General features: G+C 39.1%; 4 protein-coding genes, 1 long non-coding RNA gene, 2 other non-coding genes and 1 pseudogene across 13 annotated transcripts; 4 read left to right on the plus strand and 4 right to left on the minus strand.

Moving 5' to 3' along the window:
• Positions 1–4,587: 4,587 nt before the first annotated feature.
• On the minus strand, positions 4,588–35,464 carry RAD51 (RAD51 recombinase). The gene is made up of 10 exons (XM_037835425.1): positions 35,217–35,464; positions 32,315–32,419; positions 30,667–30,804; positions 20,511–20,628; positions 19,259–19,350; positions 13,179–13,273; positions 6,674–6,787; positions 6,168–6,297; positions 5,811–5,932; positions 4,588–5,329 (listed from the first exon to the last, which is right to left on the minus strand). The coding sequence occupies exons 2-10, from the start codon at positions 32,399–32,401 to the stop codon at positions 5,206–5,208; spliced, it is 1,020 nt and encodes a 339-aa protein (XP_037691353.1). The 5' UTR covers positions 32,402–32,419; positions 35,217–35,464; the 3' UTR covers positions 4,588–5,205.
• Positions 35,465–35,789: 325 nt separating this feature from the next.
• LOC119533378 lies at positions 35,790–41,546 on the minus strand. Its single transcript, XR_005216631.1, has 3 exons — positions 41,493–41,546; positions 39,819–39,847; positions 35,790–35,913 (listed from the first exon to the last, which is right to left on the minus strand). It is a non-coding gene; the product is annotated as an uncharacterized LOC119533378 (long non-coding RNA).
• Positions 41,547–62,210: 20,664 nt separating this feature from the next.
• Positions 62,211–153,394, minus strand: KNL1 (kinetochore scaffold 1). Of its 6 annotated transcripts, none has more exons than XM_037834303.1 (26): positions 153,134–153,244; positions 149,259–149,311; positions 148,315–148,354; positions 146,304–146,363; positions 135,746–135,807; positions 106,863–106,915; positions 106,591–106,621; positions 104,846–104,883; positions 102,114–102,166; positions 96,730–100,590; positions 94,970–95,108; positions 94,487–94,554; positions 94,053–94,151; positions 87,534–87,649; positions 85,979–86,069; positions 85,293–85,409; positions 73,583–73,670; positions 70,315–70,392; positions 70,145–70,184; positions 69,117–69,218; positions 68,592–68,692; positions 66,068–66,136; positions 65,258–65,367; positions 64,940–65,058; positions 64,582–64,704; positions 62,211–63,874 (listed from the first exon to the last, which is right to left on the minus strand). In XM_037834303.1, exons 2-26 carry the CDS (start codon positions 149,291–149,293, stop codon positions 63,760–63,762), a joined length of 5,808 nt encoding a protein of 1,935 aa, XP_037690231.1. In that variant the 5' UTR covers positions 149,294–149,311; positions 153,134–153,244; the 3' UTR covers positions 62,211–63,759. The 6 variants fall into 6 exon arrangements, with proteins under 6 accessions (XP_037690231.1, XP_037690230.1, XP_037690229.1 ...); XM_037834302.1 differs by having other exon boundaries at positions 102,114–102,169; XM_037834301.1 differs by lacking the exon at positions 149,259–149,311 and having other exon boundaries at positions 153,134–153,394.
• LOC119533519 lies at positions 73,959–74,062 on the plus strand. The gene has a single exon (XR_005216649.1). It is a non-coding gene; the product is annotated as a U6 spliceosomal RNA (small nuclear RNA).
• A 190-nt stretch (positions 153,395–153,584) lies between the features above and the next one.
• Positions 153,585–153,666, plus strand: TRNAS-GCU. Its single transcript has one exon. It is a non-coding gene; the product is annotated as a tRNA-Ser (tRNA).
• Positions 153,667–155,220: 1,554 nt separating this feature from the next.
• Positions 155,221–156,861, plus strand: LOC119533379 (annotated as a pseudogene).
• A 17,459-nt stretch (positions 156,862–174,320) lies between these two features.
• On the minus strand, positions 174,321–178,202 carry RPUSD2 (RNA pseudouridine synthase domain containing 2). The gene is made up of 3 exons (XM_037835426.1): positions 177,593–178,202; positions 175,963–176,259; positions 174,321–175,262 (listed from the first exon to the last, which is right to left on the minus strand). Exons 1-3 carry the CDS (start codon positions 178,193–178,195, stop codon positions 174,528–174,530), a joined length of 1,635 nt encoding a protein of 544 aa, XP_037691354.1. The 5' UTR covers positions 178,196–178,202; the 3' UTR covers positions 174,321–174,527.
• A 19,345-nt stretch (positions 178,203–197,547) lies between these two features.
• CCDC32 (coiled-coil domain containing 32) lies at positions 197,548–205,639 on the plus strand. Of its 2 annotated transcripts, none has more exons than XM_037834306.1 (4): positions 197,548–197,663; positions 198,795–199,050; positions 201,561–201,717; positions 204,785–205,639. In XM_037834306.1, the coding sequence occupies exons 2-4, from the start codon at positions 198,807–198,809 to the stop codon at positions 204,921–204,923; spliced, it is 540 nt and encodes a 179-aa protein (XP_037690234.1). In that variant the 5' UTR covers positions 197,548–197,663; positions 198,795–198,806; the 3' UTR covers positions 204,924–205,639. The 2 variants fall into 2 exon arrangements, with proteins under 2 accessions (XP_037690234.1, XP_037690235.1); XM_037834307.1 differs by having other exon boundaries at positions 197,591–197,663; positions 198,800–199,050.
• Positions 205,640–256,872: the final 51,233 nt, after the last annotated feature.

The following is a 256,872-nucleotide window of genomic DNA, read 5'->3' on the forward strand; positions in this document are numbered from 1 at the left end:
AACAGCAAAACAGAAGAAGAAAGTTGTGCATTATCTGTAGTTACTTTAATTTATTTACATTTAAGCTTTCCCATCAAAAGACAGTGAATGGTAGGATGGATAAAAAAACATGACCCAACTATATGCTGTTTACAAGAGACTCGGCTTAAAGACACAAGTAGGTTGAAAGTGAGAGGATGGAAAAAAATATACCATGCAAATAGTAACCAAAAGAGAGCTGGGGTAGCTATGTTAGTATCAAATAAAGTAGACTTTATGTCAAAAACTGTTATGAGGGAAAAAGATGGGTCACCTAACAGCAGAGCCCCAAATATATGAAAGCAAATATTGTCATTTTTGAAGGGTGAAACAATTCTACAAAATAGGAGACTTTAATAAACCACTTTCAATGAAGGATAGAACATTTAGATAGAAGATCAGTAAGAAAGTAGAAGACTCGCCCGAGAGTCTAAGCCAACTAGACCTAACAGATGTGTAGAATACTTAATCCAACAGCAGCAGAATATACATTCTAGTGCACGTGGCTCATTCTCCAGGATACACCATATGTTAAGTCAAAAAATGTCTCAAATTTAAAAAGATTGAAATCATTCAGTGTTACCTTCTCTAACCACAATGGAATGAAGCCAGAAATCAACAGGAGAAATGGAAACCTAACAAATATGTGTAAATTAAATGACACACTCTTACCAAATGGGTCAAGGAAGAGATCACAAGGGAAATTAGGAAATGGCTTGAGGCAAATAAAAATGAAAACACAATACACCAAAACTTAGGAGATGCAGCAAAAGCAGTGCTGCGAGGGGAATTTATAGCTCTAAATGCTTATATTATAAAAGAAGAAAGATCTCAGAGACCTAACCTCACAACTGCAGGATCAAAAAAAAAAAAAAAAAAAAAAAGAGCAAACTAAATGCAAAGCGAGCAGGAGGGAACTAACAAAGATTAGAGCAGAGGTAAATGAATTAAATAATTAAAACAATCAACAAAACCAAAAGTTGGTTCTTTGAAAACATGAATAAAATTGACAAACCTTTAGCTAGACTGTCAGAGGAAAAAAAAGGACACATAACTAAAATCAGAATTACAGAGGGGACATTACTACCGACTCCACTGGAATAAAAAGGAATATAAGAAGATACCGTGACCAACTGTACACCAATAAATTAAATAACCTAGATGAAATGGACAAATTACTAGAAACATACTACCTACACTGAGTCAAGAAGAAATAGAAGATCTCACTCAACACACCAATAACAAAGAGATTGAATCAGTAATCAAAAACCTCTCAAAGGAAAGCCCAGGACCAGATTGCTTTACTGGTGAATTTTAGCAAACATTCCAAGAAGAATTAACACCAATCCTGCTCAAATTCTTCCAAAAAATTGAAGAGGAAGGAACAATTCCTAACTTTTTCCTAACTCTACACAGCTAATACCACCCTAATACCAAAGTCAGATAAAGATACCATGAAAAAAGAAAATTATACACCAGTGTCCCTTATGAATACAGATGCAAAAATGCTCAAGAAAATACTAGCAAACTGAATCTAACACTGCATTAGAAGAATTATATACCATGAAAAAGTGGAATCTATCCCAGCTATATACAAGAGTGGTTCAACATAAGAAAATAAATTAATGTAGTACACCAAATTAATGGAACAAAAGGGAGAAAAAACCCACATGAATATCTCAATTGATGCAGAACGGTATTTGACAAAATCTAGCACCCCTTCTTGTTAAAAACACTCAGAAGCCTAGGATTAGAAAAAACTTCAACACAATAAAAGATATATATGAAAAATCCACAGCTAACGTCATACTCAATGGTGAAAGACTGAAAGCTTTCCCTTGAAGACCAGAAACAAGGCACGGATGCCCACTGTCACCACTGTTATTCAATTGGATAGGAAGAAGTACAACTTTCCCTATTTGCAGATGACATAATCCAATATACAGAAAATCCTGAAAAATCCAAAGCAAAGGTACTGGTCCTGCATCCCACTACTTTGCTGAATTGGTTTACTAGCTCTAGTAACTTTGTTTTGGATTCAAGTGACAGAGTACAGATCAACACAGACAAGCTAGCAGTGTTCTTATATACTAGTAATGAACAATATGAAAAGGAATTCAAGAAAAAAATTCCATATACAATAGCAACTAAAAGAATCAAATATCTAGGAATAGATTTAACCAAAGATATGAAGAACTTACATGTGGAAAACTACAAAATACTGCTGAAATAAATTAGATCTAAATAAATGGAGGGACATTCCATGTTTATAGATAGGAAAACTAAATATTGTTAATATGTCAGTTCTACCCAAAGCTATTTACAGATTCAATGCAATCACAATCAAAATTCCAACAGCCTAAATAGAAAAGCCAATCATCAAATTTACATGGAAGGGTAAGGGGCCCCAGATAGCCAAAACTATCTGAAAAAGGAGGACAAAGTTGGAGGACTCAGACTTCCTGATTTCAAAATTATTACAAATTGACAGTAATTTTTAAAGCGTGGTACTGGCACAAACATAGACATACAGACCAATGGAACAGATATAAGAATTAAACCCTCATAACTATGGCCAATTGATTTTTTACAAGAGTGCCAAATCCACTCAACAAGGAAAGCATAGTCTCTTTAAATGGTGCTGGGAAAACTGGATATCCATATGCAAAAGAATGAAGATGGACCCCTACCTCAAACCATATACAAAAATTAATTCAAAATGCACCAAAGAACTAAGAATAAGAGCCAAAACTATAAAGCTCCTAGAAGAAAACATAAGGAACATTTTCAGGACCTTTTGTTAGGCAATGGTTTCTTAAACTTTACACCAAAAGCATGAGAAACAGAGAAAATAGATAAATGGGATCTCCTCAAAATTAAAAACTTTTGTGTAAAGGACTTTATCACAAAACTGCAGACAACCAACTCAATGGGAAAAAATATTTGGAAACCACATTATTTTATAAGGGTTTAATATCCAGACTATATAAAGAAATCTTACATCTCAACAACAAAAAACAACCCAATTAAAAAATGGATAAGACTTGAATAGACATTTCTCCAAAGAAGATACAAATGGCCAATGAGCACATGAAAAGATGCTCAACATCATTAGTCATTAGAGAAATGCATATCTCAATACCAAAATGAGATACCATTTCGCACCCACTAAAATGGCTAGTGTTTAGAAACAAACAGAAAATAAGTGTGTGAAGGATATAGAAAAATAAGAACACTCGTCCTTTGTTGGTGGGAATGTAAAATGGTGCAATGCTGCAGAAAACAGTTTGGCAGTTCCTCAAATAGTTAGGCACAGAATTACCATATGACTCGGTAATCACACTTCTAGGTATATACCCAAAAGAATTGAAAGAAGGGACTCAAACGGGTATTTGTATGCTGTTCATAGTGGTATTATTCCCAGTTGCCCAAAGACGGCAGCAACCCAAGTGTCCACCAACAGATGAACAGATAAACAAAATGGGGTATATACAATGGATGTAAAAAAGGAATGAAGTCCTGATACATGTGACAACATGGATGAACCCTGAGGACATCATGCTGAGTGAAATAAGCCAAACATAAAATGACAAGTATTTTATGATCTCATTGATATGAAATAATAAGAACAAATTCATAGTCAGAAACTTTAGAATACAGGCTACCAGGGGCCACGGGTGGGGGTAGAGAATAGGAAGTTAATGTTAATTGGTACAGAGTTTTTGTTTGGAGTGATAGAAAAGTTTCGGTAACAGATGGTAGTGATGGTATCATTATGAATATTAACTTCACTTAATTATATATTAGAATGTGGTTAAAAAAGGGAAAATTTTAGGTTGTATATATGTTACTAAAATAAAATTTAGAGATACATAGGGCTATATAACACAAACAGAACCCTAATGTAAACTATGAACTATAACAATAGTATAATAATTTGTTTCATCAATCATAACAAAGGTACCACACAAATGCCAATAATTAATAATAAGGAAAACTTTGTGTGTGGGGTATATGGGAACTCTATTTTCTGCATGATTTTTCTATAAACTTACAACTTCTCTAGTAAAACAAAACAAACAAAAAAACACAACAAAGCTGCATTAAATTGACTAGGTCTTCCTATCTCAATGGGACCAACACAGTCAGCAGTAGAAGATTTTCACTCTTTCCTTCAAGTGCTGGCAAGTGCTGGTGGAGTGGCCCTTTGAAATTGGAAGAGCTGGTTAAACCTATTCGGAGTAGAAATCTGAAAGGGTGGAGGAAGAGTATCTCAAACCCCTGAAGTAAATAATCAAGGAAAGTACCAGACCTCTATAACATGAGACTTAATGGAATAAAAGCAAAGGCAATAGGAAAGCTGGTATACCTGTTTTATAATATTCTCCATTAGACTGAAGAACAGTAAGCTCAATCATCTGGACACAGGACTCTACACAATGCATACTTCTCTTCCCAACCAGTTTTCAAATTTTAAAACTGATTACTCCTAGACAATGCTAAAATGATAATATGGAGGCCCGATTGTGAAATATTCAATTTGTACAATAATAACTCCTAAACAGCACATTGACTACAAACAGCTACTTTATTAGCAGCCTAACAATGAATTAGCTTACTTAAAGAGCCTCTGAAATTCTTAAGATCCTAGAATTACCTTGAGTTGGTCTTAGCAATAAAAGCCCAAGCAAGTAGAGGCGAAGGTCTGGCAGCCCAGCAGGGAAACTTAAATACATGCTTTACCAACAGAGAAAGAACCTGTGAGTAGACCCATTCCCTTTGCCACGTAGCTTGGGCATTTCATTTCACCATTTTCAGATGAAGTTGAGCTGGGTCTCCCCAGCTTTAGTTCTCTTAAAAAACATAACATTGCCCAGTAGACAGCTGTTAGTCCTGAGTCAACCCCAAGGCACTGTTATTAAAGGTATTCTGTAGCCCCACCCCCAAGAACTAAAGAAATCACATAGAGATTAATACTCTCCAGAAGGAATAAACATTTCAGATCAGTTTGTGACTACTGACCTGTCTCCTGTTTACACCATCAGAGAAGTTAATACAATTGATGTTTTCCCAGAAGCCTTTCCTGGCAGTCACAACAGGAAGAGGCCTGTGAAGACCCCAGGGAGCAGTCTTCTCCATTAGGCTGTAGTACTTAAGGTTTATCATGGGGAAAAAAAAAACAATGATTCAGTCTTTGGCATCTCCCACTCCATCTGCATTGATGGCAAACATAGCTTCGGCTTCAGGAAGACAGGGAGAGTCATAGATTTTGCAAATTCTGGTTTCTCCTCTTCCTTTCCTCAGGTATAGTCTGACCCGGAGATATAGATAAAAGCACCAGTTATACAATTAAAAATTCCATTCCTAGCTTTGATATGGTAGATCTACATTTTTTAGACATATATACTTAGCAGAGAGGCCTTGAGGATCTATCTTTATTCCTTAGGCAAAAAGACACTTTCAATCTAGTGGACTCCATTTCTGCCCTGTCCCCTCCCTTAGTGGATTGTGCAGTATTCAAAGCAATGTTTTTTTCTTTTTAATCAGGGAGAGGCATATCAATCATTCATATTCATTCTTCCACACATGAGAACTTTCAACTCCTTTATGAATAATCTAGAGGTAAACACCTATACTAACCAAAGCATGACAATTAGATTTAGCAAGAGTGTCTAATTACACACAATAGTAGCTTTAACAGGATTTAAATGGAAATGTTATATTGTCATATTTACTTTACTTCACAGTTAGTATGGCATTCCAACAAGAATTCATCTATCCCATCACCTTACCTGGTTGTTGAGGCATGGGCAATGATGTTTCCTCCGATAGGTTTTTTGGGATCTGCAGCAAACATGGCTGCGCCATCCACTTGGGCTACCACCTGGTTAGTGATTACCACTGCTACACCAAACTGAGGGGGAAATGATAAATTTCACTTTTGTGGCAAGAGATTTTCCAAGTCCTTTTCCAAGGATCTTACTGCTGCCGCCCCTTTCCCTAATAAGGCAATGAGGACGAAAGTCTCTTTTTCCTTCTTATCTGATAGCTCAATGATAACAGGCCCCGAGGTCCTGGACTCCCAGAAAGGCTCCTGTTACTTGTGGCTGGTGAAAACAGGCATTCTCTATCCCTATCCCGCAGCTTACCTCATCAGCAAGTCGCAAAAGCATCCGCAGAAACCTGGCCAAGTGCATCTGCCTGGCTGAGAGCTCACCTCGACCAGAATAGTCTGTTCTGTAGAGGGCGGTGGCACTGTCTACAATTAGCAGTGCATACCTACAAGGAACAAGGCTTCTCTGAAGCTACTTCTAGCCTATGTCAGGTTCTGCTCCCTTCCTCACTACCCTAAAAATCTCAAATTCATGGTTACATTTATATACAGAAATTCCATTAAAATGAACATCTGTATATAGATATATGGAGTCATTCGCCTCCACGCAACAGGTAAAATTACCAGCAAGTTCAGGTGGATTATGGCTTCATTTTTAAAGTGACTTGACCTAAACCACAAAGAAAATTTGTCAAAATGTAAACTAAAACTTTAATCTCTCCAATTCTAATTCTAGCTCCTATCAATTTGGCAAAACAGCCTATCCAAGATCCTGGGGAACAGTTTTGGGAACATATTCAGTGCCTTCTACTGAACATGTACCTGGACTCTACCATCATGGCTGATGCTTGATAAAGGAGCTGGGTCTGGTGGTCTGTGTTGAACCCTCGTGCATACGCTACATTATCCAGTACATCACTGCCAGAGAGGCCATATCTGGAAGGCAAGAGAGAACATTTTTTTAGCTGGATACAGAACCAGGCAAATGAGAAATCCATCTCTAACACTGAAATTTTCTGGATGGGATATATAAGAAGCGGTATTGACAGTGGTTTCAGGGCCAAAGAATGTAATTCCTCCCTTTTAGGAAGTCCAGGCAAACTATAAAGGGAATATGGCAGTACCAACTACTTTGGAGCAGATTTACCAGGAAGGACTTCAGGATAAATCAAATTTATTCTTTGAGTACTCCTGAACTAGAACAAGAAATTATCAAGGAAACAATGTTATTCTTTTGGATAGACCAAGTACCATATGCCAGAACTGGAACTGAAATAAAAATGAGTCACTGATATTCAGCTCCAAGATATTTTAACGTGTATAAGTGACAAGATTTCCCCTTTTAACCTACTGGAAACCTTACATCCATATATGATCCACTTTTGGTGGGTGTGTCAGATACATGAATGTATTTTTTGCCTCATCATTTGTTCCACTCTTTTGCATCCGCTTTTGTTTTTATTAATTTGTCTGCCTAAATTTTAATATGGCCATATTAAATTTGTTTTATATCACATCTTTGTAAACCACCCTAAATCCTTACTAAAGAAGCTAAATTAAGAATCATAAATAAATATAAGCAGTGCAAGGGACTAGAGGAATGTATCAGGCAGTTCAGCATCAATTATGCTGTCATAACAACCCCAAATTTTCAATGACTCACAAACAAAAAAAGTCATTTCTCACTTACACATTAAAAAAAGCAAACAAACTGAAATATCAATTAAAATTTGTTTAAATAGGTTTTTCTTTTAGTTGGCAAAACAATTGTAAAAATGGCCCTAATTAATAATTACTAATTAATTGATTAACAAATACTGAATGCATTGTTTTAGGGCTTAGGGATATAGTGGACGGTCAAAAACAAAGTCCCTGCCCTCATGGCCTACATTCTACTCTTATCTTTCCTAGTAGGAGAACATCTGAATATTCCATATTTGTTACAGAAAAAATCTTACTGACTTGGTCCAAAATGGAACTTCTAGACTACTAACACACTGTATTTAAAATGTGATTTTTGTATAAAAGTGCCAAAAAATTTTTGGAGGGAAGATCCAGTTCAGTAGACACATCTTTAGAAAACCAAGATCAGGTTGCAAGTGAGAGTAACTTTTCTTTATTGACAGAGATTTTATAAGCAGAGGAAAAGGGCCATGATGCTGTACTCATAAGTCCAACCTAACTTTATGCCCAAATGGTATACATAAATTCAAAGGCTTTGCCTCTTCAAACTGTAAAGTGGGAAAGAAGATATTGATTATAATTATGAAAATAGAAAACTCAACTTAGCCTTCTACATACTGCCCAGGCAGGTTCCCATCTGAGTCTGTGACATCTTAACATGTAAATAAAATTCTATTACAGGGTTTCAGTAAAATGTGAGATGGACCAAATTACCACCCATTTACACAAGACAAGGGAAAAAAATTATAATTTTGAGAACTTACTTGGAAAACTGTACTGGGGATTTAGAAACTTATAAATTCTTAAACTGCTTTATTAAGGTATATTTTAAATATCCCAAAACTCAATTTAAGTGTAAAATTCAATAATTCTTAGTAAATTTGCAGTGTTGTACAACCATCATCACAATCCAACTTTAGAACAGTTCTATCAGCCCAAACATATCTCTCATGTTCATTTATAGTCACTCCCCATTTCTATCCCAGTCACAGGCAACCACTAATCTACTGCCTTTTTCACCTTTGAAAATTTCAAATAAATGGAATTATACAATATGTGGTCTTTCAGTCTGGCTTCTATCACTTAGCATAATGTTTTGAGGTTCCTCTATGTTGTAACATGCATTAGTGCTTCGTTCCTTTTTATTGCTGAATAGTATTCCATTGTATGGTTAAACCGCATTTTGTTTGTCCATTTACCAGCTGATGAACATTTGGGTAATTTCCAGTTTTTTACTATTATAACGATACTATAAATATCCAGTAAAAGTCTTTATGTAGACATGTTTTTATTTCTCTTGGGTACATAAGGAGTGAAATTACTAGGTCATATGCTAAATTTATGTTTAACCCTTTGAGGAACTGCCAGTATGTTTTCCAAAGTGCTACACCACTTCACATTCTCATCAGCAGGTATGAAGCTCCAGTTTCTCCACATACTCGCCACCATTTGTTATTGTCTGCCTTTTTGATGGTAGCCATTCTAGTGGGGGTGAAGCAGTAGTATCTCATTGTGGTTTTAATTTACATTTCCCTGATTTCTACTGATACTGGGCATCTTTTCATGTCCTAATTGGTCATTTGTCTATCTTCTCTGGAGAAATGTCAAGTCAAGTCCTTTGCACATTTTCTAATTGTTTTTTTTGTTGTTGTTGTTAAGTTGTAGGATTTTTAAAAATATATTTTGAATATAGTAGATACATGATTTCCAAACCATATTAGATATATGGTTTCCAAATATTTTCTCCTACTCTGCAGATTGTTTTTTTCACTTTCTTGCTAATGTCCTATCATGTACAAGTTTTTTATTTTGATGAGGTCCAATTTATCTATTTTCTATTTTGTTGCTTGTGCTTTTCTTTTTTTTTTCAGAAAGGACATGTGCTGTATTTTTCATTCTTGACAATTCTAACCTTGTTGTTCAGCTTGTACAAATCGCCCTAACAATGGGTCATTTTCTCATTAAAAGTTTTTAAAACTTCATTAAGTAAAATTGCAGAGGCACAGTTCAACTACATGAAGAATGGCAATATTGAGAATATTGACTCATACAGCAAACTTTGATTTCCATGGAACCACATTCTAAGAATAGAAAACATGCAAAAATTTAAAATGGAGATTATTTAAAATATAGTTTGTCAAATGTTCAAGCCCAAAATATGAGCCCCTAAGGTTTTTTGTTTTGGTTTGTTTTTGTTTTTTTAATGCCTTTTTTGTGTGTGTGAACTTTAACATATAAACATGACAGTGATAACTTTCAACGTACTATTTAACAAGTAATCTGGAGAGCAAATTTTGAAGAATGTTATGGGTTACAGTTCCACAGTTTCAGTTATTTCCACCATAAAATATAACATATATACAGCAAGATGTTAACTTTTGATGTACAGCTCAACAAGCAGTTATATAGGTAATTTCAAAAATTGTTATAGGTTACAGTTCCAGTTTCAGTTCTTTCCTTATGAAATATAGAGTATATACAGAAAGGGGACAACTGTTAAAGCACAATTCAACAAACAGCTATAGAGCAAATTTCAAATATTATAGGTTACAGTTCTACCATTTCAGTTATTTCCTTCTAGCTATTCTAATACCCTAGCATCTAAAAAAATACATATATATATATTTATATAAAGTTTCAGTAGTCATAATTCTTTGTTAAATCCTACCTTGTTTGTTGCTACCCCTTCTTCTTGCTTAATCTCTTTCTTGATCTTCAGGGGTGCCTAGGCAGTGAGCACCCTAACTTGTTCATATTGAAAGAGGGTATCAACAGTATGATTAAGATGGGTGCATCTGATTGTTGTTCTTAAAGAGGCTGTTGCCTCTGGGTTTTAGGACTTGTCTGGAATAGGAACACTGTGGTAGATTTAAGTTTCTGAGAGATAAAACTAGTGAGTGAAACTTTTAAAGAATCTCAGAAAGGGACTACTTTTGGTAAGGGGATGGGATGCTCTGGCCATTTGGGATATCTAGCTGGAGCTTGCATAAAAGAAACCTCCAGGATAGCCTCTCCACTCTATTTGAGATCTCTTAGCACTGTAACATTCTTTTGTTACCTTTTTTATTCCCCCTTTTGGTCATGTAGGCATTTTCAATCCTTCGCTGCCAGGGCCAGGTTCATTCCTGGGGTTGTGTCCCATGTTGCCAGGGAGATTCATTCCCCTGGAAGTCATGTCCCACATGGTTCAGCAAAAGAAGTTCTCTGGAGGTGCCTCTTAGGCATAATGATAGGAAGGCTTAGCCTCCCTTTTACAGCCCTAAGTTTCATAAGAGGAAGCTTCAAGTCGAGGGCTCCTAATTTCACATAATACATATTCTGTCCCAAGATAAATGGTCAATTTTTCATATTATCTTCATTTAGTTTTACAATCATAATCACTCTCAACTTTAAACAATTATCATAACACAAAACATTCCAGAGCTCTTATCCATGACTAATTATCCATCCCTGCTTGTGTTTTTGATGTAAAGTCTAAGAATCCATGCCTAACAGAAAGTCCTGAAGATACTTCCCTATGTTTTCTTCTAGGAATTTGATAGTTTTAGTTCTTGTATTTCAGTCTTTGATCCATTTTGAGTTAATTTTTGTATATGGTGTGAGATAAGGGTCCACTTTCATCCTTTTGCCTGTGGATATCCAGTTTTCCCAGCACCATTTGTTGAAGAGATTATTCTTTCCCCATTAAATGGATTTGGTTCCCTTGTTAAAAACTGACTGGTCATAGATGTGAGGGTCTGTTTCTGAATTCTCAATTTGATTCTTTTGTTTTAAATGCCTGTTCTTGTGCCAGTACCACAGCGTTTTAATTAATGGAGTTTTGTAATAAATTTTGAAATCAAGAAGTGTGAGTCCTCCAACTTTGTCCTTTTTCAAGATGGTTTTGGGTATTCGGGGTCCCTTATCCTTCCACATGAATTTGATGATTGCCTTTTCTATTTTTGCAAAGTAGGCTGTTGGAATTTTTTTTAATGTAGTTCTACTGAGATTATATTCACACATCATACAAACCATCCAAAGTATACAATCACTGGCTCAAAGTATCATCACCTACCTGTACATACAACCCCATGATCAATTTTAGAACATTTTCATTACTCCAGAAAAGAAATAAAAATAGAAAAGAAAACCCCCATCTTCCCATACCCCCTATTATGGACCCATAGTATTGGTTTAATACAGTTGTTACTGCTGATGAAAGAGTATTAAAATATTACTGTTAATTCTAGTCAGAGTTTGCAATAGATACATTTTCCCCATACACTCCTCTATTATTAACTCCTTGTAATAGTGTCATACATTTGTTCTAGCTCATGAAGGGACTTTTTTATATTTTTAAAGTTAATCACAGACATTGTCCACCACAAGATTCACTGTGTTATACATTCCCATGTTTTAACCTCCAACTTTCCTTCTGGTGACACACATGACTCTAAACTTCCTTTCTACCACATTCGCACAGCATTCAGCACTATTAATTATTCTGACAATCCTGTGCTACCTTCACCTCTGTTCATTTCCAAAAGCTTAAGTTCAACCTAGTTAGACATTCTGCATATATTGGTAAACTGTATTCTATATTTTATGTCTATGAGTTTACATGCAATAATTAGTTCATATCAGTGACATCATGCAGTATTTGTCGTTTTATGTCTGATTTACTTCACTTAACATAATGTCCTCAAGGTTCATCCATATTATCACATGCATCAGGACTTCATTCCTTCTTACTGCTGAATAATCCATCATATGTGTATACCACATTTTGCTTTCCATTCATCTGTCGATAGACACATGGATTGTTTCCATCTTTTGGCAACTGTGAATAATGCCGCCATGAACATTGGTATGCAAATGTCTGTTAGGCTGTTGGAATTCTATTTGGAATTGCACAGAATCTATAAATCATTTTGCATAGAATTGATATCTTAACAATATTAATCTTCCAATCCATGAACATGGGATGTCTTGCCACTATTTAGATCTCCTTTAATTTCTTTCAGCATTGTTTTGTAATTTTCCATGTACAAGTCCTTTACATCCTTTGTTAAATTTATTCCAAAATATTTGATTCTTATGGTTGCTACGTTCTATTTGTTATTGAGAGTGAGATATTAAAATCTTTATTATTTTTGTTGAATTGTCTATTTCTTCCTTCGATTCTGTCAGTTGTTTCATTTATTTTGGGGATCTACTGTTGAGTGTGTATATGTTTATAACTGTTTCGTCTTCCTGATGAATTACCTTTTTATTATAAAATATCTGTCTTTAGTAATTTTTTTTTTGTCTTATAGTCTATTTTTTTGGTATTAATGTGGACATTTCAGCTCTCTTATGATTACATTTGCATGGGATATCTTTTTTCCATCCTTTTACTTTAGATCTATTTGCATCTTTGAATTTAAAGTGTTTCTCTGGAAGACAGCATATAGCTGGATTTTGTTTTTTTATCCAGTTCGACAGCAACTCATAAATTCTTGACTAAAGAAGAATACTTTTCTCCTTTATGGAAGGTCATTCTTTTGAACCAGACACACAATTTTGGGAAGAACAGATGTGGAACAAAATGTGAAGAAACTCTTCAGCCAAACTAACCAGTGAGAGATGCAGCCACACTTCCCTTCCATCTAGTCCAATACCATACCTCTCAGCCACTGCCAGCAGCCGTTCTGGCCTAAAGGTACCTTCAGTGTCAATGTACATGGCCTTTCCTTCACCTCCACCCCGGTCAATTGGAAGCTAGAGAGAATAAAAAGAAGACTGGAAATGAACATTTTACTTCTGACAGAGCTGACCAAGTTCCCCTTGGCAGGTCTATATTTCCCCCACTTCTCAATAAGGCAAAGGGAAAAACACCCTAAAATGACAGACAGAAGTATGGAGGAAGCATTCTCTTTTGCTGGAAATAAAGCTAATAGAAGAAGATAAGTTCATGGGGTCTTCCCAGAGTTGGAATGGTTAGAAATATTGTCCAAAGTAGGTGATTAAAATACCAATACAAAACTGATCAATTCTCTCAAGAGTACAAATATTTGGAAGAACATTTACCTTAGCTTTAATCAATATAGAAACCTGATCCAGTACCCAATTAACTTTAGCATGTCCAGATGAAAACTTATACTTTATTTTAACTGAGCAGAACTCATTCCTGAGGGTCACTTGGCTTGGCAGTGTGCCTGTGGCACTCCTATCAAGTTTAAAGTATAAGCAAAACAAGAAAAAAAGATGTTAGCTCCAGTAGTACATACTAATGTTAAAAAATAGAAAAAGGAAAAATAAATAGTATAAAAACAGAAAAAGGAAAAATAAGTAGTATAAAAAGAGAAAGGAAAGAAAAAAACAGAGAAAGAAAAGAAAAAGAAGGAATATGGGGTGCCATAAAAACTGTTTCATGAGCCACCCAAGGAAATCTCTGCTTCAGGCTACCCATCCCATGCCAGAAACTTTTGAATTCTTCTACAAAATTTATGTGAATGACGCTAATGAGCAGTTCTACCCTAGAAATTACTTTCAAATCAAAAGTCACCTTTAAATTCTGAGGAAAATTCTTTATAGCATTTTACATCAGATTTTCTTTCTTTTGCTATCTCTAGAAATTTATTTTTCAAAATCACAAAAAGTATTATATGCTTGTATTAGAAATTCAAACAATTCTACAGAAATACATAGAGTAAAGATTGAAAGCTTCTCTTCACCACTCCCTACCTCTCAGAAGTGAACCTATATAATTTTCTATGGATTTTCATACAAACACTTATTATGTACGTGGTTTTGCCATGTATTATCTGACCTTGAGAATATTAATTTCTCAGTTTCCTTTTCTCAGAAATGTAGATAAACCTACCTTATGGGATTGCAAAGATAGCACAATGCCTGATACATAGAAAACACACTGAAGACTCACCATTTCCTCCACTTTGGGGGCACTGATTTTAGCGTATACTCAGCACTCTTCGGAAAGAGAAAAATGATCATTTGGCAGGCTGGCGGATAAAATCTTTTAAATTGTGGCAATCCACAGAAAGAGCACAGGACATGTATATAACAAAAAGGGATCTTGGTTGAAGAAAAGTTTGCAACAATTGACCAAGGGGACAGAAAGCAGAAACTGCCTCCTTTTTCTGGGGAGGAGGAAATCCTTACCCCCCTGGGGGCAAAGCTCCCAGGAAATAAGATGATTGAGGCACCTATTTCTCTCACCCTCTGGTTTCTTCAGTGCTACCAAGAAAAGGAATTCTCTTATTGCTTGACATAAGGGAGGCCACAAAAGGCTGGGCACAGGCAAGAAAACTGACAGCAGGGGAGTAGACAGGGTTCCAGGTCATGGTTGCCCCAGCAGAAGCCTGGGGCAGACTCAGAAGTACAGACAACATGCTCTCCTCTACCGTCCATTTTGCCTTCACCACCTTGCCCTCTTGAAATCTGGAGTATTAGGCTGGAATGTTCTAAGTAGGCTGTTTTTAATAGCTGTTTTGTACTATAATTTTTCTTCCTCCTATTTTATAGTGAGGCTAGTTGTTTCTAATTTTTATCATTTTAATACTGGTGCAGTATAAATTTTTTAGACATCGATCCTTGAACACATGAAACTTTCTTTAAGACAAATTTTCTGACAAACGACATGTACACTTAAGATTGGATTTGTGTTAAATTGTCTTCTCAGGATTTTTAAATAACTCTTGTATTATGAACATAAGCTATTCATTTTTATAACCTAACTGTATTTCTCAACTTTATATAGCTTCTTTTTTAGAGATCCAAGACATAGTGGAGTTTCATTTCATTGAGCTGAGAAAGTCTGAACAATGAGACCATATAATATTTAGATTTTGGTAATCTAACATTTTCTCTACAGCTCTAGTTCCAGGTCTTAGGCTGGTGAAGTATAATCATTTCTATTATTAATGAATTAGCATTCTTTTTCTCTGAAAAAAATATCAAAGAACTATAGTTGTTCAGCCACCTGTGAATGTTTAGTTATTTTTATAGGGAGTATATGTTTACTTGAGAATTTTGCTTCAGTTTATTGTTGATGGGCATTATGTGACAACTTAGTAAACATTCGCAAGCTAGGATTCTGTTTGTTCAACTTTAGAGTGTCAGTGTGATAAGATGAGTTGCCAAGGCAGCTATGGATATTGTGTACTATACTCTAAATATTTATTCTACATGAAACCTTGTCAAAACAAAATGGAGAAAACATTTCTATTTATAAAGGTCACATATCCTGTCAAATGACCCATGTCAAGGTGGCATTTGAAACAGCTCTATCTCCCTTTAGCTGTCAATTTTCTAGTGGAGCTCAGGCAATAGCTACAGCTTCCACAGCTTACTACCACTAATCTTCTAAATGCCTCCCCTTTTACTATTATACTAAAAGTTCTCCTATGCTGCCTCCCCAACTCTTTCCTCCTCAGAATTATTTAGCAGGAGAGTCCACAATGGCTCATGTCTACTTGATATTGGAAGCGTAATTTGGTTTTCTCACAAGACATATGATGACATTTTTTCTGCAAAAAAGAAAGGATCAGTAGAGTAATCGAAGAAAGAAATGTGTAAAATGACAAGTGAAAAAGTACAATCATGAGAATAATAGGAGATTATCAAGGTGGGGCCTCATGATGCTAAGTAAACTTTTATTCATGAGGAACCAAAATATTTCGGTATCTCAAGAAATGGCATTGACTGCCTTAGCACCAAAGTGGTGACTGATGAAGGCCATATCTGTAACACAAAAAAGGAGACAGATTTTCTTGAGTGACTTGAGAAAATCAGTCTCTTTACATTAGTCTCTGCAGATATGCTTTACTAAACGTGGACCCTATACAGGACATAGGATTCTAGAAAAATCTCTATTTTTTACGCTATCTATCATCTCTAACTCTAACATGGCAACACACTGAGCTAATAAACACTTCTTGACAAAAGGCTATTTAAATTCAGAATAAATTATTCTGCTGATATTTTATTGAGAGGATAAAGACTCACACTAGGATGGAAAGATACAAGGAAGCCTCCGCTATCAAATTTCATTTCAGTTGCTCTTGAACCCCATCAGTAAGTTGTATCCATGGCAGGAGTGAGTATAATCTATCTAGATTAAAATGTCATTTTCTCAAAATACCTAGAAATGTTATAAAGCCTCAGAAAGAGTATTAATTTTAGAGTTGGCACTTGGGATGGAACAGATTCCAAAGAACTTCTTTTTTTGTGGGCTGGTCACTCATAGCACCATTCCTTAAAGCTAGGGAATGCCAGGGCTCACTCAAAAGAGGAAATGGATTCCCCAAAACACTGCTCAAAGTTGCAGAATAGAGAAAAGTTTAACTTTCTCTTCTATATCTTACTCCCTGTCTCTCTCAGATCTTTCATTTCCAGAGATTCTATAGTTATATCTCTGTATATGACTCTTAGTCCCATATCTCTAAATACTGCTTGAAATTTTCTTGTGGTTTCCTCCTTGTCACCTCAAACCCACCATCCCTAAACTTGAACTCTCATCTTTCCATAAAAATTGTCTTCTCTTCTAAAATCCTTTTAAAAGTTCACCAAATTAATACACTGTGGGGCTGATGGATATATTTTATTGTCAGTCACTAAGCCCTGTCCTTTACAATATCTTTTGCATATATCCCTTTCTAGTGTCACTATTCTGGTTTAGTCCTGACCAGTTAATGTCTGTAATAATCAAACATCAAATATATTCTTAGCTTTTTCTTTTCCTACCAATCTATTCAACAGGTTGCTACCAGAATATTTCTGAAAGTTTTGCTCATGTTACACTCTTGTTGAAAAACATTAAAAGATACCCCACTCTTTAGAGAATCAAATAGAAATTTTCTTTACTATCTAGACCTTATAAAATAGGGTTTTGATATATTTTGTTAGGGTTTATCTCCTACAACTTTCCTAAAGAAACCCTCTGAGCCATGTAAATGGGTTTAATTGTTATCTTCTCCTCTTATATTATGCCTCTCCACCCTCTGCACTTCTAACTATATCATTCCCTACAGCTAAATGATTTTAATCTTTTTACCTCCCCAAATCTAACATTCTTCAGGAGTTTGGTCCAATCTCTTTCCCCATTACTCTATTCCATGATTACTCTAGAATGAAATAATCTTTCTCTTACTCAAACAGTTATGCTACCTCCTCTATATCATTCATTTACAATAGAGGTAGGTCTTAGGACATCTATACTATCATCTCCATCCATTCAATTATTTACTGTTATTACTGAGTGCCAAGCACTGACTTAGGCACTAGGAATACAGCAAGGAACAAGCCAGCTATAGGTTCAGTCCTTATGAAGTTTTTAAGAGCATGGGCTCTGAAGTCTAGTTCGAGTCCAGGATTGACTACTTAACTGCGATATGATCTTGGGCAATTACTTAGCCCACTGTGTCTCAATTTCCAAGCCTGCCTACAAAGTGGAACATAGAATGAGTCCATGGGGTAATTTTTTTCTAATGAAGAAGATATTAGGCATATTTGAATGCTGATGGGGATATTCAGAGGTAGAGATGATAACAGGAGGTAGAATGGGAAATTGAAGTAGTAGAGTCCTTGAAAGACGGCAGGAGAAGGTGACTAGATCACAAGTGGTAGGATTGGCCTTTGACAGAAAAATAACATTTTCTCCATTGTAACCTCAAATAGGATGGGTGTAAATGTAGGTGAATTTATAGATCTGATGTGAAGAGCAGGTTAGGTCATTGTTTGAGAGTGAGGGTTGAAGAAGAGCATGGAAGGTTTGAAGAGAGAGAACAAAGTATGAGACAGTTGTCTTATTAAGAGGGCAAACACACCTAAATAGAGAAACTCAGTAGATTCACCATACAGTATTGAATGCTAATCTAAAGTCTGCCATCTTGAATTTAAAGTGCAGCCCGTCACGATTATGGTATGATTTTTCTCCAGTACAATCAGCTATTTGGGTACAGCAACTGAGAAGACAGATGGAGTTCATCTAAGATTGGCATCTTTTCAGGTAAGGCATATAAACAGATTATTTGGAGGGGAATGATTTCAATGATTAACCATAAAAATCTAGGATAGACAGGAGGGTAGGTGAAGCCAGTAGAGGCCTGGTGGATGGTAAGAAACTATGTGAAGTCAATAGTCTGAAAGTTTCTATGATGTGAAAGAATTCTGCAGTAGAAATCTATCTTCTAACTACCTATAGGACTCTTGATGACAGAGAGAGGGGCTTTTGTGTCCATTCCCACAGACGTCTGTAAAATAACTATCAAATGATTATGACAAGTGTTGCAAAATGTTAAAATTGGTAGATATGGGTAACGGGGTAGGGGCAGGGTAGGGGAATATTGGATTTCTCTGCATGGGGTTTGTATTAATTTTGTAACTGTCCTATAAATTTGAAAGTATTTCAAAACTAAAAGTTTAAAAAAATGGATAAGAATACCAGGCAATGTATATCAGTTCCCCACTTAGTAAGACCTTCTTATGCTTATGAAAAATTTAAATGTCAACCAATCATTGTAACTTCCCACTTGAAGTCTCCTAATTGCCTTTATAAGCCGCTGTAACCCACTCATCCCCATTTTGAGACTCTCATTCTGGTTTGAAATCTCCCTGCTTGAGCAGTTTCTCTTTCAATAAACCTGCAGCTTTGATAATAAAAAACAAACAAACAAACAAAAGTATCAAATGGCAAGAATCAACTGATTCTTGCTGATTTGATTAGCTAGAGCCCCAACTTACCTGGCATGTAACAGCCAGGGTGTGACAGATCTGGGTCTTCCCAGTTCGGAATTCTCCAAACATCTCTGTGATGGATCCAGTCTCAATTCCACCTTAAGAGCAATAAGCAACACCTCTTAACATGACACAAATGTTTAGAAACTAATCATAGAAATGTCTTTGAAGCTCATTAGAAATACGTGTACACAATTTGGAAATCCAGATTTCAATAACCATTAGTATTTAAAAACTTTCATTTTGAAATAATACAGATTTATAGGAAATTACAGAGAAATGCATAGGGGAGGTCCTATGTACTCTTCACCCAGCCTCCCCCAATATTAACATCTTACATAATTATCAATGCAGAAAATTGACATTGGTACAATTTATAGATTTCACCAGTTATGTTTGCACTCATTTGGTGTGTATGCATATAGTTCCATGCAATTTCATCATGTATAACTTTATGCAACTACCATCACAAGACACAAGTCAATAAGCAGTCATGTAAAAAATAAATTATAAATAACACGTATCATTTTACTAAATGTTTCTTGTGTACCCTGCATTGTGCTATGCGTTTATGTGTACTATTTCATTTAATTCTGATGATCCACAAGGTCATTTTATCCTCATTTTGAAGATAAGAAAACCGAAGCATAGAGATATTAAGTAATTTATACTTTTCCCAATGTAATACAGTTGATAAATGCTGGGGTAAGGGATGGGTACCGCCAATACTCAAATTTCAGTCTGATTCCTAAACCCATGCTATACTGCACTGTAAGAAAAAGGAAAACCTGAATGATTAAACAGTTGGGGAACAGCAAGAGCCAAACCAAACTTGGCAATAATTTAGGGCAGCAATGTTTTCAAAAAGTTCAAAAACTTTACAGCTTTCCTAAAAATAATAAAGATTAGTGTGTACTACTATAATGAGTAGTACTCAGACATGGAGTGTTTTAACCAGTCACCAAAGATTTAACTTTTTGGTAGAGTAGGTTATAATTATAGTTATTTCCTTAGGTGAAGGGAGCTGACTCTTCAAATGCAGTATTAAAAAGAGAGTAAATTATTTAACTTACAGTTAACTTTACTATCTTATAAATCAGCTCCCATCTTTCATCAGTTTTACTTCTTCATTGTGGATGCTTTCCTTTTATCATAATCATATCTAACACATAAAGCCTACCCAAATACTTTAGTTTTGTTCTGTGACTTGGACATTTGCTAACTACAGTTTAGAACCTCGGATAAGGAATTACTACACCTTGAAGTAATTTGTCAAGCTCTTTTGAGCCAGTAGTAATCTGTATGATCTCCGACCGCCTTTGGTGGAATTCAGTTGCAGTGGTAAAACCCATCGGAACCAATTTCGCTGCCTCAGTCTGGGAAAAATAAGAAATGTTAAATTAACAAAATAATATGATTAATAAAACAAAAACTAAGCATAGAGTGGGAAAGACAACATCTAAATTTCCAGAATGATTTCTCTTTAAAAAGTCAAAATACTAGTGGTTCTGGTTCAGGGACTATTTTATCTCTCTGGAAACTGAAGGATAAACTAATTTCCAGATTCCATGAAGACTGATTTTTTTTAAAATTCATTTTATTGAGATATATTCACATACCATGCAGTCATACAAAACAAAGCATACATTCAATTGTTCACAGTACCATTACATAGTTGTGCATTCATCACCAAAATCAATCCCTAACACCCTCATTACCACACACACAAAAATAACAAAAATAAAAATTAAAGTGAAAAAGAGCAATTGAAGTAAAAAAGAACACTGGGTGCCTTTGTTTGTTTGTTTGTTTTCCTTCCCCCATTTTTCTACCCATCCATCTACAAACTAGACAAAGGGGAGCATGGTCCACATGCCCCCCCCCAATCACACTGTCACCCCTCACAGGCCATACCTCCATACAATCACCTTCAAAATTCATGGGTTCTGGGTTGTAGTTTGATAGTTTTAGGTATTTACTGCTAGCTACTCCAATTCACTAGAACCTAAAAGGGTTGTCTATATTGTGCATAAGAGTGCCCACCAGAGTGACCTCTTGGCTCCTTTTGGAACCTCTCTGCCACTGTAGCTTATTTCATTTCCTTTCACATCCCCCTTTTGGTCAAGAAGATGTTCTCCATCCCATGATGCCAGGTCTAGATGCCTCCCCGGGAGTCATATTCCACGTTGCCAGGGAGATTCACTCCCCTGGGTGTCTGATCCCACATGGGGGGAGGGCAGTGATTTCACCTGCCAAGTTGGCTTAGCTAGAGAGTGAGGGCCACATCTGAGCAACAAAGAGGCATTCGGGAGGAGGCTCTTAAGCACAATTATAGGGAGGCCTAGCCTCTCCTTTGCAGCAACAGTCTTCCCAAGGGCAAGTCCTGTGGCAGAGGGCTCAACCCATCAAACCACCAGAAGACTAATTTTTTAACTGCCAATTCAAATAACACATACATATATTTAACAAACCAGAAACTATTATAGACCCATGCATATTCAGTTCACCAATTTAGGACAAAGGTGCCAACACAGAGCTAAGTTGACAACATATTTAAGTCTTCCTTTCTTATTCCATCAACTAAACTCTATCTCTTAACTTTCTACTTTATAAAATAAGGACATTTGCCCTTCCATCTTTTCTTCCCCATGTCAACCTCCTCATCTGTCAGCTCTAAGTTTTCCTTTACATTGTCAAAGTTGAGAACATTCACATTCTATTTTGTAACATTTAGAGGATTGTAGAAAGATGGCAGCATAGGAAGCTCAAGGAGGAATCAGTCTTTCCACCAAAACAGCTACAGAACTGGCAAGAACTGTCTGAATCAATTAATTTGGAACTCTGGAGTCTAGTGAAACACCTGAAGCACCCAGGAAGAGCTGGATGAAGAGGTTGATAAATTGTGGTAAATACCGGTGAATTTCACCTTCCATGTAGTGGTTACCAACCCCCAAGGACATGGTAGGTAGCTATGGGAACTGCAGTCTTACTTCCTGGTGTACCTTGCTGGTGGCAGAGTAGGCAAAAAGGACCTAGTCCTCCAGGGATGACTCTGGACCCGACATCGTGGGATTGAGAACATCTTGACCAAAAAAGGGATGTGAAATGAAACAGCTTCAGTGGCTGAGAGATTCCAAATGGAGTCGAGAGGTCACTCTAGTGGGCATTCTTATGCACTATATAGATAATCCTTTTTAGGTTTTAATGCATTGGAATGGCTAGAAGTAAATACCTGAAACTATCAAACTGCAACACAATAGCCTTGACTCTTGAAGACAACTGTATAGCAATGTAGCTTACAAGATGTGACAGTATGATTGTGAAAGTCTTATGGATCACGTTCCCTTTATCCAGTGTGTGGATGGATGAGTAGAAAAATGGGGACAAAAAACTAGGTGAAAAATAGGGTGGTGGGGGGATGATTTGGGTGCTCTTTTTTACTTTTACTATTTACTCTTATTTTCACTTTTTCTGGTACAAGGAAAATGTTCAGGAAATGTACTGGGGTGATAAATGAACAACTATATAATGGTACTGTGAACAACTGATTGTATACTTTGGATGACTATATGGTATGTGAACATATCTCAATAAAATTGAAGTTAAAAAAAAAAAAAAAAAGCAAAGGCATAAAAGTAAAAATTATATACCTTTGCCCACATATAAATTGAAAACCCTGACACCAAAGACACTATAAATAAAACTAAATGTCAAACCACAATGAGAAAATATTATTTGCAGCATGTATTGTAGAGCAAGGATTAATATCCTTAATGCATAAAGGGTTACTAATTGACAGGAAAAAGGCAAATATTGTTAATAAAAATGGGCAAAGTACATTTAAAAAAAAAACCAACCAAACAAACAAAAAAACCTAGTCCTCCAAAATCCAGGGCTGTGTGGTCTGATTGCTGCTCTTTAACATGGGGGAGGAAGGAAAGTCAGAAATGAGGGCAGTTTCAACCTCCCTGGCAGAACAGCAGAGAAGTCTAAAACAGACATTATCTCTTTTTCTTCCTTTCTTCTTCTTTTTTTTCTTTCTTTTCCCATTTGAGAACAAACAAAGTATGGAAAGGTCAAAAATTGATAAAGAAGGAGAAGGAGAAGAAGACTCCAGCAAAACCAAAGAGGTAGAATTAGGCTTTCCGAGTTACAACAACATAATACTCAAAATGTCCAGTTCTCAACAAAAAATTACAAAATGCAAAAAGAAACAGAAAAGTATGGATCATCCTCAGGAAAAAAAGAATTTGCCAGAACACACCCCCAAGGAAGTTCAGACATTGGAACTAATAATCAAAGACATTAAATCATCTGTCTTAAATATGTTCAATGAGCTAAAGGAAACCATGAACAAAGAACTAAAAAATTAGGAAAACATCTGAACAAAATAAAGAGATAAGAATTATAAAAAAAAGAACCAAAAAGAAATTATGGAAGTGAAAAGTACAATAATTGAAATGAAGAACTTATTAAAGGAATTCAATAGCAGATTTAAGCAGGCAGAAGAAAGGATCAGCAAATTTGGTAAGACAATTTAAATTATTCAGTATGAGGAGCAGAAAGAAAAAAGAATAAAGAAAAATGAACAGAGCCTGAGAGACCTGGGGGGGGGGCACCACTGAGGGTACCAGTGTACGCATCATAGGAATCCCAGAAGGACAAGAGAGAAAAAATGGCAGAAAGAGTATTTGAAGAAATAATGGCCACACATTTCCCAAGTCAGATGGAAGACATAAATATGTACATTCAAGAAGCTCAACAAACAAACTCAAAACAGAATAAATTCAAAGAGATCCACACCAAGGTGTATCATAGTGAAATTGTAAAAGTTCAAAAACAAAGACAGAATTTTGAAAGCAGCAAGAGAGAAGCAACTAGTGACATAAAAGGGATCCTCAGTAAGATTAATAGCAGATTTCTCATCAAAAACCATGGAGAACAGAAGGCAGTGGAATGACATATTTATAGTACTTAATGAAAAAAACTGTTAACCAAGAATTCTATAAGGAAAAAATCATTTTTCAAGAATGAAGGAGAAATTAAGACATTTACAGAGAAATGAAAGCTAGAGTTCATTACCAGAAGCCCTGCCATACAAGAAATGCGAAAGGGAGTCCTTAGGGCTGAAATAAAAGGACACTAGACAGAAACTCAAACCATAAGAACAATGGTAAAGGTAATTACATAGGTAAATATAATTATATAATTAATAATATATTTTTGTATTTCTGCTTTATAACTGCTTTCCCCACATATGACTTAAAAGGAAAATGTTTAAAACAAAAATTAAAATCTATGTTAATGGGCATACAATGTATAAAGTTGTAATGTGAGCCAATACCATATAAAGGGGATGGGATGGTGGTGTACAGAAGTAGACTGTTTGTATACTACTGAAACTAGGCTGCATACAAACTAGGTTATTAGTTTAAGACATTAATTGTAATTACAATTACAAGGTAACCACAAAGAAAATAATTAAAAATAGGGAAAAGTAAAGAAGAAGAAAATTAAAAAGTCAGGAAAGGAGTAATGGAGAAACATACAATACATATAGAAAATAAATGGCTAAACGGCGGAAGTAAATTCCTACCTATCATTTACTACCTTAGATGTAGTCATATTAAAAGACAGAGAATGTTGGGTTGAAAAAACATAATTAATGTATACACTGTCTATAAGAAACTCACTAAACATACAAAGAATCAAAGAGGTTTAAAATAAAAGCATGATAATAGAATTTTATGCAAATAGTAACCAATAGAGAACCAGAGTGGCCATAATATCATCAGACAAAATAGACTTTAAGTCAAAAAGGCTTACAAGAGACAAAGGATATTATATATTGATAAAAGGTTCAATTCAGTAAGAAGATATTACAATTATAAATATATATATACCTAACAACAGAACCCCAAACATATGAGGCAAAACTGACAGAATTGAAGGAAAAAACATAGTTTTAGAATAATAGTTGGAGACTTCAATACACCACCCTCAATAACTGAAAGAACATCTAGACAGAAGACCAATAAGGGAATAGAGAACCTGAACAACTATATAAACAAATTACATCTAATGGACATATGTAGAACATTCCACTCAACAACAGCAGAATACCCTTTCTTCTCAAGTATACATGAATTCTTCTTCAGGACAGACCATATGTAAGGCTATAAACCAAATCTTAATAAATTTAAACAGATTGAAATCATACAGTGTATCTTCTTTGACCACAATGGAATGAAGCTAAAAATCAATAACTGAGGGAGAATTGAAAAACTCACAAATATGTGGAAATTAAACACAGTTTTAAACAACCAATGGGTCAAAGAAGAAATCACAAGGGAAATTAGAAAATACTTAGAGACAAATGAAAATGAAAACACAACATACCCAAACAGCAAAGGCAGTGCTCCAAGGGAAATGTATAGCTTTAAATGCCTACATTAAAAAAGATCATAATCAATAACATAATTTGCCACCTAATGGAACTAAAAAAAGAACAAACTAAACCCAAAGTTAGCAGAAGAAATAGTAAAGATTAGAATGGCGATAAATGAAACAGAATAAAAAGAGAATCAAAACTAACGTTGGTTTTCTGAACAGATTGAAAAACTTAATATTGTTAAGGTGTCAATACCACCAAATGTAATCTATAAATTCAATTCAATCCCTATAAACATTCTAGCTTTTTTTTTTTTTTCCCTTTCAGAAATGGAAAAGTTGATTCTCAAATGCATATGGAATTGCACGGGGTTCTGAAAGCCAAAATATTCTTGAAAAAGAAGAGCAAAATTGGAAGACTCACTTTCTGGTTTCAAAACTTGTAACACAAGCAACAAAAGAAAAAATAAATGGGACTTCATCAAAATAAAAAACTTCTGCTCATCAAAGGGCTTTATCAAGGAAGTAAAAAGACAATTTTCAGAACGGGAGAAAATATTTGGAAATCACATATCTGATAAGGGTTTAATATCCAGAATATATACAGAAATCCTACAATGCAACAACAAAAAGACAACCCAATTAAAAACTTGGCAGAAGACTTGAGTAGACATTTCTCCAAAGAAGATACACAAATAGCCAATAAACACATGAAACGATGCTCAACATCATTAGCCATTAGGGAAATGCAAATCAAAACCTCCATGAAATACCATTTCACACCCACTAGAATGGCTATTATTTAAAAAAAAAACAAAAACAAAATTACAAGTATTGGAGAAGATGTAGAGAAAAAGGAACACTCATTCATTGTTGGTGGTAATGTAAAATGGTTCAGTGCTGTAGAAGACAGTTTGGTGGTTCCTCAATAGTTAAGTATAATTACCATATGACTTGGCAATCCTACTTCTAGGTATATACCCCAAAGAATTGAAAGCAGGAACTTCAACAGATATTTGGACACTGATGTTCATAGTGGCATTATTCACAATTGCCAAATGTCCATCAACACATGTAATATATACACGCAATGGAATATTACAGTTATCCCTTCCACATCATGGGGGTTAGGGGTGCAGCACCCGTCATCTGGAAAATCCATGTAAAATTTTTTGGCACTTCCTTCATACCAGAGAAGAAGCCTGAATTTTTTCTTCTTCTTTTATGGGGTGTTTACAGTACCTTATTGTAAAATTTGGGTTAAGTATTTGGTCAAAGCCTATACGTAGGTTGATGTTAGGTAAAAATACTATATGAAAAAGAAATTTTAAAAATATGAAATAAATATGAAAATTTTAAAAAATGAAACAAATTTTAGGAGATAATACTGAACATACTGCATATTAACAACAAACATGAAAAAAAAAATAATAACCTTTGAAATTCCCTACTGGTACTCACCAGTAGGCAAGGTATTTTCTAACCTCTGGCATAAAAGACTGATGGAACCTGTCAAAGAAAAGTGCTTTGGTTTTCCAAGCCTTCTTATTGAACATCCAGAAGATAAGCAATTGGTACTTGTCCTTTCCTTACAAAGTTTGAGATTAAAAGCTTTATATATCAGGGGCTCACTTCTCTTCTTCGCTGATGATGTCCTCAGAGGCATTTTTTTCCAATATAGGGCTGTTTCGTTACCACTGAATATTTGTTCCAGTTTGTAGCCTCTCTCTTTAATCAGTTTCTTCAGGGTTTCAGGAAACTCCCTAGTTGCCTCTTGATTGGCAGATGCTGCCTCTCCTGCTACATTTACATTGTGGAGGCTAAACCTTTTTTTAAAATTTTCAAGCCAGCTTTTGCTGGCCTGAAAAGCCATAGGAGTAGAGCCTTCACCTTCATTTTCCTTTAGGGAATCATATAAGAACTTAAGACTTTTCTTGTATGTTGAGAGAGTCTAACAGAACGCCTTTTTTATAACAATCCTGCACCCAAAAGAACATCGTACTTTCTACAAGAGAGAGCTGTGGATCTTATGGTTTATGCAAAATGCATTGCAGTTGCTGGAGGAGCTGCAGCAAGGGCTTCATGGATTTCCTTCTCTTCTTCTTGATCTGCCTTATGGTCAACTCATTAACACCACAATGTCAGCCAACTGCCATTACATCTTCTGCCGTCACGTGTCATCTGTGGCTTCCACAAAACTCCCCCAAAATTCACATTTAATTTCTTATGCCAACCCAAAATATACTGAAACTGTGATGGGGAAAGCCACGATGTAGCAGTTATGGATAACTGTACTCAGCCATAAAAAGGAATGAAGTTCTGATACATGTAACAACATGGATGAACCTTGAAGACATCATGTTGCGTAAAATAACCCAGTTCAATTTTTATACCTTTATCATAATCCTGCTTATCCTCTGCTGCAAAGGAGCGGAGTACTAAGTAGAAGTCTTAAATCTGTAGGAGTTTTCATAAGCCAAGACCTACCAAAACCTTAGATGCAAGGCATTGGATGGCAAGTAAAAGAAAAATACTAGAACAAATATTCATGCTAAATCAGTCAGTGTGATCATAGTGGGCCAAGAAAGCACAGTTCAAAAAAAGCCAATTACATAATGGTGGCACAACATTGTGAATGCAATTAAGATCTCTGAATTGTATATTTGAAAGTGGTTGAAATAGGAAATGTTATGTTATATAAATGTTGCCACAATTAAAAAAAAAAGCTAATTACAACTACATTAAATTTTGAAAATGTGAAAAAGCCACAGAAGAATGTGGCATTTACTGAATGAATTGTTGCATGTACAATGTCTTTCTCTCTCAACCATTCTGATTTATATTCTGGAAATGGATTATCTTTTAAGATAGTTTCCTTTCTCCATTGTGACAATGGATACTTGCTGAAAGTCTAAATTCCAAAGAATAGGGGAATACCCAGTGACTGAACAAATCATCTTTAACATTCAAAGCAAATATATAATCATAATCTTTACCTACCACAGACTCACAATAAAAAAATGACCAAATCAAAGAGGGCAGTAAAATAAAAGGACACATACGACTGCATCATTTTGCACATCTCAATGATTAAAGATTTGTGTTTATGTCTTCATAGAAGCAGAGCACTGATTTGATTTGCAAAAGTAAGGCCTGACGAAGCATAAACGAAGACTCTTTGAGTATTTGTTTAATCACAGAACTGATGCCCAAAAAGAAATAAAAAATAGACTTTAGGGACCCCTACTGGTTCAGTCAATAACCCATCCTTTAATGAAGTATTAGGGATTCAGAATTATTTCCAGTTGAGTCATCATTTCAACAAACATTTATTTGAGTTATCCAATAAATAACTTGTACTTCCATAGATGGCAACACTTTTACTTTTATGGCTTAAATTAAGAATTGAGCCCTGACTGAATTACTAGTAATTAATGAGTGGTACTAAATAAATGTCTAGTGTAATAGCCCTGACATTGCTTAAAAATTTAAAGCTCTTAGTGTAAGAATACCCAATAAAACAGAATTAATTGGGCTTATATAGTACACAAAAATCACAGATTTACTGTACACGTGCCTAAATTACATGGCAGAATTAAATGCAGTGAGGCTATCCACTAAGAAAAGAAGCATTCTTTTCTGAAGATTCTTTGGCTTTTGAAGATTCTTTTTCAGACAAGATTTTTCTGAAACTATAACAGCAGTCAATTGAACTCTGTGCCTAAGTTTCCTCATCCATAAAAGAGATAATATCAGTCCTACCTAGCTTTCTCAATGTCGTTATGAAGGTCAAATAAGAATATATGTGAAAAGGATGGAATTTCAAAGATAAAGTGCTATATAAGGGATTATTAAGTCACTACCTCATAATCAACTTAAGTCAGTAAAATCACTTTTATGTCACTTAGTAAGGGGAAAAAAACTAAAAAGCACATGCTCTGAAATCACATTCCCTTGTAATTATTAAAGAACATTACCTATAATAAGTTAACTGATAAGATTATAAACACTGAGTGCTTAATTAATACTCAAGTAATAAAATCTTCTTTGCTATGTGAAATATGTTTTTACTACGGAAGATGTAGAATTTTAAAAAATTGAGGCAAAAAATAAAAATTGATCACATTCCTACAATCAGAAATAACAGTGTTAATATCTTGGTAAATTTATCCCTAGTTTATGCACTATACATACACGCTTAATACACATACACATGCATGTATGTATTTTTTTTAATTGGAGAAGTTGTAGGTTAACAGAAAAATCATGCAGAAAATACAGAGTTCCATATATTTCCCCCTATTATTAACATCATACATTAGTGTGGTACATTTGTTACAATCAATTTAAGATTATTGTTATAATTGTCCATTAACTATAGTCCATTTAAGATTATTGTTATAATTGTCCATTAACTATAGTCCATTTAAGATTACTGTTATAATTGTCCATTAACTATAGTCCATGATTTACATTAGGGTTCACTGTTTCTGTTGTAAAGTACTATGGTTTGCTTTTTTTTTAAATTTTTATTCCAGTAACATATATACAACCTAAAATTTCCCCTTTGAACCATAAGCCCCATACACACACACACACACACACACACATTTTCTTAAGCTGCTTTCTTATATCAGGAGGATTTTCCTATGTAAATAAATATTATTCTAAACTGTTTCTAATGGTTGCATAATAATGACCATATTTCTCAGGTAAGAGATCATAATACATAGAAAGAGAAGGTATTTACACCACTCACTACTCGTGGGAGTGTGAACTGATAGTCAATTTGACAGTATTTATGTCATATTTCACGATATTGCAATTTTCTAGAAAAATGTGAATTTATGCAAAAAGGTACATACAAAGATAAGAAACTGGCCATTAGAGTCGTCTCTGCAAAGGGGAACAGGATGACAGGAGAACAAGGGATGGAGGGATGGAGGGAAGAAGACTAAATTTCACTGGATACCCTTTTGTATTGTTCCTCTAATGCCTTCCTAAATCATATGAGCTGTACTTACCAGAATTTTATAAGCTTTGGCTTCGCTAATTCCCTTAATATTTATTAGCTCCTTCTTTGGTGCATAGGCAACAGCCTCAACAGTATGGAATCCAGCTTCTTCCAGTTTCTTCACATCATTGGCATTTATGCCACACTGCTGCAAGGGAAGAAAACTATAATTTAAGCTTCAGTTCTCTCATCTGTCAAATGGGAATACTTGTCCCACCTATTTCAGAGTTGTTTTGAAGAATTGTAATATTATTTGCAAGTTTTGAAACGTGTGCCTCACATATGAGGTACTGAATAACAAATTATCAACCTTTTCATTTTTAATCTAGTACAAAGTCATGCACATTAAAATGAACTCTTATTATGTAGTAGGATTAAGCCAGTAATTTGCAAGCAATGGGAATAAACCACTAATTCCCAACCTTTTATGACTATGATTCTACACAATCCTTGACAGCCTGGTCCCTAAAAGGGTACTCTAAACCAGTGCTTCCCAACCTTTTCGCATCAAGCACACATAGAAAATGATATTTTTATATTATGCTAGGGTAATGAGATAAGGCTGTTCCAGAGCAGAGGGGATCACTATCTTAGCACATAAATTATCCTTTGCAGCACAATCACTGAGATGTTCTGCTGTAAAGACTGGAGACAATTACTTTTGGTCAGGGACCCTTATCCTACTTTTCAAAACAAACCACCTGAGGACACCATTCTCCCCCTATACCCAAGCACCTTTGGATTTATTAGCCACCAAAATTGTGACTTCTGGGGAGAGAGCAAGTTAGTGAGGGGATAAATACCTATTTGAGGGCAAGGAAGGGCTTGGCAAAGGGAGAGAATAATCTCTCTATACTTTGTTTGCTATTCCAGCAAGGACTATTTCAGCAATAATGAATACATATGCATGGGTATAAGGATGCTCATGGTACCGAAAGTTATGACTCTGAACTAAAAATGAGGCTCCTGCCTCTCTGATGTTTTACCACAAAGCCATTTACATAACTTCTGGGGTCTTGAAGCTCAGCTGGGGATGAGAGAAATATGCATAATAAGACAAGAAGAACCAAAACTTTCTCTCCTTTCCCCGCCAACTTCTTTAACCCAAGTCAGCTGCACTTACACTGGACCACTGTACAATGGACTCCAGCTCTGGTGCTTAGTGCTCTTGGGCACAGTCCTGGATTGGAACTTGGCTTTTATTTCTTTATATCCCCAAGTCCTTCTCTCTGCCTATGATAGCTGTCTTACTAGTAATTTCAGCACAGATCTGGGTAAATGTAGAGAAGTTGCTCCTTTCTCCCTACATAGCTGACACAGGCCACTAGAATTCCCTGGACAGCACTTTTATAGTTAGTGCAAACAGTACAGAGACTCTACCAGGGAATTCTAGGGTGTCTTAGTTTCTGACAGTTCAACTCTGAGAAAGAAAAATAATGTAGGAGGAGAATTATAGACAAAAGAGCCCTGGTCAAACATGTTGAGCTCCTATTATTAAGCCTTTCTACAGAACCCTTGACAACCCTCATGAAAACTCTCATTTGAGTCTTGACTTGGAATGGAAACCAGTGGTTTAAGTAAAAGGCAGTGAATTCTCCTATCAGGTAGAAGAATCTTGTTCAGCATTATAATAACAAAATTAACAACTAAGTACATACCTCTAACCGTGAAATAGGTTGTGGGCCAAAGCTTTCTTCTTCCACTGAAGTATCTGCATTTGCTTCAAGCTGCATCTGCATAGCCATTACTCAGGGTGTTCAATACTGAAAAATACAGGTGGCCATCAAGAACACTAGAGCAACAATGCGGCCTAAGTATGGAGTTGCAATTTAGTTTTGCAATAAATCTCTGAAGAATTACTTGTTAAGCTTTTAGTCTAATCACTGACCTACCCATGGCAGGAAAAAGAACAACCTTTTACCAGCATTCCCTCCTTTTAGAAAGTTAATTGTATAAGAAAGACTTTAGGAAGAACCAGGACCACTTGGTTTCTTAAAGATGCACAGCTTAACTACATTAACTATTCCTCTCTGTAACCTTACCTTATATTCCTTGAGGGTAGGAGCAAAGTCTTATTTATTTTTATATGTTTCATGATACATTATGTTAGGTGTTTGGTAAATGTTTGGTAGATGAATGTAGACATTCCAGGACTCTACTGAAAAAATAATAAGACTGATGAAAGGTTAAAAAGCTTTAGTTCCATTTTTCCCTTCTAACAAGAGGGATTCTGGGGGCAGGTGGGGTGGAGGAAGGGAGACAGGAGTGAACTGAAGGTACAAAATGGCTGCCCATAAGCCTCCATTCCTGATAGTGAAACTTAAGTAAAGATCATAGCTTGTAGACACACTTGTTGCTGCCAACAGGAGAGTATGAAATTCAAGGATCACCATTTTAGTCAATTCCAGAGCTTTAGACACCTCAATGAATGAACAAATGAATAAATAACATGCAAGCCACCTGCTCAGTGTAAGCCCTTCCATTTAGTTTAAGACATATACTTAGCCATGTTATTATTATAGAATTTAAAATGCTCAGCTTGGAAAGAAGAATTGAGTACAAAAAATCTTTTCTAAGTATCATCAAGTTGTAAAAATGAACAAGTCTTGATGTCCACAAGAATACTTAAATAACATCAAAAGAATATGGACAAATATTAGGACAAATTTAACCTAAAAGATAAGAGACACAAAGTCTCCACTCTTGGAGACTTGATTAGAAAATAAGATGATCATTTGTCTGGATTGGTTTAGGCACAGATCTCTTAGGTGGCACATTTTGCATACTGTGAGCACAGGATAATTCAATTTATCCAAATCACCTGGATGCAATTTAAATTTAAATAACATTCTTTGTAAATTATGAAAAAGATGGCACTGCAGAGCAATGATGAAAGGATGGTCTTTTCAGTAAACAGTGATGGGTTGACTGAATAGTATTATAGAATAAAATGAACTTGACTATGATATCTCACACCATAGAAAAATATTAATCTCCAATTTAGATGGTAGATCTAAGCATAAGAGGTAAAACAAAGCTTTTAATATAGGAGAATATCTTCATGACCTTGGTATAGGGAAGATTTCTTAAACTATAGAAAATGCAACAAACCATAAAATAAAGGCAAAGATAAAAATTGGACTACATTATATTCAGAACTTCTATTCATCAAAAGATAACATTAAGAAAATAGTTTGGGAGAAAATTTTGCCACATATATAACCAACAGCTGATAACCAGATTATATAAAGAACTCCTTTAAATCAGTTAAGAAAAAGACAACCCAAAGAAAAATGAGTAGAGATTTAAACAAGCACTTCACAATAGAAGATATCCAGATGGCCAATAAACAAATGAACAAATGCTCAACCTTATTAGTAATCAGGGAAATTAAAATTAAAACCACAATGAAGATAATACTATATACCCATTAGAATTGCTAAAATTAAACTCACTAACAATATTCAAGTGTTGGGAAGCATGTGGAACAACTAAACACTCATACAGAGCTGTGAATGTATATCATTTCAACCACTTTGGAATAGCATTAAATGTGAAAGATGAAAATAGACAAATCCTATGAGGCAGGAATTTCACTACTCTTGTGTATAAACCACCTGAAAAGCATGCATGTGTGCACCAAAATATATATATAGGAATGTTCACAGCAGCCTTTCTCATAAAAACCAAAAACTGGAACCAAGACATAAGTAGAATGGATAAAGAATACTACTTAGTAATGAGAATGAAGTACTGCTATATGCAAGGGTATTTATGAATCTACAAACATAATGTTGCATGAAGTCAGTCACAAAATGATTTATATATATAAAGTATTATTTCATTAATACACTATTCAAAAATAGGCAAAATTAGTCAGTGGTGTTTTAGGTCCGTGTAGTGGTTGCCTCTGAAGGAAAGTGGGGCAAGTACTGGACGAAGTTTTGCAAGGGAGGATTCTGGTGTGCTGACGGCATTCTATTTCTTGACCTGAGTGGTGATTACACAGGTATATTTATTTTGTAAGAATTCATGGAACTGTAAATACTTGTGATGTGTGCATTTTTCTCTATGTATATTACACTATATTTCGTTAAGTTTAGGGGGAAAAAAAGTCACTTCCCATCATTCCCTCGGCACCACGTGATCGATCTTCCACATTAGATTATGAAAATATTTTCTGGCAAACGGAGGTTGGTACTTTGTAAGCAAAACGTGGCGTGACGTCAAGAGAAATGGCCAGAAATAAGAAATCCTGGCGCCAGCACTAAAAAGCTGTGACCTTAACTAAGTCACCACACCTCTCTGGGTCTCGACTTCCTCGCCCATAGAATGGGTGATGGAAATGAAGGTCTCCACGGTTCCTCCCAGATCCCGTTTTCTCCACAACGAGCTCTGAGAGGCGGTTGGGCCTGGAACCCGCCCTGCTCCACCATCTCGGTTTCTCACCTAGCACGGAGGAGCCGGGTAAGCCGGCTGCGGGAGCACGGGCCCGTGTCCCAGTCCGACTAACGCGAGGACGAGCCGTGGAAAGGGGCCGGGTCTGCGCCTTTCACTCACCTCGGCCTGCAGCGCTGCTCACTCGGCCGCAGTCCACTCAGACTTCTGTCCGCTGGCCCGGTGTGCGCCCACCCCCGACGGACCCCGGACCTGTCGCTAGCGCCACACTTCCCTACTCCCGAGCCCAGGCCTTCTGCACACAGCCCAGCTCCCCTACTCAGCTCCTAACTACGCGCCCCGGGGGGCCTCAGCTTTCCTCTGGTCTGGGTCTAGGCCGCAGCGCGCACTCGGCTCCGCCGCTTTCGGAAATCCCGCCAAACCCTCCTCGGCAGGGTCACGCCCGCGTCAACGTAACGTCTCCCCGCCCTTCTCGAATCCGCCCAGAGCCACTTTGGCCACTGCTTGCGAGCCCGAGGAATGGTCCCAAAGAATCTGCATGTTATTTGGGTTGCACTCTTTATTTATCCCTAAGGATAATTTAAAGTTTGCGAACTGCCGCCCTCTTCTCTCTCCCAGATGGAGGACTACAACTCCCAAGAGGTACTAGGGTCGGTCGGACTACATCTCCCAGCAGGTGCCGCAGCTGCCGGTCATCAGGCACTATGGTAGATAACCTGGCTCCTTGGAGCATCTGTTGAAAGTTTGTCTCTGCGGTGTGTGAACGTGGACTTTCGGCACTTCGCGTCAGGCTGAGTCAGTCAATTTGCCAGAGCGAGTTGTTTTCCGAGTCCCTGGAAGTGGTGGAATTGGAGAAGCCCTAGGAGGTGGATGAAACTATGAAATTGAGCTAGGATCTAGCGCTTCGGGAGGGGAGAAAGAAATAGAACTACAGGCTACCTCGGAGATACTGCTAGTTCCATTCCATAAACCATAATCACAATAAAGCGAATATTACAATAAAGTGAATCACACAAAATTTTTGATTTCCCAGTGCATATATAAGTTGTTTACGCTGGTTATAGGGTATTAAATGTGCAATAGCATTATGTATGAAAAAACAACGTACATACCTTAATTAAAAATACTTTGTTGCTCAAACATTGGGACTGGCAGTTCGATGTGCTGAGCCCTCAAGCATGGGACTTGCCCTTATGAAGCTCATTACCACAAAGGAAAGTCTAAAGTTGTATGTAATGGTGCCTTAGAGTCTCCCCCTGAGTACCTCTTTGTTGCTCAGATGTGGCCCTCTCTCTAACTGAGCCATCTCAACAGGTGAACTCGCTGCCCTCCCCCCTACGTGGGACCCAACTCCCAGGGTTGTAAATCTCCCTGGCAACGCAGAGTATGACTCCCGGGGATGAATGTGGACCCGGCATCGTGGGACTGAGAATATCTTCTTGACCAAAAGGGGGATGCAAAATGAGACGAAACAGTTTCAGTGGCTGAGAGATTCCAAATGGAGTCGAGAGGTCACTCTGGTGGACATTCTTATGCACTATATAGATAACACCTTTTAGGCTTTAATGTATTGGAATAGCTAGAAGTAAATACCTGAAACTACCAAACTCCAACCCAGCAGTCTGGACTCCTGAAGACAATTATATAATAATGTAGATTACAAGGGGTGACAGTGTGATTGTGAAGACCTTGTGGATCACACCCCCTTTATCTAGTGTATGGATGAGTGGAGGAATGGGGATAAAAACTAAAGGACAAATGGGGTGGGATGGGGGGATGATTTGGGTGTTTTTTTTCACTTTTATTTTTTATTCTTGTTCTGGTTCTTTCTGATGTAAGGAAAATGTTCAGAGATAGACTGTGGTGATGAACGCATAACTATGTTATCATACTGTGGACAGTGGATTGTATATCATGGATGATTGTATGGTGTGTGAATGTATTTCAATAAAACTGAATTTAATTAAAAAAAATACTTTTTTTGCTGAAAAATGCTAACCATCATCTGTGCCTTCAGCCAGTTGTAATCTTTTTGCTGGTGTGGGGTTCTTGCTTGGATGTTGATGGCTGTTGTCTGATTGGGGTGGTGGTTGCTCAAGTAGGGCGGCTGTGACAATTTCTTAAAATAAGACAATAAAATTTGCTGCATTGATTGACTCAGACAACAATAAAGTTTGCTGCATGGACTGAGTCTTCCTTTTATGAAAGATTTCTCTGTAGCATGCAGTGCTGTTGCTAGCATTTTACCTTCAGTAGAACTTCTTCCAAAATTGGAATCAATCCTTTCAAACCCTGCTGGCTACCTTATTAACTAAGTTTATGTGATGTTCTTGTCATTTCAACAGTGTTTACAGCATCTTCACCAGGAGTAGATTCCATCTCAAGAAACCACTTTCTTTGCTCATCCATAAGACGTAACTCCTCATCTGTTCAAGTTTTACCATGAGACTGCAGCAACTCAGTCCCATATTCAGTCTCCGCTTCTAATTCTAGTTCTCTTTCAACTTCCACCACATCTGCAGTTACTTCCTCCGCTGAAGTCTTGAACCCCTCAAAGTCATCTATGAGGGTTGAAATCAGCTTTTTCCAAACTCCTGTTAATGTTGATATTTTGACCTCCTCCCATGAATCATGAATTTTCTTAATGGTATCTAGAATGGTGAACCCTTTCCAGAAGGTTTCCAATTGCCTTTATCCAGATCCAGAGGAATTCCTATCTATGGCAGCTATAGCCTTACAAACTGTATTTCTTAAATAATAAGACTTGGAAGTCGAAATTACTCCTTGATCCATGGGCTGCAGAATGGATGTTGTGTTAGCAGGCATGAAAACAACACTCATCTCATTCTACATCTCCATCAGGGCTCCTGAATGACCAAGTGCATTGACAATGAGCAGTCAGATTTTTATAGGAATCTTTTTTTCTGAGCCATAGGTCTCAACAGTGGGCTTAAAATATTCAGTAAACCACATTGTAAACAGATGTGCTGCCATCCAGGCTTTGTTGTTTCATTTAGAGAGCATAGGCAGAGTAAATTTAGCATAATTCTTAAGGCCCAGGATTCTCAGAATGGTAAATGAGCACTGGCTTCAACTTAAAGTCACCAGCTGCATTAGCCCTAACAAGAGAGTCAACCCATCCTTTCAAGCTGTGAAGCCAGGCATTGATTTCTCTCTAGCTATGAAAGTCCTAGATGGCATCTTCTTCAAGTAGAAGGCTGTTTCATCCACATTGAAAATCCATTGTTTTGTGTAGCCCCCTTCATCAATAATGTTAGCTAAATCTTCAAGAACTTTTCTTTTGCATTCACAACTTGGCTAACTGTTTGGCGCAAGAGGCCTAGCTTTTGGCCTGTTTTGGCTTTCAACATGCCTCTTCATTAAGCTTAATCATTTCTAGCTTTTGATTTAAAGTGAGAGACATGCAACTTTTCCTCTCACTTGAAGACTTAGAGACCACTGTAGGGTTATTAATTGGCCTAATTTCAATATTGCTTTGTCTGAGGGAATAAGGAGGCCCAAGGAGAGGGAGAGAGATGGGGAATGGCCAGTCAGTGGGGCAGTCAGAACACACACAACTTTTATTGATTAAATTTGTTTCTTACATGGGCATGGTTCATGGTGCCCCAAAACAATTAAAATAGTAACATCAAAAATCAAAGATCACTATAACAGATAGAATGATAATGAAAAACTTTGAACTATTAAGAGAATTACCAAAATGTGAACTGAGACACAAAGTGAGCACATGCTGTTGGAAAAATAGCACCAATAGACTTGCTTGATGCAGGGTCACCACAAAACTTCAATTTGTTAAAAATAAAATATCTGCAAAGCTCAATAAAGTAAAGTGCAAAAAAAAATGAGATTTGCCTATAGTCAGTCTGTGGTGCTTTGCTCAAGATTTTCAGTACCCTAAAGGAAGGAGGCAATGATTTTGGTAAGGTAAACCTTATCATGATTTACCAGAAAGTTTGACCTGTGACTTCAGTCTTAAAAAGGGAAGATTTCTTGGGTGAAGAAGAGACATTATAAGCAGATAGAACAGATTGGGCATGGAAATGTGGGAGAATAAATTTCTGTGGTTTTAAGCAATCCCAATTGTGTCACAACAACTCTAGGAAATGTAACACAACAATCCATGAGGATATTTATAAATGTGTGATTGAAAAGTTCAGGGTATATCTTAAACTACAATCTGAGTGATCTGTCTGAAATCTCAGGGAGGCAAACTCTAATAAAACCGAAGTTTAATCAGCAGAAAACTAGTATTTTGTTAGAAGAACAATAATCTTAATAGCACAGTCAGTTTGGAGCACAGAAAGGGAAAACCATAAAGGGAAACCTTCAGTTCCGTGTAATAGTGATCCATTCCAGTAGAGCAAGGATAATGCAATAACAGGAAATCTATTACAATTGACCATATTGATAGAGCAAGAAGAAAAACCATGTGATCAATTTCCTCATTCTGGAAAAGCCTTCATAAAATTCAACATAAATTCCTGATTTAGAAAACAAACAAAAAATAAGTAAAAAAGAAATAGATGTTTCCCTAACATACCAAGGAAAAAACAGATATCCCAAACAAGCTGCCATCATCTGTTTACTGGTGAAACATTAGAAAGACTTTCATTAAAATCTGGAAAAGACAAAAAAATCTATTGCCATGATTATTTGCTATTGTTCTAGAAGTGCCACTAAAAGTAATAATAATGAAATAAAAGATCTTAATGTTGGAAAGGATTGGTAGAGATGATTACATACCTGATAATTTGAGGGACTCAGCTGAAAATCTGTTATAGACAATAAAAGAACACATTAGTATAGCTACTCACAAAATTTACAAAGATCAATTGCTTTATTGCATTCTAACAATAATCAGTGTAATAGAGAAAGAGATCCCACTCACAGTAGCAACAAAAACCATAAAGTGTGTAGGAGTAAACATTTTAAACGTTCAGGACCTGTAGGGAGAAATCTAAAACTCTAAGGGACATAAAAGAGAATTTGAATTGATGAAGAGACATACTATGTTCCCAGAGAAGAAGGCTCAATATTATAAAGTTGAAGATTTTCCCTAATGAGTGCAATCTCAATTAAAATAACAATGAGATTTTTAGCAATCCCTGATAATTGCCTACCTAACAGTCACTGACTTCTTTAATGGCTAAGAGAACTTGGTATGTGGAAGGTTGCTTACTAGTAAGATTTTGGATGACTTTTGCCTTCATCTGTATACTTTTCTGTATTATTTGAATTTTGGCATGAATTTGTTTTGACTTTATGATGAGAATTTAAAAATAGCAACAAAAGGGGTGGAGTGGGGAAAGGGAGTTAATGCTTAATTTGTATAGCGTTTCTATTTGCAGTGACAGAAATTTTTGGTAATGGATGATATTGGCAATAGCACAATACTATGAATGTAATTAATACTACTGAATTGTATACTTGGAAATGGTTTAATGGGAAATTTTTGGTTGTATATATGTTACCACAAAAACTTAAAAAAATAAAATAGGAATAAACTCAAGAAAAGTGCACAAACTTTATAAAGGAAACTTGAAGATGTTAAAGAAGGACACAAAATGGAAAAGAAAAAAAAAGCAAAATGAAACTCAACATCCTAAAAATGTCAGTTCTCTCTTAGTTGATCTTTAAATTTAATATAATATGATCTAAGTAAAAATTCTAGTAAGATTTTTGGGACTGAACAAGCTACTTCTCAACTCCACATGGCAAATAAAAAAGCAAGAAGAACCAGGGAAATCTTGAAACAAAAGGGCCTAAACAGACCAGATATTAAAACATATTATAAAACTGCAATAATTAAAACAGTGTAGTACTTGTACAAAAGATATGTCAATGGAACAGAATAGTTTTCCCAAGTATTAGTTTCCTATAGCTGCTGTAAAAATTTATCACAAATCCAGTGGCTTGAAACAACAAAAATGTATTATCTTACAGTTTTGGAAGTCAGAATTCCAAAATGGGTTTCACTGGGCTAAAGTCAAGGCATCAGCAGGATTGTGTTCCTTCTGGAGGCTCTATGGAAGAATCTGTTTCCTTGCCTTTTCCAGTTTCTAGAGGCTGCCTGCATTCTGTGGCTCATGGTCCCTTCCTCTGTCTTCAAAGCCAATATCACTCTGACCTTTGCTTCCATCATCACATCTCCTGTTCTAATTCTGAGCCTCTGTCTCCCTCTTATGAGGACCCTATGATTACATGGGCCCACTGGATAGTCCATGATAATCTCTCCATCTCAAAATGCTTACCTTAATCACATCTGCAAAGTCGTTTTTGCTATGTAAAAGTAATATTCACAAGTTTTGGGGTTTAGAACATAGAAATCTTTTGGATGGGGGGGTGTATTAGGGTTCTCTAGGGAAACAGAATCAATGAGAGATATCTATAAATATAAGATTTATAAAAGTGTCTCACACAACTGTGGGTATGCACGAGTCCAAATTCCATAGGGCAGGCAGCAAACTGGCAACTCCAATGACGATGTTCAATGAACTCCTCTGGCAGCAAACTGGCACCTTCGACGAATGTGTTGGATGAACTCCTCAGGAAACAAACTGGAAATTTCAACAAACTCCTCAGGAAATGCTTTGCTGGTCAGCCGAAGAAGTGAAGGTCCTCTGTCTGTCTTACTTAAAAGTCTTCAACTGATTGGATTAAATCCAGCTGACTGCATTTTCTCATTGTGGAAGACCCGCCCTTTGTTGACGTCATCAGTCACAGCTGCAGCCAATGGACTGATGATTTAATAAACCAGCCTGTTGGTTTATTAACCAGCCACAAACGTTCCACAGCAATGATTAGGGCAGTGCTTGCTTGACCAGACAGCTGGGTACCATCACCTGGCCAAGTTGACACATGAACCTAACCATCACAGGGGGCATTCTGCATACCCAGAAATAGACACAAATACATAGAGAACTCTAGTATATGAGACTAAATCTCATATTTACATTAGGGTAAATTTCCAAATGGATCGTGGCACATGCACCCAGTGGACTACTATGTCATCAAAAGGAAAAAAACAAAGCGGATGTGTTGGAAGCTCTTTTTGTTTTGATCTGAACTTATCAAAATAAGTGGTTAGGTTAAAAAAAAAGGTAATGCATGAACAGTATGTAATGATGTGCTATTATTTGTGTGGAAAAAAGGGAGACGGAAGAAATATATATGTGTATACACATTCTCACATCTATTTGCATACGTTTGCTTTTTTATGTACAGGATATTTTTGGAAGAATAGATGAGAAACTGGTAATGTTGGTTGCCTCCAAGAAAAGAAACCGGGTGGCTGTGGGTAGAGGTGGAAGAAAACTTTTTACTTTCCTTTTGGTCTTTCCTGAGTTTTGTACCTTGTGAATGTATTACCCATTTTAAAACTTTAAAAAGTAATACAGAGGTTAAGTCCAATTTTTTTCAAAGGACACACTATAAAACTTTTCATTTTGGAAGGATGGGAGAACACCAAGAATTTAGCATAGTCCTGAGAAGAGAGGAATTAAATCTGGCATCGGGAAGATTTGCTGGAAGGCATACTCCCTTGTGGGGCAACAGTGATTCATCCGGTTTCCCTAAGGCCTGAATGAAATCTCTCTTAGGACGATGTTGCCTCTTCACTCTAGTTGCTTGGCTACTAAGCACACTTCTTTTTCCCCCTATGTACTTCTCTTCCTTTGTGTCTCTCTCTTTCTCTTTCTCTCTCTCTCTCTTTCATCAAGGAAAGCCATTTCATGTCAGTATCCTTTATACCTAGATTTGGATTTTGTATAATCTATAGATCAGTTTGGGGAGAACTGACTTAAAAAAAAATGTTTCATTTTGAAACAAAGACTCAAAAGATAGTAGATTCCTCTGCATGTTCATCTAGCTCCCCCCAGTGGTAGCATCTTAGATAACTCTAGTACAATATAAAAACCAGGAAACTATCAATGCAACACTGTTAACTAGAATACAGACCTTACTCAGTTTCACCACTTTTTACGTGCACTCATTTTTGTGTGTATGTGTAGGTGTGTTTCTATGCAATTTTATCCTATGTATAGATTAGTGTAACCACCACCATAATCAAGATACAGAACTCCTACATAACAAGAGTGATGATTCCCTGGTGCTACAGCTTTATAGTCTCATCCACCCCTCTGTCCCGTTTCCCTGGCAAACACTAGTCTGTTCTCCATCTCTATAATTTTGTCATATTTAGAATGTTATATAAATGGAATTATAAGGCATGTAATCTTTCGATATTGGCTTTTTTCCACTCAATGTCCTCGATACCCATCTGTATGTATCAATAATTTGTCCCTTGTGATTGCTGAGTAATTTTCTATTGTATGATACACCACCCAATGAAGGACAATTGAGCTGTTTCCACTGTTTGTCTCTTACAAATAAAGCAGCTATGAACATTTTTGTACAGGTTTTTGTATGAATATTTATTTTTATTTCCCTAAAAATGCCTAAGACAGCACTTGCTGGATTGTATGACAAATGTATGTTTACTTTTATTTAAAAAAAAAACAAAAACCCACCAAACTATTTTCCAGAGTGACTGCACCATTTTACATTCCAACCAGCAATGTATGTGTGCATCCTCATCAGCGTTTGGTATTAGCATTATTTTTCATTTTAGTCATACTTACAGGTGTATAGTGATAGTATTTTTTAATTTGCATTTCCTAGTCGACTAATGAGGTCAAACATCTTTTCATGTGTTTATTTGACATCTGTATGTCTTCTCTGACATCTGTATGTTATTTGATATACAGATGTCAAATAACATGTCTGCTGTTAGACATGTCTGCGCATATCTTTTGATAATTTTCTAATTGGATTTTGTTTTTTAACTGTTGAGTTATAAGAGCACTTTGTATATTATAGATACAAGTCCTTTGTCAGATACGTGGTTTGCAAATATTTTTCTTCCAGTTTGTAGCTTGTCTTTTCATCCTCTTAGCAGCTCTTTGGCAGAATAAATCTTAAAAATTTGAAGAAGTCCAGTTTATCAATTTTTTTCTTTTATGGATCTTGCTTTTGCTGTCGTTTCTAATTCTTCCCTTAGCCCTAACTCTCAAAGATTTTCTCCTATGTTTTCTTCTAAAAGTTTTATACTGTCATGATCCACTTTGAATTATTTTATGTATAAGGTGTAAGGTTTAGGTTGAGATTCATTTTTTGGCCTATGCCTGTCCAATTGCCCCAGCATCATTTGTTAAAGTCAAGAAGCGTGATACCTACCACTTCATTCTTCTTTGTCAAGATGTTTTTGGCTATTCAAGGCCCCTTACCCTTCCAAATAAAATTGATAATTAGCTCTTTTCCATTTCTCCAAGGTGGGCTGTTGGAATTTTGATTGGTCTCACACTGAATCTGTAGATCAGTTTGGGTAGAATTGACATCTTAATGACATGTAACCTTCCAATCCATGAATACCGAATGTCTTTCCATTTATTTAGGTCTTCTTGCTTCATCTATTTTGAAACTTTGTTATTAGGTGTATACATATTTAGCAGTTATATCCTCTTGATAAACTTACCCCTTTTCATCAAATGTTCTTTATTCTTGGTGCCTTAGTTTGCCAGGGCTACTAAGTGTTGGCTTAAAAAATTGGAATTTATTGCTCATAATTTTGGAGGCTAGAAATCCAAAATCAAAGTCTCTCAGAGTCATAGCATTCTGGTGCTAGCTTGCCACAGTACTTGGGGTTCTTTGGCTTGCATCTCTGCCTCCATCACATGGCTTTTCCTTCTGGTTTCCAGTTCCCCTGCTCAGTTGCTGTGTCTCCGTCTAGATTTCTTCTACTTATAAGGGACTTCAGTCATATGTATTAAGACCCACCCTCATTCAATTTGGTCTCATCTAAACAGGATCTTCCAAGATCTTACTCATAAATGAGTCCATATCTTAACTAATAACACCTTCAAATATCCTATTTATAAAGGAGTTCACACCCACAGGAATGTGGATTAAGACTTGCACATGTATTTTGTGGGGGACATGATTCAATCACGAATATGTGATAATATTCTTTACTCTGAAATATACTTTGATAATAATATGGACAAATCCAGTTTTCTTTTGATACGTATTATCATGGTGTATCTGTTTTTTCTTTTCAAAATGTTAACCTATGTCTCTATATTTAAAGTGGATTTCTTGTAGACAGCATATAACTGCTTCTTGCTTTTTTATCTAATCTGACACTTCCTGCCTTTTGATTAGAGTGTTTGTACTATTTAGACTTAATATGATTATTGATATTGTTTTCTGCAATAAAAATTTTGCAATTTTTTTCTATTTGTACTAAGATGTGTGTGTGTACGTGTATCATGGTCTACCTTCAAATAATACTTTTCCACCCACCAATAGTGTATGATCATTACAAGAGCATACTTCCATTACCCCATTCCATCCTTTGTGTCCCCTGTATTATAGTTATTTTATATGTTATAAACTCCATAATACAGTACAGTATAATTTTGCCTTAAGCAGATTATCTTTTAAAGACATTAAATATGAAAATACAGAAAATGAAAATATTACTTAAAAATATAAAAAAGATTATTTTTATAAACTCTTAACCCAAATGTTTACGATTTCGGTTGTTCTTCAATCCTCTGTGTAGACCCAGAATCTATCTCTCATCATTTTTCTACTTGAAACTTAATATTTTTTCTACTGAAGGTCTGCCAGTGACCAATTCTCTTAATATATATTTGAAAAAAATACTAGTTTTGCCTTCACATAAAATATATTTTAATTAAAGAAGTTGTAGGTTTCAGGAAAAATCATGCAGAAAATACAGAGTTCTCATATGCCCCCGCCCCCCCAATTATTAACACCTTACTTTGGTATCCTTGTTACAACTGATGAAAGAATATTATTATAACTGTACTAACTTTAGTCCATGGTTTACTTTAGTGTTCCTTGTTTGTGTAGTAAGTACTATGTTGATGGGTTTTTTAAAATTTTTATTGTAGTAAAATTAACAACCTAAAATTTCCCTTTACTCACATTCAAATACATTATTCTGTGCTGTTAATTACATTCATAATGTTGTGCGACCATCACCACCATCCACTACCAAAACTTTTCTATCTTCCTGTGCTGGTTGGGATGTATTATGTCTCCCAAAATGCCATTATCTTTGATGCAGTCTTGTGTGGGCAGGAAATGTATTGGTGTTGATTGGGCTGGAGACTTTTGATTGGATGTTTCTGTGGAGATGAGATCACTCAGTTGTGGGCGAGATCTTTCATTGGACAATTTCCATGGAAGTGTGGCCCTGCCCATTCAGCATGGGCCTTGATTAGTTTACTGGAGCACTATATAAGCTCAGACAGAAGGAGCGAGCTTGCTACAGCCAAGAGGGACACTTTGAAGAATGCACAGGAGCTGAGAGAGGAACTGCAGTTTACAGAGACATTTTGGAGATGGCCTTTGAAAGCAGACTTTTGCTCTGGAGAAGCTAAGAGACGACAAACGCCCCAAGAACAACTGAGAGTGACATTTTGGAGAGAAGCTGAAGCCTAGAGAGGATCACCCTGGGAGAAAGCCATTTTGAAACCAGAATTCCAGAGCAGACCCCAGCCACGTGCCTTTCCAGCTAACAGAAATTTTCCAGACACCATTGGCCATCCTCCAGTGAAGGTACACAATTGTTGATGTGTTACCTTGGACACTTTATGGACTTAAGGCTGTAACTGTGTAACCATATAAACGCCCTTTTATAAAAGCCAATCCATTTCTGGTGTTTGGCATTCTGACAGCATTAGCAAATTAGAACACTCCCCAAACAGAAATTCTGTAACCATTAACTCCCCATTCCCTAACCCCACCCTAGCCTCTGGTAACGTATATTCTAGTGTCTGATCTATGAATGTGTTTATTCTAATTATTTCATATTAGTGAGATCATACAATATTTGTTCTCTTCTGTCTGGCTTATTTCACTCAACATGGTGTCTTCAAGGTTCATGCATGTTGTTGCATATATTAGAACTATATTACTTTTCACGGCTGAATATTCCATTGTATGTATAGATCACATTTTACTTATCCATTTATCTGTTGATGGACATTTGGGTTGTGTGCCAGTTTGAATGTATTATGTCCCCCAAAATGCCATTATCTTTGATGCAGTCTTGTGGGGGCAGACGTATTAGTGTTGATTAGATTGTAATTCTTCGTTTCCATGGGGATGCGACCCACCTAACTGTAGGTGATAACTCTGATTGGATAACTTCCATGGAGGTGTGGCCCTGACCATTCAGCGTGGGCCTTTCTTAGTTTACTAGAGCACTATATAAGCTCAGATAGAAGGAGCAAGATTGCTACAGCCAGGAGGGACAGTTTGAAGAATGCAGTGGAGATGAGAGAGGAGCAGCAGCTTACAGAGGCATTTTGGAGATGGCCTTTGAAAGCAGACTTTGCTCCAGAGAAGCTAAGACACTACAAATGCCCCTAGAGCAGCTAAGATTGACATTTTGGAGAACTAAGAGTGATGTATTTGAGGAGCTGCAGCCTAGAGAAGAATGTCCTGGGAGAAAGCCATTTTGAAACCAGAACTCTGGAGCAGATACCAGCCACATGCCTTCCCAGCTAACAGGTTTTTCGGACGCCAATGGCCACCCTTCAGTGAAGGTACCCTATTATGTTTGCCTTACCTAGGCCTTAAGACTGTAACTGTGTAACCAAATAAACCCCTTTATAAAAGCCAATCCATTTCTGGTATTTCGCATTCTGGCAGCTTTAGCAAACTGGAACAGGTTGCTTCCAACTTTTGGGAATTGTGAATAATGCCCCTATGAACATTGGTATGCGAAAATCTGTTCGAGTTCCTGCTTTCAGTTCTTTTGGGTATATATCTAAAAGTAGGATTGCTGGGTCATATGATGGTTCTATAGTTAACTTTCTGAGGAACTGCCAAATTGTCTTCCATAGCATTGCACCATTTTACATTCCCACCAATGGATGAGTATTCCTATTTCTCCACGTTGTCTCCAACACTTGTTCTTTTCTTTTTTTTTAAATAGTAATCACTCTAGTGGATGTGAAATGGTATCTCGTGATTTCAATTTGCATTTCCATGATGGCTAATGACGCGGAGCATCTTTTCATCTGCTTTTTGGAAACTTGTATATCTTCTTTGGAGAAATGTCTATTCAAGTCTTTTGCCCACATTTTAATTGGGTTGTTTGTCTTTAAATTGTTTAGTTGGATTTCTTCATATATTCTGCATATTAAGCCCTTATCAGATATATGGTTAGCCATTATTTTCTCCCACTTTAAGTTTTCTCACTTTGTTCACAGTACTTTTGCCATACAAAAATTTCCAACCTATTTGTGTCTTTGAATTTAAGGAAAGTCTCTTGTAAACATCATATAGTTGAGTCATGCTTTTTTTTTTTTTATCCATTCTGCCAATCTCTGCCTTTTGAATGGAGAGTTTAATCCATTTACATTTAAGGTAACTACTGATAATGCAGGACTTTCTTCTGCCATTTTGCTATTCTGTCTTTGTAAGTCTTATACCTTTTACGACCCTTAATTCATCCTTTAATGTTTACTTCCATATTTATTTGATTTTTTTGAATTGTACTATTTTAAATTCCTTCTCATCTTTTTCTGTATATAGTTTTCACATATTTTCTTTTATTTTATTTCCAGAGCCTTAATTGAGCATCCTAAATCTAGAAAATCACGTTTGATTTGATACCAACATAGTTTCAATGGCACATACAAACATTGTTCCATATACCCGTCCCTCTTCCTTTTTATTATACTTGTTAGAAATTATATTTTTATACATTGTATGTCCAAAACCATAGACAATTTTTGTGTATTTGCATTTTACAACCTATTAGAAGCGAAAAGTGGAGTCACCAAAAAATACAATAATACCGGCATTTATATACACCTATGTTGTTACCCTTACCAGAGATCTTTATTTCTTCATGAAGCTTCGATCCATTATCTACTATGGTCCCGTTTTATTTTATCTGGGAATGTCTTAATCTCTTCCTTATTTTGAAAGTCTTATTGGATATAAAATTCTTGTTTGGCAATTGTTTTCTTTCAGAACTTTAAATATTTTGTTCCATTGCCTTCTTGCCTCTGTGGTTTTTAATGAGAAATCATTACTTAATCTTACTAGGACTCCCCTGTACATAACACATTGCTTTTCTCTTGCATCTTTGAGAACCTTCTCCTTGTCTTTGGCATTCAACAGTTTGATTACTACATTGTCTGGGCATGGTTCTCTTTGAGTTTATCCTGTTTAGTGTTCATCGGTATTCCTGAATGTGCATATTCATGGTTCTTGTTAAATATGGGACATTTTCTGTCTTTTTTTTTCTTTGAATATTCCTTCTACCCCTTTCTCTCTTCTCCTTCTGAGACCCCTATAATGCACATATTGGTATGCTTGATGGTATTCTACAGGTCTCTAATCTCTGTTTGCTTTTTAAAATTCTTCTTTCTTTCTGGTTCCCAACCTGAATCATTTCAATTGTCTTGTTTTTGAGACCATTAATTCTTCCTTCTTCCAGCTCCAATCTGCTGTTGAAACCCTCTAAGGAATTTTTCATTTTAGTTACTGTGGCCTTTGACTCCAGTAATTGTTTGGTTCCTTTTAAAATTTCTTTATTGAGATTTTCATATTGTTCATTGTTTTCCTGATATCCTTTAGTTCTTTCTTCATGTTTTCCTTACCTTGAGCATATTAAGGATCATTATTAAAAAGTTTTTGGTATGTCAAAGTCTGGTCCTCTTCATTGATGGTTTCTGGATCTTGATCTTTTATCTTTGCAAGGGCCATCATTTTCTGTTTGCCTTGTAATCTTTTGTTGCACAATGTACATTCAATATTTTAAAGTGTTAACTGTGGGGTTTACTCCCTGAGTTGAGTGTTTCTTTGACTTTGTTTCCAGCTATATGACAGAGATTTCCTTGAGTGCCAGGAGCTAACAAAGACAAATGAATCAATGCAAAAAGCACCTTTCAGTTTTTGCAAATTGGCTCTGCTTTGGTTGGTGGTCTCCAACAGACCTTAGCTCTATCAAGATCAGTCAGAAGTGAATGTGAAGGGCAGGGTTCTTTCTGTCTTATGTGAGCCTGTGTAGACACTGCTTCTTGTGCTGGGCTCATGCTTACTTGTGGCCTCAGGAATTCCTCTGTTACAGGAACTTGAATGCCCCCTCAACTCCCTATGAAATAGGTGCTCTATAGCATGACTTAATGCAGGTGATCCTTTGCTCCAGACTGTTTTGACTTATTTTTTAGTGCTTTAGCTGTCTGCAAGCTGCTTCTTTGCTTGCAGGTCAAGTTTCCTGGTGGTCTTTCAGGCTTCCACCCAGTATATTAGCACTAACATACAGGCAACCCAGTATGCACATAGGGGTGTTTTAGTTTGCTAGGCTACTAAAGCAGATACCATGAAAGGGGTTTGCTTTAAACAACGGGAATTCGTTTGAGGCCATGAGAACATCCAAATCAAAGCATCATCAAAGCAATGCTTTCTTCCTGAAGACTGACTGCCGGTGATCATTTTCCCCTCTGCCACATGGCAAGGCACTTGGTGGCATCTGCTGGTCTCTCCCTTCTCTTCCAGGTTTCATTGATTTCAGCTTCTTGCCTTGTGGCTTTCTCTCTTTCTCTGTATTCATTCTGTTTACAAAAGACTCCAGTAAGGATCAAGACTCATCCTGAATGAGGTGGGTCGCAACTTAACTGAAGAAGCCTCATCACAAGATCTTATTTAACACCACAGGAGTGGATTAAATTTAAGAACATGTTTTCCTGGGGTACATAGTTTCAAACCACCACAGGGGTTACTCTGCTGCCTCTGGAAGATGGCCAAAGACCCACAATGGGAGTGCAGACTGGCTTTGCACTGCTCTGGGGAGGGGTTAGCAAGGGCGCCACGAACTTCAGCTACCATTTTTGAAGCTGCATTGTATTGACTTGGCACTTGCCCAGTTACTGCAACCCTTTAACTATTTTCTAAAATTTTGAGGAAAATGTGTATGCCAGTCTTTGCCAGTTGTTCAAAGATTCTGTTGGGGAATGGCACCTTGAGCATCTTACGTTGCCATCTTGGTTGACTGAAGTCCCTGATGTGTTCCCTTTGTTTTCAAAGATATTTCTTTTGGGTATAGAATTCTAGGTTGACTTTTTCGGTATTTCAAAGATACTGCTCCACTGTCACATGGACTGTATGGTTTCTGATGAAAAGCCTGCTACTGTCTTATCTTTAGTTCTCTGTACAGAATGTATCTCTTTTTTTTCTATGACTAATTTTCTCTTTTCACCCGTTTTCTGCAGTTTATGATGTGTCTTGGTGAGATTTTCTTCATGTTTCTTTTGCTTGAGGTTTGTTGGATATTTCATCAAATTTGAAAAAATGCTGTTTTTTCAAATATCTTGTCTTTGTCTCTCTTTTCCCTAGGGGTCTTCTATTACATGTTAGATCACTTGAGATTGCCTCATAATTCAATGATGCCCTGTTCAGATTTTTGGTCTTTCTTCTGTGTTTCACTTTTTGGGTAATTTCTATTGCTGTGTCTCATATTCACTGCTTTTTTTCTTCTGTGTCTAATCTGTTAACCCCATCCAGTGTATTTTTTTTTTGCATATTTTTGTAACAGCTTTATTGAGATGTAATTCATATTATGTGCATGAGTTTCAAATATACTTTTTTTTTTTTAGGGTTTTTTTAAATGCAATTTTATTGAGATATATTCACACAACATACAATCCTTCAAAGTGTATCAGTTGTTCATAGTATCATCATACAGTTGTGTATTCATCACCACAATCTTTGAACATTTTCATTACTCCAAAAAATAAAAATTAAAATAAAAAATAACATACAAAACATTCCATTCCCTTCATCTCCCCACTGTTGATTTACTTTTGTTAACACTCATACATTTTTTTTAACTTTATCAAAAAATTAAAAAACAAACAATAAAAGAAACATTTCAAACAAAACCAAAACAAAGGAATAAGAAAAAACAAATAACCTAAAATAACTACATTGCTTCCAACATGTTCCTACCATACCCCAAGAAAATTAACAAACCATAAATGAACAAAGGCATAAGAAAAATAAATATCTAAAATAACTACATTGCTTCCAACATGTTCCTATCCGTTCAGGATTTTTTTTTTTAATCATCATTTTATTGAGATATATTCACATACCACGCAGTCATACAAAACAAATCGTACTTTCGATTGTTTACAGTACCATTACATAGTTGTACATTCATCACCTAAATCAATCCCTGACACCTTCATTAGCACACACACAAAAATAACAAGAATAATAATTAGAGTGAAAAAGAGCAATTGAAGTAAAAAAGAACACTGGGTACCTTTGTCTGTTTGTTTCCTTCCCCTATTTTTCTACTCATCCATCCATAAACTAGACAAAGTGGAGTGTGGTCCTTATGGCTTTCCCAATCCCATTGTCACCCCTCATAAGCTACATTTTTATACAACTGTCTTCGAGATTCATGGATTCTGGGTTGTAGTTTGATAGTTTCAGGTATCCACCACCAGCTACCCCAATTCTTTAGAACCTAAAAAGGGTTGTCTAAAGTGTGCGTAAGAGTGCCCACCAGAGTGACCTCTCGGCTCGTTTTGGAATCTCTCTGCCACTGAAGCTTATTTCATTTCCTTTCACATCCCCCTTTTGGTCAAGAAGATGTTCTCCGTCCCACGATGCCGGGTCTACACTCCTCCCCGGGAGTCATATTCTACGTTGCCACGGAGATTCACTCCCCTGGGTGTCTGATCCCACGTAGGGGGGAGGGCAGTGATTTCACCTTTCAAGTTGGCTTAGCCAGAGAGAGAGGGCCACATCTGAGCAACAAAGAGGCATTCAGGAGGAGACTCTTAGGCACAAATATAGGGAGGCCTAGCCTCTCCTTTGCAGCAACCGTCTTCCCAAGGGTAAAACTTATGGTAGAGGGCTCAACCCATCAAACCACCAGTCCCCTATGTCTGTGGTCATGTTAGCAACCATGGAGGTGGGGTAGGCAAATACCCCTGCACTCTCCACAGGCTCCTCAAGGGGGCACTACATCTTTTTTTTTTTTCCTTGTTTTTCTTTCTTTTTTTTTTTTTTTAACTTTCCCTTCTTTTTTAAATCAACTGTATGAAAAAAAAAGTTAAAAAGAAAACAAACATACAATAAAAGAACATTTCAAAGAGACCATAACAAGGGAGTAAGAAAAAGACAACTAACCTAAGATAACTGCTTAACTTCCAACATGTTCCTACTTTACCCCAAGAAAGTTACATAATATAGCAACATTTCTGTGAACTTGTTCCTACTATATCCATCAGAATTTAACAGACCATAGTCATTTCTGGGCATCCCCAGAACGTTAAATAGCTTATCTGTTCTTCTTGGATTATTGTTCCCCCTTCCTTAATTGCTCTCTACTGCTAGTTCCCCTACTTTCTACATTATAAACCATTTGTTTTACATTTTTCAAAGTTCACATTAGTGGTAGCATATAATATTTCTTTGTGCCTGGCTTATTTCGCTCAGCATTATGTCTTCAAGGTTCATCCATGTTGTCATATGTTTCACGAGATCGTTCCTTCTTACTGCCGCGTAGTATTCCATCGTGTGTATATGCCACATTTTCTTTATCCACTCATCTGTTGAAGGACATTTGGGTTGTTTCCATCTCTTGGCAATTGTGAATAATGCTGCTATGAACATTGGCGTGCAGATATCTGTTCGTGTCACTGCTTTCCGATCTTCCGGGTATATACCGAGAAGTGCAATCACTGGATCGAATGGTAGCTCTATATCTAGTTTTCTAAGGAACTGCCAGACTGACTTCCAGAGTGGCTGAACCATTATACAGTCCCACCAACAATGAATAAGAGTTCCAATTTCTCCACATCCCCTCCAGCATTTGTAGTTTCCTGTTTGTTTAATGGCAGCCATTCTAACCGGTGTTAGATGGTATCTCATTGTGGTTTTAATTTGCATCTCTCTAATAGCTAGTGAAGCTGAACATTTTTTCATGTGTTTCTTGGCCATTTGTATTTCCTCTTCAGAGAACTGTCTTTTCATATCTTTTGCCCATTTTATAATTGGGCTGTCTGTACTATTGTCATTGAGTTGTAGGATTTCTTTGTATATGCAAGATATCAGTCTTTTGTCAGATACATGGTTTCCAAAAATTTTTTCCCATTGAGTTGGCTGCCTCTTTGCCTTTTTGAGAAATTCCTTTGAGGTGCAGAAACTTCTAAGCTTGAGGAGTTGCCATTTATCTATTTTCTCTTTTGTTGCTTGTGCTTTGGGTGTAAAGTCTAGGAAGTGGCCGCCTAATACAAGGTCTTGAAGATGTTTTCCTACATTATCTTCTAGGAGTTTTATGGTACTTTCTTTTATATTGAGATCTTTGGTCCATTTTGAGTTAATTTTTGTGTAGGGGGTGAGGTAGGGGTCCTCTTTCATTCTTTTGGATATGGATATCCAACTCTCCCAGCCCCATTTGTTGAAAAGACCATTATGGCTCAGTTCGGTGACTTTGGGGGCCTTATCAAAGATCAGTCGGCCATAGATCTGAGGGTCTATCTCTGAATTCTCAATTCGATTCCATTGATCTATATGTCTATCTTTGTGCCAGTACCATGCTGTTTTGGCAACTGTGGCTTTATAATAAGCTTCAAAGTCAGGGAGTGTAAGTCCTCCCACTTCGTTTTTCTTTTTTAGAGTGTCTTTAGCAATTCGAGGCATCTTCCCTTTCCAAATAAATTTGATAACTAGCTTTTCCAAGTCTGCAAAGTAGGTTGTTGGAATTTTGATTGGGATTGCATTGAATCTGTAGATGAGTTTGGGTAGAATTGACATCTTAATGACATTTAGCCTTCCTATCCATGAACATGGAATATTTTTCCATCTTTTAAGGTCCCCTTCTATTTCTTTTAGTAGAGTTATGTAGTTTTCTTTGTATAGGTCTTTTACATCTTTGGTTAAGTTTATTCCTAGGTACTTGATTTTTTTAGTTGCTATTGAAAATGGTATCTTTTTCTTGAGTGTCTCTTCAGTTTGTTCATTTCTAGCATATAGAAACATTACTGACTTATGTGCATTAATCTTGTATCCCGCTACTTTGCTAAATTTGTTTATTAGCTCTAGTAGCTGTATCGTCGATTTCTCAGGGTTTTCTAGATATAAGATCATATCATCTGCAAACAATGACAGTTTTACTTCTTCCTTTCCAATTTGGATGCCTTTTATTTCTTTCTCTTGCCGGATTGCCCTGGCTAGCACTTCCAGCACAATGTTGAATAACAGTGGTGACAGCGGGCATCCTTGTCTTGTTCCTGATCTTAGAGGGAAGGCTTTCAGTCTCTCATCATTGAGTACTAAGCTGGCTGTGGGTTTTTCATATATGCTCTTTATCATGTTGAGGAAGTTTCCTTCAATTCCTACCTTTTGAAGTGTTTTTATCAAAAAGGGATGTTGGATTTTGTCAAATGCTTTTTCAGCATCTATTGAGATGATCAATTGATTTTTCCCTTTCGAGTTTTTAATGTGTTGTAATACATTGATTGTTTTTCTTATGTTGAACCATCCTTGCATGCCTGGAATGAACCCCACTTGGTCATGGTGTATGATTTTTTTAATGTGTCTTTGGATTCGATTTGCAAGTATTTTGTTGAGGATTTTTGCATCTATATTCATTACGGAGATTGGCCGGTAGTTTTCCTTTTTTGTAGCGTCTTTGCCTGGTTTTGTTATTAGATTGATGTTAGCTTCATAAAATGAGTTAGGTAGTGTTCCCTTTTCTTCAATGTTTTGAAAGAGTTTGAGTAAGATTGGTGTCAGTTCTTTCTGGAAAGTTTGGTAGAATTCCCCTGTGAAGCCATCTGGCCCTGGGCATTTATTTGTGGGAAGATTTTTGATGACTGATTGGATCTCTTTGCTTGTGATGGGTTGGTTGAGGTCTTCTATTTCTTCTCTGGTCAGTCTAGGTTGTTCATATGTTTCCAGGAAATTGTCCATTTCCTCTACATTATCCAGTTTATTGCCATACAGTTGTTCATAGTATCCTCTTATAATTTTTTAAATTTCTTCAGGATCTGCAGTTATGTCACCTTTTTCATTCATTATTTTGTTTATATGGGTCTTCTCTCTTTTTGATTTTGTCAGTCTAGCTAGGGGCTTGTCAATCTTGTTGATCTTCTCAAAGAACCAACTTTTGGTGATATTTATCCTCTCTTGTTTTTTTGTTCTCTATGTCATTTATTTCTGCTTTAATCCTTGTTATTTCTTTTCTTCTACTTGGTTTAGGATTGGTTTGCTGTTCATTTTCTAGCTTCTTCAGTTGATCCATTAGTTCTTTGATTTTGGCTCTTTCTTCCTTTTTAATATATGCGTTTAGTGCTATAAATTTCCCCCTTAGCACTGCTTTTGCTGCATCCCATAGGTTTTGGTATGTTGTGTTCTCATTTTCATTCGTCTCTATATATTTAGCAATTTTTCTTGTTATTTCTTCTTTAACCCACTGATTGTTTAGGAGTGTGTTGTTTAACCTCCAGGTATTTGTGAATTTTCTAAGTCTCTGATGGTTATTGACTTCTAATTGTATTCCATTGTGGTCAGAGAATGTGCTTTGAATAATTTCAATCTTTTTAAATTTATTGAGGCTTGTTTTATGTCCCAGCATATGATCTATTCTGGAGAAAGTTCCGTGAGCACTAGAAAAGTATGTGTATCCTGGTGATTTGGGATGTAATGTCCTGTATATGTCTGTTAAATCTAATTCATTTATCAGATTGTTTAGGTTTTCAATTTCCTTATTGGTCTTCTGTCTGGTTGATCTATCTATAGGAGAGAGTGATGTGTTGAAGTCTCCCACAATTATTGTGGAAACATCGATTGCTTCCTTTAGTTTTGCCAGTGTTTCTCTCATGTATTTTGTGGCACCTTGATTGGGTGCATAGACATTTACGATTGTTATTTCTTCTTGCTGAATTGCCCCTTTTATTAGTATGTAGTGTCCTTCTTTGTCTCTCAAAACATCCCTGCATTTGAAGTCTATTTTATCTGAGATTAATATTGCTACACCTGCTTTCTTTTGGCTGTAGCTTGCATGAAATATTTTTTTCCATCCTTTCACTTTCAGTTTCTTTGTGTCCCTGTGTCTAAGATGAGTCTCTTGTATGCAACATATTGATGGTTCATTTTTTTTGATCCATTCTGCGAATCTATATCTTTTAATTGGGGAGTTTAATCCATTTACATTCAACGTTATAACCGTGTAGGCATTTCTTGAATCGGCCATCTTATCCTTTGGTTCATGTTTGCCATATTTTTCCCTCTCTCTATTAATATCCTTTATTGTACCAGTACCGAATCTCTTTAGTACTGAACCTTTCTCCAAGTCTCTCTGTCCTGTCTTTGTTTCTCTGTCTGTAGGGCTCCCTTTAGTATCTCCAGTAGGGCAGGTCTCTTGTTAGCAAATTCTCTCAGCATTTGTTTGTCTGTGAAAAATTTAAGCTCTCCCTCAAATTTGAAGGAGAGCTTTGCTGGATAAAGTATTCTAGGCTGGAAATTTTTCTCACTCAGAATTTTAAATATATCGTGCCACTGCCTTCTTGCCTCCATGGTGGCTGCTGAGTAGTCACTACTTAGTCTTATGCTGTTTCCTTTGTATATGGTGAATTGCTTTTCTCTTGCTGCTTTCAGAACTTGCTCCTTCTCTTCTGTGTTTGACAGTGTGATCAGTATATGTCTCGGAGTGGGTTTATTTGGATTTATTCTATTTGGAGTTTGCTGAGCATTTATGATTTGTGTATTTATGTTGTTTAGAAGATTTGGGAAGTTTTCCCCAACAATTTCTTTGAATACTCTTCCTAGACCTTTACCCTTTTCTTCCCCTTCTGGGACACCAATGAGTCTTATATTTGGACGTTTCATATTATCTATCATATCCCTGAGGTCCATTTCGAGTTTTTCAATTTTTTCCCCATTCTTTCTTTTATGCTTTCATTTTCCATTCTGTCATCTTCCAGGTCACTGATTCGTTGTTCAACTTCCTCTAGTCTTGTACTATGAGTGTCCAGAGTCTTTTTAATTTGGTCAACAGTTTCTTTAATTTCCATAAGATCATCCATTTTTTTATTTAGTCTTGCAATGTCTTCTTTATGCTCTTCTAGGGTCTTCTTGATTTCCTTTATATCCCGTACTATGGTCTCATTGTTCATCTTTAGTTCTTTGAGTAGCTGCTCTAGGTGCTGTGTCTCTTCTGGTCTTTGATTTGGGTGCTTGGGCTTGGGTTATCCATATCGTCTGGTTTTTTCATATGCTTTATAATTTTCTGTTGTTTTTGGCCTCGTGGCATTTGCTGAACTTGATAGGGTTCTTTTAGGGTTTGTAGACCTATTGAAGTCCTTATCTCTAATTTATCAGTTCTGCAGCTTCGTGGAGTACACTTTCTCTAACTAACCAGCAGGTGGCGTCCACGAGCCACCTGTTCTCCACAAGCCAGTTCTCCCCTGCTTAGCCTTTTTGGTGAGTGGGGGAGTGAGTCTTGTGGGGCCCAATTGGTGTCCCAAGCTTGCGTGTGTAGTTGGTGTTGCCTGCCCTGTATATGGGGTGTGTTTCTGGGCAGTCGGGGAGGGGGGGTGGCCCTAACAATCAAATCTCCCTGGTGATCCTAGAGTTTTAAAGCTGCTGCAATAGTCTAATCCTTCAGTTCAGTCCTGCCACAGTTTGTCTCTGCCACTGACCCACAAGTCCTTGGTATTGGCGTATGGCTCCTGAGACTTGCAAGTGGGCCCTTCTTCCAGGCTGTGCACCCCGGGTCCTCTGTTGAGGGATGACTGTGCTATGTCACAGGTGAGTGCCGTCCCCCCAGGGCAGTTCTGGGCTGCTGGGCTGTGTAGGGAGGCTCCCAGTCTGCTGAAATGATGGCTGAGTGGGGCTTTGTTAATTCACACTGCTCTACCTTCCCAACTCTGGGACAATCAGCTGAGGTTGCAGGGAAGGCTAATGTCCACGCCTAGTTTTGTGGTGTGTGCCTGTTATTTGAAGCAGTTCTGTCACACTGGGTTGTCTGGGGCAGCTCTGGGCTATGGGGCTGGCGATGGGCAGGAGTGTTTCCTGTCCACCAGGATGGTGGCTGTGAGCGGACACCCCCCTTTTCTTGGGAAGTTGTGGTGTTTAGTGAATTTTCTCAGCCACTGGATTATTGCCTTTTGTCTCAGAGCTCTCTTAGTTCTGCTCTTGACTTGACGTGCCCAAATTGAAAGTCTTTGAAGCTTTCTGTATTGGGCTTCTTAGAGTAATTGTTTTAGAAAAAGAAAAAAGGATTTAAAAAAAAAAAAAAAAAAAAAGTCCCTCCTCAGAGATCTAATGGGTTATTGAAATGCTAAGAGACAAAGCAACCAGGGCCATTAAGGAAAGGTCCACAGGGCAGAGAGATCAGCTTTTCTTCGGGATTTGCATATGCGCCTCAAGGCCTGAGCTCCGCCCTTCCCCTTTCTGTGTTCACCAGAACTCCAAAAATCCTCTGCTTTTATTTTGGAGTTTTTCGTGTTGTTTTTTTTTTTCTATGCCTGTCTCCTCTCTGCTGGGCTGGCTGCTCTCAGATTCTCTGGTGTCTGGTCTCAGTCTATCTATGGTTGGAGTTTGGATCAGTAGAATGAGTTTCCGATAAGGGCTGCCACTGCAGTTCTCCCTTCTCCTTCCCGGAGCTGACAGCCCCTCCTCCCACGGGACTGAGCCTGGCAGGGAGGGGCGCGGGTCCCCTGGCCGCAAAAACTTACAGATTTCGCTGATCTCAGCAGTTCGACATTTTCATGAGTGTTGTATGAAGTATGCCCAAAGACAGATTGCTCTGTGGTGTCCAGTCCACGCAGTTCCTGGCTTTCTACCTACTTTCCTGGAGGAGTAACTAAAACATACAGCTCACCAGTCTGCCATCTTGCCCCGCCTCCCCCAGTGTATTTTTGTATTGAGTTTCAATTCACATATTATTTTCAACACCTCAAAATATAATCACATACCCATTAAGCATTTACTCCCTGTTGGCTCCTATCCTAAGCCCCTGGCAACTACTGATCTGCTTTCTCTCTCCGTGGAGTCTCATGTAAGTGGAACCATGTATGTGGCCTTTTGTGTCTAGCTTATTTGACTCAGCATATTTTCAAGGCCCATTCATGTTGCAGCATTTTAATTTTTATGGTTGAAAAATATTACACTGTATGTATATATCACAATCTTTTTATCCATTCATCTCTCGAAGGACATTTGGTTTTCAGCTTTTGGCTATTGTGAATAGTGTTGCTGTGAACACTTGTGTAAAAGTATTTGAGTACCTGTTTTCAATTCTTTTGGGTATATATCTAAGAGTGGAATTGCTGGGTCATTTGGCAATTCTGTTTAACTTTTTGAGGAACTGCCAAACTGTTTTTCACAGCAGCCGCACCATTTACATTCCTACCAGCAATGTACAACAGGTCCAAATTTTTCCACATCCTTGCCAACACTTTTTTTTTAAAGTTTATTATGGTCATCCCAGTGGGCATTAAATGGTCTCTCATTGTGGTTTTGACTTGCATTTTTGCTTTGGAAAACAGTATGACAGTTATATAGTTATCGTATGATCTAGCAATTCCACTCCTAGGTATATACCCAGAAGAAATGAAAACCTATGTCCACACAAAAACTGGTACACAAATATTTATAGCAGCATTATTCATTAATAGCCAAAAGATGGAAACTCAAATGTTCATCAACTAATGAATGGATAAACCAAAATGTGGTATATCTATACAATAGATTATTTGGTCATAAGGAGGAATGAAGTCCTTGATACATGCTACAACATGGATGAATCTTGAAAACATTATGTTAAAGAAACTAGTCACAAAAAAGATCACATATTATTTGATTCTACTTACATGAAATGTCCAGAATTGGCTAATTTACAGAGACAGAAAGATTAGTGGTTACTTTTGGGTTGGGGAATAGGTGGGATAGTGCGGTGATACCTAAAGGGTATGAGGTTTCTTTTTTGACATGATGAAAATGTTCTAAAATTGATTTTGGTGATGTTTGTACATGTCTGTGTTATACCAAAACCATCTAATTGTATACTTTATATGGGTGAATGTGCCAGTTTGAATGTATTGTGTCCCCCAAACGCCATTATCTTTGATGTAGTCTTGAGGGGCAGACGTTTTGGTGCTGATTAGATTTGCTTGGAATGTGCCCCACCCAGCTGTGGGTGATGACTCTGATGAGATATTCCCATGGAGGCATGGCCCCACCCATTCAGGGTGGACCTTGATCAGTGGAGCCATATAAATGAGCTGACTCAAAGAGAAGGAACTCAGTGCAGCTGTGAGTGACGTTTTGAAGAGGAGCAAGCTTGCTAGAGAGGAACGTCCTGGGAGAAAGCCATTTTGAAACCAGAACTTTGGAGCACATGCCAGCCATGTGCCTTCCCAGCTAACAGAGGTTTTCTGGATGCCATTGACCATCCTCCAGTGAAGGTACCCGATTACTGATGTGTTACCTTGGACACTTTATGGCCTTAAGACTGTAACTGTGCAGCGAAATAAACCCCCTTTTTATGAAAGCCAATCTATCTCTGGTGTTTTGCATTCTGCAGCATTAGCAAACTAGAACAGTGAATTATATGATATGTGAACTATATATCAATAAATCTGTTAAATGAGAAATAGAAAGTAAAAAAATAAAATAAAATTGATGTTTCCCTAACCGTAGCATTTCTGATTCATAGCTTTGGGGTGAGACCCCAGCTTTTCCATTTCTAACCCAAGTGAAGTTGATGCTGCTAGTCTGGAAAACATACTTTGAGAACCACTGCCTTAGCTCACAGAAATGATAACTTTCTGAGAGATTTCAAAATGGTTTTCTTTTACTGTCCTTCAGAAACATAGAGATAACTCTAATTTGTACACTCAGGTCCTGCCATAATTTATCTTATCTGTTTTCAAATAGGTGTTCCCAGAGGGAACTTTCTTTGGTATATATTCAAAGGTCTATTAGATACATGGTAAAAACACTCTTCACCTCATAGAGACACTGCTTACTAAAGATTTTATGTAACAGACATATTTTAATAGTGGGAAAAAAAAAACAAACAAAACTGTTCTCCAATCATTGAAGGAAAGATTTCCAGATACTTTTAGTAAAATAGCCAATGCTTTGAACAAATACAAATGCAAATAACTAGGTAAATATTACAATTATGTCTCCAAACACAAGAAAAGAGAGACCAACATTACAAGCCAAATCACTATCAGAGCTGGTCATTCCAGATTACCAAAACACATGAGACAAAACACCTACTTTATAGGCTTACAGAAAGAGATAAAACAACTCCAATAAGAAAGCTAATTTAAGCCTCACTGTAAACAAACCATATGGATGACTAAAACTTTTTCAAGTAGTTCATGGAAATAGGGAACATCTTGATTTTTATGGCAAATGAATTTTCTGTTGACCTTTGAAGCTTAAAAGACCATGTGATCTTTCAATATACATCTCAGAAGTAAAAGCCAAACCAGAGGGAAGATAACTTTCACTAATCCACAGGACTTTAACCTGATCCTAAAGCACAAAACAAATTTTTAAGATGAATTAGTTTAAAACTGCAAGTATATTTTAGTTTAGAATTAAATACAGTAAAAGAAGTAAAAAATTATCATGATTAGGATTGACTAATTGTTTGGTAAAAGTTTTTTCATATTTTAATACCTCACAGATAATATCGGTAATTTGATGTATAATGGATGTGCTTACTTTTGTGTATGAAGAGGATGTAGTTTTAGGAACTGATACTTAAATTCTGATACTTACATACCAGAATTTGACAAAACTGGAATTTTACATATGGCATGTTATTATTTAATAAAAGGAGACTGAGAATCTTGCTGTAAAGCATCCTTCAGAAAGCTGGCAACTGCCTAGGCAGAAGAGTATCTCACTACACATCTATGTATTTCTATATACATTTCATTACTACATCAAAAACACCAAAAATAACTTCAATATATTTACATATATATAATGGGCCAAAATGAATTAACTTTCCCTAGAAGAAAGATACTTAGTAACTAAGAAAACACTAATAATCAGTGTATAATAAAAGATGGCAAGGCCCTCAAGACAAGATGGCAACTATTCCAACATCTGAATGCTGTAGCTTTTTCTTAATAGCCTTTCTGGAATGGATAAAAAGGAGGATGAATTGTTCGTAGACAGACATGTTTCAACTCCAGAAATAATTGCCAAGCAAAAACCAGGCTACCTAAAATCAGAGCTTTATATATGGGGAAATGGCTAATGTTTTTGTCAGTGGTAACATCCTCTCTTTTATTTAAATGTTGGTCCTTAGGGCTTATACAAAAGCAGAGAACACAACCTTAGTTAGGAGAAATGTTCCCTAAGTGACCGGCCACCAAACCTTTGGTAGAAACAAGAGCAAGTTGACAAGAGGCTATTTGAGGCCTTTGTTCATTTCTGACTGTAGAAATTTAAAAACTAACCATCACCAAAAGGAATTTTACTAGGCTTCTTTCTTCAGACCTAAAGACAAAGGTTAAATGGCAATGGAGACCCTGACATAGTATCATTAAGTGCATCTTGCTTGGTGTTACGGCTATCATCCATGGGTCTAGTGGTGGAAACGGCAGTCCTGGAGCAGATCTTGAAAAATTTGCTTGACTATATTCTTCAGATAGTTGTTCTCCAGTGGTACATTACATAGAATGTCAGCAATTTCATCTTGGCTGTAAGAACAAAAGGTTAGTTAATTTTTCTGGAAACTTAAACTTGTCTACAATTCAATGGAATTCTTAGGGTATAGTCTTCACTTTCTTAGGAAGCACAAATGAGTGTTTCTGGAAATATCACACTTGTCAGTTTGAAATGAGAGCCAAAACAAAGCTTAAGAAACAGTTCTGTCTGTAACCATAAAGTATCTTGACCTAGTTGTCTTCTGTGGTTCTAAAAATCTAAACTGTTGGTATTTACCTGATGGATCTGAGGTGGGCACATTCTAAGCTCTGCCGTCTCCCCATTTGTTGGCAGTGCCCCTAAAAAGTCACAAAACGTATCATAGCCTAGTAGAATGAGAGATTTTTAGGCCTGGTTCCATGGACTAATTGAGAAAGGTATTATGACTGCACAGTTTTTAAAGTGATTATTCTGTTTTTAGGGCCATAAAAGATGATTTGGACTAAGCTTATGCAGGATTTTTTCCTTTCTGTTTTAGATAGGAATAATCAAAATGTAGACAAAGCATAGGAGATAGCAGTGGAGGCCACTGACTTTAAAAGAACAAATTCTTCCAAATGAAGTCAGAAAGAAGTGACACACAAGCATTTAGCTCTCACTACAGTTCATCCATTTGTTGACCACTTTGAGGGATCCTCCAAATGAAATAACAAACGTGAAAAAGTAGTTAGGAGCCCTATGCTGCTGGCCCTTTACTCACCCAATGTTCCCAAGACGATTTTGAAAGGCAAAAGGTAATGGGACAGAGGGATAATGGGCTGACAGAGATAAAGTTATCTCAAACTTTGCAAATGCTGCAGAGCTGGAGAATAAAAGCTTCAATCTGTAACAGACAAGATACGTAATTAAAAACACAAAACAAAAATAAATGGAAACACAAATACATTCCCCTTTCACATGCATGTAAAACCTAGGCAGGCATTATTTCTTGTCACTATCAAAAGAACACAGGGTAAAGTATCTGGAACAAGTATTATTAAAACTGTTCTTACACCATCAGGCATGAAACAATTAATAAAACAAATAATTATTTAATAAGTTTTCAACTAGTTACTTACTCAGTATTATTCACATCTATGTTCATAAGATTATAATTTGGTCCCCATCTCTTTAAGAATTCAATTTCCTCTCCAAGGAGTCTGCAATGGGTCACTACCACTGAGATTTCTTGAAGCATCTGGGAAAAATAGGAAAAAAAACCCAGCTGAAATCATAAAAATATATCATTGTATAGAACTCTTTTTTATAAAGAACCAAAGAAAGTTAAACAATTGAATGTATTTATCTTTTCAGGATCCATTACATATAAAATTTCAGTTCTGCTTTCTGGGACAAAGAACATAAATTTTCCTTTAAATTCTTTAATCAGACTTTACCTTAGGTACCTGACGTTGTGCTGTACATTTTTTCTTCCAGTACTCCTGTTCCTCAACATACTGGAAAATAAGCTTATGAACCAAAAGAGAGGAAGGAGGAGCTTTATCCTCTGGGGAAGAAAAAAAAAAAAAAAATCAAAGAATATTTTCTATGTGTTAAATAAAATCATTTTTTATTTAAGTTAGAAATACCATACTATATAAGCTAGAAATATTCTCAAACTACTAAGTACATAAATATCCTCTTCATTTTTATTTTTAAATACACAAATCAACATATATGGAGAACATAAGACCTTCTTTAAAAACTCAAGCCTTTATCACACAAAAAATAGAACTTGGCTAAGAGCATGGGTTTAAATGTAACAAAAACCTGAGTTTAAATCCTGGTCTCCCTTACTACCTGAGTGATCCTAAGCATAACACTTACTTTTTTTTTTTTTTTTTTTTTTTTTTTTTTGCTGTAATTTCCTAATTTGTAAAATGGGGAATAATATGTCATAGTGTTTATTTAAATAATATACATACCTAGTACAGAATAAGTACTCATAATGATAATTTTTAAATTATGGAAATAGCTGTTATAATCATTATTCAGGACCTAGTAATAATTAAAAAAAATTCTTTTAAAATCTATTCTTTTTAAAGCCTACATATTTAGATCATTACCCACGCAGTTTTATGTCTAATATACGTTTCTAAGGAATTATTATTATTTTTTATGTTTTACCTAATATAGAAAAGAGTTCTTAAGGAGCAATCTACACTTTAAATTACAAATATTTAGATTCTTAAATGTTTTGAACTTACCATCTAATAGAGACTGAAAATTCAAGTCAACAATCTTCCTATGAGCTTTGTCCAAGAAAGGCAGACCAACTAGGAAGAACCAGAATAGGATAGTATTTCTTTTACTATCTGCTTTTAAGTCACATAAAACTCAGAATTTTAGAATCCTATTCATTCTGGGTAGTAGGGATTTTTCATAGGTAGTTGAAGGTTTATCCTTGAATCTTTTGAGAATATTATTCTGTATATGTGGTAAAGGCTCCCCTGAGACTGTCTGAACTATGACTGGCAGGCCTTTTAAGGAAATTTAAAGTGTACTACACAGCTATATTTGTGGAGGCCTCCTCCTCCTAATGTGACCCTAACTTGTGTGAAAAGATAGTTTTATTTTCAGGAACTATATAGGGAAATGTAGATTGCTATGACCTCCCACCCCTACTACTCTTGTACAAATACAGTAAAGATGATTTATGCTTTTAGCAATAATAGAGTTTTGACTTTTAGGTGGCCAAGACTTGCTCATGCAGACTATAGAGTTATTTCCCATCTCTAAAATTATGCTTCTTTCCTTTGTTGAATATTTTCTATGTGTTAGGCACTGTAGATATCATAGTAAGAAAAACCAATGTGACTGACTTATATGTCTTCAAGCAGCTTATAGCTTAGAGGCATACATAGATAATTACACAAACAAATGCACAGAAAACTACAAAGTGTGAAAGTGCTATTAAGGAAAACTGCTAGAAGCAATGAGAACATATCAGGAGGGCAACTAGCAGAGGGGTAAGTAACAGGTAAAGTCAAGGAAGATTTTACTGAGAAAGCAATAACTGGGTTGAGCTCTAAAGAATTATTAGTAGGAATTTATTTAGAAAAGAGAGGAAAAGAGCGTCTAGGCATAAGAAACATCAGTATGAAGTTCCTGAGGTAGGATGGAATATGACTGAGCATGAAAGAGAATGGGCATTTAAGGAAGTGAAAAAAATCCATTGTGGCCAAGAACAAGTTAGAAGGAAGTATAAGATGAGGCAGGAAAAGGATGGAGACTTCAATTTATGCAGGGCTTTACAGGCTTTATTAAATATTTTGATCATTAGCTTAAGAGTAGTAAGTCCTCAGTCAGGTTTTCAATGATCCCTCTAGCTACAGGATGGAGAATGAAACGGAGAGAGAAAGGAGAAAATCCAGGAAGACAAAGAATGCTATTGTAGTCAAACAGGTCAGAGATGATTCTTGATGGCAGAAGAGACAAGTGGATGAACCTTAAGAAATTAAAAATCAGTTAGGCCTTACTGATGATTTGGTTATGTATAGTGAGGGAGAAAGAGATGTGTATTGGGTGATTTGTAGGTTGTAATTTTGGACCTGGATGGAGGCTGATGCAATTCATTGAGAAAAACAGCATTTAAGGTTTGAGGCTGGGAGTTTGGGAGGATCATACATTCCAATTTGGCCATGGTTGGCCATGGCTGGCTGTGTTCAAGCTGACCTATGTAAGAAAAAAGATCTACAGATATTGACAGGAGATCCCAAAAAATGGCTGGGATTCTGTCCAATCACATACAATGATATCTACCTATTCTGATAAGCCCACATAAATGCATAGAGCTTCCAACTAACTTTTTAGGAACTCATTCTTAAATATGAAAATACAGTCATTAAAGTAAATCATCTATCACAAAAGACAGTGATAGAAAAAGGAAATCAGAGAAAATAAGACACGAACAGCATGTTTATCTGTTAGCTAAAATTTCTATCATCTAACATAATTTCTGTCATCTAACGTTATTCAACAATGGGCAAATCTCATCAGCTGCATTTTTACTCTTTCTCTATGAGCCAGTTTAAATGTATTATGTCCCCCAAAATGCCATTATCTTTGATGCAGTCTTGTGTGGGCAGAAGTATTACTGTTGATTAGATTGTAATTCTTTGAGTGTTTCCATGGAGCTGGGACCCACCCAACTGTAGGTGATAACTCTGATTAGATAATTTCCATGGATGTGTGGCCCCACCCATTCAGCATGGGCCTTGATTAGTTTCCTGGAGCACTATATAAGCTCAGACAGAAGGAGCAGCTAGCTGCAGCTGAGAGACACATTGTGAGGACAGCTGTTAGAAGCTGACAACTAACATTTTGGAGAGACACATTTTGAAACCAGAACTCTGGAGCAGAAGCCTGCCACATGCCTTCCCAGCTAACAGAGGTTTTCCGGATGCCACTGGCCATCCTTCAATGAAGGTACCCTGTTGTTGATGGACACTTTATGGCCTTAAGACTGTAACTTTGTAACCAAATAAACACCCTTTATAAAAACCAATCCATTTCTGGTATTTTGCATAATGGCAGCATTAGCAAACTGGAACACTCTAATAAAACAAAATTCTGTTATCACTAAAGTGATTACCTCTTTTAAGATTTTCAGCAGTGCTTTCATTATGTCAATAGTTATTATTGTATTATAATAAAGATTTGAATCTTTAGTGAGTTCAGCCATACATTTTACAGTTTTCTACACAGGATTATCCTACTTCTGCTACTCACCTATTGGTTCTCCAAAGGTTATGGTGAGTTCTATTGTGTCATAAAGAAAGGTGAATACAGCTTGATCATCACTCCATTCAATGACATCCCACTCAGACAAGCTGAAGAGAGATAAACAAGACAGAAGCATTTCTTTAGATAAAAGAAAAGAGATAACGTCTGACCCTACCCAGAGAGTACCATCAACAGCTGGTGGTGTCTTTCACTGGTTTGGGAGACAATATTTTAATTCATGTATTGTGAATGTACAATCTTATGCTTTTGAAAGAAATAAAATTGATTCAGTCTAGCATTTATATCTGGGAAAACCCAAACCTAAGCAATGGAAAGTGTTAAATGTTTTAAAATTGTATTCCATAGCTTTTACTCCAAATATTTTCAACTCAGTTTTGAGTAGATTAACTCTTTCAAGGGTACACTGTACTATAGGTTAAAAAGTGACATACAAAACCCTATCAACAGCTCCAGTAGGTTCAGACAAACCAAAGGATAAAACACAATCTAAAGATATTTGCTTTTCTTTACCTCAGCTGATCCAGGAGCTCTTCAGTTCTATTTGTTTGTTTTTGCACAAAATCTATTTGAGCAAGGATCTGTTCTTTCTGTACCTCCAGTTCTAAGAGATTCCTGCAAATAAAACCAGATATTCACAGAAAGGTAAGTCCTTTGTTAGAGAACTCAAACTCTATCAATGTACAAAGTCTATGGTAAGAAATCACATGCTAGACTCCTCTCAAGTGAGGTAATAATGCAGGTGAATGGTATCCTGCATTATTTGTTTTTAGTGTGTTTTTTTGTTTGTTTGTTTCTTTTTTTGATAACCATTAATCTAGAATTGCAGGCCTACACAGGAAAGGCCTAAATCAGTGTCTCTCAATTAGGATAAATGAAAATATCCTTGGGGATTCATTTATTCTCTAGGATAATTTTTAAATTTTACACTTTTATCTCGACAAAAATACTAATATGAGCATATTGGAGATCATATGATACCCACCTCAATAATGAGACATACCATACTTTCAATGCCAGCATTTGGTTTTGTGTTTAGTTTGTTACAGCTGAATAAAATCTATGCTTTGTATTCACTTTGCTAATATCAATTTAATTTCAGCCAAATATTATTACCTGTCAAATTAAAGTTGTCAATTGGAGTATTATTGGTTTTGTCATTATTTGTATTTATTTTTTTAATCTTATAGTTGAATAAGATCCATAAGCATAAGAAACATATTCCTCATTTTATACTTATTTAAATACAATATAAAAACAGTTTAATGCTAGGTTTATTTTTTTTTAAAGGATTCTGATAATATATGAAGTTTGAGAGATACTGTCTTGGACTAATGCCCTGTAAACAATATATATATTTAGAATATATTGTTAACTTAGATGGCCTCCAGGGTCCAGTTCATAGTGGAACAGAAGCCCTGAGTCAGCCTTAGTCAAGACTCACATCCCTTATCCGATCAGTCTTTGGAGGTAGGATATCATTTGCCTGTTGGAGTTTAGCATTATCTTTTCTATAGTTTTTACTCAGATTGAAGTCTGACCTTTGAAGTTTTTCTTCTTCAGTTTTTAACTGTTCCAATTCTTAGAAAACAAAAGAAAATCACAAAATTATCAGAATGGACACATTAGAAAGTTGCCACAAAAATCATGTTTTATTGAAAATTCTATCTGACTTAATCTCAAATTTTATCTCTTTAATTAATTCAGTTACCTTTCTCTGCAGCCCTCATTTCAGAATACCATTCTTCCATAGGATTGTCTTTCTCTTCATCCTCCAAATTTTTAGTTTCTAAGTAGACAACATGCATTAGAATAACTCAAAAATAATTTATTAAATAACCAGCGATCAAAAGAATATAGTCTCAAAGTAAACCGTCAGTAATCTTTCACAAACACTCGCCTTTCCTTGCCAATAAAGTACTGAGGTATAAATTATAATTTCTTACAGAGACTTGTTTTTAGTGGCAGAACGTTAACTTTGAGCCATAGAGCAGTGCTCTTCCCTAGCATTTGTCTACTTTGAGATGGACACGGTTAATGTATCATTTATATGTCAAATAGTTATTGTTAGACAACTCCCATGGGCTACATAGGAGCAGATACACAATTAACAAGACAGTGTGTACACATTTTAAAATTTTAGTTTTAATTGTTTTCAAAACATAGGAGTCATCCTTAAAACCACCCACTCTCCCCATATCGAAACTAGCAAGTTTAGATTTTACCTCAAAAAATATCTTTTGAATCCACTTCTTTTTTTCTTCACCACCATCACCCTCTGATATAAGCAACTGTCCTTTCTTAACCATCTCAGTCCAATAACTACCTGACTTCTCATGTTTATTTTTTATTTACTCAAATCCAATCTCTGCATGGCAGCCAGTGCTTAACACCTTTCAAATGGTTGTTTACTGTTCTAAGAAAAATCAAAACTCTTTAAGAGGCCTCTCATGTCTGGCCCCTAGTGACATCTCCAGTTTCATCTCAGACCATATTCCCTTTTGTTCTCTCTATTCCAGCCACATTGGTCTTATTTCAAACTTTTGTACTTGGTATATTCTCTCCCACAGAAGAGCTTCTGCAAGTGTTTCTTCATATTGAATATTTTGCTCTCCTGTCCCTTTTCACTTTAACTCCTACTCATTCTTCAGGTCTTACCTTAAATGCCACTGCCTCAGAGGGAAGCCTCCAGACTGGGTCAAATTTCTATTATGGGACCTCATAGCACCATGTAACCTCTCTTCCACAGCACTTGCCAGAAAATTATTTGTTTAATACCTATATTCTCTTTTAGACTGGAAGCTCCAAGAGAGCACAATTAGTGTTTACTTTTGATGATCATTGTACTCTCAGCATTGTACACAGCATAGTAGGTATTCAGTAAATTTACTCAGCAAATAATGAAGGAAAAGAAATAAATTGGGGATCATACAGCAGTAGCCAGAAAGGAAAGTGTGGTTGCTGGTACTTTGGAACCACTTCTATTCATGGAAGAGATGAATATATTCAGTGGAGGCAGAGAGGGTGACTATACAAAAGAAAAGGGAAAATCAGTGGTATAAGATTTCTGAGAAACCAGAAGCGATGGAATTCAAAGTTTAGGTGGAAAGATTTGACACCGGCCCATATCAGTAACTATTCTATTATTATTCAAGATTGCAGAATTTGCCACTTTTGACGAATTGAACCCTACCTTCTTATGACCAATTGCAAGTTTTTGCCCAAATCTCATTTGATTTTCCTTACCCTAGGGGGTAAGAAAAGGCAGGAGGGAAACAAACGGATATAGCTATGTGAAAGTTTGGTTTGTTTGGTAGTAGGAAATTCCAGACTGATGGCGTCTATTTTTTTCTGTTAAGTAAAAGTAAGGTAATGAACAAAGGGGCAAATGGTCTAGGAATTCATATATTTGTTGTCATTTCAATGCAGAAAACATGTATGAAGCAGCTATTTTATACAAAGCATGGTGCCAAGGGCTTTGAAGGATATGAAGAAATTTAAGATATTTGCCCCCACAGAGTTTACAATTTAGTTAGGAGGATAAAACTGTACAAAAATAACTACAATACAAGTAGATGTGATAGGTTCTATACGAGGTACCAACAAATTAACCATGATGGCTCAAGGGAGGTAGAGACTACTTCTGATTGGTGGAAAACAGCAGGAAAATACATTAGCAAAGATAAAGTGGCAGGACTGCAAAAGAATGACAAGATTTGGTTCGAATACAGGAAGTGTAAGGTAGTGGAAAATCATGCAAGAAAGAAAGATCTGCGTATGAGTGCAGAGAAGGGATCAGGAGGTTGGACTTTATTTTGTAAAAAATGGAGAGACTAAAAATTTTTTTTCAACGGAGCAACATAATTAAAGCTATCTTTCATAATAATTAATCTGGCAGCAATATGCAGGCTGGATGGGAAGGAGATAGGATGAAGGTAAGCATGCATAAAGATAAGACAGAAGATTTGAAATAGCACATTTCAGAATTAATAGAACTTAATAGGAATGGAAAAGAATACAAGGTTTGCTGAAGAAGCAGATATGACAAGACTTGTTCCGAGACAAAGACAATGAAAGTTTTGAGACTTTTACAATGGTGATGCCATTAACAGAGACAAGAAACATAAGGGAGAACAAACTTTTGGATTTTATTTTGGAGATGGGTGAACATAATAAGTTCCATTTTTATTCACATTGAGTTTCAGGTGCAGAAAAATATTTATACAGCGATGTTCAGAAGGCAGCTAGAAACTGTCTGGAAACTCGAGAGGAAACTCAAGAGGAAGAAGCTAAAGATGCCCTCACTCAAAATTATTATAAGTTGCTTAAAATCAAGATCTGTGTCTTGTATATCTTTATGTTTTTTTCCAATGCTAAGCACACTATCTAGCATGCAATAGTTGCTAATGCACTTAACTGAATTTGGGAATCATCACATAAACATGTCAAGGCATATGAAAGCATTAGGGAAGAGAATATAGTTAGAGAAAGACGCCAACAGAGGAGATAGAAGGAATAGCCAGAAGAAAATAATAGGGTCAGGGTAGTGCAGTATCATAGAGATTAAGGGAGATAAAAATTTCAGGAGGAAAATAATTAGCAATGTCAAATGCTGAAAAGAGGTCAAGATTAAGGACTAAGAGGTACCAAATTTGATGATTATGTAAAATTTTGAGATCTCTGAGAAAGCAGTTTTAGGAGAGCAATACTAACAAGTCAAGATTGTGAGAGGACAAACTGAAAGGACAGTCAATTTTTAGATGGAGATAAGTTCATCTATTAAAAACACAAGATTATAGACTAGGTAAAGAAGAGCTTTCTAAAGAGAATTATGGGTCACTAAAGGAGATTTGACTTGCTCCATTTTAATGTCTGAAGCTGCTAATACAAGGCTTAAGCATAGAGAAACCAGCAGTCTCTACTGTAGGGAAACATCTCAATAAAATTAAATTTTGTTTTGAAAAATTTGAGATACTTACCTAATTCTATCTCCATGACACAGTTATTGATCTTCTTAAGTATGCTGTCCATGTCATCCATTCTTATCTGAAGTTTCTCCCTCTCATTCTAAATACAAAATATTATAGACTGTCAAGTGAAACCTCCAAAAAATATCATAAATGGCTCAAACTGCTGATATAACAGCTACATCTAAATCATGAAGAGGCAAACTTTAAAATGAAGGTCAAAGCTTCAAGTCTGGACTCAAAAAATTTAAAAAGCATACATAATAGATTAAACTCATTTTTTGGTACTTTACTTCAGCATTTCCATGTGTTCCATGGAATATTGATTCAATAGGCTATTACTATGCATTACTTGAAAAAAAAAAGAGCTCTAAAAGAAGTCTATAGTGCTTGCTTCAGTGAACATATACTAAAATTGGAACAATAGAGAGAAGATTAGCATGGCCCCTGCGCAAGGAAGACACGTAAATTCGTTAAGTGACCCACATTTTTTTATGCTTAAGAGGCTCCTCCAGGCAACATCTTTGTTGTTCAGATGTGCCCTTTCTCTCTCTAAGCCCAACTTGGCAAATAAATTCATTAACCCCCCTCCCCGCCTGTGCCAGTTTGAATGTATTATGTCCCCCAGAAAAAGCCATATTGTTTGATGCAATCTTGTGGGGCAGATGTTTTAGTGCTGATTAGATTAGAATCCTTTGAGCACTTCCATGGAGATGTGACCCACCCAACTGTGGGTGACGCCTCTGAGGAGATGTTCCCATGGAGGAGTGGCCCCACCCATTCAGGGTGGGCCTTGATCAGTGGAGCCATATAAATGAGGTGACTCAAAGAGAAGGAACTCAGTGCAGTGCAGCTGTGAGTGACATTTTGAAGAGGAGCTACAGCCAAGAGGGACACTTTGAAGAATGCACAGGAACTGAGAGAGGAGCTGCAGAGGATGGGACAGTTTGAAGACAGCCATTGAAAGCAGACTTTTGCTCCGGAGAAGCTGTGAGAGGAAAAATGCCCCAAGAGCAACTAAGAGTGACATTTCTGAGGAACTGCAGCCTAGAGAGGAACATCCTGGGAGAAAGCCATTTTGAAACCAGAACTTTGGAGCAGACAATAGCCACGTGCCTTCCCAGCTAATAGAGGTTTTCCGGACACCATTGGCCATCCTCCCGTGAAGGTACCCGATTGCTGATGTGTTACCTTGGACACTTTATGGCCTTAAGACTGTAACTGTGTAACCAAATGAAACCCCTTTTATAAAAGCCAATCCATCTCTGGTGTTTTGCATTCCAGCAGCATTAGCAAACTAGAACACCCCCCAACAAGGGACATGACTCCCAGGGGAATGAATCTTCCTGGCAATGTGGGACATGATTCCCAGGAATGAGCCTGGCCCTGGCACTGAGAGATTGAAAATGTCCTTGACCAAAGAGGGAAAAAAGAAAGGTAACAAGCTGAGGTCACAGTGGATCAGAGATCCCAAATAGAGTTGAGAGGCTATACTGGAGGCTTCTCTTACGCACACTCAGGCTAGACATCCCAAGTGGCCACAGTATGCCATGCCCTTACCAAAAGTAGTACCCAAATATCTATTTAGGTCCCTACCTGATATTCTATAAAAGATGCACTCACTAAGTTTTATCTTTCAGAAACTTAAATCTACTAGAGTGTTCCTATACCAGACAAGTCCTAAAACCCAGAGGCAACAGCCTTTTTAAGATCAACTATCAGATGCGGCCCCCTTCCCCACACTATCAGCACCCCCTTTTAATATGAACAAGTTAGGGTGCTCACTGCCTAGACACCCCTGAAGATGGAGAAAGAGATTGAGAGGAAGGAGTAACAACAAACAAGATAAAATTGAACAAAGGTCTATGAATACTGAAACTTTTTTTTAAAATCTTCATTTTATTGAGATATATTCACATACCATGCAGTCATACAAAACAAATTGTACATTCGATCGTTCACAGTAGCATTACATAGTTGTACATTCATCACCTAAATCAATCCCTGACACCTTCATTAGCACACACACAAAAATAACAATAATAATAATTAAAGTGAAAAAGAGCAATTAAAGTATAAAAGAACACTGGGTACCTTTGTCTGTCTGTTTGTTTCCTTCCCTCCCCTATTTTTCTACTCATCCATCCATAAACTAGACAAAAGGGAGTGTGGTCCTTATGGCTTTCCTAATCCCATTGTCACCCCTCATAAGCTACATTTTCATACAACTGTCTCCGAGATTCCTGGGTTCTGGGTTGTAGTTTGATAGTTTCAGGTATCTACCACCAGCCACCCCAATTCTTTAGAACCTAAAAAGTGTTGTCTAAATTGTGCGTAAGAGTGCCCACCAGAGTGACCTCTCGGCTCCTCTTGGAATCTCTCTGCCACTGAAGCTTATTTCATTTCCTTTCACATCCCCGTTTTGGTCAAGAAGATGTTCTCCATCCCACGATGCCAGGTCTACATTCCTCCCTGGGAGTCATATTGCACGTTGCCAGGGAGATTCACTCCCCTGGGTGTCTGATCCCGCGTAGGAGGGGAGGGCAGTGATTTCACCTTTCAAGTTGGCTTAGGTAGAGAGAGAGGGCCACATCTGAGCAACAAAGAGGCATTTGGGAGGAGGCTCTTAGGCACAATTATAGGGAGGCCTAGCCTCTCCTTTGCAGCAACAGTCTTCCCAAGGGTAAATCCTGTGGTAGAGGGCTCAACCCATCAAACCACCAGTCCCCTATGTCTGTGGTCATGTCAGCAACCATCGAGGTGGGGTAGGCCAATACCCCTGCATTCTCCACAGGCTCCTCAAGGGGGCTCTACATATTTTTTTCCTTGTTTTTATTTTAACTTTTTTTTTTTTTAAATCAACTGTATGAAAAATAAAAAAAATTAAAAATTAAAAAATTAAAAAAAATTTTTTAAAAAATACAATAAAAGAACATTTCAAAGAAACCATAACAAGGGAGTAAGAAAAAGACAATTAGCCTCAGATAACTACTTTACTTCCAACATGTTCCTACTCTACCCCAAGAAAGTTACCTAATACAGCAACATTTCTGTGAACTTGTTCCTACTATACCCATCAGAAATTAACAGACCATAGTCATTCCTGGGCATTCCCAGAACGTTAAATTTACCCATGATAGCTTATCTGTTCTTCTTGGATTATTGTTCCCCCTTCCTTAATTGTTCTCTATTGATAGTTCCCCTACATTCTACATTATAAACCATTTGTTTTACATTTTTCAAAGTTCACATTAGTGGTAGCATATAATATCTCTCTTTTTGTGCCTGGCTTATTTCGCTCAGCATTATGTCTTCAAGGTTCATCCATGTTGTCATATGTTTCACCAGATCGTTCCTTCTTACTGCTGTGTAGTATTCCATCGTGTGTATATACCACATTTTATTTATCCACTCATCTGTTGAAGGACATTTGGGTTGTTTCCATCTCTTGGCAATTGTGAATAATGCTGCAATGAACATTGGCGTGCAGACATCTGTTCGTGTCACTGCTTTCCGATCTTCTGGGTATGTACTGAGAAGTGTAATCGCTGGATCGAACGGTAACTCTATATCTAGTTTTCTAAGGAACTGCCAGACTGACTTCCAGAGTGGCTGAACCATTACACAGTCCCACCAACAATGAATAAGAGTTCCAATTTCTCCACATCCCCTCCAGCATTTGTAGTTTTCTGTTTGTTTAAAGGCAGCCAGTCTAATCAGTGTGAGATGGTATCTCATTGTGGTCTTAATTTGCATCTCTCTAATAGCTAGTGAAGCTAAACATTTTTTCATGTGTTTCCTGGCCATTTGTATTTCCTCTTCAGAGAACTGTCTTTTCATATCTTTTGCCCATTTTATAATTGGGCTGTCTGTACTATTGTCATTGAGTTGTAGGGTTTCTTTATATATGCAAGATATTAGTCTTTCGTCAGATACATGGTTTCCAAAATATTTTTCCCATTGAGTTGGCTGCCTCTTTACCTTTTTGAGAAATTCCTTTGAGGTACAGAAACTTCTAAGCTTGAGGAGTTCCCATTTATCCATTTTTTCTTCTGTTGCTTGTGCTTTGGGTGTAAAGTCTAGGAAGTGGCCGCCTAATACAAGGTCTTGAAGATGTTTTCCTACATTATCTTCTAGGAATTTTATGGTACTTTCTTTTATATTGAGATCTTTGGTCCATTTTGAGTTAATTTTTGTGTAGGGTGTAAGGTAGGGGTCCTCTTTCATTCTTTTGGATATGGATATCCAACTCTCCCAGCCCCATTTGTTGAAAAGACCATTATGACTCAGTTCAGTGACTTTGGGGGCCTTATCAAAGATCAGTCGGCCATAGATCTGGGGGTCTATCTCCAAATTCTCAATCCAATTCCATTGATCTATATGTCTATCTTTGTGCCAGTACCATGCTGTTTTGGTAACTGTGGCTTTATAATAAGCTTCAAAGTCAGGGAGTGTAAGTCCTTCCACTTCGTTTTTCTTTTTTAGAGTGTCTTTAGCAATTCGAGGCATCTTCCCTTTCCAAATAAATTTGATAGCTAGCTTTTCCAAGTCTGCAAAGTAGGTTGTTGGAATTTTGATAGGGATTGCATTGAATCTGTAGATGAGTTTGGGTAGAATTGACATCTTAATGACGTTTAGCCTTCCTATCCATGAACATGGACTATTTTTCCATCTTTTAAGGTCCCCTTCTATTTCTTTTAGTAGTTATGTAGTTTTCTTTGTATAGGTCTTTTACATCTTTGGTGAAGTTTATTCCAAGGTACTTGAATTTTTTAGTTGCTATTGAAAATGGTATCTTTTTCTTGAGTGTCTCTTCAGTTTGTTCATTTCTAGCATATAGAAACATTACTGATTAATGTGCATTAATCTTGTATTCCGCTACTCTGCTAAATTTATTAGCTCTAGTAGCTGTATCGTCGATTTCTCAGGGTTTTCCAGAATATAAGATCATATCATCTGCAAACAATGACAGTTTTACTTCTTCCTTTCCAATTTGGATGCCTTCTATTTCTTTGTCTTGCCAGATTGCCCTGGCTAGCACCTCCAGCACAATGTTGAATAACAGTGGTGACAGCAGGCATCCTTGTCTTGTTCCTGATCTTAGAGGGAAGGCTTTCAGTCTCTCACCATTGAGTACTATGCTGGCTGTGGGTTTTTCATATATGCTGTTTATCATATTGAGGAAGTTTCCTTCAATTCCTACCTTTTGAAGTGTTTTTATCAAAAACGGATGTTGAATTTTGTCGAATGCTTTTTCACCATCTATTGAGATGATCATTTGATTTTTCGCTTTTGAATTGTTAATGTGTTGTAATACATTGATTGATTTTCTTATGTTGAACCATCCTTGCATGCCTGGAATGAACCCCACTTGGCCACGGTGTATGATTTTTTAAATATGTTTTTGGATTTGATTTGCAAGTATTTTGTTGAGGATTTTTGCATCTATATTCATTAGGGAGATTGGCCGGTAGTTTTCCTTTTTTGTAGCATCTTTGCCTGGTTTTGGTATTAGATTGATGTTAGCTTCATAAAATGAGTTAGGTAGTGTTCCCTTTTCTTCAATGTTTTGAAAGAGTTTGAGTAAGATTGGTGTCAGTTCTTTCTGGAAAGTTTGGTAGAATTCCCCTGTGAAGCCATCTGGCCCTGGGCATTTATTTGTGGGAAGTTTTTTGATGACTGATTGGATCTCTTTGCTTGTGACGGGTTGGTTGAGGTCTTCTATTTCTTCTGTGGTCAGTCTAGGTTGTTCATATGTTTCCAGGAAATTGTCCATTTCCTCTACATTAACCAGTTTGTTGCCATACAGTTGTTCATAGTACCCTCTTATAATTTTTTTAATTTCTTCGGGATCTGCAGTTATGTCACCTTTTTCATTCTTTATTTTGTTTATATGGGTCTTCTCTCTTTTTTGATTTTGTCAGTCTAGCTAGGGGCTTGTCAATCTTGTTGATCTCAAAGAACCAACTTTTGGTGATATTTATCCTCTCTACTGTTTTTTTGTTCTCTATGTCATTTATTTCTGCTTTAATCCTTGTTATTTCTTTTCTTCTGCTTGGTTTAGGATTGGTTTGCTGTTCATTTTCTAGCTTCTTTAGTTGAACCATTAGTTCTTTGATTTTGGCTCTTTCTTCCTTTTTAATATATGAGTTTAGTGCTATAAATTTCCCCTCAGTACTGCTTTTGCTGCATGCCATAGGTTTTGGTATGTTGTGTTCTCATTTTCATTCGTCTCTATATATTTAGCAATTTCTCTTGCTATTTCTTCTTTAACCCACTGATTGTTAAGGAGTGTGTTGTTTAACCTCCAGGTATTTGTGAATTTTCTAAGTCTCTGATGGTTATTGACTTCTAATTGTAGTCCACTGTGGTCAGAGAATGTGCTTTGAATAATTTCAAACTTTTTACATTTATTGAGCCTTGTTTTATGTCCCAGCATATGATCTATTCTGGAGAAAGTTCCATGAGCACTAGAGAAGTATGTGTATCCTGGTGATTTGGGATGTAATGTTGTATAAATGTGTGTTAAATCTAATTCATTTATCAGATTGTTTAGGTTTTCAATTTCCTTACTGGTCTTCTGTCTGGTTGATCTATCTATAGGAAAGAGTGATGTGTTGAAGTCTCCCACAATTATTGTGGAAACATCAATTGCTTCCTTTAGTTTTGCCATTGTTTCTCTCATGTATTTTGTGGCACCTTGATTGGATGCATAGACATTTATGATTGTTATTTCTTCTTGTTGAATTGCCCCTTTTTTAGTATGTAGTGGCCTTCTTTGTTTCTCAAAACATCCCTGCATTTAAAGTCTATTTTATCTGAGATTAATATTGCTACATCTGCTTTCTTTTGGCTGTAGCTTGCATGAAATATTTTTTTCCATCCTTTCACTTTCAATTTCTTTGTGTCCCTGTGTCTAAGATGAGTCTCTTGTATGCAACATATCAATGGTTCATTTTTTTAAATCCATTCTGCGAATCTATATCTTTTAATTGGGGAGTTTAATCCATTTACATTCAATGTTATAACCGTGAAGGCATTTCTTGAATCAGCCATCTTATCCTTTGGTTTATGTTTGTCATATATATTTTTCCCCTCTCTCAATTAATATCCTTTATTGTACCCGTACCGAATCTCTTTAGTACTGAACCTTTCTCCAAGTCTCTCTGTCCTTTCTTTGTTTCTCTGTCTGTAGGGCTCCCTTTAGTATCTCCAGTAGGGCAGGTCTCTTGTTAGCAAATTCTCTCAGCATTTGTTTGTCTGTGAAAAATTTAAGCTCTCCCTCAAATTTGAAGGAGAGCTTTGCTGGATAAAGTACTCTTGGTTGGAAATTTTTCTCACTCAGAATTTTAAATATATCATGCCACTGCCTTCTCGCCTCCATGGTGGCTGCTGAGTAGTCACTACTTAGTCTTATGCTGTTTCCTTTGTATGTGGTGAATTGCTTTTCTCTTGCTGCTTTCAGAACTTGCTCCTTCTCTTCCGTGTTTGACAGTGTGATCAGAATATGTCTCGGAGTGGGTTTATTTGGATTTATTCTATTTGGAGTTCGCTGGGCATTTATGATTTGCATATTTATGGTGTTTAGAAGTTTTGGGAAGTTTTCCCCAACAATTTCTTTGAATACTCTTCCTAGACCTTTACCTTTTTCTTCCCCTTCTGGAAAACCAATGAGTCTTATAGTCGGACGTTTTATATTATCTATCATATCCCTGAGGTCCACTTCGCTTTTTTCAATTTTTTTCCCCATTCTTTCTTTTGTGCTTTCATTTTCCATTCTGTCATCTTCCAGGTCACTGATTCGTTGTTCAACTTCCTCTAGTCTTGTACTATGAGTATCCAGAATCTTTTTAATTTGGTCAACAGTTTCTTTAATTTCCATAAGATCACCTATTTTTTTATTTAGTCTTGCAATGTCTTTTTTATGCTCTTCTAGGGTCTTCTTGATATCCTTTGCATTCTGTACTATGGTCTCATTGTTCATCTTTAGTTCTTTGATTAGTTGATCTAGGTACTGTGTCTCTTCTGATCTTTTGATTTGGGTGCTTGGGCTTGGGTTATCCATATCTTCTGTTTTTTTCATATGCTTTAGAATTTTCTGTTGTTTTTGGCCTCTTGGCATTTGCTTAACTTGATAGGGTTCTTTTAGGATTTGCATACCAATTGAAGTCCTTATCTCTAATTTATCAGATCTACAGCTTCATGGAGTACACTTTCTGTAACTAACCAGCAGGTGGCATCCACGAGCCACCTGTTCTCCACAAGCCAGTTCTCTCCTGCTTTGCCTGTGTGGTGAGTGGGGGAGTGAGTCTTGTGGGGTCCAATTGGTGTACCAAGCTTGAATGTGTAGTTGGTGTTGCCCGCCCTGTATATGGGGCGTGTGTCTGGGAGGTCAGGGAGGGGGGGTGGCTCTAACAATCAAATCTCCCTGGTGTTCCTGGAGTTTTAAAGCTGCTGCAATATTCTAATCTTTCAGTTCAGTCCTGCCACAGTTTGTCCCTGCCACTGACCCACAAGTCCCTGGTATTGGCGTATGGCTCCTGAGACTTGCGAGTGGGTCCCTCTTCCAGGCCGTGCACCCCCTGGTCCTCTGTTGAGGGATGACTGTGCTATGTCACAGGTGAGTACCATCCCTCCAGGGTGGTTCTGGGCTGCTGGGCTGTGTAGAGAGGCTCCCAGTCTGCTGAAATAATGGCTGAATGGGGCTTTGTTAATTCACACTGCTCTACCTTCCCAACTCTGGGACAACCAGCTGAGGGTGCAGGGAAGGCTAATGTCCACGCCCAGTTTTGTGGTGTGTGCGTGTTATCTGAAGCACTTGCATCACACTGGGTTGTCTGGGGCAGCTCTGGGCTATGGGGCTGGCGATGGGTAGGAGTGTTTCCTGTCCACCAGGATGATGGCTGTGAGCGGACACCCCCCTTTTCTTGGGAAGTTGTGGTATTTAGTGAATTTTCTCTGCCACTGGATTATTGCCTTTTGTCTCAGAGCTCTCTTAGTTCTGCTCTTGTCTTGACCTGCCCCAATTGCAAGTCTTTGAGGCTTTCTGTATGGGGCTTCTTAGAGTAATTGTTTTAGAAACAGGAAAAAAAAAAAGATAAAAAAAAAAGCCATCCTCACAGATCTAATGGGTTATTGAAATGCTAAGAGACAAAGCAATTAGGGCCATTAAGGAAAGACCCAGGGGGCAGAGAGATCAGTTTTTCTTTGGGATTTGCATATGAGCCTCAGGGCCTGAGCTCTGCCCTTCCCCTTTCTATGTTCACCAGAACTCCAAAAATCCTCCGCTTTTATTTTGGAGTTTTTCTCGCTGTTTTTTGCTATGCCTGTCTCCTCTCTGCTGGGCTGGCTGCTCTCAGATTCTCTGGTGTCTGGTCTCAGTCTATCTATGGTTGGAGTTTAGATCAGTAGAATAAGTTTCCGATAAGAGCTGCCACTGCAGTTCTCCCTTCTCCTTCCCAGAGCTGATGGCCCCTCCTCCCATGGGACTGAGCCTGGCAGGGAGGGGCGCAGGTCCCCTGGCCACAAAAACTTACAGATTTCGCTGATCTCAGCAGTTTGACATGTTCATGAGTGTTGTATGAAGTATCCCCAAAGTCAAATTGCTCTGTGGTGTCTAGTCCACGCAGTTCCTGGCTTTCTACCTACTTTCCTGGAGGAGTAACTAAAACATACAGCTCACCAATCCGCCATCTTGCCCCGCCTCCGCTGAAACTTCTTATAATTATATATATGTATTTTTAGATGCTGAGGTGTTGGAATGGCTGGAAGGAGGTAAATGACATGGTGGAATTGTACCCTATAGCATCCCTTGGGATTTGCTCTACAGCTGCTCGTTGATTTGTACCTTGAAGATCTTTACCTTTCTTTACATACCTTGTATAGCATATTAAGGAAAGAATTGAAATTGTGGAAATGTAACCCACAACAATTTTTGAAATTACTATATGACTGCTTATTAAGCTGTACATCGAGAGATGACATCTTTCTGTATGTATGTTATATTTTACAATAATGGAAATGGCTGAAGTTGTGGAACTGTGACCCACGACATTCTTTGAGATTTGCTAACTACTTGTGAAATTGTACACTGTAAGTTATCACTGTTATGTACACATGTTAAAATTCACAACAAAAAACAATGGAAAAGAAAAAGTCTATGGTCAAACAAATATAGGAAACAAAGGTCGAACAGAATTATAGCTTTTTCCTTCACAGACTTTAGTTTTATTTTACTTTTAAAGATAGTTTGACTTAATATTTTTATATCCTAGCTACTATATTTCTCCAAAAGGGAGATACTAAATGTAGCATTTCCTGGACTTATTTGGCAATGGAAATTTTTTATGCAGAGCATTTTTTTATTAGAACAGTTGTAGATTTATAGAAATATCATGCAGAAAGTACAGAGTTCCCATATACTCCCCTTTCACACATATAGTTTTACTTATTAACATTTTGCATTAGTGTGGTACTTATTAGTGTGGTAGTTTTGTTACAACTGACGAAAAAATATTATTATAATTATACTATTAACTATAGTTCATGGTTTACATTAGGGTTCTCACATACATGTATTGTACAGTTCTACAGTTTCTGCTTTTTTTTTTTTTTTTTTTAGTTTTTTATTCTGGTAACATATATATAATCTATCTCTTTGGGGTGACAGAAAATTTTGGGTAATAAGTGGTATAATGGCTAAGTTCATGTGTCAACCTGGCTAGGTTATGGTTTTCAGTTGTTTGGTCAACAAGGACTGCCTAATTGTTACTGTGAGGGTATTTCATAGATTTAAATCATTTAGTCAGCTGATTGCATCTATGACTGATTACATGTCCAATCAACAAAGGAGACTGCTTTCAGCGATGAGAGAAATCTCATCCGATCAGTTGAAGGCTTCAAAGGGAGAACTGATGATTTTAGCAATCAGAAATAATTCCTATCTCTACTTCAGTCAGCCAGCTTCTCCTGGGGAATTCATTAAAACCTTCACTGGAGTTCCCAACTTGAGACCTGCCCTACAGAATTTGGACTTGCCAATCCCCATGGTCACATGAGCCAATTCCTATAATAAATTTCACAATACCCACATACATACTATACATATAGCTGACTGGCTGAAGAAGAGATAGGAATTATTTCTAACTGCTGACTGGATGAGATTTCTCTCATCGCTGAAAGCAGTCTCCTTGGTTGACCAAACAACTGAAAACTGTATGTATAGCATGCATGTGTGTGAGTTGTGCATATATCTCCTGTTAGTTCAGTTTCCCCAAAGAACCCTAACAATGATGGTGTGATGGTGGCATAACATTGTCAATGTAATTAACACCAATTAATTGTATATTTGAAAGTAAATAATATGTAGATCATTTTAAATATACTGATTTAAACACTCATTTTTGAACTATGAGAAAGATGATACTAGAGGTAATAAAGAAAGATAATACTCCCTTAACAATGGGAGACCAGGAATCCTATAGTGCTTCATTTCAATATGTATAATGGAATAGGCCCATATCAGGAACTATATTCTAGTATTACTCAAGATGTTAGGATTTGTCACTTTTGATAAACTGAACCCCACTTCTTATGACCAATTGCAAGTTTTTGCCCAAATCTCATTCATATGCCCCCTAAGGAGTATTCTTCATAGTCTACAATTGCTATAAAGTAATTTTAATAGTACTTTCTTTCTATGCTGTTAACTCTTTCAAATTACCTGAGCTGACTGCACAAGCTTGCTGTACAGAGCCACTTTTCCTTTGTGAGTGAAGACTTTAGTCATCTTGGTAAAACGTGATTTTATTTTGTTCAGGTAAATTCCAAAGGCCTTCAGCTGTAAGGAGAGTCAAAGTGTACATTGCACCAAAACAAATGAGTCAGAAAAGGTCTGGAAAGGCTGATCCAGCTGCCGCATGCTAGGCTTTGTCCATCTTAGACTCTGATTATTAAGGCAGGATACTTCTTATTTGCAAATTTAATTACATATGATGTTTAAGAACAGAACCAAAGATGTCAGTTTTGATTCCTGCCGTTAATTCACTTATTCATATTATGAATTAGAAAACAATAGGCTCTTAATTGATATAAAAGGACATATAAAATAGTTTATTATTTAATCAATTAAAGGAAATTTTTTCCCTCATCTAAATCTAAATAAAAGACATATAGGAAAGAGGAAACTCTAAATAAACTTTAAGCATATTTCATATATTAAATGGACCATCTGTTTTGAAAAGATTATATATTAATAATTACTTATGTTTAATTAAATAAAACCTTGTTAACATACCTAAGAAGTTAAAGAACTCATCACTAGTTATCATGTAACAGTTACTTATTTCACAATAAACACTGTTCAAAATATTTGTATTAATTCCCATTCAGAAAATGAGATAAAAGTACCTCCTCATCAGAGCAGTGTCTCATTTTTCCCCAGAGGTTCCTATTTACATCAATCAGCAGTTTATCTTGGTTCACGGCAGAAAGCTTTAATCTAAAATATGGGAAAGTTAAATAGTACAAGTTACAGAAGCCAGTTTGAATGAACCATCTCAGATCCACAAGCATACTTAATTTAAATTCACTCAAAAATAGTAGCCAGCATGGTTATTTCAACATTTGTAGAAAAGTTCAAGAATGTAATGAATCAAAAAAATCTTCCCTCACAAATAAAATTCTCATCTTAGTGTATCACCTTGTTCCAACATGAAAACATGTTGTTTATAAAGAATCCTCAAGGCCTGTCAATGCACAATTGCTGTGAATTTGTAGCTATCATTTTAAGCAATAGCTCCCAATTCAGTTCAAAGTCATACCTCACCTTTACAGAATAGCAATTATAATAGTAGCAAAGCTATCACAATTTTAAGTTTTAGCCTCTTGTTAATAAGTTGAGGAAATAAATTTTTATCAAAGTTAGAAGATATTATATGCAGGAATATAGGCACAAAATCAATCAACAGAGCACATCTAAAACAGACTGCTCATTATGTACAAGATCCCTTTTCATTCAAAGTAAAACTATTTCACACAGTTTAAACATTCTCAGACAAAACCCTGAGATACCCACCTCTTTTAAAAAACATTAGGGAGGAACCCTGTCTGTTTTTTCAGTGTTGAAACTTTAGACTTAGTATTGTGCCTGACACATAGTAAGCACCCAGTAAATATTTGTTGAATGAACAAATTTGAATCAGGCAAATCTGAGTACTATAATTTAACAGCACCTTAAGTTTTCTAGTTTTGAAAGTATACAATTCTTAACTATTTTATTTCTCTTTGGTTTGCTAGATTGATTCAAATATTATTGAATAATCCTCGATAAGTATGACCCAAACACCATTTTGGTTATAAATCTGGATTTACTGGAGGGAATCTAGATATACATAATTTGTAAAACAGTCTGCAGCACTGACATATCCCAAGGTACTGAAATATATTCTGAGAGAAACCATGTTCTTTATATAAATCAGTGTAAATTTATGATGTAAATCAATGGCAAATGTGATAAAATTATAAACCCAAAGGCAGCCTTGACTTCAGCCATTACATATAAATCACTACATCACATCTTTTGAAGATGCTCTCTTTCAAAAACCTCATATTAAAATCTAATAATTACTATTTATTGAGGACCTACTTTTTGCTAATTAACAACAAGAAAATATTTTACATACACTATTTCTGTAGTTCATTTCTTATCTGCTGAGTAGGTATTATCCACATTTATGGATGAGAGAATGAAGATTAAATGACCTATCCAAGGTTACACAGCTAGCGCTGTAGCCAGCATTGAGCTTCAATTCAACTACAAATATGAAACTCTTTCCTCCTATCATACTGCAGATTCATGTCATCAACTTTTTCCTATACCAATATTATTCTATTCAAAACATTACCACACAGACTATTCACCCATCCAACAACAAAATACGGAAAAAACTTAAAGCTTTCATACTCTTCAATTTTGTGGCGAAGAGCTTCACAATCTTCTTTATAAATCTGTATCTTGGGTCGGTAAACATACTGACTTAACATCAGGTCTTCTGGAGTAGGTGGTGTGTTTATAGCAAACTGAAAAAAAAAATTGGTATTTTGTGGAAAACAAACAAACAAACCAAGTTCAAGAACCAATTCAAGTTTCTTGGGCCTATTTTTAAAAGTTCTATAAAGCTTGAATTTGAATTTAAGTCTCTGACTTCAAGGTCTATTTCCCATAGGTGTTCAGGGGAACTACGGAGTTCCACTCACATGAGATTGAAAATGGTTTGAAAATAGCTGTGCATTATTTTAAGAAAATAATACCTGAAAAGTCAAACTTACCAGGAATGCAAGTTTTCCAGATTATCCTTTTCCATTCCCATTGTCTAGCACTGATACTTCTATCCCGGGCTGAACACAAACTTTGTTGGGCATACCCTCCATTTGTAAAATAAGGCAGTGAAAATTCAGCTATTTTAAAATATTTTATAGTTCTAATCCTATGACTTTTTGATATCTTGATGGAGTATTAGAAAAATAGTCAGTGCCTTACTTCACATTACTTATAAAAACAAAGCAACTTTGTTTTGGTTTTGTTTGAAATGTCATTTTTTTAAAATTGTTTGTTTTTCAATTTTTTGATAAAGTTTAAAAAAAAAAGCAAAACAAACCCCCACAACTGTCCAGTATTCACTGGCAGTATGGCAATGAATAAATTATTTTACAACTCTGAGCTTTAGTCTCTTGTTCTATAAAATAGGGCCAATAGGGCTAATCTAAATACAGCTTCTTTAGATTATGGTACAAGTTTTTTAAAAAGGTACCTAGCCCATGACCTGCTAAAGTAATCCAATAAATGTTAGCTTCCTCTCATTCTCCCCTTTTAGTCTATTAAAAGGAAGTAATGAACGAGGTTTTACTCTCCTTTTCCTTTTCCTAACACATCCTCTAGCAGATGTGGTAAGAAGGTGTAGGAAAGTTGATTTTCTTTCTTAAAAAATATTTTTAAGGCTAGAATTATAAATAAAAATCAAGGCTATATGCTCTAGCTCAAAAAGAAAGGCCTCAAAAGATTGTGTTTTCTAAACACCATTTTCTCACTAAAAGGAATCAGGGCTCCCTGGAAAATGGTTGACCACCCTTCCTATGGGAACCAAACAGTTAATAAAGGAATATTTAGTTTTATAGAAGTATTTACATAATAAATGAAGAAGAAATGAGGAGAAGGCAAAAGGGTTCCAGTGAGAAGGAACAGATATGGTGATAAGAATAATGAGGTTGGGAGCCCAAAAGAGCTGTGCCCCTCTTCCTTCCATCTTAATTTACTTTTCATATTTAGGTATAAACCCTCCTGGAATTTTTTTTTTTTAATGGGTTTATTGGTATATAATTCACATATCATATAATTCACCCATTTAAGTATATAAATTTTTTCTTTAGCATACTCAGAGTTGTGCAACCATTACCACAATCTAATTTGAGAATACTTTTGTCCCTCCAAAAGAAATCCTGAACCCATTAGCTGTCACTCCACTTCTGCTCCACCTCGACCCCAGCCCTAAATAACCACGTACAGACTATGCTGCTATGAAGATTTTGCATCCAAGTTTTTGTGCAGACCTATGTATTTATTTCTTTTGGATATATACCCAGGAGTAGATTGCTGGGTCATATAATTCTATGCTTAAATATTTGAGGACCTGCCAAAATGTTTTTCATAGCAGCAGCACCATTTTACATTCCTACCAATGATATATGATGGTTCTAGTTTTTCCACATCTTTGCCAACACTTGTTATTTTCCATCTTTTTTACTATAGCCATCCAGTGAGTGTGAAGTGACATCTCATTATGGTTTTGATTTGCATTTCCCTAATAACTAATAACATTGAGCATCTTGTCATGTGGTTATTGGCTGTTTGCATATCTCCTTTGGAGAAATATTTATTCAAGTCCTTTGCCACTTTAAAACTAGATTTTCTTTTCATTATCAAATTTTAAGAGTTCTTTACATATTCTGGATATAAGTCCCTTATCAGATATATGATTTAAAATGTTTTCTCCCATTCTATAGGTTGCCTTTTCCCCTTCTTGATGGTATCATTTGTAGCAAAAAAGTTTTTAATATTGATGAAGACCCACTTACCTATTTTTAATTTTGTCACTGATACTTTTGGTATTTTATGGAATTCAATTTGTGTATGGTCTGAGGTAAGAGTCAAGGTGTGCCGGTTTGTGTGTATTGTGTCCCCCAAATGCCATTATCTTTGTGGTCTTGTGTGGGGCAGGTGTTTTGGTGATGGTTGGATTTGCTTGGAATGTGCCCTGCCCAGCTGTGGGCAATGATTCTGATAAGATGTTCCCATGGAGGCGTGGCCCCACCCATCCAGGGTGGGCCTTTATCGGTGGAGCTATATAAATGAGCTGACTCGGGGGGAGGAAAGAGAGTGCAGCTGGGAGTGATGTTTTGAAGAGGAGCAAGCTTGCTAGAAAGAAACGTCCTGGGAGAAAGCCGTTTTGAGGCCGGAGCTTTGGAGCAGACGCCAGCTGCCTTCCTAGCTAACAGAGGTTTTCCGGACACCACTGGCTGTCCTCCGGTGAAGGTACCCGATTGCTGAGGTGTAACTTTGGATGCTTTGTGGCCTTAAGACTGTAACTGTGTAGTGAAATAAACCCCCGTTTTATAAAAGCCTGTCCATCTCTGGTGTTTTGCATTCTGCAGCATTAGCAAACTACCATTTATAGTCACTCAAAAAATTAAATGCTTAGGATTTTGGAGTAAAGCTTTACCATCCTCTGCAGATAACTACTCTCCATTTGAGAAACAACTGTTGGCCTGCTACTGGGCCTTAGTAGAGACAGAACGCTTAACCATGGGCCACCAAGTTACCATGAGACCTGAGTTACCTATCATGAGCTGGGTGTTATCTGACCCACCAAGCCATAAAGTTGGGCGTGCACAACAGCACTCCATCATAAAATGGAAATGGTATATACGAGATAGAGCTCGAGCAGGTCCTGAAGGTACAAGTAAGTTACATGAGGAAGTGGCCCAAATGCCCATGGCCCCCACTCCTTCCACCTTACCTTCTCTTGCCCAGCCCACAGCTATGGCATCTTGGGGAGTTCCTTACAGTCAGTTGACTGAGGAAGAGAAGACTTGGGCCTGGTTTACAGATGGTTCTGCACGATATGCAGGTACCACCCGAAAGTGGACAGCTGCAGCACTGCAGCCCCTTTCTGGGATATCCCTGAAGGACAGTGGTGAGGGGAAATCCTCCCAGTGGGCAGAACTTCGAGCAGTGCACCTGGTTGTTCACTTTGCTTGGAAGGAGAACTGGCCAGAGGTGCGTCTGTATACTGATTCCTGGGCTGTTGCTAATGGTTTGGCTGGATGGTCAGGGACTTGGAAGGAACATGATTGGAAGATTGGTGACAAAGAAGTCTAGGGAAGGGGTATGTGGATAGACCTTTCTGAGTGGGCAAACAACATGAAGACATTTGTGTCCCATGTGAATGCTCACCAGAGGGTGACTTCAGCAGAAGAAGGTTTTAATAACCAAGTGGATAAAATGACCCGTTTGGTGGATACCAATCAGCCTCTTTCCCCAGCAACTCCTGTCATTGCCCAATGGGCTCATGAACAAAGTGGTCATGGTGGTAGGGATGGAGGTTATGCATGGGCTCAGCAACATGGACTTCCACTCACCAAGGCTGACCTGGCCACAGCCACTGCTGAGTGTCCAATTTGCCAGCAGCAGAGACCCACACTCAGTCCCCGATATGGCACCATTCCTCGGGGTGATCAGCCTGCTAGCTGGTGGCAGGTTGATTACATTGGACCACTTCCATCATGGAAAGGGCAGTGATTTGTTCTTACTGGAATAGACACATACTCCGGATATGGGTTTGCCTTCCCTGCACGACATGCTTCTGCCAAAACTACAATACGTGGACTTACAGAATGCCTCATCCACCGTCATGGTATTCCACAGCATTGCTTCGGACCAAGGAACCCACTTCACAGCAAATGAAGTGAAGGGATGGGCACATGCTCATGGAATTCTGTGGTCTTACCATGTTCCCCATCATCCAGAAGCAGCTGGGTTGATAGAACGGTGGAATGGCCTATTGAAGACTCGATTACGGCGCCAACTAGGTGGCAATACCTTGCAGGGCTGGGGCAGTGTTCTCCAGGAGGCTGTGTATGCTCTGAATCAGCGTCCACTCTATGGTGCTGTTTCTCCCATAGCCAGGATTCATGGGTCCAGGAATCAAGGGGTGGAAACAGGAGTAGCACCACTCACTATCACTCCTAGTGATCCACTAGGGAAATTTTTGCTTCCTGTCCCTGCAAATTTAAGCTCTGCTGGTCTACAAGTCTTGGTTCCAAAAGGAGGAGTGCTTCCACCAGGAAACACAACAATAATCCCATTGAACTGGAAGTTAAGGCTGCCACCTGGCCACTTTGGGCTTCTTATGCCTCTGAATCAACAGGCAAGTAAGGGGATTACTGTACTGGCTGGGGTGATTGATCCTGACTATCAAGGGGAAATAGCACTGCTATTTCTTGGCATACAGGAGATCCCCTGGGGCGTCTCTTAGTACTACCATGCCCCGTGATTCAAGTCAATGGAAAACTGCAACAACCCAATCCAGGCAGGACTACCAATGGCCAAGAAACTTCAGGAATGAAGGTTTGGGTCACCCCACCAGGCAAAGAACCACAGCCAGCTGAAGTGCTTGCTGAGGGTAAAGGGAACATGGAATGGGTAGTGGAAGAAGGTTGTGATAAATATGAACTACGGCCACGTGACCAGTTACAGAAACGAGGACTATGATGATATGGTTTTAGGTGATGTGTACAACTGCCAAGTTGACAAGGGGTGGACTGTGATGGTTGGGTTCATGTGTCAACTTGGCTAGGTGGCCTAGCTGTCTGGTCAAGCGGGCACTGGCCTGACGATTGCTGTGAGGCTATTTGAGGCTGGTTAATAAACCAACAGGCTGGTTTGTCGGATCATCAGTCAATTGACTGCAGCTGACTGATGACTCATCAAGGGGCGTGCTTCCACAGTGAGAGAATGCAATTGGCTGGATTTGGTCCGGGTGATCAGTTGGAGGCTTATAAGCTGGACGGTTAGAGAACCTTCACTTCTTCTTCAGCTGCTCAGTGAAGCTTTTCCTGGGGAGCTCGTCAAAGTTGCCAGTTCGTTTCCTGAGGAGTTCGTCAAAGCTGTCAGTTCGTTTCCCGAGGAGTTCGTCGGACGTCTTCCTTGGAGTTGACAGCTTGTTGACGGCTCTGCAGAATTTGGACTCGTGCGCTCCTGCAGTTGCGTGAGTCACTTTTACAATTTGATAATAAGAGACATCTCTCATTGATTCTGTTTCCAAGGAGAACCCTAACTAATACACAAGGTTCACTTTTTTTCTATGAATATCCAACTGACGCAATAGTCTTCTATAGAGAAGATGGTTCTTTCTCCATTGTTCTGCAGTGGCACCTTATAATCAAATATCCATATCCATTCTTTAAAAGTTAGATAGAACTCTTTAGTCTGGTAACAATTTAAATGGTAAATTTTTAAGCAAACTTTTCAATGGTAATTAGTTTAAGTTTTCTAAACATTAGCTTAATTTTGATAATTTGTATTTTGCTAAAAAATCAGCAAGGTCTTAAGATTTATTGTCAGAGTTAATGGACTTTTAAAAATTATTTTTATTTCTTTCTTTTAATTTGTGGACATGTCTTCTTTCTCAATCTTAATCTATATTTTAGCTTTCTCTTTTTTTCTTAATTAGGCTCACAGAGTTTTCTTATTTTAGCATCTTTTTGAAGTACCAGCTTTTGTTACCCTTTTACTAATTTTTGTTTTCTATTTCATTAGCTTTATCTTTTACTTTTATTCATTCTGCCTGCTACTTTTTTTTTGTAGATGTTGTTTTATTGTTCACTTTCCAATTTCTTAAAGTGAATATTAATCTCCTTTTTTTTTTTTTTCAATTTCTTAAGGCTTTCTTTGGGGCCAAGGGCATAACTGATTTTTCAAATGTTCAATGGATTTAAGAGAAAAAAATATTCTTATACAAGGGATATAAATTTTCTATTAATCTTTTAAATTGAGTTTTTTTCCTGTATTATTCAAATATTCTATGATCGTACATATTTCTGATTTTGAAAATGTATATTAAAACTTCTGCTACACTTGTTTTTTTTATCATGAGGGGGAAAGGGCCTATGTTACTTTTGTAATTAGGAAAAAATATTGAAAACAAATAGATGGCAAAGAATAAGAAGAAATAAACTTCACCTTATCAAAATCCATGATTTTATGCTAACCACAGATGTAACTGCTATAGGAAAACTTTCTACAGGAAAATATGGTTCCTTGATTCTTTTTTTGCTCTTGCATAAATGCTTTCTTTGATAGAACTTAGTAAAAAAAGTATAATACTTTTTAACTGAGATAACTATTTTGCGAAGAAATTTTACTTACTTTGGCTGGAAGGTTGCTCTGTCTGGGTTTCTGTATCAAGATGTGGACCTGAAGAAGTATAAAAAACTCCCTTATTGTTATTCTCCCATCCTTGAGTTTCTGAGGAAAGAAAAAAGTTTGCATGACCAGTCAAGAGAGCTCACTTTTTCACTACCTCATTTGTTTCTAAATAGCTTAAAGTTGTTGGCAATACATAAGCAGATTTTATCTAACAGCATTTCTTAAGATTTTCAATAACAGTAGAGTTGGAAGAAAGACGTAAGTTTTATAATGATTTCTACTCCACATAGTTAATTGCCATGTTGGGTCCTTAACAAGAAAAGAAAATAAGTCTTCTGTAGTTTTTAAACATTTCATAGTTTTTTAAGGAATTGAAAAAAAAAAGCACTCATGGTAATTAGTTACATTAGAAATTAGAAATACTTTTAACATACCTCCATCAAGCTCTCTTCACAAATTGTGTCTCTGAGAAACTGTGATTCCATTTGACTATTGCGGTGTGCTAGAAATAAAGCAAAATCAGGCGATGATCAAGTCAAAACTAAATTGTAAACTTAATTTTAGTTATCTTTCAGATTTATGTGCAGTTCATGCTCCTGAAGCCATCCATTGGTATCTTTCCGAGAAGAAAGTAATTTGGCAGGGCAAGGTTTATTACAGTTTTAAGGCTCTAGTCAAGTCTTAATTCTTCTCTAATTATAGATTTCTGAAGGAAATGGCTCTATTCTTAGTGGTAAATCACTTCTCAATTCATTAAAATAACTAAGAATTTTAAAAATAAACTGAAAATTATTTTACTTATCAACTATAACCCTTAAAAGCTTAGACAACATCCAAATATCTCCTGAACTGAAATACATTTATTTTAGTCAAGTAAGCAGATTATTGCTATTATTTAGCCTTCATGAAGATCTTACTGCTGAAGTCCAGAGAAGTCCCATCAGCCTTGATGGAATCCAGAGAGCTGCTGCAACTAGATGGGCTCCTGCTCAGACTTTTCATCAATACACTGTTAGCATTTTTATCTATATCTCCTTCAGTCTGATGATCAAAAACCTGAAATTATTAATATAGGAAAATGATTAGGATAAAGTTATGACACTGTATACTTATGATGACTAAATGTTTGTTGAACACTAACAGAAATAATACTTCTAACATAAAATTTACCTAAAATTCATATGAAATATCTTAGTAAAGAATTAGAATAAATTATAGGCAACTTAGGCCTTTAATTATATTTATAACAAAAGTAATTTTATTTAAAAATATACAGATGTAACTTTATTCATTATACTGAGTAAGCAAATTGTTTTGCAGATGTATCCAAGTTATAGGCAATATTTCTGACACTTTCTTCCACTATGTACTATCAAATCTTGACCTGTCCAGTTATTCAACTACCAGCTACCAAAGTCAGGACCACAATAATGTACAAAACCAGAGTTCCATTTATGTAGAATACTGACTGCATATGGTGGACCTGGCTATAGAATCCAGAGAATAAACCTGTTTCCAAGCTTTAGTCTTTCCTTCCCCAGCTGACCAAGACACTTTGGCTGAACTTAAGTAAGTCATATGGTCTTGCTTTTACCATTTTAACCATTTGACTTCACAGCTTTAAATCCCATCTTCATCTACATACTTACATATGTTTTTGAGGACTACATATTCTTGGTCTAAATGCAAGAATGTAAGCTCCATGAGAGAAGACTTTTGACTATGTATTCTCATTGATGCATTCCCACTACCTCCTAAAACAGTGCCTGGGACATAGCAGATACTCAATAAATATTTATTGAACAATTTACTGAAATATTAATTTTCATAGACTGTATTGTTAGATTTAAATTTTATATTATTACTATATCTAAAGTTTCATAGATTAACCAATTATTTTCTAATGACTTCATCTTATAAAACCACTGTGAATGTCTCCTCATGACTTCATCTAATAGAACGACTGAAATTATCTTCTAAGCTTATTTAGATTTCTCAACAGTTTAAAGTTTGTTTTCTATTTGTTTTTCATGAACCTCTGATACTTTGTAGTCTTTATTTCTCCCCTTATAAAACTTTAGATTGAGGGACAGATGTTGTTTCCATACAAGTTACCCATGTCAGTGTTTCTTAACTTTAAAAAAAAAATCTATGACCTCTGTTGATAAATTCAAAATCTCACTCACTTCACTTTGAGATACTGGGCTTTTCCTAGGCATTCTCCTACCCACCACAGAAATGTACTCTCAGCTTCTACCTATGCTCATTAGCTAAGAAAATTCAGTCAGGCTTTTCTTTCCAGTTTGCTTAACAGAAAGGCTTTCATTCCCCCCACCCCACCCCAAATATTTATAACACTGAAGATGACTTTTCAAATTACATTTATCCTTTGCATTTATCAAATGCAAAGCCATTTAAGAGTCACTGACAAATTACCAGAGGTGACATATATTTAGAGTTAATTATATAATTTCAACATTGGTCAATTTTTGCACTTCTTTCCATTTCAGTTTTCTGTGACTATTTGTCACTTCAAACTGTTTTTGAGTGTAGCTAGTCAATTCATTCCTGAAGGTTCTACGTGGGACTCTCTCTCCAGTCCTATAATTGGAAATATTAATTCCTAATTACCCAAGACTAAAATTAAGAACATTCCTTGGTTCAAAACAGAGCTCACCTGCTGATCTCGTACACTATTAAGTCTCATCTCATTTTTCCTGATTTTTTTCTCATCCTGAATAGCATCATCTTCTTGTACCCAAGTTCTTTTTTGGCTACTGCAGGTTTCCTCCACTTTACTTTCAGACGGTGAAATCTCTCTGTGGTATGTTTCAATCAGAGCCTTTGCATTAATTTCTAGGCTAACAGAGTCTGAGGAATTACTCTCACCAGGATATATAGGAAGATTTTCCTCATTTATATACTGAGATGGACTTAGGTCCAGTTTAGTGGCAACAAATCCAACACCTGAATACTTGCTGGAGACTGGCTGAGTTTCTAAGTAATTTATGTCGGTTGTGTCTGATGAAATCTGCTCTTGGTCATCTATACCAGTGACACTGCAATTTCTCTTGTTTGGTAATCTGGGCAAAAAGATTCCCAAAGAACATCTCCTCACTTTATTTTTATCTTTTATGACTGTCATTAATGGAATGGAATTGGTTTCATTATGAGAATTTCTTTCTTCATCTCTAATGTCTTTAACATTGTTGGACTCTATGCTAATATTCTGTATTTCCGTGGCTTGCACTATACTCATATCATTGTGTGTCTTATTTGCTTCGAGTAGGTGTTCTGGTACATGAACAGTTTGAAAACCTGAAAAATCTTTTGTTTTTCCATTCAAATTAGATGCAATAACAGGATCTGATGGTTCTCTAGGATTAGCATGAGTTTGATTGGCTTGCTTAGTCAAGTTATTCTGGATATCTCTAACTGTACCACACTGAGATATTTGCATAGTTTCCTTCAGTTCTTTTTTAGAGGCTACAATAATCTGTTTCTCATTGTTGAGCATTTTGGACTCATTTTCAAATGTGGGTTCAGAAGAATTTCCTATAAAAATATTTAAATTCTTATTTCCAGCTTTAGACAATACTGTTTGATCTTTATTGACAATACTTTGTCCTTTTTGAGGTAATGGAGGTAGCTGAGTTAAGAGATGAGGCTGGGAAGCAACAGAATCATTAAGAAAAGTCTTTAAACTGTGTTCTCCATTATTAACAAAGGCCTCCATTTGACCATCTGGAAGCTTAAAAGATACTCTCTTTAAATTAAATTTATTCATCTCCCTCAGGTCTTGACTACATACTAAAGTTTGATTAGCTAATAGATTTTGAGGGTCTATAACCAGATCCTCTTGATCTTTGAGAAGCGTTACGACACAGTCTAACTGCCTTTTGGTATTGGTTTGACTGTTTCCTGACTTCTCTAACAAGGGACAAGGAGCAGAGATTGGCTGTCCCTCAGATTTCAAATAATAGTCACTGGCTAAATCATTTATATAAGCAAGATCATTTTGCATTGGGCAATTACTGGCTTTTTGCCTATCCTTATCACATAAGGACACGATATTCCCCTCCAAATTATCAGAATAGGAAGTTACATTTGGTTTATAGAAATATTTATCACTGGATCCATAAATAACAGTTTCATGATTGCTTGTAAAATCCTCATTTCTTCTGCCTGTACTATTTAAGTGACAGCTTTCAATTTTGGCCTTTTCCAACATATAGGACTGATCTACAACTTTCTCCATGACCTCTTCATCCATAGCAGTGCTGTGGAATTTGGTGATTTCTGTCTCACCTTGATCCCTAGACAATATATTAGTAGGAACAAAGGGTATCATATGATGCTGTTGCTCCGTGTGAAGAATAATTTTGTTTTCTATGGCCACTGCTTGTTTTTTGGTAATTTCTTTAGCAAAGCTACCATCCATAGGAAAAGAATTATCCAAGTTTTTTCCTTTTGCTATTCCAAATTCAGGGTACTCTTCAACTATTTTCTCCATGGCTTGACAATCAATGAAAACAGTATGGGACTTGGTAACTTCTAGATCATTGTGATTATCTACAAACATCACAGTTTTATCCACTGGCTTAGTAGTTATTTCATCTGGTAAGACAGCTTTACATTCTAAAGCAATTGTGTGACTTCTAGTGATCTCCATGTCATCTTGCCCACAGGTATACAAAACTGTTTTAGAAGTTTCTGACAAAGGCATCAACTGGGGGTCCTCTCTATCTTCCAGGACACTTCTGTTATTTCTTTCCACAGTACAACGCTGGGTGATATCCATACCATTTTTATCATTCTTCCAATTGGTTGACTGGGATACTTCCATGTTATCATGAGCTATAAATACTACAGCTTTCTCTCTAGGACCCCTATTAGACCATTTCCTCTGCAGTGTTAGCTGGCAGTCTTTTGCTGCTGGATGGTCACTCTCACCATCTTCTGGAAAGAAAACACTCTCTGATTCAGTAGTAGATGTCATTTTTGGTTTTTCTAGGATGTTTTTAGATACTAGGTTTGATTGTGTGGATGGTTCAACGTGACTTTTGGTGATTTCTTCCCATTCATCTGAAGGGCTTTTGTGAGAGTGAGATTTACTGGTATTCTTAGGTGCAAGGCTACAAGACGCAAGAGGAGCTTGACAGCCTAAGTTACTCATGTGACTTTTAGTCAAATCCATATCTTCATCTGTGAAGAGTTCAGTCTTTTTGTCACCCAATGAAACAGAAAAAGAATTTGCTAGGCTCTGCTGTAATCTTTCCTTAGATACATGAATAATTGAGCTACCATTTACATTCATTTTCCCATCCTTTGATAGAGTTATGTGATTTTGGAGCATCATTTCTTTCTCAGCTATTGGTGCAGCTGCTATCTTAATATCTGTCTGATCTTGTTTAAAAATTTGATGATCTATTGCTACTGTGTGACTGTTGGTAATGTCCATGCTATCCTCTCCTAAATAAACAGTTTTCTCTATGAGAGGAGAGATGGCATCTGGGCTGGGATATATTTTAGAAGAATTATTGTCATATTTTAGCAAATTTTTTTCCTCTCTCATACTTGAGACACAATTGGTTAGTTCCATGGCATCATTACAATCAGAATAGAAAACTGTCTTACAACCTTGAGTGGATGGACTGGAACAAATAGATTCTGGGATCATGGGCAATGTTTTAGCATCTTGGTTTGAAATCTGTGTGACTGTGTGTGTTTCTGTTCCGATAATGTGACTTCTGGTAATATGTATTTTGTCTTTGGGATTTAAAACAGGGTCTTGAAATGCAGCATTTGGTTTATTCTTAAAGATTTTCTTCTTTCCCAAAGCTTTAGTCCCATAACCTGTTGTAATATCCATCATGACACTGTGAGTTGGATTTTCTATTCCAGATAAATTATCTGCTGAGGGTAAAATTTGACTAGTGTGATTAACTGTCAAGTCCATAAAGTCATTGTCACAAATTGTAGTATCACTACCTTTAAATTCTCTTAAGCTGGACTCACAGGATGTGGGAACCAAAGTCTGTATATTGGCTGTCTGACACTGGGTGAAATTCATCTCATCATCTTGTTCTCTAAAGATTCTAGTGATATTATTGTTGTTCTCACCTACATTAAGAGATATATGCATCTGACGTACAGAAGAAGCACTATTTGATTCTTTGGAATGAACCATTATCTCAGAATTTTCTTTATCTGGCCCTTCAAAAGAAGCATTGGATTTTTCCATTTTCAATCTTTTTATGAAGTCATTAAAATTTATTTTTTTTTCTGGGGAAGGGTTTTGATCCATGGAAAAATTTAATTCTTTTTTCATTCTTGAATCTTCAGTGTGGAGATTTAAGTTATCCAGAAATGATTTGCTATCTATCTTGGTGGACTTTTCATTTCTGGTACAATGTAAAAGTTCTTTGGTAATCAACACAGTGTGACTTGCTGTCAGGTCCATCTGATTTTCATCTGAAAAGATGACTGTCTGGTCATTTCCATGTTTCTTTTGGTGGCTGTGCTCTATAATTGAAAACTATAATGGAAGCAAAAAAAATAAGAGATCAGATCAATGCAAACTTTTTTTAAAAGGTATTTTCAGAAATGTACTATATAGAGAGTTCTATATAAGCAATCTTCAATGATGGTTTCATGACACATTGGTTTGTTGGAATCAGTGGTGTGATTTGTAGCAAGTAATTTGTTATTAATAAATTTTCTAAAGTCTGTGAACAATTTACTTTTTAGTGTTTTGATGAATTAAAAATTCAATGTTATTTACGTATATGCTCCCTAAAATGACTAAAGAAGCATCAACACAAAATACATCCATACTGAAAATTCTAATTATTTTATAGACTAGAAGGTTATTCTTAACCTAAATAAAAAAGATTTGGAAAGGGATAAGTGCATGATGGCTACTTCCTATTATACTCTAGTTTTGGGAGCTGGGTTCTCTTTAAGTCTTAACACAATGGTTTTATTTGTAAGGACATAGTCTAAATCCTTGCTTATCAAAGTGTGGTCCATGGACTAGTACTCTAGCACCACCTAGGAGACTATTAGAAATATAGGCTCAGGTCTCCTGGGTAAGAATCTATATTTTTTAAAAAAACCCTTAGGTGATTCATATGCTCTTCCAAGTTTGAGAAATGCTGATGTGCTAGTTTAGATATATGATGTCCCACCAAAAACCATATTCTTTAATGCAATCTTGTGGGGGCAGATGTATCAGTGTTAATTAGGTTGGATTGAGGATTTCCATGGAGATGTGACTCAATCACCCATGAGTGGAATTTTTGACAGGATTATTTTCATGGAGCTATGAGCCCCACCCATTCAGGGTGGGTCTTCATTTAATCATTGGAGTCCTATAAAAGAGCTCACAAACACAAGAACTTCAGAGCAGATGAGAGAGACATCTTGGAGACGGCCGCTGAAAGCAGACTTTTGTTGACACGTTGGACATGCTAGCCCGGTGTTTGCTCTGGAGAAGCTAAGAGAGGACAAAATACCCCAACAGCAACATTTTGAAGAAAGCACAGGAGCTGAGAGAGGAGCTGGAACACAACCTGGGATCAGCAGATGCCAGCCACGTGCCTTCCCAGCTAACAGAGGTTTTCCAGATGCCACTGGCCTTCGTTTAGTGAAGGTATACTCATGTTGATGCCTTAATTTGGACATTTTCACGGCCTCCAGACTGTAAATTTGTAACCAAATAAACTCCCTTTATAAAAGCTAATCCATTTCTGGTATTTTGTATAACGGCAGCATTAGCAAACTGTAACAGCTGATATAAACTAATATATCTCACCATTTTCTAAACTGGTAATAAACAATTAAACTATCCTTAATTTAAATCGTAAAGTAGGAAATTTTTCCAGTCTATGCTGGTCCCTTTTGGTATGTCACCCTAAATCATGCTATTACCATCATATTTGTGGGGTTTTTTATAATGCAATTTTATTGAGATATATTCATACAACGTGTTGTTTTTTTAAACTATGTTTTGATTCTGAAGAGAGGTTAAAATATGAAGTCACTTGCATGAACTCTTACCTCTCTCTGTTGCATCTGGTTCTGAATGGGAGCACAAAGCAATGTGTTCATTCCTACTGAGAAAAAAGATAAAAATTGTAGTCAATGACTTAATTATAAATCACCAAGGGCCCCTGATTTTCCTTTTCTTAGATACCTCACCAATTATACGTATATACTGAGGTTTTAACCGGTTATTAAGCCCTTCATAAAGATGATGCCTTGTAGTTCGTTAAGATTTTTAACGGTCCTATTTTAGTGCCAGAGTGATCAGTGATTATTGTATTCTCTGTGTGACTGAAATCTTTTTAGAGTATGGTAGTGTCTTTAAAGGCTGTGACTGATGGAAAGTTTAGATTAATTTTTTTTCCATTTCATTTTTATTGCATAGATAGCAGAGGTTACATGGTAAAGAATATCAAATGATGAGACTGAAAGGTTAGGTCGAGATTTTGAAGGGTGTATTATTAAATGTTAAGGAATCTAGACATTCCCATTATGGTATATGCATTTTATAAAAATAACTCCAGAGGAGGAGAAGAAAGTATATTCTAGATGAACCAATAAGGAAGTTACTGCAACAGTTTAGTTACAACATGATGTGAGTTTATGGTAGGGCAAGAAACAATGAGAATGGCAATAACATCTTAGACTCGAGACGTTTTAGAATTCAAATATAAAGGGTTAGGTAACAAACTGAACTTTGGAAATAAGGAAGAGATTGAAGATGCTATACTAAAACTGGAAATACATTTTAAAATACTTAAGCTTAAAGGCAAATCTTCAGAAGATTTTAACAAGTTTATGGCAACCTTAAGCACATGTAACGACATTTTACTAAATGCCTTATTTATATATCAGCTTTCCGTTCATTTATTCAACAAATATTGATTCAGAACTTATTATGTGTCAAAAACTCAACTAACTACTAGGGTACAAAAAACAAGACAAAATTTCTGGCCTCAAAGAGAACCAGAAGCAAACATCTAAAATACAATGTAATAAAATTCCTCAATAGACTCAGAAATAAAAGGGATGTTGTGGGAACCCAGAACAGTGGCTAACTCCTTGGTTTTGTTAGAAAAGGCTCCATTTAAGCCAGTGCTATTTAAATATGGTGCAAGTCTGTGAACTGCTTGTTATCAATTCATGACGAGATAAAAAGCTTGCAGCAACTGTAAATCATGTACTTTTTCCTTAATCAAGAAAGCTTTGCTAAGAAATCAATCTCAGGTGAACTAAGCAGTTACTTAGTGCCACAGTTGTTTTACATTCTGGTATGGACTGTAAGTTTGTGGACTGGCTACTTTAAGAGCAATGAAAATGAGCCTTGAAAACTGAGAAGACTGCTAGGCAAATTAGAGTAGGAAGAGCACCTTAGGTAGAGGAACTAGCTTTTATAAATGTATAGCAGAAAAAAAAATGTGCATATGAAGAACTGCAAATAGTTCATCATGGGCTGGAGAACGAGCTACCTATAAAAGGCAGGAAATAAGGCCAGAAAAGAAGATAGGCCACTTATAAAGGGATTTCTAAGTCAGTGCTAAGAAATGTGGGCTTTATCCTGTAAGCCAAAAAGGGCTATTGACTAATTTTAAGCTGAGAAGTAATATGATTCAAATTTAGAAACAGGTAAAATGGATTGGAAGAGTAAGAGACTACACAAAATAGTCCAACAAAGAATACGAGGACTTGAATTAAAATAGTGGCAGACCTCCCCACTATGTGGGACCTGACTCCCAGGGGTGTAAATCTCCTGGGCAATGCAGTATATGACTCCTTGGGATGAATGTGGACCCAGTATCGTGGGACTGAGAACATCTTCTTGACCAAAAGGGGGATGTGAAATGAAACAAAATACAGTTTCAGTGGCTAAGAGATTTCAAATGGAGTTGAGAGGTCACTCTGGTGGACATTCTTACGCACTATACAGATAACACTTTTTAGGTTTTGATGTGTTGGAATGGCTAGAAGTAAATACCTGAAACTATCAAACTCCAACCCAGTAGGCTGGACTCTTGGGACTCTTGGGAAGCTATAACAATGCAGCTTATGGGAGGTGGTGGTGTGATTGTGTAGGCCTTGTGGATTGCACTCCCTTTGTCTAGTGTGTGGATGGATGGGTGGAAGAATGGGGACAAAAACCAAATGAAAAATAGGGTGGGATGGGAGGATAACTAAGGTGTTCTTTTTTATTTTTATTTTTTATTCTTACTCTGATTCTTTCTGATGTAAGGAGGATGTTAGGGAATGGATTGGGGTGATAACTGCATAACTATGTGGTGGTGCTGTAAACAGTTGATTGTGCACTGTGGATGGTTGTGTGGTATGAGAATATATTTCAATAAAACTGAATTTAATTTAAAAAAAAAGTGGCAGAAGGATTGGAAAATAGGTATCACGTTTGCAAAATATTTAGGATATTTTAGATTTTCTCAAGATATTTAGGGTAACTAAAAATTAGGAGCAAATATATATGGGGAATAAAGAAAGAGTTCACAATGACTCCTTGATTCCTGATTTGGGGGAATGACTGAGAGTGGGAATCCAAGATAAGGAAAAAAAGGGGGGAAACATCAAGTTTGAGAGAAACAATGATGAATTTGAAATTCTAAATTAAAGACTTTATGCAAAGAACAAAGCTCTCTTCACATTATTTTTTTCATGGTTCTTTTACATACTACTTTACTTATAAAGGAATCTGGATGAAGAGAAAGGTGGATAGCAAGAAAAGTATTCTGGTTCATACTCACCAGTAATCTCACAGTAATTATCTTCTGAATTCTTATCCCTAAAAATTAAAAAGTATTTTCATAAACTATACCCTAAACAATTATCCAGAATCAGAATAGTTGAAACAGTAGGGAAGGTGAAGGATGTTTAGAGTGACTAGCAGAAAAATACAGACACCTTTTTAAAAACACTCATATACAAATGTTTATAAAAGTAAATAAAAAATCCTTTTCGGACTGGTTTTAGTGGTTAATTTCGATTACTATTAAAACATGCTAAATATCTGTTGCTTGCTTACTTTAAAAAAAAAAAAAGGATGATCTGTAAAGCAATTCATTTCTAGAAATTTAGCCTTAAAAAAATAAGTTAAAGAAAAGGAAACAACCCAAATGTCCATCAATAGGGACCTGACTAAATACATGTTGGCAAGTATATATATAATAGATTATAAAAGACTATGGTAGATCTGTATGTAATGATATGGAAGGATATTGATAAGTAACCCCATTTTTTTAAAGATAAATACAAATATGCATTTGGCTACACATAGAAAATTTCTGCAACAACACCCACAATTATCAACAGTGGCTATTTGTGGGGAATGGGTCAGCTAGGGAAGAGGGAATAGATATTTACTTTTCACTGTAGGCTCTTCTGTGCCCCTTGAAACCATGAATCCTATTACTTCCATTTCTTTACTTCTCAACAATTAATAGGAAATACATTCACATGGTTCAAAATTAATAAAGCACAAAATGCTCCCTACCAACATGTATCCTCTAGCCACCCAGTTCCCTTCTCTGTAGATAATCAATCTTACCAGTTTTTTGTGATCCCTCCAGAGGTATTTCATGCATCCATAAGTCATACATATACACATGCATACACATATATACATGTATAAGTCAATACATATACACATGTGTAAACATACACACATGCTTTTCTTCTTCCTCCCTTTATTCACATGTGGTAATTCACTATGCACTTTGTTTTGCATTATGCTTTTCATCCTAAGTAATATGGCTTAGAGGTTTTTCTATATCAGTTTACCAGATAAAATAGTTATCCTTTTTTCCATTTGCATAGGGGTCAATTATGTAGAAATTTTGTAATTTAGTTAACCAGTCCCTTCCTGATGGACCTTCAGGATCTTTCATGTCTTTTCTATTATAATGAATGCTGCAATCAATAACCTTACATATTCATCATTTCAAACATTTATAAGTATACTGGTGACATAAAGTCCAAGACATGAAACTGCTGAGTCAAAGGGCATGTGCATTTAAATCTTGAACAATATTGCCAAATTGCCTTCCAGAGGTTATCCCAATTTTCACATCCATTAGCCTTTTACCTTATCCTTAACTGATTAGATGAAAAATTGCATCTCAATGTAGTTTTAATTTGCATTTCTCTTATGAGCAAAGATAAGCATCTTTTAATTTCATCAGAAGCTACTGGTATTTACTTCTCTATGTATTAATATTATAAGAAGAAAGACTAATTTAATGAAAAAAATCTGAACTCTTGGTGTTTATTGATTCAGGATGCATATACAAGAATGAATGTTTCATCACTCTTAAAACTATGAGTGGTACAATGCACCTACTTATCAGATACAGCAGTATACTGAACTCTGCAAAAATCTGTTTTCTGAATTAATCCTAACGGACAAAGAAATTAAAAAAAAACAAAGAATTTAATTTAAAAAAAATTGAATAGGAATAAACAATATAATTTGAACCACATTTTCCTTACTTACAGCAAAAGGAAAACATTTTCTCCTTCTGTTTCTAAAAAAAAAAATAAAAATAAATTTGTTCAATCATTTTGATAAAGCATTAGAAAAGTTACATAAGCTATTAACTATTAAAGAAAAGAAATTACTCTCTCTCTCCTTTACACCCTCATAACTCAAGTTTTACATTTTAAGCAATAAGATAAATAATAAGTTAAATCAATTATCTGGTTAGATAGCCACAGTGAAGTTTTAAAAGAAAATAGATTTAGCAGGGAATGCAGTGACATATTTACCTTCAATTTCTGACTTTCTCACTATTTTCATATGAGATTCTGTCTGGAATACCCTAGAAAACAAAATAAAGATTATGGAAAATCTGTAATTTCTAATGAAAACCATTTGATGTTAATTTGCAGTCTGTTTTGAGTTGGGTAAAAATAATACTTTGATTTCAGTTTCCGCTTTGTTATATAGTGTACTATTTTCAAATGTCAATAAGTTTACTACATTAAATATGTAAAGGTTTTCTGATAAGCTCTGATCTAATTATACTTTTACCCTTCTCAATAATTTAAAATATTCATTACAGTCAACAAACATTTATTAAATGCCCACTGTACACCTGGTACTATATACCGGTGTTACATCTGAGACAAACACATGAACCTTGACTTCAAGGAGCTTCCACTGTATAGAGAGAGCTGGGATAACAATGTAATATTATAAATATTATCTCATTGTTTTTATTAGAAAAGTTGTAGATATATAGAAAAATTATTAATAAAATACAGTTCCCAAACACTACCCTATTATTAACATACTGCATTAGTGTGGTACATTTGCTGCAAATGTTACAAGAACATATATTTCATTGCTGTTAATTATGTTCACAATATTATGCTACCATCACCACCATCCATTAGCAAAACTTTTCCATCATCCCAAATAGAAATGCTGTACAATTTAAGCATTAATTCTCCATTCCCTACCCTCACCCCAATCCCTGGTAACCTGTATTCAAGTCTCTGACTCTACAGGATATTAGGAAAACAGTAAATGAACAATATGAGAATATTAGTAAAGAGACAAAAATTCTAAAAAGGAAACAAACACATATTTAAGGCTCTGAAAGAGAAAAACTGCAGCCAAGAATTATTTATCCAGCAAAGCTGTCATTCAAAACCAAGGGAGAGGGAGAGTGCAAGATGGCAGATTAGGAGAGACAGAGCAGAATTCTCCATGAAAAACATTATATAAAGGACAGTAAGTGCTCCAGAACAGCAGCTCCAGAATTCCACTGGCTGGGCAGGGACTTCTACACCCATAATGACTGTGTACTTAGAGAAACTGAGAGGCTGTGTCCAGAGACTGGTGAGTGTTCGGCCTGGAAAGCCGATGGGGAATCGGCAGCTGGAGCCGCACTCGAGCGTAGTGGGGAGTACCCTCCCAAGACCCGGGCACCCTCCTCAGAACCTGGTGTGGGTGATAAACCTTCTCAGACCTGCAGCCAAGAGCCACCATGCCAGGAACTGGCCTTTGGAGCAGGTAGACAACCACGGAAAAGGGTAGTTTCCACGCCCTGAGCAGCCATCTTTTCAGCTGGCTGGGAGACACTGCTTCACTGCGCTGCGGCCAAGAGCTTCCTTGAGGGAATTCAGGATTCAGCAGGCTTGTGATGGCACCCACTATTCCTCCATGGAAGCCCATGGTGTGCAAAGCTTAGAGGCAGGGATACTGCACAGAAGTACCAGGAGTCCTTCCCCAAGCTCAGGGACTCATGTGCCCATGGCAGAGAGGGACTTGAGGACTCTGAGCTGGAGGGTAAGAAACGCAGGTCTGCAGCCCCAGGGTAGTTCACCTGCAGCCCCAGAATGGCTGGGACCAAACTACACAGGGCACCCTCCCCCCACAGGGCTGGTGGTCCCCACTGTACATGGAAAATCAGTGCACTGATTGGACCTCCACATAGTTTGGGCCCCCACTCAGCATAGACGAAGTTAGGGAGAACTGGCTTGATGGTAAGTCATGGCTCGGGAGCACCATCTGCTGGTAGGTCAGGGAAAGTGCACTCCACCAAGCTGTAGCTCTGTCAAATTATAGATAAATGTTCAAATAAGCCTGCATTTCCTAAAAGAACCCTACAAAGATAAGCAAATGCCAAGGGGCCAAAAACAATAGAAAATCATAAAGCATATGAAGAAACCATAAGATATGAATAACCCAAACACCCAAATTAAAAAACCAGAGGAGACAGAGAACTTGGAACAATTAATCAAAGAAGTGTTCACAAACATCAATATCATGGCTCAGGATATAAAGGACATGAACAAAACCCTAGAAGACTATAAAGAAGAATTTGCAAGAGTAATTAAATAAAATAGCGGATCTTACGGAAATAAAAGACACTGTTGATAAAAATAAAAAGATTCTTGAGACATTTACCACCAGATTTGAAGAAGCAGAGGAAAGAATTAGTGAATTAGAAAATAATGTGAAGGAAAGTGAAAGCACAAAAGAACAAATGATGAAAAAAAACAGAAAAATTTGAAATGGAGTTCAGGAAAATGATGGACAACACGAAGCACAGAAATATAAGAATCACTGGTGTTCCAGAAGGGGAAAGGAAGGTAAAGGACTAGGAAGAGTATTCAAAGAAATTGTTGGGGAAAACTTCTCAACCTTGCTAAGCAACATAGATACGCAAATCAAAGATGCCCAATGAACTCCAAATAGAATAAATCCAAATAAACGCACTCTGAAAAATATTCAGATCAGATTGTCAAATGCTGAAGAGACCCAGAAAATTCTGAAAGCAGCAAGAGAGAAACAATTCAACACAGAGAAGGGGAAAAACATAAACTAAGTAGTGACTACTCAGCAGTCACCATGGAGGGGAGAATGGTATGACATATTTAAAATTCTGAAAGAGAAAAATTGCCAGCCAAGAAAACTTTATCCAGCAAAGCTCCCCTTCAAAATTGAGAGAGAGCTTAAAGTTTTAACCGACAAAAAAAATGCTGAGAGAATTTGCTAGCAAGAGACCTGTCCTACAAGAAATACTAAAGAGAGCTTGTGTCAGTTTGCATATATTATGTCCCCCCCCAAAAAAGCACTATTATTAGAGCAATCTTGTAGGGACAGAGGTATTAGTGTTGATTAATTGGAACCTTTGGATTAGGTTGTTTCCATGGAGATGTGACTCACCCAATTGTAGGTGATAACTGATAATTTCCATGGAGGTGTGGCCCCACCCATTCAGCATAGGCCTTGATTAGTTCACAGGAGCCCTATAAAAGCTCAGACAGAAGGAGCTCACAGCTAGCTGCAGCTGAGAGACACTCTGAAGATGGCCATTGGAAGGTGACATTTTAGAGAAAGTCATTTTGAACCAGACCTCTGGAGCAGATGCCAGTCACATACCTTCCCAGCTAACAGAGGTTTTCTGGATGCCACTGGCCATCCTCTGGTGATTGTACCTTATTGTTAATGCCTTACCTTGGACATTTTTGTGGCCTTAAGACTGTAACTGTGTAACCACAAAAACCCCCTTTATAAAAGCCAATCCATTTCTGGTGTTTTGCATAATGGCAGCATTAGCAAACAACAGAGCTCTACCGACTGAGAAAAAAAAGAAAGGAGAGAAAAGTCTGGAGAAGAGCACAGAACTGAACAGTTTTAGGAAGGGTACCTTAAAGGAAATAAAAAGAGCAAGGGGAAAAAATACATCTGACAAATAAAAACTGAAGAATAAGATGGCTGATTCAAGAACTGCCTTCACAGTAATAACACTGAACACGAATGGATTAAAATTCCCAATTAAAAGATATAGATTGTAAAGATAGATGATAAAGACTGGGACTGTATAACTTGGCAAAAACTGGAGTGGCCAATGACTGTTACTAAATGTACAAATATAAAAATGTTTTTACATGTGGGAGAACAAATGAATGTCAACCATGCAGAGTGCTGAAAAAGGGATGGTATTTGGGAAAAAACATAATCAAAGCAAACTGAAGGCTATGGTCAACAGTAACTTTGTAATATGCTTCCATTAAATGTAACAAAGGCAATATACCAAAGCTAAGTGTGTATGAGAGGGGCATATAAGGATATAAGGGAGGGATATGAGACTCTTGGTAGTGGTGCTGTTTTCTGTACTTACTAATATATTGTATTGCATGACGTGATTTTTCTTTTTATCATCCTTTTTATTATTTGCTAAAAAAAAGCAAAAAAACTTTTTTTTTTTTTCAGTATGTTCAAGTGCTGATTGTGGTGATAAATGTACAACTTTATGATGACACCATGAACGCCTGACTGTACACTGTGGATAAATGTATGGTATGTGAATATAACTCTTTAAAATTGTAGGAAAAAATATAAATAGGGGTAAAAGTGTTGGAGAAAACATGGAGAGAGGGATATACCTATCTATTGTTGATGAGCAGGCAGAAGTGTCTATAGCCTTTCTGGAGGTCAGTTTGGTGGTTCCACAAAAAGCTAAGTATGTGGGGGCCATAAGGTCCTGCAACCTCATTATGGGGTATGTAGCTGGAAGATCTGAGAGCAGAGACATGAATGGACATTTGCAAGCTGGTGTTCATGGAGGCAGAAGTATTCATGATTTGTAATGAGTGGAGGTGGCCTAAGGGTACACAGACTGAGGAACAGAATGGTGAACTGTGGTGCATGCATACAATGGAATATTGAGCAACTATGAGAAGGATTGAAGCCATGAAACACACAATGAGGTGAATGGATCGTGTACCCAGCATTCTGAGTGAAGTATGTCAGAAATAAAGGAAAAAACTATAATGCCTTACCAATATGGACTAACTACAATGTGTAAACTCAGAATTGAATCTTAAAGCACAGCCTAACAGGGGAACAATTACTGTAATAGTCACTAGATTGTAAGCTCTTACAGCAGTCAAATCTATTCCTGAATTGTAATGGCTATCTCCAAACTTTGAGATGCTGATACCTTAGTGTATAATCTGATTGATCTCTGGCACATGGGGTATCTCTGTGACACGTGAAACTCAAAGCTAGAGCTCAGCAGATACGAATGTCAATATTAGCGCATCCAGCAACTGTTTAAAAAAAAAAAAAAAAAAAAAAAGCTGAAAAAGAGCCCAGACTTCAATTAGTGATATGAGTGAAGCAGATCTGGTCAAGACTAGGGCAAACTGGGCCAAAGGGTAAAGGTCGAAACTGACTGTGTTTTAAAACTTCAAATTCCATGTGAGACCAAAGGAAGAGATGTCTGGTGCAGGATCTATATTTTCTAAATAGTATAACTCAACAGTCAGTTTGTTCAAACACCACAATTACATGGAATTTTGAATAGGGAGTGGGATATGGTATTTTTGTATAGGTTAGAGTAAAACAGCGACAAATCCCAAAGTAATTTGGGCAGAGAATAAAAATATATATGCAGGGCCCCCCTGAGGAACCAGGGGAAAATGCGGAAGAATTGGACTTCCTCACCTGGACTGATGCTGGTGTCACAGACATTGAGGACTGGAGGCTTGATGTGCTGAGCCCTCTATCATAGGACTTGCCCTTATGAAGCTCATTACTGCAAGGGAGAGGCTAGACTTGCATATAATTGTGCCTAAGACTCCCCCTTGCCCCCAGTACCTCTTTGTTGCTCAGATGTGGCCCTCTCTCTATAACTAAGCCACCTTGGCAGATGAACTCACTGCCCTCCCCTCTACATGGGACCTGACTCCCAGGGGTGTAAATCTCCCTGGCAACACAGGATATGACTCCCAGGGATGAATCTGGACCCAGCATCATGGGATTGAGAATATCTTCTTGACCAAAAGGGGGCTGCGAAATGAAACAAAATAAAGTTTCAGTGGCTGAGAGATTTCAAATTGAGTAGAGAGATCACTCTGGTGGACATTCTTATGTACTATATAGATAACATCTCTTAGGTTTTAATGTATTAGAATAGCTACAAGTAAATACCTGAAACTATCAAACTCCCACCCAGTAGTCTAGACTCTTGAAGATGATTGTATAACAATGTAGCTTACAAGGGGTGACAGTGTGATTGTTAAAACCTTGTGGATCGCACTCCCTTTATACAGTGTATGGATGGATGAGTAGAAAAATGGGGACAAAAACTGAATGAAAAATAGAGTGGGATGGGGGGACTTGTGTGTTCTTTTTCATTTTTATTTTTTATTCTTATTCTGATTCTTGCTGATGTAAAGAAAATGTTCAAAGATAGATTGGGGTGATGAATGCATGACTATATGATGGCACTGTGAACAGTTGATTGTACACCATGGATGACTGTATGATATATGAATATATTTCAACAAAACTGAATTTAATTAAAAAAAAAAGATATAGATTGGCAGAATGGATTAAAAAAATATGAACCATCAATATGCTGCTTAAGACACTCATCTTAGACCCAGAAACGCAAATAAATTGAAAGGATGGAAAAAAAATATTCCATGCAAGCTACAGCCAAAAGAAAGCAAGGGTAGCAATATTAATTTCAGATAAAATAGACTTTAAATGCAAAAATGTCATGAGGCAAAGAAGGACATTATATACTAATAAAAGGGACAATTCACCAAGAAGAAATAACAATCATAAATGGTTATGCAACCAATCAAGGGCTCCAAAGTACGAGACAATCATTGGCAAAACTGAAGAAAGCAATAGATGTTTCCACAAAAATTGTGGAAGACTTCAATACATCACTGTCTTCTATAGATAGATCAACCAGACAGAGGACCAAGAAGGAAACTGAGAACCTAAACAATGTGATAAATGAATTAGACTTAATAGACATATATAGATCCTTACATCCCAAATCACCATGATATGCATTCCTCTCTAGTGCTCATGGAAATTTTCTCCAGGATAGGTCACATGCTGGGGCATAAAACAAGTCTCAATAAATTCAAAAATATTGATATTATTCAAAGCACATTCTCTGATAGAAGTAGAATACAACTAGAAGTCAATAACCATCAAAGATCTAAAACATTCACAAATATCTGGAGTATAAACAACAGACTTGTAAACAATCGGCGGGTCAAGGAAGAAATTGCAAGAGAAATTGCTAAATATCTAGAGACAAATGAAAAGGAGAACACAACATATAAAAACTTATGGGATGCAGCGAAGGCAGTACTGACAGGGAAATTTATACCTCTAAACTCATACATTAAAAAGACAGAAAAAGAACTAATGGAACAACTGAAGAAGCTAGAAAGTGGATAGCAAACTAATCCTAAAGAAGTAGAAGAAAAGAAATAACAAGGATTAAAGCAGAAATAAATGATACGGTGAACAAAACAACAATAGAGAGAATAAATAAAACCAAAAGTTGGTTCTTTGAGAAGATCAACAGATTGACAAGCCCTTATCTAGACAGACAAAGTTAAAAAGAGAGAAGACCCAAATACACAAAATAATAAATGATAGAAGGGACATTACTGTGGATCCCAAAGAAATTTAAAAAATCTTAAGAGGATACTATGAACAACTGTATACCAACAAACTAGATAATTTTAGAGGAAATGGATAACTTCCTGGAAACACATGAACAACCTAGACTGACCAGAGAAGAAACAGACCTCAACAAACCAATCACAAGCAAAAAGATACAATCAGTCATCAAAAAGCTTCCCACAAACAAATGCCCAGGGCCAGATGTCTTCACAGAGGAATTCTCCCAAACTTTCCAAAAAGAACTGACACCATTCCTACTCAAACTCTTTCAAAACACTGAAGAAAATGGAACACTACCTAACTCATTTTATGAAGCCAACCTCACTCTAATACCAAAACCAGATAAAGATGCTACAAGAAAGCAAAATCACAGGCCAATCTCCTTAATAAATATAGATGCAAAAATTCTCAACAAAATATTTGCAAATCAAATCCTAAGACACATTAAAAAATCATACACCATGACCAAGTGGGGTTCATCCCAGGCATGCAAGGATGGTTCAACATAAGAAAATCAATCAATGTATTACAACACATTAACAAATCAAAAGGAAAACATCAAATGATCATCTCAATAGATGCTAAAAAAGCATTCGACAAAATTCAGCATCCTTTTTTGATAAAAACACTTCAAAAGGCAGGAATTGAAGGAAACTTCCTCAATATGATAAAGGCATATATGAAAAACCCATAGCCAGCATAGTACTCAATGGCAAGAGACTGAAAGCCTTCTCTCTAAGATCAGGAACGAGACAAGGATGCTCACTGTCACCACTATTACTCAACATTGTGCGAGAAGTTCTAGCCAGAGCAATCTGGTAAGACAAAGAAATACAAGGCATCCAAATTGGAAAGGAAGAAGTAAAACTGTCATTATTTGCAGATGATAGGATCTTATATTTGGAAAACCCTAAGAAATCAATGACACATCTACTTGAGCTAATAAACAAATTTAGCAAACTGGAGGGATACAAGATTAATGCACAAAAGTCAGTAATGTTCCTATCCACTAGAAATGACCTAACTGAAGTCACTTAAAAATATGCATATTACATTCTCAATCGTAATTAAAAAAATCAAGTACCCAGGAATAAACTTAAGCAAGGATGTAAAAGACCTCAACACAGAATATTACATAACTTTACTAAAAGAAATAGAAGGGGACCTAAAGAGGTGGAAAAATAGTCCATGTTCATGGATAAGAAGGCTAAATGTCATTAAGATGTCAATCTTACTCAAAACTGATCTACAGATTCAATGCAATTCCAATTGAAATTCCAGCAACCTACTGTGCAGAACTGGAAAAGCTAGTTATCAAATTTATTTGGAAGGGAAAGATGCCTTGAATTGCTAAAAACATTCTAAAAAAGAAAAACAAAGTGGAAGGACTTACACTTTCTGACTTTGAAGCTTACTATAAAGCCACAGTAGTCAAAACAGCATGGTATTGGTACAAAGACAGAGTCATTGATCAATGGAATCAAACTGAGAATTCAGAAATAGACAGCCAGATCTATGGTCGACTGATTTTTGATAAGGCCTCCAAACCCAATGAATTGGGACAGAACTGTCTCTGATAAGAGACTGACATCTTGCATATATAAAGAAGTCCTACAACTCAATGACAATAGTACAAACAGCCCAATTATAAAATGGGGAAAAGATATGAAAAGACATTTCTCTGAAGAAGAAATACAAATGGCTAAAAAACACATGAAAAAAATGTTCATCTTCACAAGCTATTATGGATATACAAATCAAGGCCACAATGAGATATCACCTCATACCAATCTGAATGGCTGCCATTAAACAAACAGGAAACTACAAATGCTGGAGAGGACGTGGGGAAATTGGAAATTTTATTCATTGCTGGTGGGACTGTATAATGGTATAGCTACTATGGAGGACAGTATGGTGGTTACTCAGAAAACTAGATAACGAGTTTCCCTATGATCCAGCAATTTCACTTCTCTGTATATACTGAGATCTGACAGCAGTGACATGAAACGATATTTGCACACCAATGTTCACAGCAGTATTATTCACAATTACCAAGAGATGGAAACAATCCAAATGTCCTCCAACAGATGAGTGGATAAACAAAATGTGATATATACAAACGACTGAATACTATGCGGCACTTTGAAGGAACGATGTCGTGAAACATATGACAACATGGATAAACCCTGAAGACATAATGACGAGTGAAATAAGCCAGACACAAAAAGAGATATTGTATGTTACCACTAATGTGAACTCTGTGAAAAATGTAAAATAAATGTTTTATATTGTAGAATGTAGGGGACCTAGAGATAGACAGCAACTAGTAAAAGGGGAATGATAATCTAACAAGAACAGATAAGATATGGAGAGTAATTCTAATGATATGGGAATGCTCAGGAATGACTATGATTTGTTAATGTTTGGGGGGTATGATAGCAACATGTTGGAAGCAATGTAGTTATTTTAGGTTGTTTTTCTTATTCCTTTGTGTTGTTTTGTTTGAATGTTTTTTAAATTTTTTGATAAAGTATTAAGGTAACCAACTTCAGGGGGAAAAAAAAAAGAGGGTGAGTTTAAAAGCTTTGGAAACAAATGATGAGAGAATTTGTTAACAAGAGACCTACCCTGCAAGAAATACTAAAGGAAGTTCTACAACCTCACAGCAATTAGAATGGCTGCCACTAAACAAACAGGAAACTACAAATGCTGGAGAGTATGTGGAGAAATTGGAACTCTTATTCATTGTTGGTGGGACTGTATAATGGTTCAGCCACTCTGGAAGTCAGTCTGGCAGTTCCTTAGAAAACTAGATATAGAGTTAGCCTTCGATCCAGCAATTGCACTTCTCGGTATATACCCAGAAGATCGGAAAGCAGTGACACGAACAGATATCTGCACGCCAATGTTCACAGAAGCATTATTCACAATTGCCAAGAGATGGAAACAACCCAAATGTCCTTCAACAGATGAGTGGATAAATAAAATGTGGTATATACATCTGATGGAATACTATGCAGCATTAAGAAGGAACGATGTCATGAAACATGACAACATGGATGAACCTTGAAGACATAATGCTGAGAGAAATAAGCCAGGCACAAAAAGAGAAATATTATATGCTACCACTAATGTGAACATTGAAAAATATAAAATAAATGGCTTATAATGTAGAATGTAGGAGAATTAGCAATAGAGAGCAATTAATGAAGGGGGAATGACAACCGAATAAGAACAGATAAGCTATCGTGGGTAAATTTAATGTTCTGGGAACGCCCAGGAATGACTACAGTTTGTTAATTTCTGGTGGGTATGGTAGGAAGAAGTTCACAGAAATGTTGCTATATTAGGTTATTTCTTGGAGTAGAGTAGGAACATGTTAGAAGTAGGTTAGTTGTCTTTTTCTTACCCCCTTGTTATGGTTTGTTTGAAATGCTTTTTTATTGTATTTTTTTAAATTTTTTTATATAGTTAATAGTTAATTAAAAAAAAAAAAAGAAAAAAAACATGCAGAGCCCCCCTGAGGAGCTGGTGGAGAATACAGGGGTGTTGGGCTTCCCCACCTCGATGGTTGCTGATGTGCTCTACCACAGAACTTGCCCTTGGCAAGACTGTTGCTGCAAAGGAGAGGCTAGAGATGCCTATAATTATGCCTAAGAGTCTCCTCCTGAATGACTCTTTGTTGCTCAGATGTGGCCCTCTCTCTCCAGCTAAGCCAACTTGGCAGGTAAAATCACTGCCCTCCTGCCTACGTTGGATCTGACACCCAGGGGAGTAAATCTCCCTGGCAACGTGGAATATGACTCCTGGGGAGGAATCTAGACCCGGCATCGTGGGATGGAGAACATCTTCTTGACCAAAAGGGGGATGTAAAAGGAAATGAAATAAGCTTCAGTGGCAGAGAGATTCCAAAAGGAGCCAAGAGGTCACTCTGGTGGGCACACTTATGCAAATATAGACAATCCTTTTTAGTTTCTAATAAATTGGAATAGCTAGCACTAAATACCTGAAACTATCAAACTACAACCCAGAACCCTTGAATCTTGAAGATGATTGTATAATAATGTAGCTTATGAGGGGTGACAATGTGATTGGGAAAGCCAAATGGACCACACTCCCCTTTGTCCAGTGTATGGATGGATGAGTAGAAAAATGGCAAAAAAAAAAAAAAAGGCACCTAGTGTTCTTTCTTACTTTAACTGTTCTTTTTCACTTTGATTTTTATTACTATTATTTTTGTGTTGTGGTAATGAAAACGTTCAAAAATTAATTTTGATTAAGAACACAACTATATAATGGTACTGTGAACAACTGAATGTATGCTTTGCATGGCTGCATGGTATGTGAATATATCTCAATAAAATTGAATTTAAAAAAAATAAATAAATGGAGATCTGTTGGCTAAAAAAAAAAGGACAGGAGAGAAAGGTCCAGAGAAGGGCACAGAATTGAAGAGGATAATAAGGGTAATTTAAAGCATAAAAAGAGCAAGAGGGAAAAAATATATCTGACAAACAAAAACCAAAAGATGGTTGGTTCAAGAACTGCCTTTACAGTAATAACTTTGAATATGGATGGATTAAACTCCCCATTCAAAGATACAGACTGGCAGAATGGATTAAAAAAAAGTATGATCCATTGATATGCTGTTTATAAGAGACTCATCTTAGACCCAAGGATGCAAATAGATTGAAAGTGAAAGGATGGAAAAAATATTCCACACAAACTGTAACCAAAAGAAAGCCGGGGCAGCTATACTAGTAGCAGACAAAATAGACTTTAAATGCAAAGATGTCCTAAGAGATAAGAAAAAACACTATATATGACTAAAAGGGACAATTCACCAAGAAAAATAATTATAAATGTTTATGCACCCAACCAAGAAGCTCCAAAGTACATGAGGCAAACACTTGCAAAACTGAAGGGAGCAATAGATAGTTCTACAGTAACAGTGGGAGACTTCAATACACCACTCTCTTCTTCAATACACTATACAGAGGCCCAATAAGGAAATTTAGAACCTAAACAATGTGAATGAATTAGACCTAACACACATTATATAGACTGTTGCATCCCCAAACACAAGGATATACATTCTACTCTAGTGCAAATGCAGTGTTCTCCAGGATAGATCATATGCTAGGGCACAAAACAAGTCTCAATAAATTTAAAAAGACTGAAATTATTCAAAGCACTTTCTCTGACCATAATGGAATGCAGCTGGAAATCAATAACTACCAAAGAACTTTCACAAATATATGGAGGTTAAACAACATACTGTTAATCAGTCGGTCAAGGAAGAAATTGCAAGAGAAATCAGTAAATACTTGTAGGCGAATGAAAACGAGGATACAACATATCAAAACCTATAGGATGCAGTGAAGGCAGTGCTGAGGGGGAAATTTATAGCTCTAAATGCATACATTAAAAAAGAAGAAAGAGCTAAAACCAAAGACCTAACTGAACAACTGAAGAATCTAGAGAATGAACAGCAAACTAACCCTAAAACAAGTAGAAGAAAAGAAATAAAGATTAAATCAAATTTATTTGGAAGGGAAATGGGCCTCAACTGGCCAAAAACATCCTAAAAAAGAATGAAGTGGAAGGACTTACACTTCCTGATTTTAAAGCCTACTACACAGCCACAGTGGTCAAAACAGCAGGTACCAGCACAAAGACAGACATATTGATCAATGGAATCAAATGAGAGTCTGGAAATAGGCCCCCAGATCTGTGGTCAACTAATTTTTTTTAAAATTCAATTTTATTGAGATATATTCACATACCATGCAATCATCCATGGTATACAATTGTTCACAGTACCATTATATAGTTGTGCATTCATCACCACAATTTTTTAACATTTTCATTACCAAACACACAAATAAGAATTAGTGTTAAAGTAAAACGGAACACCCAAATCATCACACACCTCCTATCCCTCCCTATTATTAATTTACTTTTTGTCCTCATTTTTCTATTCATCTGTCCATACACTGTATAAAGGGAATGGGAGCCACAAAGTTTTCACAATCACACAGACACAGAGTGTAAGCTATATAGTTATACAATCATCTTCAATAATGAAGGCTACTTGGTGCAATTCAACAGTTTCAGGTATTTCCCTCCAGCTATCCCAATACACTAAAAACTACATAATGCATAAGAATAACCTCCAGAATGACCTCTCGACTCTGAGAGCTCTAAGCCACTGAAACTTTATTTTGTTTCATTTTCTTCCCCATTTTTGTCCAAGAAGGCTTTCTCAAACCCATGATGCCAGGGCCTAGCTCATCCCCGCAAGTCATATCCCACACCCTTAGTAGTCATGCCCCACATAGGGTGAAGTGCAGTGATTTTACCTGCCAAGTTGCCTTAGAGGGAGGCCATATCTGAGCAACAAAAGAGGTTCTCTGGGAGTGACTCTTAAGCACCATTTTAAGTAGGCTCTCCTTTGCAGCAACAAATTTCATAAGGGCAAGCCCCAAGATCGAGGGCTCAGCCTTCCAAATTGGTAGTCCCCAATAGTTGTGATAATATCACTAATTCCCCAGGTGGGGAAATTTAATATCTCCACATTTTCCCATTGTCCCTCAAGGGGGCTCAAATTATTCTGGAATGTATTGGGGTTTCACACTAACCTGTACAAACCAACCCGATTTCACTCCCTATCAACATTCCATGTATTTTTGTTGTTTGAATAAACTGACCATACAAGTTAAATCATATAATGTGTTACAAACAATATAGATTTTGCAACTGTGCTAGTTTGTATATATTATGTCTCCCAGAAAAAGCATATTCTTAAATGCAATATCGTGGTGGCAGACATATTAGTGTTGATTAGGTTGGAACCTATTGGTTCAAAGTTTCCATAGAGATGTGACTCAATCAACTGTGGGTGAGACCTCTCATTGGATTATTTCTTTAGAAGTGTTGCCCTATCCATTCAGGGTGGGTCTTTACTGGATCACTGGAGTACTTTTAAAAAAGCCACACAAGCCCAGACACAGAGCAACTGAGAGTGACATCTTGAGAAAGAGCTTCAGTTTATGGAGACATTTTGAAGAGGGCCACTGAAAGTAGACTTTCACTGACACTTCGCTCCGGAGAAACTAAGAGAGGACAAATGCCCCAAGAGCAACATTTTGAAGAATGCATAGGAGCTGAAAGAGGAGCTAGAACTTAACCCGGGATCAGCAGGTGCCAGCCACGTGCCTTCCAAGTTAACAGAGATTTTCTGGATGCCATCGGCCATCCTTCAGTGAAAGTACCGAATTGTTGATGCCTTACCTTTGACACTTTATGGCCTTCATATTGTAACTTTGTAATCAAATAAACCCGCTTTATAAAAGCCAATCCATTTCCGGTATTTTGCATAATAATGTTTTTCTCTTCATTTCTGGTTTATTTTACCCAACATACTGTCCTCAATGTCAATTTACCTGACAACTTCACACATTCTTGTAGCAGCACAATACTCCATTGTATGTATATACCATAGTTCGCCATTCCTTTCATCAGTTGATGTACCCTAAGGCCACCTCCATCCACTGCAAATTGTGAATACTGACACCATAAACTCTACTGTGCAACTGTCCATTTGTATCCCTCTTTTCCATTCTTACAAGTAAATACACAATAACTGAGTTGCAGGACCATATGGCAACCCCATGCTCAGCTTCCTGTGGAACCATCACACTGTCCATCAGGTGGGCTTTATCATTCTACTTTCCCACCAACAGTGGTTAGGTACATCCCTTTCTCCACATTTTCTCCAGCACTTGTATCCCTTTGTTTATTTTTTAGATGGTTTTATTCACACACCATACATTGCATCCTAAGTAAACAATCAACGGTTCCCTGTATAATCACATAGTTATGCATTTACCCCCACTGTCTATATAAGGATATTTCCATTTCTTTCACAAACAGAGGAAGAGGCAAAAAAAAAGTAGAAAGACAAAAGAAAACAAAATGACAGCTAAAAACCAACAAAAGATAAAATTAATATAAAATACAATAAAGAAGTCAGATACCACCACCAATGCAAGAATCACATACCCCTCCTTTATATCCCCCTCTCATAGGCATTTAGCCTTGGTTTATCACCTTTGTTACATTAAAGGAAACACAATACAATGTTTCTGTTAACCATAGATTCTAGTTTGCATTGGTTGTATCTTTTCCCCAATACCACCCCATTTTTAACACCTTGCAAAGTTGACATTCATTTGTTCTCCCTCATGTAAAAACATATTTGTACATTTTATCACAATCATTGACTGCTATAGGTTTCAAGAAGTTATACAGTCCAGTCTTTATCTTCCATTTTTTCTTCTGGTGTCCCACATGCCCCTAACCTTCCTCTTTCAACTGTACTCACAGTCATCTTTGTTCAGTGTACTTACAATATTGTGCTATTATCACCCTATCTGTCTGTAGTGCTTCCTTTAGCATTTCCTGTAGAGCAGGTATCTTGTTCACAAACTGTCATTGTCTGTTTGTCAGAGAATATTTTAAACTCTCCCCCATATTTGAAGGACAGTTTTGCCAGGTTTAAAATTCTTGGTTGGCAGTTTTTCTCTTTCAGTATCCTAAATATGTCATACTACTGCCTTCTCACCTCCCTGGTTTGTACTGAGAAACCTGCACAGTCTAATTGAGCTTCCTTTGTATGTGATAGATTGCTTTTCTCCTGCTGCTTTCAGGATTCTCACTTTGTCTTTGAGTTTGATAATCTGATTATTAAGTATCTTAGCATAGGTCTATTCATATCTATTCTGTTTGGGGTATGCTGTGCTTCTTGGATCTGCAATTTTGTCTTCCATAAGAGATGGGAAATTTTCATTGATTATTTCCTCCATTATTGCTTCTGCCCCTTTTCCCTTCTCTTCTCCTGGGACACTCATGACATATACATTCTTGCACTTCACATTGTCATTCAATTCCCTCAGACACTGCTCATATTTTTCTATTCTTTTACCTATTTGTTCTTTTATGTGTAGGATTTCAGATATCAGATTATCTTTTCTTCTGCCTCTTCAAATCTGCTATTGTATGTCTCCACTGTGTTTTTCATCTTTTGTATTGTGTCTTTCATTCCCATAAGTTCTGTCAATTGTTTTTTCAATCTTTTGAGTTCTTTCTTATGTTTGCCCAATGTCTTCTTTACATACTTTATCTCTTTTGTCATATCTTCCCTCAACTCGTTGATTTGATTTTTTGATTGATTTAGGATATTTGTATGATTAATAATTAATTGTTTCAATTCTTGTATCCTAGTTGAAGTGTAAGTTTGTTCCTTTAAGTGGGCCATATCTTCATTTTTCCTAATGTCATTTGTTAATTTTTCCTGTCTAGGCATCTGGTTTCCTTGATTATCTGAGTCAGATTTTCCCAGGTCTCAAGAGGAGGGAGTAATCAGTTTCACGTTTCCCTGAGCATGAAATGCAGCAGGCTGTCTGACTTTTCTGTGAGGCCTCTAGACTCGGTGCTTTTCCTAGTCTGTCCAGCATGTGGTGCTTATCAGCCTGCAGCTCCTCACTGGTGTAAAGAGGTGTCGTCCCTTTAATTCTCAGGGAACCTTGTCCTGGCCAGACCAAGGGTGTCAGAAGCCAAGCTTAAGTTCTTGTTGGTTGTTTTTTCTTGCTCCAGGCCCTGGGGTCTGAATTCCCTAGGAAAGGCTTCCAGTTGAGCTGGGTCACCGCCCCCCCCACCCCTTTTCTTAGGGAAGATACACCTTTTAGGGAGTTATCTTCTACACTTGAATTCCTCCTTTGTCTCTCTGACTCTGTTAACTCTACCCTTGCGTGGGTTAGTGCTGAGAACTGAAAATGCCTGAGGCTTTCTCTAACAAGCTGCTTAGATTGAGAGAAAAAAAGGGAGAAAGAAAGAAAGCCCCTTTTCAGAGCCAGTCCCCAGCCCCCAAGTTTCACTGGTTGACCAGAGTTAGTACCGGTCCTCTGTGCTCCTTTTCTTGGGACACAGCCATTCTCCAGTATTCTAAGCTCAGCCATCTCCAAAAGCCCCTGTATTTTTTTCTGTCAGCCCCACCTCCTCTCTGCTGGGAGCAACCTCAGAGTATTTTCCTGCTTGTTACGGGTTTATCTGTGCTTGTAGCTTGTATTCAGCAGTCTGAATGTGTTAATTAAAACCACAATTGGAATTTGGTTGAGCTACATTCTGTTGCTCCCAGCAGGGACTGCTTCTTTCTCCCAGTGAAGTTTTGCAGCTCAGCCTGCCGTGCTGGTGGGGAAGGGGCACCAGGCACAGTTTGCAGAGCTTTACTTACAGTTTTTATGCTGTGATCTCAGTCGTTCCACCCATTCCAAGCTAGTGTGTAATGTGTGAACAGTCAAGGATGTCCCCCAACAGTTGTTCCAGACTATTTACTAGTTATTCTTGGCTATTTTCTAGTTGCTAGAGGACTAACTAAATTCTACACCTCTCTATACCGCCCTCTTGCCCCACCCCCTCGGTCAACTGATTTAAGACAAATCCAGGACAGACTAGTCTCTTCAACAAATGGGGCTGGGAGAACTGGATATCCACAACCAAAAGAAGAAAAGAGGACTCCCTACCTTACATGCTATACAAAAATTAACTCAAAGTGGATCAAAGACCTCAGTATAAGAGCCAGTACCATAAAACTCCTAAAAGATAATATAGGGAAACATCTTCAGGACCTAGAAATAGGAAGTAGCTTCTTAGACCAGACACCCAGAGCATCAGCAACAACAACAACAAAATAGATAAATGGGAACTCCTCAAAATGAAATGCTTCTGTGCCTCAAAGGACTTACTGAAAAGGTGAAGAGACAGCCAACTCAATGGAAGAAAATATTTGGAAACCATATATCTGATAAGGGATTGATATATATATAAAGAAATCCTACAACTCAAAGATAAAAGTACAAACAACCTAATTATAAAATGGACAAAAGATAAGATTAGGCAATTTTCTGAAGAGAAAATACAAACGGCTAAACAGCACATGAGAAAATGTTCATCTCCATTAGTTATTAAGGAAATGCAAATAAATACCGCAATGAAATATCATCTCAAACCTATAAGAATGGCTGCCCTTAAACAAACAGGAAACTACAAATGCTGGAGAGGATGTGGAGAAATTGGAACACTTATCCACTGCTGCTGGGAATGTATAACGGTACAGCCATTGTGGAAGACAGCTTGGCAATTCCTCAGAAAACTAAGTATTGAGTTGCCCTATTACCTGGCAATTCCACTACTTGGCATATGCCCAGAAGATATGAAAGCAGTGATATGAACAGACATTTGCACACTTATTTTCATAGCAGCATTATTCATGATTGCCAAAAGATGGAAACAATCCAAATGTCCTTCAACAGACAAGTGGATAAACAAAATGTGGTATGTACATATGATGGACTATTATGTAGCAGTAAGAAGCAATGAAGTCATGAAGCATGTGACAACATGGATGAATCCTGAGGACATAATGCTGAGGGAAATAAGTTAGACATAAAAGTAGAGATATTACATGATTTCACTAATTTGAACCCCCCAGATAATGTAAAATCAGAGTCTTAAAATGTAGAATATAGGAGACCTAGAGATAGATAGAAGCTAGAGAAGGGGTAGCAATTACCTAAAATGTATAGACGTCTTAACAAGGTTGGACTTAAAGGTATGGGAATGGACAGGGGTGCTGACAGTTCATTAACGGGATTATAACCTTTCTCTTATAATGCAAGGCAGATTAAAGAGAATAAAACTATATGAGATTATAGAAGACCCAAATAACATTAATTCATAAGGTGGATCTAACTGATATACATCAACTCTATACCCTAAAATTACAAAATACACCTTCTTTTCAAGTGCTGATAGAACATTTACACAAATTAATCACAAAGATCACAAAGAAAATTTTAATAAAAATCAAAATTGAATAAACATTCTCTGGGGAGGCGGGGCAAGATGGCAGACTGGTGAGCTGTATGTTTTAGTTACTCCTCCAGGAAAGTAGGTAGAAAGCCAGGAACTGCGTGGACTGGACACCACAGAGAAATCTGACTTTGGGCATACTTCATACAACACTCATGAAAACGTGGAACTGCTGAGATCAGCGAAATCTGTAAGTTTTTGCGGCCAGGGGACCCGCGCCCCTCCCTGCCAGGCTCAGTCCCGGGGGAGGAGGGGCTGTCAGCTCCAGGAAGGAGAAGGGAGAACTGCAGTGGCTGCCCTTATCGGAAACTCATTCTACTGATTCAAACTCCAACCACAGATAGACTGAGACCAGACACCAGAGAATCTGAGAGCAGCCAGCCCAGCAGAGAGGAGACAGGCATAGAAAAAAAACAAAACGAAAAACTCCAAAATAAAAGCGGAGGATTTTTGGAGTTCTGGTGAACACAGAAAGGGGAAGGGCCCTGAGGCGCATATGCAAATCCCGAAGAAAAGCTGATCTCTCTACCCTGTGGACCTTTCCTTAATGGCCCTGGTTGCTTTGTCTCTTAGCATTTCAATAACCCATTAGATCTCTGAGGAGGGCCCGTTTTTTTTAATCCTTTTTTCTTTTTCTAAAACAATTACTCTAAGAAGCCCAATACAGAAAGCTTCAAACACTTGCTATTTGGGCAGGTCAAGTCAAGAGCAGAACTAGGAGAGCTCTGAGACAAAACGCAATAATCCAGTGGATGAGAAAATTCACTAAACACCACAACTTCCCAAGAAAAGGGGGGTGTCCGCTCACAGCCATCATCCTAGTGGACAGGAAACACTCCTGCCCATCGCCAGCCCCATAGCCCAGAACTGCCCCAGACAACCCAGTGTGATGGAAGTGCTTCAAATAACAGGCACACACCACAAAACTGGGCGTGGACATTAGCCTTCCCTGCAACCTCAGCTGATTGTCCCAGAGTTGGGAAGGTAGAGCAGTGTGAATTAACAAAGCCCCATTCAGCCATCATTTGAGCAGACTGGGAGCCTCCCTACACAGCCCAGCAGCCCAGAACTGCCCTGGGGGGACGGCACTCACCTGTGACATAGCACAGTCATCCCTCAACAGAGGACCCGGGGTGCACGGCCTGGAAGAGGGGCCCACTTGCAAGTCTCAGGAGCCATACGCCAATACCAAGGACTTGTGGGTCAGTGGCAGAGACAAACTGTGGCAGGACTGAACTGAAGGATTAGACTATTGCAGCAGCTTTAAAACTCTAGGATCACCAGGGAGATTTGATTGTTAGAGCCAACCCCCCCTCCCTGACTGCCCAGAAACACGCCCCATATACAGGGCAGGCAACACCAACTACACACGCAAGCTTGGTACACCAATTGGACCCCACAAGACTCACTCCCCCACTCACCAAAAAGGCTAAGCAGGGGAGAACTGGCTTGTGGAGAACAGGTGGCTCGTGGACGCCACCTGCTGGTTAGTTAGAGAAAGTGTACTCCACGAAGCTGTAGATCTGATAAATTAGAGATAAGGACTTCAATAGGTCTACAAATCCTAAAAGAACCCTATCAAGTTCAGCAAATGCCACGAGGCCAAAAACAACAGAAAATTATAAAGCATATGAAAAAACCAGACGATATGGATAACCCAAGCCCAAGCACCCAAATCAAAAGACCAGAAGAGACACAGCACCTAGAGCAGCTACTCAAAGAACTAAAGATGAACAATGAGACCATAGTACGGGAGATAAAGGAAATCAAGAAGACCCTAGAAGAGCATAAAGAAGACATTGCAAGACTAAATAAAAAAATGGATGATCTTATGGAAATTAAAGAAACTGTTGACCAAATTAAAAAGGTTCTGGACACTCATAGTACAAGACTAGAGGAAGTTGAACAACGAATCAGTGACCTCGAAGATGACAGAATGGAAAATGAAAGCATAAAAGAAAGAATGGGGAAAAAAATTGAAAAAATCGAAATGGACCTCAGGGATATGATAGATAATATGAAACGTCCAAATATAAGACTCATTGGTGTCCCAGAAGGGGAAGAAAAGGGTAAAGGTCTAGGAAGAGTATTCAAAGAAATTGTTGGGGAAAACTTCCCAAATCTTCTAAACAACATAAATACACAAATCATAAATGCTCAGCGAACTCCAAATAGAATAAATCCAAATAAACCCACTCCGAGACATATACTGATCACACTATCAAACACAGAAGAGAAGGAGCAAGTTCTGAAAGCAGCAAGAGAAAAGCAATTCACCACATACAAAGGAAACAGCATAAGACTAAGTAGTGACTACTCAGCAGCCACCACGGAGGCAAGAAGGCAGTGGCACGATATATTTAAAATTCTGAGTGAGAAAAATTTCCAGCCAAGAATACTTTATCCAGCAAAGCTCTCCTTCAAATTTGAGGGAGAGCTTAAATTTTTCACAGACAAACAAATGCTGAGAGAATTTGCTAACAAGAGACCTGCCCTACTGGAGATACTCAAGGGAGCCCTACAGACAGAGAAACAAAGAAAGGACAGAGAGACTTGGAGAAAGGTTCAGTACTAAAGAGATTCGGTATGGGTACAATAAAGGATATTAATAGAGAGAGGGGAAAAATATGACAAACATAAACCAAAGGATAAGATGGCTGATTCAAGAAATGCCTTCACGGTTATAACGTTGAATGTAAATGGATTAAACTCCCCAATTAAAAGATATAGATTCGCAGAATGGATCAAAAAAAATGAACCATCAATATGTTGCATACAAGAGACTCATCTTAGACACAGGGACACAAAGAAACTGAAAGTGAAAGGATGGAAAAAAATATTTCATGCAAGCTACAGCCAAAAGAAAGCAGGTGTAGCAATATTAATCTCAGATAAAATAGACTTCAAATGCAGGGATGTTTTGAGAGACAAAGAAGGCCATGACATACTAATAAAAGGGGCAATTCAGCAAGAAGAAATAACAATCGTAAATGTCTATGCACCCAATCAAGGTGCCACAAAATACATGAGAGAAACACTGGCAAAACTAAAGGAAGCAATCGATGTTTCCACAATAATTGTGGGAGACTTCAACACATCACTCTCTCCTATAGATAGATCAACCAGACAGAAGAGCAATAAGGAAATTGAAAACCTAAACAATCTGATAAATGAATTAGATTTAACAGACATATACAGGACATTACATCCCAAATCACCAGGATACACATACTTTTCTAGTGCTCACGGAACTTTCTCCAGAATAGATCATATGCTGGGACATAAAACAAGCCTCAATAAATTTAAAAAGATTGAAATTATTCAAAGCACATTCTCTGACCACAATGGAATACAATTAGAAGTCAATAACCATCAGAGACTTAGAAAATTCACAAATACCTGGAGGTTAAACAACACACTCCTAAACAATCAGTGGGTTAAAGAAGAAATAACAAGAAAAATTGCTAAATATATAGAGACGAATGAAAATGAGAACACAACATACCAAAATCTATGGGATGCAGCAAAAGCAGTTCTAAGGGGGAAATTTATAGCACTAAACGCATATATTAAAAAGGAAGAAAGAGCCAAAATCAAAGAACTAATGGATCAACTGAAGAAGCTAGAAAATGAACAGCAAACCAATCCTAAACCAAGTAGAAGAAAAGAAATAACAAGGATTAAAGCAGAAATAAATGACATAGAAAACAAAAAAACAAGAGAGGATAAATATCACCAAAAGTTGGTTCTTTGAGAAGATCAACAAGATTGACAAGCCCCTAGCTAGACTGACAAAATCAAAAAGAGAGAAGACCCATATAAACAAAATAATGAATGAAAAAGGTGACATAACTGCAGATCCTGAAGAAATTAAAAAAATTATAAGAGGATACTATGAACAACTGTATGGCAATAAACTGGATAATGTAGAGGAAATGGACAATTTCCTGGAAACATATGAACAACCTAGACTGACCAGAGAAGAAATAGAAGACCTCAACCAACCCAACACAAGCAAAGAGATCCAATCAGTCATCAAAAATCTTCCCACAAATAAATGCCCAGGGCCAGATGGCTTCACAGGGGAATTCTACCAAACTTTCCAGAAAGAACTGACACCAATCTTACTCAAACTCTTTCAAAACATTGAAGAAAAGGGAACACTACCTAACTCATTTTATGAAGCTAACATCAATCTAATACCAAAACCAGGCAAAGATGTTACAAAAAAGGAAAAGTACCGGCCAATCTCCGTAATGAATATAGATGCAAAAATCCTCAACAAAATACTTGCAAATCGAATCCAAAAACACATTAAAAAAATCATACACCATGACCAAGTGGGGTTTATTCCAGGCATGCAAGGATGGTTCAACATAAGAAAATCAATCAATGTATTACAACACATTAACAAGTCAAAAGGGAAAAATCAATTGATCATCTCAATAGATGCTGAAAAAGCATTTGACAAAATCCAACATCCCTTTTTGATAAAAACACTTCAAAAGGCAGGAATTGAAGGAAACTTCCTCAACATGATAAAGAGCATATATGAAAAACCCACAGCCAGCATAGTACTCAATGGAGAGAGACTGAAAGCCTTCCCTCTAAGATCAGGAACAAGACAAGGATGCCCGCTATCACCACTGTTATTCAACATTGTGCTGGAAATGCTAGCCAGGGCAATCCAGCAAGACAAAGAAATAAAAGGCATCCAAATTGGAAAAGAAGAAGTAAAACTGTCATTGTTTGCAGATGATATGATCTTATATCTAGAAAACCCTGAGAAATCGAAGATACAGCTACTAGAGCTAATCAACAAATTTAGCAAAGTAGCGGGATACAAGGTTAATGCACATAAGTCAGTAATGTTTCTATATGCTAGAAATGAACAAACTGAAGAGACACTCAAGAAAAAGATACCATTTTCAATAACAACTAAAAAAATCAAGTACCTAGGAATAAACTTAACCAAGGATGTAAAAGACCTATACAAAGAAAACTACATAACTCTACTAAAAGAAATAGAAGGGGATCTTAAAAGATGGAAATATATTCCATGTTCATGGATAGGAAGACTAAATGTCATTAAGATGTCAATTCTACCCAAACTCATCTACAGATTCAATGCAATCCCAATCAAAATTCCAACTACCTACTTTGCAGACTTGGAAAAGCTAGTTATCAAATTTATTTGGAAAGGGAAGATGCCTCGAATTGCTAAAGACACTCTAAAAAAGAAAAACGAAGTGGGAGGACTTACACTCCCTGACTTTGAAGCTTATTATAAAGCCACAGTTACCAAAACAGCATGGTACTGGCACAAAGATAGACATATAGATCAATGGAATTGGATTGAGAATTCGGAGATAGACCCCCAGATCTATGGCCGACTGATCTTTGATAAGGCCCCCAAAGTCACTGAACTGAGTCATAATGGTCTTTTCAACAAATGGGGCTGGGAGAGTTGGATATTCATATCCAAAAGAATGAAAGAGGACCCCTACCTTACACCCTACACAAAAATTAACTCAAAATGGACCAAAGATCTCAATATAAAAGAAAGTACCATAAAACTCCTAGAAGATAATGTAGGAAAACATCTTCAAGACCTTGTATTAGGCGGCCACTTCCTAGACTTTACACCCAAAGCACAAGCAACAAAAAAAAAAATAGATAAATGGGAACTCCTCAAGCTTAGATGTTTCTGCACCTCAAAGGAATTTCTCAAAAAGGTTAAGAGGCAGCCAACTCAATGGGAAAAAATTTTTGGAAACCATGTATCTGACAAAAGACTGATATCTTGCATATATAAAGAAATCCTACAACTCAATGACAATAGTACAGTCGGCCCAATTATAAAATGGGCAAAAGATATGAAAAGACAGTTCTCTGAAGAGGAAATACAAATGGCCAAGAAACACATGAAAAAATGTTCAGCTTCACTAGGTATTAGAGAAATGCAAATTAAGACCACAATGAGATACCATCTAACACCGGTTAGAATGGCTGCCATTAAACAAACGGGAAACTACAAATGCTGGAGGGGATGTGGAGAAATTGGAACTCTTATTCACTGTTGGTGGGACTGTATAATGGTTCAGCCAGTCTGGAAGTCAGTCTGGCAGTTCCTTAGAAAACTAGATATAGAGTTACCATTCGATCCAGCGATTGCACTTCTCGGTATATACCCGGAAGATCGGAAAGCAGTGACACGAACAGATATCTGCACGCCAATGTTCATAGCAGCATTATTCACAATTGCCAAAAGAAGGAAACAACCCAAATGTCCTTCAACAGATGAGTGGATAAATAAAATGTGGTATATACACACGATGGAATACTACGCGGCAGTAAGAAGGAACGATCTGGTGAAACATATGACAACGTGGATGAACCTTGAAGACATAATGCTGAGCGAAATAAGCCAGGCACAAAAAGAGAAATATTATATGCTACCACTAATGTGAACTTTGAAAAATATAAAACAAATGGCTTATAATGTAGAATGTAGGAGAACTAGCAATAGAGAGCAATTAAGGAACGGGGAACAATAATCCAAGAAGAACAGATAAGCTATTTAACGTTCTGGGGATGCCCAGGAATGACTATGGTGTGTTAATTTCTGATGGATATAGTAGGAGCAAGTTCACAGAAATGTTGCTATATTAGGTAACTTTCTTGGGGTAAAGTAGGAACATGTTGGAAGTTAAGCAGTTAGGTTAGTTGTCTTTTTCTTACTCCCTTGTTATGGTCTCTTTGAAATGTTCTTTTATTGTATGTTTGTTTTCTTTTTAACTTTTTTTTTCATACAGTTGATTTAAAAAAGAAGGGAAAGTTAAAAAAAACAAACAAACAAAAAAAAAAACAAGGAAAAAAAAAAGATGCAGTGCCCCCTTGAGGAGCCTGTGGAGAATGCAGGGGTATTCGCCTACCCCACCTCCATGGTTGCTAACATGACCACAGACATAGGGGACTGGTGGTTTGATGGGTTGAGCCCTCTACCACAGGTTTTACCCTTGGGAAGACGGTTGCTGCAAAGGAGAGGCTAGGCCTCCCTATGGTTGTGCCTAAGAGCCTCTTCCCGAATGCCTCTTTGTTGCTCAGATGTGGCCCTGTCTCTCTAGCTAAGCCAACTTGAAAGGTGAAATCACTGCCCTCCCCCCTACGTGGGATCAGACACCCAGGGGAGTGAATCTCCCTGGCAACGTGGAATATGACTCCCGGGGAGGAATGTAGACCTGGCATCGTGGGACGGAGAACATCTTCTTGACCAAAAGGGGGATGTGAAAGGAAATGAAATAAGCTTCAGTGGCAGAGAGAATCCAAAAGGAGCCGAGAGGTCACTCTGGTGGGCACTCTTACGCACACTTTAGACAACCCTTTTTAGGTTCTAAAGAATTGGGGTAGCTGGTGGTGGATACCTGAAACTATCAAACTACAACCCAGAACCCATGAATCTCGAAGACAGTTGTATAAAAATGTAGCTTATGAGGGGTGACAAGGGGATTGGGAAAGCCATAAGGACCACACTCCACTTTGTCTAGTTTATGGATGGATGAGTAGAAAAATAGGGGAAGGAAACAAACAGACAAAGGTACCCAGTGTTCTTTTTTACTTCAATTGCTCTTTTTCACTCTAATTATTATTCTTGTTATTCTTGTGTGTGTGCTAATGAAGGTGTCAGGGATTGATTTGGGTGATGAATGTACAACTATGTAATGGTACTGTGAACAATCGAAAGTACGATTTGTTTTGTATGACTGCGTGGTATATGAATATATCTCAATAAAATGAAGATTAAAAAAAAAAAAAAAAGACATAATGCTGAGCAAAATAAGCCAGGCACAAAAAGAGAGATATTGTATGTTACCACTAATGTGAATTCTGTGAAAAATGTACAATGTTTTATACTGTAGAATGTAGGGGACCTAGAGATACCAATTAGTGGAGGGGGAATGATAATCTAATAAGAACAGATAAACTATGGAGGGTAATCTGAATGTTATAGGAATGCTCAGGAATGATTATGGTTTGTAAACTTCCTTGGATATAGTAAGATCATGTTGGAAGCAATAGAGTTATTTTAGGTTTTTTTTTCTCTTATTCCTTTGTTTTCTTAGGGGTTGTTAATTTTCTTGGGGTATGGTAGGAACATGTTGGAAGCAATGTAGTTATTTTAGATTATTTGTTTTTCTTACTCCTCTGTTTGGACATGGTTTATTAATTTTCTTGGGGTATGGTAGGAACATATTGGAAGCAAAGTAATTATTTTAGGTTATTTGTTTTCCTTAATCCATTGCTTTGTTTGAAATGTTGTGGGGTTTTTTTGGTTGTTGTTTGCCTGTTTGTTTTTAATTTTTTGATAAACAAAGTTAAAAAATTGAAAAAATATCAGTAGAAAAATGGGAGTAAAAACTAAATGACAGATAGGGTGGGATGGGGGGATGGTTTGGGTATTCTCTTTTCACTTTTATTTTTTATTCTTATTCTGATTTTTTCTGATGTAAGGAAAATGTTCAGAAATAGATTGTGGTGATGAACGCATAACTATATGATCATACTGTGAACAGTTGATTGTATACCATGGATGACTGTATGGTTTGTGAATATATTTCAATAAAACTGAATTAAAAAATAAATAAATAAATAAACATTCTCTGATTATAATTAAAAACTAACAATAACAAAATGCCCTTACTACCTAGACAGTTTTAAATTTTCTATTAAACAACTCTCGAATCTAAGATGAAATAAACACACTGCTGAACATCAAGAAAATAAACATTAAAATACTATATATAAGAATTATATTAAATTAATAAATTAATTTAGAGAGAATTGACACCTTTATGATGTTGGATCTTTTTATCCAGGAACATGGTATGTCTTCATTTGTTCAATTCTTTCTTAATGTTCTTCAGTATTGTTTTATTTAACCCCAGCATCACGTTTTTTTTAAAATTACAGAGTTGTAGCTTTACAGTACAATCATGCATAAAAATACAGGATTCTCATATACCACCCCACCAACAACACCTTTCATTGGTGTTGAACATTTCTTACAATTCATAATAGCACATTTTTATAATCGTACTATTAATTAAAGTCCATGGTTTACCTTTGGGTTCACTGTTGTATAGTGTAGTTCCATGGATTTAAAAAACATTTTTTTGTTACCATATATACAATCTAACATTTCCCCTTTTAATTATATTCAGATATATATTTCAATGCTGCTAACTGTGTTCTCTTCAATAGTGTTTTATTGTTCATATATGTCTCACATGTGTTTAATTAAGTTTACAGCAACAAACATAACATAATGGAAAAAAGTCATTCATATTACATGTTATTACTTATATATAAGAAACTATTTATTTCCATATACTAAGTTTGTACCTTGCTATCTATAGTCTGTAGTAGCATTTCAGTTGATATTCTTGGATTCTCCTAATATACAATCATTTAATCTATAAGAGGTAATAGATTAACTGCCTTCTTTCCAATTTTTATCATCCTGATTTCTTTCTGTAGTTTACTTGTATCAGTTATTACCTCCAGTACAATGTTAAATAACAATGGTGATAGACTTTTTTGTCTTGTTCCTGACTTCAGAGGGAATGCTTTCACTGTATAATGTTGAATTAGAATTCTCTAATGCTTACCTAATTGAAATGTGGATTATCCAAGACAGTATCAATATATTTGGTTTGACACACATAAAAGCATTACCTGTAAAATCTTATTTCTTTCAACTTACTTTATAGTATCTGCAAAGCTGACTCGACGGGAGCTTTTCTTATTTCTCAAAGCATTAGATTCCTAAGGGCGGAAAACATATGACAGGTTCTTAATAAAACCAATGTGAATTAGGTCTCCTGAGTACTATGGACAGAGATTAAGTCTTATTCTGAATTAATCTGACATATTATTCTCCAAAATATCTTAACCTAGAAGCAATTAAACATGAATATAATTTCCAGTGTAAATGATAATTAGCATATTGGCACAAACACCACATATTTAAGAAAGGTGATTACTCTCCTTTGCCTTTTTTTACTCCTTTTAAATGAATCATTACGTGGCTCTCAAGAGAAAAGGTTAAGGAGGAAAGCAAATGATATGTTGCCTGTTATGGTTATCTTACTATGATATACTATATTTATTTTCCCACCCTACTTTCTTACTTAACAGGAGAAAACATTTCTATTCACACAGATACCAAACACAAAAACACAATTGATAGACTAATAAATTCAAAGAGAATTTTACTGGATTAATTCTGAGTACCTGAGCATAAGTCTTATTGTAATAAAGTATCAGGAATGGTCATCCCTTCTGTATTCAGCAGTGTATGTGTGTAAGGCCCTAGCAGACACTATAAGTAGCCTTGAGTCTAACATGACAATGATAACACTGACATGGTAAATACTGGAACTAACAGAAACTAATATATTTCTTACTAAACAAGGAAAAAGATAAACTAAAATTTGAGTGGCATATTGGAAAGAGCATTGATCTAGATATTAGGAGACTGGAGTTCCAATTTGAGATCTGCCACTAACTAGCTGTGTGAGCTTAGACAAAACATGTGGGAGAGAACCTAAGAAGGCGGCAAGGTAAGACAGGGCAAAAAAACACCTCTGTGAAAAATACTACATAAAAGCCAGAAAGTGACGCAGAACACCAGTTCCAGCTATGCACCAGCTGGATAAGGTCTGTTAAATCCACAGGGACTGTGCATTTGGTGAAACCGGGAGTCTGCATTCTGAAACGAGTGAGTGAGCTGGCTGAAAGTCCCGCGGCCACACTGCGGTATAGAGAAACCGTGGGTTGGCATTTGGAGATGGACTAGTTCTCTTTTAAAAAAAACAAAACAAAACCAGGAGTGGCTGTGGTTACGAAGGTGAGAACCGCGCAGTGAAGCATGGCAGGAGCGGGCTGGGCCAATGTTTCAGTGTCAGGTGTGCAGGATAGCCTGCTGCTGATTGTCCTGGGGCCAGTGGGGCAGAGGGGAGCCAAAAGGACAAGGAAACCGCGGCTCTTGCAGACATCTCCCCAGTGGGATGGAGATGCCCCTGCCCAGGCCAGAGCTATAGCCCAGAGCCGGGCCAAGGGTCCCAGTGTGACAGGGAGTGATTGCCACAGCACTGCGCACACGCCACAATATCGGCCGTGGACAGTGACCTTTAGTGCACCCACAGCTAACTGTCCCGGAGCTGGGAAGGCGGAGCTGTGTGAAAAGGGAGAAATTAACACGCCCCATTCAACCATCTTTAAAGCAGGCTGGGAATGCCCCTGCACGGCTAGGCAGCCCAGGGCTTCCCTGGAGGGCTGGCGCACACTTGTGACGTGGCACAGCCTTCCCTTGGCAGGGGTCCTGGAAGAGCACGGCTGAGAAGGGGGGCCTGCTCGGAAATCCCAGGGACCCTACGCCAATACCAAGGACTTGTGGGTCAGCGGCAGAGACAATCTGTGGCAAGACTTAAATGAAAGCTTAGACTCTTGCAACAGCCTTAAATCTCCGGGAACACCTGGGAGGTTTGATATTAAAGCTGCCCTGCCTCCCTAACCACCCAGACACATGCCCCACATTCAGGGCGGGCAGCACCAACAACACACCCAAACTTAGTGCACCAATTGAACCCCACAAGAAACAGATTCCCACACACCACAAAGACAAAGTTGGGGAGAACTGACCTGAGGGGAATAGGTGACTCGCAGACACCATCTGCTGGCTAGTTAGAGAAAATGTATGCCACCAAGCTGTAGATCTGACAAATCAGAGATTGGTATTTTTTATATCCTGAAAGAACCCTAACAAGTAAAGCAAATGCCAAGAGGCCAAAACAACAGAAAAAATTAAAGCATATGATAAAACCAGATGATATGGAGAATCCAAACCCAAACACCCTAATCAAAAGATCAGAAGAGACACAGTACTTGGCACAATTAATCAAAGAACTACAGACAAACAATGAGAGCATGGCACATGATATAAAGGACATGAAGAAGAGAGGAGCTAAGATGGCAGCAAAGAGAGGAGTGGAAGATTGTTAGTCCCCCCCGGAAACAATTCATAAATGACCAAAAAACTAGTGAATAACCTGGAATAACTGCGGGGAGACAAATGTGACTGACCACTCATCATCCACCAACCTGAATTGGGAGGAATGCCCAAGATCGCAGCATAAAATCTGTAAGTAAAAACTGTGGACCTGCACTGAGAGCCGAGAGCTGAGAGCCCCTCCCTCATGGAGGCCACACGGTGCTTGAGAACAGCACTCTCCAAACAAGCAAGTGGACCTCAGCCCAGCCCCAACTGGGGTTTTAATATTAACCGCTCAATGCAAACAACAAATCCCCAACAAGCAGACAGAGGCTTTTGGTGACAACTGACCTTGGGAGAGTAGGGGACATATCTGTCTCAGGACAGGGAGCCCAGAGGATTGGGTGCTATCTCTGGCCAACAGGTGAGTCTGGGAGCTTTTCTGTCCCTTTCTCTGTGGAGAAAACCTCAGCCGTTTTCAGCCCGCAGCTCTTTGCAGTAAAGAAAGCCTCAGCTACTTTAAAATTAAAACACTTTGATCAGAAGAGTCACAAAGAAAAAAAGAACTTATTGATATGAAGATGACCTCTCTGGAGGGGGCATAGCTTCCCAGGAGGAAAGGGAGGGGCCCAGCCGTACTGCCTGCCTTTTCGGAACCAGACCCCAAAGCCTGGGGGAGGAGAGCCACAGGTCACACCCTCTTACACCAACTGGTGACAGGCTGACAGGTGCACCTGCCGGGCAGAAAAGCACAGGTGTATCAATCCTCTAAGAAAAACCATCAGGGAAACCGGATACTGAATATTTCCTCCTTCTGTGACCTGAGCGTGTTCTCATCTGGGAAAACCTGATTGGGGTGACCTAGGAGGTCAGATGCCTAGACAACAGAAAACTACAACCTACACTAACAAAAACAAAGTTATGGCCCAGTCAAAGGCACAAATGTACACTTCAACTGAAATACAGGAATTTAAACAACTAATGGTAAATCAATTAAAAAAGCTTAGAGAATATTTTGCAAAAGAGATAGAGGCTGTAAAGAAAACACTGGGCATACATAAGGCAGAAATCGAAAGTTCAAAAAAACAACTAGTAGAATCTATGGAAATGAAAGGCACAACACAAGAGATGAAAGACACAATGGAAACATACAACAGCAGATCTCAAGAGGCAGAAGAAAACACTCAGGAACTGAAAAACAAAACACCTGAAAGCCTACATGCAAAGGAGCAGATGGAGAAAAGAATGAAAAAATATGAGCAACGTCTCCGGGAACTTAAGGATGAAACAAAGGACAAGAATGTACGCATCACTGGTGTCCCAGAAGGAGAAGAGAAGGGAAAAGGGGCAGAAGCAATAATACAGGAAATAATCAATGAAAATTTCCCATCTCTTATGAAAGGCATAAAATTACAGATCCAAGCGCAGCATACTCCAAACAGAATAGATCTGAATAGGCCTACGCCGAAACACTTAATAATCAGATTATCAAATGTCAAAGACAAAGACAGAATCCTGAAAGCAGCAAGAGAAAAGCAATCCATCACATACAAAGGAAGCTTAATAAGACTATGTGCAGAGCTCTCAGCAGAAACCATGGAGGCAAGAAGGAAGATACTGAAAGAGAAAAACCACCAACCAAGAATCCTATATCTAGCAAAGCTGTCCTTCAAATATGAAGGAGAGCTCAAAACATTTTCCAAGAGACAATGAGAGACTTTGTGACCAAGACCCCTGCCCTACAGGAAATACCAAAGGGAGCATTACAGAGTGATAGGAGAAGACAGAAGTGCGTGGTTTGGAACACAATTTTCGGAGATGGTAGCACAGCAATGTAAGTACACTGGACAAAGATAACTATGAATATGGTTGAGAGAAGAAAGTTGGGAGCATGTGAGAAACCAGGAGAAAGGAGAAAAGATAAAGAATGGGACTGTGTAACTTGGTGAAATCTAGAGTGTTCAACAATTGTGATAAAATGTACAAATAAGTTCTTTTACGAGGGAGAACAAGCAAATGCCAAACTTGCGAGGTGTCAAAAATGGGGAGGCATTGGGGGAGGGATGCAATCAATGTAAACTAGAGACTGTAACTAACAGAATCATTGTATTATGCTTCCTTTAGTGAAACAAAGGCGATATACCAAGGTAAATGCAGATAAGAGGGGGGGATAGGGGAGGCATGTTAGACACTTGACATTGGTGTTGTCTGACTCTTTACTTTGATTAAAGGTTATTTTTCCTTTTTCTGCTTCCTAGCTGTCATTTTTCTTTTGCCTCTGTACCTTCTTTGACTCTCCCTCCTGCCATGTGGAAGAAATGTAGATGCCCTTATATAGACAGTGGTGAAGGTGGTGAACACATAAATATGTGACCATACAGAGAACCATTGATTGTTTACTTAGGATGGAATGTATGGTGTGTGAACAAAACCATCTCAAAAAAAAAAAGCAAAAATGGATTGATGAGAAAAACTCGAGGGCAATATACTGAGTAAAATCAGCCAGACACACAAAGACAAATATTGCAGGGTCTCACTGATAGGAGCAAATTATAATATGTAAACTCATACACATGAAATATAAGGTACCAAGATATAGGACAAGGCTTAAGAATGGGGAGTGGTTGCTGAGTATCAGCAGAATGTTCAACTAGGATGAACTTAAATGTTTGGAAATGAACAGAGGTGTCGGTAGCAAGATGTGAGAATAACTAACAGGGCCGAATGGTGCGTGAATGAGGTGGAAAGGGGAAGCTCAGAGTCATATACGTCACCAGAAGGAAAGCTGGAGGTCAAGAGATGGGAATGTATAAAACTGAATCCTATGGTGGGCAATGTCCGTGATTAACTGTACAAATATTAAAAATCTCTTCCATGAACCAGAACAAATGTATGACAATACAATTAGAAGTTAATAATAGAGGGGTATATAGGGAAGAAATATGTACCTATTGCAAACTATATACTACAATTCGGAGTATTTCAATATTCTTTCATAAACAGTAACAAATGTACTATACCAACACTACAAGTCAACAATTGAGGGGGGTTGGTTAGGGATATGGGAGGATTCGAGTCTCCTTTTTTTTTCTTTTTTTCTTTTTTCTTTCATCTTTCACTTTGTTTCTTGTCTGGAGTAATGAAAAGGTTCTAAAACTTGAACAAAAATTAAGTGTGGTGATGGATGCCCAGCTCTATCAGGGTACCAGGGGCAACTGATTGTGTACTTTGGATCTTTGGATAATTGTATGGTATCTGAACAATCCCAATAAAAATTAAAAAGGGAAAAAAAAAAAAGGATGATTGGAAGAGGGGCAAGATGGCAGAGTGTGCAGTGTATGTTTTAGTTACTCCTCCAGGGCAGTAGGTAGAAAGCCAGGAACTCCGTGGACCGGACACTGCAGAGCAATGTGACTTTGGGCATACTTCATACAACACTCATGAACACGTGGAACTGTTCAGTTCAGCGAAATCTGTAAGTTTTCGCGGCCAGGGGACCCACGCCCCTCCCTGCCAGGCTCAGTCCCGTGGGAGGAGGGGCCGTCAGTGCTGGGAACAAGGAGGGAGAACTGCAGTTGCGGCTCTTATTGGAGACTCATTCTACTGATCTAAACTCTAATCATAGACTGACCAGACACCGGAGAATCTGGGAGCAGCCAGCCCGCTGGAGAGGAGATAGGGATAGCAAAAACAGCAAGAAAAACCCAAAACTAAAAGTGGAGGCTTTCTGGAGTTCTGGTAAACATAGAAAGGGGAAGGGCAGAGCTCAGGCAGAGTCAGGCTCATATGCAAAACCAGAAGACCGGTTTCTCTGCCTCCTGGACCATTCCTTAATGGCCCTAATTGCCTTGTCTCTTAGCATTTCAAAAACCCATTAGATCTGCAAGGTGGGCCTTTTCCTGTTTTTTTGTTTTTAATCTTTTTCTATTTTTATAAAACAATTACTCTAAGAAGCCCAATACAGAAAGCCTCAAAGACTTGCAATTTAGGCAAGACAAGACAAGAACAGAACTAAGAGAGCTCTGAGACACAAGGCAGTAAGTCCAGTGGCTGAGAAAATTCACTAAACACCACCACTTCCCAAGAAAAGGGGGGCGTCCTCTCACAGCATCATCCCGGTAGACAGGGAACACTTCTGCCCATCACCAGCCCCAGAGCCCAGAGCTGCCCCAGACAACCCATTGTGATGGGAAGTGCTTTCAATAACAAAGGCACAAACCACAAAATTGGGCGTGGACATTAGCCTTCCCTGCACCCTCAGCTGGTTGTCCTAGAGTTGGGAAGGCGGAGCAGTGTGAATTAACACGCCTCATTCAGCCATCCTTTCAGCAGCCTGGGAGACTCCCTACACAGCCCAGCAGCCCAGAACCGCTCTGGGGGAAGGGCGCTCACCTGTGACATAGCACAGTCATCCCTCAACAGAGGACCAGAAGCAGAGACAAACTGTGGCAGGACTGAACTGAGGATTAGACTATTGCAGCAGCTTTGAATCTCCAGGAACACCAGGGAGATTTGATTGTTAGAGCTGCTCCCGCCTCCCTGACTGCCCAGACACATGCCCCATATACAGGGCGGGCAACGCCAACTATACATGCAAACTTGGTACACCAATTGGACCCCACAAGACTCACCTTCACTCACCACAAAGACAAAGTGGGGGAGAACTTGCTTGAGGGGAATAGGTGGCTTGCGGATGCCACCTGCTGGTTAGTTAGAGAAAGTGTACTCCATGAAGCTGCAGATCTGACAAATGAGAGATAAGGATTTTAATCGGTCTACAAATCCTAAAAGAACCCTACCAAGTTAAGCAAATACCCAGAGGCCAAAAACAACAGAAAATTTTAAAGCATAAGAAAAAACCAGACGATATGGATAACCCAAGCCCAAGCACCCAAATCAAAAGCTCAGAGGAGGCACAGTACTTGGAGCAACCAATCAAAGAACTAAAGATAAACAACGAGACCAAGGCACAGGATATAAACGACATGAAGAAGAGCATGGCACAGGATATAAAGGACATCAGGAAGACCCTAGAAGGGCATAAAGAAGACATTGCAAGACTAAATAAAAAAATAGACGACCTTATGGAAATTAAAGACACTGTTGAACAAATTAACAAGATTCTGGACACTCACATTACAAGACTAGAGGAAGATGAACAATGAATCAGTGCCCTGCAAGATGACAGAACGGAAAATGAAAGAACAAAAGAAAGAATGGGGAAAAAAATTGAAAAAATTGAAATGGACCTCAGGGATATGATAGAGAATATAAAACATCAAAATATAAGACTCATTGGTGTTCCAGAAGGGGAAGAGAAGGGTAAAGGTCTAGGAAGAGTATTCAAAGAAATTGTAGGGGAAAACTTCTGAAATCCTCTAAACACCAGAAATACACAAATCATAAATGCCCAGCAAACTCCAAATAGAATAAATCCAAATAAACCCACCCCAAGACATATTCTAATCAGACTGTCAAATACTGAAGAGAAGGAGCAAGTTCTGAAAGCAGCAAGAGAAAAGCAATTCACCACATACAAAGGCAACAACATAAGACTAAGTAGTGACTACTCAGCAGTCACCATGGAGGCAAGAAAGCAGTGGCGTGACATATTTAAAATTCTGAGGGAGAAAAATTTCCAACCAAGAATACTTTATCCACCAAAACTCTCCTTCAAATTTGAGGGAGAGCTTAAATTTTTCACAGACAAACAAATGCTGAGAGATCTTGCTAATAAAAGACCTGCCCTACTTCAGATACTAAAGGGAGCCCTACTGACAGAGAAACAAAGAAAGGAGAGAGAGATATAAAGAAATTTAACAGACATATATAGAACATTACATCCCAAATCACCAGGACACACATTCTTCTCTAGTGATCACGGATCCTTCTCCAGAATAGACCGTAGGCTGGGACATAAAACAAGCCTAAATAAATTAAAAAAAAAATGAATTTATTCAAAGCACATTCTCTGATCACAATGGAATGCAAATAGAAGTCAAAAACCATCAGAGACTTAGAAAATTCACAAACAATGGGAGGGTAAAAATGAGGGGGAGATGAAAACATTCCCAGATAATCAAAAGCTGAGGGACTTCATCACCAGTAGATCAGTCCTATAAGATATGCTAAAGGGAATTGAGCAGGCTGAAAGGAAGAGACACTAAACAATGACTGAAACCACATGAAGAAATAAAGATTTCCAGTAAAGATCACATGGTAAAAATAAATACCAATATTATTGTATTTTCGATTTGTAACTCCACTATTTACTTCCTACAGGATCTAAAATACATAAACTGTAATGACAAATCAGTGGTTTTGGACTCAATGTAAAATATGTAATTTTTGACAAGAACTACATAAAGGTGGGGGAATGGAGGAGTATAGGAACATAGTTTACGTATCCTATTGAAGTTAAGTTGGTATCAAAGAAAAACAAGATTGTTACAGATTTAAGAGGTTAAATTTAAGCTCCACGGTAAACACAAAGAAAGTATCAGAGAATATGACCATAGAGATGAAAAGTAGAGTATGGGTTACGGGAAGTGAGGGAAGGGGCAATGAGGAGTTAAGAAATGAGTGTAGGGTTTCTGTCTGGAGTGAAGGGAAATTTCTAATAATGGATGGTGGGAAGGTGATAGCATTACAACATTCTAAATGTGATTAATCCCACTAACGGAATGCTAGGGAGGGGCTGGAATGGGAAGATTTAGGCTGTGTATGTTTCCACAATTGAAAAAAAAAAAAAGAAAAAGTCTAAATAGATAATGACAATTAAATGCCAAGGATGATCCTGGATGGGATCTGAGGATGGAGGAGAGGAGGCTCAAAAGGACACAGCTGGGACATAAGAAAAAAAAAAAGGAAATATAGAATGTAACCTTTGTATCAATGTTGAATTTCTTGAACTTCTTAGCTGCGCTTAATGGGATTGCATAAAAGAATGTTCTTGTTCATGGAAAATGTATATGTGAATTATAGTGTTTGTTCAAGGATGTGTGCAGCTTGCTCTCATATGTTCAGAAGACAGAGCAATAGATGATGGATGATAGGGAGGGAGGGAGGGAAAGAAAGAAATGGTGTGACAGGATGTTAGGTGGATCGGAGTATTCGGGGAGGGGGGTCGGGGTATGCTAGAATTCTGTGTATGGGGTTTGTATTGTTTTTGCAACTGTTCCTGTCAAGTTTGAATTTATTTCAAAATAAAATTAAAAAACAAAACAAAATAAAACGTGGCTCTCACATTTCTCATCTAAAAAATGAAGGAAATAGATTCAAGATTACTGGTGAGATCCTGTCGAAGCTGTCATTTACTCGGAGTAAATTCAATTTACTCAATTGAATTCAATATTCATTCAATTAAAAAAAAAACAAAACATACACACAAATACACATATCAGATCTTGGGCCAGGTGATGATAAAAGCAACAGTGGTAAAAGAAACAGATACACTTAATTCCCTGCTCCAGTGAGGATGAGGTTAATGGTACGGAAGATGTTAAAAACTAATACAAAATACAAAATTCTAAGTGTGGTAAGTGCAATGAAGGAAAACTATATACATTTCACCAATCATCAAAATGTACTGAAAGCCAACCATGTACTAGGAACTATAAATACAAAAACACATGATAAAGTTACTGACTGCAAGGAGTTCTCAATTTAGCATGGATGGAAGTAAACAATTACAACAGAAAATGTTAAGGGATGATTTTCTGAAATAAGTGATACCAAAGTTAAGTCTTGAAGAACAAATAAGAATTAACCAAGTAAAGAAGGAGTACAGATTTATAATAAAATAAGTATGATAAAACATTAATTGTAAAATCTAGGTGATGTATATATGAGTGTTCTCTGTAAAATTCTTTCTGGTTTTCTATAGGCTTGAAAAATTTTTAAACAAAATGTTGGGGTGGGGAGGAGCAAAAGAATGAGGGACTAGCCTTCTAGATAGAGGGAACAGCATGTATGTTTGCTAGCTTGACAGCTCATATCTTGTTTGGGGAATAGTAAGCAATTCCACATGACACATGCATGAGAGTGGCAAGAAAGAAGGTTCGAGAAGTAAACAGGTGGTAAAAAATCATGAATACCAGCCATGCTAAAGTGTTTGGATTTTAACCTGAAGGCCACAGGATGCTTACTTGTACACATTCAATTGGAAATTATTTATAATGTTCTGTCTTCATATAGCTAATAAAGTTCTTGACTATTAAAAATATCACTGAAAACAGTCATCTATAAAACATTTGCACTACAGACTTACCTGAACCATTTCATTTCCACCTCTGAGGTCCTGAAGAGGACTCCTTGGGGGTTTCAAAATCTAGAGGTAATAGTTAGAATTATTCAAAAAAATCTGATAAAAATCTATTGGCAATCAATTTGTTTCAAGTTATAGCTTGACTAGAAAGGCACAGATGCTAAAATTCCTATGAAAACCTGTAAAATTCCTCAAATTCATACCACTCAGGGCTATACCTTATGGCAGGTTTAAATATTTGGTATGTATTCCCTTCTCCTTGCCTACCTCCCCAATTATTTTGGAGATCCACTCTGCCACTTTCATCCCATGTAGTCTGGGTGAAGCTCCCACCCCAACTCCATGCTAAAGCACTTATCTCGACCAATCTGCACATGATATCTCATGTCTGGTTCATATGAATAGGAAGTGAGATATGGTAGGTTTGTATAGGTTAGCATGAAATAGAGACACATCCCAAAGTAATTTGGGTGGAGAATAAAAATATATGCAGGGGACCCCTGAGGAGCTGGGGGAAAATAAGGAAGGGTTGGACTTCCTCACCTGGATTATTGCTGATGTTCTCACAAACATTGAGGACTGGCAGTTTCATGTGCCTCTATCATGGGACTTGCCCTTATGAGGCTCGTTACTGCAAAGGAGAGGCTAAACCTGCATATATATAATTGTGCCTAAGAGTCTCCCCCTGAGTGCCTCTTTGTTGCTCAGATGTGGCCTTCTCTCTCTAAGTAAGCCACCTCCTCAGGGGAACTCACTGCCCTCCCCCGCTACATGGGACCTGACTCCCAGGGGTGTAAATCTCCCTGGCAACACAAGATATGACTCCCAGGGATGAATCTGGACCCAGCATCTTGGGATCGAGAACATCTTCTTGACCAAAAGGGGGATGCAAAATGAAACGAAATAAAGTTTCAGTGGCTGAGACATTTCAAATGCAGTCAAGTGGACATTCTTACGCACTATATAGATAACACTTTTCAGGTTTTAATGTATTGGAATAGCTAGAAGTAAATACCTGAAACTATCAAACTCCAACCCAGTAGCCTTGACTCTTGAAGATGATTGTATAACAATGTAGATTACAAGGGGTGACAGTATGATTATGAAAACCTTGCAGATCACACTCCCTTTATCCAGTGTCATGGATGGATGAGTAGAAAAATGGAGACAAAAAACTAAATGAAAAATAGGGTAGGATGGGGGGGATGATTTGGGTGTTCTTTTTTACTTTTATTTTTTATTCTGATTCTGATTCTTTCTTGTGTAAGGAAAATGTTCAAAAACAGATTGGGGTAATGAAGGCATAACTACATGATGGTATTGTGAACAGCTGATTGTACACCATGGATGATTGTATGATATGTGAATATATTTCAATAAAACGGAATTTAATTTTAAAAAAAAAGTGGTTCAGGAATTGACCCATATCAGGATAATCAGGGCCAACATATTTAATGCTGAGTATTTTGTTTTTCTATCTTGAGGAAACACTATTCTTCATGTAGGGAATCCTAGATGCACTGCAATAATCCTGGAATCACAGGGAAAGCCTGTCTCATAAAGGAGATTACCCAGAGGAAGCAAGATCAGAGCAGGAAAAGAAAAAGAAAATCCTAGTGCTGGTGAAATTACTGGAACCTCTAGTCAATATATTGTGCCTAAAAGTATCCCTACCTTTGGATTTTTCAGTTACATAAGCTAAAAAACTTCTTGCTTAAATCAGTTTGGGTTGGATTATTTTGCATCTTGCAACAGCTCTGTATTAAGGTTAAATATATCTTTAAAACAGCTTTATTGAGGTATAATTTACATATCATAAAATTCACCATTTTAAGTGTTTAATCCAATGGTTTTTAGGAAATTTACAGAATTGTGTAACCAAGTTAAATATTTGAGTTTTTATCCGTAGGGCAATAGAAAGTCAGTTGGGATGGACTAGGAATGCCACAATCAAAATTACTAGAGTATATAGACATCATTCAATAAAAGCAAACAATTGTTCATTGTTTCTTACCGAGGAATGGCGTCTTCGAACAGGTCTCTCTATATTGTCACTGAAAGGCGAAAGGAACAAACTTTCATGTACACATCAGTAAAAGACTGGATTTCCAAAAGTCACCATTACAACACCCTTCACATGTTCTTATACTGTAATATAATATTATACTATTATACTTTCAATTTACTCTGAGAAGCAAAATTTCTATTACAAGACTTTAAGTTCAGAATTTATATTACAAGACTATGAATTCAGGAAGTCATAGTTTTAAAATACATACTGTATACTACGAGACTACCTTTTGAACAACAATGCACTACAACATAGCTTATCACATTTCAGAGGTATGATTATAAGATAAATGGGCTTTAAATCTAGCTCTGGACCAAGTACTGAAAATTCAAATGCTTATAGAGGCCAAGCAGATAATTTGGCAGATATTTTTTTAAAAGGGGAGTATTGAGACTGTAATGATCTGGAGATGCTAAAGGTTGCAGCCATTACTTCACTTCAGTTAGTTGTTGCCTAGCAAGAATATGAGTCCAGTGTGCCACACTTGATTTTTAAAGAAGAGCTGAAAACCTAATTGTTTAGTATCTTGAGATTTTTAAATTTTGGCAACTAATTCAAAAATTTTTAAATATTGTGTAGGCAAAAAACATTATTTCTGTAGACTGCAAAGAGATCAGCAGTTTGTGATGCCAATCTTAGACAAATCATTTCATTTCCCTGGGCCTCAATTTCCTCATCTTTAAATTGAAAGATGAGAGGTAGCCTCTAAAGTCCCCTTTAATCTTATGTTTCTACAAAGATATAGCAAGAAACCAAAGTTTGGTTTCTTTTCCCTGGAACATAATGAAAAAAGATTTCAGGGATTACTGATAGGTCTTACTAGTTTGAAAATTATCCTTCTTTGATAAAGAGCATAACATTTTTTTAGCTTCATTGAATGAACGTACCTTTCTTCATTAGGCTCTGAACACACCCTATCCATTTTTGAAGAAAACGTTTTCTGTAACAAATATACAATATTAAAAAAAAGGTGACAAAGGAGGAAAAGAAAATATAATCTATAAAGAGATTAAGAGCCCAGTTGTGACTTCAGGGTTACTTTTTGAGAGAAGACCAAACAAAAGAAGGAAAAAAACACACTATGGGCTATAGAACATGAGAAATTTTAAGATATTTAAAGCACTCGGTTATAATTAATACCTTTGGAAAATTCTCATGTTGAGATAAAATCAGGCACTGATGCTCTGATTGGGATGGTATGGACTTTGCTGGTTCATACCAAAAAATTTGGCCTGGTTTATAAAAGCTGATGAATTACACAATAATTCAGTCCCAAAATGGAGGTCAATTAGTTATCAAAACACAATGGATTTGCATTATATATATATATATATATATATATATATATATATATATATATAATGAAAACTCAACTACAAGACTCAGTAAAAAAATTTTAAGACATAAAAATAACATTCTAAATAGTGAGCTGATTATGCTTGAAATTACATTCAATGAGTTTTTGGCCTAGGAAGAGTAAGAAATAAGCAGCATAACCTTAGTTCCTACCTACATCTCAAAATATAAACATCTTACCCCAAAATTTGATGTCTAAAGATACACTTTTCTTGTAACCTGGTCCTAAATGTTTCATCTGATGCTCAACAGAATAAACAGGGAACTTGTTCCAACCCTGGAAGAAAACTAGCTGGATTTACAGAGAGGTGGTATATCAGATTTCAGCATACCTTCCCTACAATGCTTTGCAAGTAAAAGTTTAACTAAACTTGATTTTCATTTTATGCATTGAGTTTAGAACCTTACCCCTGGCTAAGATGTCAGAAAACAGAATAGCTAGAGATTTTGACTCACCTATATCATCAACATTTCCACCACACATTAAATTAATAACATATAAAAATGGTAGAACCAATATTCTTACCTTTAGCAGTAAAATAAATGGGTACCTAAGAGATATTTTATTTTATTGGCTTTCATCATACATAGCAAAAGCCAAATTAGTAGACAATACTTCATAATGAACCTAAACTGAAATATAATATACTGAAATATAATATATAATACTTCATAATGAACATGAATGACATAAAACTGCTTATTTTTTAGTATCACTGTATCTAATTAGCTGCCAATGTAGATGATGCCCATCTTCTGGGATTTAATCTGTGACCTCCTTTTGTCCATCACTTCCTCTAGATGTTTTATTCTTCAGGTTTCATTTACCTCCTGTTCACAGGTAACACCCATATGTACTTAAAATAATCTTTAATTTTTTTTATTTTGGCTTTTATATTTTTGAAGTTCTATATGTATATAATATAGTCAATTCTACAAGATTGGTTATAAAAAACAGCAGCTTCCCCACACTGCAAATTTGTCTTTCCTACAATTATTTTTGTATTTGCCTCATTAACCTAGATAAGTTATTTGTATTGCTACTTTTAAATTTTTCTAGTCTCAGGCATTAAACTGTCTTTCCGCTATGGGAGATGAAAATTAAGCTCTATCTGCAACTACCTCCATCACACAAAATCAGAAAAACAGTGTAAGAAAGGAAAGATTATGAGCCATGCTCACTCACTACCATAAAATAAAAATTCTAAATAAAATATTAGCAAAGAGAATCCAGCAATTTGTTAAAAAGAAAAAAAAAAAGAAACATGGTCAAGTAGGTTTTATTACAGAAATATGAAATTGGTTTTAACGTTAGAAAATCAACTTTATAATACAACCTTGTAATTTACCATACTGACAGAAAAAATCATATGATCATCTCAACTGATGAAGAAAGGCATGACGAACTTTAACGTCGATTTGTGTTAAAAACAAAACAAAACAAAACAAAAACAGCAAACTAGGAATAGAAGATAAATTTCTTAATCTAACAAACAGTATCTATAACAAACAACAAATAACAACTTAATAGTTAAACTTTCAACTTTCCCTCTGAGATCAGAAATAAAACAAAGATGACAGCTAGTTCCACTTCTGTTCAATCCATCACTGAGTCTTAGTAGTTCTATTTCCAATATAAATCCCAAATTCATTCACTTCTATTTTCAGTGCCACCACCATAGTTCAAGACAACATTATCTCTCATGTGCAACACTCCAATAGTCTCCTCACTTGGCTCCTGCTTTCATTCTCATTCCTCTTCAGTCCTTTCTCCACACAACAGACAGTTATCTTTCTAACATATAAATTATATTTAAGACATTCCTCTACTTAAAACCTTTCAGTGATTTCCCATGATACTGAGAATAAACTCTTCACCTACAAAGCCCTACAAGATCTGGTCCCTGCTTGCCACATAGTGTCCTTTGATATAGGCACTAGACCAGTGCTGTCTAATAAGGTACCTATTTAAATTTAAATTAACTAAAATGAAATAAAATTTAAAATTCAGTTCCTCAGAAACAATAGACACGTTTCAAGTGCTCAATAGCCACATGTGGCTAATGGTCACTGTCTTGGGCAGTGCAGACAAAAACAAAAAACAAAAAAAAAACACTTCCATTATCAGAGAAAGTTCTATTGGACAGCACTATCTTACTATCAATACCTAGTGTCAGTATTTTCCATAGTCTTATTTAGCATCAAACGTATCATTAATACTACTACTTCAAACATTTTTACTTGAGTTACATCTGTCATCTTTTAAACATTTCCAGCCATTCACACAGCAAGGATTACACTGTTTTGAACCCAACCTACAATTACCAAAACCTTACAATACATTAACCCCCATTTCTGTAAATCATACCTTCAAGTTCCACCTCAAATGCCACCTTCCCCATGAAGCCTTTTTCAAGTCTTTAGTTGCCAAAAGCATCAAATAAACTCTCCCTTCTCTCTGCTCCCATGCTTTGGGATGTCCTATACTCCTTTACCTTTAGTCTTGTATTACAGCTAGTTGGGTATATTAATTACTTCGCTTTCTGGATTGTAAACTCCTCTAAGGTAGGGACGTACGTATTACTCTCTGAATCAGCCACTCTCAGCCCTTGCACAAAACAAGGAACCCAATAAATATCTGAGAAATTGGACTGATCCAGTGAAAATTTCCATTTTAATATCTACGGTAAGTTTCTGCTTTGGTCATTATCCATATCCCTTATCAAAGTTAAAGCCTAATAAAGCCTAATGTTGAAAATTCCCATCGGTAATACTCCCCCCCCCCAAACTCTAGTATTGAGATAAAGCCAGCAAGAAAAGGGGAGGGCTTTAATTCTGAATACAGACAGAGGGAGATTTTTTTAAAAAACTAATTTGTGGCTTACTAACATTGGCTTTATTTGTTAATGCTACGACAGCTGCAGAAAATGGAAATCTGCTAAACACTTGGATCAGACAGAACACTGTAAATAAACCATGACGAACCAAGAGTTATAAAATCACTTATGGCTATTCTTTCATTTATAGCTAAGAAAAGATTGAGTCAGAAATACGAACAATCCCCCGGGAAGAGAGGCTGGGTGCAAGAAAGAGCCCGGGAGCAGGCGGGCCGGGGCGCGGCGAGGGCGATGGGCAGGCAATCCCAAGCGGCCGGAAGAGCCCAGGTGTGTGTGGAGAAGTGCTAGGAAAAAGGGAAGCGGCACAGTGTGCAGCCGAGGGGACCAACGAAAGAGACAGCAAAGGGTGCGAGGGAGCCTACTGTGGGCCCAGCATTTCGGAAGCCGCCTGGCTACGGGAGCGTCCCCCACCTCTAGCGGGGTCTTCAGAGAGCTCAAAGAAGACCCAAAGCCTACCCAGGAGCCCAAGACCAAAGGGTCTTTCCTCTTACCCGCCGCGGCCCACCTACTTGAAAATTGTCTTCAGACTCGTTCGCGATCCGCGCGCTCCTAGCGAAGGCAGCTCACAGCCGCCTCTCCTCGTCACCTGACAACGCCCGGATAGCCTCAGTAAAGTATTCAAATCTAACCGCCTACTAACACGCATGCGCAAAGCCGCTCTATGCGTCGGCTCCGCCTCTTGGGTTCCGGAAAAACCCTATTCCTCAGAGTTTTAAACTTCTTTTCCAGTTTGTATGCTGATTTTCTTTCCCTAGAGTTTATCTCATTTTCTACTCAGTTTTCCTTTGCCTCTCCCCATTGCAGACTCCCACTTCATGGGAGCGGCCATCTTCTGTTGATTGCCTGTTATAGAAATGGTCCAGGTTCTTTGCTTCCGTACAAAATGGTGACCTGCATAATATTACGTCACATCCCCCTAGTATTACCCTGTATAGCTACCAGGAAAGAATCATTTCGAGGGACGAGGTGGCCGAGTGGTTAAGGCGATGGACTGCTAATCCATTGTGCTCTGCACGCGTGGGTTCGAATCCCATCCTCGTCGCAAGTGGTCGTCGTTTTTCTTTTGCCCTCACATTTGACCGGATAAATGTACCTGCAGAGTAGAAGCTGTTGAACTTTCCAGCCATGATTTAGTAGTCAATTTATTCTAGCACCATTAATCTCGGTTTTGAGAAATTTGAGAGCCAGCTTTTGAAACATTCTCATTTCACAGATAAAGAAAAGGGAGGAAAAGAGACGTTGTCTAGGAATCGGAAACTGCTGGGTTTAATTTCTTTTTGTATGTAGTAAACAATGCATGGAATTCCACCATTATCACCATTCCTGTAGGTCCCAATGCTGAAGAAACCTAGCTACTGACTGAGGGGCTCTTACCCCGGTTTTTATTGTTGTTGATGTTTCTTTTTTTATTCCGGAGTTTTTAATACCTGTCCTGATTACGAAATACCAGGTTTCTCTTCGAAAGCTACTGCCGGGAACAGAGCGTTCAGGTTTGTCTTCCAGCCCGTATCAAGCTTTAGGTGCTCATGAGATGTGTGCATTGGGAAGGATTTAAAAGATATTGACATTTCCATCACCCCAAACAGAAACTCAGTACTAATTAAGCATTTTTTGGTAACGATGGCGGTGATGGTGGCACATTTTGAAAGTAATTAACACTACTGCATTGTATATGTGGAAGTGGTTAAAATGAGAAATTTTAGGTTATATGTTACCAAAATAAAAAATACTTTTAAAGCATAGAACTGTACAATCCAGTGAACTCTAATGTAAATTATGGACTATAATTAATAGTATAATTGTAATATTGTTTTATCAATTCTAACAAAACTACCACACTAATGCAAAGTTTTAATAATAGGGAAAACTTTGTGGGGAAGGTGGGAGGTATATTAGAAATCTGTTCTTTCTGCATGATTTTTCTATAAACCTACAACTTATCCAATTAAAAAAAAAAGTTGTTGACAATGTGTGGAATCTTAGTAGTATCTTGTGACAGTTTGGATATATTATGTCCCCCAAAAAGCCTATGGATCACACTCACTTTATCCAGTGTATGAATGGATGAGCAGAAAAATGGGGACAAAAAAACTAAATGAAAAATAAGGTGGGGGGGGTATTTTGGGTGTTCTTCTTTACTTTTATTTTTTATTCTTATTTTCACTTTTTCTGGTATAAGAAAAATGTTTGAAAAATAGATTGGGTTGATGAATGCACAACTATATCATGGTATGGTGAACAGTTGATTGTATACTTTGAATGATTGTATGGTAAGTGAATATATCTCAATAAAATTGAATAAAAAAATGTCTCTGTAAGTTGCAGCAGCAGGCTCCTTCTGTCTGAGTTCTTATATAGGGTTCTAGTAAAGTAATCAAGGCCCATGCTGAATGGATGTGGCTACGCCTCCATGGAAATTATCTAATCAGAGTTATCACCTCAGTTGGGTGGGTCGCACCTCCATGGAAACAACCTAATCCAAAGATTCCAACTTAATCAACACTAATATGTCTGCCCCCACAAGGTTGCATCAAAGAACATGGCTTTTTCTGGGGGACATAATATATCCAAACTGGCACAGGGTCCTTAGCAGAAGATGCCAGATGATGATGCTTCTGGAGACCATGGGAACGCTGCCAGTCTTGGTGCCATCAACCCTGCCTGCAGTATCTCCTCTCTTCCACAGTCCATGGGGCCCTCAGAGGAGCCCTTCACCACCTATCTGATGAGAAGATCCCCATTCTTGAGAAGGAGTATTCTTGTTTTAGCTTTCATAAACTCAGAGCTTTCACGGGACCAGGCTTTCACCTACTTGGATCCAGGAAACATCAAATCTGATTTGCAGTCTGGAGCAGTGGTTGGATTTAAGTTGCTCAGGGCCCTTCTATTGGCCACTATTTGGGGCTCCTGCTCTAGCACCTTGCAGCTTGACTGGGAGTGTTTACTGGGCTGCATCTTGCTGAAGTGTGTCACCAACAGTATCACAAGGCCCCACGAATTATACTATGGCTGGTGGTGGAATTAGCCATCATTGGATTAGATATGCAAGAAGTAATTGGCTAAGCCATTGTCATCGATCTCCTGTCTATGGGAAGTTTCCTCTATGGGGTGGAGTTCTCATCACCACTGCAGACACTTTTCTATTTCTCTTTTTGGACAAATATGGCTTGCGGAAACTAGGCATTTTTTGGATTTCTCCTCACCATTATGGCCTTCACATTTGGATATGAGTATGTTAGAGTGAAACCTGACCAGAGCCATGTGCTCAAGGACATATTTGTGCCATCCTGTTCAGACTGTCACACCCCACAGATCGAGCAGGCTGTGGGCATCATGGGAGCTGTCATCATGCCACACAACATGTATTTGCATTCTGCCTTAGTCAAGTACAGACAAGTTAACTGGGCCAATAAGCAGGAAGTTTGAGAAGCCAGTTAAGTACTTTTTCACTGAATCCTGCACTGCTGTCTTTGTTTCCTTCATCATCAACATCTTTGTTGTCTCAGTCTTGGCCGAAGCACTTTTTACAAAGACCAACGATCAAGTAGTTGCAATCTATAAAAACCAGCAGCTGTCCCCATACCCATCTCTTTCCTGACAATAACTCAACACTGTTGACATCTACAAAGGGGGAGTTGTGCTGGGATATCACTTTGGGCCTGCAGCACTCTGCATCTGGGCAGTGGGGATCTGGCTGCAGGACAGAGCCCCTCCATGACAGGAACTTATTCTGGCCGTTTGTCATGGAGGATTCCTGAATCTAAAATGGTCATGCTTTGCCCAAGTGATTCTGACTCAATGAATTGCCATCATCCTCACTCTACTTGTTGCTGTCTTCCAAGACATAAAAGCATCTGATGGGGATGAATGACTTCCTAAATATGCTGCAGAGCTTGCAGCTTCCCTTTGCTCTCATACCCATCCTCACATTTACCAGCTTGTGGCCGGTAATGAGTGACTTTGCCAATGGAATAGGCTGGAGGATTGCAGGCGGAATCTTGGTCCTCATCATCTGTTCTGTCAACATGTACTTTATAGTGGTTTATGTCCAGGATCTAGGGCATGTGGTGTTGTATGAGGTGGCAGCTGTGGTCAGCATGGCTTATCTGGGCTTTGTTTTCTACTGGGGCTGACAGTGTTGATTGCACTGGGCATGTCTTTCCTGGACTGTGGGCACACGGTAAGTATCTCTAAAGTCCTGCTGACTGAAGAAGCCACCCATGGCTATACTAAGTAGACACTGGATCATTCTGTCTGTCCTCCAGAGGTAGCCATCAAGACAGTGTGTTTTTATGGTTTACTGTGTGAACATAGCTAAAAGTAGGTGCTGTTGCACAGAATGCATTTTAGGACTCAACTGTTTGTTGGGCAAGACTTTGTTTTTCATACATAGTTGAAAATGGAATATTTTTTTCTTCCTGATCTCCCAGCCTGGGAACTGATTAGGCAGGACCTTTAAAAAGCTGATATTTGCTACTATCATCCCAACACTAAATTCTTAAGTAGCTGTCCAAGGCCCAGCTTGTTTTAATCTTTTTTTTAAATTTAATTTTATTGAGTTTGTACCTGTACCATACAATTATCCAAAGATCCAAAGTGCACAATCACTTGCCCACAGTACCATTATACAGCTGTGTATCCACAATTTTTAGAACATTTTCATTACTCCAGAAAATAAATAAAGACAAAAAAAGAAAACTCAAATCCACCCATACTCCTAACCACCCCTCCTCCAATATTCACTCATAGTATTGGTATAGTACATTTGTTAGTTGATGAAAGGATATTAAAATACTATTAACTGTGTACATAGTTTGCAATAGGTATATTTTTTCCCTATGTACCCCTCTATTATTAACTTCAAGTTATAGTGTCATACATTTGTTCTAGTTCATGAAAGAAATTTCTAATATTTGTACAGGTAATCACGGACATTGTCCACCACAAGATTCACTGTTTTACACATTCCCATCTGTATTAGTTAGGGTTCTCTGGGGAAACAGAATCAACAAGAGATATCTATAAATATAAGATTTTATAAAAGTGTCTCATGCAACTGTGTGTATGCACAAGTCCAGATTCTGTAGGGCCAGCAGCAAACTGGCAACTCCAATGAAGATGTTTGATGAACTCCTCAGGCAACAAAATGGCAACTTCGATGAACGTGTTCAATGAACTCCTCAAGAATGGACTGGCAACTCTGATGAACTCCTCAGGAAATGCTTCACTTTTTAGCCAAAGAAGAAGTGAAGTGAACCAGCCACAGATGTCCTTGCAGTAATGGTTAGGCCAGTGCTTGCTTGACCAGACACCTGGGTACTATCACCTGGCCAAGTTGACATATGGACCTAACCATCACACCATCTTTTAACCTCCAACTTGTTTTAATCTTTTGAGAGATAATCTTCTGTGCATGCTTCTCACCTAGACTATATGATAAAAAAAACAACAACAATAACAGAATCATGAATGACAATTCCCCTAACTGTTCCTCCTCATATCCACCCCTTTCCCCCACCACTATTCCCCAAACTCTGAAGGTAACAGGGGCTGACATCTTAAGCTGTCATCTGACTGCACTGGGTAAGGGCCACATTTACAAAAAAATCTTTGTAAAGACGGTACAGTAACTTACCTTTGCCCTGAGTCTTGATGGGTCCAGTCAGTCTCTGAGTCACAAACATTTAGGAACCCAGATAAAAGCTGCTGGTATTATTTTTTAATGTTATATTTAAGACTTAAAATGATGGAAAATTTCTTTCAGTTCAACGGCATTTCATAATACTATGTGGGTAGTATTTCACAAGTGTTAAAACATTCCAATACATTATTCCATTTGATCCTCACAGAGAAAGTGTATTTCAACTAGTATTCTGGGTACAATAAACAATGTTTAGAACTTAAGTCTCAATGTGCATGCACAAAATGTGCATGACATTTTTGTCAGTGTGTTTGTGTGGAATATTTAAAGATATACAATTGTACTTTATGTAAATTGGAACTTGTTCTTAAATGTGACGTGAAATAATTGTGCTGCTACAGCCATACTGGGGGTTCACGGCAGTAGGGAAGAGCTGCGGTTTGGCTCCTGTGAGGTTCTGCTAATGGTGTAGGGGGTGGGTACAACTGTGTTTTTAATGATCATTTAACAATAAGTAAACTTGGTTTTTAATTAAATTTTTTTTTCTTTTTCAAAAAAAAAAAAAAAAGCCAATCTATTTCTGGCATTTTTGCATGACAGCAGCTCTAGGAAACTGGAATATATTGGAAGCCAGAGAATGAAGACCTGAAACGTGGTTATCCCAGAGGAGAGGAAGATGTGATACTTGTGATTAAATTCAAGATTTAATCAGAGAGGGAAGAACAGTAAGCAGAAACAGAATGGAGAGATTCCCCTCTTGAAAGGTCATCAGACAGATTCATTTAACTTACATTTAACAACCTTTATTTCTCCAGTCACCACATCGCTTTTACCTCACCATAACTCTGTGATTATGATAGATAATTTTAGTATTCCATTTTACAGATGAGGAAACTGAAAGATTAATTTGCTCAAGGTTATTCAGCTCCTAAATTACAGAAAGGACAGTGGAATCCAAGTCTGCAGGACTCTGATGGCTCTTCAGTATCCTATACCGTGCTAGTGATAAACACACAACTTACCAATCCCCTTGCGGTTGTGAGGCTGTCTGCACCGCACGGGCTCCTCCCTGGAACTCTGCCCTTGGCATATACAGAAGCAAGGTTGCAGCACTGCTGGTGGAAGGTGTGACCCCTGCTCTCCAGCTCCATTAGCTCCTCTTTCTTAGATCCAAGTCCCTGGGAGTGTTGAGACCTCCCCGGGATGAAGGTTTTGGATGCCCGGAACACCAGTCTTCGGTCTTGCTCGCTAATCCATCCTCCACCCTGCTCTTAGGAAAGGTTTCTATCTGGGTTCTGCCCCCTTCCATTGATAGAATTCAGAGGGTTATTTGGTCGGGGGAAAATATTGCTTATTTATTTTCGCTAATCTCGAATTGAAAGTTAGCATTTCCTTCAATAAAAGTTGAAGTGATGTAAGTCATGTAAAATATGTGGTGCCTACATGGGGCATGACTCCCAGGGATGAGCCTGGCCTTGGCATCGTGGGACTGACAATGCCTTCTTGACCAAAAGGGGAGAAGAAATGGAACAAAATAAGGTTTCAGTGGCTAAGAGATTTCAAATAGAGTCGAGGGGTCATTCTGGAGGTTACTCTTATGCAAGCTTCAGCCAGATATTGCAAATCGCCACAGTATGCCAAGCCCCAACCAAGAGTATTCCTGGAAACCCAGGGCTCTATCTATAACTCTATAAAAGTTTTACTTACTATGTTTATTTTTCAGAAACAAAACCTCCAGATTGTCCCTATGCCCGATAAGCCCTGAAATTTAGAAGTACTATTCTCTCCCAGAACATGAACCAGTTGCATTTCACTACCCCATAATCTTGACACCCATTTTCAACATGAAGAAGTTAGAATGGTCATTGCCCAAATATTTCTAAAGATTGAGACAATGATCAAATGAGAGGGAGGAGTTATGACAGAGAAGTTAGGATTCAATAAATGATTATGACTACTGAATCATTATATAGACATTTATTCTTAGTTTCTAGTGTATTAGAACAGTCAGAAGGAAATAACTGAAATTGTAATGCATACTATACATTGAAATTTGCTCTATAACTACTTGTCAAACTGTACTTTGAAATTATCACCTTTCTGCATATGTTATATTCCACAATTAAAAATGTTAAAAAATAATAGGGGAAACTGTGCAAGGGGAAGAGGGGGTATATGGGAACTCTGTACTTTCTGCATAGTTCTTATGTAAACCTAAAACTGCTCTAAAAACTAAGGTCTATTAAAAATTTTTTTAAATAAAATAAATGTGTGGTGCCTGTAGATTATAAATACTGGATAACTAAAGGTTTGTCGCCAATAGAAATCACAGATTTTTTTATATCACATCACCATTATTGCTTTAAGCTCAACACCACCTCAAAATTATGGGAGTTATTAGATCTACCATTAGATCTTGTAATGTTACGCATTTGTGAAGAAGTATATATATTTTTATATCACAGATAAAAAAATATTTGATAACTGTATTCCAACATAATTGGTTGCTTTTGTATTCCAGCATACTTAACTTTATGCATTTAAAAACAGTATTCTGAGAAGGGGTCCACAGACTTTGCCAGACTGCCAAAAAGGTCCATGTCACAAAAAAGGTTAGCAGCCCCTGAGGGACAGTTCTAAAGCACTCTGGAGATACTGACTCACCTTTCCCTGGATTAGTCCCTGCTTTCTCTCCCCAGTACCTTTGCAAATGCTGTCCCTGCTCCTTTCCCTGGAACATGTCCCTTCCCTGCCCCTGTCCCCTCCCATTTCCCATGCAGCATCTGCCTGGCTGGCTCCTGCTCCTCCTTCAGATCTCAGTTTGGATGTCTTCCTCATCAAAAGCCTCACCTAAACTTCTGAGCCTGTAGCTCCGTCTTACATTTCCCTCAACTAGCCCCTGCAATCTCTCTTGCTTGGCCTTTGCACACTTCCTAGATGCTCCTGTAGCCCCCTGGATTTCCCTCAGAACTTGCCAGGCAGTATTTACATTGCCCATTAGTGCAGCAACTCTCTAGAGATTGGCGGTGGTAGCCATTGTGGCTGCCAGGGCTGATGCATCATTTTCCTGAATTTTGCCTACTTATTGCAGTTATGAATTCCTTTGGAAAACTGATAAGCCCTGTCAATGTGCCTGGACTCCACCAAACAAAACAACAACAACAACAACAACAACAACAACAACAAAAAAAACAAGGTGGGTGGGAAAATCTTCCACTGTAGAAGTACTGAAAATGCAAAGCACGGAAAGAGTTTAGAGGGAAAAAGAGAAAAAGTGTTTTGGAAGCTTACTTTCCTCAGTTCTTTACCAGTTTTCATGCTTAGTGGTTTTCTTGCGGTTTCTTTGCAATGAGCTTTTTATGACAGGCCCAGTTTTTTGCATTTCTATTGATCTACTGATTATAAGAACTATGCTTACTTTCCTTTTTTCTAAGGGAATCAAAAGAATCAACAATGTGCCAGTTAATTTGAAAGCCCAGGGGAAAAAAAAAGTACTTGGAAGTAGTAATAAAAAAAGAAATTTTTAAGAAGCTAAGGCAGTAAAAATGTTAAGAGGTGCCATCTACTGGAGCATTGCAACTGCAGGACTTGAACAGTGTAAGTATTTCTACAGAAATGATTACTACTTTTTTTTCACTTTCAGTTTTGAAATAATTCCAAATTTACAGGATAGTTACAAAAATAATACTAAACTCACACAGAGAACCCCCACACAACCTCCACCCAGATATCCAAATCCACCAACTTTCAACATTTTGCCATGTCGTACTATCTATCCATCTACCTATCCATCTGTCTGACCGCCCGTCCGTCCGTCTGTCCATCCATCTGTCTGTCTGTCCGTCCATCCATCCATCCATCTATCTATCTATCTATCTATTTTCTGAACATTTGAGTGTAGGTTTTAGACATTGTGCTCCTTAAACACTTAATACTTCTATATACATATCCTTAGAACACAAGTATTCACTTATACAACCACCTTAAGTACAGTTATCAAGTTCAAGCAATTTAACATTGATATAAAGATTACAGTCTATATTTCAGTTTTTTCTTATGTCCCAATAATGTCCTTTTGAGCCTTTCTCCTCTATTATTAGTTCCAGTCCAGGATCATGTATTGCATTTAGTGCCATTGTCATTCTCTTTTTTTAAATTTTTATTTTAGTAACATATATTCATCATAAAACTTCCCCCTTTACCACATTCAGATATATAATTCAGTGCTATTAATTACATTCACAGTGTTGTGCTACCATCACCATCATTCATTACCAAAGTGTTTCCATCACCCCAAACAGAATTTCTGTACCAATCTGTATTAACTTTCTATTCCTTATCCCCACTCCAGCCCCTGGTAATGTGTATTCTAGTTTCTGACTCTATGAATTTTCTTATTCTAATTATTTCATATCAGTGAGATCATACAATATTTGTCCTTTTGTGTCTGACTTATTTCTGGCAACATGATGTCTTCAAGGTTCATCCACATTGCTGCAATGTATCCAAACTTTGTTCCTTTTCACAATTGCATAATATTCCATTATATGTATACACCATGTTTTGCTTATTCATTCATCTGTTAATGGACACAACCATCTAATGATGGTTTCTTCCATCTTTTAGCAATTGTGAACCATGCTACTAAGAACATCAGTGGGCAAATATCATTTCAAGTCCCTGCTTTTGATTCTGAGTAAATACCTAGAAGTGGGATAGCTGGGTCATATGGTAATTCTATATTTAATTTTCTGTGAAACCACCAAACTGTTTCCACAGTGGTTATACCATTTTACATTCCCACCAACAATGAATAAGTGTTCCTATTTCTCCACATCCTCTCCAACCCTTGTTCTTTCCTTCTTTTTTTTTTTTAATACTAGCCATTCTAATAGGTATGAAATGGTATCTCATTGTGGTTTTGATCTGTATTTCCCTAATGGCTAATGATGTTGAGCATCTGTTCATGTGTGTTTTGGCCATCTATGTATCTTCTTTTGAGGAATGTCAACTCAAGTCTTTCATCCAGTTTATAATTGAGTTGTTTGTCTTTTGTTGTGAGTTGTAGGATTTCTTTATATATTCTGGATATTAAACCCTTATCAGATATGTGGCTCCCAAATATTTTCTCCCATTCTGTAGCCTGGTTGTCTCTGAACTTTCATGATGAAATACTTTGATGCACAAAAGTTTTTAATTTTGATGAGGTCTCATTTATCTATTTTTTTCTTTTGTTGCTTGTGGTTTGGGTATAAAGTCTAAGAAACCATTGACTAACACAAGGTCCTAAAGATGCCTCTCTACATTTTCTTCTAAGAGTTTTATAGTCTTCATTCTCATATTTAGGTCTTTGATCTGTTTGTGAGTTAATTGTTGTATGTGGTGTGAGATGGGGATCCCTTTTTATTATTTTGCATATGGATATTCAGTTTCACCAGCACCCTATGTTCAAGAGACTATTCTTTTCCAATTGAGTGGACTTGGCAGCCTTGTCAAAAATCAACTGGCAATAGATATGAGGGTCTATTTCTGAATCCTCAATTTGATTCCATTGGTCTATATGTCTGTCTTTGTGCCAGTACCATGCTGTTTTGACAACTGTAGCTTTGTAATAAGTTTAAAAATCAGGAAGTATGAGTCCTCCTACTTCATTCTTGTTTTTAAAGATGTTTTTGGCTCTTTGGGGCCCTAACACTTCCAAATAAATTTAATAATTGGCTTTTCTATTTCTGCAAAGAAGACTGTTGGAATTTTGATTGGGATTGCATCAAATCTGTAAATTGCTTTGGGTAGAATTGACTTCTTAACAATATTTAGTCTTCCAATTGATGAGCATGGAATGTCCTTCCATTTATTTAGATCTTTTAAAATTTATTTTAGCAATGTTTTGTAGTTTTCCATGTATAAGTCCTTTACATCCTTGGTTAAATTTATTCCTAGATTTCTGATTCTTTTAGTTGCTTTGTAAATGAAATTTTTTTCAGTAGTATAGAAACACTACTGATTTTTGGATGTTGATCTTGTACTCTTGCTGAATTTGTTTATCAGCTCTAGTAGCTTTGATGTAGATTTTTCAGGATGCTTGCTACTTTGGAATATCCCCATTACCCCCCAAAATTCAAGAACAAGCCACAGCCAAAGGAAGCCATTCTCCATCAACACCTGGTTTCTTCATCAGGGGTATTATCCTGTACTATTGCAAGACCCTTCAACCACAGGAGGACCACAAGAAAAAATCACTGCACAACCAAATGCATTACCAAGATATTCCAGATCTTTTACTACTTCAGTGCCAGTAATGTGTCTTCATTCTCCCAGGTCCAGCTTCAGGAAGACCCATTCTATCGCAAGAGTGAGATGCTCTAGAAGAACTGGACAGTGTTCAATTGGTGATTGTTTGCAGCCCAGACAGGCCCTTATGTGTTAGCAGCCCTTATGTGAAGGAAGAATTGAAATCCTGCGATTCTGGTGTGCGTACATTTTGTTTCTTAACTCTTGCAAGAGAAATCCAGATCCCAGGATCCAAGACTTGCAAAGATTGATTTTTGGGAGGCAGGCAATGATGGAAATGAGTTTAGCCTGTTCCTTAACATTTGGAAGTGTAGCCGCACTGTAGAACTACCTCTGGGAAAACAGCCATGACAAGGCCTGGAGAGCTTGAAGGGTGCATCCATGCATTCTTTTCTGAGTCAGCAACCCTAACAGAAACATTTTTCTTTGCTCGAATCATGCCTTCAGCTACGTGCTTTCACGTGCAAACATCCACCTTGCTATAACAGCTTCTGGAAATGTCTACATGTGAAAACTTAAATAACTTCTTCATGTTGATCAGTAGAGTGAAAACTGAAATCCGGTTCTGTAGTAAACTTGCTTAGAAAAGCCAAAATGAATACTTAATCACAAAGAGACTAGGGGAAATGGAAATAACACTTGATGGTGTATCCCATGCTATATATCTTCTGCTAAGACAGTGATGGATAGTTAGCCAACAACAACCCGTTACACCTTTCCTTCTCATCACATTGAGGAGGAGCAATGCCCGAGAAGGTCTTATTTTACATATGAAATCTCCAGAATGAAGTAAGACTGGGTCAAACACATCTCTAATGGGCTGAAGTTAATGCATGATGGCAAGAACTGAGGCTATGACAAACGATGCCATGGAGTTAGAAGCAGTAATTCCTGTTTTGGCTGTGATACTATGGTCTAGTAACTTTTTCATATTTCCCTTTGAGCTAAATAAAAATCATTGACAGAGCACATTTCCCCTCCTCTGGCTTTCCCAAAGATTCTAACTTTCTTGAATATACTTATCTGAATATTTTGATTTATTTTTATTAATTCTAGATCAAACTCCTTCAGTAATGCCCAATAGGTTACTGATGGATAAATGAAGGCTGCGTTTATTCTGAACTTTGATGGTGTTCCAGTTTGCCAATGCTGCTGTTACGCAAAATACCAGAAATGGGTTGGTTTTTATAAAGGGGGTTTATTTGGTTACAAAGTTAGAGATCTACAGTCATAAAAGTGTCCAAACCAAGGCATAAACATGAGTATACCTTCACTGAAGAAAGGCCCTTGACATCTGGAAAACCTCTGTTAGCTCGGAAGGCACGGGTCTGGCATCTGCTCGCTCTTAGGTTGCGTTTCAAAAAAGGTGTTCTTGTGACAGTGTGACTGTGAAAACCTTGTGGATCGCACTCCCTTTATCCAGTGTATGGATGGATGAGTAGAAAAATGGGGACAAAACCTAAATGAAAAATATGGTGGGATGGGGGTGGTGATTTGGGAGTTCTTTTTTTATTTTTATTTTTTGTTCTTATTCTGATTCTTTCTGGTGTAAGGTGTTCAAAAATAGATTGAGGTGATGAATGCACAACTATAAGATGATACCGTGAACAGTTGATTGTACACCATGGATGATTGTATGGTATGTGAGTATATCTCAATAAAACTGAATTTAAAAAAAAAAAAAAAGATGTTCTCCAAAGTGTCTCTGCATCAGCTTCTTGTGGCAAACTCTGGGCTAGTATCTCCAAAGCGTCAGCAAAAGTCTGCTTTCAATGGCCATCTCCAAAATGTCTCCTTTAGCTGCAGCAACACTGAGTTCCTTCTGTCTGAGTTCTTACAGGGCTCCGGTAAACTAACCAAGGATGGGTGGGGCCACACCTCTATAGAAATAATCTAATCAAAGGTATTACCCACAGTTTGGTGGATCACAGCTTCATGAAAACAACCTAATCCAAAATTCCAACCTAATCAACACTAATACATCTGCCCCCACAAGACTGCATTAAGGAATATGGCATTTTGGGGGATATAATACATCTGCCCCCACAAGATTGCCTTAAGGAATATGGCATTTTGGGGGACATAATACATCCAAACCAGCACAGACGGCATACCTAGTGATTAAATCAGACCATTAAAAAAGACCAAGTCATCTCAATTATCAAGTTTCTAATTTTTAAATTCTTGGGTGACACAGAAATTCGATACCTGAAAAAAATCTTGTTAGCTTTTAAAAAATGAAATAGCTCTTTGACAATGGTTTCTGAGTGCTCACACAAGGATCACATCCAATCCTGTCTCCTTTCAATGAGTAACAGTAAACATTTTGGTATAATTTAGAAAGTAACAGAGGCAGACTTTATTTCAGTCTGATGCATGATACAAGACTTTAAAATTCTTAATCCTTACAATTTTGCCTCAAGTCTTACTCTGGAAGATTTAGCATTTAAGATAAGATATAAGACTTTTCTTTTTTAATTTTTAACCTACCTTAAGTTCAACATTTGGGGTGTTGGAAAATTTACAAGGGAAAAGAACCCGAATAACTGCATTATTTATGTTTCTTTGAATTACTGAAGTATTTTCAAGAACTTTATGTCTAGATACCATGGTAATGAAGTGTTAGCAAATTTAAGGCACAAAGCTGGCTTTGTATTTGAGGACATGCTAGACCTAGAAAACCAAAGCCATGAGCTGCATTTAGATCCCTCAGTTCTTCCATGATAAACAAGCAGTATTTGAATCTACTAATGCATATTAAAGTGGTTAGTCACATTTGCAAATTATTATATATCGCATATCAGTATAGTCTCCAAAATACCAGGTATAAGTTCTCTTTTCCATCCCTGGTGAAATAGACCTCTGGCCTAGGCCCTTGGGAGTAGTATGCCACAATTATGTGGACAGCAAACAAACCTTAGGAGTTGTGGAGTGGGAGACTGAAGAAGAGAGTCACTATTTCAGAGAAAACCCAAGGGGAACAAAAATGAGGAAATGGGGGGTGTGTATGGGAACACTGTACTTTCTGCATGATTTTTCTGTAAACCTATAACTGCTCTAAAAATAGTTTTTAATGAGGAAAGAGACCTTTTAACATTTTTTATTTAAAATATTTTTGAAAGATGTATATACAATGATACAATATATACATATATATTAGGTATGTGCAGTTTAAAGAACAATAATAAAACAATACCTTGTGCACACCACTCAGCGTAAGAAACAGAAGACTACCAGCACCTTTGAAGCTTTCTAAGTGCCTCTCCTGCTAGCATCCTCCAGAAGTAACCTCCAGAGGTAGCCACTTTCCTGAATTTCATGTTTATCACCCTCTTACTGTTTGCTACCAAATGTGTATGTATATTTCCCTAAAAAAAAATGTGTTTTTGTCTGTTTTTGAATTCTATAAAAATAGGATCATACTGTATATATTCATCTATGGCTATTCCATATTGTTTTAAGTTTTATCCATATAATTCTAATTCATTCATTTTCACTGCTGTTTAGCATACATTGTTTGAATATGCAATTAGGTATCCATTCTCTTATCGATGGATATTTTGGTTGTCTCCAGTTTTTTGCTATTATAAGTATGCTGCTGTGAACCTTCTTATACATGTCTCCTGGTGTACATGTGCAAGTATTTTTCCAGAGTATTCAGCTAGAAGTGGAATCACTGGTTATATGCCTGTTCAACTTCACTGAGCAATTCCTAACTGTTTTGATGCGGTGAAGGCTGATGTAAATGTTGCAGTTTTGGATACATTGATGAGCTTCAAATGAAAGGAAAAGAAGAGAGTACAGAGGGTTTGGAGAGGGAGAAAACAATAATTGTAATCATAGAAAACATTGTTTACCATGTGCAAGGCAGTATTTTAAGCAGAATGAGTGCCTTGGTGGTCACACCCTTGATTGCAGTAACTCACTCATTCCAAACCTGGTTACATTTATCAAGCTGGTCTGCTTCCATCTTTAGTTTTCAATAATCCTGTGTTCTAGAAAACCCTCAGTCCTGAGGATCAGTGACCCAAACCCGAATAAGGCTCTGAAAAGAGCCCATTTTCTCTAAGGCCTTTGGACACAAGATTGACCCAAGCAAACCTAGGTCATCCATTGAGATATGCAGACATTACAGGAAACCCATGGTTCCAGCCCACAAGGAACCAAAGCCAACCTTGGAAATGAAGCCGCCTGAACAGCAGTTTCAGTCACTGCATTTAGCTGCCTCTGCTTCTCATACTGCTGGAAGGAATATAAATTGGTATAACCGTTTTGGAGGACAGTTTGATGTTACCTATCAATCAGTATTTATTTATTTATTTATTTATTTATTTTTTGTCGGGAAGTTTATTTCTTTATTTTTGTTTTTACTTAGCTTCTCTGTGGCTTTATTTTCTATCTTTTTTTCTTTTCTTTTCTTCCCTCTGCCCCTTTTCTCTATCAATCAGTATTTAAAGGTATTGACTCCATACACTTAAAAATTGTTCTATAGAAACATTGATACAAGTGTGGAAGGAAATAAGGATGTTCACTACAGTTTGTTTGTAATAATGAAAAGCTGTAAACATCTAAAATTCCACCAATTGGGGATGGGTTAAATTATAGTACAGTTACACAGTGTAGCACAATGCAGATATTTATATATATATATATATATATTAGAGAAAAATCAAGTTGCAGAACAATTTGTATGGCATGATCCATTTTAATTTTAAAAATGTGTATATATACATGTATATTTATACACACACACACATTTTGCATCTATGAATAGAAAAAAGTTGGGAAGGAGACCACTTAATTATTAATAGTGACTACTTCTAGCCTAGGAGTAAGGAGAAGGAAGCTATAATAAGAATTAAATTTTTAAAAGGAAGGATACCATTCTCTATGGGGAGGAAAAGCACATTCAAGCACAACCAACTGTTAACTACAGAAAAGATCAACTGAGTTCAGCCTGAACTCCTGAAGTGCAGGGAGCAGGTACCTTTTTCACAGGTTATGTGTAAATATTCTAGCATCTAGCACAGCATTTGACTGGCACATACACACACACACACACACACATACACACAGCTCCATTTTAAAAGTGTCTACAGACTAGTGGAGTCATTGTAATTAGGACCTCAACTTGTTTTGAGTAGACCCTTTAAAGTAAAGCCATCCAACAGAATTTCTGTGATGATGGAAATGTTCTATATCTGGGCTATCCAATATGGTAGCCACTAGACCAAGTGGCTATTGAACACTTGAAATGTGGCTACTGCAAATGAGGAAATGCATTTTTAATTTTATTTCATTTTAATTAATTTAAGTTTAAATAGCCACATGGGACTAGTGTTGGACAATGCAACTCTGAAGAATCTGATGAAATATATACTCTTTTCTCAGAAAAATACACATACACAAAACTTTGTGTGCAATTTCAAGAGATCCAAGGACCTTCTCATGTCCATCCATGTGTGCCTAGATCAAGAACCCCAGGGCTAGAGAAGGAAAGAAAACAGAACTGAAGAGCTGAGATAGAAAATGAGCAAAGGCTAATGCTCTCATTCAGAATCCTAGAAGGCACCACACAGAATGTGTATTAACTGATCTCTGGTCTTCTCTGCATTGTGCTGTGCACTCCATACTGTGTTGTGCGAGAACCACATCTATCTTGTTCACCATTAAATAAACAAACCTTAGTGTAAATCTAGCACATAGTTGGCACTCAAATGCATACTGAACGAATGTTACCGGCATCTAATTCTTCCCAGTCCTAAGAATCCAGAGCTTCTGAATTAAGGAGGGTCTCAGTGAAAAGGGGAGCTCCCTGGTTCATGAGGTAGAGAAAGGATTTTCACAAAGTTGAGCAGATACTCAGAACCATGAGAATCCTGTCACCCAGGCTATTCCTATGCCTCACATTTCAAGAGTCCCTTGTGATACATAAGCCATGCAAAGGTTTCAACAGTCAGTGACAGTGAGCCATATGCTGGGACCAGAGTGCCAAATATCCCCAAAGCAGCATCTCTCCTTGGGTGTCTCTTCCTATACCTTCTCTAGCTCTAAAATATTCCTGCTTTTTGTCTTATTGCTCCTCTACCTGAAATCCTTCTCTTATGTCTCTACAGGGCAAACTCTTAACTCATTGTTAAATGCCTCTTCCTCTGAGAAGTCTGTGATGACACTTCCAGACAGAATTATGCCTTCTCTCCACTGGTTCCTTTTGCATTTCGCACGTTTCATCATGTGTGCTCTACCAAGGCAGGGGCCAGTCATTCATCTGTGTATCCCAGCATTAAATGTTTGGTGTAAATAGATGCTTAACAATTATCATGAACCACTAAAAAAATACACACAATTGCTATTTCCCCACAAACATTACTACTGCTCAATATGTGGTCAAAGGCTATGGATTAGCTATTAGCGAGCCTATCTCATTCACCCTGAAAACAAAATCCATGGTTCTATATATAGGTATTCCAAAGAAATAGGAAATACATGACAAGTATAACAGAAGGGACAGAAAGTAGAAGTTTCTGCCTGAACGGAAGAGAATTCAAAGGGCTGTCCAAGAAGAAAGACAGGGCAATAAACAAGCAGGAAGAACTTTGTTAACACGAAAAAGGGAATATATGAAACAGCTATCATCATCATACACAATGATAAAGGACTGAAAGTTTTTCCACTAAGATCAGGAACAAGACAAGGTACCTATTTTGCTACTTCTATTCAATTATACTGAAGTTCTAGAAAAATTAGGCAAGAAAAAGAAATAAAAGGCATCCTAGTTGGAAAGAAGTAAAATTATCTCTATTTGCACATGACATGATCGTATATATATTTTTTAAAAATCCTGAAGAATCCACCAAAAAAACTATGAAAGCTAATAAATTCAGCAGTTACAGTATATACAAAGTCAATACATAAATATCAGTTCTATTTCTACACACTATCAATGAGCAATTCAAAAATGAAATCAAGAAAACAATTCTACTTACAATAACATCAAAGAATAAAATATTGAGGAGCAAATTTAACCAAGGAGATGAATGACTTGTACATTGAAAACTACAAATCATTGCTGATTTCAGAGAGCTGATGATTCTTTTATTGTGGCCATCTTGGCACACCTTAATAGCCCACGCAGTGGGAGGTTTGAAACTTGGGTTTTTTCATTTGTTACTACAAGTTCTTTTACTCATTTATCCTTGTGACTCTAATGATGACTTGACAAATGCAGAGTGAATGGATGAATGAATAATTGGTTTAATACATAATATTTCACCTCTTGAGTCCTTTTCTTTTTTGCAGAGTAATTGTAAATGTATTTTTACATTTTTAATTGCACTGGTACATTGAATTGTCAGTGCCTAAACCACTGAACCAACAGCATTTTCTGGCTATTGGATGCCTGATAAGAATGTCTTGATTTTCCCTTGGGAGTCAACTAAATAGAAGGTTGCTCCCCCAGCAGTAGAGCAGGGGGTCGGGGGAAGAGTACATATAATCAATCATTGAAGTCATTACCATTTAAAAAATAAATTTATAAAAATACTAAGATTAAAAGTGAAAAAAAAAACTGCTGAAAGAAATTAAAGATCTAAATAAACGGAAAGATAGCCTATGTTCAACGACTGGAGGACTTACTATTGTTAAGATGGAAATGCTACCTAAAATGATTTACAGATTCAATGCAATTCCCATCAAAATCTCAACAGGTGAGATTCCCAAAGGAGCCAAGAGGTCACTCAGGTGGGCACTCTTACGCACAATATAGACAACGCTTTTTAGGTTCTAACGAATTGGAATAGCTAGCAGTAAATACCTGAAACTATTGAACTACAACCCAGAACCCATGAATCTTGAAGACGATTGTATAAAAATGTAGCTTATGAGGGGTGACAATGTGATTGGGAAAGCCATATGGACCACACTCTCCTTTGTCCAGTGTATGGATGAATGAGTAGAAAAATGGGGGCTAAAAAAAAGGCATCCAGTGTTCTTTTTTTACTTTAATTGTTCTTTTTCACTTTAATTTTTCTTATTATTTTTGTGTGTGTGGTAATGAAAATGTTCCAAAATTAATGTTGGTGATGAATGTATAACTATATAATGGTACTGTGAACAATTGAATGTACTGCTTTGTATGACTGCATGGTATGTGAATGTATCTCAATAAAAATGAATTAAAAAAAAAAAAACAAAACTCAACAGGCTTTTTTGCGGAAATGGAGAAGCTGATCCTAAAATTCACATGGGATTGCACAGGACCCCAAATAGCCAAAATAATCTTGAAAAAGAGGAAGAAAATTGGAGGACTCACACTTCCCTATTTCAAACCTTACTACAAAGCTGCAGTATTCAAAACAAGGTGGTACTGGCATGAGGATAGACACAGATCAATGGAATAAAATTGACAGTACAGAAATAAACCTGTATATCTACCGTCAATTGATTTTGACAAGAGTGCAAAGACCATTTAATATGTTTAGAAACATTTCTTCAATAAATGGTGATGAAACAACTGGATATCTACATGCAAAAGAATGAAGATGGACCCCTACTCCACAGCATAGACAAAAATTAACTCCAAATATATCAAAGACCTAAATGCAAGAGCTAAAACATAGAACTCTTAGAAGAAAAGAAAGGGATACATCTTCATGAACTTGAATTGGCAATGGATGCTTAAATTCAAAAACCAAAAGCACAAGAAGCAAAAGAAAACACAGATAAATCAGACTTCATCTATTGAAAAACTTTTGTATATCAAAGAACACTATCAATAAAGTGAAAAGAAAACCTATAGAATGGAAGAAAATATTTCGAAACATATCTAATAAGGGTCGAGTATCCAGAATACATAAAACACTTATAAGTCAATAATAAAAAGACAAACAACAAACAACCCAAAAATGGTCAAAGGACTAGAACAGACATTTCTCCAAAGATATGCAAATGGCCAACAAGTACACGACATTATTAGTCATAACAGAAATGCAAATCAAAACCACAATGAAAGATTACTTTATGCCCACTAGGATGACAATAGTACAAAAAAAAAAAAATAGGAAATAACAAGTGCTCGCAAGGATGTGGAGAAACTAGAACCCTGGTAGATTGCTTATGGTAATGTAAAAATAGTGTAGCCACTATAAAACAAGTTTGGCAGTTCCTCAAAAAGTTAAACATAGAATTATCATGTGATCTGGCAATTCCACTCTTAGGCATATATATTCAAAGAAGAAGTAACAGAGATTCAACAAAATCTTGTACACAAATGTTCATAGCAGCACTATTCAAAAAGTAGAAACAACCCAAATGCTGAATCCTGATGAATGGATATATAAAATGGAGTATATATGTACAATGGAATATAATTCAGCCATAAAAAGAATGAAGTACTGATTCATGCAAGGATGAACCTTAAAAACATCATGGTAAAGTGAAAGCCAGACACAAAAGATCACATATTATATGATTCCATTTATATGAACTGTCCAGAATAGGTAAACCCATAAAGAAAGCAGATTAATGATTACAAGGGACTTGGGGAGAGGGGGAAAGGAGAGTGACTGTTAATAGGTACATCGGGATTTCCTCTTGCGTAATAAAAATATTATGTAACTAGATAGAAGTAATGGTAGCAGAACACTGTGAATCTACTAAATGCCACTGAACTGTGTACTTTAAAACAGTTCATTACATGTTATATGAATTTTACCTCAATAAAAAAGAAACAAACCAACAAGCACTAAAAAAACAAACACATGAGGTGTTAGAAAGGAGGGATGTATTTACAAACCAAAAAGTCCCAAACACCAAGGAAAGGAAGCAACGAGGTAGCGAGTATGAGCAAGTCCCTTTCGAGCCCATCTTCCTTCCTGTAGAGACCCTGAGTAACAGCCAATGGATTCAGCCCCTGCCCCTTCAGCCCATTCCTGCCCCAACCCAAAAATCAATTCCTCCAATGGCCACAGCCCTCAGTCTTCTTGCCAGTCATCCTGTGCCCAGGCAGGCATAGGTGAAAAGTACTCAAAGCCTGGCCCTTTATAGCGTCGGGCATGCAGGAACATCACAAGGTCCTGGGGTAAGGGGTCCTGTCGTACCAGCCGGCACTCAGCACAGAGGGGATCTGTCTCTTGATTTACAACATCTGCTTCAGCTGCCGCCCCTGATGCCACTGCCACCTTGTCCATATCTTGAGGGGCTTTCTCAACTGCTCCATCCATCTTCTTGGCAGCTGCAGCCAACTCTTCCAGACTGTCCTTGTCCGGCTCTGAGGAGGGGGCTGTTGAGTTTGTGAGTCCTGGGGACAGGTCGCTCTCACAGAGCTCCAGCACATCCAGACTCTGTTTGGCCTGATGCTCTGCCACCAGGTCCCGAAGCAGTTCTTCATCTGTCTTGGGAATGTAGCCACCCCGGCCACGGGAGGGGCCCCAGGCAACTGAGTTGTAGATGGGGTCATTGATGATGGGGTGGCCCAGGAACTGGAGGTGGACTCGGATCTGGTGGGTGCGGCCTGTGAGTGGCAAACACTGCACCACACTGGAGCGGCCACTGTAACTCAGCCTTTGGAACACTGTCTCACAGGGTTTGCCCTGGGGATCCACACGGCACACTCCCACCTTGTAAGACACCACTAGGATGGGTTCCTTGCAGGTCACTTCCTCGGCGGGGAACTCCCCCTCAACTCGGCACACATACTCCTTCTCCAGCTGCACAGGAGAGAAGAGGGAGAAAGTCAGCACAAAGCCTAAACTCCTGGAGCCCAGATCCTCTGTGGAGTAATTAGGAATGCACCAGTATCAAAGGATTCAAACCCCAGCTCCACATTGGCCAGCTGTGTGATCCCGGGACATCATTTTATCTCTTTAAGTTCCATTAAATCATCTAGAAAATGTGAAATTAGAAAAGCATTTATCTCACAGGGCTGTTGTAAGGATTCAATAACTTAGGCTCTAATGTGCTTGGCAACAAGCCTGGTATACAGCAAGACCTCAATAAATGCATTATACTCCAGATTCAGAATTACAAATCTCAAGACCACAATCAAGACTATTAACTTCTTCTACACAGGCTTCTTCCAATTTCACCCAGAATTTTTCCACTATGGAGGCTCTCCCCACAATCTTAAAATCTTGCTTGGCCTATCAGTACTTTAAAACTTTTGCTTTTTAGAAAGTATCAAGATGGCAGTGTATGGTGATAATAAACCTGCCTTTGGCACTTTAGGTGTTCACCTTCTTGGAGGCAAGAGGTGATAATAACCTGCCTTTGGCACTTTAGGTGTTCACCTTACTGGAGGCAAGATAAACATGAAGACTCCCCTGAAATCTAGAACTTAGCGACACTCTTTTGATATAGACCACTCTACAGTTCTGGAAGTGGCTTGCAGCAGACAAGAGCAGAGCTCACCTGCCGGTCTCGAACCTGCTCATGTATTCTCTCAGAGACAGCAGCTGTCTTGGCAAACATGAGCACCCCGGAGGTAAGGCGGTCAAGACGATGCAGTGGGTGTAGCTCCTTAAGTTGGTGCTCCTTGCCCAGGATGAAGATAACTGTATTGTGTCGGAAACGGCCACAGGGGTGGACAGGAATGGAAGAAGGCTTGTCCACAACCACTACCTCTTCGTTCTCGGCTAGAAGGCGGACAGGCTCTGCTGTGACTGGTGGCTCATGCCTGTGCACAGTATTCCGCAAAAAGTCATTGTCCTGCCAAAGACACAGGCAACCAGTCAGTGCAGGGGCCAGAAGTGTGTAATTGGTCAACTTCACACCCAGGTTCCCCTGTTCCTGGCCCAAATGTTAAAGTATACACCAATTATGCAGCTAAATGATGTCACAGAGGTACACTTTTATTGACAGTACATCCTTAAGCAGAAAAAGCAATGTGCATAGTGTGTTCTTATTTTGTAAAAACACAGGCATATACACAGGCAGAAAGCAGGCATTGAAAAGGTTCTGGAAAGATATATACAGAAATGTTAATGTTGATATCTCTTATGATCGAACTGTGGATGTTTTTTGGTTTTGCTTATTTGTATTTTCTCTTCAATAAAAATTATATTTAAAAAGTAATTTTTTTAATGGGGGGAGAAACTTCCATAAACTATCATTTTACATGACCTTGAACAAAGAACTGAGCTGTAAATCCAGAGATCTGAACTCTAGACCTAGAATTGCCACAGGCTCACAGCACACTCTTGTGCAAGTCACTTAACTTTTTTGGGCCTCAGTTTCCTTATCTGTAAAATATGAGATTTAGACCAGACCTGTGCTTTTCAAAAAAGGAGAGGGGATTTAAACCACCCATTCCCCCTAATCTCCTTGTCTCCCCTCACAACTATGGTGAGCCAGTGTTACTGACAGGAGTATATAGTATTTCTTAGCTGTGACAGAATTTAAAAAGGGAGTGGGGCAAAGTAGTGGGTTAAACAATTCTAGTCTCTATCCCTGACATCTCACAATTCTGTGACATGCCAGGCTCTAGAAAAAATAGTTTAAGTAGCAGTCATCAGAACTCAGCCTTTGGAGATGACACTGTTGTCTTATCTCTGTGAGCCTCAATTTTCTCACAGGTAAAATGAGGTGGCAATACCTACCCCAGAAGGTTGTCAGAATTAAGTTAAAAGTAATAAAATGCTTAACTACTTGTCTAGACATAAATGATAATCGCTATTATTACCAGTTGTACAGAGGCCTACAATGTAAGGCAGAAAGTGATCAGTGCCACAAGACAGAACATAAAAAGACCTATGAGAATTCCAAGGGGGAAAAGATGACTTCTGTCCCTTGGAAACACGGAAGCCGTCTTGATGGAGGGGGTATGCTGGCTAGGCTCTGAAACACAGAGGCTGTTTACTTGCGGAGATTGGGGGGGGGGGGGCTAAAAGAGAGTTCTAAGAAAAGCCAAGAGAGCTTCAGAATTCCCACGATTTTACTCTAGTAGATACCTGTAATTCTGCGGGGGGTGGGGTGGGGGTGGGACGGAGGAACGACTTCTTTTCCCTCCCCAGCTCCTGGCTGGCCCAGATCAGGACTTTACCTTAAGCACGATACTGAGGTCCTGTACCGGCTCCTCGTTAAGGTGTAGGCGGCCAGCCCGGATGGCAGCCTCGTAGTAGGCCAGAGGCTGGGCTCGAAACTCGGTGCTAAAGACGTGCAGCAAGCTGTGGCCCACCCAGCGGCCTTTGCAATAGGTACGGAAGTCGAAGTAATAGGGACGCACCTTGCGCAGACCGCCCTCAAAGTAGTAGCTGGTCTCTGCAAAGTGCTCGTCGCTGAAACTCACGCCGGTCCGCCGCTTCTTCGGCGGCGGCACCACGCGCTCCCCGGTCGCGCCTCGCCGCTTCTTGCGTTTGCCTGGGCCTGGGCCCGGGATTGCAGCCGAGGCCTGCTCCGCGCTCCCCTGGGCCAGCTCTACTTCAGGGCCCACCGGCTCCGTGAGCCGTTCACCCCTCACATCGCCACCTGCTTCGCCGTTCTGCTGAGACGGAGCCCTGAGCGCGTCCGCTGCCTCGGCCCTAGTCGAGAGTGCTTCCGCCATCGGGCCCCTACAACCACTCCAAATCCTGGCAAAGATGAGGTGCCAAAGCGCGAAGTACCACCGCCCATTTACCAACACAGAGCGGCGGCCGCCCAGCCACATAAGCGCGCGGCCGCGGCTCCTAGGTCGCGGTCTAAGGACGTCACTCAGCGCCAGCCAATCACCGAGGCTCTGTGCCTAGGCGCGGATTGTCACTGAGCGAGCGAGCAAGCGCTTGAGTGCCCTGAATTAATGAGTGCGGGTGTAGTGAGAGTTCAGTGTGGTGAGTGAGATGACTTGTGAAGTGAGTGGCGAGTGGAGCGGCTGTAAGAGGGACTCAGCCTCTTAAGTTGTTCCAACAACTTTACGCAAACGTCCTCTTCTCAGGGGATTAGTATGTAAAACTGCATTTATATCAAGATCAGACTTTAAGAAGTATCTTTGGGACTGCTCTGTGTAAAAGCCGTGGCAGGAGTTGGTTGTGTAGATCCCATGCAGATATGCTCGGAGTCCTTCGAGTCTGGAAAAACTCTTGAAAGGAGCTTTATTTTTAAATAAATAAGCGCCAGAATGAGGGTTGCACAACTCTGAATATAATGAAAACCACAAAATTGTACATCTTAAAAGGATGAGTATATGGGGTCTGATCTCAGTAAAGCTGAGAATATATATATATACCAGAAGCAATGCTTTCATACCTGTCTTTCCTCCCAACAGCATGAGGATTAGAGACTTCTCATTTACTTTCCCATATAATCTTATCCTGAGATTAAAACTGCAAGTGGATCAAAAGATGTACCTGCCAGGGTTCTTACGTGCAAAATACTGAGACCAATTCTGGTTTGCTTCATCAAAGAGGAAATTATCTAAAGGATATTAGTGTCTCATAGAATTCACAACAGGGCTGTTGAACAATTCAGATAAAGGACCAAATTAAGGAAAGCCAAGACCTCTAAGAATCAGAATCAGCCAGATGACATTAAGGAAGAAGCTTGGTTGGGATGCTATAGCTACAAGACATTCTGTTGTGCCAAAGGACTCTACCCTGAGCCCTGTCACCCCTTGGAAATCCCTAAATCTTCCTGCATCTTTGGCCACTGTCAAGGTTCAGAGTCCTGGATGGAAGCCTTCTGTCAGCCAAACCTGGATCACAAGCTTGAGCCCTCACTCCCAAGTTTCCTGGAAATAGAAGAATCGAGCCCCCTTTATTTTTCAAAGGGGGATTCCTCCAAATAGGTAGGCATTTGAATGCTGGGGTGCCACAGAAGGGACAAATGTTCAGACCAATCCAATAGACCTGTGAATCAGCCTTCACTGGGCCTTTGTGATATAAAATGTTAGAGTTAATTTAGAGCACTGTTATCATTTGTGTTGCCACTTTGGATTTGAGAAAGGTAGGTCTTTTCTAGATAAATTCCTTCTGCAAGTCATGAGTCTCACCAAACATACTGGGAGACTGTAGCTGCCACTTTTACTCCAGAGCAGTCTTAGGTATTCACAGGTACAGAACTTCATATGCTGAAAAGTCTGATTCCCAACCCCGTCCTCAGAATAAGAGGCAGCTTTTTCCATCGATTTTGGAGTACATCAAACCAAACTGCTTCAAAGGAGAGATGTCATCTCTCTAAGTCAGTCACCTAATCAAGAAATTCACAATGATGGTGGTATATTGGCTGTTCCAGTTTCTCCACATCCTTGCCAATAATTGTTATTTTCCATTTTTTAAATAATAGCCATCTTAGTGGGTATGCAGTGGTACATCATTGTGGTTTTGATTTGCATTACCCTAATGACTAATAATGTTGAGGATTTTTCATATGCTTATTGCCCATTTGCATATGTTTTGTGCAAATCATTTGCCTATTTTTTACTAGGTTATTTTTTTGTCATTGAGTCATAAGACTTCTTTATATATTCTGGATATTAGACCCTTAACAGATATATGATTTGCAAATATTTTCTCCCATTCTTTAGGAAGTACAAAGGTCCTCCCTAGGTGGGAGGGTGCTGGCATGTACATTAGAGGGACATTGAAGAGCCCAATGTGGCTGGAATGTACTGAATGATGGGAGAACAGTAGGAGATGACAACAGAAATACCAGGGAGGTCAGATTCTGGAGCACCTTTAGTTTATAAGGACATTGGCTTTTTTTTTCTTTTTTTTAATTATTTTTTTAATCATCATTTTATTGAGATATATTCACATACCATGTAGTCATACAAAACAAATTGTACTTTCGATTGTTTACAGTACCATTACATAGTTGTACATTCATCACCTAAATCAATCCCTGACACCTTCATTAGCACACACACAAAAATAACAAGAATAATAATTAGAGTGAAAAAGAGCAATTGAAGTAAAAAAGAACACTGGGTACCTTTGTCTGTTTGTTTCCTTCCCCTACTTTTCTACACATCCATCCATAAACTAAACAAAGTGGAGTTTGGTCCTTATGGCTTTCCCAATCCCATTGACACCCCTCATAAGCTACATTTTTATACAACTGTCTTCGAGATTCATGGGTTCTGGGTTGTAGTTTGATAGTTTCAGGTATCCACCACCAGCTACCCCAATTCTTTAGAGCCTAAAAAGGGTTGTCTAAAGTGTGCGTAAGAGTGCCCACCAGAGTGATCTCTCGGCTCGTTTTGGAATCTCTCTGCCACTGAAGCTTATTTCATTTCCTTTCACATCCCCCTTTTGGTCAAGAAGATGTTCTCCGTCCCACGATGCCGGGTCTACATTCCTCCCCGGGAGTCATATTCCACGTTGCCAGGGAGATTCACTCCCCTGGGTGTCTGATCCCACGTAGGGGGGAGGACAGTGATTTCACCTTTCAAGTTGGCTTAGCCAGAGAGAGAGGGCCACATCTGAGCAACAAAGAGGCATTCAGGAGGAGACTCTTAGGCACAAATATAGGGAGGCCTAGCCTCTCCTTTGCAGCAACCGCCTTCCCAAGGGTAAAACTTATGGTAGAGGGCTCAACCCATCAAACCACCAGTCCCCTATGTCTGTGGTCATGTTAGCAACCATGGAGGTGGGGTAGGCGAATACCCCTGCATTCTCCACAGGCTCCTCAAGGGGGCACTACATCTGTTTTTTTTCCTTGTTTTTCTTTTTTTTTTTTTAACTTTCCCTTCTTTTTTTTTTTTTTTTATTTTTTATTTTTTTTATCATCATTTTATTGAGATATATTCACATACCACGCAGTCATACAAAACAAATTGTACTTTCGATTGTTTACAGTACCATTACATAGTTGTACATTCATCACCTAAATCAATCCCTGACACCTTCATTAGCACACACACAAAAATAACAAGAATAATAATTAGAGTGAAAAAGAGCAATTGAAGTAAAAAAGAACACTAGGTACCTTTGTCTGTTTGTTTGCTTCCTCTACTTTTCTTTTTTTTTTTTTTTTTTATCATCATTTTATTGAGATATATTCACATACCACGCAGTCATACAAAACAAATTGTACTTTCGATTGTTTACAGTACCATTACATAGTTGTACATTCATCACCTAAATCAATCCCTGACACCTTCATTAGCACACACACAAAAATAACAAGAATAATAATTAGAGTGAAAAAGAGCAATTGAAGTAAAAAAGAACACTAGGTACCTTTGTCTGTTTGTTTGCTTCCCCTACTTTTCTATTATCATCATTTTATTGAGATATATTCACATACCACGCAGTCATACAAAACAAATTGTACTTTCGATTGTTTACAGTACCATTACATAGTTGTACATTCATCACCTAAATCAATCCCTGACACCTTCATTAGCACACACACAAAAATAACAAGAATAATAATTAGAGTGAAAAAGAGCAATTGAAGTAAAAAAGAACACTAGGTACCTTTGTCTGTTTGTTTGCTTCCCCTACTTTTCTACACATCCATCCATAAACTAGACAAAGTGGAGTTTGGTCCTTATGGCATTCCCAATCCCACTGTCACCCCTCATAAGCTACATTTTTATACAACTGTCTTCGAGATTCATGGGTTCTGGGTTGTAGTTTAATAGTTTCAGGTATCCACCACCAGCTACCCCAATTCTTTAGAACCTAAAAAAGGTTGTCTAAAGTGTGCGTAAGAGTGCCCACCAGAGTGATCTCTCGGCTCGTTTTGGAATCTCTCTGCCACTGAAGCTTATTTCATTTCCTTTCACATCCCCCTTTTGGTCAAGAAGATGTTCTCCATCCCACGATGCCGGGTCTACATTCCTCCCCGGGAGTCATATTCCACGTTGCCAGGGAGATTCACTTCCCTGGGTGTCTGATCCCACGTAGGGGGGAGGGCAGTGATTTCACCTTTCAAGTTGGCTTAGCCAGAGAGAGAGGGCCACATCTGAGCAACAAAGAGGCATTCAGGAGGAGACTCTTAGGCACAAATACAGGGAGGCCTAGCCTCTCCTTTGCAGCAACCGTCTTCCCAAGGGTAAAACTTATGGTAGAGGGCTCAACCCATCAAACCACCAGTCCCCTCTGTCTGTGGTCATGTTAGCAACCATGGAGGTGGGGTAGGCGAATACCCCTGCATTCTCCACAGGCTCCTCAAGGGGGCACTGCATCTTTTTTTTTTTTTCCTTGTTTGTCTTTTTTCTTTTTTTTTTTTTTAACTTTCCCTTCTTTTTTCAAATCAACTGTATGAAAAAAAAAGTTAAAAAGAAAACAAACATACAATAAAAGAACATTTCAAAGAGACCATAACAAGCGGGTAAGAAAAAGACAACTAACCTAAGATAACTGCTTAACTTCCAACATGTTCCTACTTTACCCCAAGAAAGTTACATAATATAGCAACATTTCTGTGAACTTGTTCCTACTATATCCATCAGAAATTAACAGACCATAGTCATTTCTGGGCATCCCCAGAACGTTAAATAGCTTATCTGTTCTTCTTGGATTATTGTTCCCCCTTCCTTAATTACTCTCTACTGCTAGTTCCCCTACATTCTACATTATAAACCATTTGTTTTACATTTTTCAAAGTTCACATTAGTGGTAGCATATAATATTTCTCTTTTTGTGCCTGGCTTATTTCGCTCAGCATTATGTCTTCAAGGTTCATCCATGTTGTCATATGTTTCACCAGATCGTTCCTTCTTACTGCCGCGTAGTATTCCATCGTGTGTATATACCACATTTTATTTATCCACTCATCTGTTGAAGGACATTTGGGTTGTTTCCATCTCTTGGCAATTGTGAATAATGCTGCTATGAACATTGGCGTGCAGATATCTGTTCGTGTCACTGCTTTCCGATCTTCCGGGTATATACCGAGAAGTGCAATCGCTGGATCGAATGGTAGCTCTATATCTAGTTTTCTAAGGAACTGCCAGACTGACTTCCAGAGTGGCTGAACCATTATACAGTCCCACCAACAATGAATAAGACTTCCAATTTCTCCACATCCCCTCCAGCATTTGTAGTTTCCTATTTGTTTAATCATAGCCATTCTAACCGGTGTTAGAAGGTATCTCATTGTGGTCTTAATTTGCATCTCTCTAATAGCTAGTGAAGCTGAACATTTTTTCATGTGTTTCTTGGCCATTTGTATTTCCTCTTCAGAGAACTGTCTTTTCATATCTTTTGCCCATTTTATAATTGGGCTGTCTGTACTATTGTCATTGAGTTGTAGGATTTCTTTGTATATGCAAGATATCAGTCTTTTGTCAGATACATGGTTTCCAAAAATTTTTTCCCATTGAGTTGGCTGCCTCTTTACCTTTTTGAGAAATTCCTTTGAGGTGCAGAAACTTCTAAGCTTGAGGAGTTCCCATTTATCTATTTTCTCTTTTGTTGCTTGTGCTTTGGGTGTAAAGTCTAGGAAGTGGCCGCCTAATACAAGGTCTTGAAGATGTTTTCCTACATTATCTTCTAGGAGTTTTATGGTACTTTCTTTTATATTGAGATCTTTGGTCCATTTTGAGTTAATTTTTGTGTAGGGGGTGAGGTAGGGGTCCTCTTTCATTCTTTTGGATATGGATATCCAACTCTCCCAGCCCCATTTGTTGAAAAGACCATTATGGCTCAGTTCAGTGACTTTGGGGGCCTTATCAAAGATCAGTCGGCCATAGATCTGAGGGTCTATCTCTGAATTCTCAATTCGATTCCATTGATCTATATGTCTATCTTTGTGCCAGTACCATGCTGTTTTGGCAACTGTGGCTTTATAATAAGCTTCAAAGTCAGGGAGTGTAAGTCCTCCCACTTCGTTTTTCTTTTTTAGAGTGTCTTTAGCAATTCGAGGCATCTTCCCTTTCCAAATAAATTTGATAACTAGCTTTTCCAAGTCTGCAAAGTAGGTTGTTGGAATTTTGATTGGGATTGCATTGAATCTGTAGATGAGTTTGGGTAGAATTGACATCTTAATGACATTTAGCCTTCCTATCCATGAACATGGAATATTTTTCCATCTTTTAAGGTCCCCTTCTATTTCTTTTAGTAGAGTTATGTAGTTTTCTTTGTATAGGTCTTTTACATCTTTGGTTAAGTTTATTCCTAGGTACTTGATTTTTTTAGTTGCTATTGAAAATGGTATCTTTTTCTTGAGTGTCTCTTCAGTTTGTTCATTTCTAGCATATAGAAACATAACTGACTTATGTGCATTAACCTTGTATCCTGCTACTTTGCTAAATTTGTTTATTAGCTCTAGTAGCTGTATCGTCGATTTCTCAGGGTTTTCTAGATATAAGATCATATCATCTGCAAACAATGACAGTTTTACTTCTTCTTTTCCAATTTGGATGCCTTTTATTTCTTTGTCTTGCCGGATTGCCCTGGCTAGCACTTCCAGCACAATGTTGAATAACAGTGGTGACAGCGGGCATCCTTGTCTTGTTCCTGATCTTAGAGGGAAGGCTTTCAGTCTCTCACCATTGAGTACTATGCTGGCTGTGGGTTTTTCATATATGCTCTTTATCATGTTGAGGAAGTTTCCTTCAATTCCTACCTTTTGAAGTGTTTTTATCAAAAAGGGATGTTGGATTTTGTCAAATGCTTTTTCAGAATCTATTGAGATGATCAATTGATTTTTCCCTTTTGACTTGTTAATGTGTTGTAATACATTGATTGTTTTTCTCATGTTGAACCATCCTTGCATGCCTGGAATGAACCCCACTTGGTCATGGTGTATGATTTTTTAATGTGTCTTTGGATTCGATTTGCAAGTATTTTGTTGAGGATTTTTGCATCTATATTCATTAGGGAGATTGGCCGGTAGTTTTCCTTTTTTGTAGCATCTTTGCCTGGTTTTGGTATTAGATTGATGTTAGCTTCATAAAATGAGTTAGGTAGTGTTCCATTTTTTTCAATGTTTTGAAAGAGTTTGAGTAAGATTGGTGTCAGTTCTTTCTGGAAAGTTTGGTAGAATTCCCCTGTGAAGCCATCTGGCCCTGGGCATTTATTTGTGGGAAGTTTTTTGATGACTGATTGGATCTCTTTGCTTGTGACGGGTTGGTTGAGGTCTTCTATGTCTTCTCTGGTCAGTCTAGGTTGTTCATATGTTTCCAGGAAATTGTCCATTTCTTCTACATTATCCAGTTTGTTGCCATACAGTTGTTCATAATATCCTCTTATAATTTTTTTAATTTCTTCAGGATCTGCAGTTATGTCACCTTTTTCATTCATTATTTTGTTTATATGGGTCTTCTCTCTTTTTGATTTTGTCAGTCTAGCTAGGGGCTTGTCAATCTTGTTGATCTTCTCAACGAACCAACTTTTGGTGATATTTATCCTCTCTATTGTTTTTTTGTTCTCTATGTCATTTATTTCTGCTTTAATCCTTGTTATTTCTTTTCTTCTACTTGGTTTAGGATTGGTTTGCTGTTCATTTTCTAGCTTCTTCAGTTGATCCATTAGTTCTTTGATTTTGGCTCTTTCTTCCTTTTTAATATATGCATTTAGTGCTATAAATTTCCCCCTTAGGACTGCTTTTGCTGCATCCCATATGTTTTGGTATGTTGTGTTCTCATTTTCATTCGTCTCTATATATTTAGCAATTTCTCTTGCTATTTCTTCTTTAACCCACTGATTGTTTAGGAGTGTGTTGTTTAACCTCCAGGTATTTGTGAATTTTCTAAGTCTCTGATGGTTATTGACTTCTAATTGTATTCCATTGTGGTCAGAGAATGTGCTTTGAATAATTTCAATCTTTTTAAATTTATTGAGGCTTGTTTTATGTCCCAGCATATGATCTATTCTGGAGAAAGTTTCATGAGCACTAGAAAAGTATGTGTATCCTGGTGATTTGGGATGTAATGTCCTGTATATGTCTGTTAAATCTAATTCATTTATCAGATTGTTTAGGTTTTCAATTTCCTTATTGGTCTTCTGTCTGGTTGATCTATCTATAGGAGAGAGTGATGTGTTGAAGTCTCCCACAATTATTGTGGAAACATCAATTGCTTCCTTTAGTTTTGCCAGTGTTTCTCTCATGTATTTTGTGGCACCTTGATTGGGTGCATAGACATTTACGATTGTTATTTCTTCTTGCTGAATTGCCCCTTTTATTAGTATGTAGTGGCCTTCTTTGTCTCTCAAAACATCCCTGCATTTGAAGTCTATTTTATCTGAGATTAATATTGCTACACCTGCTTTCTTTTGGCTGTGGCTTGCATGAAATATTTTTTTCAATCCTTTCACTTTCAGTTTCTTTGTGTCCCTGTGTCTAAGATGAGTCTCTTGTATGCAACATATTGATGGTTCATTTTTTTTGATCCATTCTGCGAATCTATATCTTTTAATTGGGGAGTTTAATCCATTTACATTCAACGTTAAAAACCGTGAAGGCATTTCTTGAATCGGCCATCTTATCCTTTGGTTTATGTTTGCCATATTTTTCCCTCTCTCTATTAATATCCTTTATTGTACCCATACCGAATCTCTTTAGTACTGAACCTTTCTCCAAGTCTCTCTGTCCTGTCTTTGTTTCTCTGTCTGTAGGGCTCCCTTTAGTATCTCCAGTAGGGCAGGTCTCTTGTTAGCAAATTCTCTCAGCATTTGTTTGTCTGTGAAAAATTTAAGCTCTCCCTCAAATTTGAAGGAGAGCTTTGCTGGATAAAGTATTCTTGGCTGGAAATTTTTCTCACTCAGAATTTTAAATATATCGTGCCACTGCCTTCTTGCCTCCATGGTGGCTGCTGAGTAGTCACTACTAAGTCTTATGCTGTTTCGTTTGTATGTGGTGAATTGCTTTTCTCTTGCTGCTTTCAGAACTTGCTCCTTCTCTTCTGTGTTTGACAGTGTGATCAGTATATGTCTCGGAGTGGGTTTATTTGGATTTATTCTATTTGGAGTTCGCTGAGCATTTATGATTTGTGTATTTATGTTGTTTTGAAGATTTGGGAAGTTTTCCCCAACAATTTCTTTGAATACTCTTCCTAGACCTTTACCCTTTTCTTCCCCTTCTGGGACACCAATGAGTCTTATATTTGGACGTTTCATATTATCTATCATATCCCTGAGGTCCATTTCGATTTTTTTCAATTTTTTTCCCCATTCTTTCTTTTATGCTTTCATTTTCCATTCTGTCATCTTCGAGGTCACTGATTCGTTGTTCAACTTCCTCTAGTCTTGTACTATGAGTGTCCAGAATGTTTTTAATTTGGTCAACAGTTTCTTTAATTTCCATAAGATCATCCATTTTTTTATTTAGTCTTGCAATGTCTTCTTTATGCTCTTCTAGAGTCTTCTTGATTTCCTTCATATCCCGTACTATGGTCTCATTGTTCATCTTTAGTTCTTTGAGTAGCTGCTCTAGGTGCTGTGTCTCTTCTGATCTTTTGATTTGGGTGCTTGGGCTTGGGTTATCCATATCGTCTGGTTTTTTCATATGCTTTATAATTTTCTGTTGTTTTTGGCCTCGTGGCATTTGCTGAACTTGATAGGGTTCTTTTAGGGTTTGTAGACCTATTGAAGTCCTTATCTCTAATTTATCAGATCTACAGCTTCGTGGAGTACACTTTCTCTAACTAACCAGCAGGTGGCGTCCACGAGCCACCTGTTGTCCACAAGCCAGCTCTCCCCTGCTTAGCCTTTTTTTTGGTGAGTGGGGGAGTGAGTGTTGTGGGGCCCAATTGGTGTACCAAGCTTGCGTGTGTAGTTGGTGTTGCCTGCCCTGTATGTGGGGCGTGTTTCTGGGCAGTCGGGGAGGGGGGGTGGCCCTAACAATCAAATCTCCCTGATGGTCCTAGAGTTTTAAAGCTGGTGCAATAGTCTAATCCTTCAGTTCAGTCCTGCCACAGTTTGTCTCTGCCACTGACCCACAAGTCTTTGGTATTGGCGTATGGCTCCTGAGACTTGCAAGTGGGCCCCTCTTCCAGGCTGTGCACCCCGGGTCCTCTGTTGAGGGATGACTGTGCTATGTCACAGGTAAGTGCCGTCCCCCCAGGGCAGTTCTGGGCTGCTGGGCTGTGTAGGGAGGCTCCCAGTCTGCTCAAATGATGGCTGAATGGGGCTTTGTTAATTCACACTGCTCCACCTTCCCAGCTCTGGGACAATCAGCTGAGGTTGCAGGGAAGGCTAATGTCCACGCCCAGTTTTGTGGTGTGTGCCTGTTATTTGAAGCACTTCCGTCACACTGGGTTGTCTGGGGCAGCTCTGGGCTATGGGGCTGGCGATGGGCAGGAGTGTTTCCTGTCCACCAGGATGGTGGCTGTGAGCAGACACCCCCCTTTTCTTGGGAAGTTGTGGTGTTTAGTGAATTTTCTCAGCCACTGGATTATTGCCTTTTGTCTCAGAGCTCTCTTAGTTCTGCTCTTGACTTGACGTGCCCAAATTGCAATTCTTTGAAGCTTTCTGTATTGGGCTTCTTAGAGTAATTGTTTTAGAAAAAGAAGAAAGGATTAAAAAAAAAAAAAAAAAAAAGGCCCTCCTCAGAGATCTAATGGGTTATTGAAATGCTAATAGACAAAGCAACCAGGGCCATTAAGGAAAGGTCCACAGGGCAGAGAGATCAGCTTTTCTTCGGGATTTGCATATGAGCCTGAGGGCCTGAGCTCTGCCCTTCCCCTTTCTGTGTTCACCAGAACTCCAAAAATCCTCTGCTTTTATTTTGGAGTTTTTCGTGTTATTTTTTTTTTTTCTATGCCTGTCTCCTCTCTGCTGGGCTGGCAGCTCTCAGATTCTCTGGTGTCTGGTCTCAGTCTATCTATGGTTGGAGTTTGAATCAGTAGAATGAGTTTCGGAGAAGGGCTACCACTGCAGTTCTCCCTTCTCCTTCCTGGAGCTAGCAGCCCCTCCTCCCACGGGACTGAGCCTGGCAGGGAGGGGCGCGGGTCCCCTGGCCGCAAAAACTTACAGATTTCGCTGATCTCAGCAGTTCGACATTTTCATGAGTGTTGTATGAAGTATGCCCAAAGACAGATTGCTCTGTGGTGTCCAGTCCACGCAGTTCCTGGCTTTTTACCTACTTTCCTGGAGGAGTAACTAAAACTTACAGCTCACCAGTCTGCCATCTTGCCCCGCCTCCGGACATTGGCTTTTACTCTGAATGAGTTGGGAAGCCTTTGGAGAACTTTAAGCGGAGGAGTGACATGATATGACTTCTGTATTAGCAGGATCACCCTAGCTGCTGTGTTGAGAATAGAAGCTGAGGGGCAAAGTTGAAAAACAGAGAGATCAGTTTGATCACCATAGACCAGGTGAGAGATGAGAGTGACTTGGATCAGGATAGAGATGGTAAAAAAGCATGGATTCTGGATGTATTTTAATTGTGAAGCCAACAGGATTTGCTGACAGATTAGATGTGGAGGGTGAAAGAAAGAAAGGAGTCGAGGACGACCAGTGTTTTTGGCCTGAGCAACTGGAAGGATGGGGTGTCTGTAAATGAGATAGGGATGGCTGTGGGTGGGACAGATTTGGGAAGCAAAATCAAGGGATGGGTTTTGAACATACTAAGTCCAAAATGCCAATTAGATAATCAAGTAGAGATATTATAGACAGTTGACTAAATGAGTCTGGGATTCAGGGGAGAGATCTAACTAAGCTAACAATATAAATTTGGCAACTTCTGCATGGAGATGGTATTTAAAGCTGTGAGACTAGATGGAACAAAGAGAGACCCTGCCTCTTGGTGCTCATAGTCCAATGGGAAGATAGGCTGAGATATAGACAATAAAAATTAATTGTGAGAAGAGCACTGTTAGGGAAAGTATCTGCAGCATGGGAGCTCGCTCAAGACTCTGACTTTGAGTGGGGAGAAGGACACGTGCTTGGTTAGAGTGAAAGGGGTGAAGAGAAAGGACTTCACAGACCTTAGAGGTTTTATGCAGATTCTTTTTTTCTTTCAGTTTTCTTGAGATATATTCACACACCATACAGTCCATCCAAAGTGTACACGCAATGGTTCACAGTATCATCACATAGTTGTGCATTTCTAATATATTCTTACTAATGACAATATAATATTCTAAGGTGAGAATTACCATACTTTCTTCAACGTTCTCCTACTGGTGGACCTTCATTTTGTTTCCAGCTCTCCAGAGCTTCAATTCTTGACTCTAAAGCCCTTTATTGCTATAAATTAGACCCCCAAGAGTGGGATTACTGAGTTGAAGAATATATATGTATTATTTTTTTATATGCTGCCATATTGCCTCTCAATTAACCCGTAATTGAGCACTCATTTCCCCATATCCCCAAAAGCAAAAGATGTTATTGCCATTTTTAGATTTTGCTGGTTTCATGGTTGTAAAGAATCACCTCACTGTTATTTTTATGCAATTTTACTGAGATATATTCACATAACATACAGTCATTCAAAGTGTACAATCAGTTGTTCACAGTATCATCATATAGTTGTACATTCATCACCATAATCAATCTTTGAACATTTTCATTACTCCAAAAAATAAAATTAAAATTAAAACAAGAAAGAACATCCAAAACATCCCATTCCCCTCCTCCCCCCAACATTGTTCATTTACTTTTTTTAATACAGTTTTATTGAGATATATTCACACACCCTACAGTCATCTACAGTGTACAATCAAGTATTCACAGCACCATCATACATTTGTGTGTTCATCAACAGAATCAATTTTTGTACCTTTTCCTTACTCCAAAATAAAAATAAAAGCAAAAAAGAACACCTAAATCTTTCCATCCCGTCCATCCCACCCTATTCTTCATCTAATTTTTGTCCCCATTTTTCCACTCATCTGTCCATACACTGGATAAAGGAAGTGTGAGCCACAGGGTTTTCACAATCACACAGTCACACTGTGCAAGCTACATAATTATACAACCGTCTTCAAGAATCAAGGTCACTGGGTTGCAGTTTGACAGCTTCAGGTATTTCCCTCCAGCCATTCCAACACACTAAAGACTAAAAGGTGGTATCTATAAAGCACATAAGAATACCCTCCCAGATTGACCTCTTGACTCCATTTGAAATCTCTCAGTCACTGGAACCTTATTTTGTTTCACCTCTCTTCCCCCTTTTGATCAAGCAGATCCTCTCAGTCCCACAGTGCTGGGTCCAGGCTCATCCCCAGAAGTCGTTTCCTGCATTGCCAGGTAGATTTACACCCACGTAGTGAGTTCACCTGCCGAGTGGGCTTGGGGGGCGGGGCACATCTGAGCAACATAGAGGCTCTCTCTGGGGAGACTCCTAGGCACAATTGTAAGTAAGCGTAGCCTCTCCCTTGCAGCAACTAGCCTCACAAGGGAAAACCCCCAGATCGAGGGCTTGGCCCAACTAAATTGGCAGTCCTCAATGTGTGCGGGAAAAGCAGCAATAACCCAGGTGGGGAAGTCCAACATTTCCACATTTCTCCCCAGTTCTTCAGGGGGCCCCACAAATACACTTTTACTCTCTGCCCATATCACTCCGGATGTATTGGGATTTCACCCCAGCCTGTACAAACTCACCAAATCCCACTTCCCTTTCACAGCTCCATGCACCTCTGGTGTTCAAATAAATGGATTGTACAGGTTAAATTATCTAGTGTGCTATAGAAAATATAGATCCTGCACCAAATAAACATCTCCTCCCTTGGTCTCGCACAAAAGTTGTAGTTTTAAAACCCAGTCAGTATTGTCTTTTACCCTTGGGCCTTTGCCTCAGTTCTAACCATATCCACTTTGTTCATATCTTGAATTGAAGTCTGAACTCTTTTTTTCAGCTCTTTCAACAGTTGCCATATGGGGTAATACAGACATTCATAGCTGCCAAGCTCTAGCTCCAAGTCTCAGGTGTCACACAGATACCCAGAGTTCCATAGACCTACCAGATTATACCAGATTAAACTCAGCATCTCAGGATTTAGAGATAACCATTACAACTCAGGAATAGATGTGACTGCTGTAAGAGCTTCCAATCTAGGTACTGTTACAATAAGTGTTCCCCTGATGGTCCATATTAGTGAGGCATTATAATGTTTGTCCTCTTGTTTCTGGCGTGCTTCACTCAAAATACTGTACTCAAAACCCATTCACCTAGTTGAGTGTCTCACAGCTTCATTCCTTCTTGTAGCTGCTCAGTATTCTATTATATGTATACACCACAGTTCACCATTCTGTTCATCAGTTAATGTACCCTTAGATGACCTCTGCCCATTGCAAATAGTGAATACTGCCACCATATATATCGGTGAGTAAATGTCCATTTGCTCTCTGATCTTCCAAGTATTTACCCCATAGTGAGGTTGCAGGACCTTGTGACACCCACATACCAAGCTTCTTGTGGAACTACCACACTGTCCTCCAGATATGCTACACCATTCTACTTCCCCACCAACAGTGAATACATACATCTCTCTCTCCAACACTTGTGTCCCTCTGTTTATTTTTTTTCCCTTATGCAGATTCTTAAAGAAGAAAATTGAGATTAGTGGAAGGGAAGAGGAGAACATTCCTGGTAAACATGCATGTGCTAGTAGAGCCCATGGCATTGCCCAGCCAGTCAGTGAACATATATGGCTGGGGCAAGGGAAACAGTGGAACTTTTCATGATTTGACTATCCTCCTATCCCCTAAAGTAGGAGTTCTGAGCCATTTTTGGACTTTAGATCATCTTCTAGAACCTGATGAAGCTATGAAACCTCTCCTCAGAAAAATGGACACATTCACACAAGATTTTGCATTTGATTTCAAAGGTTTCATAAACCCTCCTAAAGCCTCATCCAGCCTTCCATGGACCCTGAGTCAAGGATCCCTGATCTAAACTGACAAACATGGCTCTTGTACACTTTGATTGGGAACTTGTTCCCTGCATACCTCCTGTTAGCCCCTACTATTTAAGGGAGACAATCCTGACTTGTCCTTGATTCTCCTATGTACCTCTAGTATTCATCTTCAAAACTCAGTTCATTCTTCTGGCTGTGCTCCAGAGGAAGACATTTGCAGGAAATCCATTTATTCATTCAGCCAGTGTGTTATTATTTATAAAATTGGGGAAATGAAAGTATCTGCTTCATAGGGTTGGGGTGTAAGGATTAAATGAGTTACTTCAAGTAAAACACTTAGAATAGTGCCTGGAAAAACTATGAAGACAGAAAACAGATCAGTGTTTGCAGTGGATAGGGCTTGCAGGGAGATACTACAAAGGCGACAAGGGAATTTTTGGGGATGATGAAACTGTTCTATATCTTGATGTGATGGTGGTTACATGACTATATACATTTATCAAAATGCATAAAACTACACTATGAAGGGTGAATTTACTGCATGTAAATTATATCTTAATTTCAAAAATTAGTGCTTGGCCCAAAGTCAATGCTTTTTTAAAAAGTGTTAGCAATTATTATTAATGTTGTCATTGTTGTTATGTAACAGGCACTATGTTGGGTGCTGAAAGGACATAAGCAAATTCAGACATCACTCTGACCTCAGGGAGCCTAGAGTAGAGACATTAATCAGATAATTACAGCTATGACAAACACCACAAGGAGAAGTAAATGGTGCTCTGAGAGCTGCAATCTGAAGGAGGAGGAGTTGTTAAGTAAGTGACGGGGTGGGGTGGAGGCAAGGGTCAGTATTCCAAGCAGACAGAACACCATGTACAAAGGCCATGGCAGAAGGGAACATACTGTTCTGGAGAAATTTGAAACAATGTTAGCATGAGAACTGAAAATACCTGGTCACACAAAAACTTGTACACAGATCTTCATAAGGAAGTTGCTCATAATAGCCAAAAAGTGGAAACAACCCAAATGTCCAACAACTGATGAATCGATAACCAAATGTGGTATATTCATACAACGGAATATTATTCAGCCACAAAAAGGAATGAAGTACTGATATATGTTATGGCATGGATGAACCTTGAAAACATTATTATAATTGAGAGAAGCCGGACACAAAAGGCTACATATTGCATGAAATATCCGGATTAGGCAAACTCACAGAGTAGATTAGTGGTTGCTAGGGGATAGGAAGGAGAGAATAGGAAGTGACAATTAATGGTACAGGGCTTCTTTTCAGAGTGATAAAAATGTTCTGAAATTAGATAGTGGTAATAGTTGTAAATATACTAAAAACCACTGAATTGCATACTTTAAAGGGGTAGATTTTACAGCATGCAAATTATATCTCAATTTAAAAATCTCAAAAAGCCTGTATTTTATGGTATGTGAGTTATAGCTCAATAAAGTTGTCATTAATTTGAAAAAAAAAGAATGCTGGAGTGGCTGAACCATAGATAGACAAGGAAAGAAGTGTCAGAGAGGGCAAGAGAGACAGATAGACCCAAACCTTGTGGAATCTTATAAAGCGTTGCTACTTAAAATGTGGTCTGCAGATCAGCAGCAAGGATGCCACCTGGGAACTTGTTGAAAATGCAAAATCTTGCCGCCACCGCCTTAATCAAAATCTGCATTTTAGCAAGATCCCTAGTTGATATGTCTGCATTTGGGAGAAACACTGTTATAGACCATGTAGACATTTGTCATACTCTGTGGACACCCAGCACCTTCTGAACACTCTTCCTTTGTGTGAGCAATTCCTCACTTCGTTAAGTACTGCCTCTGAAAGGCAGAAGCCAGAAACTGGCCTCCCCTGCCTCCCTTGTAGCTTGGGCAGAGGCATGTGACCTGGGCTCCATCAGTCAGGCAGAGGCCTTGGCTCAGAGGTGAACAGCAGAGGAGGCAGGCCAGTGTGGAATCCATGTCTGACAAGGTAGCATTGGAAGCATCTGATTTGGGGGACTAGCAGTGACGGGGGTGGGGGTGGGGGTCTGGTTTTGTGTTCAGTGCCCTGTCAGCGATGTCAGCTGCAGTGTCTATATTCAGTGGAAGTGGTGTGTTCCCTGAGCAGTCCCTCACTGAGGTTTAGACAGTTCCTGGCTGACTGGCCACCTTGAGATTCTCTGAACTACTTAATATCCTTTAATCCTGTGCTGTACAGTATGGTAGCCATCAGCCCCATTTGACTGTTTAAATTAAATTAATTACAATAAAAAAATCCCTTCCTTAGTTGCAAAAGCTGCTTTTCAAATGCTCTATAGCCACATGAAGCTAGTGGCTACCATACCAGACAGCTCAGATATAGAATATTTCCATCATCACAGAAATTTCTATTAGACAGAGCTGCTTTATTCAATTCCTTTTATTGCTTAAACTGGCTAGAGTGAGTTCTGCTGTTTGAATTAAGAACTCTAACTGGTTTATTATGATAAGGATGTAAGTCTTCTAAGGGCAATGGGAAGTCTTCCAAGAGTTGTTGGCGTGTGTATTTGTGTGTGTGACATGATCTGATATTCGTTCCAAAAGGACCACCCTGATTGCAACATGGAGAAGGAGGTGAAGGGGTATTACAGCATCTAACTCCGGTTCAGCATGTTCTCTGATCATGAGTCCTGTCCAAACATACACCAAACAGCTTTTGAACAGACATTGCTTGACTCTGGAGATACGGAGGCCTGAAACACAAGGTCCCTGGTCCCAGTGAAGGCCTAGGATGGTTGAGGAGACATATTTAAAACAAATAAACAACACGTTCTCAAAATTGAAAAACAAAACAAAACGTTATTGCTTATCACACTGAGGTTAAAGGAGCAAGCCCAAGATAGATAGCTCCCACATTGCCTCCCAATCTGAGCAGTCGTTGGCCAGGGGGAAGATCGCCATGACTTAGGATCTTTGCAATTCTAGGATCTAGGCTGATTTGTTCAGCGCACATGCTAACCAAAGTCAGAGGACGTGGGTGAGTTGGGAAGGGTGTCAGTTTGTTAATTTACCACAGTAAGTTTAAATTATAAAAAGTAATTTTCCAGTGACCGGGCTTTTTGTGTCCACAGTCAAAGACACTTTTATCTGGTATTAAGATACTGGAGAGGCCACATTTGAAATCCAGAGCTTGTTTGGAGAGCATGAAATCAGAGAAAGGGCATAAATGAGGCTTGAAGTACACATAACTTAGTGCCTCTTTCTATGGACCAGATGCTGCCAGATTCATTGACTCTCTCTTGAACAGTAAGCCCTGCCAAATTTTTGCCTATTATTTGCTCCTTTGTTTTCTGACCTCCTTGATTTCTACTCCCTCCTATTTGCATATTCTTTCTAAAAATGGTTATAAAACTGAGCAACAGAGCAGCTTAACAGAGCAGCTTGTAGTTCCCTTTCACATCAGTTGTTACCACCATAGACACATTGACTGGATTTGGTTATGTAGAAACTATACCCTTCGCCAGGTTTCTTCTACTGTTGGTTGGCACATGTCCTTCATCACGTCTTTTTGGCGGAGGATAGCCTCCCCGAAGTTGGACTGGGGGCCTGGGGAGGAGTTGCATCTCCTGCACACCCGCTGATACTCCCTGAGGGATATCAAGGGTCATCTACTTTTAAAATGCGTTTCTGAAACACACCTCCCATTACCACACTCTGCATTACCACGCTTCCATCAGACCCTCTATAACTCTTTGCTATTATTTGTACACTTGTCTGCCTCCATGGCACATCCTCTCCCCTATTAAGCTGTAAGCTCTCTGGGACCCAAGTCTTTACTGTCTTGAATTCCAGCTTAACACAATGCCTAGAACAGAGAAGGAGCTTGGTGTCTGTTGACTCATTGAATGAAGGAAAGTTTCATAACTCGGTGAGTGGGACATGGGTCACCTGTGACAGTACGGTAAGAAGTCGCCTCCTTCCCCAGCCGAGCACCTGAAGTGCTCTAAATAGTCAAAGGGTGAACTTTTAGGGGACAAATAAGGGCACAGAGAATTGCCGAAGAGGTAAACTGAAAGCTCAGGAGACCAAGGAAAGTAAAAAGTCTTGGTAACTGGGCTTCCCTATCAGAGCGTGTTAGTGGGGAGTGCAAGAAGGCGAACCGAGCGCCACTAGAACGCACAGCTCCACGCGGTACCAACCCCACTGCTGGGAGAGATGGGGCGCTGGCCACATGACTCCGTCGTTTCCTGGCAACAATAGCCCCGCCCATCAATGGCCCAGCTTTCCGCGCCTCACTTCCTCACTCAGCGCTCCTCTAGACCAATCGACGCAGAAAGCATCGCCGGGTCGGATGGTGATTGGAGGACTTCCGCGATCTGTCATGCGGAGACTGTGCCGTCCTGCACTTCCCTTCTGCCCGCGACTGAACTGATCCGCGCGTTTACGGGCTGCTGGATCCGCAGCTGGGGTAGGTGAAGAGGGACTGGGGTCCCAGCGTGTTGTATCCCCCGCTCCAGCCCGAACCCGGAATACCACAGAGGGCCTCCAGGCCTGACTCTTTCCGCGCAGCCAGCCCTTGAGGCCCGAGCGACTGAGGCCCCGGGTCAGGACGCTTGGGTTCCCTGCGCGGTTCTGGCGGTCCAGGGGTCGTGAGGTCCCCTGTGCAAGCAGAGTTATGGTTTGGGTGGATTCAGATGACTTTAGGGATGGTGGTGGGCTCGTTGAGGACCCCTGGCATCAGTTTACCATGGGCCACCGTGACTTATCTTTCCCTTTTACTTCCGGGCCCTTGCGACTGGCTGGACCCTCTCTCCTGCAGGGGTCTTAATCTGAAAGGCCCCTCCCGAAAGAAGTTATCAATCATCCTATAAGCCCAGATAGCAATGAAGTCTCCCGAACTGTGTGCGGAGCAGCTTTCAGTATATTTCTCAAGCAGGCGGAGTGGATTGGGTAAAAACATGGGTTTTGGAGCGGCACAGATCTGATTTCCAGTCAAAGATTTACTATATATTAGTAATGTGCCCTGGGGCAAGTTACCCTTCTGAGCCTGTAAAATGGTGAAAATACTTACCTTTCAGTGTTTCTATTAAAATGAGCACAGGAGGCATGTGGTCCATCTTCTCCATGCAGTGAACACATGGGCCCTTGCATTGTCAGTGCTCTGACACACACTTTTCATCAAGCAGCACTTTTACTATTCTCATGTAGATAGAAGTACAAGACCTTTAGTCTGTGCCCTGTGGAAGACAGACAGAATTTAATTGGCTGAGGAGAAGGCAATTGCATTTTGGAGATCTTTGGAGAAAAGTGCAGTCTGGTTGTCCACACTGCAAATGTCCTAGAAATTCCATTTTTATTTATGAAAATTCCTTTTTCATTATGGAAACAACTTGAGTGCAGAGCAGGAAGAGGAACCCAATTCCCCTATCTTCATCTTCTTATCTGTAATGTATGAATCTGATAGGTGTTAAGTTTTGACAAAAGAAACTTCTTAAAAGCCTTTTACTTTCCTTTAATGGGTAAGCAAATATCTTATTTCTGTACACTTATACTGTATCCTTAAAGCCATTTCTTACTCACTTGAGCCTCTGTTTTTCAGCTCAGGTTCCAAATGAAAATGTTTGAGAGCACTGAATTGAGAGCCACAAGATCTGGCCAGGACCTCTGGGCTGAAATCTGTTCCTGTCTGCCAAATCCTGATCAAGAGGATGGTGCCAACAACGCCTTCTCAGACTCCTTTGTGGATTCTTATCCTGCAGGCGAAGGCCAAAGTGAGGCAGCAAACTTTGCTGTGAAGCCAGCTCTAAAGCCTTGGGCTCCCTTGCAGGATTCAGAATTGTATTTAGCATCTCTAGGTAATTTAAGTGGCTTCTTTTTTTTTTTAATCAGAAGCTGGTGGTTTTAAGGAAACATATTGAAGTTCTGTAATATCAAAACTGCTTTTCTATTCTTAGTTTTTTTTTGTTTTGTTTTGTTTTTCTTCTCCTCACCTTATTTATCTCTCAGATGTAATTTTAAGGGGTCTTTTAGATTAGGTTGTTGGGAAGGAGCTACCCTTTCCTTGCACATCACTTAAAACAGTCTTTGTCACCTCCTGCTTCTGATTATTTCATTTAAATTCTTCTTTATTTCTTAGTGTTTTGTAGCATCTCTTGCCCACTATTGGAAACCTATATAGTCAAATAACTCAAAAGTGTCAAACATTATGCCATTCTGGAAGACCATAACCTCAGAGCTACGTGTGGATTTCCAAAGCTACAGTTTGAAAAACTGTCATGTTAAATAGAGTGACTGTTGGAATGGGGGTATGCTAATATAAAACTCACTCTGCCTCTTGTTAGCTATTTTATTAAATATTTCTTGAACATACCTTCAGTGCCCTGTTCTGTGGCCTTAAGTGTAAGCTAGAGAGGCTCCAAACACAGCAGAGATTGTCCCATGCTAGGGGGAAAGAGAAATGTCAGTCTAGGACAACGATTGCCTCTCTTTGGAATTGTGGTATCCTTTTATTGTTGAACATCCGTCCAAGTGACCCAGAGGGTGTCACAAAACCAAGCCTGGGAATAATTTTTTGAGGAAGGAAAGGCAATTCAAGAAGAAGGTGCTTTTGAGGAAGGACAGAAAGAAGACACAGAGGAGAACTTGTGGGATTGCTAAGCAATATCTTGGAAAAATAAAAGGAATTATGTTAATGATGTACTGGAGGAAAAAAGAAGAAAAACACAGGTGGAATAATGGATGATGAGAAAGACTAGGGTGTAATGTGAAATTTGTCAGACTGGATATAAAAGTAATGCTTGCAGCCATGGCTGAAGAGACTGAAAATTGTTTTGTTGTAGCCAGATGATAAGGAGAAAATGCAAGCGTCCAAGAGAGCTGGTTGGTGCTATGTGCCCAGGGGTTATAAGAAACTTTCATGGAGACCGTGATGATTTTGATTGGTGAAGACTAGTTCTGAAAATTGAACTCCACTGCTCCTTTCTAAAATCAGTTAAGAAGATGATTAAAATTTCCTTCTCTGAGGAAAGTAAGAGCCATTTCTGTTTCCTATGGCAGGTACTGGAGGTTTGAAGTATTTAATGGCACCAGTTTCTGTCTGTCCTACCTAGATCAGACCTAATTGTGGCTCAGCACACTCAGAGAGAAGACCTTTTCCAGCCCAAACAGAGCACCTTCCACGTTGAACCAAGGCTAGACAACATGAAGATTGTTTTTATTGCCAAATAAATCTATATCAAAGAGAATCTACTAGTAAGGGCAACAGTTAAGGGCTTAGCCAGTTAAATGTGAGATTTAACATCTCTTCACGTCTTCAAGGAGAAACTAAAACCCCTCAAATATTTAACATTTATCAACTGCAAGATTTTTTTGTTTGTTTTTTGTTTTTTGTCCTTTTACAGCTCTTGATGGAGACTTACAGTAACAACAGGTGTTTATTGTTTTGATCACTGGTGCCAGCTCATGTGGCTTCTTCAGAAACGGAAACAGGCTTGCAAATCATAGTTTCTGTTGGTTCTGGGCTTCAATCCAGTTCCCCTTCCCCCAAAAGCCATCACTGACCCATGTATTATAGTTGAAGGCAAGACTAAATTAAGGCAGAAGGTAAATGGTGATATACTTTCTTGTATTTTTCAGAAAAAGAAAGTCTGTCCAATAATTGTACTTAAAATACAAAAAAGAGGAATTAAACATCTATCACCAGGAAGCCATATGGACCACTCTCAAAGGGATGACATTTGTTTTCATTACTCTCAAAAATCCAGACCACAAGTTGAACAACTTTAAAAATGTTGAGAGGTTGTTTTCTTTAATCCAGAATTTAATCACACACAGAGATCTTAAAGGTCTCTTATTATTGAGTTCTCATCAAGTCAATCTTAGTGTCTAATGAACCATTGGATCTCTCATCATTTTCTCTGATTCTTTCTCGTGGGGTTTAGAAACCTCTTCTTGTCACTGTAACAAAAAGAAAAACCATTTACTCCTCAAAGAGACTATTTTCAAGGGGTTGAAAAAAGGTGATGGTATACACATGTTAAGTCAGGGAAAACAAGCATTCCTTAGAGAGATACCTGCTGAGCTGTGATTTCAAAGAAAGCATGCCATCAATTTATTTATGAGAACCTATGGCTCTTCCCTTTTCTGGGGTTAAATATTTATTTGATACAATGCAAGGACATTTGAAGGAAAAGGAAAAATGTTCGTTCCTTTTTATCTGTCCTCAAGAAATGAGCCCTTTTGCAGGGGGTGTGGATGTACTCATTAGTGAAAGAATTTTTAAGTTGGCATTTTGCATTTTAGATTTAGTTAGTTTCGTTTCATACTCGTTTTCCTTGTTAAGCTCTACTTCTTTTTTTGTCTTTAGAGAAGAAACTGAGAAAAATCAAAGGTTTAAATCAGGAAGTGACCTCCAAGGACATGCTTCAAACCCTGGCCCAAGCCAAGAAGGAATGCTGGGATCGTTTCCTCCAGGAGAAGTTAGCATCAGACTTCTTTGTGGATGGACTTGATTCTGATGAGAGGTAATTGATTCCCAGTCCAGTTCCATGTGACTATCTGTTTCACTGAGGACATTTCTCTTTCTCTAAAGAATTCAGGGATAGTGACATCTGAGTCCTGATACTGGCTGATACATACCACTTCAACTCTTCTCTAAAACTTAGAAATCTTTCTTTGTGAAGTTGCTGTATTTGCTTTCAGCCCAGCTGTAGATTTTTGATACTGGGTATTTTTGCTAAAAGACGACTACTCTACATCTTGGTCACAATTAAATAGAGTTGAGGAAGAACCATCTTCGCTTGAGAAAGTGATAATCATAAGTAGTTAGAACTGTGCCTTCTTTACCTCTGACTCTTCATTGCCTTACAGTTTCTATCATATTGTAACCACTCAATAAATTTGTGTGGAGTAAATGAATGAATTTGTTAAGCATCTACTCTATGATGGCACTGTGCCATGGTGGAGAGGGGCCTGTAAGAAAGTTTTAGACCCCCTTATTTTTGCCCTAACGAGACAAGGCAGCACGAGAGAGGATCCAGATGGGTGGAAATGACAGAAGTCCTTTGGGTGTTGAGAGGTCCTGGAGCTGTGATCTTCATGCCGGGGAAGGAGGCAGCACTTGAGCAGAACCCGCATGTGGGTGGGATGCAGAAAGGTGGAGAGAACATTCTGCCACAATGAGCAGAATGGGGCTGGACACTCAGGAAGGTGGCCCTGCCACTTACTGGTTGTATGTTATTGGGCAGGTAACCTGTGTGCCTCAGTTACCTCCTCTGCGAAGCAAGGGTAATAACTCCTGCCTCATAAGGTTGTGAGGGTTGAATGAGTTATAATATATTAAGAGCCTGGAAAAGTGCCTGGCATGCGATAAGCACTATATAAGTTTTAGCTATTGTTAATATTATTCTTTCAGAATATTACAGTTCAGTCAGAAATTTTTCAAAATAAAAAGTTGGCAGAGAGTAAAGACCAGAATTTTAACAAAAGCTCTTGAGGGAATATGAGCTAGCCTGTTTGCAGCATATCATTAACATTGATTTTGACAGTCCCTTAGGGTCCGATGTAGATGCTGCTGCTGAAATCATTGACAGTATGTGAATAAAACTTCATAGTTAAATTTTTTCCTTATTGAATATAATCTCAAAATTTTATTGTCTTCATAATAAAGCAAAAGTTGAAGCTGAGAACTGCATCACTTGGCCCTTTCTCTTCTTTTCTCCTCCCAGTTCAAAGTGTTTACATGTCTCAGTAGCCATCATTCTCTTATATCTCAGTTGGACTCAACACATTCAAGTCTCAGCACGGTCTGTAGTTTTAGCCGCCTTCTGGGAAATTGGCATAGCCCGCCCACCACAGCCACTCTGCTTCCGGTCATAACGCACCTTTCCCTGGACAAACAGAGAATCCTCACCCTCCTTGGTACTTGCCACACTTCTTATAGAAAGTCTGTGGGTTTTAGGAACGCTCACCATGTTTGCGGGACCATCAGCACGAAAAGCCATGGTTACATTTTTTTAACTTTTCAAAGTACTTTCACATTACATGGTCTGAGGTCAGACCAACTACCTTCTGAGGGTACAGAAAATAATATAAATTTGGCTCTTTCTGTCTTTAAAGATAAGTTTGGGGTTGAGCCTCAAACTGCCCCAGAGACATAGGAGGCTTGAAGTTGCACAGATTCCTGACCCACTAATAATTTGGTATTTACTTATAATCTCTCTCCCTCTGAATATTTCCTTCCTCTCCAGTTTTGAGAAGAAAAGACAAAACTTTCTCCTGCCAAGTTTTCAAGTAGGAATTCTCTTTCTCTGGAATCAGATCAGCACCAAGATTCAGGTTAACCTTTCCATGTGGTTTTCCTTTCTCTATGGAAATAATTTTAACAATTCCGTGAGAAGTGTGGTAGAGGAAGATTAAATGCCCTCGTCACACCTGATTCCCCTGAGCTCTGGGCATTAGAGTCCGTCAGCTGCTCTTGCTGCCCTCTGACTTTGGATTGGTTTCCCCTAGCCTACATCTGGGGGATTGTTTCTTTCTGTCATTGTTCAAAACAAGAACAAGGCAACAGTCTATATGCATTTGTTTTCAAACTTCAAAGTTTATTGTTTTAGACAAAGGGCATTTTGCAGTGGAATTTTGTGGGTCTTCATGTCTATAAAGGCCAGGGAGGTGAGCCCCCCTCCCTTGTGGTATGTTTTTGGCAAGGGAGTAATGGGCTGAGAAATCTCATTGTCCGAAACATAATTCCCCAATAATACTGATGGGTACCTAAAAGTCCACTGGTTATGGCTTCATTTCTTGGCTTTAGACTTTGTGCTATTAAAGAGCGTAGAATAACGTTTTCATTATTTCTAGTCATTTATATTTTACTGTGAATATCTAATAGCTTTGAAGTGGAGGATCCTGGGTACTTAAAGAAGGTGGGAGGAGGACCACTGAGCCTGACAATCCCACTTCCCCCTCCCCACGGATCCAGACAAAAAGGGAGCAGTCTGGCATAATAGCCATTCCTTTGTGGGGGGCATTTGCTGCTCAGATGTTTCTATCTTGGCATCTTGCTATTGGATGAAGTAAAGAAACAAAAATCCCACGCCAGAAAAAAAAAAAAGCAAAAAGGAATCCCACTTAGTGCAAATAAATGCTAGAAGAATAATTGAGCCTCAGACTGCCTGAGGTATAAGAGATTTAAAGATGCTCAGGTTTCTGCCTCAGAAATAATTTGGTATTTATTTGAGTGTTTCTTTCCCTTGGCAATTTCTCATCCCTCCAGTTTTGAGGAAAAAAAGACAGGACTGAGGCATGAGCCCTTTCAGCTATTCTCATCAAGCCTTCAGAGGCTCTGCATTTGAAGGGGGCCTGGTGCTGCTTATAGCCAAAGTGCCCACTAGGGGGTAAATTATGCCGCAGAGATGCCAGGATGCACAGCTGTCAGAGGAGTAGTGTTGTCCTCCCCACGTTAGCAGTGAAAAACAATTGTGGGAAGCAATTGGTGGTGGGCGGGTAGGCAGTATTTGAGTAACTGAGATAATCATTAAGCAATTAATCAGCAAGGTCTGATGCTGGCACCCTTTTTCTCCTGCTCTTTCATAGCACGTTGGAACATTTCAAGAGGTGGCTGCAGCCAGATAAAGTAGCCATCAGCACGGAGGAGGTCCAGTATCTGATTCCTCCAGAGTCACAGGCTGGGAAGCCGGCGGCCGAGGAGGAGCCAGCAGCCGTGGAACAGTAAATTACACACACACAGGCCAAGCAGCTGCCTCGGGTCCAGAGGGAAAGGTGGAGAGCTCCGCAGCAGCCACCAGAAAAGATCTAAGGAGGGAAAAGCCCAAACCTCCACTCCAGAAAAACAAACAGCTGCAGGCCCCTGAGGACTGCTTGGGGCTGGCATGTGTGACTGTTTTGGATGAAGGGACTGACCCAGTGCATGCTGGATCAAAATACTGCTTTCCTCTGTCTCACAGCGTGACTGAGCTCTGTTGCTGCAGATTAGAAGGCTGCTAGAAATCCAGTGAGGGACCAAGTATGAAAGTACTTGGAGAAACTGATGCCCTTCTTGTGTGTGATGTAGAAGTGAGCCATACTCTTCTTGCCTCCTCTGGGTGTTCCCTGCCTATGTCTCAAGCATTTCCATAGTAAATTGTCAGGAGTGAATGGGGCCAAGAAGAGTGAAGCCTGCCTCCTCGCATCCAAGCCCTGTCTGGGGCTTTTATAACAAATCTATAGTAAATATAGAGGGAAAGAGGCTGGGCTTTTCCTTTTGTCTGATTTATTCCTTGAGGGGAAAACGGTGAAAGAAGTGTGAAAATGTAGGTGTTAGTGTGTGTGTATATGTGTATTTTTTGTTTTATGCATGATTCCCTCTCCCACCCCCAACTTCCCTCCTGCACTTAAAAAGGGCCAGGTTCAAAATTAGACTGATAAATTTGATGTTAGTGTTTGACGCCACTCTTGACTAGTTTCAAGTTTGTCCCTTGTGGCTGCTTTCCTGACAGAGCCAGAGCTTCCATCTTAGTTTATCATGTTCTTGTTCAGTATGTTTTGTCCATATAAAGTTTTTCTCATTGGAATAGCTATGTGTGGCACTATTAACTGGTTCCTCCCAGGGAGATGCTCCCAGGCAAATGGGGGGGTTGTAAAGACAAACACATGCCCAACTGCAGGGGAGCTGGTAACCTTGGCAACCTTCTGTTTATAACCACATGCCCTCTGACGACCCAAAACCTCAGTCCCTCCGTAGGCCCTTGGACCATGGCTCCATGGAGGTTCTTTCTGGGTAATGGGTCCAAATCCCTGATGATGAACAGAGTGGCTATAAAAATCATCAGAGAAAATTTGCTCATTTCTAATCAAGTATTTACCTTTCCCAAAAGGGTGGGAGCCAACCAACTGATTTGGTATACCCGCTTAATGATAAGAATATTTTTATAGTAATTTCCAGATATACTTTCCTCTTTTTTTACATTGGCTGTCGATGTTAGCTTTGTTGCTACTGCTTGTATTAGTAGGATACCTGTGACATGGTGAGTGGCCCCCGTGGCCCCCAGGCACTTTGAGGAAGCCAGAACACTACCATCATCTGGCCCAGAACTGAGCTTGCAAGCTGCCGTCTCTTCCTGGGGTTCCGGTGTCAGACCTCATTCCTCCTCTAGAGCCATCTGTTGGCTTTCAATGGATGCATAGGTTTCTTTTTAAAAAAATTTTTGAAAAAAAAAAAAAAAAAGATTTTTCTTTTCCCTACATGATAAACTAAAAATTATTCTCTCTCAGTAACAATTTGAGAAAAAAAGCACTGAAGTCCTAAAACACTGGTCATAGGTTGTTAAGAGACTGTTTCTGAACCAGAAATTGTGTTTCTGTAATTTAGGCAAGATTCTAACCTTGCCTTTTCCCTTCTTCAGAAGCAGAAAATTTAGTATGAGAAGAGGGGAAAGGGTATTTAGAAAACCAAAAAGGAGATGTATAACTGAAAGCCTTTTGGCCCCAGGTAAAAGCCTGGGTGAGGTGTGAAAGGAAGGCCCCAGATCTCTCTTAACTGTAGAGACATGTCTCCATAGAACGGAGCCCAATGTATTGTAACTGTGGTTTCTTAATTGGTTTAGAGGTGGCAGCTTAAGTGACAGCTCTAAAAAAGGTGAAACTCCTTTTATCAAAACAAATTTGATATTAGCTCTCAAAGCTAACTTATTAATATAGATTTACTTAGGCTATTGAAGTGGCACTAAACTTGAAACCAAGAGTCTTGGGTGCTATCTTTATCAGTCTCATGGCTTACTGTGTGATCATAAATAAGTCAAATGCCCTCTCTGTGTTCCAGTTCCCTTTCAGTAATTGGACTAACCATAGGAAACATATAAATTGGCCCTAAATGCTGATCTGTTTCCTTTGACTCTGGAAACTCCAAGGAACTCCAGTTAGGACTTTCTCAAATCGGTAATATTTATGAGTTGAGAAAGTCTTCTTATCACCCCTAACCTTTTTCTTAACTCAAGTCCTTAGTGAAATAGAAAGTTAAAGCAAATGGAGCAAAATTTTGTGCTGAACCTTAGAGCCTGGGAAGGGTAATTACTGACAGGGGTAAGGCAGTAGTGGCTTGATAGACCCAGAGAAGCCTGGGTTGGAGCAGGGAGAGACGCTAAGTGACCACCACTGTTCTGTGCTGGCTCATGTACTCATCACCCCAGGGCTTGGCAAGATCCGTGCTGGAATGGCACAGGCTTGTGTCCAATACCTGTTCCAGAAATACGCTCTGGATGTAGGCACAGCAAATAAACAAATGCTGCTGACGTCCGTCCCTCACAGTCAGTCCTGCCCACGAGGACTGTTGCTGGAAGACTGAAGCTGACCTGGAGCTGCTCCCTGGCCCTGCCTTGGAGTAAGTCCCCCAAGGCTGAGAACAGCCCCAGCCACATGAAACAGCCAATATTTTCCTGAAAATTCCAAATTATCCTTACAAGCCTTGGCCCAACACTGGTTGTAAGATTTAAGATAGGTTACTGCCAGAGCAATCTTGGGTTTGTGGGAGGGCTGTTTACTTGAACCCAGAAGTGGATTATTTAAGGCACAGATTCATTCATCTATTTGGTGAGGCAATGCCATGCTCTGGGCACTGTGCCCAGAGGTGAATAAAACAAAACCACATCTTCCCACAGGGCACAATGGATGGGGAGATCTGGTCTACCCGATTAGTGTTGTAAGTGTAAATGTAGTTGACTTGGAGGGCAAATGGGCAAGACCCCTCGGCTAATTGGGGTAGGGAGTAGGAGACAGGCAGAAAAATGAGCAGGAGTTAGAGGGAATAGAGGGATAAGGTTATGGAGGTGGAGAAGAGTCCTGCCAAAGGAAAATGGCAAAGGCCTAAAGGCAAAAAGAAAGCTTGGCCTGTGGGAGGCAGTATGGTGCAGCGACAGAGGGCTCAAGGTCTCCCACAGCCACAGCGGAGAGACAGTGGGCCTCTTGTTTCTTGATTTCCTGCTTTCCAGCCCAAGACCTTACTAAGCCCTCAGTGTATGGCTAAGGGATGTCCATCTTCCATTCTACTTACCTTCCCTTTCCCAAGTGGTACGTGTCACAAATTGCTCTGAAGTAAGTGTATTCTTTTCCGAAACAGACACTCTTTTCTCCGTTTGTGCTGACCTAATCCACCTTTTAGAAATTTTTCCTTTAGCAGATGAGATAAGTAGAGAGAAAGGAGACAGAAGTGGACGGAGGAAAGAGGGAGAGGGTATTGTGTGTGTGTGTGTGTGTGTGTGTGTGTGTGTGTGTGTGAAGGCACATGTACAGGAGCAGAGATGGGTTGCTGAAAGATTACAAGCATTTTAAAGAATAGGTGATCCCTAGGACCAGTTTCGGTTTTTTAATCTTACATCACTTTTGGGTGAAATTATCAACTCAGCAGAATGCCAAAGGGCAGTGTGATCTTTAGCATGTTGCCTGATCAAGTCATGAGATCTGGGAAATACAATAGAAGGTGTAGGTGAATAAAAGTACAACTGAGTAGATTCATAGCCGTTTGAACCACCATCCCTAAAGAATACTCATTAACTGGCATGCTGCTGTTTTTTTTTCTTCCTGGGTTTTTGTTTTGTTTTTACTTTGTCCAGCTTAACATTTTTATCAATGATTTGGATGAATGCATAGAAGGCATCCTTATCAAATAGGTAACTGATTGAATAACAGAACCAGAATTTAAAAATGTGTCTATAGATGGGAACGGTACAAAGTCTGAAACCTAATTGGAATAAATATGAAGCCCCACATTGAGGAATAATTTCTTCAGACCCTCTTTCTGTCACTCTTGACTCTTCTCTGTGTATCTGTGTATCATCCCAGTTTAGAAACCCCAGAGGAAAGATAGAAGTCTCCCTTACAACTCCATGTAATAAATCCCAAGGAAGGACTCTGTCCTTGATTGGGTCCATGCTCATCCTTGAACCAATTTCTATGATCAGGGTAAGAGGATGCTTTAATTGGTTGGGCCTAGATCATGGGCCTAAACCTAGGGCCAGAGGAAAAGGGTTCTGTGGTTGGCAATCCTACCAGAACCAAGAGAACAGGCAGTGGGGGAAGGTTACTGTTACCTGGAGAAAGGGAAAAGTGATGTCGAGAAGCCAAAATAGCAGACGATCTATGCCCTAACATTCAGTTGAGTCAGCAGTGGGGTGTAGCTGCCAAAAAAGTTACAGTTTTAGTAATCAAAAGTGGAAATGTAGCTGGAATATAGTTGTTCAAAAATACATTCTGCACTGGTCATGCCACCCCGAGGCGTCATCTTGGCGTTACATTGTAAGAGGGGCATTGACCAATCATCGTGCTCCCTGGAGGAGGGGTCCAGCATGAGGAGGCTTGGAAGATTGAGTCATGTGAAGAAAGGTCAAGGCAATAAGATTTTTTTTGTTTTGGGTCTGGGAAAAAAAGATTTAAATAAGACAGGGAGGCTTTAAAATATTTGGACGAGTCTTGGATAGAATGATGAGATATTGAAGTACAAAGGACAAACTAGGAACAGTGACAGGAAGTTTCAGGGATACCAATTACCATTCAGTATAAGAAAAATGTTCTAATAGATATTCAGAAATGGGCAGGGCTGCCTTTTAAAAGGTAAGGAGTTACTGTCACTGGAGATGTTTAATCATGTGTCAGAGAAGATCAGGTGACCCCTACAGCCCTTTCTGAGTATGAAAGTCTGTGGCTGCCAACTGGAGACCTGTGGGGGATTACTGTTAGTATGGCAGCCCTGGCCTCCCCAGTGTCTGGGTGGGAGAGCTGGTGAGCTCTCCTTTCCCCTCCCTATATGACAAATAACTCCTTTCCATGAACACCCATTAGCCACTACCAAGCAGTCAGAGTCAGAGCCCTCCAACAACTCCAGTCCTAGCGTCGCCCTGTGGGACAGGCTCTTGGGCTGGGAAGACCACAAAAAGGTGGGTCCTGCATGAGTTCTGGGGCTAATTCATGTTCTCTGAACACATACCATGAGTCAAGGGAGTCAACAGGAGTGAAGGAACAAGGACAATGAGACAGAGAAGTGTGCACTGAGTGGGTCCATGGTGGGAAATTAAGGCTCAGTCCCCTCTGGGATTACTCTGAGGGACTGTAAAGATCACAGCTCAGAATTTCCCTACTGAATGATGGAGAAATCTGGGGTTTTAATCCACTGATGCCCATCCTTCATTGGTTGGGATTTTCCCCATGGGGGTGTTAATACTCTGCCACTTACAGTATGTCCTGCAAGGGCTGAGAAAAGTCTCCAGGCAGAGAAGGAGAGAGGTGGAACATTGTTAGCGTGCAGTCAGGGCATCAACACCCACCACTGTCCCTTTCCCATCTATTCCATGATCCACCTTCCAGGGCCAGAGCAGGACCTTTGATTGTCACATTCTGGTCTCTGACCCAATGTGTGGACTGATTTTGCCAGGTTGACTAATTCAGCCTAGCTTTGTCTGAATGTCCCCCCATACCCTCTTGGACTCAGGTCTCCCCTCTGGGGCTCAGCCCCCTTACTGGGCTCTCTGTGCTGAGGGCACCAGGGCAATGGGCTCTCCAGGCTGGCACCTTTTCTACTCAACACCCACACCTGAGCTTGGGTCATGGTTACTTTAGGGGCACTGGCCCCATTACCCCCTCTATACACCTGGCAGGGTCAGGACAGTTCAAAGGCTGGATTGGCTCCAGAATTTCCTGTGCTGATGGGCTAATTATGGCCCTAGTTTAGAAGAAAATGCTAAGAAGAAAGACTGAGAATTCCAAGACCCTGAGAGCCCTCATTTACGGCCTTCGAGACACTTTGAAGATGGAAAATCGTGGCACTCATGTTGGAGGCAGGGCTCCTACCCAGGCTTGAGAACCAACCCAAATTGCCCACCACTCCTACTTCTTCCCTGGTCTGCCTTCGTCAGAGCTCTAAACCCACCTCTCTCTTTCTCCCTCCCTTCCCGGCAACCCCCCTATCCCCACACTCCTGTGTGGTAGTCACTGTGTGTCCAGCCTACTGCTTCTCTCCTATTTCACAGTAATTACCTCCAGGGGGCTTCATCCTCTCTGACGTTCACACTCATTGATTACTCCCTAAATTGTGCCTGATTTTTTACCACTCCTGCTCAGTGTTCTGAGGCCCAGTTCACTTTCTGGAAGAGGCTGAGCAGAGACAAAGTATGACGCATTTGGGATGAAGTGGAATCCAGGCCCCCCCTAGGTCAAGGAGGGGTGGGAGTGGGGGTGGAGTTCAATTTTACCATTGTTAGCTTAGGGCAAATGCCTCTCCTAAGGTGGCAAATGCTGTCCCACCAAGGAGGAGCCTGGCCAGCAAATCCACACTGACCCCACCTGAGACCTCGGAGAGGATGAGACAAAGAGAAGCCCTCTGGATCTAAGCCCTGCTCAGAAACAAGGGAATTTACCGGGATCGGCAGCCAGGGCATGTGAGAGCTGGGCACCTCTCACGCCCCTCTGCTGTCCACCTCTGCTCTCTTCCTCTTCTCTTCCTCCTTCCTGGCCCTATCCACTATTTATTCTTTCACTCTGGGCTTCTCTCCCTGTATCATCCTGGGGTCTCTCTGCCTCTCCTTGTCTCCTTTCCCTATTCCCGTCTCCAGCTCTGTTTTGCTTTATTCATCCCTCAGTTCTGTGTCTCCAAGGCTCTGGCACCATCTTACCTGCATCTTCATATTCTCCATGCCCTAAGGATGCATATTTCTCTTTGTCCCTGACAGTATGTGTGCATCTCTGTCTTGATCTGCTTTTCTTTCTCTGTCTGTTTGTTTATTCATATTCCCAGAGGCCCTATAGCTCCAGAACCCCCGGCAGGGTGGCTTTGCCGAGCCTGGAGCCTGGACAGCCGCCCCACGTGCTGAGTGGAGGTGGCTGAGGACATTGCCAGCCCAGCTGTCGTCATGGTAACAGCCAGGGCGGGCCAGGCCAGGGATGTGCAGAACCACGTGGGCTTGACCTTTCCGTGGGTGTCAGGTTTGAGCGGGAGCTGGGGAAAAGCAGCAGCAACTGTTTCCTTCTGTCCCAGCCTTCGGGGCTTTTGGGCTGAGCTGAAAGAAGAGGTGGAGAAACTGAGAACGGGGAGAGTTGTCAGTAGAGTGAAAGGGAGAGAAAGAGGTTTAGCGATAGTGACCCAGAGAGACCCCAGAAAGAGGAGCAGGAGCTCAGGCACGCACACATGCACATGTGAGCACACATGCTCCTGGGATCGTCACCAACAGACTCGCATTGTGAACGGACCTGCAGAGGGCACTGGACATCGTCCCTGGAGGCTCCGCTCGTACTTCACCGGCAGGCAGCCTCTGGGTGGGTGGTTAGTAAGGTCAGTTCCCCACACTCGGAGCCCCCTCCAGACTCCTTCGGATCAAATGTCACTTTTTCCATATTGCAAAAGCCTTTATTGCTCTAAGGAAAATATGCTATAACAAAAAGCCAAATGATTCTTTTAAAAATAGAAGTATTAGAAATGCACAAGTCCAAAGAAAGATACCTAAAATAAAAGGCATTCCAACCCTCCCTCCACTTCCCCCAGCACTGAAGTTTCCTCCATAGTTGGTTCCCATGCCTGCCAGGTCGGGGGGAGAGATGGGTCTGGGTCCCAGTGTCCACTTCTCTGGCGAGGGCACAAGAAGGGAAGTCCAACCAGCTGTTGCCCATGGTTTGAAGGGGGCTGGGACTCAGCCCCTTCCCGTCCTCACACACCAGTGAAGGTGACTAATTTCTCTCCAAGCCCCACTCCCCTCCTCTTTCTTGTAAGGGGCAGAATACAAACACCAGGAAGAGGTGCTCATGGGTGACCCCTTGAGGCAGAGGCGAGAGGTGCAGGGCAGCCTCAGGTCAGCTCGGTGGAGAGCACAGCTCACCTCCAGACACGCAGATCACGGGCATGCAAAAGATCTCCGGCGTTCTGGGACATACTGCTATGGAAAACAAGACCACAGACTCAGAATGGAAAATAAGTTCTTGTCATTTACTGAAAATCTACGTTTAGGAAAGAAATGAAGTTGGACACTCACCATCTGAGAGAGAGGTGGATGACTTAACCCACCAGCATTACAGCTTTCTTTTACACAGGAGCATAACCCCAAATCCTTTCAGGGAGCTGCCTCTGGTCGGCAGGGAATGGGGTCTCAGGCCACTCAGCAGAGGAAGGGGAAGTCTTGTGATATTCAGCAGAAGAGGGTATGGCAGACCCTGTGGTCGTATGTTAGCACACTTCAAAAAGGCTATTTGAAATGAGTGCTGAAAACTTATATTTGAAAGTGGTCATCGTATTACTGAAAATCCACCATTCTTGAGACTTGACTTTTCTTTCTCTAACCCACAGGTTATGGGTTGTATTGTGGTCCTGTCTGTTTGGGAGTTGATTATCGTCACCTCCTAGTTCTGTCTCTGGGGGAAACTTCAGGTACCTGTGCCCTCCAATGACAGAGGACAGGGCAGAGGACAGTGCTGTGACCCCCATCTTCCTCCCACTAGGCCAAAGCTTCACCCTGGGCCTCAGACACTGGCTCACACAGTTCCCACCTTTCTTCTCCACTATTTGTAGTTGTTTCCCTGCATGGGACTTGGAAATGGACTCGAGCCCAGTGCTAAGTCCCCTGCTTTTTATGTTCTGCCTAATCCCCTTCCCTCCAGCTCTGCCCTTTCTCTGTCAGCCCCTTCTCCCTGATCCCCCACTCCAGCTCAGCACTTGGGGCTAGGACAGCACCCCTGGGATTCTGATAAAATCCCTGCGCATCCTGCCAGCACTGAAGTGGTGGAAGCTGGGGCAGGTGGGGCAGCCTGGCAGTTACTCTCTCCAGGCCTGTGACTCCTGATGATTTCCCTCGAATCCATCTTTCTTTCTTCACTCATGCTCCGGACTGAGCCCCCCACATTTCCTGGATGCTCAGTGGGCTGGGAAAGCCACCCGCCTTTGCTCAGGCTATTCCCTTTGCCAAAAACATCTTTTCTGGTGAATCCCTCTTCTACTTCAAGGCTCAACTCAAATGCCACTGTCCAAGTAAGGTTTTCTTCAGCCTACCCTAGGATTACCCTGTGACCCTGTTTTGGTTTGCGAAAGCTGCCAGAATGCAATATACCAGAAATGGGTTGGCTTTTATAATGGAGATTAATGAACTTACAATTTACAGCTCTTAGGCCACAAAAATCTCCAACTCAAAGCATTAATAGAACAACACCTAGACTCTGAAGACAGCCTGCTGGTATCCGGGACACCCCTGTCACACTGGAAGGCACATGGCCAGTATCTTCTGGTCCTTCTCTCCTGGGTTTCATTGCTTTCAGCTTCTGGCTCCAGTGGCTTCCTTTCTGAGTTTCTGTGGGTCCTCTCTTAGCTTCTTTGGGGCTTTTCCTCTATGCGCTTCTCTTAATTTCATCTCTTAGCTTCTCTGGGGCTTGTTTGAACTCTTTGGGCTGTTTCTATTTGTCCTTTATCCTCTTATAAAAGACTCCAGTTAAGGGATTAAAACCCACCTTGAATGGCTGGGTCACATCTCAACTGAAATAACCTAGTCAAAAGGTCCCACCTACAATAGTTCTGCCACAGGAATGGATTAAAAGAACATGGCCCTTTCTGGGATACATAACACCCTCAAACCAGCACAGACCCCCTAGAGCTTCTTACTTACAGTTATCAGAGTACACATCCCACAACACAGTCATGTCTGTTTTTACATCTGCCTTCATCCTGGAGGCTGTGCTTTCTGGAAGCAGCTAGGTCGTATTGACCCCTGAATCTACAGATCTGGGTTCAGTGTTGCTCACTGAATATTTGCTATTGTTGTTGACACTCACCCAGAGAGGACCCTTGATCTGGAGGGGTGAGCAGGAGAAGGTCCCAAGCCTCCCCAGAGACAAAGGGCATACCTGCATTGTAATGAGTAGGTGACAGGGGTCCCGCCACCCATCTTCCGTGCCAGACCACAACCCCATCCTGCTGTAGTGCCGTGCAGCTTGCAAAGCAGGGGCTCCTCTCCTCTAAGAAAACCAGGGCTCGGTCCTCAGCACCCACAGGATGGAGCAGCAACACTTGGGTGGCATCTGAGTGGTGTTTTGCCAGCACTGGGCAGCTGTTGCCTGTAGCTGGCCCCCCATCCCATAGCTTTACCCACCGCCTTGCTGCACCACTGAGGACCCTGGAGAGCTGGCTCAAAGAGGGGAGAGAAGGCTGGGGGACATCCTTCCTGTCTTCCCTCCTGCTCCCTCCTCGCCGCTGTCTGCAGCTGTGCTGCGCGATGTGGAACTGAACACAATCTTAATTACCGCTCAGCCCTGCTCATTAGTGCCTCTGGAAGCTGGGTGGTCGCTAGTCCCAGTCTTCAGGGATTCTGTCTATGTGAATCAGGAACCCTTTTTGGGCCACCAGAGGCAGCTGCCCCCTCTCTGAGGGTGGGAAAGGGTGGGAAAGGCTGGAAATGGACTGGGGGAAGGGCTGGAGCTGGAGGGAGGGAAAGGAAGTCCAGCCCCTAGTGGGCTCTTGTGTGCACAGTGTCGTGAGGACAGCATATGGCAGAACACGTGAAACTCCACTGCCATCAGAGAAAGATTAAATAAACCAAACAAGCTCAAATCCGGACACACTGATGACTTACTTGCCTTTGGAGGGACTGAAGCAAGGAGCCAGCACATTGTTCAGCCACTTTTTTTTTTTTTTTTGTGGCGAAATGGAGTAAAGAACTGTGAAGTGCCTGAAGAGTGAACAAAAGGGAGGTGGGTGGAGGAGGAGAGGAGGGGCGAACCCTAGAAATTATAAACCTGTAGGCCCAGTTTCAATATCTGGAAAATCTGCTTCACAAATAATAACTTGTAAACACCCTAGAAGATTAGACGAGACAATGCAAATGCAAGTACTTTTGAACTGTAAAGAGCTTTAGAAATAATATAAGGCGTTATTATGTAATATTTCTGCTCATTGCAGACAATGAGGCAGATGCTACAGGGAGGCTGGAGATTTATGATAATGGCTCATCACCCACAAGCTACTCAAACAATTTGGGCTGTTTCATTTAATTAGTCATTGCCTGTGATGCCGACTACTGCAGAAGCCTTCCAAGTGGCCTTTCCACCTCCGCATTTTCTCCCATTCAATTCATTGTATATGCCACTGCTGGATTACTCTTTGATGCAATGTGTAATCGAACATATACCCGTAACAATTCCTCTTGCCAGCTGCAGAGAGCCTGGAGTCCTTGACTTAGTGGTCAAGATCCTCTGCCATCTCGTCTTTTTTAATAACTTCCCAACCTCATTCCCTCCTTCCATCCCAGCAGACGTGGGCTCAGCAAGATCCAAGTCACTGCCCAAAACCACACAGCTACCACTGGGCAGATTTGGAAATCAAGCCCTCAAACCACAGACACCTGACTGCAAAACCAACACTCTTTCTCTCATCACTTTTTCACTTTGATGGTTATAGCTGCAATGAAGATCTTCCCACATAGACTTTTCTCTTCTTTGGAATATTTTCCTCAGGACAAATTCCAAGCAGTGGGATTACCAGGTCAAAGGACATTGATATTTTTGTGGCTTTGTGAATTCACATAATGCTTTGCAAAAGGGCTGGGTTGATTTATGTTTTAGCCAATGATATAAATATATATGGTTGCTCTCCACTAGGACTAACTTTTGAATAATTTGCCAATTCGAGAAGATATTTCCTTGTTTTCATTTGCATTTCTTTGACTATTGAAGTCAAGTATTTTCTATGCATCTGTTTACTATTTGTGTTTTGTATTGTGTGAATTACCTGTTTGTATCTGTGGCTCATATAATTATTAAGGTCATCACATTTCAGAAGCTGCACTGTTAAGAAAAGACAATCTTGAAGAACTGATATGGTGGACTCCGTGAAATCAGAGCAGAGGTCCCTGTCTGACAAAGTCATGTAAATAAGGTGGTATCTCCAGTAAAGCTTAAAACACATTGAGATCAACTGACCTAAAATACTAGTATGGAAATCTAAAGAGAATGCTTAGGGGAAACGCACAGACCATACTTTTCCTGACCCTTCCAGTGTATCAAAACACTAGCATTCATGATTTAATGATGAAGTCGTTTTTGTTACTATATACTTGTACTGAAACAGCAATGCTCCTTTTTTATGTTATGTTTAAAATTATTTTATTTTTTGACTGAGTAATGCATACACATGGTCAAAGGACAAAAGATATAAAAAAGGGGGTCAATCTTTTGTGCTCTTTCTTTCCAATCTGGTCCTAGTGGAATGGCTCCTACAAAGAAGGGTGGTGAAAAGAAGGGCGCTGTGCCATCACTGAGGCTGTGACTAGAGAGTAAGCCGTCAACATTCACAAGGACATCCATGGAGTGGGCTTCAGGAAGCACGTCCCTCAGCCACTCAAAGAGATCCAGAAATTTGCTGGGAGTGAGACGGGAACTGCAGATGTGTCATTCAACAACAATGACACAACAAAGCTGTCTCAGCCAAAGGAAGAAAGAATGTCCCAGACCGTGTCTATGGATGGCTGTCCAGAAAACGCAACGAGGATGAAGATGCTCCAACAAAGCTCTGTACATTGGTTACCTATGCACATGTCACTGCTTTCAAAACCAAAAAGACAGTCAGTGTGGATGAAAACTCACAGCTGATTATCAAATAAAATAATAAAATGATAAACTAAAGATATAAAAGCCTATACAGTGAAAAGAACATCTCCCATATATCCCTGTGTTCCTTTCATCCCATTTACTTCCCTGGCAACAGCCACTATTACCAATCCCCTGTGTGTCCTTCCAAGGATATTCTATGCATATATGAGTCTCTGTATGTATATTTTTAATAGAAACGAGAGCATACAATACATGTTGATCTGTACTTTGCAGTTTGGAAGGATATTCTGTATTCCTACATAGAAAGCTTGAATAATTTTTTTTAACTGTAGTGCCGTATGGGTGTTCTACTCTAAGAAAACTCGGTAAACAAAAATCCAGATGTGCAAAGCAAATTTTTTTCAGGAGACAACTTCACAAACTCAGCCTTTATTTCTATAGAAATCTGCTAAATATTAAGCCATCTTCACATATTGCAGTTATGATTCATTTCACTGAAATTATATCTATGTATTTATGACAGAAACTTTCCATGGAAAGCAAAGACCATTTAAGTTGGAAACGGTTTATTAAGCAAACCAATCAGTCAAAATGACATGTCCTGACTTGGTAAGAATTTGTGGTCATATGTTTGAAAAAGTAATTCTTGTATTTCTTAAAAAGTCTCATGTTATTATTCGATCTGTTCCCTTGACATTTTTTGTTAACAAACATGAAAGGGTGAGATGAAAATGAAAGGACTTTCAATGTTAGTTAACCTGTGATGTGTTGTCCGGGGTCATCTCTACTCCTCAGTGGTGCCCCACCTACCAAGGTCCTGGGCTGCAACATGGCACAAGATGAATGTTTCCAAAAGGACTAGACATCTACCTGATTCCCATCAAAAGGTAGGGACATATCCTTCAAATATCCCCGATCTCCCTCAGTCACTGACCCTAGGGCTGGCGTCTACGGGTTTATTGAAAACTCTCTTATGCTTTCAGCCTCCGTCATTTTAGGGGCATGAATCTCATGCATTTAATACCTGCTGTGTAAAGAAGCAGCTTTCTTCCTTTGCCCTGAAATTACCTTGGGGCAACAAATGCCACTATTTATGGAATAGGTCATTGTTCATCCTATCTGTGCTTGGTATGATCTTTTACACTTTAGCCTTATCTCTGCTTGGAGTTTATCTTCCGAAATTTGGCATCTTAGCCCTTTTAACTCCTGCTTCCTAACTGCATTGTTAGAATATATCATAGAAGTCATCTGTTCATTTATTCCTTCATGTGTTATTCACAGGTCTGCCTCATCTCTTCCAAGTCTTTGCTCAAATGTTACCTTCTCAATGTGGGCAACCCTGGCCACTCTCTAAAATTGAACCACTCCCTCCCCACCACCACCCAGCACCCAATTCTCCTTACCTTGCTCTATTTTCCCTAATTACTTGGCACCTTCTAACATAATGTACACATTTATTTTTATTATGTATATTCTTCATTGTACCTCTCCCCCCACTAGAATGTGAGCCCTGTTTTATCTGTTTCATTCACTGATGTGCCCCAAGAATCTAGAACATGTTGAGACCCCCATAAAGATAAAGAGATAAAGTTGCTGAGAGTCCTACCCTCAAAAAGTCCATAGTTTAGCCTTAGAGTTCAGATGCAGCCATACATAACCACGATACAAGATATAAACAGAAGAAGAAAGAGATTGCTTTCAGCTGGAGGCAGTCGTGGAAAGCTGAGAGAAGGAATATACTGAGGCCTGAGTTAGGCTGAAGAGGCCGAGACCTGAACTGAGTCCTGAACCCTGAATCGGCCCTAGTTGAATGAGGCCGCGAAGAGCTCCCTTAGTTATTGTTTCCTCACCTTTAAAATGAGGGTAAGCATCCTATAGTAAAATCATGCCTGTATATAGCCTGTGGTGGACAGCACCTGGTACAGATTTCAAACTGAACTGATATCAATTCTATTCTTCCTCTTAAATGTCTATCAACAGAAGAACACAAATTGTGACATATAATGGACTATTATATGATAATTACATTAAATCATTAAAATGATAATAATTACAGATAGGAGCCCAGCTGCTCTCAGATGGCAGATTGAGATGCTTCTGGGCTCATGTCCCTCCTTGAACAACCAGCAAGAACTCGCAAAAACGTCTTTCTCAAAGCTCTGGAAAATAGTTAAAAGACTGCAGCACCACAGGAAGAAGAAGGCCACTTAAAAACAGTAGGATACACTGGTGCTTATGGAAGCAGTGTTCATGATTTGCAATGATTAGAGGTGGCCTGAGGGTACATCAACAGGTGGGTGGACTGGGGGGTATACATGCAATGGAATATTGAACGGCTGCAAGGAGGAATGAAGTCATGAGGCATGCAACCAGGTGAATGAACCTTGAGGACACTATGTTGAATGGAATAAGCCAGAAATGAAAGGACAGATATTGTAAGTCCTCACTAATATAAACTTACTATAATGAGGAGATGCTGAGAATTGAATTCAAGAGCATAAAGTACCAGGGGATAGAATGTGGGCAGAGATTGGGTAATTGATGATGCAGGAGTGCAGAGTGTTCAATGAGGCTTGTAAAGCTTCATTGGTTGTATGTTCTTAACAGCAGTCACATCTATTACTGAGTTTTGACTGTTATTTAAGAGATGTTTATTTGGTACAAAATTTATATTCTCTGTAGCACACTTTCTAATATAACCCATATGGTCAGTTTATTTAAATAACATGGTTGCATAGAACCTAGAATGGGAAATGAGATTTTGTTATTCTGTACAGGTTAATATGATATCCAATGCACCCCAGAGTAATTTGGTCAGAAAATAAAAAAGTATTTGCAAAGTCCCCTTGAGGTACTAGGGGAAAATGTGGAAATATTAAACTTCCTCACCTGGGGAATTCCTGATATTCCTGCAACCATTAGGGAATCACAATTTAATAAGTCAAGCCCTTGATCTTGGGGCTTGCTTTTATGAAACTTATTCTTGCAAAGGAGAAGTTAAGACTACTTATAGTTATGCCTAAGAGTCACCTCCAGAGAACCTCTTTCGTTGCTCAGATGTGGCCTCTTTCTCTCAGCAAATTCTGCAACCCCCCCATCACAATGTGGGACATGATTCCCAGGGGTGTAAGTCTCCTTGGCAATGAGGGACAGGACTCCCAGGGATGAGCCTGACCCTGGTATTGTGGAATTGAGAATGCTGTCTTGACCAAAAGTGGGAAAAGAAATGAAACAAAATAAAGATTGAGTTGCTGAGAGATCTCAAATAGAAGTCAGTCTGGAGGTTATTCTTATGCATTATATAGACATTCCTTTTTAGTTTCTAGTGTATTAGAATAGCTAGAAGGGAATACCTGAATCTGTTGAATGGTAATCCAGTAGACTTGATTTTGATGATAACTGTATAACTATATAGCTTTTATCATTTGACTGTGTGATAGTGAAAACCTGGTGACTGACACTCCCTTTAGCCAGCGTATGGGCATATGAGTAATAAAATAATGACAAAAAAATGTATATATAAATAATAGGGGGAATAATGGGTATGGGATGGTTTGGGTGTTTTTTATTTCTTTAATTTTTTAATTTTGTATATATTTTTTCTTTATTTGGAGTAAGGAAAATGCTTGAAAATTGATTATGGCGATGAATGCACAACTATATGATGATACTGTGTACCATTGATTGTATGCTTTGGATGGATTGTATGGTGTGTGAGTATATCTCAATAAAATTGCATGAAAAACATTTTAAAAAGTAACATACAGTTTAAAATTTTCAAACAAATTCAGAAAGCATAAGGAATAAAGAAAAAGCCACTCACTGCCTCACCATCCAGTGATAAAGGCTATTGGCATTTTGTTATCCATACTCTGAGATGTTTTTCTATGCATACATGTAATAAAATAATGGGCTTTCATATGAAAAAATAAAAAGTGGTAGGATCTCGTGGGATCTTGTCTGTCCCCTCCCCCAACCCCACACCAGCTCAGAGCAGAGCCAGCCCACAGTCCCAGTGCAGATCCCTGATCCCTCTGGGATCCCACCCTGAAACCCTCGTGGACATACTGGGAGTATATATGACTGGCCCAATCTGTCTAGTAGTGGCCTGAGAGATGTGCTGTCCCAGAACTTGCCCTGTGTGTAGAAGGCAGCTCACGTAACCCTCCTACAGAACGCTGTAGGAGAGCGGTCAAGTCTTGTTGCCTGGGGCAAGGGATTGCTGGTTGTAGGACACACAGTGCAGTACCTGGGACCATGAGGAAACTGCAACCTAGGGAAGAGGGGATTGTGTAAGTGGGGGAGTGCCTAGGGACACATGCACATGCCCAAGACAAGAGGCTTGTGCAGAAAGGATCAGGGAGGCCTCCATGCTATTCTCTAAACTCATTGGATGGATAAGCCCTGAAGGAGAGCACTCATACAGGTCAATCTGCAAAGACTGGGAAAGGTGTTTTCTTTTTTTTCTTCTTTTGTTTTTGTTGTTGTTGTTGTTGTTTGGTTGTTTGTTTTGGTTTTGGTTAGCTCCTGGCATTCAGGGAAAGCTCTGTCATAACCCTAGCTGGATACACACTTAAGGAACAGATGCCTTAGAGTCTAAATTCCAATGACAACTGTTCTAGTTTGCTAATGCTGCTGGAATGCAAAACACCAGAGATGGACTGGCTTTTATAAAAGAGTTTCATTTGGTTACATCCTCATGTTGGGCTGTAGCTTCTGGGATTCCACCCCCTGGAAGCCTGTAATTTTCCAAGCCATCAGCTTCTGGTTTCTTTGAACCCAAGAGTTCAGTTCTCAGTTATCTCTCTCTGCTTGCATTTTACTATAAGCTACAAGGAGAAGCCAGGGTACATTCTCCACATGTGGTCTGGAGATCTCCTCAGCTAAGTATTCCAGGTTGTCACTTTCAAATTCTTCCTTCCATCTGACACCAGGACTCAATTTTGCCAAATTCACTTTAAAACAAGGATCGCCTTTCTTCCAGTTCACAACAACACATTTATCATTTCTGTTCAAGGCCTAGTCAGAAGTATCTTTAGAGTCCATATTTCCACAGTCTCTTCAAAGCAGTTTAGGCCTTTTCTATCAAGCTCTTCACAATTCTTCCAGAATATTCCCCTTATCCATTTAAAAAGCCGTTCCAACATGTTTGGTATTTGCAAATTCAGCAGCAAAAGCACCCTACTCTTGGTACCAAAATCTGTTCTAGTTTGCTAATGCTGCCAGGATGCAAAACACCAGAAATGGATCAGCTTTTATAAAGGGGATTTATTTGGTTGCACAGTTACAGTCTTAAGGCCATAAAGTATCCAAGGTAATGCATCAACAATCGGGTACCTTCACTGGAGGATGGTGGATGGCGTCCGGGAAACCTCCATTAGCTGGGAAGGCACGTGGCTGGCGTCTGCTCCAAAGTTCTGGTTTCAAAATGACTTTCTCCCAGGACGTTCCTCTCTAGGCTGCAGTTCCTCAAAAATGTCACTCTTAGTTGCACTTGGGATATTTGTCCTCTCTTAGCTTCTCCAGAGCAATAGTCTGCTTTCAACAGCCGTCTTCAAACTGTCTCTCATCTGCAGCTCCTGTGCTTTCTTCCAAGTGTCCCTCTTGGCCGTAGCTGCTCTTCAAAATGTCCCTCACAGCTGCACTGAGTTCCCTCTGCCCGTCAGCTCATTTATATGGCTCCACTGATCAAGGCCCACCCTGAATGGGTAGGGCCATGCCTCCATGGAAATATCTCATCACAGTTATCACCTACAGTTGGGTGGGGTGCATTTCTATGCAAATCTAATCAGCACCAAAACATCTGCCCCACAAGACTGCATCAAAGAATATGGCTTTTTCTGGGGGACATAATACATTCAAACCGGCACAACAACCTACTATTAAAATATTAAAAAGTCTAGGTTTTGACAAAAGATTACAAAACATGTAAAGAAACAGGATTCATTACTTGAAGAAGCAGGTGAAATCCATCAAAGAATTGGGTGACCAGGTAACCAACATGTGCAAGATGGGGACCCAGGAATCTGGCTTGGCAGAGTATCTCTTTGACCAGCACACCCTGGGAAACAGTGATGGGGAGAGTTGGCCCTCAGGCCGGCTTCCCCATAGCCATGGAGATGACTTCCGTGGTCACCAGACAGTGCATGTAAGTTGGAATTACTTTCACCAACTTCCACCAAGTTCTTCCATTTGGACCATTCCTTCATATAATGTAATTTGGTAGCCCCCAAAATGATAATTACAGAATGGGTGGCAATATGGAAAACAGTTTACAGTTAATGTAAATGGAAAAAAAGCAGACTGCAAAATTGTCCTTGATTACAACGGGGTAAAAATAATTAAAAAACTACTCAAAAATTAAATCCATTCTTGGGCTAGTCTGGTGGGAATAAAGATTAATTTACCTATAAATATTCCTATGATTTTTGTAATTCTACTTGTTTTGTTACGCTTTATTTTGATATTATTTCAACAGAAAATTTGCAGGGTGCAAGGAATTCCCAAATACCTTTTGCACAGATTCACCAATTATTTGCATGTTGCTGCATTTGCACCCAAGCTCGCTGGCTCACTTTCCTCTAACTCTTGCTCTGCATATATATGAATTTCATAAAAATAAAAACATTCTCTTACATAACCATGAGATATATTTTCTATTACTTTTACAAATAAAAAGGCTGAGAAAAATGTATCTTTTTTTCCTGTGATCCTGGGCACAGTCTCACTAAGTTCAGGAAGCAAGGCTCTTTTCTGTACCTTTCAGGTCTCACACATCTGAAAACACCAGCAACCCCCCGGGTCAGTCCTGTTGTAGGCAGCCCCCCTCCAAAACCACCTGGATGAGGGAAATGGCCATATTCTGCCTCGAGGTTGTGGGGGAGGAGGGTCTGAGATGAAGCTACCCAGGGGACAGGCTCCTCCCGGTTCAGGACTGAAATCCTGCAGGTACAGGTCGGCAGAGGTTTCTATGACTCCGAAAGCTCGTCCACACGAGCTGAGCCTCCTAGGGAAACTGAATTTCAAGGGAAGGGCAGTTAGCTGCCGACTGGCTTTCCACCCGGATTCTTCCAACTGCCGTGTTTGAGGGCCCAGAGGGAGGTGCTGGAGCCAGAGGTTGTTAAACAAGAGCCTTAGAGCCACTGCTATACAAGGAGGATTGCTTAAGGAGCTTTTTTTTTTCTTTCTTTCTTCTGCAGGGACAAGGTTTATGCTGGGTTGCTGGGTGCCTCGGGCAGCTTACAGTGCAGGCAGCTGGAAGGATGGAAGAGGTTTCCCATCAGTTTGTGGGCCTGCACGCACATCATCAACCCATAAACACCAAGGCCAGGGTAACAGCCTCCTACTCTTGGTAACAGCCTCCTACTCTGGGTCAGTCCTGACTTACAAGGGTGAACAGAGTTCCCTTTGCAGTATTTGGGGCTTCTTGACAACCTGAAGCCTCAGCCCATGTCCTGTCGGGATAAGCACTGAGCATAGGCAGAACAGACCCAACATGCTGGAGTCCAGAGGAAGGAAATTAGCATTCCCACCCCCCTACCCTCACCACCTAGAGTCCCAGCCCTGATCCCACCTGAACCCAGGGGCTGTTAATGAGCCTTGCCCTCAGGGACTCTCCCTGTCACCCCCAGGCTCCTCTTCCACCCCAATTCTGTTGCTTGTTATCTTTGTAATTTGGAAGAGTCAGCCTCTCTAGACTTGTTTCCTCATCTGTGAGATGATGACATTGGCCTTGGAGGGATGGTTCCAGTGAGGGCTAAAAAATTAGAGCCCTTCAGGAGGGGAGGCCTGTAGAGACCATAACAAGCAGGACCCTGGCACGGGACAGCCAGAGGCAACTCTCAGGCTGATAGGTCAGGATTGTGGGGAGGCTGGAAAAGCAGGAAGCCTCGGGGACCTCTGACCTTACAAGCCAAGACTTACTGTAAAGCCCATCACAACTGTACTTGCACCCACCACCTCAATGAATTCAGAAGCATTTCCATCACCCCAAAAAGTTCCCTCCTGCTTCTGTAGTCAATTTTGTTATCCCTGCTGCCGCCAGGCAACTGTTGATCTGCTGTCACTACAGCTTAGTTTTGTCTGTTCTAGAGTTTCATATAATTGAATCATACGGTGTGTACTCTTGTGTGTCTGGCTTCTTTCACTCAGCTTAATATTTCTAAGATTCATCTATGTTGGGTGTATCAGTAATTTGTTCTTTTTAATTACTGACTTGTCTCCAATTGAATATGGATAATGCCACATTTGTTTATCCAGTCTCCTGTCAATGGCTATTTGGGTTGTTTCCAGTTTTGGGTTCTTGTGAATAAAACTGCTATGAACCTTCATGTACAAGTCTTTTGTGGATATATGTTTTCATTTCTCTTGGATAATTACCTCAGAGTAGAATTAATGTGCCATATGGTTAAGTGCATGTTAACTGTATAAGAAACTGCCGATTTGTTTTCCAAAGTGGTTGTACCATTTTACACTCCCAGGAGCAGTGAATGAGAATTCCAATTTCTCCGTATCCTCACCAATATTTAGTATTGTCATTCTTTTTAACTGGAGCCATTCTGGTAGCTGGGAATCTCTGTGTGGTTTTAATTTGCATTTCCCTGGTGGCTAATGGTGTTGAGCATCTTTTCATGTGTTTCTTGGCCATTTGTATTCGTTCTTTAGTGAGGTGTCCGTTTAATCTTTTTTCCAATTACTTATTTTTATAATGTAGAGTTTTTTGTTTGTTTGTTTGTTTTAGTCAACAAGTGTTTACTGAGGTGGTTGAGTTACTTATGGTTGTTTCCTTTTATATAGGTAAGGAAAGTTAAGTTCAAAGGAGGCTTACCCAACCTTTATTAGAGTAGAAAACCAGCAATTTGTGGCAGCAACCTCAAATTACTCTGTACAGCCACCTGTACTGTAATTCTCAGGCTGTGCTGAGTGACATCTCCTCTTTACTAGGCTATATTCAGCATACCCAGATGTTCAAGCAAACCAAAATCATCTGATATTTTAGCTTCCTGCCCAGTAAAAATAAAATGTAAAAACCAGATGTGCAAATGCCCACTTTTTATAAATTATTAACCATTTTCTTAATTGGAAAAAGATTTTATAAATATGGCTATGTTACTGTTTTGTAGCCAAATCATTTTAAGCCCACGGAACAGAATGAAAATGATACCACTTATGCAATACACTTCACATTGGTTGTTGGATTATTTGCTGAAATTATATCAATATAGTGCATTGATCCTGCTTGAAAGGCAGGTGTGGAAAGGATTTCCAATATGATGCACAATGCATGGACTGAGAAGCAGAAGAAAATATGCATAGAATTGGGTACGAAATAAATGTGTTTTCTTCAACATTCTGTCCACATTCTCATTCTTAAATAAAAGAATAGGTTCTAAACTTTTTTTTTTTTTAAAGGTAAACAACAAGCTGCAAGCAAAACAAGCAAAACACATTCTTAAAAACATCTGGCCAAAATCTGGCAACCACGACCACATCTAAAAACAACTGTAGATGTGGTGGGGGAGGGCTCCTGTTTTCCTCCAAGGAAAGGGTCATTTCCTGATTTGCACCCCGCCCCCCTCCGATCCCCATACAGCCTGTACCCCCAGTGTAGCTGCAGAATGGAGAGGAGCAGCCCTGCCTTCGGGGTGGGAGGGGGAGAGGAGGAATCTCGGCCACGGCAAGCAGCACTGCCACCTTGTGGCTTGACACGGAACCACCTCTGATAAGGCCCCAGGGACCCTCGGGGGCCGCTTTCATAAGCGTCAGAAGAAAACAATCGGTAATTCAGTTACATTCGTTCAAACACAATTTTTGTTCTTCTTAATATAAAAGTAAATCGTTTTCACTTTATAAGATTTAGAAAGCAGAACGACACAAAAAGAAAATAACAAAAATTACCTGTAAACCCAATCCCAATACAAGGTTAGGCAGTTGGGTATACATTCATCTTTTTACTGTTTTTTTCCTTCTTTTTTTTTTTAAACAAAAATGGGATTATGCAGTACATACTGTTTTTTTTTTTCATAAACTAAATATAGTGTGTCAATCTTTCCACTTGTTAAACATTGTTCTGTCTCACATTCCATGGTTCTTTTCCTGGTTAAAATCCCAAGTAAAAATCTAGCATGAAGTTTGTAACATGCTTTATATATATTACTAAGATGCTTTCCAGAAAGGTGAATTAGGAGCCTTTCTAAACATTAAAAAAAAAAAAAAAATGAGGACCTTCTCCCCAAAGGCTAATGGGGAGAAACTGGTAGAGAAAATTTATGACCAAAAAATGCTATAAATTCAGCAATATTTTAAGTGACTTTTATTTGTATTAATCATAATTATAAACTTCACCTCAAAATGTTTTATTTTCAAAAATTTCAAGCACACAGAAAAGTTGAAAGAATAATACTATGAACACGCCTATACCCTACACCAAGCTTCAAAAAAATTTTGACATGTTACCAGTTTGCTTTCTCTCTCTATATATGTGTGTGTGTGTGTGTATGTATGTATCTATACATTTTCTGCAGACTACAAAACCTAAGAAAGTTAGGTTATTATCATAAAGTTATTATCCTACCTAAGAAAGTTAATAATAATTTCATAATATCATCTAATATCCAGTCTGTTCCGGTTTGCTAAAGCTGCCAAAATGCAATCTATCAGAAAGGATTGGCTTTTACAATGGGGGTTTATTGGTTCACAAATGTACAGTTGTAAGGCCATGGTAATGTCCCAATTAAGGCACCAAGAGGATGATACCTTCACTGAAGAAAGGTCAATGGCATCCAGGACACCTCTGTCAGCTGGGGAGGCACATGGCTGGTGTCTGCTGGTCCTTTGCTCCCAGCTTACATTAATTTCAGCTTCTGATTCCAGTGGCTTTCTCTTTAAGTGTCTGTGGGTTTTCACTTAGCTTCTGCAGAACAAACTCTGGGCTTCATCTCTTAGCTTAGCATCTCCAAATGTCTTTCTGCTGCATCTCCAAGCATCTGGGTATGTGTTGGCTCTGAGCTCCTCTCTTTCCCTGAGCTCTCTTAAGGACTCCAGTAAACTAATTAAGACCCACTTTGAATGGGTGGGATCACATCTCCATGGCAATAATCTGATCAAAAGGTCTCACCCAATAGGTCTGTCCCCACAAAAGTGGATTAAAAGAACAAAGTCTTTTATGGGGTACATAACAGATTCAAACCACCACTATATGAAAATTTCCCCAATTGCCCACAATTGTTTTTTAAAACAGGATCCAAATAGGGCTCATAAATTGCCCTTGATCGTGATATTACTTTTGTTTCTCTCAATCTAGGAAAGTCATTCCTTTCTTTTCCCATGACCTTGTATTTTTGAAGTCTTCAGGCCTGCTTCCTTACAGAATGGTCCACACTCTGAATTTTGGTGATTGTTTGCTCATGGTGTTGTTTATCTTGTTCCTCTATCCCCTGCATTTTCTGAAAATGGGTAGTTAGGCCCTAAAAAGAATTGTACCTCTTTTGATTGTATTATAAGTCCTGATTATATTCTGTCCTTTCTAGTAAGGTGATTATATATCTTTTTCCTTTGTCATGAGACTTGCAATACTCCTTTTTTTTTTTAGAGAAGTTTACAGAAAAATCATGCAGAAAATACACTTCCCAAATATTCCCCTCCCATTATTAACACCTTGCATTAATGTGGTATATTTGTTACAATTGATGAAAGAATATTATAATTGTTCTGTTAACTATAGTCCATGGTTTACATCAGGATTCCTTGTTTGTGAAATACCCTCCTATATTGCTTTTTTTAAAAAAATTTTATTCTAGCAACATAGGTACAATGTAAAATTTCCCTCTTTTAACTACATTCAAATATATAATTCAGTGGTTCACAATGTTCAGCTGACATTAGAACCATCCATTAACCAAACTTTCCAGCACCCTAATAGAAACTCTGTACAAATTAAGCATTCACTCCCCATTCCCTACACCTACCCCAGCCCCTGGGAACCTGTGTTCTAGTTTTTGACCATGTGAATTTGTTTATTCTAATTATTTCATATCAGTGAAATCATGCAATATTAGTCCTTTTGTGTCTGGCTCATTTCACTCAATGTAATGTCTTCAAGGTGCATCCATGTTTTGGCATGTATCAGAACTTCATTCTTTTTACAGCCGAGTAATATTCCACTGCGTGTATACACCCCATTTTGTTTATGTATTCATTGCTTGATGTACACATGGGTTGCTTCCATATTTTGGCAATTGTGAATAATGCAGTGTTCCTTTTTGTAGGAAGACTATACTTCCCTGTCCTGTTAATGATAATGGAAGATATAGCTTAATGACTTTCTTTGACCAATGAGATGTAAGTGTCATATGCATCTTCCTTGCAGAAACCTTAAGAACTGTGGCAGGCTTCCACCACTACTTTTTCCCCTCTGCCATGAGAAAGACAGAGCATAGACAGGGTCTACATTTTCAGCCTGGATCCCAGAATGAAGAAGATAACACATCAGAACCACAGGTGGCCTGGCCAATATAAAATGCTCATGAGAAATAAGCCTATGTTCTCATAAGCCACTGATATTTTGTGGTCATTTGTTACTATACTATAACTTCGGGAAAGCTAATTAATACGTGAACATATATGTGAGATATTATTTATTTCATCCATGGGCAATCTTTGCTACATCCAAGGATTTGAGGGCAGCACCCCTGGTAACAGTCTAAGTAACCTGGGTTCCACAAGCACTGGCTAACATGTCTCTGTATTAGCTTCTGCCCTAAAGCAGCTGAAGACCCAGGCAAACTAGGGACCCAAGCTTATCAAGGTTAACTAATAAAGGGCACAGGTGAGAAGGCAGGGTCTGGAACAGGGCCTGGCACATATACTACTCAATTATTTGTTAGATAAATGAATGCTTTTTAATAAACTTTTTATTTTGGAATACTTTCAAACTTACAGGACAGTTACAAAAATAATACAACCCCATATAGAGAACTTTAACATAGCTCTACCCCCAGATACCCAGATCTACCAATTTTAACATTTTGCCACATTTGTTTTATCATTCTGTCATCTATCTATCTATCTATCTATCTATCTATCTATCTATCTATCTGTCTGTCTATCATCAACTATCTGTCTGCCTACCTATTTATCAATCCATTTTGTGAACACTTGAGTTTAGGCTGTACACATCATGCTCCTTGAACACAATACTGCCATTTATATTTCCTAAGAACAAGGATTATTCATTTATGTAACCACCTTAGATGCAGTTATCAAGTTCAAGGAATTTATCCCTGATATAAAGCTTACAGTCTATATTCCAATTTTTTTCATATGTTCCACTAGTGTCCCTTTGAGCCCTTTCTCCTCCCTTGTTAGATCTTGTCCAGGATCATGTATTGCAACTAATTGTCACTGTCCCTTTAGTTGCTCTTTCTTTTATTTATTTTTTTATTGTGGGAACATATATACAACATAAACTTTCCCTTCTCAAAACCACTCCTAAACTGGCAGTTTGATGTGCTGAACCCTCTATCATGGGACTTGCTCTTATGAAGCTCATTACTGCAAAGGAGATTCTAAACTTGCATATAATTGTGCCTGAGAGCCTCTCCCTGAGTGCCTCTTTGTTGCTCAGATGTGGCCCTCTCTCTCTAACTAAGCCACTTTGGCAGGTGATCTCCCTGCCCTCCCCCCTATGTGGGACCTGACTCCCAGGGGTGTAAGTCTCCCTGGCAACGCAGGATATGACTCCTGGGGATGAATCTGGACCTGGCATCGTGGGATTGAGAACATCTTCTTGACCAAAAGGGGGATGCAAAATGAAACGAAATAAAGTTTCAGTGGCTGAGAGATTTAAAATGAAGTCGAGAGGTCACTCTGGTGGACATTCTTATGCACTATATAGATAACACCTTTTAGGTTTTAATATATTGGAATAGCTAGAAGTAAGTACCTGAAACTATCAAACTCCAACCCAGTAGCCTTGACTCTTGAAGACGATTGTATAACAATATAGCTTACAAGGGGTGACAGTGTGATTGTGAAAACCTTGAGCATCATACTCCCTTTATCCAGTGTATAGCTGGATGAGTAGAAAAATGGGGGCAAAAGCTGAATGAAAATAGGGTGGGATGGGGGGGATGATTTGGGTGTTCTTTTTTACTTTAATTTTTTATTCTTATTCTGATTCTTTCTGATGTAAGGAAAATGTTCAAAAATATATTTGGGTGACGAATGCATAACTATATGATGGTACTGTGAACCGCTGATTGTACACCATGGATGATTGTATGGTATGTGAATATATTTCAATAAAACTGAATTTAATTAAAAATAGAGAAGAAACAGATAAACAGTGAACAGACATTAAAACATCATGTAATAACATGGACTCCTAGGATGAAATTTACAGAGAGATTTGCAAGACCTTTATGGTTAAATTAAAATACTTTATGGAGAGACATTTAAGAAGGGATAAACTACATTTATGCATTGGAAGACTCAGCATTACAAATATGTAAGTTCCCTACAAATACATTTATAGATTGAATAAAATTCCAATTAAAATCCCCCCCCCCAAATGAAACATTCCTAAGCATATCATTCAGCAGGATTAATCACATTCACGGTGTTGCAGTACCCTCACCACCTTCCATTACTAAAACTTTTTCATCTCCCCAAACAGAAAGCCTATACACATTATACAGTAACTTCCCCTTTCCCCTGTTCCTGTCCCTGGCAACCTGCACTCTAATTTCTGTCTCTATGAGCTAGCATGTTCTCTAATATGTTCTTTGTAGTTACCATGAGGTCAACATACTAAATCTACAGCAATCTTGCTTGCTTTGATACCAACTTAATTTCAGTAGCATACATAAACTATGTTCCTATATCCCTCCATCGCCCCGCTTTATGTAGTTCTTGTCTTACATGTTTATATATTATCAGTCCAAAAACCACTGATTTATCATTACATTTTATGCATTTGCCTTTTAGATCCTGTAGGAAATAAAAAGTGGAGTTACCAACCAAAAATACAATAGTACTGACATTTATATTTACCCATGTTGTTACCCTTACCAGAGATTTTATTTCTTAATGTAGCCTCAATCTATTGTCTATGGTAATTGCCTTTCAACCTGCAGAACTCCCTTTAGCATCTTCTGTAGGGCAGTGTAGTGGTGACAAACTCCCTCAGCTTTTGTTTACCTGGGAATGTCTTAATCTCTACCTCATTCATGAAAGACAGTTTGGCTGGATACAGAATTCTTAGTTGGCAGTTTTTTACCTTCAGCACTTTAACTGTATCATCCCACTGTCTTCTTGCCTCCATGGTTTCCAATGAGAAATTGGCATTTAATCCTATGAGGCTCTCCTGTTTGTGACACATTGCTTCTTTCTTGTGGTTTCAGAATTCTCTCTCTATCTTTGGCATTTGACAGTTTGATTAAAATATGCCATGGCATGGGTCTATTTGGGTTTTTCCTATTTGGAGTTTGTTGAGCATCTTTGATGTGTATATGGATAAATTTAGGAAGTTTTCAGTCATTATTTATTTGAATATTCTCCCTGCCTCTTTCTCTCTTTCTTCTCCCACAGTGCATATATTGTTACACATGATGGTATCCCACAGTATCCTCAGATTCTGTTCACTTTTCTTCATTCTTTCTTCTTTCCGCTCCTCAGACTGAATGATTTCAATGGTCTTGTCTTCAAGTTCACTAATTCTTTCTTCTGCCAACTCCAATCTGCTGTTGAACCCCTCTAGGGAATTTTTAGTTTTTGTTACTATGTTCTCTAGCTCTTTTCATAATTTCTGTCTCTATTGATATTCTCTTTGTGCTCATCTATTGTTTTCCTGATTTCCCTTCATTTTTGGCCATGATATCCTTTAGCTCTTTGAGCATATTTAGGACCATCTTAAAAAAAAAAATTCTTTGTCTGCCATGTCCCAGGTGTGGTCCTCCTGTTTGTGGTTCCTGTCACCAAGAGGAAAGGCTGTTAGTTGTCCCCAAAGAAGGGTCAGAAAAATGAAGACAACTGATCCTTGCCTAAAATCCATATAGCCACCTCAGAGCTAACACCAAAACAATGCTTCCCTCACTGATGGGTACCCCTTCTCTATCCCATAATCTGCATTCCCAAGAAAACTTCCGTGTTTCCCTCTGCCCCAAGGTTGGAAACTCCAAGTGACCACTCCTGTGGGCTCAGTCATCTGATGGTTCCCCAAAAGGTTTTCTTCTCAGCCCCTTCTCTCCACCAAAAGCTTTTGTTGAATGCTAGGAGCTAACAACAACAACAACAAAAAAGAACACACCTTTCCAAGTCTTTGCAGATTGACCTGTGCAAGTGCTTTCCTTCAGCCAAAGTGTAGGAAACTTCCTGATCCTTTATCTTGGGCATGAGCTTGTGGCCCTAGGAATTCCCCTGTTTACATGGATATGAATGTCCCCTTTTCCCTAGGAAATAGTTTCCTCATAGTCCAGGGCAGTATATGTCCCCCAGCCAGCAATCCCTTGCTGCAGGCAGCCTGACTTGACATTTCTTCTAGAGGAGAGTTCTGTGAGCTGCCTTCCACATGCAGGGCAAATCCTGGGACAAGGAACCTGTAATGAGCTCCTGGTTCAGTCCCTCAGAGAGATTGGGCCAGACGTCCATGCTCCCAGTATGTCCATGAGGGTTACTCTGCTCCCTCTGGAATTGGAACAGGGACCCACAAAGGGAGCTGGTGAGGGGTTGGGAGAGGGGCAAGATCCTACTGCTTTTATGTTGCCTTTTTCTTGGTTTGTTTCTCACCCTGTTACTTCAATCCTTTAACTGTTTTCTGGAGCTTAGAGAAAGATGTTTTTGTTATTCAGCGTTTCTGTGTGAGGACAGAGCCCTGAAGCTTCTCCCTCCACCATTTTGATGAAGCAGGCAGCAATAATTGAATGATTTGTTTGCATCCTAGTGTAGGGGTTTCCAAGAGCCCCTGATAATCTTGAAGATGTTTTCACCAGACAAGAGTAAAACTGAGGAAAATGAAGACTATGCAGTGAGTTTTTTAAAAAGCCAATTTTATTTCACTTAAAAGTGAAATTCATCTGACAAATTACTTACTAGTCACCAAGGGAAAAATAGTAATTTAACAATGGTGAAACCTGGGTGGACACCACTTGAACCAAGCGACCAAAGTTATCTCGCAAAACAGGACAAACAAATGTCATGTGCCTCCTGATGTGGCATTTTTGCCAAAAATGTATAACAGAGTATAATCATGAAGAAACATCAGAGAAACCCAGACTGAGAGACATTCTACATAATAACTGACTTGTACTTTTCAAAATATGTCAAGATCAGGAAAGACAAAGAAAGGCTGAGGAATTGTTCTATATTAAAGGAGACTAAAGAGACAGGACACCTAAATGCAATATGATCCTGGCTGGACCTTGGACCAAAGGAAACAGTAGCTATTAAAAAAAAAGAAGTGCCAGTAGGAGGTGAAAAGGGGTGCATTTTTGGGACAACTGGCAAAATTCAAATAGGGTACATAGAGTAATAACATTTTGCTGAGGCAGAGGTTATAGTAGCCTTTATGTAGCCAGATAACAATATTATATCATTGATATTAAATTTCCAGGTAAAGAGGCATGATGTCTACGATTTACTCTCAAATGGTTCAGAAAAAAATTTACGTACATAGAGACTATTCTCTATCTCACTCTGTGTGTATGTACATATAGAGAGAATGATAAACAAAATATGGCAAAATATTAATAACTGGTGAATCTGGGTGAAAAGTATATAGGAGTCCTTTGTCCGATCCTTGTAATTTTTCTGTAAGTTTGAAATTATTTTTTTAAAAAAAGTAAAAAACAAACAGCAGAAGTCTGTGGTTAATCCTGAAATATCCTTTCCATATTTTTTTTAAATTAAAAAGTTTGTTTATAAATGAAATGATGGAGATAGTAGCTGGTAGTTATTTTGAATGAACTTCCTTGGCAAAGTAAAACGTTGGTCACCCACTGTTGGTCCCTCCCCCAGAATTTTTTTCTGGTGCAAGAAATCCTAAAATATGGGAAACGCTATGCTAGTGTGTATCCCTGAAAGGACGGACTCTTGCCTTCATCAAGTGGTAGGGTACAGAATGTCCTCAGCTCTTGTCCCTCAGGGGGCAAGAGGGGCCTGCATGCAAACACTTTCTTGGGCAGTCATCCATAGCGCACATCCCGAGTGCCCCCGGAAAGGAGAACCCAGCCTCCCTTGGCATGTGACTGTTCAGCCTAAAGTGTGGTGGGTGCTCCAGAGCTGACCAGAGAGACACAGCTGACATCACCATCTTATTCTGGAGAGAGCTAATGACAGAGTGAGGAAACGATGACAAGTGATAAAGACAGGATCTAATTAAGCTCTGAGCTGTGTGGAACTTGGACCTTGATGGAAAGGGTAGCATTTGGCCAAGCCAGGGGAGACAGTGAAGCTCTGCCCTTCTGGGGGTCCCTGCTACACTCAGGATTAGCTCAGAAGGTGGCTATGTTGCCACCATCATTTCAGGAAACAGTCAGCCAAGACTCTGAGGATTAAACCAGCCCTTGTTTTCATCACCAAATCCTGGTGGGAACGTTTAACTGACAGAACAGCAGCCCTGGCTGTGCCCAAGGGAAGGATGAGGCAAGTTCCTCTTCTCCTCCTCCATGAAGACCTTTATGGCCTCTGTCTCAGTAGAACCCAGGACCCTCGACGATAGGTGAGTTTAAAAAGGGGGGTTCTGACCCTTTGGGCAGAAGAAGCAGGAGCCTGAATCTGTTCTGTGGACCCTGGCAGGCTTGCTGGATAGGAAAAGAGGATGCTGCCAGGCCCTGGGCTCCACTGTTGGATCAGTAGCACAAGTGAGAGTGTAGGCTGGAGTGAGGCCTGGGGTAGAGCAGGAGCCAGACTCATTAGGGAAACCCTGGCCTGTGTTGCACAATTAGGGGAGGCAGGGGCACAGACCCCCTCCTCTTGAAGACTCACCTCTCCTGGGCCTGTCTTGAAGCAAGAGCTGGAACCTCACCATCAGGACACCAAAGGCCACACAAACTGCATCAAGCTGGGTCAGGAGTGGGCTCTGTGTTGGGTGAGGACAACCATCCCAGATTCAAGAGGGATGGGGATTTTGAGGCCTGAGTGAGGGACCATGATGACAGCTGGGGGAATGCCACACTTAGAGGATGAAGATTAGTGAAGAGGAGTAGATGAGGAACCAGAGACAGCCACCAATGTTTAAAGATCGGGAAAAAGGGATGGGAATGGGGATGTGAGTTGGGTTAGAGCTGAAGGAGACAAGCTGAGCCTGAACTGTGATAAGGGTCAAATGACAGAGGCAGAGATGGGAAGGGCCTGGGGAGACTGGGTCATTGGCGAAAACTGGGTGATGGTGAAGAGGAGGAGGAGGAAGAGGAGGGAGGACAAAGCTGAAGGTCTTCCAATAAAGGGAGAGGTCCAAAGGAGAAGACCTCTTATTTCATTCACAACACGTTTGGGCCTCCCCAGGCCCTGCAAATGGACATTCAGCAGGTGGAGTGTCAGCTTTAGGAGAATTCATGCCTATGGCTAAAATAGAGTTTTGGAGAGCAGAAAGGTGGTCCCTGAGGCCGGAGTGTTGCAGGTCAGGGGTAGGGGTTAGAGACGCTCCGTTGTGGGTTTGGAGGGCTGCCTGACTGGGCCTTCCCTGCCAGAGAGCTTGGCCCTTGTCCGCCGCTGCATCACTAGCTGGACGCACTGAGGTGATGACCTGTTTTGCACATGACTGTCCCAACCCCTGCAATATCGGGAGAGTTGTCTTCAACCTTCGGTCTAAAACATTCCGTTCCGACCAAGCAGAGCGCAGGCTCCAGGGGCCGCGGCAAGCCGCACAGCCGGTGGGCGCGGCGCGGACTCGGGCAGCTGCCCAGCGGGCGGCCTCCGCCCCTCTCAGCCGCGGCGTCCCCACGGCCGCCCATTCTCCGCCCTGTAGGCGGTGGCGGAACCGGCTGCGTGAGATCCGCGCTGGAGCGGCCGGCACGCTCCCGCAGGCTCGGCGCCAGGGGGCGGTGCTGCGAGCGGAAAGAGCACCAGACCTTGACTCTAATGGGGCCCCTGGGGAGAGGCCGCTGGGCCAGAGGATGTGCCCCGGGGCCTTCCTCGGCTCGCACATTTAGGAGGCGCGGGGCTGGTTGGCATGAGACTAGAGGCTCCAGCAGAGGGCTGCAGTGAGGAAAGCCTCCGGGGACCCACATCGGAGCTCGGGCCAGCGCTGGGGTCGAGAGGAGAGCACAGGGTCCATCACCCGCCTGGGTTACAGGCCACTGTGGCCAGAGCCCGGGAGACGGGCCCGTGCCCTGCGCGGCGTGGGTGAGATTTCAGGCCAGGCCAGGGCGGGGCAAGATAGCCGAGGGGCTGCTCACTGCTCATTCCCCAGGGCCGGCAGCCCACCCCGAAGCTAAGTGGAGAGTGGAAGGGAGCAATCTGTGTCCAAAGAAGGAGTGTTTTGCGGGCCTATAAGTGAGGCAGAAGTGGAGCCCCGTTCTCCCCACCTTCCCACCGCGAGAGTGCGCACCCGAAGGCGCAAAGTCGCCTTTGTTATAGAAACACTCCTGCTGGGGCACTGACCTGAGCGCGGGGCGTGGAGCGAGGCAGGTTCTTTTGCTAGAACGTGTAGACCCATGTAACATGAAGTAAAATGTCTGTCATTTATTAAACACATAACCTGAACCCAAGACGGTGCAAGGCACGGGCCACCCTTGAAGTAGGACTCAGCAATTCCTCCCATCTCCTCTCCCGAAATCCACTTACCCAAGAACTTTAGTAAATCATAGTAGATGTCATGGAAAGCTTGTTAAAGAGGAGACAAAGGAAAGTGGGGGTTTTCTCAGCAGAGGGTGCAGCATTTCATTCCATTAGACATCTCTTCACTTATTCTCCTTTTTGGTTGCTCCTCCTTGACCCTTTCTCTGAGCGGCCTCTGAATCTTTCCCAGCCCCAAGCTCAGTCCTCCAGGATCTTCCTCTGGGCCTCTCCATCTCTTCCCTCTCATCAAGCAGAAACGAGCAGCTGGCTCCTGCCTTTCCAAAACTGCTCCTGGGAACACACACTGTAAACCACACCAGGCAGCCTTCTCAGCAAACAAAGACCCTCTCATCACCAGCATTTGCTTTCTGCACAGGACAGCAATAGTTTTTATTTCTGAAATACATACCTTCTGTCATCCAGCTTTCCCCAAAATCCACATAAGATAGGTATTATCTTTTTACAGTGAGGAAACTGAGACTTAATGAGGTTGAGTAACTTGCACAACATAATAAGTGGCTGAACCAATAAGCACACTCCAACAGTCAAGCTCCACATTTCATATCCTGTCCCCTGACCCAAGCAGCCTCACAGAGGGGCAGTTGAAATAGCCCATGTCCAGGGTGATATCTTCTGGCGCATCCAAGAGTATGCAACATGGAACTGATATATACGTGGTGTCCACATCATGAGAACATGGAATGTCACTTGCATCATTCTGGACTACAGTATTTGGACTTCAAGCACCTTTTCTCAGATATGTCAGAAAGTTAAATGGGATGACATAACTATACACATTTGTATTATTTTGTATTAATCAAATACAAAAGGTAGCTGAGGTACATGTCCCCATTCGATCCTCACAACCCCCCATGAAATTGGGACAGTGGTGACGTGATTCCTCCTCCCCCATTGTGATTCCCTTTATGGGGAATTCTAGCATATAGTATTTTAAAATGTAAGCCTTTTCCACAATGTCATAGATTTTGAATGAATTATAAAGACTATATATACTTGCTTTATAAATACCACACATGTATACCATAAATGCTATTCAAATACTTATATAGTAATGTCTATGTGCCCTAAACAGCCTACATGTCTGAACTCATTTAATAACTACATCAACCCTATGAGGTACTATTTTTTTCAAACATTTTTAAACATTGAGGTTTAATCTATAGACCATAAAACACACAAAATTTAAAGTGTAGTTCTGAATTTTGACAGATGTATATCCCATGCAACCATACCTCAATCAAGATATAGAACATTTCTATCATCCTGGAAAGTTCCCTCTGCCCCTTCTCAGTCAATACCACTTTTCTGATTTCTTTTTTTTTATTAATTTTTGATTTTTTAAAATTCAATTTTATTGAGATATATTCACTTCCCATACAATCATCCATAGTGTACAATCAATTGTTCACAGTACCATTATATAGTTGTGCATTCATCACCACAATCAATTTTTGAACATTTTCATTATCACACACAAAAAAGAAAGTTAAAGTAAAAAAGAACACCCAAAACATCCCATCTCTTCTGATTTCTAATGTCATAGATTAGTGTTGCCTATTCTAAAATTTCACATATATATATAGAATCACACAGCATTTACTCTTTGGGGTCTTCTTTCATTTAGTGCAATACTTTTGAGTTTCATTCATGCTGTAGCATTTATCAGCAGCTTGTTCCTTTTGTTGCTGAGTACTATTCCAATGTGTGAATATACCACAATATGTTTATCAGTTTACTTGGTGGACTTTGGGGTAGTTTCCAGTCTTTGACTATTATAAATAAAACTGCTGTGAACATTTGTAGGTCAGTGTTTGAGTAGAATTGCTGGGGCATACATGAAGTGTTTTTTTAACTTCTAAGAAACTACAAAACAGTGTTCTAAAGGGGTTAAGTTTCCTACTAAGACAGCACAAAAAAGGAAAGTGAGGCCCAGCCAGGTTAATTGCCCCAAAATAACTTGCCCATGCACATGACACATGTAGTTGAGTCTCTCTAGTTGGGAATAAATTAGAAAAAGAGGAAGCTGGGGCTGGGAAAAGACAAGACGGTAAGATGGGAGGAAAGAGGGGGAGCCAGCCTCGAACTGCGCTCTCCCTGGGTCCCGGGGGCGGGATCCCACGCCAGCCACCCCCTGCACGCCCCGCAGGCCTCCCGGCGCTCCACTGCTCGCCCAGACTCCCCACGGAAACACGGCTGCCCTTTACACCCCGGATCTCCTAGGAGACAGGAGCTAGAACGCTATTCCCAGGGCAATTCTCTGCGGATCCTGCGGGGGAGGAGGGAAGGGGTGGGGAGCGGCCACCTCCGTCACCCGATGCCGGAGTGGAGGCCCGGAGCCCCCTCTGGCCTTGGCGGAGTGTTTCAGACTTGGCCGCCGCTGCCGCCGCCAGCCCCAGCGGTCTGCACAGCACGCTCTGGACTGTTACCTCTTTTTCTCTTTTCTCCACTAAGTGATTTTTCAGGAAGCAGCTCATACGGAGAAGTGAGATCATATTTGTCAAATCAAACAACTCACCTGAATTACCCTTTGTTCAAAAGACACCAACTTGCAGATTCTAACAATAGAGATGTCCACGTTGAAACAGGAGTGGAGAAAAACAGATTTTTTTCTTTTTTCTTTTCTTTTCTTTTTCTTTTTCTTTTTCTTTTCTTTTTTTTTTTTTTGTATAGCAAGGAAATAGATTTTTAAATGTTGGCATTTTATACAGCCATTTGAACCAGAAAATACCAACCAACACATAATGGGTAATTGACTGAACAGAAAGCAAACTCACTTTCATCAATGAGATGGAAAGTACCTTTTATTAACCTGAAGATACACTCTCACGAGGCCCAATTTACCTGGCAACAATGTGCCTTTCTACACTTGCACTATTTTGATTTACTTGAAAGGATGAGTAGAAACACATAATCACTCGAGAGAAAAGAGCTGAAAGTCTGAGAGGCCTAATCAATCAAAAAGTTGTCCTCGGAGCTGAGTTGGGCCACGTTAAACACTGCAGAGGCTCCAAAAGAGGTGAGGGCTGGAAATTTCACTGGGGAGACAGGACTTTGGCACAAGCAGCAATTAGTGAGCCATACAAGATGGTCTGTACTATACAATTGTATCACTAGTCATGAAAATTTACATTTTCCCAAGACCATAATTATCTTACTAAAGCTGAATTAAAAGTTCACCAAAGTCTTTTTTTTTTTAATTTGATTTTTTGAAAAGACAATAATACATTAACAAGGTTCAAACATTAGGAGAGATTTGAAATATTTTCACAAAAGCCTCCCTTCTACCATATCGCTCAACCACTGGCTCCCATTTCCCTCCTCCACTGTCGTTAGTCTGATCCTTGAGTTTCTTTATTCATCAGTGAGCACATGAGAATAATCTATAATCTGCCCTCCTTTGCACTCAAAATTTAACACACTCTTCATACTGTTCTGTATCTTACTTTTTCCTCTTAATATATCTTGGAGAACTTTCCCTGGCAGCTCATAGAGAGCTTCCTCATTAAAAAAATAAATTATCATAACATGATAGTAATCCACAAAATGAATGAACCATAAAATAATTAACCAGTCTTCTTATTTATGGACATTTAGGTTGTTTCCAATATTTTTGCAATGACTAACCTGGTGTACATGTCACTTTCGAAATTAAAGAGTGATAAGGAGACCAGACTACAGCCTCCCTCTAACTGAGTGATCTTGTCCTCCCTGCATCCACCCCCCTAACAGAGTGAATGGAGGTAGATGTTGGTCATCCTTCCACTATCTCCTTCATAACTCCTTCCATCTTGGGGAACAATTTTATGACCACAGCCTTTGGTGCAACCGTGTAATGTTCCTGTAAGACATAAATGATTACATGCTTTTTTCTTTTTCTTCTTATTTAATGCAACACATTTTAAGGGTTATTTAATGTGTTTGGGGGCAGTGATGAAGGGTAGCCTTGGATGAAGTCTGGAAATACACCTAGATATTTTTTTATTTATCTGTATAGAAATAATTTCTATTTGTAAGTTGTAGCAGAGATGGAAAACTGTCTACCAGACTTCATGCTCCCCTTCCATAGCAGGGTGAATTGCTAGGAAATTTACATATTTTGAATGCTAGGAAGGGATGGTCCATTCAGGAACTGTATTTTCAGCCTCCACGTGTCTGGGGTGGGAGGGCATGTGATTAATTCTCACTGATGGAATGTGAACAGAGGTTATATGTACCACTTTCAGGCCAGATTCAAGAAATGTGGATGTTTCCTCCAAGTTCTCTCTTTGCAGATTGGCTGTGGAGGATAAAGCCCTAGAAGATGGCAGAGCCAGGTGATGGAAGGAATCACCTGGGCCTGAATCCCCAGATAGAGGAAAGATATCCACCGACCAAGGACATTAGCACTGGGATGCTATGTGAGGGAGAAACAAACTTCTATTGTGTATGCCTCTGAAATGTTGAGGTTTATTTGTTATAGCAGCTAGTGTTACTCAAACTAACACAAAAATCCTTTCATTATAAGTTGCATTTTCCTGGAATTTAGCCTCAATATGGAATGTGGATCAATCCTCTATTTCGGCTGAGTTTGGTCCCTCTGTCCTTAAGGAGGTTATAATTTAGTTGATTGTTCTGTCTTTAGCCATGTCTTATTTTAGCATTTAGTGACCTCAATGAACAATAGTAGGCCTAAATGAAATTTGCAGACAAACCTAAAGCTGAAACAGATAGCTTGGTGCTCAGTAGAGAATCAGGATCCAAAGTTACCTAGCCTAGAATGATGGGTCAAAAGCAACAAGATGAAATTTAGGCATGCATGAAAATGATACGCTTTCAGAAACAGTGGTTTGAAACAATTCTAATGATTCAGACATTATCATGAATTGGGAAATGCAATGGAAGAAAAAAGGGATTATTTCCATCACGTGTAAGAGAGAAGTGATTCTTATGTTCTGGGGGATGTGGCTTACTTACCACTTAGCTGAATAAAGAATCTGGATCAGAATGTTTTAAATTGTCATTTATATATTTTGAATGGGGTCACAGCTCCACAGAAGGAAAACATAGACTTCCTTCCACTTGGAAGACCCTGTTTATTTGAAAAACAGCAATAAAACAGACATCAGAAAGCCTGGATTCAAAAGATTAAAACCTACAGTTTTTTTATTCATTAAAACTCACATTTATAGAAAAACAGGGACTCATTCTGTCAGGCTCTGTCAAGGTGCTGACCTCAGGGCGAAATGGAATATAGTTCTGGGTGAAATTACCATAACAATAATAAATCATATTTATAGAGCTCTAGAGAAGTACTATCCAGGAGAAATATAATGTGAGTCACATAAGTAATTTTTAATTTCTAGTAGCCATGGTAAAAAAAGTAAAAACAACCAGGTGAAATTAATTTTAATAATATATTCTATTTAACCCATTATATCTAAAATATCACTTCAACATATATTCAATATAAAAATTATTAACAAGATATTTTACATTCTTTTTTCGTACTAAGTCTTCAAAAGCCAGTGTATATTTTATACTTACAGCACATCTCAACTCAGACTAGCCACATTCCAAGAGTTCAGTATCCCCACGTGACTAGTGGCTAGGCTGTCATCCACATTATTTCCCTTAATCCTCACAGAAACCCTCTGCCATAGGTATCATTACTTGAATTTTACAGATAATAAAGTTTTTTCAAAAGTGAAGTCATTATCCCAGGACACACAGAGTAATGGTAGAACCAGGGCTCAAATCCAACTCTCCTGATGGGCAGCGAGCACATCCCAAGGCTCAGGGGTTTGATGTGGAGTCAAACAGAACTGGGTCCAAATCTGGGCTCTGATATTTACCAGCTGCGTTACCCTGGGAACACATTTTTTTTTAAAATTCTGACACTTGGTTTCATTATCTGAAAAATGGTAATAATAATAACCCTTACAGAGTATTGTGGGATTAAATGAGATAATGCACGCCAAGTGCCTACTCACCACAGAGCCTGCACACGGCAAGTGCTTCACGAAAGTTAATGGTTAGTACTTTGATGACAAGCTCAGGACTCCTTCCATCTTTCCACACTGTTCCCCAGGAACTTCTTCCAACATTTGACTTGGGGTCATTCTTTTTTTTTTTTTTCTTTTTAAGAACTTGAATATACCTTTTATTAGCTATATTCCCTTTTTGGTTCATAGCATCTTTTTAGTGCTAGAACAGCTAGAATTCCCCCCAAACAAAAATAAAAACAACAGCAACAACAACAAAAAAACATATACACACACACAAGTCATTGAATCACTGAAGGATTTTTGGGAAAGGGGACTGAATGAGCTCCAGGGAGTCCAAACACCCCCTAAAAATACATGCAAATCATTGTATATGCATTTTTTTCAAATGGGAGAGAAAAAGTCTGTAAATTTTATTAGATTCTCAAAGGATGCCCTTGATCCATAAAAAGTTAAAGCCTTTCCAAGACCCCATAATTGGTCTGCTTTTCAGGACCTCTCTAAACAAAGATTTGAAATGGAAACTCTGAAATGACAATCAATTCCAGTGTGGAAGATGGCTTTTGCCTGGTTTTGATGCTGAGCCCACAGCTTCCCCAGTAGTGAGAGGAAAACCTGTATGTGTATGTGAAGATCATTGCCTTCTGAATCCCTGGAACCACTGGAATTTTGAGGCTACACAGGTTTACTCCCATGCAGGCGAAACCACCCCTGAGATAGCTGGGGTGGCAGGGCAAGAAGTGTAAGCACAGGTGTTAGGAAGGCTTCACTCGTCCAGGTCAAGACCACAGAGGGCAGAGACCCTCCCGCATCCTGTGCAATTCTTTGCTCTGATTTGGGACGCCTGGAAAAGGAGTGTCTCATAAGGGAGGTAAAGGCAGAGGTGGTGGTGTTATTGTTACTTTTTTTTTAAGAAGTTTTATTGAGATATATTCACATACCATACAATCTATCCAAGGTGTACAGTCAATCCCAGAGTTGTGCATTCATCATGATGATCAATTTTAGAACATTCTCACTACTCCAAAAAGAAAAACCTCACACCCCTTAGCATCACCTCTCACTCCTCTATCCTTCCTTAGCCCTATGTATCCACTAATCTAATCTATAGATTTATTTATATTGAAAGAATACAAAAATATTACCGTTAACTATAGTCCATAGTAAGCATTAGGTATATTTTCCCCATATACCACCCTATTTTTAATACCTTGTAATAGTGACATACATTTGTCAGCGTTCATGAAAGAACATTCTTATATTTGTGTGTATTCATTGGGTTCATTCTTGAAGCGAGACTTTTACTAAAAAGCACAGAAGTGGGTAACAGGTCTGACTTCAAGTCCAGCCTCATGCCTCTATATCACAGCTGCTGTGTTGTCATGTGTGTGCATGTGTTTGCACATGTGTGAGCGTGTGTGTATGGAATGTATGGTTGTCATCTTCCAGCAGTACAGGGCGTGATGACTTGACAAACCACAAAGCAAACCTGAAAATGTTTGAAGCCAAGCCACAGAGTTCCATTCTGAGACCCCTCCGAAAAGCCACCTCCTGCCAGCGGGAATTGTAGGGATACCGGTCCCTTGGTTCTGGGACTGTCCACCCCCTTCTTCAAGTCCTCTTCAATCTGCAGAGCAGAAGGGGAGGAGGTAGAATGTGCCCAAGCAGGAGATGGGGCGTCCTCACAGCATCCTTCCTCCCTGGCACAGGTATCCTCACTTATCTGCAGTGTGGTAACCTGACCTCTTCCCCCAGAGCCAGGTTTAACTGCCTGCAAACCAGTAACAGAGCATTTTTTATCACCCTGAAAGAAATGCTTTAATAAAATATGGGGTTGGAATATCAAACTCACCAGAAGAAATATTGTGGTGCTCACACATGCAATGTCTGCTGGTTAATGGCTGCACCCCCAAATGTTTTACTTTCCACCACAAAGATATGGGCTTACCGAAGACAGGCTCTCAAAAAGATTGACACGTAATAAAATGAATCATCGTTCATTCACACATTCAACAAATATTTGCTCGGCCTTTCCTGTGGACCATGTGTTGTGCAGGGTGCTGGGGAAGTAGTGGTGGGCAAAAAAAGACAGAATTGCTGCTTTCTATGACCTTACCTTCCAGAGGGGGATATAGATATGAATCAAATCTAGAATTACAAACTGTAGTAAGAGCTCCAGAGGGGAGGGACACAGTGACCTGGGAGGAAACCCAGGGAGGTCTGATCTGGCTGCCCTGAGCCAAGGAGGCCTGGACCACTTGCTGGGGTGGGGAGTGTGGGGGTGGATCTAGGGGCAGGCAGAGGTGCAAGGGTGGCAAAGGCTATGCTGGGGTCACTTCCCGGTCTAGGATTACAGAGCTGGCTATCAAGAACCTCTTCTACATGAAGGCCCATTGAATGTCCTGGGGAAATAGCAGAGAGAGGATTTGGGGATTCAGGCTTGGGCTCTGGGGACTCCAAAATCAACTCTCCTAAATAAGAAACGTAGAAAAATGCAACCCCAAACATCTGAGAGGAGCCAACTGAGTGGGCAGGAGCAACCCCTAAGGTAGGAGAGGATTGGATTACCAGACGCCCGTTCTGGGGAACTAGCTGGTGTCCCACTTACCAGGTCAGGATGTCCAGGGTTTGGCCCAGACTCAAGAGCTGGGCATGGTGACTACAGAGGAAACATCTCTTCCCTCGTGTTGACCGGGATGGCGGCTGCTGTTGAATGTCATGAGGGCCACAGTAGTGGTCCTGGTTGCTTTTTGGCAGCTAGCAGCTGGCACAGTGAGAAAACGGCAGCTCCAGAGAGTGGTAGAAGTAGGAGAGGCAGGGCAGTGGGGGCAGCTTCAGCTGAGTGCAAGCTAGTGGAGCTGACACAGTGGAAGTGAGGCCAGGGGGCCTGGGGTCTCACCCAGGGACTTTAGTGTGTTATGGGCTTGTCACTAGAGACCACTGCATTTTTTGTGTCCTTCACTGACCTCCAGGTTATGAAAACATGATGCTAAAACCCAGAACTGAGTTCAGAACTGAGGGGTATGTGTGTGCAGCTTGGCTCACGGTCCCTTGAAACAAGTGGCAGTCTCTCTGGGGACATTCGCAGCAGCACTGGTGAGTAACAAGCACAATAACCACCTGGCACATTCAGGGTTTAAATAAGATGCAGGGCATCAAAACCAGCATTTACTCTAGACTCCTACTTCTTCCCTTTGGTAGATCCTTCCTAGATTGAAACACACATCAAAAGAAAAGATGTGAGAGTAGGGAACCTTTACATTTATGATCATTTAAGGAAATGTAAATACAGCCCCATTAAAATACTTGAAAGCAAAATAGCAAAGCCACTTTTATGGTTGGATAATTCAATATTTTTAGTACTCGCAATAACTAAGACTCTATAGCTAAGGCGAGGGTATAAAGGCTGGCAGGGTTAGACACAGCCCCTGGCCCCATGAAGCTCAGTGGTTAGTGGAGGAGATAGCCATTGATTAAATAATTGCACTGATAGACATTTAAGCACACACAGACACGAGTGCCCTAAAAATGAGGTACATCTCACTGTGAGTGCTTAAGACAGGTCATCTGATCTACTGTAGGGGGTCAGGGAGGCTCCCCTGAGGAAGACAATTGAGAAGACCTGAAGGGTAAGCAGGCATTAACCAGGCAAAGTGGGGTGAAGGCCGCAGAAGAGAGCATTTCAGACAGAGGGAACAGCATGGACAGAGGCCCTGTGGCAGGCAGGGAGCAGGGGCAGTTGAGGAACTGAAAGGTCTGTGTGGCTGGAGGAGGAATGTTCTAGAGGAGGTGGGAGAGGTGGACAGGGGCTGGACCCTGCAGAGCCCTGTGGTTTTGCAGCAGATGTGGGTCTCTATCCTAAGAGCTGAGGGAAGCCTTTGAAGGTGTGAGCAGAATTGGGTTGGAATGGGAGCAATGTGGTTTAGGGGGATGGGAAGGAGGCTACTGACATAGTTCAGGCACCAGATAAGAGCCATCGCCTCACTCGTGGCACTAGGAAAATGGAGTAGAGATGGAGAGAAGTAGACAGAATAAAGAGGCATTTTGGAGGTAAAACAGACAGGATTGGTGGTTGACTAGAATCTGGACTTGGGGAAAAAGACGCAAGACTCCCACGTATGTGGCCTGTGGAACTGGATGAATGGTGGTCATGTACATCATAACAGGGATGGGGCATGGAAGGCAAGCCTTGATTGTCTATTTTATTCTACCATTCCCTTTCCTTCCCTTCCCTCCCCTTCCCTTCCTTTCTCTTCCACCTTCCCTTCCCTTCCCCTTTCTTTTTCTTTGGGAAAGGCCATGAGTTTTGGACATGTTAAGGTAGCATTACCTTTAAGATATCCACATGGTGATGTTAATTAGCAGCTGGATATATGAATCTATAACTTAGAGGGGGATGCCTGAGCTAGAGACACACATTTGAGATCATTGACATATGTGGCACTTGAACCATTGGGCATGAATGAGATGGCTGGGGGAGAAGGCACAGAGTAAGAAAAGAAAGGGGCCCAGGGAAGGCCTTGATGAACCTCAGCATTCAATGACTGAATGCAGGAGATGAGCCCTCCAAAGGGCCAGTAAGGGAGGAGGAAAACCCAAAGACGGTTTGTCTGGAAGAGGGTATTTCAGGAAGGAGAGTATGGTCCACAGGGTTGAATGCTGCTAGGAGGTCAAGAACAAAGCCTCAAGATATCCACTGGATCTAGAGAGTCAGAGGTCATTGGTGACTTTGGGAAAAGATGTTTCTATGGAGTAATGGTGGTCAGAGTTGAGGAATGAATAAGAGGTTAAGAAATGGAAGCCACCCACAAGTATAGACAACTCTTTCTAGAAGCTTCATAATTCTGTTAGAGCATGCCTTTGTAATGTGGACAACTTTGTGTTAGAATTTACTGGCGCAATAGAGAAAGTACCATATCTCAGTGGAAAGAGAGCCATCGTTTGTCAATGGGAAACCCACAGCCTAAAAGAATCAGGGCCCCACCACCACAATGAACCCATGGCACCCATCGATTCTGGTGGGATAGTTACGTATGTCACGGCAGCAACAAGATAAGTGTTCTTTCTTTTGGGTACTCACCTGTAAGCCTACATTACAGCACCATCTCAATGTGCAAATAGTTTGGTAGACAATTACTGGTAATGGGAGCATTTTTAGCCCATTTATCCACTAGGAATAGGAAGTGACAGGAAAAGAGACTAATCACAGTGATGGACATGTGCATCAGAATGCCCAGCTCTCAGCATGAATCAGCACCCAGGTCTCACCGTCATGGCCTGCCCACACCGCACCTGCAAGCAGCACAAGGCCACCTTAAAGCCCAGGGGAAGGGTCTGCTATGGAGACGCCGGTTTGTGCGCTCAACCGACAAACAAGAACCATGAGGTGAACAGGGGGGAGTTGGGGACTGAAACACACACTAAAACCCTAAAAACCAATGTCAGAGGCAGGCAATTATTTCAATCATTTTGAATCTCAATACTTCCGACATCTTGACGCATTTGAAGATGTTGACATTTACTTGGTACTGAAAAGGAATCGGCACACTTTTCTGATCCGTGCGCCCCAAATCTCCTAACCCTGATTTCTGACACCCCATGGCTCCATTTTAGAGGCAGGCACCCCTCCTTCTATTTTATCCTTTCTACCTGGAAAAAAGAAGATCCTGAAAAGTTGAACTACATGTCAGGAGAATAGAGGGTGTTTCAAACTTTCAAACTGGTGTTCATTAAGGCGAGCATTTCGACGGCAGATCACACGGACAGCAGAGCGGCCGCACCCCTAGAGCGCAGGTACTTACTTAAAAACGGCTTCCGGCACACTAGGTCCGTGCACATTTTAAAGGGAAGGGTTTTCAGAGACAGTTATTTGACAGTGACAGTTATCTATGTTCAGACATCTGGTTCTTCTCCCCGTGCCTGAGCTCTTCGGTGGGTTTGGTTTAAGAAAGACGCCAGAATGGCCGAAATATCTCATTCCCGCCACGGATTCACTTTAACAAACACGGTTGTCTCCTGGTCTCGGGAGGCGGAGAATGAGGCGGGTGGGTCAGAGGCAGGTCGCCAGGAACCCGGCCGGGAGACCCCGGCGTTTGCAGGCGGAGCCACGCATCACGGCGCCGGGGAGGAGCAGCCTCCGCCCTGGTGAATCTCCGGAGTTGTCAGAAGGGACCCTCTGGGAGGGGGGCGGGAACACTTATGAATTACAATCACAAAACTCCCCCATCGGGTGCAAGTCAGGAATACCTCTAACGAGGGGTACCGATAAAATGCAAATGCTTGTAGCCCTGCGAGAGGTGATTCAGAGATTTAAATTCACCCTCGGGTAGAAATGCTGCTTTCTGAACCAGGTTGGGCCCGATGGAGAATGGAGAAAGACCCACCTGGGAGAGCTAGGGGCGCTGCGACGCGAACAGAACCACGCTGTGGCTTTAGCTCAGGACGGAGTTAAAGAGGGGGTGTAGAGTGTGGAGAGGGAGAGAGAGGGGCGGTGTGAGCTGAGAGTGGGTTCTACTTATTCTTGGGAGCCCCGAGCAGCGTGGCGGGCCTTGCCTGGTTGGGTTGCGGGAGAGTGGGCATGTCAAAATGGCGCCGCCCTTTGGCCGTCCTCTCTGTCAGCCTCAGCCTCTAGCTTTCACAAGGCTGCCCCTAAAGTCTTTTCCTGCCATGTCAACGCAGGATCTTAAATAAGTCGTTGCAGGACACTCTTTTCGGAGCCTATGCTCACAAAAATCTATCCTGGCGCCACCTCCACTTTCTGAGCATGTGGGAGCTGGTGAGGGTCAAACCGGATTTAGGGGAAGGACCCCACTGACTCTTCTATCCCCAGTCTAATAAGGTTTTAGCATTTGCATATATCTTTTAAAATAACATTTGGGATCTTAAGAGTTTGTGCGTGTCTGTGTATGCACATACCTTACCATTAGTACCTTAATTTTATTTCTAAAGAAATAAAACCCTTCTTACTGTTTTTGGTTTTTTAAAAATAGCTTTATGGAGTTTATTGGTTTTATGAGCTGCAATAAAACCAAGTGTTTAAGGGAGTAGACTCTGGAGCTAGATGGCCAAGGTTTGAATCCCAGCTCATCCATTTGCCTGCTGTGCGACCTTGAGTAAGTTACTAAACCTTTCTGTGTCTCATGTTTCCTCATCTGTAAATTAGGCATGCTAGAAGTACCTGCTTCAGGGGCTTATTGTAGAAATGAAGTGAGATCATACAGGAAGAGCTCTTAGGATGACCCCTGGCTTCTAGCAGCACTTAATGAATGTTAGTTACTTTCGTTGGTGTTTTCGGGTTTTGTTCCCCATACCCTCCCAGTTCCCTAAGCCATCGTTCAAAGTGTTCCTTTGTCCTCTGAATTACCTGCAGATTGACAGCTGGTTTCAGACTACAGGTGGTGATGTGTCCTCTCATGAGAAGGAACATAAAATCTGCTTATCTCAGTTTCTGTGATGTTACCAGCCGTTGATGCTTAATGCCCAGATCCACTAATTCATTAGGGTTTGCAAAATGGTGATATTTATTAATTAGAATATTTTATTAAAAATTGCTTCCCCTTATCTGCTATTTGGTTACCCAGTGGTAAAGTTCATTTAGAAAGGCAAAATAAATGCTTGATTCTTTCCTTTCATTTACCAATTTTCAAGATAATGATTATTTTCTGAAGATGACTATGTTTTAAATAACAGTATGAACTCATAGATTTGAATGCATCTGATAGTTTTCAATCAGGTAAAATTATGATCCCTTTTTAAGTTAAAAATGTCCCATCTTTGGTTGGTGGGAGCCTTTTTAAGTTGGCTCCTGGGTCTTTTGACATGACCTCCTTGCTCTCCAGTAAAACAAGATGTCTAGGCTCATCTTGTACATTTCCTGGCCCAGACCTGGAATCAGCCATTTTCCAAGAAACTGGTTTCTTTTAGAGGGAAATGGTATTTCAAGACTACAATCTGGGTGCTAAAGATACTCATTGCTACTGGGTTGGTCATTATTTCTGGGCCTCTTCAGTTGACAGATCTAGGATGGATAGATAGAATAGATAGATAGGTGGATAGATAGATAATATAAAATATCTCATGATCTCCTATTGATACTTCTAATTCAAATTCAGGACCATAGTATTTTCATTTAAACTTTTCTGTTTTTCATTTGGTATCTCCTTTCTTCCACCTCAAGGGCATGATAAAATTAGAATATCAAACTATTAATCATCTATTTATCCCACATCACACACTCAATAGTCTCAGAATAATCCCATCAATATACTTGCTGAGAGCACTTATTGTTTTTTTGCATATGCTTTCCCCATTGTCCCCCTTTTTAATAGTTGTACTACAGTTACATTGTCTGAGCATATGGCCTTTACACACTACGTTTTCTCTCTTTTAACTTTTGCTTGGTCTTAGTTCTACACGTAAGTGTATATTTAGTGCTCACCACCAGTCCTTAGGTTGATATTTCTCTAATCATTTTGATTTTAATTGTGAACTTTTAAGAATATCAGAGTAGAGGGCACAGAGACTTTTTGCTCCCCCTAAAATCACCAGTCATTCATTCTGCCTGCTAATTCACATGGCCGGATGCCGTCATGGTGCTGGTAAGTACTTTATACAATGGCTGCAATCAATAGAGCATTGCATTTGTTGTTTCATCTTAATCTTCAAAGAAACCCCATTCTACAGATCCAGAACTGAGGCTGAGAGAAGTGAAGCAATTTGCCCAATGTCATACAGATGGTAATGAGTAGGGATTTGAATACTTGTCTGCCTGAATGTCAACCCCATGATATTAACCACTATGTTAGATATCCTGGCAAGGAGGTAGGATAAAAGATGACATTTTCTACTCTGTGTTATGCAGTTCAGCCTGTGCCATAGGCATTCCAAACCTCACCCGAAATTTTCTACTCTGTGGTACACAGTTCAATGGAGTGATATATTATGGGCATTACAAGCCTCACAATCTCTTTACGAATACTTTGAAAAAAAAATAGATTTAGAATATTAAGTAGGTGAGAAAAGAATAAATTTTCTTGACCAAATTTTAGACTTGCTTACTATAATTTAAAACTTCAGGAAGCTCATTTCTCCATTTATTGAGTCAACAAATAATGGTATGTGGCTTATAAAAGCTATGGTACTTAGCATTAAAGCAAGAGAAAAACATAATTTTTAACAAAATATACATATAAAAGAGTATACATAAAATATATGTACAGTTCAGAGAGTAATGAAATAAACACTCATGGAACCACCACCCATTTTAAAAATTAGAACATAGTATATGTTTTCTATCTGAATCATGCCTATTAAAATATAGAAATTAGAAGTAGACAATCACCAACTGCCATAGCCATCACTCTTGCCATTTTCATAACCTGTGATTGGGAGCCCAATCTGCAGGCTCTCAGAAACCAGATGTCTGAGCAAAGACCAGATAAATATGCTCAGAGGCAGACACATGCATGTCCAGGGGGTTCCCAGCACCTTGAATGCCACCCAGGGACTAGGTTAAGAACCCCTGGTCTAGAAACTGCCTCTTATGCTGCTCTGGATGATGTTCCTCAAGCAATGTCTTATTTTCCAAATTCCTTCTAGAAAAGGAATGTGGAACTGAACTATTTGGGTCCTTCAAGAGCTGCAATTACTGAAGAGAAACCACTCCAAACTCAAGAAGTCAGGCATGATGATGGCGCTGGGACATGTATTTCCAAGTAAGGACCCAAAGGCACAGGGGATGATGGCTGAGAAGAAAGCGCACACCAGTGGGATGGGGAGAAAGCAGTGCTCGGAGGAGGCTACCCCAGGAGAAGGCACAGCGTGGGGCAAAAGCACTGTCCATGGCTGACCCTCACTACTTAGGCTCGTGGGTAGCACAGAAACATAGACTGAGGTCACCAAGACAATTGGAAAGCAACCCACAGATGTGGAAGGGGAATGTGACCGCTGGGACTCTCAAAAAGATGGGAAGTTGGCAGGGGTAGGGCTGGGGGTGAGGTGACAGAGGAGGAGCCTCAAGTTCCAGGAATGACATTGCCATATTCAGTGAAGCTCAGAGTCCAGCAAGGGCTATGCACCATTTTAAAACACGAATGTTGGTAAATTGCCTGACATTTGATCCTTGAGGGGGTCAAAGTTAATCACCATTAAAATTTTTTTTTTAAATTTTGAAATAAATTTCAAACTTACAGGGAGTTACAAAAATAAAACAAATCCCTAAAGAGAACTCCAGTATATCCCTATCTGCCCCCTCCCCACATGCCAAGATCCACCAGTTTTAACATTTTGCCATCTATCTGTCTGCCTATCTATATATCAATCTGAGCACTTGAGTGTAGATTGTATACATCATGCTCCTTGAACATCTAATACTGTCATGTGCATTTCTTATGTACAAGGATTATTCACCTTAGTTGCAGTTATCAAATCAAGAAATTTAACACTGACATAAAGCCTACAGTCTATATTCCAATTTTTTTTTGTATGTCCCAATAATGTCCTTTTGAGCCTTTTCTCCTTCCTTGCTAGATCCTATCCAGGATCGTGTATTGAATTTAACTGCCATTGTCTTTTTTTGTTGCTCTTTCTTTTTCTTTTTCAATTGTAGGAACATATATCCAAAAGAAACTTTTCCATCTCACCCACTCCCAAGCATACCATTCAGTGGGATTAATCACATTCACAATATTGTGGCACTTTCACCACCTTCCATTACTAAAACTTTCCCATTTCCCCGAGCAGAATCCCTACACACATTATGCATTAACTCCTGACTCACCCATCCCCTGCCCCGACAACCTATACTCTAATTTCTGTCTCTATGAGCATGCATAGTCTCCAATATTTCCTTTTTAGTTACCATGGGGCTTAAATTTAATACCCTTAATTTATAACCATCTCGTTTGCTTTGATATCAACTTCAGTATTACACTATGTTCCTATACCCCTCCATCCTCCCACCTTTATGTAGTTCTTGTCATGAATTACATGTTTATATATTATGAGTCCAAATGCCACTGATATATCATTATGTTTTATGAATTTGCCTTTTAGATCCTGTAGGAATTAAAAAGTGGAGTTACAAACCAAAAATACATGGTACTGGCATTTACATTTCCTCATGTTGTTACCTTCACCGGAGATTTTTATTTCTTCATGTGGCTTCAATCTATTGTCTATGGTCCTAGCCTTTCAACCTGCAGAACTCCCATTAGCACTTCTTGTATGGGCCAGTCTAGTGGTGACCAACTCCCTCAGCTTTTGTTTATCTAGGAATGTCTCAATCTCTCCCTCATTTTTGAAAGACAGTTTTGCTGGATATAGAATCCTTGGTTGTCAGTTTTGTGCTTTCAGCACTTTAAATATGTCATCCCACTGCCTTTTTGCCCCCATGGTTTCTGATGAGAAATTAGTACTTAATCTTATTGAGGCCTCCTTGCGTGTGATATGTTGCTTCTCTCTTGTGGCTTTCAGAATTCTCTCTTTACCTTTGTCATTTGACAGTTTGATTAAAATATACTGCAGCAGGGGTCTATTTGGGTTTATCCTGTTTGGAGTTCATTGAACATCTTCGATGTATATATTCATGTATTTCATTAAATTTGGGAAGTTGCCAGCCAATATTTCTTTGAATATTCTCTCTGTCCCTTTCTCACTTTCTTCTCCTCTGAGACTTCCACAATTCATATATTGGTATCCCTGATGGTGTCCCAAAGGTTCTTCAGGCTCTTTTTACTTTTCTTCATTCTTTCTTCCTTCTTCTCCTCAGACTGGATGATTTCAATTGTCTTATCTTCAAGGTCACTGATTCTTTCTTCTGCTAGCTCTAATCTGCTGTTGAACCCCTCTAGGGAATTTTTAGTTTCTGTTAACTGTGGTTTTCACAATTGTCATCTATTGATATTCTCTTTGTGTTCATCTGTCGTTTCCTGTTTTCCTTTAGCTCTTTGGGCATACTTAGGACTGTTTTTTTTGCCTGTTGATGGTTTTTAATGCATTAATTTCTCCTTTGCCTGGGCCATTGCTTCCTGGTTCCTTGTATATTTTGTGATCTTTTGTTGAAACCTGGACAGTTTGATATTTTAATGTGTTATCACTGAAATTTAGACTCTGAGTCATCTCTTCTTTAAGCTTGCAACCAGCTAGTGTTATGACAGAGCTCTCCTTGAATGACAGGAGCTAAAAAAAGAAGGAGGAGGAGGAGGAAAAGAAAACACCTTTCCCTGATTTTAAAGATTGACTTGTTCAAGTGCTTTACTTCAGGTCTTATCCATATAATCGGTTTAGAGAATAGCTCCAGGTCAAAGCACAGGGGCCTTCCTGATCCTTTCTGCACATGTGTTTTGT

This window comes from Choloepus didactylus, chromosome 4 (assembly GCF_015220235.1).
Source record: "Choloepus didactylus isolate mChoDid1 chromosome 4, mChoDid1.pri, whole genome shotgun sequence".
In the NCBI taxonomy this organism is placed as follows: Eukaryota; Metazoa; Chordata; class Mammalia; order Pilosa; family Megalonychidae; genus Choloepus; species Choloepus didactylus.

Excerpts from the sequence above, each read along its gene's own strand:
- RAD51 (XM_037835425.1), bottom strand. The coding sequence starts at position 32,401 with ATGGCTATGCAGATGCAGCTTGAAGCAAATGCAGATACTTCAGTGGAA. Across the intron at positions 6,298-6,673 it reads GCCATGATGGTAGAGTCCAG|GTATGCACTGCTAATTGTAG; the intron begins GTACATGTTCAG and ends TGTTCCTTGTAG. Across the intron at positions 5,933-6,167 it reads TTTTGCGACTTGCTGATGAG|TTTGGTGTAGCAGTGGTAAT; the intron begins GTAAGCTGCGGG and ends TTTCCCCCTCAG.
- KNL1 (XM_037834300.1), bottom strand. The coding sequence starts at position 153,270 with ATGCGTGTTAGTAGGCGGTTAGATTTGAATACTTTACTGAGGCTATCC. Across the intron at positions 95,109-96,729 it reads ATAGTGTACGAGATCAGCAG|GTTTTTGATCATCAGACTGA; the intron begins GTGAGCTCTGTT and ends TAATAATTTCAG. Across the intron at positions 68,693-69,116 it reads GAGCTCCTGGATCAGCTGAG|CTTGTCTGAGTGGGATGTCA; the intron begins GTAAAGAAAAGC and ends ATCTCTCTTCAG.
- RPUSD2 (XM_037835426.1), bottom strand. The coding sequence starts at position 178,195 with ATGTGGCTGGGCGGCCGCCGCTCTGTGTTGGTAAATGGGCGGTGGTAC. Across the intron at positions 176,260-177,592 it reads ACCTCAGTATCGTGCTTAAG|GACAATGACTTTTTGCGGAA; the intron begins GTAAAGTCCTGA and ends TGTCTTTGGCAG. Across the intron at positions 175,263-175,962 it reads AGCAGGTTCGAGACCGGCAG|CTGGAGAAGGAGTATGTGTG; the intron begins GTGAGCTCTGCT and ends TCTCCTGTGCAG.
- CCDC32 (XM_037834306.1), top strand. The coding sequence starts at position 198,807 with ATGAAAATGTTTGAGAGCACTGAATTGAGAGCCACAAGATCTGGCCAG. Across the intron at positions 199,051-201,560 it reads ATTGTATTTAGCATCTCTAG|AGAAGAAACTGAGAAAAATC; the intron begins GTAATTTAAGTG and ends TTTTGTCTTTAG. Across the intron at positions 201,718-204,784 it reads GGACTTGATTCTGATGAGAG|CACGTTGGAACATTTCAAGA; the intron begins GTAATTGATTCC and ends GCTCTTTCATAG.